The following is a 254,485-nucleotide window of genomic DNA, read 5'->3' on the forward strand; positions in this document are numbered from 1 at the left end:
CATATTCTCAGTCTCTGAAGGCAGTGTTTGTGTCTGGCTTCTGACTTACCTGCAAGATGTAAAAAACTCCTGCATAGTCAGACAACTTGCTTTGGCCCAATTACAAGAAATAGCTTAAAAAGCAAAAATAACATTCCAGTTATTCCACATGTAACTCCTTGTTGTTGATATATCCCTAGAATAAAAATAGCTTTTTGAAAGTAAAGTTCCATTAAAAAGGCAAAGGAAATAGGAATAGGACAATATCTTTCCTGAAACATACAGATTCAAAACTCAGTTCTTAAGGTAGGAACTACATGGTGATATTGCCCTATTCCCAAAGAGCATCTTCAACGTCTAATGGTTTTATTAACTTTATCTCTGAAAACCGTGTTTACTGACCGGCCAACTTTTTCCTGAGTTCTCTAATCCCTCTCCACCACACTCTCCGTGCTCCTGTTCTAGGCTGGACTAATGAATACATTTAAGAGCTCAGAACTTGAGGCAAAGACCTTTTATTTGTGGTTAGACTTACATAGTTCCAAAAAGCAAACGAAATTCACAAAACACCTGAAAGTACCCGAGGAGGTTGTCCGGTATCAGGAGAAGGCACTGACTGTAACAGAGGAAGCGCAACATATGTCTTCATGTACAGGGGCTGGTTCGATGCTATCAAATGCACATGCTGTCTTCTGAGTGTCATGAGTAAAGGCAGGCATAGGAAAACCGAAGGGTGTTCTCCACCAGGCTAGGCAGCCAGGCCCTCGAGGAATATTATAACAAATGACATGAAGGTATGATGATGGCGGCAAGGACAATGCTGAAGTCATTAGCAACAGCTTGACAGAACAGCTTGGGCTGTTCTGTACCTAAATCGGGTGCCTCTACCCAGCAGATCAGCTTTTCCTGGTCCATTCCTTGGACAGAACACAAAATCTACTCAGAAAAAAAGAAATGCAATGCATTCATGTAATTGGACAAAGTCAGTCAGGGCTCCAGGGAGTCTACTCCATTGGCCAAAATGGCACAGGGGGAGGTACTTACACTGAGCACACCAAGAGCTTGAAAGATGAATGGATAGGGCCCCGGCATGCCAAAAAGTTAGAAAGATGAATGGACATGAGCCAAGCATGCCGAAAGCTAGAAAGATAATTGGATAGGAAGAAAAGGCCTGCCCTCCCTACGCCTCTAAGAACTGCGGGCATAAGCAGGGAGGGGGAATGGTCTTTGAGACAGGAGGTCCCCATTCTCCAAAGTCTGGAGACCTGAATGAACCTCCTTCCTTTTGCACCAGCGCCTGTCTCATGAGTTTGGCTTTTGTTGTGGCAGGCAGCCACACCTACGTTTTGGTTACATTCAGACGACACTGAAAACATACCTGTACTGGTATTTGCTGATTGGAAAAATGGTAAATACAGTCACACCATTTTGGAAAGGAGTGAAATCTAAAGTTACAAGAAAAATATAGTTACAAAGCTCACACATGGGTACTTTTGGTGGTATGGCTGTAAAACCTGTGCTTGGCTATAAAGCACTACAAGCAAATTTAATGAATAACAATTTTTAATTAGAAAAAGAAAAGAAAGTATTTTGCTATACCAAAATTAGTTTAACCCATATCAAAATACCTTTAGAAAACTGAATTACATAATTAAAACATTAAATGACAGAGTACTTTTTATAAATAATGAATGTTAAATTACTATACAGTAAAGATATGGTTTGAAAATTAAAGCTGATTCAAAATATTATGTTCAAATTTCATTCTTTAAGAAACCAGGAAAATTGCCAAATCACTGTGCTTTCCTTCCAATAGGCCCTCCTGGAAGGGGTGTCCAACCCACGGCCCACGGGCTTCATGCAGCCCAGGATGGCTATGAATGCGGCCCAACATAAAATCGTAAATTTACTTAAAACCTTCATTTTGCTCATCAGTTTTCATTAGTGTTTGTGTATTTAATGTGTGGCCCAAGACAACTCTTCTTCCAGTGTGGCCCAGAGATACCAAAGGGTTGGACACCCCTGCTGGGGGTTCACAGTACTCTAGTAGGGGGATCTATTCTGAGCCAAGAGAGGGTCATTAAGTAATATTCAAAGAAAAGTAAGAGCAAAACATCAGGTACAAATTAATTTAATGCACTTCCTGAGACTTACATAGAGCTCACTGACTTGAATAAAACATGACAACTTTGTTTTTAAATACTTAGTACACAATTTCCTGGCAGCATCCAGTTCACTTTCCTGTTACGATGAGGTAAAAAAAGAGGGCTTCGGGGGAAACAGAACACAGCAGAACTACTAACGATGTGAAAAGCTCCCGCAGAAGACGACTTCTCCTTTTATGAGCCACAAACAGAAAAAGAGATAAAACATAACAGCCCTCAGTATAGACTACAGGGAATTTCATAGCTAGACTCTTTGGATGTTTTATTAATCATCCCTAGCATGGCATTAATCCTACCAGGGGAACAGAAAATGATTTTCATCATCAACAATACAGTTAAAAAGTTCACACTATTGTAATATTCATGTCAATCAACGTTCCTTGTCTCTCCCTCTCCCTCTGTCCCTCTCTATATAGAATGATAGTCACATCTCTCTGGTCTCATGCCCAACTGAAACCTTCATTTAAATGAAGAGAAGGAACAGGAAGGAGACTTCTGGTGCCATTTATTTTCCCATGACAGGGATAAAGCTGCTGTGTCACAGCTTGAAAAACACACAGCAATCGTTGTGTGGTACAATAATGCAGAATGCAAAAGCAAGTATTTTTCCAAGAAAAAAAAAATGTGTCCCCTATGACTCCCTTTCCTCCCCCCTCAAAAAATGCCATATACAGGATTTCCACCAAAAGTCAGGGAGCTTCCAAAGCCACATTGCTCTTGCAAGTAGCATCACGAAAGCACAAAGGACCAAGGCCGCGGTCTCGCCTTCTGTTTCCTGCCCAGACTGTGCTCCCAGGTCCCCAGGCTTTATAACTCCTCTTTAAAGTCTTTTTGTGTCTCTGGCCAGGATTTGTCTTCCTCACTGGGTGCCAACCACGTGACATAAACCTTCACTGGGTCGATGTTCCAGTGTTTGTGGAAGGATATGGGAACCTGGTGAGAAAGGTAGTCCTCGGGATAATCCACAGGCCGGGCCTGCAAGAAGAAAAGAGAATTATGCTCGCTTGTTCCTTGAGAACAATCTTGCCCCAGAATAGCATGTGAATGTATGGAACAATTGCGTTCCTCCAATATTTGTTATCAGTTACTGGAATCTCAAGCAAGAAGGAAAATCTCTTCTATTAAAACAATATGCTCCCTCTCACTGTAGGCTTTTAGCCTTTGCCCCTCCAATTACTTTAATATCCCAAATGCATCACTTTTTGCTTCTATGTTCCACAGTCACACCTCTGGGAGATTCCTCAACCACAGGTAATAAATATAGAATAGGAGGCTTTCCGAGGTAAGTTATTTCAATTTTTATTATGACTTCTGCAAAAAGGCAAAAAAATTATTTCTATTTCCCAGGTCTGTCTAAAGGAACTCTAGCCACACTGCGCTGAGTTGGGGGGGCAGGGCCTTCTCAGGACCCTGTGCCCCTCTGCCTGAGTCCCTCTGGTGTATCATCAGGAATGAGTGTGTCTTTCAGAGGCACAAATGTGGGGCTCAGTGACTCACTCTCCTCCTACCTGAATATCTCTTCTGGCTCCAGAAGTGTGAATGGACATTTTGTGTAGCCCAGAATGGTTTACAAGAGCCTAAGACGTTATTGCATCATCATTTCAAAATTCTCTAAACTTAAGAAATGAAATTAAGCAGAATCATACACAGCCTAGATTAACAAGACTGAGTAAGCAGCCTACAGGGTTTGGAAGGAAACTGACACCAGATCCTATTTTGTTTGCTCTAAACAAAGCATCCACCTTCTCCCAATGCTCATCTCGCTCATAAATTTATACAGCCTATCTGTGTTATACAGTCACTCACTGGGTTATTGATACTAAGAGTCTTGACTTTAATCAAATTAGAAGTGATACATTTTAAGAACAAGTCTTCTCTAGGCTAGTATTGTATTACATTCTGCTTAAATTTTTTATGAATATTTAAACTCGTGAATGGTTCACAGAATACATTCATCAAAATTTTATTTTATCCAGTCCTTGAGACAACCTTGCAAGGTGATCAGATTATCATGATTCATCCCTAATTAATAGATGAGGAAACCAGAGCTCACAGAAGTTGTGACTTCCCTGGGGTGGCATGACTAGCAAATGTTGGAATGGGGGTGAGGGCTGGTGCCCAGTCCCTAGTCTAGTGTCCTAGCAGGATACCTGAGCTGGTCCTCAGCACACAGCCCTGGCACAACCAGTGTACTCTGGCCCCTGGCCTCCCTAGGAGGTAGTGTGTGGTTCCAACAGTAATGAATGTTCCAACAGTAATACCTGTGAGGAAGACTTCAAAGTAAGGTAGGGGGAGAACCTTCACCCTGGCCATTGTATTGTCCTTTAAAAAGTCTAAGCACTCATGGGGTTGAAAACTTAAAAGGAAATTTAAAGGAAAAGACAATGAGACAGAGAACAAAAACATACTGGAGTAAAGTCTAATTGAGTTGGGGACGTCTTGATTATCAGCTAAGGGAGTTCATATACTATGCGATGTTTATTAGCAATGCCCTCCGAGAGTTTGCTGGTGTGGAGGAAACCTGAGGAGATTATACTCCCAATTCAGTTCGCAGATAAACACACAATGGCCCCAAAGGAAGAAAGAGAAGAGTGGAAACAAATCACTGCTTGTTTTTCACATTTAAAAATGAAAGGTTGGCCCTGACTGGTGTGGCTCAGTTGGTTGCGTGTCATCCCGCAAAACAAAAGGATGCTGGTTCAATCCCTGGTCAGGGCACATGCCTGGCTTGTGGGTTCAGTCTCCAGATGGGTGTGTATGAGAGGCAACTGATTCATGATTCTCTCCCTCTCTTTTCCCCTGTCTCTAAAAATAAAATCTTTTTTAAAAAAATTAAAGGTTGAAGATACAAACATGTCAAACAGGAAGGAAATAACTCCGTTAACATCTTTCCCTTTACTTATTTATTTATTTATTGCAAAATCAGAAGTTTTACAGCTATATTTATTTCTCCAAGTTAATAAAATAATTTTACTGATCCACAAATACCTACAGTCTGAAGCCACCCTACCGTCTTCCCCTCTGTCAATGTAGATTCCAGAAGTGATAACTGCATTTCAGGAGCCATGTATTCAAGGGAAGAGCTGGCCTAGCAAGCTCTCAAAGGTGCTAATTATGCCAATAAATGAGGCCACAGAAAATAATAACACAAAACTAGAAAGTAAAGTGCATCCAAAGAGGCATCTGTAACATTGCAAAGTCTATACAGCCTCTAATAATCACATCTCTGTGCCCCAAATGCCTAAAGGAAATCCCAAACAGATGAGGTCACACATGAGGAAGGCCCTAGGAACAGATGTGCAGGAAAAGAGAGACACAACTCAAACTGCACAAGGACATACAAATTGGGCAAAATTAAAACCTGTGTATCTGCAAAGATTAGAGCATACTGAACAGTACAACAAATGGAGGTTAAAACTGTATTTCCTTAGAATACATACATTTTACAGCTATATGCAGGTATGATTTATATACACACAATTCACACAGTTTGAAAATTTTTGGTAAATATCCAGTTAGGCAACCACAAATCCAGTTTTAGAACACTATAATTCCCTGGTAAGCATTTGCAGTCAATTCCTGCCCCCACTGGCAGACCCAGGAAACCTCTGATTCGCTTTTTCTCTATAGTGTTGCCTTTTCTAAAACTTTCTTACAAGTGAAATCATACAGTATAAATACTTTGTGCCTGGCTTCCTTCGCTTAGCATAGTTGCATATATCAGTGGTTCAATACTCTAACTGCTGAGCAATATTGCACTGTGTGGAAATACCACACAAACACCACACATTTCTGATCACACAGCTTTCATGGGTCAGGAATTGGCACAACTTAGCTGGGAGCTCCACTTCACAGTCTCTCAGAGATGCCAGCTAGGCTCTGGGGTCTCATTTGAGGCTCAACTGAGAAAAAAGCCCCTTCCAGGCTCACTCGGTAGTCATGGTAGTATTCAGTTCCTCTAGGGCTGGTGGACTGGGGAGGGCCTTACCTCTTTGCTGTCAGGGCAGCTTGTTTCACCAAACCTTGCAAGCCAAGAAGGCCATAGGGAGTCTGCTACAAAGACAGAAGTCACAACCCTTTGTAACCTAACTACAGAAGAGATGTCACATCATCTTCATCATACTCTACTGACCGACACTAAAGAGGATTATATAAGGGGATTATACAAGGCTGTGAACGCCAGTAGGAGGGGACCATTGAGAGCCATGTCATAAATTGCTTGCCATATGTATGTTTAACTTTTAAGAAACAGCCAGGATGCTTCCAAAGTGACCATCTTTTATATTCCCACTAGCAATAGATGAGAGATAGTTTTCCACATCCTCGTCAACACTTGGTACGATCTTTCTGCTTAGCCATTCTAGGAGACATATGGTGCTGCCTCATAAAGACTTTTGTCTGCACTTCCCTAAAAACTGATAATATTGAGCATCTTTTCATGTGCTTGTTTGCCATTCATATATCTTCTTTAGTGAACTGTCTATTCAAATCTTTTGCCCATTTTAAAGGGAACAATGTCCCTTGCTCAGCTCTCAGTCAGCTTTCAGGCACTTCCCCCGCTTCCCACAAGCAAATTGGGCCCTTCTTGTGCTGATTCCCAGGTGGGTGGGTTTTTGTACATTCTAGGGCCCCATGGGTCTCTCCAACAAATTCTCCTGTGAGGCTGGGAGTTTCTTCTGCTGCCACAATTCCCACAGATTTTTGCAGCCAGAGGTTTTGAGGCTTTATTTCCCCGGGCTGGAACCCTGGGTTGCGTGTGTCTCACTCCCCAGTTGTTCCTCCCGGTTTATCCACACATGAATGTAAGACTGCCCCATCCTCCAGCCGCCACCTGGCCATGCATCCTCTCCAACCCAGCTGCCCTTCTCTGCCCCTCCTAGCGGTCTGAATGAATGTTTCTTCTTTAACTCCTTGGTTGTCAGACTTCCATACAGTTAAATTTTCTGGTGGTTCTGGTTGTTTTCTTTTTAAATTTGTTGTCATCCTTCTTTTGGTTGTGCAAGGACACAAAGTGTATCTACCTACGCCTCCATCTTGGCTGGAGTCCAGAAGTGTATAGCTTTAGTATTGATATTTTGTACTACGATCGATATTGAGTTCATTTTTTGTGTGTGGTTGTGGTAAGGTTCTATATATGTGGATATATATAATTGTCCAGCACCATTTGTTCCATTCCCCACTGGTTGCTTTGGCATCTTTACCATAAATGGGAGGGTTTATTTCTAGAATATCTGTCCTGTTCCATTGTTTACCTGTATACTAATTTCATATCGTCTTGATTATTGTAATGTTATACTAAGTTTTGAAAACCTGTAAGTATAAGTCCTCCCATTTTGATCTCCTTTCTAAAAATTGCTTTGTACTTCCATATTCACTGTAGAATGCGATTATCAATTTTTATGAAGTCTGCTATAATTTTGATATGAATTGCACTGAATCTTTAGATCAATTGGGGAGTGTGGGAAAAGAAAATTTCCCTGAATTTCTATTTTTGTGAAAAAAAAAAGGCTCAGCCCACTAGAAACATCTCATATGCCATGAGAATAAGATTTGTAGTTATTTGTCTAGTTAATTGCTCTGACCCATAATGACAGTAAACTTGCCTTATCTCTTGGAGAAGGCCAATGGTTACATCCCTGAACTAGTCCCTAGGTGCCAGGAAGACCTAAACACTATTACCCTAGGGATATACTTACATTTCAAGGAAGAATGAGGTCCCTGGACAGATTTTCTTTGCCTACCAAAGGGCTAGAGTAAGGAAAGGAAAGGGACAGCAGCCACCTTCATCTTTATAAGCAGAGAAAATAATTTTCCTTGTCCTTTGCCTATGGGTATCTGGCTACTTGTAAGGGACAATTTACCCGGCTCTCATCATATTGCCCTAGACGAAAAAATCAGGTCAAAAGGACAGTGGGAGAGAAGGGTCAGGGTGTGCTTATTATTTAATGGAGGAATTTAATTTAAAAATCTGTCTCTGATCCAGAACATTTCATGTGGACACTTAGATATAACAAATGAAGTCAATTTTAAATTAATTAATAAAATTAAAATGAATTTAAAGAATCAACAGTGAAAATTTGCACCATAGCAATATTGAGTCTTTCAATCCATAATTGTTTATACACTTTTTCTTCTCTTATTTATACATACAAATGCACACTCTTTTATATTTTCCCTCATATTAACCCTTCCAGTATTCTTCATTCCTTCTGACATATTGAAATTACCATGTGGTGTCCTTTCCTTTCAGCCCAAAGGAAATGTCTATGAGCAAAGGATTCTCTCATCTCCGCTTCCATTTTAGGAGGAAAGTTCTACTGGGTATAGAATCACTGACTGATTACTACTTTTCTATTTTCCTTTAGGCTTTTAAATTATTTCTAATGAAAAATCAGCCAATATTCTTAGCGTTTGTTTCCATTTTCATTAGTTTTTTTTGATGTTTTTACAATTTTCACTTCTACACTGTCTTTCAACAGTTTGACTATTACATGTCCATGTGTGATTCTTTTGTTTATTAAATACTTTTGAATATTATTATTGTTCAAATACAGTTTTCTGCCTTTTCCCCCCACCCCAGCTTTCCCCATTTCCCTTCCCTGCTTTTACCCACCCTTTTTTTGTCAATGTGTCCTTTATAGTTGTTCCTGTAAACTCTTCACCCTTTTCCCCCAACTATCCCCTCTCCTATGCGTTCTCGTTACTGCCAGTTTGTTCTTAATTTCAACGTCTCCGGTTATATTTTGCTTGCTTGTTTGTTTTGTTGATTAGGTTCCAGTTAAAGGTGAGATCATGTGGTATTTGTCTTTTACCACCTAACTTATTTCACTTAGCATAATGCTTTCCAGTTCCAGCCATGCTGTCACAAAGAGTAGGAGCTCCTTCTTTCTTTCTGCTGCATAGAATTCCATTGTGTAAATGTACCATGGTTTTTTGATCCATTCATTTACTGATGGGCACTTAGGTTGCTTCCAGCACTTGACTATTGTACATTGTGCTGCTATGCACATTCGTGAGCATAGATTCTTCTGGATTGGTGTTTCAGGATTCTTAGGATATAATCATAGCAGTGGGACTGCTGGGTCAAAAGGCAGTTCATTTTTAGTTTTTTGAGGAAATTCCATACTGTTTTCCATAGTGGTTACACCAGTCTGTAATCCTACCAACAGTGCACTAGGGTTCCCTTTTCTCCACAACCTTTCCAACACTTCTTTGTTACTTTGTTTATGATGAGCATTCTGACCAGTGTGAGATGGTATCTCATTGTGGTTTTAATTTGCATCTCTCTGATGGCCAGTGATGCAGAACATCTTTTCATATGTCTCCAGACCCTCTGTATGTCCTTCTTGGAGAAGTGTCTGTTCAAGTCTTTTGTCCATTTTTTAATTGGGTTGTTTGTCTTCCTATAGTGCAGTTGTGTGAATTGTATATAAAATTTGGAGATCAAACCCTTATCTGAGGTATCATTGGCAAATATGTTTTCCCACACAATTGGTTCTCTTCTCATTTTAATGCTGTTTTCTTTAGCCATGCAGAAGCTTTTTATTTTGATGAGGTCCCATTTGTTTATTCTTTCCTTTATGTCCCTTGCTCTAGGGGACATATCAGTGAAAATATTGCTGTGTGGAATATCTGAGATTTTCCTGCCTATGTTCTCCTCTAGGACTTTTACGGTGTCATGACTTATATTTAAGTCTTTTATCCACCTTGAATTTATTTTTGTGTATGGTGTAAGTTGGTGATCGATTTTCATTTTTTGCATGTAGCTGTCCAGCTCTCCCAACACCATTTGTTGAAGAGGCTCTTTTTATTCCATTTTATCCTGCCCCTTTTCTCAAAAATTAATTGACTGTAGAGACTTGGGTTTATTTCTGGGCTCTCTATTCTGTTCCATTGGCCTGTCTGTTTTTACAGTACCAGACTGTTTTGATTACAGTGGCCTTGTAATACAGTTTCATATCAGGTATTGTGATCCTTCCTACTTTGTCCTTCTTTCTCAAAATTGCAGCAGGTATTCAGGGTTGTTTATGGTTCCATATAATTCTTTTTTCTTTTTTAAAATCATTTTTTATTACTACTCTATTATGGTTGCCCCAATTTTGCCCCCTTTGCCCTCTTCCACCCATCGCATCCCCTGCTCCCACAGTCAATTTCCATAATATTGTCCATGTCTGTACATCATTCTTATAAGTTCTTTGCTAGTCCCTTCCCCTTCTTTCCACCATTATCTCCCTCTCCCCTCCCCTATGGTCACTGTCAGTCTGTTCCATCTTTCCATGCGTCTGGTTCTATTTTCTTCATTAATTTATTTTGTTCATTAGAGTCCTCTGACAGGTAAGATCATATGGTATTTTTCTTTCACTGATTTTTTTATTTCACTTATCATAATACTCTCCAGATCCATCCATGCTGTCACAAAAGGGAGGAGTTCTTTCTGCTGCATAATATTCCATTGTGTAAATGTACTTAGTTTTTATTTTTTATTTTTTTAAATTTTATAGTTATTCAATTGCAATTGTCTGCATTTCTCCCCATCCCTCCACCCCAACCCATCTGAACCCACCTCCCTACCCCACCTACACCCTCCCCCTTGATTTTCTCCTTCTGTCCTTTATAGTATTTCCTGTAAACCCTCCTCCCCACTCCCCTCTGGCTATTGTTACATTATTCTTAACTTCAATATCTCTGGTTATATTTTGTATGCTTTTTTTTCTTTTTAAAAATTTTTATATGGTTATTCAATTACAGGTGTCTGCATTTTCTCCCAATCGTTCCTCCCCACCGCAGCCGAACCCACCTCCCTCCCCCACCTCCACGCTTCCCCTTGATTTTGTCCATTTGTCCTTTATACTAGTTCCTGTACACCCCTCTCCCCACTGTTGCCTCCCCACTACCTTCTGGCTATTGTTAGATTCTTCTTAACTTCAATGTTTCTGGTTATATTTTGTTTGCTTTTTTCTCTTGTTGATTATGTTCCAGTTAAACGTGAGATCATATGGTATTTGTCCCTCACCGCCTGGCTTATTTCACTTAGCATAATGCTCTCCAATTCCATCCATGATGTTGCAAACGGTATAAGCTCCTTCTTTCTCTCTGCTGCATAGAACTCCATTGTGTAAATGTACCATAGTTTTTTTCATCCACTCATTTGCTGATGGGCACTTAGGTTGGTTCCAGTACTTGGCTATTGTAAATTGGGCTGCTATGAACATTGGGGTGCACAGGTTCTTTTGGAATGGTGTTTAAGGGTTCTCAGGTTATAATCCCAACAGCAGAATTGCTGGGTCAAAGGGAAGTTCCATTTTTAGTTTTCTGAGGAAATTCCATACTGTTTTCCACACTGGCCTCACCAGTCTGCATTCCCACCAACAGTGCACTAGGGTTCCCTTTTCTCCGCATCCTCTCCAACATTTGTTTGCGGATTTGTTTATGTTGGCCACTCTGACTGCTGTGACATGGTACCTCATTGTGGTTTTAATTTGCATCTCTCTGATGGCTAGTGATGCTGAGCATCTTTTCATACGTCTCTGGGCTTTCTGTATGTCTTCCTTGGAGAAGTGTCTGTTCAAGTTCTTTGTCCATTTTTTAATTGGGTTGTTTGTCTTCCTGGAGTGCAGTCATGTGAGTTCTTTATATATTTTAGAGATCAGGCCCTTGTCTGAAGTTATCATTGGCAAATATGTTTTCCCATACTGTTGGTTCTCTTTTTATTTTAATGCTGTTTTCTTTACCATGCAGAAGCATTTTATTTTAATGAGGTCCCATTTGTTTCTTCGTTCTTTTATGTCCCTTGCTTTAGGGGATGTTTCTGTGAGGATGTTGTTCTGTGGAATGTCTGAGATTTTCCTGCCAATGTTTTCCTCTAGGACTGTTATGGTGTTATGACTTATATCTAAGTCTTTTAACCACCTTGAATTTATTTTTGTGTATGGTGTAAGTTGATGATCAAGTTTCATTTTTTTGCACACAGCTATCCAGATCTCCCAACACTATTTGTTGAAGAGGTTGTTTTTGCTCCAATTTATGCTCCTGCCTCCTTTGTCAAATATTAATTGACCGTAAAGACTTGGGTTTATTTCTGGACTCTCTGTTCTGTTCCATTGGTCTATGTGCCTGTTTTTATGCCAGAGCCCAGCTGATTTGATTACAGTGGCCTTCTAATAGAGTTGATATCAGGTATTGTGATCCCCCCTGCTTTGTTTTTCTTTCTCAAACTTGCTGCAGCTATTGAGTGTCATTTATGGTTCCATATAAATTTCTGAAATGTTTGTTCTATATCTGTGAAATATGAAATGGGTACTCTAATAGGGATTGCACTGAATCTATAAATTGCTTTGGGTAGTATGGCCATTTTGATGATGTTAATTCTTCCAATCCATGAGCATGGTACATGCTTCCATTTATTTGTGTCTTCCATAACTTTTTTCTTCAGTGTTGTGTAGTTTTCTGAGTACAGGTCTTTTACCTCCTTGGTTAGGTTTATTCCTAGGCACTTTATTTTTCTTGTGCTCTACCAAGTGGGATTTTTTTTCCTGATTTCTCTTTCTGCTGTTTCATTTTTGGTATACAGGAATACCTTTGACTTCTGAGTATTGACTTTGTGTCCAGCTGTTTTGCCAAATTCATTTCTTAGATCGAGTACTTTTTTTGTGGATTCCATAGGATTTTCCATTTACACTATCATGTCATCTACAAACAGTGACAGTTTCATTTCCTCTTTTCCAATTTGGATACCTTTGTTTCTTCTTCTTGTCTGATTGCTGTGGCCAGGACTTCAAATACTGTGTTGAATAGGAGTGGTGAGAGAGGGCATCCTTGTCTTGTTCCTGATCTTAGTGGGAAAGCTCTAAGTTTTGGTCCATTGAGTATGATGTTGGCTGTAGGTCTCTCATATATGGCCTGTATTATGTTGAGGAATGCTCCCTCTATTCCCACTTCGCTGAGTGTTTTTATCAGAAATGGGTGCTGTATCTTATCAAATGCTTTTTCCGCATCTATTGATATGATCATGTGATTTTTGTCTTTGCTGTTGTTTATGTGGTGTATTATGTTTATTGCCTTGTGAATATTGTACCATCCTTGCATCCCTGGGATGAATCCCACTTGGTCGTGGTGTATGATCTTTTTAATGTATTGCTGGATGCAGTTAGCCAATATTTTCTTGAGGATTTTAGCATATGTGTTCATCAGTGATATTGGCCTGAAGTTTTCTTTCTTTCTTATGTCTTTATCTGGTTTTGGGATTAGGATGATGTTGGCTTCATAAAAAGAGTTTGGGAGTCTTCCATGTTCTTGGATTTTTTGGAATAGTATGTGAAGGATAGGGGTTAGCTGTTCCTTAAATGCTTTGTAGAATTATCCTGTGAAACCATCTGGTCCAGGGCTTTTGTGTGTTGGGAGTTTTTTGATTACTGCTTCAATTTTGTCTGCTCTTATTGGCCTCTTTGGGCTTTCTGCTTCTTCTTCATTGAGTTTTGGAAGGTTATATTTTTCCAGAAATGTGTCCATTTCATCTAGGTTTTCAAATTTCTTGGCATATAGTTCCTCGTAGTGACTTTACAATCCTTTGTATTTCCTTTGTATCAGTTGTAATCTCTCCTCTTTCATTTCTGATTGTGTTTATTTCGGTCCTCTCTCTTTTTTTCTTGATGAGCCTGCTCAAAGACTTGTGATTTTATTTATCTTTTCAAAGAAACAGCTCTTGGATTTATTGATCCTTAGGATGGTGTTTTTAGTCTCTATGTCGTTTAATTCTGCTCTGATCTTGGTTATTTCCTCCCTTCTACTTGCTCTGGGCTGCTTTTTTTGTTGTTCCTCGAGTTCTTGTAGGCATAGGGTTAGGTTGTTTATTTGAAATGTGTCTGTTTATTTTAGGTAGGCCTGTAGCACTATGAACTTCCCTCTCAGGACTGCCTTTGCTCTCTTCCATAGTTTGGGTTGTTGTTAGTTCATTTTCATTTGTTTCCAGAAACTTTTTGATTTCTTCCTTGATCTCTTTCTTGACCCATTCATTGTTTAATAGCGTGCTGTTCAATCTCTATGAGTGAGTGTTTTTGAATTTTTTCCTTTGGTGTTGGTTTGTAGTTTCAGTCCCTTGTGTTCAGAGAAAATGCCTGATATGATTTCAACTTTCTTTAAGTTGTTGAGAATTTTTTTGTGTCCTGTCATGTGATATATCTTTGGAAATGTTTCATGTGCATTTGAAAAGAATGTATATTTTGCTTGTTTGGGATGAAAAGCTCTATACATAAGAGTTAATTCCACTTGATCTAGGACATTGTTCAATGCTGCAATATCTTTGTTGATATTTTGTTTGGAAGATCCTTTGTTGAGTATGGGGTGGTGAAATCCCCTATGATAATTGTGTTGCTGTCAATATCTTTCTTGAATTCTTCCAAGATTTCATCTATGTATTTGGGTGCTCCTATGTTGGGTGCATATATATTTACAACGTTTATGTCTTCTTGATGGATTCTTCCATTGAGTATTATGAACTTACCTTCTGGGTCTCTTTTTATGGCCTTTTTTTTAAAGTTTATTTTGTCTACTATTAGTATTGCTACCCTGGCTTTTTTCTTTTTTCCTGTCCATTTGCTTGGAGTATTTCTTTCCAGCCCTTCACTTTCAGTCTGTGGTGGGTCTCTTGTAGGCAGCGTATGTGGGTCATGATTTCTTTTCTTTTCTTTTTTTTTTTACTTATTTTATTGTTGTTCAATTGCTGTTGTCTGCATTTTCTCCCTACCCCTCTACCCCACCCCAGCCAAACCCTTCTCCTTCCCCTGCTTCCACCCTCCCTCTTAGTTTTGTCCATGTGTCGTTCATAGTAGTTCCTGAAAACCCTTCTCCCCACTGTCCCTTTACCCCTTCCCTCTGGATATTGTTAGATTGTTCTTAACTTCAATGTTTCAGGTTATATTTTGTTTACTTCTTTCCTCTCTTGATTATGTTCCAGATAAAGGTTAGATCATATGGTATTTGTACCTCACCTCCTGGCTTATTTCACTTAGCATAATGCTCTCCAGTTTCATCCATGCTGGGTCATGATTTCTAATCCATTCAGCTATTCTGTCTTTTGACTGAAGCATTGAATCCATTTACACTGAACATTATTATTTATTGATGGGTACTTATTCATTGCCATTTTTTCATATGTGTGTTCCCCTCTCTCTCACTTTTATTTTTTTCTGTTCTTAAAGCAGACCCTTTAGCATGTCTTACAGTGCTAGATTGAAGGAGGTGTATTCTTTTAGATTTCTTTTGTGTGGGAAGCTCTTTACTGGGCCTTCCATCTGGATTGAGAGCATGGCTGGGTAAAGTAGTCTTGGTTGCAGGCCTCTGGTTCACTTTTTTTTTTTTTACATTTAAAAAATATATTTATTGATTATGCTATTACAGTTGTCCCATTCTGCCCCCCCACTCCACTCAATCCTGCCCACTCCCTTCCTCCCACATTCGCCCTCTATAGTTCATGTCCATGGGTCAAAGTTATAAGTTTTTTGGCTTCTACATTTCCTACACTATTCTTACCCTCCCCCTGTCTATTTTCCACCTATCATTTATGCTACTTATTCTCTGTACCTTTCCCCCCTCTCTCCCCCTCCCACTCCTCTGTTGATAACCCTCCATGTGAGCTCCATTTCTGTGGTTCCGTGCCTGTTCTAGTTGTTTGCTTAGTTTGCTTTTGTTTTCGTTTTAGGTGTGGTTGTTAATAATTGTGAGTTTGCTGTCATTTTTACTGTTCATATTTTTTATCTTCTTTTTCTTAGATAAGTCCCTTTAACATTTCATATAAGGGCTTAGTGATGATGAACTCCTTTAACTTGACCTTCTCTGAGAAGCACTTTATCTTCCCTTCCATTCTAAATGATAGCTTTGCTGGATAGAGCAATCTTGGATGTAGGCCCTTGCCTTTCATGACTTGGAATACTTCTTGCCAGTCCCTTCTTGCCTGTAAGGTCTCTTTTGAGAAATCAGCTGACAGTCTTATGGGAACTCCTTTGTAGGTAACTGTGTCCTTTTCTCTTGCTGCTTCTAAGATTCTCTCCTTCTGTTTATTCTTAGGTAATGTAATTATGATGTACCTTGGTGTGTTCCTCCTTGGGTCCAGCTTCTTTGGGACTCTCTGAGCCTCCTGGACTTCCTGGAAGTCTATTTCTTTGACCAGATTAGGGAAGTTCTCCTTCATTATTTGTTCAAATAAGTTTTCAATTTTTTGTTCTTCCTCTTCTCCTTCTGGCACCCCTATAATTCGGATGTTGGAACATTGCAAGATGTCCTGGAGGTTCCTAAGCCTCTCCTCATTTTTCCAACTTCTTGTTTCTTCATTCTTTTCTGGTTGGATGTTTCTTTCTTCCTTCTGGTCCACACCCATTGATTTGAGTCCCAGTTTCCTTCACCTCACTATTGGTTCCCTGTACATTTTCCTTTGTTTCTCTTAGCATAGCCTTCATTTTTTCATCTAGTTTTCAACCAAATTCAACCAATTCTGTGAGGTTCCTGATTACCAGTGTTTTGAACTGTGCATCTGATAGCTTGGCTATCTGTTCGCTCCTTAGTTGAATTATTTCTGGAGCTTTGAAGTGTTCTGTCATTTGGGCCATTTTTTTTTTTGTCTTGGTGCTTCTGGTACTTAAAGGGGCGGAGCTTTAGGTGTTCCTCAGGGCAGGGTAAGGCTGGTCGCTCTGCTGTGACGCTATATGTGGGCGGGGGGCCGAGAGGGAGTAATGGCACCCGCTCCACTCTCTGCGGGATTTCAGTCACTCCCTCTGCTACCCACAATCAAACTGGGCCCCTCTGGTGCTGGCCCCCAAGTGGGTGGGCCCATGCATACTCCAGGCCCCTGTGTGTCTCTCCAACGACCCCTCCCGTGAGGCTGGGAGTCTCTCCTGCTGCTGCGCCAACCCCCAATGGGCATTTTCAATCAGATGTTTGAGGCTTTATTTCCCCACGCTGGAGCCCTGGGTTGCACGGTCTGCTTTGCTCCCCACCGTTTGTCTGGTTTATTTATGCACGAATGTGGGGCTGCGGGGTCTGCTACCCACTGCTCTGCCTGCCCCGTTCTCCGCCACTCTGAGTCTGGCCCTCTCGGTTTATCTGTGTGCGAATGTGGGGCCGCAGGGTCTGCTAGAGGTCGGACTGCCTTCCCCGTTCATCCCACACTCTGCCAGTCTCGGTCCCGCCATGGCAACGCGAGTCCTCTCCGCCCCAGCTGCCCTTCTCCGCCCCTCCTACCGGTTTGGATGAATGTTTATTTTTTATCTCCTTGGTGTCGGACTTCCTTGCCGTTCAATTTTCTGTCAGTTCTGGTTGTGCGAGGAGGCACAGTGTGTCTACCTACGCCGCCATCTTGGTTCTCCCGGTTCTCATTACTTGGAATATTTTTTGTCATTCTCTTCTGGCTTGGAGCATTTCCATTGAGATGTCAGCTGCTAAACTTATTGGGGCTCCCCTGTATGTTACTTCTTGTTTCTCCCTTGCTGCCTTCAAGATCCTCTCTTTGTCTTGGAATTCTGCCATTTTAATTACAATGTGTCTTGCAGTGGGCCTCTTTGCAGTCCTCTTGATTGGGATTCTCTGTGTTTCCTGGATTTGTGTGACTTTTTCTCTCATCAAATTTGGGAAGTTTTCCATCATTACCTTTTCAAACAGGTTTTCTATCCCTTGCTCTTCTCCTTGTCCTTCTGGTGTCCCCATTATATGGATATTAGTATGTTTCCTATTGTCCTGCAGTTCCTTTACCATGTCTTCATACTTTCTGAGTTGCTTTTCATTTTCTTGCTCTTCCTGGGTGTTTTTTCCTACTTTGTCCTCCAGCTCACTGATTCGATCATCTGCTTCATCCAGATCCTCTGCTTCACCTAGCCCTCTTGTAATTCCTTCTAGTGTGTTTTTTATTTCTGAGATTTCATTGTTTATTTCTTACTCTTTTTTGTTTATAGTTTCTATTTCTTTTTTCATACTGTTGTAGTTCTCACTCAGTTCCTTGTAGTTGTCTGTGAGTTCCTTGTCCATCTTTACAACTAGTATTTTGAGTTCTATATCTGATAGTTTGCTTACCTCCATTTTATGTAGCTCTTTTAGTGGGCAGTCTTCCAGTCCTTTGGATTGCATTTTTTTTTCTCCCCATTTTAGTTGACTCTTTTTGTTTGTTTCTGCACTTCCTGATGTTTCACTTTGCTGTCTTTGTAGGGTGAACTTCTATGATAGGAATTCTATGGGGTTCAGTTATAGGGAACCGTTCCACATGTGGGAAATATGGCCCAGTCCACACTCGGAAAAGCCAGTGGGGAGCGAGGTTCGGTGAGCAGGACCCATGCCCACGGATAGGTTCTCTCGTGGGGAATCAGGCCTGCATTATACCTAGACTGTTATGAGGCTTGCTCTTGCTAAAACTCCCTCACCCTGAATTGAAGCAGCAAATGTTTACCAAAGTATCTTTAACTTCCTAAAGTCTGTGCTAAACCTCCCAAGTATGGAATGTAACAAGTTCAACCACTTTCCCCTTTGATCTGTAATATCCTTCTGTTTGAAGTAATTAGCAGCATTCTGTCTTTTGTTGTCTGTAAAAGCTAATCACCTACAGTGAACCTATGCATAATAAATGAGGACCATCCTTGATGTAATGTGCCCAGAAAAGCAATAAAAGCCTGTCCAGGCACGAATCAGCTCTCTCTCTTGGGCTCTCTCTAGCCCTTTCCCCCTCTCTCTGATTTAGAGAGCGGCCGTGCAGTCCCGTTTTCTCCACAAGATTTCTGTAGTCCGTGTGTATTTGTCTACTGCTGCCACAACACAGGATCCTGCTGGGCAGGATCCGCATCATCTGGCTCCCAGGGACAGGGACCCAGGGCTACGAGCCGCAGTTGTGGTCAACACACCAACTTGGTTGGAGTGTGTGCATCAGCCCAGGTAAGGGTAAACAACACCAAGTGCTTTTAGGGAAGGTCATCGGATGTGTTGGATTTCAGAGAAAAGGGGATTTCTTCCTAGGTGGCTCTCTCTTGCAACCGCTTTACATCTGTACCCTCTTTAGTAAGCAGGAGCCTTGCTCCCTCTCCCAAATATCTGCCACAATTTTGCGGGCACAGGTTGAGCAGTTAAAAGCCACAGGGGTGCTCGCCGCTAGAAGACACCCGTGAAAGGATTATCTGGATATGGACTGGGACAGAACACTAGGTTTCTCGCCAGCTGCAAGCAAAAGTCCACATGAGAGAACCTATCCATGGGCATGGGTCCTGCCCGCCGAACCTGGCTCCCCACTGGCTATTCCAAGTGGGGGCTGGGCCACATTTCCCACGCATGGAACAGTTCCCTATATTCAGTGTTGTGGTACCTTTGAACTCCTTGTCTGGATGCTCTTGGTTTGCCCTTTCCTCTGTTTGTGTGGGCTCTCTTGTACTTGGGTTTGTATCTTTTGGTGGTTCCTTTGTTGGTGGTTTCTCACCTCCAGCAGGTATACGGATGTCCATAGCTCCCACCTATTCTTGTATGTGATCACTGGTAGGAGGTAGGCAAAATGGATTAAGACAGTAGGAGAGTATTTTATGGTATTGAAAGTACCAGCAAGTAAAGAAGAGATAGGAGATTCTTTGGATAAGTATAGTGTTAACTGTGGTATTTCATCTAATGAGCCACTTTTTATAAAAGGTGGAAGAGAGATAAGACTCTTGTTAAAGGGGAGGATGATTGTGAGCTGAATCCAGAAAACAGCGCTTGTGCAAGGTTGGATGCTGAGATATAGTGGGAGTAAAGGATAGAATGTAGGCATAGTGTGAGAGAGAACAGAGTTAACCACAACAATAATAATGCTCAGGAATAAAGTGAAGTGGGCTAAGATCATGGAGGGTTGCTGTGCAGTATTTACAATCATATGGAACAACAATTATTTATAATGGTACTGGAACAACAATAATATCAAGATATATATGATCTGGATAACCAGAACAGAAAGTACATGATCAAGAGTAGTGCATTATTGGAACACAAATGAAGTGAAGGAAGGAAAATTAAAATGCAATAAAGACAGAATAAGGAAAACCAGTCAAACAATGCAATTAAACAGAGAAATAAAACGAGTAAAACTAAACATAAGGAAAAGAAATGTAAAAAATACTAATAAAAGTAGTAAAAATAAGGAAAAGATAATAATAATACACATAATAAAATACCAGCTCTATGGGATAGCAAAGGGACATTTGTCTCAGTTTCCCAGTTTGGGGGGTTAGCCTTGTGCTCCCCCTTTGGATCAGTTTCTGGACCTTTCATAACTCCATGTCTTATTGTTTCACTTGGGGGAAGAAGAAAAAGGAAAAAAAGAGAGGGAAGAAAAAAAATAAGCCTCCTGCTGACTTTAAAACTGTTCAGCAAGTTCTGCTGGTCTTCCTGGATGCCACAGGAAGAGGGGGGCTGGGCTTCGCTTTTATCCCTTCCTATGGTTTTGAGAAGATGGGGACCAGGTTTGGGCCACTATATTCACAGATGCCCAGCCTCTGGCCCAGGTCCTCCATGAGTTGCCAGGCTCAAATCAGCCACCCAGTTTCTGGGTGCGCAGTGTGAGTCAAACTCCAGCGCATGGTTCCATTCAGTCACTCAATCTCTGGGCACACAGTGCGAGTCAAGCTCAGGCACTGTTCCAATCAGCCACACAGTCTCTCGGCACTCTGCGTGAGTCAAGCTCTGGCGCACAATTCAAACCAGCCATTCAGTCTCAGGCTCATGGCCCCATTAGCCACTCAGTCTCTGGGTGCTCACAGCTCAAACCACCCTCAGGTGAGCCAGCCGCTGCTCAAGTGTTCCTCACGAAGCAGCTGCCCACTGTTCTTAACAAGTGCACGGCTTTTCACACAGCCCAACTTTCCAACCAGTCTGGAGACTATCCGAGTCAGGGTCTGACACGGCCCAACTCCTCCTTTCTCCAGATGTTGCCTTGCACCCCAATATCTCTGGTGCCAGTGTCCACAGTCCCAGCAGATGTATACTGCCTCTGTGTGTCTCCCACTTCATCTCTATTCCCCCCAGCGACTTCCGGTGTCCAGGACCTTCCTGGTGCCCGCTGCCCTCCCTGCTCTGGTAGGGGAGGGAGCTGGTGATCTAATTCTCCTCCCCATATCCTGCAGCAGGTGCCGGGCTGGGGGACACAGCAACCTATGTCTCCACGCAGATCCCAGGGACCTTACTGTCCCAGCACAATCTCCTTACCATCTGTTTTTCAATGTCCTCTGCAATTGTTTGCCTCCAAACTTCATATAAGCTGGGATTCTGTTGGCTGTTCACTCTGTTCCTGAGAAGATCAGTTAGGTGTTCCAGCTGGGCACAGGGAGAACTGGGCCACACTCCCACCTACCTCGCCATCATCACTCTCCCATGTGTGATTCTTTTTATAATTATCCTACTTGAACTTTGTTGAGCTCCTTGGATCTATATATTAATGTTTTCATTACATTTTGGATGTTTCAATTCTTATTTCTTCAAATGACCTTTTATATTTTGTCCAATTCTCTCTCCCTTCTCTTTTTAGTACTCTCATTAAGTGTATGTTGATACACTTTATGGTTTACCCATGTTCCTGAGGAGGCTCTGTCCATTTGTTTCCAGTCTTTTTTCCTCTCTATTCTTTGGATTGGATAACTCCTATTGGTTTGCCTTCAAATTCAGTTTCTTCTGCCCTCTCAAATCTACTCTTAAATACATCTAGAGAATGTCTCATTTCAGTTATTAGGTGTTATAACTATAGGATTTTCATTTGGTTCATTATCACAGTTTCCATTTTTCTATTCAGATTTGCTGTTTGTTGAGTCATTGCTATCATATTTTCCTTTAATTCTATGAACATTGTTTCCTTTAATTCTGTGCCTTAGTTTTATTAAATCCTTTGAAATCTTTGCCTATCAATTCTAGCATCTGGTCCCATTCAAAGTCAGTTTCTGTTGACTACATTTTACTGAGTATGTCTCTTTGCTTGCCCCATAATAATCTGGAAACTGGTTATTTTATATAATGTATTAGACCTACTCAAAAATCTATTTACTTTTACTACATTTCTTAAAATAACTTGCCTGGACTTACATTGTGGAATCTTCCTTCCTTCAGTGTGTAGCTTCTGGTATATCCATTCAAATTTCGTTTTTACTTTTTCTTTTTAGTGTGACTTGCCAGAATTCATCCCTGTGCTTGAATAGCTTAGTGGTCAACTTATGATATAGACAGAGGTTGTGTTCAAACACCTCAAGCCACTAAGGCTTCTATCAATATGTGGGCTGGAAAGAGCATTCAAAGCTTCAGTGGGCTTACAGATATGTGTCGGTTTTTTACTTTCTGCTGGGCTCATCCATGTTCCTACACGTGTGCACACAGTTTCCGAGCAGGCCAGAGAATTGTGGAGAGCTTTCCTAGTCATACTCTTGCTCTCTTATTTCCAGGGTATTGGCTAATACACCCTTCACTGTATCTGAGATTGCAACTTCAGATCAGTAAAGGTACAGGTTTTTCTTGTTTCCTATCAAATTTGACAACTTTAGTTGACAATTTTAGTTTCATTTCTCACTCTCTAAATGGAGTCCACCCATTCTGATGGTAAAGCTGGTGCTCTCTCCATCTGGGCTCATACTGGCAAAACTGGCGGGACTTCTAGCAAAAATGACTCAGAAGGCCTCAGAGGCTGTTGTATTTACCAAAAACTGTGGTAGTTTTTCAGCAGTAAATGCTTCTCAGTGCTCTTGGTTGATTTCCACAGTCTGGAAGTGGTTATTTGACAATTTTGTGCACAGAGTTCACTGCATTGCATGCTGCCATACCCAAGAGTGGCATATAATTTTGGAAGAACAGAAAAGCACGTGCTCTAGATACTTTGCTTTTAACAAAAGGATATACTAGGATAGATACTCCTTGAAGTGCCCTTCTAGACCTGTAATTTCTCCATAGCCTTCCCTGACTAAAAAGAGAAGGGAAGTGGCCTAGGCTACTCTGCATGTGGGACTGCTTCCAATGTCCACTGTATCGCTAACTCATCAGGAATCCCAGATTTTCTCTCTCTGCCTCATGTCTCTTTCTCAGTATGAACAAGTAGAGTGTTTGGATCAGTGTTCACATCTTACAAATGGAAAGTACCTCATATCCAAATCACAGGGAACTCTCTAAAAGGGGCTAAGGAACAGAAAGGCATCACAATACCTGTTGGGAGGACAGGGTTTAAGTACATTTTATGATTTTGGAAAGGTTTAAAATTTATTATGTAAACTACAAAAATCAAGAGTTTTAAAATGTAGTAAACAACAAATATTTTTAAAATTATCTTCAAAGGACTTTCACTTAAGGATAATTTTCCTTTCTTCCTTATAATTTTATTTATTCATGTATTCTTTCCCTAAGTGAAAAAGACTGTCATAAAAATCTAAGGCATCATATTAACAATGATAAATTATTTCCCTTATACACCAACAGTTTGATCACCCTTCCTTCTCTATGAGAGAAACATGAGACAGAGCAAGAGAGAGAGTGAGAATCTAAGAGATCATAGCACAACCCATAGACTTAAAATGGGTAAGACAGCTCCAGCTTTTAAAAGATGTATAAGTACCTCCTCACTGGTACCAGGAAGGAGGTTTCTCATACACTTCTTATTATTAAAGATTTATTTTTATCCTCCCTTGTAGTCTACAAAAATGCAGAAATGGATTCTGCCTTCTTGATGATGCAAACACCTTTTTGCCTTGTTCACACCATTTTCTACTGTGCTATTTCTGTCATGCTCAATTTTCTATACTGCTATGAAAGCATTTGCTGATGGTTACTAAATAAAGCATAAAGACTAAATTTTCAATATAAGGGAGGGCACTTAAGATATACATGCATTTTTACATTTCAAATTTCAAAAAGCTTTGTATTTCTTGAAGAAGAGTACTAAGTGGGTATAGGCTATACTTATTTTTAGAGCCAGTGCATCTGTTATTATTCTTACAATACCAGAACATCCACCAAACCTGATTCTTAAAAAACGACTAAAAGTAACGCAGAAGGATTCCATTCTACAACCCTAACCTGCAATATAGTGAAGCTATTGTGTTCACCCTGGTAAACATCATGTTGTCTCTTCTTTTCTATGACGCCCTAGAATACATGCTTATTGAGATTTATAAAGTTCAGCTACTCAGTTTAATAGCAACCAAAGGGGGGGGAGACAAATAAAAAAGCAGCCAAAGGACAGTGTGAAAATGGAGGACAGTGTAGAATTACATACAATTTGGTGGCCAACAGGACAATATTAAGTCAGTCCCACATATTTCCAGCATCTAATAATTCTTAAATGCCATCAATTTTTATCTCAAAATAAAAAGGAAATAAAAAACAGTTTTTCCTTGTCCTACAGGCAAGGGTAATGGTCAAACTCCATTTCATTTTCTAGATGTTTCTGTCTTCCATCTTCATGCTGCCCATGGCACAACAGCAACCCTCTGGACACAGTAGTCAGCAAGGATGCTTGTGGAACCTGTCCACATGGTTCTTAACACTGTTTCCAGAGGAATACATGATGGGCAAGAAGGAGAACCCTACTGTGAGAAGAAATCCTCCTTTGTCATTCTGAGGTAGAAATAAAATCCATTCCTCACCTGATGGAAGAGAGGGCTGTGTGTCACAGGGACTCCCAGACCACTGAAGCACATGCCCAGGACCATGTCATCGGGAGCATCATTGCTGTAGCAACGACACTTACTGGTGAGAAGTCTCCTGATGGCTTCTCTGTTGAAGACCATTCTAGTGGGAAGTCACAGCAGATGAAGGGGTTAGAGCCACTTCTTGAAACCATGAATCTGAATAAAGAGATAGCATTCCGAGGCCACATTTTTGATAGAGAGAAAAGATGTTGACATCAGCAATCTTGTATAGTTAATGTAAATTCTGGGGAAAATATTTTCGTGCTTTCTATGAAAGGAAAAGCTTAAGAAATGTTTACCTAACAGGTAGTCTTATTTCTTTATGTATTCCTTGCTAATACTATGCCATGTTCTTTTTTTATAAGCCATTGGAGATTGGAATCATTCCTTAGTTCCAAAAATCACAGTGAGATCAATAACAAAATCCGCCCACACTCCCAGCAGGTAGATGGGCCCCCAAAAACAAGGTATCTCACTCACACAGGTGATGACAGACAATGAGATCAAATCTAACTGAAAAGCCATGCATTGTCTGAGTGACTCCAGTCTACAGAAGCTTTCATATGGTGATTTTGAGAAAGAGAGAAAAGAAAAAGAGAGGGAGGAAGAGAGACTTGTTTGTCTCAAACAGTGCTCTGACAGTGTTTGGCCTAATGTAAAGGGTACTTTCTGGTGGGACTTGCATCTATTCCTGCCTTTCCAAACTCCCTCACCAGCCAGTCCTGGCTCCATTCTTACAAGGGCACAACCCTGGGGCAGACCATCTGCCTCTGGCTCCTGCAGTCTCTGGGCAGAGGCAGGGCATGGAGGCAGCCACAGACTCCGGCAGAACGTTGGTGGCAGCCCACAGCAGTAGCAAGGGGCTAGTCCTGGTTTGATTTCATCCAGCGTCATGACCAACAGCAGCCCACAAACATGGGCTCCAGAAGATGGCACTTGCTTTGCTCCTCCAGCTGTAGGAGCAGTAACAGCTTCCTATGGTTACCAACCTAGAGGCAAGGCCACTGCTCCCTTTTATTCCTCTGGCCCTTTTCCAGAACTTTGTACCAAGTTCCTGAAATAAATTCTCCCCCTTTTAATATACAGATTGATTTCTGGTTTTTATTCTGGTCCTAGGGTGGTAACAGATCATCTCAAATCATGAATAACCCAATAGTGATAGGGCTAAAGATATAAATATGGTTTGCAACTTCATTCCCAATAAACAATGACACTCTTTTTTTTATTTTTATTTTTTTATTGTTGTTCAATTACAGTTGTCTGAATTTTCTCCCCACCCCTCCACCCAACCCCAGTTAAACCCACCTCCCTCCCTCGCCCCCACCCTCCCCCTTCGTTTTGTCTGTGTCCTTTATAGTAGTTCCTGAAAACCCCTCTCCCTGCCCCCAATCCAGAAGAGCAATGACACTCTTGAAGGCAAAATTGTCTAAAATTTCTCCATATATTCCCACAGCCGAATATAGGACCTTGCACACAGTATGCAATAAAAGTTTGATGCACCAAACAAATGAGAATGAAGCTCCCTTTTCAAAGATCCTACTGAGAGAGGAAGAGTTCTCCAGATCAGTCTAGCAGGAAAGAAAACAGAACAAAGAGCTTGCACACAATCACTGATGCAAAAATGTTGATTCCACACCCAGCTGGGCTCAGTTCAGAGGAGTTTAACCCAAGTGAGGCAGCAATGCTGCGACACTCTCCCTGCCCTTGCAAGGATGTCAGAAGACACAATGAAAAATGACCAGACAGGAGAAAAAGAAGCTATATATTTAAGAATATACAAGAAAATGTGACTGTACAAGAAGAGCTATACAAAAAAAAGGAAAACTACAGGTTTAAAACTCACCATAAACTTCCTTTTAGAAAGTCTAGTGTTCACCCGTGACCCTGGGCCTCACACCTGTGTGGCTGCATCAGACTCCACCTCCTCTCACTGACCCTGGGGAATGGGCCTCGGGACGGGACACACATAGACTGTAAACAAACAGTCCCCTTAAATGCCACCTATGTGATGCCATATCGAGGAAAATTTCTTAAGTATACTCGTATTCCAATCAAAGCTGTAATCTTGTTCATTGTCAACCCAATTTAAATAAAAATACTCTCTTTTTTCCTTTTGCTAACATCTAGTAGAACAAGAAAGAAGGAAGAGAAAGGCCTTTTATTTGGGCCCACTCTCTAGAAAATTAACTTTACAGGAAGACAAAATGTAAACATGAAATATTTATCAGTATTTTTATTTGGGCCTATTCACACAGCTAAGCCCTACATTCATTATTCACATAAACTAATATAGAAGGGCCTTTAATAACACCTGTTTATTAGTGTGCTGATGGCTTCTTTTAAAAGAAAGTTGCCACCAAAGTGGAAAACTGTCTGTCATAGCATGCATGGTACATCTGCCAACTTTTAACTATTAAAAAGATGTTGAAAGGCAATAAGACTAATAATGTGATTTCCTTTAATACATAATATACTGATTTTAAAAATGAGAAAAATTGAAATAGGAGGCAGAGACTTGCCTCAGAGTGTACCAGCAAGTCAAGAACACACACAGGAGATAAAGCGCCTCAGAAATGTGATGATGCCTCTCCCCCACGCTGGTCTTCCAGCAGATGAGAGGTCATGGTCACGGCCTCTCAGTAACTCTGCCAGAGAGTCATGACATCCTGATCACAGCTTTCTACCCAAACGCGCGTAAATAGGTATTTTCAAAAAAGAACAATTATTAAACCAACTGTCCCCAAATACCCAAACTTTCAAGGGGTAAGCACAGAGTGAAAAACAGACACCTGAATTCAAACAGTGCCCAGGTCTCGTTTCCGAAGTAATACAGAAAGCCTACATGGAGGTCAATGGCGTCCACCTCCCGACTTGGGTCTGGCTAGTGGGGCTTAGCAGGATGGTTTAAGGCAGTGTTTTCAGAAACTTACTGGACTGTAAACCACAGTGAGAAAACAAACACATTGATATTGAAACACTGTGTGTGTGTAAAAAACGGGAACAAAAATTTCACAAAACAATACTTGCCCTTAACTACATGTAACACACTATAATATTCCTAGTTCATTCTATTCTATTCTACAGTTCATTATTTTAAAGTGAAGATTATGATCCTTGGTTTTACAAGCCATTAACTGGTCCTGACTTGCTGTTTAAACAAACATGTTGGTTCTTCAACTACACCGACAGAAAAGTCTAATACTACAAAAACTATTCAACATCGAGTCTGCCACTTTTATCCAAAGTTGACACAAAACAACCTCACAAAGAATGTTTCTGTATCTTTGTAAAAGTGCTATTAACAACAAAACAGTACACTGGCCAAAATCAGCCAGGTACAGATCAATGCCGAGTGATCTGCGATCTGTTTATTCAGTTTTTCGCTGCACCTTGTAAAAAAGTGAGTCCTATACTAGGAAGTGAAGATGTACTGAGAAACAAGACACAGACACTGCCCTCAAATAATTCATAATTTAGGTGGAAAATGAAAAAGTGAATAGGCAATTAAATGGTAACAGTTGGCATAATATGCCATGAAAGTACATTAGAAAGGCACCGACCCAGATTTGAGAGGCTAGACCAAGCTGAAAGCTTCCAAGAATAAATAAATGACTCTATTGAGTCCAAAAGAATGGAAAGTACTAGCCAGGTGACAGAGGCAGAAAGTTGGGGTGGCAGAGCAATGCTATAGAGACCAGCGGATGCATATCTTGTGGGGAAGGGGAAAGCCAGTGCCTCTGAGGAACTGAGATAAATTCAGCCTGAGTTCTTTAAGCAAGACGGCTCAGATGAATGAGGCATCTTCCGAGACCATGAAAGGCCTGCCAGACCTGACGTGGAAGGGGAGGCAATGGGAGGTTATAAAAGGATGCATAAGACTTTCACTCCCATGGTAATGCAAAGAAAAAAATCACATGAACCTGTGGAATGTTTAAAGAGATGGATGATGTGAAGCCTAGGTGAACTAATTCCTAGAGAGGCATACTTCCAAAGAGGAGAGCAAGCTGCAGCAGCTTTCAGGGCAATGGGCCTGGGGACTGGAAGGTGGAAGAAAAGACCTGCCAAAGCCTCTGGCCCCAAAACAGGGGCCTTAGGAGACCAGGGAGGCTGTGGATTAGACAAACTCAAGGTAAGTAAAATGAGGTCTTATCTTGTTGAAGTCTAAGTGATTATCTCCTAGCCTTAGCAGCCAAAGGCAAAAAAGGGTTCACACTCTTGGGGAAAAAATAAAGCAATAGGAAGCCAGTGAAGGCCTCTGAGCAGGAGAGGGTGAAGATCAGATATGCTCTGAGAAAGCTCTCTCTGACTACAGTGGGACAACAGCATGGAGAAGCAGGGAGACCAGGAGGCTGAGGCAGGAACCTACCATACAGGAGATGATAATGACCTAGAGTACAATTGTGGAGGTGCAGATGGAAAGAAGTATTGACAGAAGAGATATTTAGGAGATAAAATAGACATGACCTAGTGACTGAGCCAATAACAGGGGAGTAGGGAATGAAGAAGAGGAAGGTAGAAGCAGACTCACAGATTTCTGGGGCAGGAACTGGCATATGCTGATGTCTTCCCTGGAAGGGAAGGGAAGGGCCGCTGGAAGAACATGAGAACCAGAGCTCAAGTCAGAAATGAGGTGGTCAGTATGGGAGGTGTTGAGTTTAATGAGCCCTTGAATCATCCCAGTGGAGATGTATTCTGGTAAGTGGACATTCGAATCAGATCAAGAGAGAGTTCCAGGCTGGGGATAGAAACTGGGGTGCACTCGGCATACAGCCATGGGTGTGGGTGAGATCAGTGAGAGAGGGAGAAGAGAGAAGTGAGAAGAAATGATGACTGGAAAACACAGACATTTAGGGATAGATGAAAGGAACTGAGAAGGTATGAGCAGAAAGACAGGAATAAACAATGATAGGAGGGTGTTCCAGACAGTAAGAGAAAACAGTGTTTCAAGGACTATCAGTCAACCTCATCAAAGCTGCTCAGAGGTTAAATAAGAATGGAATGGATCCAACTGACTGGCTACATAGATCACATTGACAAGGTAGAAGGCCATAGATGCTGGCCCCAGGTTCCAGACAGGTCAGATGGCAGCGGGACTGAGGAGGTGGGGTAAGATTAGTGAATTCTTACATTGTTTCCGAGGGGAAAAGGGAGGAGGGGTGGTGGCAGGAAGAAGTTGTAGGATGGAGAACCTGGAGGTATCAGAGAATACAGTAGCAGGTAAGAAGTTCAACGTGTAGGAGGCTGGAGGTGCCACGTAGGTGGTTCAGTAGTGCCGGACACGGGACAATCCAGCAGTAGCTGGCACTGTGCCTCTCATCTGCAGTCCCGGTGCCCACCACACACTGGCTTTTTGACTGAATGGGTGACCAACTGGGGCAGTTGAAGGCACTCCAGGTGGTTAAGGTAAAGCCCAGCTCCAGAAGGCCTCTCATGCCAGTCTAAGAAGTCACAGCCAAATCCAATCAGCAAGGAAGACAACAAAAGAGTCTGTTTGCAGAAAGCACACAAAAAGTCACTTCTAGGTTAAAAGTGTATTAACACTTTTGTACCACAAAATATATAAACCACAGCCCCTTTCAAAAGTGGAAGGTTCTGGCTTAATAGGTACCATGTCTTGATCGTTAAATGGCCCCAATACCTCACCAAGAAAATAAACGCGTTACCATAAGGCTGCAAGGAGCTTTTTTTAAAATGAAGACGTCAGTATTCCTTGGCCTTACCTTTTAGTGTTTTTTTTAAAGGCCTGCATATAGCCCCACCTGCTACTGCTCATGACCTCAGGTAGATGCATGCCACTGCTGAACAAAGATAAGTCCTCCTGCCCAGGCTAGGTTATCACTGTGCTAGGGCCACCCCCACGACCATGCGGCATACACAGCTGAACCAGCTAGACCACGCAAGCACACCTGGACATGATTCCTGACACCCTGCAGTAAGAACTGTTCACATCTTGGGGACTTCAATATAATATCCTAGCCCTTTAGAATTTTATGGTCCAGTGGCTAGAATGTTGCCCGGCACACAATGGTCATTCAACCAACTCCTGTTGGATGAGTTTAAATTACTATAGTTGGTAATTAAGTTATGAGTCTTCTGGGGGGGATAAATGGTAATGGAAAAAATACAATTAAAAAAATAATGTAGAGGCCACACACTCACACCCTCGGCCCCACCCTCATGTGCCCAACACTGCCGTCTGAGCGGCAGCACCCTGCACCCCCCCCACCACCACAGTAGTAGAGGACAGGTGCCCACACCCGCAGCCCCGTGGCACCATGCACTTGCTCTCACCCTGTGGGGTGACTGGCTTGATAAGAGGAAGGAGGAAGCGCCCCTCCCGGCCCACCCCCCCACCCCTGCCACAGAGGAGAGCAGGAGGGCTCAGGGAGTCAGCAGTCCCCAGGAGGACTTAGCTCAGTTGGGGAGCGGAACTACCCTGAAGAGACTTTGAGAGTCCCTAGCACCTAGGACAGCAAAGAGCAAGAAGGTGGTGTGTGAGTTGCCCCTAACTGATGCACCTCAAGGACAGCAGAACTGGTGGATTGAAGGCGCCGGCCTGGTGTAGAAGAGCACTGGGGGCCCAGCAGCGAACGGAGGACCTGGGCTGGAGGCTCGGCAACTGTGAAGAGTGCCGCTCAGACCTGGCCCCATCCTCACAAAACCATAGGAAGGGAGAAAAGCAAAACCCAACCCCCTCACCTGCTATAGCCAGGAAGACCAACAGAACTCACTTGGCTGGTTTAAAGTCAGCAGGAGGCTGACTTTATTTTTTTTTTATTTTTATTTATTTTTTTATTTTTTGTATTTCCCCCCAAGTGAGACAATAAGACCAGGAGCTGTGAAAGGACCAGAGTCAGAACCAAACAGGGTCATCCCAACAACTGAGAAACTGAGAAAAATTTCACTTTGCTATTCCACAGAACTTACAAGTTATTTTTTATTTGTATTATTATTATTTTTCATTACTTTTACTTCTTTTATTTTATTAGCATTTTTTAATTTCTCTTCTTTCTATTTAGTTTTCGTTTTGTTTGTTTAATTGCATTGTTTGACTGGTTCTCCTCATTCTCTCTTTCATGGTGTATTTTTAATTTTCCTTCTTTCACTTCATTTCTGTACTTCCTATTCTTGTTATTCAGATCACACAGATTCTGTCATATGATTGTTGTTCCATTACTCTTGTAAAAACTGTCATTCCATACAATTGCAAATACTACACAGGACGCCTTCCAGATCTTAGCTCACTTCACTGTTTCTGGAACTTTATTACTATTGTGGTTAACTCTATTCTCTCGCACACTACACCCATTTTCTATCCTTTACTCTCACTATTTCTCATAATCTGACCTCCCACAAGTTCACTGTTTCTTGGATCCAACTCACAATCCACCTCCCCCGTGAAACAAGAGTCTTATTTCTTTTTTCCACCCTGTCTAAAAAGTGACTAGTTGGGTGAAATATCACAGTTAACACTATACTTATCCAAAGGATCTCCTATCTCTTCTCTACAGGTTGGTACTTTAAGTCCCATAGAATAACTCCTGGTGTCTTAATACATTTTGATTTCCCTCTCCATAATCACATAAAAGAGCAACTGGGAGCTGTGAATACCAGTATACCTGCTGAAAGACAGAAACCACCAACAAAGGTACCATCAACAGATAATAACAAAAGACGGTAAAGGAGGGAGTGGAAGTCACACTAACCTCCACCCAGGACCAATCTGGAATTACAACTAAAGGGTGGAGAAACTACCCAGAACAAACAACTGAACAAAGTAAGAAAAAAGCCTCAAAACCTTGGACAGACATAAGAACCAGCTTCAACACAACCTGTCCGCACCTGCACAACAGAATACAAGACACAGTGGGCAGAGTGACCCTCAGTTAACCAGCTGGAGGGAGGGACACACGAAAGAAAGACCCAACAACAATCAAAACAAAAAGAAATCCAGAGAGCCAAAATAAATGACAGCCCAAGAGCAACAAATTCAGGAGATCAAGGAGACTGCACTACTGAATCTCACAGGTCTCCTACCATAGAAGTTCATAACATAAACCCAGGGAGTCAGAACAGATCAATTTAAGAATCAGAGGCTAACAAGAGTCGTCTCACAAACAATGGGAAGACAAAGAAACAAACCTGAAGTGAAAGGAAAGGAAGAAGACTCAGAATGAATGCTAAATGAAATAGAGGCAAGTCAACTATCAGATACTGACTTCAAAGCAATGGTTATAAGGAGGCTTAATGAGCTCACAGAAATTACCAAAACCTACAGAGAAAATACAATGAATTCACTGCAAAATATATCAATAAGAAAAAGGAAATAGAAACTATCAACAGGGCCAAGAGGAAATGAAGACCATAATTTTTGAAATGAAGAACACAATAGAAGGAATCAATAGCAGAGTAGATGAAGCAGATGTTTGGATCAGTGAACTGGAGGACAAAGTAGGAACAAACACACAGACTGAGCAAGAAAAGGAAAAGCAACTCAGAAAGAATGAAAAGGTGGTAAGAGAACTGAAGGACAACAGGAAACATAATAATATCCGTATAATAGGGATACTGGTAGAACAAGGAGAAGAGCAAGGGATAGAAAACCTGTTTGAAAATGTAATGATGTAAAACTTCCCTAATTTGATGAGAGAAAAAGTCACACAAATCCAGGAAACACAGAGAATCCCAAACATGAGTAACCCAAAGAGGCCCACTTCAAGACACATCATAATTAAAATGGCAAAATTCCAAGACAAAGAGATCTTAAAAGCAGCAAGGGAGAAACAGGAAGTAACATACAAGGGAGCCCCAATAAGACTAGCAGCTGACTTCTCAGTGGAAATGTTCTAAGCCAGGAGGCAATGGCAAGAAATATTCCAAGTAACAAAAAGCAAAGGCCTATAATTAAGACTATTCTATCCAGTAAGGCTCTCAATTAAAATGGAAGGCCAAATAAACAGTTTCCCAGACAAAAGAGGTCTAAAAGAATACACCTCCTTCAATCCAGCACTGCAAGAGATGCTAAAGGGTCTGCTTTAAGAACAGGGGGGAAAAAAAGAGAGAGAGAGAGGAACATAGGTACGAAAACATGGCAATGAATAAGTACCTATCAATAATAACGTTCAGTGTAAATAGATTAAATGCTCCAATCAAAAGACATTGAATAGCTGAATGCATAAGAAATCATGACCCACACATATGCTGCCTACAAGAGACCCACCACAGAACAAAATACCTACACAGACTGAAAGTGAAGGGCTGTAAACATATTCCAAGCAAATGAACAGGAAAAAAAAAAAAAAAAAACCCAGGGTAGCAATACTCATAGCAGACAAAATATACTTCAAAAAAAGGGCCATAAAAAGAGACTCAGAAGGTCACTTCATAATCCTTGAGGGAAGAATTCATCAAGAAGACATAAACATTGTAAATATATATATGCACCCAATATAGGAGCACCAAATACATAGATAAAATCTTGGAAGACTTCAAGAAAGATATTGACTGCAACACAATTATAGTAGGGGATTTCAACACGCCACAGTCAAAGATGGATAAATCTTCCAAACAAAATATCAACAAAGATATTGCAGCATTGAACAATGTCCTAGATCAAATGGACGTAACTGATATGTATAGAGCCTTTCATCCCAAAGAAGCAAAATATACATTCTTTTCAAATGCACATGGAACATTTTCAAAGATATACCACCTGACAGGACAAGCCTCAACAATTTCAAGAATATTGAAATCATGTCAAGCATTTTCTCTGACCACAAGGGACTGAAACTAGAAAATAACCTCAAGGAAAAAATTCAAAAACACTCAAACTCATGCACATTGAATAGCACGCTATTAAACAATGAATGGGTCAAGAAAGAGATCAAGGAAGAAATCAAAAAGTTTCTGGAAACAAATGAAAATGAACTAACAACAACCCAAAACTATGGAAGAGAGCAAAGGCAGTCCTGAGAGGGAAGTTCATAGTGCTACAGGCCTACCTAAAATAGATAGACACATTTCAAATAAACAACCCAACCCTATGCCTACAAGAACAGAAGGAACAACTAAGACAGCCCAGAACAAGTAGAAGGGAGGAAATTACCAAGATCAGAGCAGAATTAAATGACATAGAGACTAAAAGCACCATCCTAAGAATCAATAAATCCAAGAGCTGTTTCTTTAAAAAGATAACAAAATCCACAAGCCTTTAAGTAGACTCATCAAGAAAAAAAGAGAGAGGACTGAAATTAACACAATCAGAAATGAAAGAGGAGAGATTACAACTGAAACAAAGGAAATACAAGGTATTGTAAAATTACTACGAGGAACTATAGGGCAAGAAATTTGAAAACCTAGATGAAATGGACACATTTCTAGAAAAATACAATATTCCAATATTGAATGAAGAAGAAGCAGAAAGCCTGAAGAGGCCAATAACAGCTGACAAAATTGAAGCAGTAATCAAAAAACTCCCAACACACAAAAGCCCTGGACCAGATGGTTTCACAGGATAATTCTACAAAGCATTTAAGGAACAGCTAACCCCTATCCTTCACAGACCATTCCAAAAAATCCAAGAACATGGAAGACTCCCAAACTCTTTTTATGAAGCCAGCATCATCCTAATCCCAAAACCAGATAAAGACATAAGAAAGAAAGAAAACTTCAGGCCAATATCACTGATGAACACATATGCTAAAATCCTCAAGAAAATATTGGCTAACTGCATCCAGCAATACATTAAAAAGATCATACATCATAATCAAGTGGAATTCATCACAAGGATACAAGGATGGTACAATATTTGCAAATCAATAAACATAATACACACATAAACAAAAGCAAAGACAAAAATCATATAATCATATCAACAGACACGGAAAAAGCATTTGATAAGGGACAGCACCCATTTATGATAAAAACACTCAGCAAAGTGGGAATAGAGGGAAGATTCCTGAATATAATAAAGGCCATATATGAGAGACCTATAGCCAACATCATAATCAATGGGCAAAAACTTAGAGCTTTCCCACTAAGATCAGGAACAAGACAAGGATGCCCTCTCTCACCACTTTTATTCAACATAGTATGGAAGTCCTAGCCAGAGCCATCAGACAAGAAAAGGAAACAAAAGGCAACCAAGTTGGAAAGGAGGAAGCAAAACTGGCATTGTTTGCAGATGACATGAGAGTGTACATAGAAAATCCTATGGACTCCACCAGAAAACTACTGGACCTAATAAATGAATTTGGCAAAACAGCAGGTTACAAAGTCAATATCCAGAAATCAAAGGCATTTTTGTACACCAACAATGAAATATCAGAAACAGAAATCAGTGAAAAAAATCCCATTTGATATAGCTACAAGAAATATAAAGTACCTAGGAATAAACCTAACCAAGGAGGGAAAAGACCTGTACTCAGAAAACTACACAACACTGAAGAAGGAAATTAAGGAAGACACAAACAAATGGAAGTATGTACCATACTCATGGACTGGAAGAATTAACATCATCAAAATGGCCATACTATCCAAAGTGATTTATAGATTCAATGCAATCCCTATTCAAGTACCAATGGCATATTTCACAGATATAGTACAAACATTTCAAATTTTTATATGGAACTATAAATGACCCTGAATGGCTGCAGCAATTTTGAGAAAGAAGAATAAAGTAGAAGGGATCACAATACCTGATGTCAAACTGTATTACAAGGCCACTGTAATCAAAACAGCCTGGTACTGGCATAAGAACAGATACATAGACCCATGGAACAGAACAGAGAGCCCAGAAATAAACCCAAGTCTCTACAGTCAATTAATATTCCACAAATTGGGTAGCAGCACAGAATGGAGTAGGAATAGCCTCTTCAACAAATGGTGTTGGGAGATCTGGACAGTGACATGCAAAAAAATGAAATTCAATTACCAATTTATACCATACACAAAAATAAATTCAAGGTAGATAAAAGACTTAAATATAAGTCATGACACCATAAAAATCCTAGAGGAGAACACAGGCAGGAAAACCTCAGATATTCCACACAGCAATATTTTCACTGATATGTCTCCTAGAGCAAGGGACATAAAGGAAAGAATAAACAAATGGGACCTCATCAAAATAAAAAGCTTCTGCATGGCTAAAGAAAACAGCATTAAAATGAGAAGAGAACCAATTGTGTGGGAAAACATATTTGCCAATGATACCTCAGATAAGGGTTTGATCTCCAAATTTTATATACAATTCACACAACTGCACTATAGGAAGACAAACAACCCAATTAAAAAATGGACAAAAGACTTGAACAGACACTTCTCCAAGAAGGACATACAGAGGGTCTGGAGACATATGAAAAGATGTTCTGCATCACTGGCCATCAGAGATATGCAAATTAAAACCACAATGAGATACCATCTCACACTGGTGAGAATGGCCATCATAAACAAATCAACAAACAACCAGTGTTGGAGAGGATGTGGAGAAAAGGGAACCCTAGTGCACTGGTGGTGGGATTGCAGACTGGTGCAATCACTATGGGAAACAGTATGGAATTTCCTCAGAAAACTGAAAATGAAATGCCTTTTGACCCAGCAATCCCACTGCTATGATTAGACCCTAAAAACACTGAAACACAAACCCCATAGAACCTATGCACCCCAATGTTCATAGCAGCACAATTTACAATAGCCAAGTGCTGGAAGCAACCTAAGTGCCCATCAGTAAATGAATGGATCAAAAACAATGGTACAATTACTCAATGGAATATTACACAGCAGAGAGAAAGAAGGAGCTCCTACCCTTTGCAGGATGGAACTGGAGAGCATTATGGTAAGTGAAATAAGTTAGGTGGTAAAAGACAAATACCACATGATCTCACCTTTAAGTGGAACCTAATAAACAAAACAAATAAGCATGCAAAATATAACCAGAGACATTGAAATCAAGAACAATCTTACAGAAACCACAGAGGAGGTGGGAGGGGATTATGGGAGTAAGGGGGAAGTGTTTTCAGGAATAACTATAAAGGACACATGGATAAAACCAAAGAGGGGTAGAAGCAATGGGGAGGTAGTGATGGCTGGGATGGGAGAGGGAGGTAAATGCAGACAACTGTAATTGAACAACAATAAAATTATTTTAAAATATAATGTAAATTAAAAAAATAAAATAAAATACAAAAAATGTCATCCTAAATACCCAATAGCAAAGACTATAGAAATAACAGAAAACACTAACTGCTTAATTGCTTTACCCACAGAAATCAAATTAAAATCTTTCCCCATAAAATATTTGGCAATGCTTCATTTAAAAACATTTGATTTTAACTATTTGAAACCTGTAATTCTGACACAAATATCACTTAATTGCTTGAGTCTAAACTTCTATACTACTCTTTTCCCAAATGTGATTTGTAAGCACTGGATCATTCAAAAGTCCGACGACATATGTGCTGAAAACAAAATCCATATCCAATTTTTTTTTCATTTAAACAGGTAATCAAAACTAATTGGCTACTCAGAAGCAAGCATTACTATAGGAACATTTCTACCAAGGACCTTGATGTATATTATCTCTTTAAGGGATAAAATATACCCTTTGCAACAGCATGGATGAGCTGGAGAGCATTATGCTAAGTGAAATAAGCCAGGCAGTGACAGACAAATACCATATGATCTCACCTTTAACTGGAATATAATCAACAAGAGAAAAAAGCAAACAAAATATAACCAGAGACATTGAAGTTAAGAACAATCTAACAATAGCCAGAGGGGAGTGGGGAGGCAACAGTGGGGAGAGGGGTGTACAGGACCTACTATAAAGGACAGAAGGAGAAAATCAAGGGGGAGGGTGGAGGTGGGAGAGGGAGGTGGGTTCGGCTGGGGTGGGGTGGAGGGATGGGGAGAAAATGCAGACAACTGTAATTGAATAACAATTAAAAAAAAAAAAAGAAACTGCTAAAACAAAAAAAAAAATTCCTTACTGTGTTTCTTTCCATATGTAACAAATGGAATGTTCACTTCCTTGCTATAGGAACAGCTACCATTTGCAGAGGACTGTCAGTAGAGATCCCATGGCCACAGACTCAACTTTGCATCCAGAAACAGAAGTGCAATATGCAGAGAATGTGCAGAAAGCCATGCTCATATTTACCCTCCTCCGCCAGTGATGTAGCTGTAGCCGCCAGTGCCCAGGCCATAGCCGTAGCGCTCTCCCAGGAATACCGGTTCACTGGACTTGTAGCAGCTCAGCAACTGTTGGAGCCTGGAGATGCTAGGATTCCCAAAGGAACATAAGCAATGACTATTTAATTCAGTAAATATTTGTAGGGTCCTTACATCCCATTGGTGACATTATAGAACACAATACTGAAATCATTCAGAGATGAAATTTCAATGATTTACAGAAGAATGGATTTTTTTAAAGGAAAAAAAAAAGAATTAATGTACACTGTACATTACTGAAAACAGGGGAGAAACTGAGAAACACAGGCCTTCCTCCCAGTTTTATTGAGCCCCTGGCAGCATGTGGCTGCCCAGTTTGGGTGGCAGGTTAATGAAGAAGTTGTTATAACCAGTGTAATATATGACTCGCTTCTACCCATCCTGTAGCCCAGAGAGTGTAAACTAATCGTCACATCTCTTCAAAACAACCACTTGGTGGTTTGTTTATTTGTTTTAATTCTTGATAGCCAAAAGGAACTATTGAGGAACAAATGAGGTCCACTTCAGAGTGGCTCGCAGGTGAGGAAGGGAAGGCTTTCCAGGAAACGCTCCAGTTATGATGCACAGCGATGCTTGGGTTTCCCTGGAGTACTGCGCCCTCAGCTGTGGTCTTTTTACGTCTATTTGTTTATATACCTCTGGCCCTGACACTTCTTTGTCATGTGTGAACAATGATAACTTACACAGGGCAATGAGAAGATCAAGGGCTTGTCAGAAAAATGCCTGCAACTATTGCTGCTGTAAAGATGGAAAAAAGATTTCATAGGAAAATAAAACCTACAAGTTACTTTTTAAAAGCAACACAAAGGTTGATGCTAAGAAAAGCTAGTTGTTCCATGTGGCAGGAACTTACCCCACTCACGAATGCCTCATAAGTCCTTCCACTGTTTCTTCTAAATTGCACCTTTCACACCACTCAACCTTAGGTTCCCTCATGAAGCTAATCATTGTTCCTTGAAAAAAGTTTTTCAATAGTCAGTACCTTAGGACTACATTTTCTTACTTGGCTAAATAAATGTTAAGATTTTTCAAGCCTGTGATTCATCTCCAAGATGTGGATATGATAGCAGACATTTCTCTAAATTGGTCATGATGGATTCTGTTCCCACGGGACAAAATTAACATTTAAAACACTAGAGGTCTAGTGTCTCACTTTTTTCTCTTTTGGTGGTGGGGGGGTGGGGTCATAAGAAAACGAAGTAGAGATGAAGAAGAGGAGGTCATCGTTTCCTTCCACACTCACACTGCTTACAAAAATACCCCAACTCACAGAGCTGAGACTGACAGTAAAGAAAATAAATTAACGTATGAAAAAAATCTCTTATGAATGTGGTGCTAGAAGAGTCTATAAGTCTTCTCATCAAGTTTATACCTGTCTGAAGGTCAAGTCCTCTGATAACGTTGACAGTTTCTGAATGGTCAAAAAATGTTATCTTTGTAAATGATCCTGTTTTTTGCACACAAGTTAAACATTCTAGGCACTAATTTGGAATTAGTCTCGAGGAAGTCATTTAATAAATAGTTCTGCAGGGGAAGCCCAGTAATGTGTGGATACCTGTAAAACACAACTCAGTTATGGAGGATAAACCTTAAAGGTCCCCAAGGCAATCACAGCCTTTGGTTGATAACAAGCCCAGTAAAACTCAAAGCCCTCTGGGGAAAATTTATGTCTTCTTGACTAGAGAAGAAATGAAGGTATCTCTCTTCCTCCTACATATTATAAAATTATCACTTCACATCCTCAACCTTCAATTTGTGAGGTTAAAATAACATATTTAGCATCTCCTCTGGGTTTGTTTTCCTACTAACATCAACCATTTCCATAGCCAAAATATCATTTGAAAGGTGAAGAATCATAAACTGAGTCTGAAAACTATCAAATCCTTCATACTGACTAAACACTGGACATGTGGCAAACGCTGACCAATCTCCAATTCCGTCCAAGTGGGCTGACCCCAAAATCTTGCAATTGTTCAGCTTCATAACTTCAGAAAAGTTAGAATTCATGGTGTTCAAGGATATTAAAGTCTTGAAAGAAAAAGGTGATAAGGTTCAAACTCAAAAAATTTAAGACATCATAGTGCAGTTAGATATTATTGCTGGTAAATACAAAAAAAAAAAGAAAAAGAAAAAAGAAACACTAAGCAAAGATCTACCAAAACTTCCAAGTGGCCTTGCTGCCCTGTAGACGACGCATGAATGCTGCAGTTACAGGCACAGCACATGCTGCTTGAGACGCTGCCGACAAGAACAGTGTGGGGGTGACTGTGCACAGCTGATGCTGACAGCCATGCTTGGGGTTCACTGGGCTTCTTTGATCTGTGGGTTTATTATTTTCATCAAATTTGGAAAATTTTTCTATAAATATTTTTCATGTGCCCCTTCTTTTCAGGGAACTCCAGCTGCATACATTCAAGGTCACCTGGACTTGTCCCATAGCTCAGGGATACTGTGCTTACCTGTTGAAAATTATCTGTTATCTTTGTGTTTCATTTGGATAGCTACTGGTGCTGTGTCCCAAGGTCAGAGACACTTTCCTCTGCAATGTCTAGTTTGCTGTTAATCCCATCCAGTGGGTTTTTCACCTCAGGCAATGTAGTTTTCATCTCCAAAAGTTCAATTTCAGCCTTACGTACACCTTCCATGTCTCTTTTTTAACATAAATGGAGTTCAAATAACTATCTATTAATGACAGCTTAATAACTCACATTGCATCTTTTCTGGGAAAATTTCAATTAACTTAGTTTTCTCTTTGTCATGGGTGAATTTTCCCGCTGCATGGCGTGCCTGGTAACTTTTGATTGCATGACAGGCATCGTAAAACTTTTGGGTGCTGGAAATTTTAGTATTTCTACCCAACCTTATTACTTGGAAACAGTTTGGCCTTTTGGGATCTTGCTTTTAAGGTGTCAGGAAAGTCTGGAGCAGTGCTATTTCTCACTATTAGAGCAAGACCCTCGATGTGCTCTACTCACTACCCTGTGAAGCCAGGGAATTCCAGGCTGGCCGGTGTGAACAGGCACATGTACTCAGCCTGTGCGAGGTCAGGCACCATTCCTTCCAGTCATTTTGCATTTTGCTTGGTTCTTTCCCCAGCCTGTGGTAGTGTCCTCACATGCAGTGTTGGCTGACACTTCAATGGTGCCCCCACGGACCTCCCGTGGGCTCTTTCTGTGTGGCTCTATCCTTTCCAGTGCTCTGTCCTGCAAACTCCAGTGGCCTTGGTCACACAGACTCTTAGCTTCAGTTCTTCAACTCAAGGAGTTGGCCAGGTTCCACCTGGGTTCCCGCCCCGGAGCGGTGACTTGGACATTTTCATAGGGCAGCTAGCTGGGCAGTCATAGGACTCACCTCATTTGCTTCCTGGGTCTCATCTATCATTGTTCTTTGTTGCCCAGTGTCCAGTGTCTCAAAATCCCTCACTTTATATATCTTGTCCCTTCTGGTGGTTTCAGATGTGACAGCAAATTCAGTCCCTGCTTTCGTATCTTGGCCAGACACAGAAGTACCCCTCATAGTTTCTAAATATGAATATATGTAGAATATGAAGCCATCCTGGGATGAGAATGACTCCTCACCTTATTAATGTATCATCATCCACAATGACTAACCACGCTATTTTGTCATGGCTCTGATTCAGAAATCTTTCCAAAATGGCAAATGTCTTTCCACAGTGACCTAGGAAAGGCAAGAGGAAAACTTACAATGTACTATTTTCTTTAAAATATATATAATGCACTTTAAAACATTTTGGTTTTAGTTTTCAGGTTTTAAAAGAAAAAATTTAAATGTTTGCATGTGCCTTAATAATTTGAAATTTAAAAAATCAGCCTTTTCTAATTTTCTCAGACATGGTGAACCAGGAGGAACTTTAGAAATCATGGATTCTAAGCCATTCACTTCACACCTAAGGAAATGAAGTCTGGGGAGGTGAGGGGATTATACAAGGTCACATGGCTAACATGAGGAGGGGATAGGACTTCTCCCCTCACTCAAACCAACATGAAAGTTGTCAACCTCAAAGAAATTACAAAAGCCTGGCATCTGTCCTTAGATGTACTTATCCTAAAGCAACTGTTAGAACTCCAAGTATCACAACCGTAAGGAAACAGTGGTGCAAAAGCGGAATCCCACACCTTCATTCCTTTTGCAAATACTTGCTATTAAGTTTTAACATGCAGGATACTGTGGCAGGTTCTAGGCTATGCACCAAACACACAGTCTGACTAGGACAGTCGCAGGCTTTGGGGCCACCGAATAAATATTAATGCCTTACTGCAAAATGCTAGGGCCACAATAAGAATAAGACGCTTGGGCAGAGAACCCAAGTAGATAAATAGAAAGACACCCTTCATTTTAATAAAGTATTTGGCGGCATGATAGAGAACAAGCTAATATTAGTTAATTAATTAGTTTAATCCACTCACTTTGACCTTTATTTTTGTTACTCTTGATCTTTCTATATTTTTAAGCATTATGGCACGTATGTGTGAAAGCCATCTCAAATTCCTTTTAGAATAAAGTAGAATATACACATGAACAATAATAATGTTGGACTAAAAATAAGAAATTCAATACGGAATGCATGAATAAATAAATTATTTTAAAGCCAACCTAAATAGAAGACTAAAAACCAAGATTAACCTAAAAAGAAAAAAAAGAAAATTAATCTAAAATCATTTTTCGAAACAGATGACAATATACTCAGTAACCCTTTTAACCTTGTCAGAACTGGTAAACTGCAGGAGCAGCGCATCTGATTCCACAACTTACACCAATCAAGGCAATCGAGATAAATGACTCCATAGACCCAGACAATTAACTTACTGCTTTAATTTTTTTTATTCATAAACATGTTTGGGGAATCAGAAAACTAAAGAAAAAATGTGGCAGGAACTCTGGATAAAAATTAAGATGAACAAAGGGCATCTGAAGGTGAGGTAGCCAAATATCTACTTCCAATTTTTTTAAATAAAGCTGTTTTTAATTAGAAAGCCTGCCATCTGAAGAGAAGACCCAGTATACTCCCAACAATTTATAATTAAAATATTAACATACATGGCCACATATATATATATATCTTATGCCACATACAACCAGTGTGGAATGTGGTTAAGTGCTACTCAGGGATACACACGCAACAAGCTCAGACCATAAGCTTCCTGAGGATAGAAACTGTCAGCTTCATTCCTACTTCCCCCAACGTCTAACAGTGGCTGGGATATAGCAGTTGGGTAACACCCTGGCTGGTTAAATTGCTAAAATTAAGTGAGGAAAGGCTTTGGTGGAAAGATGATAAATTCACTTTGAACACCCCATTTGGGCCACAATGAATTCTGAAGGTATAAAAATATATTGTTAAACTTGATCATAATTGCCATGTGTCCAGTCATATCAATTATGGCTTACTAAAAACGTACAACCTGTATTAGTACTTATAACATAGTGCTTAACCTGAAAAAAATCAGCTCATATACATGGGTAAAAATGTTGGGGTGGGAGGAAGAAAAAATTTACATAAGGCAAAAACTATAGCATTTAGAAGATACTTCATTTTATTACTAGTTGAATTTACTATATGTGCAGAATGGACATTCTGAGTAAGAGCAGTGGTAAGAATGAAGGACGCACCTCTGTCTGTATTAGGAATTCCCAGATCCACTGTAGGAATGGAACTTTCTGCATGGTCACTGTAGTATTCAATGAGACTGGCCTGACCTGCCCACGTCTGCTTTACAATGGGGACTGAAAAAATGAGAGAAGCGACAGTCAGTGGCAGTTATATAGAGAAGCCTGGAATCCTGAAGGGGCAGCACAATCTCCTAAAAAGAAAAAGAAGAGTTACTTGTTCTTGTTCAGGGGATCCAAGCCTTGGAGCTCACTTTCTTACCCTGAGAAATGCCAAACGCATACGAATAAAACCTGTTCCTGAGCCATTTTCACTAGACTCCGGGCCCAGGCACCAGAGTCTTTTCATTCCTGGTTATAAATACACTTGCTTCCATATAATGATACATTTTCTGATTATACTGACTGTGTTTAATCGGTATATAATCAACAGTCTGATTATACTGTTCTGTTTAAATTAATTTACACTAATTTTTCTCTTTTCCCAATAAGGTTCATTTAAAATTCACAACTGGATTTTTAAAAAGCTTTTTAGGGAGGTGGGGAATATAATTACTTCCAAGCATTAGAATATTTGATGTGGTTCTGACTGAGATGCAATTTTATCTCTCTTACAATGTGGGGGAGGGTATCTTTTCAAACTATACTGTCCCCACCCAAAGATTCCAATAGGACCACCCAACCCTAAAGGGCATGGCCCTACCATTGGGAACCACTATACTTGAGTATGATGTCTGATATTATTGTTGCACTTAGGAAAAATGTGGGAGAAATAAGATCTTGAGAACCAATGCAGATTTTAAAACTCCATTACTAATGATAAATTGTTTTTCTGTTGTTGCAGAACAACAAAAAACTTTAGGGTAACATGTTAAAAGGCAGCTCTGTATCCACACCTGACAAAGAACTCTGCCTGATCATTATTTGATATTAATTCACTTGACCAACTATCTGAGTAGCTATTTTCTTCTGTGATTTTTTAAAGTCTGTGCATCTCTAAATTTTAAGGAAAAGAAGGGGCTTCCGTTGTAGTTTTAATAGAAAAGGTCACCTTATCTAGATTTTATACCCTGTTAATTTAAGGATCTCAACTCTGATGAACCCAATCTTCAGGCAGTATTTTGAGACATTATGAGATCTTTTCCTTTTTCCCAGACCAAATAAAAACAAATTATATGCAAAAACTGCCAATGCAATGCCAAATTTAAGTGTTTAACTATGTAAGCCAACAAATTCAAAGTCAAACTCAGATAGCCTTTGTATATAAAATGCAAAAGTGCACCATTTTATAGTCCATTATTCACCAGCTTTAAGAAAAAGACCTGTGAATTCTAACTCACTAAATATTATTTTTATACATTAAAACATAGTTTTTCTGCAATCATAAAAAGGCAGACAGACACAAAGATTTCTCTATGGCAAAACAAAGATGCAGTGACTAATGATAAGGTTGCCATGGGGAAAAAATTCCGCACTGTTCTATTTCTAAGTTCTAGCACAATTTTATTTTCACCTTGACATTACACTGGCAGTTTGCTTTGCACATAATGACCCCAGAAGGGGTTTCCTGCAGCTTGCAGGCTCTAAATGTCCCTGCTCTTGGGTGAAATGTCTCCAATGCATAAGGCTGGAAAGGTCAAGAACTTTCCCCAGTCCCCAGCACTGGGTCTTGCAAGCCATGCAGATTCTGCTTCCATTTTTCTTGGCCTTTAGCCATCAGTTCTTGTGGCTCTAACTGCTTCATTAAACAGCACGGGTATTCCTTCTCAATTAGCTAACTTGAAATTAAAATCAAAATCGAGTGCGAGTTAGCTCTTTGCTATACCTAACTACTCGTTTTCAGCTTTCAGTGGAAACAGAAATTTCACTAAAGGTAAGAATTACTGTATGACTGATTTCCCCAACACCTTACACAGTGCCTGGGATGTAGTAGGTGCTCAATAAATAGTTAAGTGAGGATGGAATTGTGCAGGAATCCCAAGACACCTAGGGCCACTTTTGGAACTAGTTTAAAGAAAAGTTTTATTCATAAAGCAACTTCCATTCTTTGGTACAAGACAGTACCACCATTACCAATCATTTAAAAGTAGATAAACCATTTTAATATAATGAGGCATTATGATTCTATAGTACCAAAAGCATTCTACAGTTTGTACCATCTGTCCCTGTTACTCCTGTGGAATTGTCTTATATGGCAGGGGCAAAGAATTTCAAGCTGAGGCTAAGTTTTGTATAATAACAGATTAGGGCTTTATTTTCAACCAAGTTTAATTCTAAATTACTTAACACTTTTAAAATATTGGGCAATTCTGTTAGCACTGTTTGAGTTCTAAACTGAATTCATTCTATTATGTATAAAATATTTTATATGGTATTGAGGCAGTGTTATTAAATGTTGAAAAATATGTCAAAATAGTTAATGATCTAATATCTCATTTCTGATAAAGAGAAGTATACTTCCTACCACATAATAAAACAACAGTGAATGTCTCTTTTAAGAAGGTTTGCTGCAAGATAACTTAAAATTGGAGCGAAGTAAAAAACTGGACTATAATAAAAAGCCTGCTGCGCAGATGGCATAAATCTTCCACGTGTCCAGAAGTCTCGAGGCAGGAGGAGCTCTGTCTCACCATGAGACACTGACCACACATTTTTACCCCAGTGAATTTACCTGTGAGACTCTGATTCCAAATGAAAATGAACTTGACACTCAAACACACTACAAAAGATACCACACAATCAACTGTGAATGACTTGATTTTATGGAATCTGCCATTTTTGACAAACAGACCATTGTCTCAGTTTGCAAGCCAATGACCACAAAATAACACCCTGGGTGTTCATCTCAGGAGAGGGTTACAGACACCTGCCCAGACTGTGCTTTAATTCCTGATGGCAGAGATGGGGTGGACGGAAGACTAAACCGCATCCCTCATGGCTGATCTGAAAGATTTTAGGGCAATCTGGGACATCTTCATCTGTTCCACAGGCAGGGGAGAACTGGGGGAGGCAACCCCAGACTCCTGTCCAGTCTTTACTGATTAATCTAATCACTCCATTTAACACAGCAGGAGCCTTGCCCCTGGCTGCATTTTAATTCAAGTCTCACATTGTAAATAAGCAGATTGCGGGTCAGCACCTCTCAGCCTCTCTAATCAGAGAGCACGGCCACCGCACACTCCTTTCAGTATGTTTGTTCTGCTCTGCCTCTTCTAGACAAGATCACTGCAGTACAGATTCCAAATGGATGTTTTTAATCTAAAAGCAATAAAGTGTTTATTTTTAGGTACTCAGAAAGCTGTGAAAAGCACTAAAGGCTGAGCAAATAACAATGCAACCTCTTTAATTAGAAGGAGATGGCAGGCGAGCATCTCACCACCACCCTCCAATGGGCAGGGCAGCGGCTGCCCGGAGACGCCTGAGACATGCACAAAGGCAGAGGGATGCGAAGGAAATTCTTCACATTATCACCTCACATACTGAAGAACACTAGCCCAGGAGGAAGTGACCAAGCTGATATTAAATTCCAGAAATCTCCTTGCTTAAATATACTCTAAAATGCTACACCCAATTCCTTACTTTATGTAATTCTAATAGTTTCGTAAAACCCTACTGAATACTTGCATCTCAGAGTTTTGCTATTTTGACATAAACTTCTTACTTAAGCCAAAAGACAAAATATGTTTTAGTTGACCGTGTCCTAAGAATTCTTTTTTTATTTAAATCAGAATCCACGGCTTCTAGTCAAGATGGAGGCATAGGAAGATACACTGTGCCTCCTCACACAACCAAAACAAGGAGAACAACAAATTTAGAAACAAACAACTGCCAGAAAATAGACCTGTATAGAAGTCTGACAACCAAGGAGTTAGTGAAGAAACATTTATCCAGATGGGTAGCAGGGGCGGAGATGGACAGCCAGGTGAGAGGACTCGTGGCAAGGCAGTGGCTGGAGGACTGGAATGGGCAAGGGGGTGGCTGGCGGATCAGGTGGTCCCACTTTCACATGTGGAAAAACTGGAAAGAACAACTGGGGAGCAAGACAGACTGAGCAACCCAGAGTTCCAGCCTGGGGAAATAAAGCCTCAAAACCTCTAACTGAAAAAACCTATGAGGATTGTGGTGGCAGGAGAAACTCCCAGACTCACAGGACAGGTCATTGGAGAGACCCATGGGGTCCTGGGATGTATACAAACCCACCCACCCAGGAATCAGCACCAGAAGAGCCCAGTTTGCTTGTGGGTATCAGAGGAAGTGACTGAAAGCCAGTTGAGAGCTCAGCAAGTGGCATTGTTCCCTCTCTGACCCCTCCCCCACTTACAGCGCCACAATGGAGCAACGTGGGTTGCCCCACCCTGGTGAATACCTAAGGCTCCGCCCCTTACTACATAACAGGCATGAGACAAAAAAAAAAAAAAAAAGACCCAAATTAAAGAACAGATCAAAGCTCCAGAAAAAATACAGCTAAGCAATGAAGAGATAGCCAACCTATCAGATGCACAGTTCAAAACACTGGTTATCAGGATGCTCACAGAATTGGTTGAGTATGGTTGCAAAATATAGGAAAAAGTGAAGGCTATGAAAAGTGAAATAAAGGAAAATGTACAGGGAGCCAACAGTAAAGGGAAGGAAACCAGGACTCAAATCAACGGTTTGGAGCAGAAAGAAGAAGTAACCATTCAACCAGAACAGAATGAAGAAACAAGAATTCAAAAAAATGAGGAGAGGCTTAGGAATCTCTGGGACAGCCTTAAACATTACAACATCTAAATCATAAGGGTGCCAGAAGAAAAGGAAGAGCAAGAAATTGAAAACTTATTTGAAAAAAAAATGGAGAACTTTTTCAATCTGGCAAAGGAAATAGACTTCCAGGAAGTCCAGGAAGCTCAGAGAGTCCCAAACAAGTTGGATCCAAGGAAGCACACACCAAGGCACATCAGAATTACATCACTCAAGATTAAAGATAAGGAGAGAATCTTAAAAGCAGCGAGAGAAAAGGAGAGAGTTACCTACAAAGGAGTTCCCATAAGACTACCAGCTGATTTCTCAAAAGAAACCTTGCAGGCAAGAAGGGGCTGGCAAGAAGTATTCAAAGTCATGAAAGGCAGGGGCCTACATCTGAGATGACTCTATCCAGCAAAGCTATCATTTAGAATGGAAGAGCAGATAAAGTGCTTCCCAGATAAGGTCAAGTTAAAGAGTTCATCATCACTAAGCCCTTATTATATGAAATGTTAAAGGGACTTATCTAAGAAAAGGAGATGATCAAAAATATGAACATTAAAATGACAACAAATCACAACTATCAACAACTGAACCTAAAAAAAAAAAAAAAAACCCAAAGAAAACAAACTAAGCAAACAACTAGAACAGGGACAGAATCACAGAAATGGAGATCACAAGGAGGGTTTATCAGTGAGGAAGGAAAGAAGGAGAGGGGAAGAATGGGGGGAAAAGGTACAGGGAATAAGAAGTATAAATGGTAGGTACAAAATAGACAGGGGGAGGTTAAGAATAGTACAGGAAATGGGGAAGCCAAAGAACTTACATGTATGACCCATGGACATGAACTAAGGTGGGGGAATGTAGGTAGGAGGGGATGTGCAGGGGGGAGGGGAATAAAGGGGGGAAATGGGACAACTGTAATAGCATAATCAATAAAATATATTTAAAAAGAAAATAAATCAGAATCCAAACACAAGCAGTTACATAATTGTTAGTTTCACTGTTACCCCCCCTAAAAAAAACCAAAACAAGAGGTAAAATAATTTTGGAACTTGACTTTAATCTCAGTTTTTCCATGAGTATAAAACAATGAGTTCAATGTATATTTGCCCTTGCCTTGACTAGAGCCTAGGACAAAAATGTCCCACCCCTCACCCTCTTCCCGGGGGCTGGCCAACATTGCGAGAAGCCTGGAGTAGGGGCCATCACCAGTGTCCACTTAGGCTCAGTCCTGGGGGGCAGCATACCTACAAGTGACAACTTGCCATCAGAAAACTCACTAACAGTAGAGCCCACTCTCATTTTGTCAGACAAATACAGTCTAAGTTTTATTTTCCTCCATTGTCACTTGGCCTTTGTAACTTCAAGTGTTTCTACCACAGGTATACAGGGAAAGAAAGAGAAAAAAAAGACACCCCCATTCCATGTATTCTGCTTGACTGCAGCAGTAATATGCTTGATGGGGTAGCAGTCTAAATTCCCTACTCGATGTATATTTGAGATCATCTGTGGCTTTCAGTTTCCAGATATCCCCATTGCTACTGAAAATAAAGGCGACTTTCACAATATCTGGCCAGGCCAAAGCTGACCTTGAGCATCAACACAAATATCAAATACTATTATTTATCAAGTGTTAGGTTTGAAATACATCCAAGGAGATCACAGTATAGCTGTGCTGTGGCAGGCAGAAGAGGGAATTTGGAGCCAGAAAACCCAAGCTCCAGCTGCCCTACTCAACAAACCACAGGAACTTGGGCCAGCTGTTCTCGACTATACTCAGCTTTCTCTACAATATTAAGTGAATAACATTAGCTACCACATCGTAAGGAATTGTCAACATGAGATGACAGAATGTATGTGAAAAACACACCAGAAACTGTAAAGAGAGCAGTCAGAAGCAGTTACTGGCACTGTCATTGTAACTAACATGATTACTAACTAGGTAATTCTTTGCACCAACTGGTGGCTAGACTAGACTTCCAGAAGGAAGGCAGAGGCCAGGACCTGTCGGGCTTCATTCCATCCAGCCAAATGGTCATCAAAGTCCCTAAAATCCTGCTGCCTTAGAATATCCCCTCAAACAAACAAGTCCAAGTTTAAAGAAGACGTGCCACAGAACCCACCTGTGAAAGTCCCATAAAAGGTTTTAGGCTTCATTGACCCTCCAGATCCAAATTAATAGCAGGACATCAATGCACCTGGCTTTGGGGTGTTTGGTTTTAATGCTCCTATCAGGCTTTTACGATTCTTTACTTTTTAAAGACTTTGACTCAAAATTAAAATATAAAGCATTTGATGGATATCTTAAAAGATCACTCAACCTTATTCAAATAAGAGAACAATAAACTAAATTATTCGAAATTACTAAATTAAAATTTGCAACCTTTTCATTTCTGTAGAATATTAAAAATTTGACAGGGATAATTCCTAATTTTACTGCCTACTGTCACCTGAAAAATGTATTTCAAAAGAGAAAACACCACCACCACCACCTGCCCCCCTCCATCACCACCACGGCCACCACCATCTCCACCATCACCACCACCACCTTTCACATAATACAGTGAAAGCAATGCTACTCTAAGTGTAACTTCAAGATCCAAGTAAAATAAATTAATTCAAATACTTCTGCTTGCTGTTAAAAAATAAAAAGCAACCTAGTTCATTTCCCTTTATACTTTTTGTGAAAGATATTTAAGAATTGTCCCACAAAGCCCTTCCACATTATGAAAAAAGCAAATGAATATTAAATCTAGGTTAAATTTGTGATAAATGAAAATTTTAAATACTATATTGATTTTTAATAGTATTTTGGGACTCCTTATATAATGAATGCTATATTCATTTAGGCTGATGTAATACGACTTGGAACTTAAGATGACTATTTTAGGCAAATGTAAAAGTTTATAGTTACCATATTTTTAAGATATTGTTGATTATAACCATATTTTAATTGATGTCAATGTCTTAGAACTCTGTAATGACATGGAAAACTTGAATAAAAACATCCATCTGCATGACAGGATCTCCTTAAGGAGGGACCACTGCTGCTGCCTACAAGGCAACTTTTTCTGAAAACACGTATCTTAAAAGTTCCGATGTTTGCGTTTGAAATAATGTAAAAAGAAGGAACAGTCTTCAAAAAAACATTCTTTCTTGGCATTCTTTCACCTTGAAATCCCCTCTCTATTCTCATTTGGTTTGGTGGCTGGACATAATAGAACATTGTTTTGCAAAATGCATTGTTATTCACATACTGTCTCCAAGATTGCAACAGCCGAGCTTGTCCATTTCCAATTTAAAATGCTGCCTTAAACAGTATTTAGAAAGGTTAGGAACATCCAGATTTTAATACAAAAGTGTCCTTTCTAATTGATCTCTGTAATTGAAGTGGTATGATGAGGAATACCAATTAATTAATGCCTTAACTTCAATAATATATGTGTCAATATCCTTTCCTTGAGTTTATAACTGTTTTGTATTTTTTTAAGAAGGAAATTCAGATTCTAAAAGGTCAATAAAAATGAATAACCCAGAACATACTTCTTTCACTGTGAAATTTCTTGCACGTTTTTACTGCAACAAAAATATCCTCCTTCTTCACTGGAGTCCCCTAAAAAAAACAAGGACAAATATATGAGTATATGAGCCCATGTTATCCTAACTTCATACCCACACCAGATCTCATATGCTCCAAAGGTCGAATGCACCAGTCAGTATCAGGCACATAGAACCTGTTTCCAGGATGAAGTTTTAGGGAGGAAAGAGACTATATATAGTTCAAATGACAACAAAGCTTTTCATGTCATCCAGAATGGGACTAGCATCCCAGCTCTGCCACTCACACACTATGTCATCTGGACAAGTCCCCTCAGCTCTCTGAACTTCAGTCTGCCATTTAAAAAGCGGGAAAAATACTCACCAGTAAAGCTGCTTTTATTAAGCACATCATAGGTGCCCAATAAATGTCAGCTACCTTCCCTTTCCTATTTCCAGCTGGTGAAGGTTTTGACAAAAGGTGAGAACTAAGGGGCTGTCTTAGTGTAAAATAAGGGATGACCCCCTCTGATGGGCCTGGCCTTACTTTGACATTTAAAGTACTTTTATGGCCTCTTTATTGTCTACCCAATCTAGGTTACAGTGATATTCTGTCCTCTGCCAAAAGCAGGATTAGTTCCCACACCTGGCAGGGAAGGAGCAGGTGGCAGGAGCCCTGAGCTGGTTCCAAGCAAGCTGATCACTCAGATGAAAGGGGCAGAGAGAGATCTGTGGACAGCTCAGTCCCAAGGCCACGGGCTGCATTGTGGGTGTTCTGACTGCTCCTTCACCGGTCTTAGGCCTTCAGTAAAATGCAGTCAGGCCTCCTACATCACTTGGGCTCACTTATAGTAACATCTAACTACAGCTTTGTCATGTTACTTAAGGCACTAGGGGGTCGCCCTCTCTTCCCAGATTCCCTAGAGCAAGCATTAGAGGACAAGCAAGCATACTATCTACAATTAACCAAATGTTACAGATTCTCCCCATTGTTGCTGTGTATATGTGAATATATATTCACCTCTCAAAAACGCAACACACAGACTTCTGTGTGACTGACTTGAGGAGAGCAGACAACATATGAGGTAGTGAGTAAGCGTTTCCTTATGAGAAAGAACTGGTAGCAAGTTAGTGAGTTTCAGTGGTCTTCAGGCTCGTCCTGGAGATTGGATTGAGGGTCTGCCAAAATGAGAGAGTTCAGGGGTTCTGGACAGTCTCAGGTGAGATTGCTGCGAGGTCACCAGGTAAGAGAATAATGAGACGGGCTTGAGGAGAGGTTTGGGTGTCATGGGAAATGTTTGAAATTTCTTTTCTAGGAAGTGAAATAGGTATTCCAGTAAACACATGCTGGATCATCAACAAAAGAAGTGGCTCCAAAGGCCACAGCAGTCAATGCTGTGTAAATGTAAAGGCTTTAGAGGGAGATGGTGCTGGTCACACCCTCCCTTCCCACCCACTCACTGTGTAACCGTGAGCAAGCAGTCCTCAGTGCCCCTCTCTTCTTTGTAAACTGGGGTGAGGATAGTGTTTACCTTAGAGGGCTGTTATTAACGGAAAAATCTATACGCTTCTCACCTGGCACATAGCAAAGGTTAATTTTTTTCAGTATGTAAGGTATGGCACAACATATGCACAGCGAGTACATTTTCGTCTGATGTACAAGAAGTTTTTCTTCTATTACTTACACAAAGGGGCAGAAAAGAGTGAAATGTGGTAGCACAGTGGACGTCCGCGCTGTCTGTACACAGCTCAGGCACTGGAGTAAGAGGAGGTCCGTCACCTTTGTCCCAGATGTAGAGAGCAATCTGTTCGATGACCGGAAACCAGCTGTGAGTGAGAGAACTCAACCAACCCCACAAGTAATGGAAGCTATGAAACAGCTCAAGGAAGAGCAACCACACCATCTACAGATATTACTAGACCGAAGCATGTCAATCTGTCTTATTCAACAGCTTCTTGACTTACAAAAATAGTAATTCATGTGATTTGATTTATCTTTTATTAAAAAAATTAACTAAGAATCAATATTCTGACTTGCAAAAATTCCAAAGTTGTCCTAAGCAATTGTAGGGAAACTCTTTTGAGGATTCTCAAACATCACATAGAAAGATGCAACAAAATATTATTGTGACTGGTTTCCTGTAGTATGGTGGTAACATATTTGACTTGTGGAAAACATCTAAAAATGCTGACAAAATATCTTTAAAATCACTGCTAATGAATTGCTACATTTGCACAAAAGTGGAGCTTGTGAGGGCAAAATGCAACAGTGAGAACCTGGGAAGAAGGCACCCAGGACAGCCCTCCTCAGCAGGTACCAGCGGAGCCCTGGGGATGCCGAGCTTCTGACTGGACTCATGGGCATACAGCCTATAACCCACCGAGGCGGGGTGTCTAACACAAATCCCACACTGAGCTGGGGCTCTGGAGCTAAATGGAGCGGAAACCATCTCCAAATGCCCTCTGGGTTTTGTAACCAAAAGGTAGGCCTCCCTAATTGTACCACTTACGGTGTCCAAACAACTCCAGAGGAATTTAAAGTGGCCCCACATCGGTACACCCTCTGGCAGCAAAAGCAAGTGCAAGTCCTTACTGAGGACTTCAATGCAGGACTCAGAGAATAGCGGGATAAGGTTCCAAAGGGGCAGGAACACTCTGAGAAAAACCACAGAAGCACAAACAAGTGAGCTGCTGAGCAAGTGCCAGCAGACACAACTTCATCTGGATTCAGGGAACCACATGACCTTGGTAGGAAGATGATGCATGGAGGGTAGAGAGGGTGCACTGTTGGGAAATACAGAACACCTTTTATACCCGAAGACATGAATTCCTGATTACTGAGACTTTTAACCAAACATACCATGACATACCTCATGTTTCAAATCTATTGTAAAGTCGGACCTCAGGGACTCACTCTTTAACCTCTTGGTAAGCCTAGAAAATAGAGACAATTTGAAGGTTTTTCTTAAACCAGAAGAAGCATCAAACAAGAATCAATCATTCTTGAGACTTTCCCATGTTTGAAAACAGGGAAAAGTACAAATGTTAAGACAAAAATAGGATTTTAATTTCCTTGAGGCTAAGGACTGTGAAAACGCAAGGCTGTTGCACATGCAGCTTTCCTTATTCCAGCACCCGGCAAATAACGTAAATTGCATCACAAAACAATGCCATACAATACAATGCATTAAATGTCTTTTTAAAAAAGTCCTGAAGTTTGCTGACTCCTGATAATTCTTACACTAAATAATGACAGAGAAAAAAAGCTTGCTTTCACCCTTCAACTTTTAATAACTCAAGTGAATTGCAATTGGTGGAGATTTTAGTGGAAGAGAGGACATGGTGCCAGGGAAGAATGTCATTTTTTAGCTTAGAAAATCCTCCACGGTTCCTCTCAATGCAGAATCAAGCCCCATGCCCCCAGACTCAGGCACAAGAGCTGCTCCATGCCCCTCGGCCATGTCCAGCCCACAGCACCACCTTCCCCACACAGGGCACGATCCTGCCTTCTCTCCTCTCCTGCACAGTTGCTCCTGCACCCTCACCCACTCTGACTCGGCAAACTTGCTTCAAGACCAAATCAAGTCCACATTCTCTGTGAAACCTTTCCAGACTTACCCAGAAGGATAAATGAAAACTCAGAGGAGGAAGCTCCCAAAGGAGGAAGCACAGTCCCATTAACTTTGTCACATGCATCACAATCTGTTGTGCGCATGTCCTTCTCTGCCTATACCTTCCATGTCCTGCCAGCACTGCCCACCGTGCCTGGCCACAGTGAGCGCTCAGGGAGCAGCCTCAATAGATGAGGGTGGTGTATTCCTTGATTCCAAGCTGAGTGAGGTAGGACTACATAGTTACCAAGACCAACGGAATTCGACATGGTTCTATATTCATTACAGGGCTAGAGATGAGACCATCAGTTCCAATTACAAACCTCCTAACACATATTTTAACTATAAAGAAACAATAGTGATTTTGTAAAAATCGGTTACAAATCGGTTAGCCAAAAAGTTTGTTCAGCTTTTAAGTAAAAATAAAAGACACATTTTTCATTTTCACCAATAACTGCAGTGAACAACATATTCACCGTTTTGTCCCACTACCTTCTGCCATCCTTCAGGCAGCTTCATAATTGCATCTTTCCAAAACTTTTTTATCTTTTTGAGCAAAGAACTGCTCCAAGTGTTTTTTGCAGTCTTCCAGGAAATTGAAATTTTTTCCATTAAAGACCAAAATAAATGGAAATTTGAAGGTGCAGTGTCTGGTGAATACAATGAATGAATCAGAACTTCCCAGCCAAGCTGTAAAAGTTTTTGCCTGGTTGTCAAAGAAGGATGAGGTCTTGCGTTATCCTGATGGAAGACTGTGAGCTTTCTGTTGACTAACTCCAGACGCCTTTCATCGAGTGCTGCTTCCAGCTGGTCTAATTGGGAGCAGTACTTGTTGGAATTAATCATTGGGTTTTCCAGAAGGATCTCATAATAGAGGACTCCCTTCCAATCCCACCGTATATATAACGTCACCATCTCTGGATGAAGACAGACCTTTAGTGTAATTGGTGGTGGTTCATTTCACTTGCCCCACGATCTTTTCCTTTCCACATTGCTGGAAAGTATCCACTTTTTGTCATCCATCACAATATTTTAAAAACAGAACATTTTCATTACGTTTAAGTAGACAATTTCATGTGGAAATACAGTCAAGAAGGGTTTTTTTGCTTATGTGGAACGCAAACATCAAACCGATTAACATAACCAAGCAGGTGCAAATAATTCTCAACACTTGATCTGGCTATTTTGAGTATGTCAGCTATATTGTTCTCAACTAATGTCTCGATTTGATTGTTATCAACTTCAACTGGTCTACCTGACCATGGAGTATTGTCCAGGGAGAAATCTCCAGCACAAAACTTCACAAACCACTTTTGACACATTCAATTAGTCAGTCACAGCACCTTCTCCATAAATTGTAGAAATCTTTCTTTGCATTTCAGTTATGTTTTTACCTTTCTTGAAATAATAAAGCATAATATGCCAAAATGTTGCTTACTTTTTTATCTTCAGTATTAAGATGACTACACAAAAATTCACCAATTTTGATAAGTGTTTTTTAATGCACACTCATATGACAGCTGTCACCATACAATCTAACAAAATATTTTCAAATGAAGTTAAAGACAACTAAGCACTACTAGAGCCATCTTACGGAGAAAACAAATGAACTTTTTGGCCAACCAATAGTAATAAGTTTTTTTTTTTTGTTTTTTTTTTATTGTTATGCAATTACAGTTGTATGCCTTTTCTCCCCATCCCTCTACCTCACCCCAGGTGAACCCACCTCCCTCCCCCCTCTCCACCCTCCCCCTTGGTTTTGTCCATGTGTCCTTTATAGTAGTTCCTGTAATACCCTCTTCCCACTATCCCCGCCCCCACCCCCCACCCACGCCCTGGCTATTGTTAGATTGTTCTTAACTTCAATGTCTCTGGTTATATTTTGTTTGCTTTTTTCTTCTATTGCTTATGTTCCAGTTAAAGGTGAGATCATATGGTACTTGTCCCTCACTTCCTGGCTTATTTCACTTAGCATAATGCTCTCCAGTTTCATCCATGCTGTTGCAAAGGGTATAAGCTCCTTCTTTCTCTCTGCTGCGTAGAATTCCATTGTGTAAATATACCATAGTTTTTGGATCCACTCGTTTGCTGATGGGCACTTCGGTTGCTTCCAGTACTTGGCTATTGTAAATTGTGCTGCTATGAACATTGGGGTGCACAGATTCTTTTGGATTGGTGTTTCAGTGTTCTTAGGGTATAATCCCAGCAGCGGAATTACTGGGTCAAAGGGCAGTTCCATTTTTAGTTTTCTGAGGAAATTCCATATTGTTTTCCACAGTGGCCTCACCAGTCTGCATTCCCACCAACAGTGCACGAGGGTTCCCTTTTCTCCACATCCTCTCCAACATTTGTTTGTGGATTTGTTTATGTTGGCCATTCTGACTGGTGTGAGATGATACCTCATTGTGGTTTTAATTTGCATCTCTCTGATGGCTAGTGATGCTGAGCATCTTTTCATATGTCTCTGGGCCCTCTGTATGTCTTCCTTGCAGAAGTGTCTGTTCAAGTCCTTTGCCCATTTTTTAATTGGGTTGTTTGTCTTCCTGGAGTGGAGTCGAGTGAGTTCTTTATATATTTTGGAGATCAGGCCCTTGTCTGAGGTATCATTGGCAAATATGTTTTCCCATACTGTTGGTACTCTTTGTAATTTGGTGCTGTTTTCTTTAGCCATGCAGAAGCTTTTTATTCTGATGAGGTCCCATTTGTTTATTCTTTCCTTTATGTCCCTTGCTTTAGGGGATGTGTCTGTGAGGATGTTGCTGCGTGGAATGTCTGAGATTTTCTTGCCAATGTTTTCCTCAAGGACTTTTATGGTGTTACGGCTTATATTTAAGTCTTTTATCCATCTTGAGTTTATTTTCGTGTATGGCGTAAGTTGGTGATCGAGTTTCATTTTTTTGCACGTAGCTGTCCAGATCTCCCAACACCATCTGTTGAAGAGGCTGTTTTTGCTCCATTTTATGCTCCTGCCTCCTTTGTCAAATATTAATTGATCGTATAGACTTGAGTTTATTTCTGGGCTCTCTATTCTGTTCCATTGGTCTATGTGCCTGTTTTTATGCCAGTACCAGGCTGTTTTGATTACAGTGGCCTTGTAATACAGTTTGATATCAGGTATTGTGATCCCTCCTGCTTTGTTTTTCTTTCTCAAAATTGCTGCAGCTATTCGAGGTCGTTTATGGTTCCATATGAATTTCTGCAATGTTTGTTCTATATCTGTGAAATATGTCATGGGTACTCTAATAGGGATTGCATTGAATCTATAAATTGCTTTGGGTAGTATGGCCATTTTGATAATGTTGATTCTTCCAATCCATGAACATGGTACATGCTTCCATTTGTTTGTATCTTCCTTAATTTCTTTCTTCAGTGTTGTGTAGTTTTCTGAGTACAGGTCTTTTACCTCCTTGGTTAGGTTTATTCCTAGGTACTTTATTTTTCTTGTTGCTATATCGAATGGGATTTTTTTCCTGATTTCTGTTTCTGCAGTTTCGTTGCTGGTGTACAGGAATGCCTTTGATTTCTGGGTATTGACTCTGTATCCAGCTGTTTTGCCAAATTCATTTATTAGGTCGAGTAGTTTTTGAGTGGAGTCTATAGGGTTTTCCATGTACACTATCATGTCGTCTGCAAACAGTGACAGTTTCATTTCCTCCTTTCCAATTTGGATGCCTTTTATTGCTTTTTCTTGTCTGATTGCTGTGGCTAGGACTTCCAATACTATGTTGAATAGGAGTGGTGAGAGAGGGCATCCTTGTCTAGTTCCTGATCTTAGTGGGAAAGCTCTAAGTTTTTGTCCATTTAGTGTGATGTTGGCTGTAGGTCTCTCATATATGGCCTTAATTATGTTGAGGACTGCTCCCTTTATTCCCACTTTGCTGAGTGTTTTTATCAGAAATGGGTGCTGTATCTTATCAAATGCTTTTTCCGCATCTATTGATATGATCATGTGATTTTTGTCTTTGCTGTTGTTGATGTGATGTATTATGTTTATTGATTTGCGAATATTGTACCATCCTTGCATCCCTGGGATGAATCCCACTTGGTCATGGTGGATGATCTTTTTAATATATTGCTGGATGCGGTTTGCTAATATTTTGTTGAGAATTTTAGCGTCTATGTTCATCAGCGATATTGGCCTGAAGTTTTCTTTCTTCGTTGTGTCTTTATCTGGTTTTGGGATTAGGATGATGTTGGCTTCATAAAAAGAGTTTGGGAGTCTTCCATCAGTTTGGATTTTTTCGAATAGTCTGTGAAGGATAGGGGTTAGTTCTTCCTTAAATGCTTTGTAGAAATCTCCTGTGAAACCATCTGGTCCAGGGCTTTTGTGTGATGGGAGTTTCTTGATGACTTCTTCAATTTCCTTTGCTGATATTGGTCTGTTCAGGTTTTCTGCTTCTTCTTCATTCAGTTTTGGAAGATTATATTTTTCTAGAAATGTGTCCATTTCATCTAGGTTTTCAAATTTCTTAGCATACAGGTCTTCATAGTAATTTATTACGATCCTTTGTATTTCTGTGGTATCAGTTGTAATCTCTCCACTTTCATTTCTAATTCTGTTTATTTGGATCCTCTCTCTTTTTTTCTTGATGAGCCTACTTAAAGGCTTGTCGATTTTGTTTATCTTTTCAAAGAACCAGCTCCTGGATTCATTGATCCTTACAATTGTGCTTTTAGTCTCTATGTCATTTAGTTCTGCTCTGATCTTGGTTATTTCCTTCCTTCTGCTTGCTCTGGGCTGTCTTTGTTGTTGTTCCTCCAGTTCTTGTAGGCGTAGGGTTAGGTTGTTTGTTTGAACTGTTTCTAACTTCTTAAGGTAGGCCTGTATTGCTATGAACTTCCCTCTCAGGACTGCCTTTGCTGTGTCCCATAGGTTTTGGGTTGTTGTGAGTTCGTTTTCATTTGTTTCCAGGAAGTTTTTGATTTCTTCCCTAATCTCATTCTTGACCCATTCATTGTTTAATAGCATGCTATTCAGTCTCCATGCTTTTGAGTGTTTTGGGTTTTTACCCTTGGGGTTGGTTTCTAGTTTCAGACCCTTGTGGTCAGAGAAGATGCTTGATATGATTTCAATTTTCTTGAATTTGTTGAGGCTTGCTTTGTGTCCTATCATGTGGTCTATCTTTGAAAAAGTTCCATGGACACTTGAAAAGAACGTGTATTTTGCTTCTTTGGGATGAAAAGCTCTGTATATATCAGTTAAGTCCATTTCCTCTAAGGTATTGTTAAGTGACACAATATCTTTGTTGATCTTTTGTTTGGAAGACCTGTCCATTTTTGATAGTGGGGTGTTAAAATCCCCTACTATAATTGTGTTGCTGTCAATATCTTTCTTGAAATCCTCCAAGATTTTCTTTATGTATTTGGGTGCTCCTATGTTGGGTGCATATATATTTACAATGTTTATGTCTTCTTGGTGGATTCTTCCTTTGAGTATTATGAAGTGACCTTCTGGGTCTCTCTTTATGGCCCTTCTTTGGAAGTCTATTTTGTCAGATATGAGTATTGCTACCCCTGCTTTTTTTTCCTGTCCGTTTGCTTGGAAGATTTGTTTCCAGCCCTTCACTTTCAGTCTGTGTAAGTCTTTTGTCCTGAGATGGGTTTCTTGTAGGCAGCATATGTGTGGGTCATGTTTTCTTATCCATTCAGCTGTTCTATGTCTTTTGATTGGAGCATTTAATCCATTTACGTTTAAGGTTATTATCGATAGGTAGTTATTCATTGCCATTATTTCCTACCTGTGTTCCTCTGTCTTTCTCTTTTCCTTCCTTTCCTTAAAGCAGTCCCTTTAGCATCTCTTGCAGAGCTGGTTTGGTGGAGCTGTATTCTTTTAGACTTCTTTTGTCTGGGAAACTCTTTATTTGGTCTTCTATCTTGATTGAGAGCCTTGCTGGGTAAAGTAGTCTTGGTTGCAGGCCTCTGGTTCTCATTACTTGGAATATTTTTTGCCATTCTCTTCTGGCTTGGAGCGTTTCCATTGAGAAGTCAGTTGCTAACCTTATTGGGGCTCCCTTGTATGTTACTTCCTTTTTCTCCCTTGCTGCCTTTAAGATCCTCTCTTTGTCTTGGAAATTTGCCATTTTAATTATGATGTGTCTTGCAGTGGGTCTCTTTGGGTTCCTCTTGTTTGGGACTCTCTGTGATTCCTGGATTTGGGTGACTTTTTCTCTCCTCAGATTAGGGAAATTTTCCATCATTACTTTTTCAAACAGGTTTTCTATCCCTTGCTCTTCTTCTTCTCCTTCTGGTATTCCTATTATACGGATATTGTTACGTTTCATGTTGTCCTGCATTTCCCTTATTGCCTCTTCATTCTTTCTGAGCCTCTTTTCCTTTTCTTGCTCCTTCTGGGTGTTTTTTTCTACTTTATCCTCCAGCTCGCTGATCCGATCCTCTGCTTCATCAAGTCTGCTTTTAATTCCTTCTACTGTGTTCTTCAATTCAGAAATTGTATTCTTCATTTCCTCTTGGCTCTTGTTGATATTTTCTATTTCCTTTTTCATGTTGATATAGTTTGCAGTGAGTTCATTGTAGTTTCCTTGTAGTTTCTGGTAGTTCTCTTTGAGTTCAGAGAGCTCAGTGAGCTTCCTGATGACCATTGCTTTGAACTCAGTATCTGATAGTTGACTTGCCTCTTTTTCGGTTAGTATTCTTTCTGAGACTTCCTCCTTTCCTTTCATTTGGGAATTGTTTCTTTGTCTTCCCATTGTTTGTGAGGCTCTTCTTGTTGGCCTCTGCTTCTTAAATTGCTTTGTTCTGAATCCCTGGGTTTATGATATGAACTTCTATGGTAGAATGCCAATGGGATTTGGTGGTGCTGTCTCCTTACTCTCCTGTGCTCACTGGTCTTGAGCTGACGTTAATGTGTTCAACACGGTCTAACTCTAGTCTTTTCAGCACTCCAGGTTTTGTTGTCGCACCTGTGGGAAAAATAGAAAGGGGGGGAGAAAGAAAAGAAAACAAACAAACAAACAAACAAACAAACAAAAACCAAAGATGGGAAGGAGGGAAAAAGGAAATAGGAAAGGAGGAAAGGAAGGAAGGAGGGAAGAAGGATTAAAGAAAGATCGGAGGCAAGATAAGAAGGAATTTTAGCAAAAATTAAAACATAGAAATAGATAAAAGAAGGCAGGAAGAAGACATAAAAATGGTAAAGGATGGGAGGAAGAAGGAATGAAAAAAAAGAAAAAAAGAGAGAGGAAGAAGGAATTCAGGGGGAAAGGAAAAAAAAGAAAAAGGATAAAAAAAAAAAAAATCTTCTGTTGGCTTTAAACCGGTCAGGTTATTTCTGCTGGTGTCCTGTCTGTGCAACGGGAGGGGGTGGTTGGAAGGATTGGTTTCACTTTTCTCTCTTCCTGGGTCACACTCTTCGCTGTTTTGTAGGTGTGGTCCCTGGCAGTCAATCAGTCCGTTGATCAGCCAATCCAGCCGCTTTGGCTTGTGGCGCGTGCGTGCGCAGCAGGGGAATCCAGCCGCTTTGGGTCTGTGACGTTATTTTGTGCCCTGAGCGCGCAGCCGGCGGACCAATCGAGTCGCCAGGGCTTGGAACGCTGGCGCGCAGGTCGCGGATTCAGCCGCCTTGGGGTTAGGACACTCGCCAGCAGCTTTGTATTTGGAAAACAGGCACCCAGCCGGCCCTGTGCTTGGTGAGCGCGCGCAGCCCGCTGAGCCACAGGCTCTGTGCTTGGGAGCCCGATCCAGCCGCCCTGGGCTTGAGTCTCTCGGGCGGGCGGGGCCGCCCTGGGACTGAATCACGCGGCACTCGGTTCCGAGGTTTTGGGCCTGTGGGTGGAGCAGCTAGTCTCTGCTCCAAATTATCTCGGAGGTTTCAGGTGTGGGCGCCCCTCCGGGGTTTCAAGTGTGGGTCCCGTTCGCTAATCTGCTCGCGCGTGCGACCGGACCTCAGGTGAGCGTAGCAGTCCAGGGGTGGAGGGGGAGGGGCGCCAGGGGCCTCGGCTACTACCAAGAGTTCTCTAATTAGCCCCTGAGTGTCTCTATTTTCTTTTTCTTTTTGAGAAATTCCTCCTTTTCAAGCCCCCCTGGTCTAATCAAGCACCTGGCTGCTCACAGCGCAGCCTGGCCCTCTCCCAAGACTCCTGCAGGAGCCCCTGCGCCAGGGCTGGCGCTTCTGCCGCCCTTGTACCGCGCGGTCCTGGGTCCCGTGGACCTTATTGTCCTTGAGCACTCTTCTTACCGTCCGATCTTTCAGTGTCCTCTATCTTTGGTCTCTGATCTTCGTATATGCTGGAATACTGTTGGCTGTTCGCTCTGCTCCTCAGATCAGCTAGGTATTTCCCTGGCGTTGAGGGGAAGTGGACTCCGCTCCCACCTATGTTGCCGCCATCTTGTCAGTCTCCCAATAGTAATAAGTTTAAAAAATCCCTTTACTGACTTTTTAGCCTGGTTGAGCCACAAAGATTTCTTCAAAAAATGTACATTTTTACTCAAGGAAAGATAAAGAAGAGTGACAATTTAGGTTTAGTTATAAAGCATTTGTCTCATGTTGATAAATATGATAGTATGTTGATTAACATAGCCTGGCAGCAGGTAGCTCCAAAGGAAGCCCCATGCAATCTCTGACAGTCCTGCTCAGTATCTGCCCTCAGATTTGTGAGCTGGAGTGGGTGAGGGGAGATGAAGAGATCATGTTCTCAGATACATTCCAATACACATTAAGGGGGAAAAATCTGCCCTGGCATGGAACCTTGTCCAGTTCCAATTCTCATTTGGAGCCCGTTTTTGTAAATAAACCATATCAAGGTAACTTTGGAATTTGGAATCATGTCAAGTGCCTCCAAAGTCTGATCAGACCATATCCAGACTCTAAAGACAGAAAAAAGTCACGCTGGGCCTTAGTGCCACAGGCAAGGGACACACAGCTTTGATCGGAACCCAGTGCACACTGACACCCATTGTGAGAGCGTCACATTTCAGATGCCCCTTCTTGACACTAACCACCTCGAAGTGTTAGTTTATGTGCTGTCAGCAATTTGTCTTTAAGTTTCTTTCTCATTCAACTTGTGAAACTTTCTCTTTGGGGGAACCTCAAAGAAGAAAGTGAGGACCATGGATTGAGCACCTGTAAGATGGACAAATAACATATGCACTGACATTTTTGAGTGGCTGTGTCTAGCAACCTACAGAGTGACGGTTACCTCAACATCACCAACTTCACATGAGGTGACCATGTGACACCCTGAGCCCAAGTCAGTAAGTCACCTTGCAAATGCGTTCAAATCCTAAAAATGCACAGGGTGTCCCCTTAACTTAAAAGGCTAGTCCTAGTGGTGGGAACTAGTTTTCATTTTTCTATACATTAAGCAAGACAGCACAGGGGTTTTTAAATGCTAATTTCAGTAACCAACAATGCCAAAAAACAATTAGGGCCAGAAGTTTCCATTGCTTAGGTTAAATATTTCCCCATTAACTACTCAGTTCCTATCAAAAATGGCTTTTGATATTCAGCTTTCCTATTTTTAGAAGGCATTAAGTCATGCTCCAATAACAGTCCTAATGACACAACCAGCTAGACTGGAAACTACAACAGACATAGAACCTCTTCAACTCCATTCCAAGAAATCTTCCTGTGACACTTTTCTAGTCCTACTTGTGAGCCAGTCATCAGAGTGAGCTGATGAAGGAAATCTAGGTAAGGTTTGCCAGGGGAAAATAACGGAGAAGAGTAACAGTGTTCTGTAATAACACTAACTGAAGCAATCACCTTATTAGAAGTTGATGAGTTTCTCAGAAGAGGTAAGCATGTTCGTACTGATACTGTTGCTGGAAGACTGCATAGATGGACCGTCAGGAAATGTTGAGCAGTGTTAATTCAAATCTCACTCATGTGACTGTGCTCGGACAAATAAGATTTTTGGTGGTAAACAGTCTAAGTGTATCACGAACCCTCTTTTAGTTTTTCTGGTGATTTCAGCAGGAGAAATACTTTCATAACTGTACCTGTAAATTGTTGTCCTGTCTACTGAGTGGGCTAGAAAGTCAAGGAAAGGAGACAGGGAGTCAGCATTCCTATAGAGGGTGCTGTCAATCACCTGCACAATACAGCTTCCCCTTCCTCCCCACCCCCCGCGCCCCGAGAGATTCCGGTTGTGATTAATCCTTGAGCCAAATAAACGGACTCCAGGGTTAGAATTAGTTTGATCCCAAGTGAAGCATTGACATGCCCTGGCAACTGTTACTGGTCCAGGAGTTGGTACATGACTAAAGGCGATCCAACCAACTTCACTTGGACAAGGTCCAACTAAAGACTGAGGACAAGCACTTACCTTCCATGGTTAGAGAGATTCTCTACTCTGGGACATAAGTAAAATACATGTAGCCCTCACTGTCTTGAAACCACAAAGGGAAACCAGATTTAGGGTGAACTGATGCTGTGCACTCAACAGAAGACAGAGAGAGGACCAGGGTCCTCAGTAACACCGCTGACCTCCTGCACTAACCAACCACCAACCCCACTTCCCAAGTACAGTAATAATATGTCCTCCATCCAGCCTGCAAACGGATGTAGCTCCCAGTAACGGGAGGAAATGAAGTCAGCACATTAGCTTCTGAATGGGAGAAACCAACTGGGAAGATCCAGTTTTGTAGTTGATGGAGCTAACTGGTACTTATGCCTCCTTTAGTTCTAAGTGTAATACCAATTACTTGAAAAATAAAATAGCATCTCCTATAAGCTGTATCTTGGCCACAGATAGCTTCTACGCTAGATGGGTTATATTATTTTATCTGTTTGATTAGTGCTTGTATCACGAGCAAAAGGAACAGTGTGTTCAACCTGCGGCCCATGGGTCACATGCAGCTCAGGATGGCTATGAATGCAGCCCAACACAAAATCGTAAATTTACTTAAAATACTATGATATTTTTTTGTGACTACATTTCACAATATATTTAATGTGTGGCCCAAGACAACTCTTCTTCTTCCAGTGTGGCCCAGAGATGCCAACAGGCTGGACACTCCTGGTAAGCAGAATTTTACATTTGGTCCTATGGTAGAGTCTGCCTTTTAATTTTGTTTTACTTTTGCTGGCAGCAGAAAGGAAGGACAGGCAGGGAGAAGACCAGGGATATGAATTAACTATAAACATTTTACGGTTTGTCGTTAATTGTTCAGTGTGGTGAAAGCAGACAACACAGTATGGAAAGTTAACTGGTGCCTCCTTCCTCTAGCGCACTGCAGGTATGGGGCAAGTATTAGAAATTTTCTGAACTTGTGCAGAAGATTTAGTCTTTTGGCCCCAATTCCCTTGGCTGTAGGTCCCTACACATCCTACAGCAGTGAGATGAGGCCCTCAGTTTTCTCCCAAATCTCAGCAGAAAATTTTGTTATGCTTGTCCAGAAGAGAGTGAGCTGGCACTTGTGAACAGAGGTTTTCAATGACTTCATAAACACAAGGAAGAGAAGGAGGTGCCTCTGGGACTATCTCTACAGAATGCCAGGCAGTCCGTAGAACGTGTCCCCTTAACAAGACAAACATCTCAGCCAGTGCACAATCTGCAGCCCCAGTTCACAAAGCCCCAGGCAGCTGGTCACATGGGAACGTGAAGCAGTTAGGAGATGAGCCATGGAACCTGCCAGTGCTTCGTGGCTGCTACACACACGAGCAATGCAATGTGGCAGGAGGGCAGAGTCATAGACCCAGAAGTTCCACAGACCAGGTGATGCCTTGATGCCAGCATGGCGAGCAACAAGACCGGACAAAGCTGTCCTGCATGAGGATAGTGGGAGTCGAAGGCATGCTCAGGACACACCACTACCAGCCACCTGCTTTAAAAAGGAAAGGTAGGTACTTGTTACACTTAACTCAGTAAAAAGTGGATTGCATTCAACATCAAAAAAGGTCTCCCAGAAGGCCCTTGCAAGATGGGGAAACTAGGATGACGAAGAAAGGTGAAACACTTTAGACTAGCAGGGTCTGCATCCAGGATAAGGCACATACAGGATGGAGAAAGGGGTTATGCTGACTTTAGAGAGATGGTGATAACCCCAGCCTTACTGTACAGGGTCTTCCTGGGTCTGCTGGTTTCCTCTTTGGCTCTGGGGGAAGGAGGTGCTGTCTGTTGTCAGTGAATGTCACAGGACAGGTTATAGCTGTACTTGTCCCTCTTTCAAGAGAAAGACAACTCTCTCTTCTCAGTTCTCCTCCACTCTGCCCCAGACCATCTAAAAATAGAGTAGGGAAACTGTGTGGGTCCTCCTAGACATGCCTGGTACAGGCTGGGCGCAGGGTGCCCTTGCTTGGCTATCTCAGAATGGGGCACAAGGGTCAAGGTTTTTCGTTGAAGATAACAGAATGTACTGTGGCCAGTTTAAGCACAAAATGCATTTGTAAAGGCATATAGATCTGGCTCACAGGATCACTGGAAAGTCACGAGACGAGACTCTGGGCTGAGATTGCCAGAACAATCCTCACATTCACACCACAGAAATGGGTGCTCAAGGAATTGTGGCCTCTGCCTCCATCAGGAGACTGCTACATGAGGAAGCCACCATCTCAGCTGCCAGATCCCAAATTACCCCTCCTTTGTCCTGACCTCTCAAGCCAAGTGGACATCCATGCATTGTCTCCTTCCCCATGTAACTCCATTCTCAAAAAGGATTTTCCACGCTACATCTACCTGATGCAACCTGCCTCATGTGGCTGTTCGCTAATAGTAAGGGTGCTGTTGATGTCATTTTTGGATTCTCAACAGAAAATACTGTTAAGCTTGACACTACTTTGTCAAGGAGGGGATCACACTGTAAGGAACTTTCAAGTGTAAGGGAGTTGTCAAGCAGTTTCAGCCAGCCACTCATGACAAGGCATCTTCTACCTGAGCATCTACAATGGGCTAGGAAGCTAGTAACGGCACACTGCATGTAAGAAATTATAGAAACCATTTCACTGTTGAAGGCATGAAGTCCACAATTATTTCATCAACTTTCCATTCCTTAGAAAACAAAAACACATAATAATTAATCTGAAGTATTCAGATTAAAAGAGGGCCTGTCAACTACCACATTTCTCCTGAATTACAACTTAAATATTTTCATTTTCCACATCTAAGAAAGCATTATTGCAATATATACACAAATAGCTAGGTATGAACATCTATACTGCCTCCTGTCCCTCTGCGGGGCCTTGGTTTAAATGTGCGTTCCCATGCACACGACAAGTAATCCACTACCAATCCCAGGTGTGTTACTCATTCATTTTCTTACTGACAATCAAAGTCAGAGCACTGCTAACTAGGTTGATAACAACAGTGATAACACGCCTCAGGGTAGAGTTCTCAGAGCAGGTATGTACCTTCCCTTAGTTTCATGATGTATTTTTGTTTCTTTTAATTTTTATTGAATTTATTGGGGTGACATTGGTTAACAAAATTATATATAGGTTTCAGGTGTGCAATTCTGTAATACATCATCTGTATATTGTAATGTGTGTTCACCATCATGATTTATTACTCACCTTATTTGGCAGGCGAGTAAGAGGAAGCACAGAGAGGCTGAGAGATGAGTCTGAGAGGACCAGTAAGTGATGGGGCAGAAGAAAAGACCCCCACAGGTCCTCCCACTCTGCCACACACTGCCTCTGGTTGAAACCCATTTGAGATACATCATTTATAATACTCAGTGAAATTTTTAAAAAAATTTAGTAGGGGAGTGGGAGGGGGAGAGGGGGGGAAAGGTACAGAGAATAAGTAGCATAGATGATAGGTGGAAAATAGACAGGGGGAGGGTAAAAATAGTGTAGGAAATGTAGAAGCCAAAGAACTTATAAGTATGACCCATGGACATGAACTATAGGGGGGAATGTGGGAGGGAGGGGGTGGGCAGGATGGAGTGGAGTGTGGGGGGGAATGGGACAACTGTAATAGCATAATCAATAAATATATTTAAAAAAAATTAGTAAATTCTTACTTGTTTACAAGTGGAATACTAAGGGCCCAGCCAGCAGCAAAGTCTGGATATTTAAAAACTGTAGGATTTTCAGAAAAGGCATAATGGTGAATTATTGTAGACTCTTCATCATGTAATGCTTTTCCTAAAAACCATTCCTGTGAAATGAAGATATAAAATGTCATTTTAAAAAAAATTTCATGTAATACCAAAAACAAAGTCATATCATTAGTTTTATTTAATTAAATATTCAAGGTGGTAGAAATTAGCACAGATTATAATTTTTAATTTATAATTTAACTTTTGAACAAAAGTATAACTAATACTCATGATAATGAACAGAGCATGATCTTTGTCATGAAGAGAATAATTTAATATCATATCATCAGGATAAACAAAATTTAGTCATTGTACAATAAATATAAAAATGTGGAACTTTATAAAATATTCCATATCAAAATATTATTAAGGCAAGGGAGACAGTTTACTTCATGTCCCACTGAGGTTTGCAAAGAACGTGAACAATCCTTTACAATCAGTGCCTATTTTATTCATTTGTTCCATTAACATTTATTATTAATTGTTATCAATTAGCATTTAATGTTGACTCCACACCAGACAGGAACATAGCTTATACAATACTGGGGAGACAAAAAATAAGCAAGTACTAAATCAAGTGAGTTCAAATAGTGACTGCAATGTGCTGTGATGAAAATATGTAATAGACTGATTGGGGGACTACCCTGGGAAGAGGTGACATTGAACTGAAGAGTATTGTAATATCAAGGAACCAGCTGTGCACAAATCTGGAGAATAACAGTCATGGCAGTCAATACAAAGTGTGGCTAGAATACACCAGGCGGGAGGAAACTAGATATAAGAGAGAGATACAGAAGACAGACAAGAGTGAGTTTGACATGCCAGCGTAATACAACATAGACTTTATTCTAAATGCAATGGAAGACTCCCCTTCTGGCCACAACAGAATAGCCTGGCTCAGACCTACTCCCTCCCTCACTGAGGACAAGTATAAAAGCAGGAGAAGTTACTTAAAGAAAATGTTTGAGGGATCAGAAAACAGCAAAGACAGATAGGACGTGAGAACGAATAATCCAGAGAAAAGGGGCATGCATCCATGGAAACCCCATATTCACCTCCTTTTACCCTCAGGAATTTTCTGGTTCCTAAAGCAGAGAGAAGCATACCACAGAAAGCAGCAGCTGAGGACTCTGCAGCCTCACTGGACTAAGACAGACGCTAGAGCTGAAGACTGCCAAAAAGGTAGAGACTTAAGAGGATCCCAGTGAGGTGAGCCCAAATTTCCACAAGTACTCTTCCTTCAATTCCAAAGGAAAAACCCAGAAGCAAGTGGAAAGCGGCAGTGGAAAAGCTAAAGAGCTGAGCAGTGGTGCAGGGGAGCACCAGGCTGAAGCCTAGGCTCTGACAGGGGAGAAGGGGTCTAGGAGTAAGGACATGACCTGTCCAAACAAGGCCTACATCCCAAAAGAACATTAAATCCTCCTGTAGGAAGGGATATCATCCACAACCTCTTCAGTTTTTCACATAGAGCATCTGACATTACCAGGCATGAGAAGAAACGAGACCACGCTAAAAACTGAGAGAATAATGAAAAATAGAGACACACAGATAAATCATATTTTTTAGTAATCAAAACATATGATTCATAAAAATATGAACAATTTTACCAAAGAACCAGAATATATAAACAAGAGTCAAATGTAAATTCCAAAACTGAATAATTAGGAATTAAAGAGGATATTTGACACAAGAGAAGAGAGGATTAGTGACCTGGAAGGCAAGTCAGTAAAAAATACCCAGATTAATACACAAAAAAGGAAACAAAAGGAGAAAAATACAGAAAAGAGCATAAGAGCAATATAGAACACAGTGAAAAGGTCTAAAATAAATGAAATTGGAAACCCAGAATAGAAGGAGAAAGAATGAAACAGAATCAATTTTCGTAGAAATATAACCTTATAATCTTCTAAAACTGACAAAAGTCATCATGCCATAGATTCAAGAAGCTCTATAAACTCCAATCAAGGTAAACAAAGAAAAATACACACAGGTAATAGGTTGTTTGAAAAACCATACACAGAACATCTTAAGAGTAGTTGTCGGGGGGTGGAATACACACTTATTTCAAAAGAGCAAAAGAAGACACACAGCAGACTTTTCAACAGAAAAAAATAGAATTATGAAATTAGAACATATCAATATGTTTACAGTGATAGAAGACAACTTCAGCCAACTGAAAATGCTCTATCTAGTGAAACTATCGCAGGTGGAATGGGAAACCACTAGAAGTTTTCAAGCAGGTAAATAATTATCGTCTGAATTACAGAAAGGCTAGATTCTTAGGATGGCAAGAGTAAAAACCAGGACATGAGAACTAGGAGGCTCTAATAATGGTCAAGGCAAGACATGATGACAGCCTCAGCCTGACTGGTGGTATTAAACAGGGAGAGCAGATGGATGAGAGGTGTGTTTTGGAGGTAGAGTCACTGGACATGCCAACATGGGGTTGAGAGAAAAAGAGGAATCAGTCACGAGTCCTAGGTTTTTTTATATGAGCAACTGGATAGATGGTGATGCCATGTCTGGGATGGGGAAGACTGAAGATGCAGGGGTTTACAGGGTCATTAAGAATTCAGTTTGAACATGTTGAATTTGAGGTTCCTATTAGATGGATGAGTGGAGGTATTGAGTAGGCAGTTTGATATATGAGTAGGAAGCACATGGCTCAGTCCTGCAATTTCTTCACACTCTGCTCAAATGTGGCCTGATCAGTAAGGTACTCCCTGAACACCCTACATAGAATAGGAAGCCCAGTCCCAGTCTATCCCTATCCCTCTTACTCTGTTTTATTTTCTCCATAGCACTAATGATCATCTGACACATCATTGCATTTTTGTTTATTGCTCATCTCCCCTACAACAAGAATATCCCCTGCTTCTGGGTAAGGCTGTTATCCACTGCTATATCTCAGAACACCTAATATGTACTAGGTGCTCACTAGTTTCTGGTTAAATGAATGGAGCAAGCCCAGGACAGCTTTTAAAGGCACCACCCCCATCAAATAAACCAAACCATATCATTTAAATCAAGTACCCTAAGTTCTAAAAGTTTTATACACATTCTCTCTTTTCCAGCCATCACCACCTCACTCCCTATTCCTTATCAGAAAATAAAAGGAGGGACACAGTACTATTTCTTAAGAGCTGCCTTCTGCTGTGGTTCTGTTCCAGATACCACCCAGAGTCTGAGTTGTGGTCCGTTCAACAACAGGTCACAGAGGAACTGTGTGAAAACCATCAACATAGCCTATTATGTTTAGGGTCACAGTTCCTTCACCTGATGATTTTTCTTCTTAATAGTTTATGAACATATTAAGTCATCACTGGGCAACTGGAATAATTACATGACAAATGGCCTCAGCTTAAGAGAGAAAATTCAACATTTAAAAAAAAATCAATAATATACCACTTTATCAAATGACTAAACAATTATGAATATGAAAATCATCACATTTACCATACCATGTCAGTATAGGTTATTTTTAAAAAATAAACATTTTGGTATATTTTAGCCTCTTCCTCACTAATCTTTCACTGTTATGATCTCCTATTCTGAAGAGAATGTTATGTAGAATATATTTTTATGTTTTAACTCCTAAAGGCAGTCTTCCGCTATTATCTAGTATATAAGATTGTTAGTCAATATTTTTGTTGCAGACTATACTGTAAACTACTTAGAGAGATTAATATAGGATATGTGAAAAGAGGCATTCTCCCAACTTTCTTAATGGTTTTTTTAATGGCTTCCTAATAAAGGCAATTATAATCCAGATAAACTATAAAAAAAATAACTTGGACACTGTTCTATTAGTACCCTAGTACAAGAGGCCTACAGGCAACATCATGCTCAATGGGCAAAAACTAAAAGCTTTCCCACTAAGATCAGGAACAAGACAAGGAAGTCCACTTTCACCACTTCTATTTGACATAGTATTGGAAGCCCTAGCCACAGCAATCAGACAAGAAAAAGCAATAAAAGGCATCCAAATTGGAAAAGAGGAAGCAAAATAAGATAGTGTACATAGAAAATGCTATAGAACCCACCAAAAAACTACTCAACCTAATAAGTAAATTTGGCAAAACAGCTGGATACAAAGTCAATACTCAGAAATCAAAGGCATTCCTGTACACCAACAATGAAATATCAGAAACAGAAATCAGGAAAAAATACCATTTGATATAGCAACAAGAAATATAAAGTACCTAGGAATAAACCTAACCAAGGAGGTAAAAGACCTGTACTCAGAAAACTACACAACACTGAAGAAAGAAATTAAGGAAGACACAAACAAATGGAAGCATGTACCATGCTCATGGATTGGAAGAATTAACATCATCAAAATGGCCATACTACCCAAAGCAATTTATAGATTCAATGCAATCCCTATTAGAGTACCAATGGCATATTTCACAGATATAGAACAAACATTTCAGAAATTTATATGGAACTATAAATGACCCTGAATGTCTGCAGCAATTTTGAGAAAGAAGAACAAAGCAGGAGGGATCACAATACCTGATATCAAACTGTATTACCAGGCCACTGTAATCAAAACAGCCTGGCTCTGGCATAAGAACAGACACATAGACCTATGGAACAGAACAGAGAGCCCAGAAATAGACCCAAGTCTCTACGATCAATTAATTTTTGACAAAGGGGGAAGATGCATAAAATGGAGTAAAAATAGCCTCTTCAACAAATGGTGTTGGGAGATCTGGACAGTTACATGCAAAAAAATGAAACTCGATCACCAACTTACACCATACACAAAAATAAATTCAAGGTAGATAAAAGACTTAAATATAAATTGTAACACCATAAATATCCTAGAGGAAAACATAGGCAGGAAAATCTCAGATATTCCATGCAGCAATATTTTCACTGATATGTCCCCTAGAGCAAGGGACATAAAGGAAAGAATAAACAAATGGGACCTCATCAAAATAAAAAGCTTCTGCATGGCTAAAAAAACAGCATTAAAATGAAAAGAGAACCGACTGTATGGGAAAACATATTTGCCAATCATTCTACCTCAGACAAGGGCCTGATCTCCAAAATATATAAAGAACTCACACAACTCCACTCCAGGAAGACAAACAACCCAATTAAAAAATGGGCAAAGGACTTGAACAGACACTTCTCCAAGGACGACATACAGAGGGCCCAGAGACATATGAAAAGATGCTCAGCATCACTAGCCATCAGAGAGATGCAAATTAAAACCACAATGAGGTACCATCTCACAGCAGTCAGAATGGCCAACATAAACAAATCCACAAACAAATGTTGGAGAGGATGCGAAGAAAAGGGAACCCTAGAGCACTGTAGGTGGGAATGCAGACTGGTGCGGCCACTGTGGAAAACAGTATGGAATTTCCTCAGAAAACTAAAAATGGAACTGCCTGTTGACCCAGCAATTCCACTACTGGGATAATACCCCAATTCAAAAGAACCTGTGCACCCCAATGTTCATAGCAGCACAATTTACAATAGCCAAGAGTTGGAAGCAACCTAAGTGCCCATCAGTAAATGAATGGATCAAAAACAATGGTACATTTACTCAATGGAATACTACGCAGCAGAGAAAGGAGCTCCTACCCTTTGTGACAGCATGGATGGAACTGGAGAGCATTATGCTAAGTGAAATAAGCCAGGTGGTGAAAGACAAATACCATATGATCTCATCTATAAGTGGAACCTAATAAACAAAACAAAAAGCGAGCAAAATACAAGCAGAGACTTTGAAATTAAGAACAAACCGACAGTAATGAAAGGGGAGGAGTGAGGACCTAACGGGGGAAAAGGGGGGAAGGGTTTTTAGGAACACGTATAAAGGACACATGGACTAAACCATAAGTGGGTAGGATCAAGGATGGGAAGTGGCGGTGGCTGCGGTGCGGGGGAGTGCTGGGGAAGACAACTGAAAGTGGAGACAACTGTACTTGAACAACAATAAAAAAATTGCGGGAAAAAAAAGAATTACTCCTTGCCAGCATGCCTGTATCACCTCCATTAAAAATGAAAAAGCAGAACTAAATATATAAATACCAACTTAAACGTTCAATAATAGGAACTGCTTATGGAAATTGTGGCACATTTATAAGATGAAATTATAAACAGCCATTAAAAAGTATGAAAAAAATAAGTCAAACATCAGCAAATGCACACATATTAAAAGCACCCAGTGAGGAAAAAAAAAGGACTTCATCAAGATATGGAAATTTATATAAAATCACCTAAAAAGGCAATTTAACAAAGATTATTTTAATAAAGATTACATTTTTTCCATTTAAGATATTGTATTATAGCATAAATTTGCATTAATAAGAATGACAGGAAGATATTGAAGGAAAAATGTCAGAAGCAAACAAAATAACTGATACTCTAACATATTGCACCATATTATTTTTGTGTAGTTTACTTGTGCCAATATCCAGAATTGCTTTATACTTATTTCCCTAAAATTTCAAGTGGCAGGAAAAAACCCACAGGTTTGAGCTAACCTCAACATTGTGTAATTTTTATTCCAAATGCTAGTTTCAAAAGAAATAAAGCATCCTAGATTCCCCACCCCATGGCAGAGTTCAGAAAAGAGGGGAACCATCTCATTTTGCCTCTGTTCTTGCTTTTCATGAACTTGCTGTGAACTTTTGAATTTATTCCAATTTTCATTAAAAAGCACAGTGAGTCACCATCTTCTGAACAGAATTAGGGCTATGGGTAATAGGAAAATAATCTCCAGGTAAAATGAGCATGAGGAGGAGATTAAAACTCCCACATCCGGGAAAAGATAAGGGCGTTTTTTCCCTAGTGAAAAGGAAACATAAAAGCCTAACACATGTTTTACACAGAGCATGGCAAAAGGTACCTAGGTGCTGGTTAGCATCATCTGAGACATGGTCATAACTCTTTTCTCCTTTGAAGGAATTATTTTTTTAACCTAAAAACCTTCTCATTCAATTACATCTGTATCTTCCCAGAAAGCAAAAGTATGAAGAGAAGTTACAATGGACCCTTCAAGCATTTATAAAACACAGAAAATGGCGATTTCATGACAGTAACAAACATTCCAGTGCTAGAGATATCTGATGTTCACCGTCGCCCAACTTTTGGTGTCTACATCAACAAACCAGACAGACAGTCAGAAGCCACCTTTCCTCCCTGGTGTCCTCATTAAATCCAACCCAGTTTGGAGTGCGTATCAGACCATTGGTGGGGCAGGCGTCTGGTGGTATCAGAAAGGGCCCGTTCTGTTTATTCCAAGTTTACAGAATTCTATAGCGTGATCAGGGTGTACTCTGGGCTTCTCCAAGAGAATGAGCAGCCTGATTTTTTCTCGACATGTCTCTTGAGTCAACCCTCTAAATCTTCAAAGGCACTGAGCAGAGCCCTGCAGGAAAGCTGACATCAGTTGTTTACTCAGTTGTTCGCAAGTGTTTATTGACCACCTACTAAGTGTTCAAAACTCTGCTCACGCTAGGAATTAGAGCACAGGTGGCAAACACAAGGACCGCGGGCCAAATCCGGCCCTCCACCTTGTTTTATCTGGCCCGGCGCCCTGTTTCTACCTGGCAGCAGTGCCGAGCTCGCAACTGCTAAGGGGTAGTTACATTTACACAGTCCTACAATCACATTCGGCCCCTTTGAAGGCAACCGCCAGACTGATGTGGCCCCCCGTGAAAATGAGTTCGACACCCCTGTATTAGAGGTAAGCAAGATCCAATGGCTACACCCTATCTGCACAAAATGAAACCTGAAAACATGAAAGTAACAGTGAACTTCTAATGTGAAGATGCATCCTTTCCCACCTCCAGACCTTCTTAAGTATAACTGCTTAGAACACACTCCCTGCTATTAACTCCTACTCATCCTACACAACTCAGACTAAATGTCACTTCTACTCGTGACCTCCCAGATTAAATCTGATGCCCATCTTTGGGCTTCCAACAGCAGCCCAAGTCTCCCTTTACTAAAAGGGGTCTCACTTTGACCTGTGACTGCTTCTGTAACGGTCCGCTCTTTCCCTGCTGCCCTGCGCCATGTATGCGGTCAGGACCTTGTCTGTCTGCCCTGCTGTCAGAGCGGTACTCGAAAATACTCCTCACCAAAAATAGTATGTGCTCATTGTTCATCAAGAGAAATAACCAATTTAAACATTCCTTAACGCTAGGTTATAGTTTTTAACTTTCTGAAACTGCCAACACATATAATTGGATTTTTCTTTTCTTTTAAAAACAGCTCATTATAAGTTCCACCCATCTGAAGGCTAAAAAACTTAAAGAGAATTATTTAAACTGCTTCCAGATATTCAACTATCATTCCATTCTTTTTCATTTTAAAGTAAGTGTTTTATTAGGTTTAAAAACCTCTTAGTCAAAAATCTCCTTTTAAGCATTTTCCTCAAAAGATAAATACTGGTATTGAAATTGAATTCACCTTTGAGGGGTCATATCTTCTGAGTGTTTCTAAGAGTTCTGGAACTTGTATTCTTGTCTCTTCTTCACAGAAGAAAATCCATGATGAATTTCTGCTAAACGTTACAGAAAAGCTGACAAAAGGAAATAGGCTATAGTAATCACTTATATAAAGGGAGTTTTTAATAAGGTTTAAAACTGAGAGGCAAGAAATGGATGAAGGACATATAAAATAGCAAGAAATATAAATTTTTTCCTTATATTTCTCTTTAATGGAGTTTCAGCTTATAGGAAAGCCAGATACTACTGGTTTATACAACGGCTAGACTTCTTAAAGTTAATTCTCTCCATAACAACACCAGTTTAGAAGACAGATAATTTTCAAATATAAATATCAAATATATAAATACTTTATCTTTTAAGAAAGAAAGATATTTAAAAATAAAAGCCATTCATGGTTAGGAATCAATCATCAAGAAATCTGGTTAATGTAGTAGTCATAAAAAGGGGAGTTCAAATTTATTTCACTTACTGGCTCTGAGAAAAAACACACTCTCTTGATACGAAAACTAGGGAGCTTACGAGTGTCCAGGAAGAAATGTCAGGAATATATACATTTCCAGGGAAACGTACTGAGGTAACAGAGGGAGTATGGTCCATGCACCTTCCTGCTCAGACAGCTCGTGAAGCAGAAGGACTCTGGGAAGTTCCTGAAGAAATACACCAAAGAAGAGAAGTAAGTAAAACTATAATATGATCATTCCAATTATTCTTTTAAAAGACTCAATTTTAAAATGAAGGAATTTTTTGGAGACCTGACATTTTACTCTTTGCAGTATTCTCATTTTTCTTCTCTTCTGCAGCTAACAGAAATAAAGAAGTTGATTTGAATCCAACATATCCTCTCCCCAGACATCAGACACCAAACAGTGCTGAACACCTCCGTGAAGGGTCTTCAGTGACACCCAGGGCTGACCTGACATTTGCATACTTGCAAAGGTGATTAGAAGAGAACAGCCCTGGGGAAGTAGTCAGAGAACACTCAGAAGCATCAAAACAGTTATTATTGTGGCCTGGCTGGTGTGGTTCAGTGGTTTGAGCGTTGTCCCACAAACCAGAGAGTTCCTGGTTTGATGCCAGTTTGAATAGTTCTGGTTTGATTCCTGGTCAGGGCACATGCCTGTATCGCAGGCCAGGTCGCCAGCTGGCAGCGTGCAAGAGGCAACCGATAGATGTTTCTCTACCTTTTTCTCTCCCTCCCTTTCCCTCTCTCTTAAAATGAATAAATACGACCTTTTTAAAAAAATAAAATAAAGGTAACCTAGAGAGATAAATAAGCCCAAAATTCACTTTTTTAAAAATGTAGTTTTTATTGTATACACACCACAGGTAGCATGGGGAAAATAAAACACTTCAGCTAAAAATGAGAATATAATATCCAGTTTACTTCACATGAAAATAACATTTTTTAAAGTTCCTAAAAACGCCAAAACACCATGGTAACAAAGAGTGTGAGATATAAATACTGGAAATATAATCCTTATGTTTTCAAGCAGCAATAGTAATAGCATAATGCTGAGATTTCAAAATTTATAAACATAGGAGGAACTAAAATTCAGAAACGAGACACAACTATGGTTAAATAAACATGCACACATATACACAGAGAAAGATGAACACATTTAAAACTATGAATGTTAGCTTTGAAGTAAAGCACTATTCATTGCATTTCAAACTGTTACAAGCCAAAAGTCAGATATCTAATATGCTTGAACACCTCCCCCAACAAACTTTAGTATATTCTGTGTTTTATCCTATTTCCTGGTAACTGTTACAAACAAAATACATGTGTAAATATTTAAAATATCACTGCTCTAATGTAGTACAGCAATATTCCGTATCAGTCATACCGTTCATAGAAGTTTGCTATTTAAGAAGAGAATGGCTTTAATGTAAATCGCTGAGGTTCAAATATCATATAAGCCTCATTTATTTATGTTATGTAGCATTTATTTTAACTTCCATGTACAAATATGAAATGCAAAACCAGTTATCAGAGGTTAAATCAGACTAACAATATAGCATGTTAGAGAAAAAAACCTAAAGGCTGAACTAACAGTGACCCAAGATAATCCAGGGCTTTCCTACTGTTGAGTCTAAATTATGTAGTAATTTTCACTGCCTTTAAAAATATTGCTGTAAATGTTATATATATTCACGAGGGATTGTTTAAGAACAAATGTTGTGTGAAGAAAACTAATAAAATTAACATTTGCACAAACTTTTCAAATAATTGTGGGAACATGCTGGTATGAACTAGATAGAAAAGAAAGAGCAAATACTAAAAAAAGTTTTATAAGAAAATAAGTAGCAAATAAACCATTATGTAGCAACTGGAATTATAATAATGAAGACTTTATAACAATGGAAGCATCGTTATCATAAGTGGGAAAACACATGATTCCAATAATGTAAAACAAATTCATACATGAAGAGAGACCACAAAAGAACCAGAAAAATGAAAATATTCATGACAAGATGACAAAAGTTATTACATGCATGCTTTAAAAACCCTTTAATGTAGTTAGAATATATCTTAGTTTTAAAATGTCTTGAGGGAAAATGACCTCAAAATTTTCCTCCCAAAAAAGTACTACCCTTCCTAATCATAAGAAGTACAGGGAAGGCAAAGGTGGGTTTACACTTGTGAACCCAGATGCCCAGGGTTTGTTCTTGTGTTATTATTTATCAATTACTGTATTATTTTCCATACGAACAACTGCAAACCTGCTTTGGCCCCCACCCTGCGTGTCAGTGACGTCACCAGGTGCTGCACCTAGACAGGTAACGCCAGAAGAAAGGCTGTCTCTCATTCTCCTGGCGGAGGTGCCGAGTCAGGCTTACGATCAACTTCTGTCACAAGACAAAGGTTTAGTTGGCACAAAGGGGAAATTAAATTCTAGGCTAAAATAAACTCTATGACTAACTGGTGGATTGTTATCAATTCTATCTCCATTACTTCTTTGTGCACTAAATCACATGCCTGGGTGTCATATTTGCTTCAGTTGGTGAACACAAAAATGGCAATCAAGCTTTCTGTACCTCTACACTTCCAGACAGAAACACTTCAAAAACTGGTGCGCTGTGTCGGTGACCGCCTCCACGGGCATGTGACTCCCTTTGTCTCAAAACCATAAAGCCCTCCCTTGGCACTCGGACACCTGGGCTGGATAAATTCTTCATCAAGCCAAGGTCACATTAGGAACAAACGTTTGTCTAATATTCAAACAGCCCCAGGGCTTTTTACTCTTTATATATGTACATGTGTGTACATGTGTGTATGGATGGGTGCACATAATCAGTGTACGAATACAAAAGACCCAAACAGATACATCCTCAGGTGTATTAGCCCCTCTAAGATAAACTAGTTTAAAAGATTACAATAAAATTTTCCATCGAATGGTCTTATCTCAGGTCTTACCTCTTGGAATTGTTATAATTTCTGTTCTTTCGGTCTGCCTGTCTAATGCCACCCTGGGGCTTCCACCTCCTTAAGGTGCCATGTCACCAGCCAAAGGCACTTGAGATGGAAAGCATGTTTTTAAATACATAATTGGATGAATAACTGAGAAAGAGTTTTCAAATGAAAAATCAAGGGGGAAGTAAGAAAATGGTACATCAGTAGAGACATTTGGAATAAAAGCTTAAGTAGGAACATTCATGCTTGCAGCCCTGTCTACCATCCATGTAAACTGTCCCTATTCACCACACCTTGCTATTTCAAGCCTAAAGGCAAGATACAATCCTGTCACTGAGGAAGTGATGCCACAGCAGAGGCAAGCATAAAGGGCTAAAAATACAAATGATAGCCCTGGCCACGTGGCTCAGTTCGTTGGAGCATCATCCTGTGCACTGAAAGGTTGCCAGTTTGACTTTGGCTTGGGCACATGCCTAGGTTATGGGTTTGATCCCCCGCTGGGGTGCATACAGGAGGCTACTGATAGATGTTTTTCTCTCACATCAATGTTTCTCTTTCTCTCTCTCTCTCTCCCCCACGCCTTCCTCTCTCTCTAAAATCAATGGAAACATGTCCTTGGGTGAGGATTAACAAAATCAAGAATTTTAAAATACAAATGATCAGATGTGGGGAAATGACAGGAAAGGTAAACAAAATGAAAAACTTGATCACAATAACTTCAGCTTTTTATGTCACCTCTCTACCTGTCTCGCTGAACCAATGCCAACCTTTATTTCCATCCTCAGCATCTACTGATGCCCTAATAGGCCCCTGAATCTCAGAAAGCCCACTGGACCTGCAGGTAGCACTTCCTTTGAACGTAGTTCCTATCAAGGCACATATATTCACATGTAAAGATGCTAATAATTATTGAAAACAAGCAAGTTCAAAACAACACCCGGACTCATCGCCTGGCTGTTACACATACTCATCGTCTTCGTTAGGGAGCCGGATGACTGCAGAGCCGAGCAGTCTGAAAACGCTCTGGGAATGGAGAGCCCGTTCTTCTGCGCGTGCGGGGAAACTCATGAAAAATTTACAGCTAGAAATATTAATAGGATGAATAAAAAAGCCAACATTTGAACACTGATGAAACAGATTAACATTTAAAACACATGAATTACTTTCATTATTAGGCAAATTTGGTTTTGAACCACTTTAGTTGTCCTGACTCTGTCTGGAAAAGAATTCAGCTCATTGGACCCCATGCTGCTGGCCTTTTCCCATCCACAGACTGCTTCCCAGTATTTGCAGCCTGTCCATCCCTTGATTTAAAATACAAGCTTAGCAGTACACGAGTTTATGGTCCAATTCAGTCTCACTGTTCAGACCAAGCACTGAACTAAAAAGCCAAAGCCTAGACATTTGTTCAGTATCAGGCAAATGTTCTAAAAGGCTGAACCTGTTTAAAGACTGATTCTAGTTCAGCCATATTTCCAAATTCCAACTATTTTATAGTTCTTAGGCATTGAACTGAACCTTGAGACCAACAAATAAATTATGATGAAAATGAACATCTGTTTACTATTATAATTTCTTCTGTAAGACGTAGTAGGTGTATCTTGTGAGGGTAATAACAGGGATGTACAACATGCTGCTTGAACCACGGTATCAGACAGATTTACTAGCTTTTAGAAACCCAATATTATTTATGGATCAGTAGTTGATACACGATACTATAATAATGTATCTTCCAGGAATCTGAGCCTATTTTTTAAAAAAGATTTTTCCAGATACCTGTCTTAATCGTTAACTGTCCCTTCTTAGCAAGAGAAAAATATTACCTCATTATTTATGAAATTTATTTTTATTAACCATTTACTTTGAGATGCATTACTAAGTACATTTTTATAGCTCCTATAAATCTGTTTTAACTAATCATCCATTCACTCATGAGCGGCAGTAAAGCTTAGCACTAACGACCTGATTCGAGCCGAAGTACTGGCACGGGAATCCTTGCACTGCCTGTCTGGGCTGGTAACCTGGAGCAAGTTCCTTGAGCTGTCTGTGCCTCTGTTCTCTTCTGTCTAATATGGGGACAACCGTAGTCCTGGGGATCAAGTGCGGTACTGCATGGCTCCACTTGGCGCATGCTATGCATGAGATAATTATTATTGATTTGACAATATTTGAGTACCTACATGTGCCCAACACAGACCTAGGAACACAGTAAACAGCTGTGAAGACACAGGGCTAAGTCTCAGCCCTCCAGGATCTCACATTCTAATGAAGGACACAGGCAATAAGCACATAAATCTAGAAGACAAAGTCAGGGATAAGGGGTATTAAAAAATAAAGCCAAGCAAAGGGATGGCACAAACAGGACACCATTGACTAACAAGCATGGAATTCTTCACTCACATCAGCTGCACCAATCTGCTAGGTGACTAAGCCCATCTGTGTGTCAGGAGGCAGCAGAGCAGAGAAGCAGCTTTGGAGCCAGTCGGACTGCGATACAGGCCTAGATGTACTACTTGTTGGTGAGATGACCATGGGCAAGTTATTCAACCTCTCCAAGCCTCAGTTTCCTCACTGCAAAATGGGGAAAGTAACTGTAACCGCTTCATGGGCTTAGACGAGCTGACACACGGGAACAGCACAGCACAGTGCATTGGTAAGAGCACCGAAGCAAATGGTAACAGCGATGCATACTCCATAAGAGTCAGCTAGGATGACTACTGTCATTTCAGGTCGGTTTCTACTCCAGGCCCTGGCCCCATCTACTCGATGTCTCACTAGCCCCTCCAATTCTACCTGTCCAAACATGAATTCATCATGTTAGCTCACAGCTGGTCACCTTCCTTTCTTTCACCAATTCACTAACATCTAGTGGGACCCGTAACTGACCACCTCCACCCATGGGGGTCCTCACAGTTGCCCCAGGCAGGAGTTGGAAAGCTCTCACTGTTTCTTCCAGGCTCAGTTCAGATGTCCTAATGAAGCTTTCACTGACACTTGCGGGCAGGGCTGGCCACGTCCTTGCCATGCTCTCCGTTCGCAGTGCGGACACAACTTCACGCAGCAGTGCGCGGCGTGGGCAGGGCTCACCCCATCCACAGTGACCCACTGGGAGCAGGTCGCCCTGAGGGGCACCACCCACCACGGGCACCACTCGCATGGAACACCAGACACTTGACACTGAAGTCATCACTGCAGGAGTGGGTTCTGAAGCAACTGGCTTCTTTGGGTCCCTGGCTCCAGACTCAGAATCCTGCATGGAAACACCCAGGCGGCCACACACAATCACAGGTGCCCTCCCCTGAGCTCAGGGAGACCAGTGCCTGCCTCTGTTTTTGGTGGGCCTTGGCGCAGCTCAATCACACGGCGTAGAGCTCTGCAGTACAGACACGGGTTTCAAGTGCTAGGCAGCCAAAAAAGAGACAAATGTTCGTGACACGGCCTTCCACGTGGTATGAGGGATTAATTATTGCTGAGCAACACCTCCTCCCCCCGCCGGAAGTGGACTTGGTCTCACTGGGACATTTTGCCCAGGCCCTTGCATAAAGTAAATATCGATAAAGATTTATTATATATGGATGAATAAATTGGTTTTTTTATAGGATAGCATTAATCCCAGATTTATTTAGCAGCTCTATAATGGAAAATTACATTTATTTTGACATATTTAAAAGACAGACAATTGTAACTGAATAAAAAATAATAAAATAAAATTTAAAAAAAAGACATTTCTCATCTGTTAAAGTAGAGGAAATTAAACTTACTCCCAAGGTTGTGGTGATTGTGGCAATTTTTATTATTATTGAATTGAAATTAAAATAGGAGTATAGAAAAAATATAAACTATAGTCCCTACATAGTATCCTGATCTGAAATTAAATGGAAACAAATCCTAGGTTTCTTCGAAAATTAAAACCAAAGTAAATAATTTTATCGTATCTACAGGATTTGGCACATTGTTACTAATCAATAAACATGTACTATGTAAGAAAATGCAAAATAAAAGAATTAATTTACTACCTTTTGAAGGAGTCACAAGTGCTTTTTTATTTTTCAGGAGGTGCCATTGCATCTACTGGTTATGCATATTAACTTATCAAGTGAGAAGGTTTAACTGTCAAGTGAAGGGCCAGCTAGAAATAAAGTTATAATATTTCACTCAGAACAGACACCAGGAGACAAAATTACAAGTATTTGACTCCAGTCCTGTCCCCCTCTCCTATAAAAGCTGAGATGCGGAGGAGAAACCATAATGGAATTATAGAAAATGCTACCTACTCTCACGATATTTAACCAGGATTTGATTAAATGTCAAATTAATACCAGCTGGTCTGGACTAGAAGGCGCCATAGTTGAGTCGGGGAATTCACTTTCAAAAGGCAAAACAACATGCCTCTATTTCATGGCATGGTTTACCCTATGATACGCAATGAGGAAACAGGTCATAAGAAAATGACAGAGCAAACTGTTGCTCATTATCTAGAAAACAAGCTCAGATGGGTAAAGTGATTTGCCAAAGGCTACATAGCAAGGAAGCAGTACCAGGTTATGAAATTGGATCTTCAGATTCCAATGCCCATGTGCATGCCACATAAACCGTGTCTCCTCACTTCCAAATAATTCCTCAACTTGCCCATCTCATTCTATTATTCTGCCCACATCCATTTCCACCTACGGCAGTATTTTTCTGTCTTTTTTTTAGAAGAGTAATTTATTCTATTTTTTTTCAATTGTAGTTGACATACATTATTATATCAGTTTCAGGTGTACACCCCAGTGACTATACATTACATACCTTACTGAGTGATCATCTCAATAAAAAGTGCACGCTTCTGACAGCACACTTAGTTAATACAATGTTATTGACTACATTCCCTATCCAGTACTTTGCATTCTCATAACAGTTCTGTAACTACCAGTTTGTACTTCTTAATTCCTTCACCTTTTTCACCCACATTCCCAACCTCCCTCCCATCTGGCAATCGTCAAAATGTTCTCTGTATCTATGAGTCTGTTTCTGTACTGCTTGTTTATTTTGCTTTTTAGAGTCAATTGTTAAATAGATATGTATTTATTGCCATTTTGTTGTTCATATTTTTAATCTTTTTTTTCTTCTTAAAGAAGTCCCTTTAACATTTCATATAATACTGGTTTGGTGGTGATAAACTCCTTTACCATTTTCTTCTTTGGGAAGCTCTTTAACTGTCCTATGATTCTAAATGATAGCTTTCCTGGGTAGAGTAATCTTGGTTGTAGGTCCTTGCTTTTCACCTCTTTGAGTATTCCTTGCCAATCCCTTCTGGCCTGCAAATTTTCTCTTCAGAAATCAGTGACTCCCATGGGAGCTCCCATGTAGGTTAACTGCTTTTCTCTTAGTGTATTAAAGATTCTCTCCTTGTCTTTAACTTTTTGCATTTTAATTATGATGTGCCTGGGTGCTGGCCTCTCTGGGTTCATCTTGTTTGGGACTCGCTGCACTTCCTGGGCTTGTGTGTCCATTTGCTTCACCAAGGTAGGCAAGTCTTCCATCATTATTTTTTCAAATAGGTTTTCAAATTCTTGCTCTCTCTCTTCTCCTTCCAGCACCCCAATGATGTGAATGTTGGTACACTTGAAGTTGTCCCAGTGGCTCCTTACATTATCCTCATTTTTTTTTTGGCAGGGGGGGGGATTCTTTTTTCCTTTTGCTACTCTGATTGGGTGGTTTTTGCTTCCTTATGTTCCAAAACGCTGATTTGATTCTTGGCTTCATCCACTCAACTGTTCATTCTCTGTAAATTATTCTTCATTTCAGTTAGTGTATCCTTCATTTCTGACTCATCCTTTTTTGTGCTGTTGAGATTCTCACTAAGTTCATTGAGCATCCTTATAATCTGTATTTTGAGCTCTGCATCTAGTGGATTGTTTGTCTCTATTTTGTTTAGGTCTTTTTGTAGAGTTTTGTTCAGTTCTTTTTGTGGAGTTTTGTTTTGTCCTTTCATTTGGGACATGTTTCTTTGTCTCCTCATTTTGGTAGCCTCCCTGTGTTCATTTCAATGTATTAGGCAAAACTGCTATATCTCCCTGTCTTGGTAGTGTGGCCTAATGTAGCAGGTATTCTGTAGGGTCCAGTGGCACAGCCTCCCCCATCACCCAACCTGGGCACGCAAGAGCTCCTCCATGCGGGCTGTATATACCCTCCTCTTGTAGTTGAGCCTTGATTGCTGTTGGCACAATAATGGCAGCAATTTACTGCCAGGCCTATCAGCTGCAAGGACTGGCTGCAACCACTAACCACTGACCTGCAACAACTACGGAGGCTCAGTTGTGCAGAGGCCTACCCCACAGAACAGAACTTACTTCAGCGGGGCTCTGGAGCCCACTGATTCTGCCCCTTGAGTGTGTTACTTGTGGAGGTGGTCAGGTGGTGATGCTTTGACATGGTCTGAAGCTGTCCACTGAGACAGCTGGCTCTGGAGCCTCCTAGGAGTTACAGACCAAGGTCAGCCACTGCCTGTGTTCTGCCCAGAGCCACCCAGAATGAGCTACAAAGTTATCTGCAGATGGCTGCTCTTGTGCTGGGCTTGGAGGTGCCTAGGTGAGGCTAAGCTATGAACCAAGGCTGGCCGCCGCTAGTGCCAGGCCTGGGACAACAGGTACAGGGCAGACTGAGGCCAGATGCTGCCTGATTGAGAAATTTTAGAAAAATCTGAAGCATGAGCTGAGGCAGGCCACTCATATGGAAAAGCCAATGGAAACAGCTTGGATTGGCCCAAAGGTTGGGTGGGACTGGGAATCACCACTGCAGGACGAACAACGTGATCCAGGTTAATGGAGTCTCAGAAGTGGCACCCACATGCTGGCTCTGTGGCGGGGTGGGCTGATCAAAGGAACAATGGCCTCTGCTAGCACTTCTATCTGGGAGAAGAGAGAAACTATCCCCACAGCTCTCACCCTGAAGCGAGGCAATTCAGTTCTTCCCTGTATGTTCTTGGCGCCTTTCAAGCTGCTGCCTCAGTGCTACAGCTCTGAGCAAGTGAGTCTAAGACCCTGTGTGGGCCCTTTAAGAGGAACTACCTGGGACTCCAGAAGCCCTCAGTCACACTCAGCTACAGTCCCCACTGGTTTTTAAGCAAGAAGTTAAGGGGACTTCTCTTTCTGGTACTGGAACCCTGGGCTGGGGGGCCTGGTGTGGGGCTGGGACCCCTCACTCTTCATAAGGGACCTCTGCAACCAAGATATCCCTCCCAGTTTTTATCTGCCACACATGAGTGTAGGACCAGCCTGTTCTGTGTCTTCAGTCCTCCTACCAGTCCCAACGTGGCTTCTTTAATTCCCTAATGGAAGGACTCCATTCAGCTAGATTTCAGGCAGGTTTGAATGATGGTTGTTCCATAGTTCATTTGTAATTTTGATGTGGGTGTGAGAGGAGGCAGGTACCATGTTTACCTAGGCTGCCATCTTGACCAGAAGTCTTAGATGAATGAATTCTTATTCAACAGTGATATAATCAAGTCTACAGTTTAATAAATAACTTAATGTGACTACTTATTATATTAACACTATCAGTTACTACAAAAATCCCAAACATTTAATAATTAAGTATCCAACTGCTCTCACCTAAAAAGAAAAGTCAAGTAATATGACACAACTCTCAAAGCTAACCTTTTAATGAAGTACCTCCTGCTGTCTCCTTGCCAATTAAAAAATGTCTAAAAAATAGAAAACACAAGGCCATCTTTCTAAAGCTTCTTCACACTATAACCTATGAAAGGCTTTGTTCTGGCTTTCCCGGCTTATGTTATGGAAATAAGGTCTTTTTAAACTAATCAGCCAAGGCCTGACTAACTCTTGCCACTAAAATGATTTCCAAAACTTTCTGTGAACAAGCAAAAATAATCATTTATTTGTGAGGTTCAGAGTCTGCCAAGTTTTAAATAAAGTTCATACCACAGAAGAAGCAATAAAATGAGAAGTGTCTGTTCCCTTTAAAAGCTATTTTCTTAGGGGTGGTGAGAGTAGGAAGATTTCTAAGCAGCTCAATTGTCTCCATTTGGCCTGAAACAAAAAATGTAATCCAACATCTAACGTTAAATGTAATTTACAGCTACACCAAACCCCCCAAATAAAACCTTATAAGCCTATCCCACTTCTGAATTTGTTTTTCTGTATTTATAGATTTCCTTAAAAATAGAACCATAATTTATCTGTGGTTCTGCTCCTTCTCGGGTCCTTCCTTCATTCCAAAGTCCATCCTAGTGGCTCCTGGCACTCTCTCCTTCAGTGACTTATTTCCCTGTTCATTGTGCAAAGTGTTTCCTAATTTAGCATGACCCTTGCCCTGTGCTAAGGTTAAAGGTCACACATTAGAGTCTTCAAAATGGTGTATGAATCCTTGTTTTATTGGAACCTACACACAATGATGCTTTATCTTTTTTCCTTCACTGTTTCCAACTTCACCATATTTTGAAACTCCTTTGGAGAACATGGTTTCCATAATGTTAGGCAAGTGTTAATGCACTTCTGAAGCTACGGTAGAAATTCTCTCATTTCAGGATCCCCCTGGTTACTGAACCCCAAGATCCAAAGGGAAGAAAAACTCCTCTGACCACCTGTCCATCACAACATCAACACAGGACCCTCCATAGGAGTCGAGCTGCTTGCTCCCATTTCATGTAACAAAAAAAATCGCACAATTTTTCATGCAAACATCTGCTCAAGAAGGAATTTTTTTAAGTTCAAAACACAGAAGTCAAATCATAATCAATACACAGATGCTATGCACATAGTAGGTATCTAAAAGGAAATGCACTCAAGCACCTCGTTAATTCAGAGGTCATGGCTTGAAGACTCCCGTGGGCTTCTGGGAGTCCCCTCCCCTTGGTTTTTTGTTTACGCACCTCTTTAAATAGTCAATCTTTAAAATGTCTGTTATGTAAGTGGAAAAAACTCAGGAAAAAATAGCACTTCTTCAAAATCTGTATCCTTATATCTCCAGATTTGCCTTTAGGAACCACATGCATCCACCACATCCCTCCATCTCACCAACTTTGCTTGCCCTCTGGCCCAATCTAAAGAGATCACCATTCCAGAGCTCACACATGCTCTCCTCACCCCACGCTGTGCCTCCACAAACACCGGTTCCCACCTGGCACCCCAAAAGTAAACTCCAGACAGTTGCTGGCTTCCAGTCCCAATTCCAAGTTCTATAGCAACATCCCATAGCTAACGTCCCGTCTTTCCTACCTGGGTTGACAAAAGACTTCCTTCTTTATCTCCAAGTTTCACATGCACAATGAGCACATTAGTAACTGATGATCCTTACATTTTTTACACTCTACTTCTTAAACAGCTTCCAATGAGCAGCATCTTTCTCTAGGGCCCCATATGCTGTCCAGAGATGTCCTTTCATATTCAAAAGTACCTCCTGTAACTGTGGATACCCAATTCATATCTGTTGAATAAAATGTTTTAATGTACTACTTATTTTGGATTTCTGATTTTTACGTATAGCCATTTCTATTATGGAATAGTTACCATCTACCTCATCAGTAGTTCAAAGAACTACAATAGAGTATCTTTTCTAATTCCTTTCTAATACTTTGCTCCACAGCAATCTAGAACGGTACTTCACACACAAAACAGCACTTGGTGAAGTCTGCTGGCTTCCTGATTAGAAGAAATAAATAATTATAAACATCAAAGTCAATATAAACTTCATCATAAGCTTTATTTTTTCAAGGTTTTATTCATTTATTTTAGACAGAGGGGAAGGGACGGTGAAAGAGAGGGAGAGAAACATCAATGTGTGGTTGCCTCTCGTGCACCCTCTATTGGGGACCTGGCCCACAACCCAGGCATGTGCCCTGACTGGGAATTGAACCAGCAACCCTTTGGTTCGCAGGCCTGCACTCACTCAATCCACCGAGTCACACCATCCAGGGCCATTATAAGCTTTAAAACTAGAAATGGGAATGACCTCTATTATTTCAGAAAACAAAGGAAAGTTACATCACTCCAGTCACAACTCTAAGTGCAGTATTAAATTTCACACTGAAAGTTGTATATTTCGCTCATTATAAGGATGAAAAATGTTTGTGCTTTTAATAAGACCACATTTTAGCACCCTGAGGTAAACAAGCACAGGTAATGAATTGCCAAAGCAAAAGAACAGCTAGGAGCAGATGCATAATAACAGAGATCATTCCATTTCTGTTCCTTAATTGTTCTGGCAGATAGTGTAGAGAAGTACAACCCGACAAAAGTAATGAATAAATAAACAGCAATTCTAGACATCTGGTCCTGTGGGAATAATAAATATTTGGGACTATCATATAAATATTCAAGTGAAAAACTTACTGCGGGTTCCTCCCTCACTGAGCCACTTTTGTAACTGCTCATGGTGGGCTAATCGATGCAGAGACCCAAATTGCCACCTGAAGCCCCATGGTTCAGGTCGCAGGGACAGGTCGGCCCCAGACAGCCTGTTCTGTTAGAGGTCCAGCACACACCTGCCAGCCCATGGGACTGACCCTCCTTGAAGGAGCCAGGACACTCCCCACCACAGTCCTGGGGATACCCTGCCTTTTTCTGCCCCAGACTCTGTTTCTGTGGCTGATGAATGAGCTGTCCAAAAATATGAAAACTGTACGTATTTCAAGAACATGTAAATTCACTTGTTCACTTAAAACAAGTTCCAGTGAAGTTTTAACTGGAGACACAACTGTGTCTCAGAGGGACTTTGCCTCCCCATGTTTGTGCATCTCGGCATTTAGTCCTCTGTAGTTAGGTCATCTGCTCCATTTCCAGGCAGTTCCAGGTCAGGGTATTTCATCATTGTCCCAAGTGTTGTCTGCAGACCCTGCATTAGCCGTCAACAATCTCTCAATCTCTAAAATGTTATTCATGGGATAAGGTCAACTTTTAATCACATATGTAGAATTAAAAAACTCTATAAAGAGAAAAAAGGAACCAGTATCAAGTATATTTGCCCAATCTAAAATCTTTCTGGCCACTTTAACTACCAAAAGGCATGTTAATCCCAACACAGAATTATCTAAGTCATAACAGCATACTGTGAATCTTGTGAGTGAAACAAATCCAAGGATTAAAGTTTTATCATAACTACAGAAGGTTCTCAAATAACATCACTCATTCAATGCTGTTTTGTTGTAACAACGATGAGGAAAAAGACTGATTCCCAGCAGGGCTACTGTCTGTGTGGAGTTGGCATGTTCTCCCCATGTATGCATGGGTTTTCTCCTTGCCCTCTGGTTTCCCGCCACATCCCAAAGATGTGCACATTAGATTAGCTGATGTGTTTGCACTCTCTCCGTCTGACTGAGTGTGGGTGGGTATGCGTGGCCCTGCAATGGAAGGGCATCATGCCAAGGGTGGATCCCTCCGGGTGAGGTAAGCTTCTGGGACAGGCCCCAGCCACCTGTGACCCAAAACTAGAATAAGCAAATTAGAATCACTATCTCACTTGTTTTTATTCATCTTTCTTAAATGGATGAATAGCTCACATTGATTTCAATGTTCAATATTAGAATTGTTTGGGGTCTTTATTTTAAAATTTGAAGATGTTTTTGTGACCAGGAATATGCCACAGGAACATAATGCTTGTTTCTATCAATTAGCCTAGGGTAAAAGTGGTTTCATTATGCATCATTTCTCTTAAAAGTCACAGGTTCCGAGAACCTATCAACAATGTTAAATGAAGACTGACTGTATTTGGGTATTCATGGCTGCCTTCCGTGCCAGGAAAGAATTTCAGAATAAGAAAACTATTCAGACTCAGTAATTGATTGAAGTACAATATTAAGAACTTCAGACTTCCGGCCAAGATGGAGGTGTAGGTAGACACACTGTGCCTCCTCGTACAACAACAAATTTAAAAACAAAAGGACAACAACAAATGTAAAAACAAAAAACAGCCAGAAGTGAGAGAAAACCAAACTGTATGGAAGTTCAGCAACCAAGGAGTTAAAGAAGAAACATTCATCCAGATCAGTAGGGGTGGAGACGGGCAGCTGGGCAGAGAGGACTTACAGCAAGGCTGCAGATTGCAGATGGGGCGGACCCACATTTGCTTACAGATAAACCAGGAGGAACAACTAGGGAGTAAGACAGACCACACAACCTAGGCTTCCAGTGTGGGGAAATAAGCCTCAAACCTCTGATTGAAAACGCCTGTGGGGGTTGAGGAGGCAGTGGGAGAAAGTACCCACCTCACAGAAGAGTTCATTGGAGAGACCCTCAGGGTTCTGGAAAGTACACAAACCCACCCACCTGGGGATCAGCACCAGAAGGGCCCAATTTGATTGTGGATCTCGGGGAAAGTGACTGAAAACTGGCAGAAAGCAGAGCAAGCAGTATTGTTCCTTCTCAGACCCCTCCCCTGCATACAGCGTCAGGACCCGGCTTGACCCACCCTGGTGAACACCTGAGACTCCACCCCTTACTATGTAACAGGCACACTGAGACAAAAAAAAATGGCCCAAATGAAAGAACAGATCAAAGCTCCAGAAAAAATACAGCTAAGCGACAAAAAGATAGCTAACCTATCAGATGCAGAGTTCAAAACGCTGGTAATCAGGATGCCCACAGAATTGGTTGAAAATGGTCGCAAATTAGATGAAAAAATGAAGGCTATGCTGAGTGAAATAAAGGAAAATGTACAGGGAACCAACAGTGATGGGAATAAAACTGGGACTCAAATCAATGGTGTGGGCCAGGAGGAAGAAAGAAACCTTCAACCAGAACAGAATGAAGAAATAAGAATTCAAAAAAATGAGAAGAGGCTTAAGAACCTCCAGGACATCTTTAAACGTTCCAACATCAGAATCATAGAGGTATCAGAAGGAGAAGAGGAAGAGCAAGAAATTGAAAACTTACATGAAAAAACAATGAAGGAAAACTTCCCTAATGTGGCAAAGGAAATACACATGCAAGTCCAGGAAGCCCAGAGAGTCCCAAAGAAGTAGGACCCAAGGAAGCACACACCAAAGCACATCATAATTACATTACCCAAGATTAAAGAGAAGGAGAGAATCTTAAAAGCAGCAAGAGAAAAGGAGACAGTTACATACCAAGGAGTTCCCATAAGACTATCACCTGAATTCTCAAAAGAAACCTTGCAGGCAAGAAGGGGCTGGAAAGAAGTATTCAAAGTCCTGAAAGGCAAGGACCTACATCCAAGATGACTCTATCCAGCAAAGCTATCATTTAGAATGGAAGGGCAAATAAAGTGCTTCCACAATAAGGTCAAGTTAAAGGAGTTCATCATCACTAAGCCCTTATTATATGAAATGTTAAAGGGACTTAGTCTAAGAAAAAGAAGATAAAAAATATGAATAGTAAAATGACAGCAAACTCACAGTTATTAACAAGTGAACCTAAAACAAAAACAAACTAAGCAAACAACTAAACCAGGAACAGAATCACAGAAATGGAGCTCACATGGAGGGTTATCAACAGGGGAGTGGGAGGGGGAGACAGAGGGGAAAGGTACAGAGAATAAGTAGCATAAATGGTAGGTAGAAAATAGACAGTGGGAGGGTAAGAATAGTATAAGAATGGAGAAGTCAAAGAACTTATATGTACGACCCATGGACATGAACTAAAGGGGGGAAATAAGGGTGGCAGGGGGGGGTGTGCAGAGAGGAAGGGAATAAAGGGGGTAAAAGGGGACAACTGTAACAACATAAAATATATTTTAAAAATTTTAATATGAAAAAATTTAAAAGAACTTCATAAAGGTGGACTCAGATGACACGGACACTATGCAGGGTCTGGAGGCTCAGTCTGTGGCATTGCCCTCAAATGCATAGTGTATGAGACGCCTCTGGAAGCAATGGTTGCTAGACTCCGGTTGTAAATTCGTGCCCAGTCGGCTGTTAGGAGTGCTTCTCAGGAGTGCTACCACTTCTCCAAGCCCAGGCTGAACTGCAGATCACCACACAGATGAGGAAAGACTATTGCAGGGTCCCGACACAGACTCAACAACAGGAGAGCAAAGCTGGGAAGCTGAGGGATTGAAAAGCAGAGAATTCCTCCCCATCTTGATTCTGGCCAACAATCCATCCATCATTATTCAAGACCCCGACCAGAATTCTTCTGCTTCTTTCACCATGAAATGAAAAGTGAGGGCTGCTCAAATGTACCTGGATAACAGGCTCATCAGGAGGATAACTTTTATATCAATAAAATGCATCTATTTTCACAAAAAAAGAAAGAAAACTATGCTATCTTATCGTTAAGGGGAGGCTTCCTTACTATGTTAGTCCATATTCCATTTATTATCACAGAAATCAAATGCTGGAGGACGAGGGTTTGTTTAATGAGACTGCTTAATTACATGCCTTTAAATGTAAAATCAGCATTGCCACCTAGTGGTCATCGGAGTCACCTACAAAACAGGTTGTACAAAGTGCTAATCGTAAATGTCAAGGATAATAAAAATTAAGTATATGCACACAAACTAAATAAGCACAGAATAAAGTACAAGAAAAGTTAACTATTTCTGATCAATGGAGCTGCTCTCTACACTTTAGAAGGTGAGAAAATGCATCAATGACAATGCTTTGTGCTTGGCATTACTCTGGGTGTCCTGCGGGATGCAGGGAGGGGCAGAGGGGTTTGGCCTCCCTCTGACTCTGAGGGCAAAACAGATGCCCTAGAGGACCAAGGACAGGCAGGGCACACGTGCAGGCACCAAACAAGCACCGAGGTTACCAGAAAGACATGGAGGAGAGTTCTTCCAAATAACAGCAATACGACGATGCAGCCACAGGCTACAACCTTGAGCATGGATGAACCTGGAAGCCTTTATGCTGAGTGAAAGAAGTCAGTCAACAAAAGACAAATACTGTATGACTCCACTTATCAGAGGTCCCTAGAGAAGTCAGATCCATAGAGACAGAAAGAACAGTAGGGTCTGGGCTAAAGAATGCGGACAGTGTTTCGGTTCATTAGATGAAAAAGCTCTGGAAATGGGTTACATAACATAAAGGTGCTTTACTGCAAAACTACTTAAAAATGACTACAGTGCACCCTGGCTGGTATAGCTCAGTGGACTGAGCACGAGCTGCAAACCAAAGGGTTGCTGGTTTGATTCCCAGTTTAGGGCACATGCCTGGGTTGCAGGCCAGGTGTCCAGTGGGGGACACACGAGAGACAACCACACATTGATATTTCTCTCCCTCCCCTTCCCTTTCCCTCTCTCTAAAAATAAATAAATAAAATCTTTAAAACAAAAATGACTACGATGGCAAATTTTATATTGTATGTTCTTTACCACAGTTAAAAATAACAACAGTGACAGTGGCAGGGGCACAAGCAACAAGGAAACCCTGGGCGGGACGCCTGCCGAGGCGAGTGCACAGGCAGGAGTCCACACAGAGTCCAGGCACGTGGACAGCCTGAGGCCCTCTCAGAGTCCTCTCTGGGGAACAGAACAGTGCTGGTAACTGCGTGCGTGGCTCAGGTTCCCTGATGGCCCATGAGGCATCTTCTCTGTGTCCAGAGAGGGCTGCTCACACTCTGCCCAGACCCAGGATGCCGGTTTCGCCAGGGTCCCACTGCTCCCCTGGAAGCAGCACCTTCCAGTGTTCAGGCACTACCTACGAATGCTGCTAACTCCCAAACCCACCATCTGCTGCTCATACCTTTCTCCTGACCTTCAAATGTGCAGCTCTCAGCCACTGATACCTCCAGCTCAGACTTCACCTACAGAAACCTCAGTCATCTATCCACACCCCACACCTGCAAATTCATCAGCCTCAGATGGCGGCCCCACCCCACCCCACCGCTCGTGGGCCAAGTCTCCCCCAAATCTGGCCCAGTGTCACCCCTGCCACCAGCACCCTGGCCAGCTGCACCTCTTACCTCAGCCCAGTGCTTCTGAAATTGCCTGTAACAAAGTGGGGTCTGCATCCACTTTGGGCAGCATTGCCCTGGACGAGTCCAAGAGCCTTAGAATTAGGCTCCCTGCTCCACCCTTGACTCAATGCTGCCACCAGAGTTGGGGTTTTAAAACGAACATCTGAGCTGGTCAATGCCCTAACCACTCTCCCTAACAGTAATTCTCCACAGGGAACACTGTTAGTACAGGGACTAGGGGTCACTCCTATACCCACTGCCAGGGGGCAGGGATGCTAAGTGTCTTGGACATCAAAGGAATCCCTCTCAGAGTACCAGTAATGCCCCTGAGAATGGTCTGGGTCCTCAACAGGACATACAGCTCCCTTGCGGTCTGGGCCAGCCACCTACACTGCCCGCCTCCCACTCTATACCCACCTCAGGATGGCAGTCCAGCCCACACACAAGGTGCTCCTGCTCCTTACCTGGCTGCCGTTATTTCCCCGGCTGTCCACCCAGAAAGCCCAACCACCACCTCCTCCCAATCTACCTAGTACCTAATTGTTCATTTAATATTTTTTCTTATATTGTGGTAAGAACACTTACCATGAACACTATCCTCTTAACAAAATTTAGGTGTACAACAGAGGATTCTTGGTTGTAAGGACAATTTTGTAATTCATATCTCTGACTGTTGGTAACTCCTCACTGCCCCTACCCCAACTGCCCTGGGTAAAGCGCTAAGTCTTTGGCTCCATGAAGTTGACTGTTTGGGGCACTGCAGACAAGCAGAACCACACAGTGCTTTCTGTGTGTGCACTCCCTCTCTGCTTTCAAAGTGCCCATTTGTGGGCCTGTCTCCTCTCCAAGACTGTGGGTTGTTCCAGGGCAAGTACCATGGCTTGTTGACCTTTGGACACCCAGTATTTTGCCCCCGGGAGCTCTCTCAACACTGAATGAGTGGATGAGACGTGCACAGATATCTTCCATAGACTAGATGAGTCCTGGACATGTAAACAAAATCCTGACTTTAGCTTAGATGTAGCTTTGTCTGAGTCTCCACTCCTACTTTCTTTCTTTTGGTGAGTAGAACCCCTAGGTTTGGCTGGATCCAAGGCCACCCAACAAGACATGACCTTTCCCAGCTGAGGTGTGCCCACATGATTATGTTCTGGACAATCGTATGCCAGGGGAAATGCTAACTCTAACTTTAAGGTCACAGCCTCATCAGGGAGCTGCTTGCCCTCCACACACTGGAATGCAGACACAATAGTGGGGAGCCAGCCCAGCCTGCAGTGAAGTAAGGAGGCGGTGGACCCTGGGGCAGAGCTGCCTGTTGCTGGCTGCTCACCACTGCACTGTTTGGCAGGGAACACAAATCTCCATCTTCCTTATAAGTCATTGTTATGGTGTCTGTGTGAAAGCAGGGGAATGAATTTTCTCATCTTTTCCATATTGTCTCTCAAGAGTCACTTAATCATAAGATCGTATCTTCCGAGCACCAACTCATCTCTGATTGCTCCATTTGCAGTAACTGTCACAGCCCAGTAGGGCTACATTCTTTAAAGTTTGCTGGGATCCAAAGGAGGGATTATCAGGGCTACTGGCTGCCCTCCTCCCCACAGCAGCCTCCTCTGTCCACTCCACTAGAGCCTCCATGGAGCAAGAGGAAGGAGTACAGCCAGTCAAGGGGGTGGCATGTCTGCCTCGCTGATGAAATCTGAACAGGTTTATAGAAGAAAAGCTCCAAAGGTGGGTTCCCAGACAAAGAATTTCAAACTCATCAAGCTGCTCCTAGCTCTAATCAAAAAAAAAAAAAAAAAAAAGCAGGTACTTGTTTCCTCCCCCTTAGAAGGTGCCATGCTCCAAGCAGGGGACCCAAGAACCTGTCCTTTCAAGGACGTGGGAAGGCTGTATAAATTTTATATGTAAATCATTTCAAGATAAAGCACAATAAACCTTAACCTCAGTTCTATCTTAGCCTCCACTATCACTGCGGTGGCTAATTTTCCAACCCTCTGTTTCCCAGCCCCCACCAGGAGAAGGACAGCGACCCATCAAGCACACACATCTCCTGTCAGAGTTCTTGCGGGAACGACCATGGGGTGGCATTTACCTACAGGCAGGCACTGCCGTGGAGGCCACAGCAGTGCGGAGCAGCAGGCTTGGAGGAGCTTGTTCTTGCCTCGCCAAAGAAGAAAGCACCGGTATGGCAGCGTAAGAAGGTTTTGCTGCCCCAAAGCTCCAGCATCAAATTCAGTTCATGCCTATTTTAAACTGTATCAGAGTGTTTCTGCCTGTGTCAATCTTTCTCTCCATGATCCTTCTCAGAAACACATTATAAATTAAATAAAAAGTTCAATCAATAATGTCCAATTAAAATGTAGATTAAGAGACCCTCAGAGGAAATATCACACTGAGTTTAATGAAAATGTTGTTTCAACATGAAAATTGCCTTAGAACTTGTTACCAAAATTTTAAACATTAATTATCTCTGCTATTTTAAGCCCTACTTTTAAAAAGTTATTTCTTCTTTGTATCATACTTTATAACAAAACCACCATAGTCCTACACGATTATATAATTCTCTTAAATTAAAAACTAAATTTGTGTAGTAATTTAGACCATGATGCTTCGAGCATTAGCAGTTAACTAGCACATTTTAAATCATAAATAGTCAACACTAAACAAGCAAAACAAGTCAGAAGAGTTATTCTCATCTAAACAAAATTGATTCTCTACAGACCAAGAGCTTTGGAAAACACACACACATCACTAAACGAACATTTAGCAGACATCCTGAGCCATTTCAACATACCTGCGTAAGATCTGCCGCTTGCTTTAAGATGCTTTTTCTTAACTCTTCTGCTCTCTTTGCATGAAAAGAATTACTTTGACTCTGGATGACAAACACAATTCCTTTTAAATCTAGAACCAGGAAAGAAAAAAGTTTTCAGGTATTTATTTTTTTGACGACCACCGAAATAAACTTGAAAACAAGTTTTAAAAAGAAAACACGTTACAAGATAAGCCTTCAGGAAATAAACTCTTAGGGAAAAAAATCAATGTATATGTAACTCTAGTGATAAAATCCGTCTTTTGAAACTGATCTGCAAAAATTCTTTCCTAGAGACTAGCAAATAAGTAAACTCAATGTACTAGGCCAAGTCTCCAGTAACAAACTATGGATCCTGCCTGTCAAAAAGAATGACTGCAAATACAGTAAAGTATGAAAATGTCTAGAACACTAACCCCTTAGAAGCAGAAAACGTTGTTTGCAAGTAGCCTTTTAACAATTCATACATAATCCTACATTGGGCTGTTACCTGCCATGGGTTGAATTATGTTCCCCAAACCTGGATGAAAGTCCCAACCCCCAGGATCTCAGAATGCGACCTTACTGGGAACTGGGTCTTGTCATCAAGTTAAAGTGAGGTCACTAGAGTGGACCCTGATCCAATATATTTGGTGTTCTTATAGAAGGAGGAGTTGTGGACACAGACACACAGAGGGAAGACGATGTGAAGACACAGTAGGACTGCTGTCTACCAGCCATGGAAAGAGACCTTGGAAGACACCAGCCTTGCCGACTCCTTGATTTTACACTTCCAGGCTCCAGAACAAAGAGACAAAATTCTGCTGTTTGAGCCACACAATTTGTGGCACTTCACTGCTGCAGCTCCTGCAAACTAACATACTACCTCAACACTGTTCTGGAGGCCCTTCAAAGTGACATTCAAAGTGACATCCATATGTCCCGTGAGTTTACAAATAAATAGCTTAGTCATCTGGGCCCTACCTCACAGGCATCCAGCCAGAACTGAGTGTTCTCTCCAGGAAAACAGCCACAATCCCACGGAAGCAGGGGTCAGCAAGAATTGCTACCTGAAAGTTCATCTATGACAACACTGGCCACATGGGCAGAACTTGCTAGCCCCCTCTTAAGACTCACTGCAAGGTGGCTGGCTTTTCTACAATGACCAGCAGGGCAGAACCCCTGCTCCAACACCCCCACCTGAGCCGGAGGACTATCAGAGATGGCCCTGAGCAGAGATGGTTGCCCGGCCCCAGTAACAGAGAACACTGTCTGTGTCAGCACCCTGCCACCAGATGGGGTGTGGCAGAAGGCAGATGTCAAAAACGTGTAGCCTCCAGCAAGGATTACAGCAAATGGGTGTGGGGATGACCCCAACCATGAGACCCTCCTGTGACACCTTGACTCAGGGACACGAATCTCATTTTTATTACATTATATTTTATTGTTCTGATGTCCCATTCTATAATGCCATTCACTTTTTCACTCACTCAACCATTCATACAACAAATAGCTCCACAGTAAGCCATGTAGATCCTGAAAATAATCCCAAATACTCTTTGGTTAAAATGCAATAAAAAAATGTACCATAAAAAGAAATGCTAAACAACCTACTGAATATGACCTCATTGTTTTCCATTAGAGTGTGTTCACACGTGCAGATTCTACATACTTATCTCTGCTTTAACTTGGCGCCGAGGTCTAAATCGGACACCCAGAAGGACTAACATGGTGTCTTCTATTTCAACTAAAGCATAATCTTCCATCTACTACATCTGAAACATTAACAGAAACCAACGTATGAAAAGAGGAGTTATGAGGATTTACTTTCTTGAAGAATGAAGTAAAACTTCGGAGAATAATTTTACAAAGTTTAATGAAGCTGAGGATGCATATTCCCAATGACCCAGAAATTCTACTGCTATTAACCATCATTGAGAGACGCTCCTGTGTGTGGAAGAGGGTCTGTAACAAGTGCGCTCCCAGCAGCGAGTGCAAAAGGAAAACTGGAAGTGACTCAAATGCTCACTAACAAGGTGCACAAATCAAAGTACTACTCAACAACGGAAATTCACTAGTCCTGTATGTATCAACCCCAGTGGGTGCGGGAGAGGAACTGTACAGGTGGAACGCTGAAAAAGTAAGCTGCAAAGGAATAATTATATAAATCAATGGTTTACAAAACCATAAACATATACACATAAAGTGCATATGTGCTATGTATGTATGCAGATACTGTACATATATCTGATGTGAGTGAAGATTATTTGAGAATGATAAACAGCATATCTGGATAAAGGTTCAAAGGCTTCAGCTGTGTAGTAATTTGCAATGAATATGTAGGATATCATTACATTACTCTTTGTGTCTTTTTGTATGTTCAAAATAATTTGGAATGAAATTTTTAAGAGAGCAGATCCATGTGTCAAAATCCTGCTCTCACCACAGTAACCAGATCCCCCCACTTCTGCCAGATCAGCAGAACTCCCACTGTCTGCAGATCATCCAATGCAGGGGAGAGACTTTGGAAGAAGAAAAAAGCAAATGTTTCCCCTTTTCACCTATCTGGGGCATGTGCTGTGAGTTGTATGTATTTCTTCTGCTACTAAGAAATTATGCCCTTCTGTTCTACCTGCTTTGACCATGCGTGCTGTGTGCATCCATTCAGCAAACACTGCTGAGTCTCTACCAAGTGCCAGGATCCGGGACACAAAGGTGACCCAACAGTCCACAGACATCAGCCCCTGAGTCCAAGTGTACTGTCAGTAGGACTGCAAGCTAGTGCAGCCACTACAGAAAACAGTATAAAGTTTCCTTAAAAAAACTAAAACTAGAACTACTATAGACCCAGAAATTCTATTCCTGGGTATTTACCTGAAGAAACCCAAACCCTAATTTGAAGAGACTTATGCACCCCTACTTTCACTGCAGTGTTATCTACAGTAGCCAAGATACGGAAGCAACCTAGGTGTCTGTCAGTAGATGAGTGGATAAAGAAGATGTGTTACACACACACACACACACACACACACACACACACAGAGGAATATTACTTGGCCATAAAAAAGAATGAAATCTTACCATTTGCAACAGCATGGATGGACCAAGAGTGTATTATGCTAAGTGAAATAAGTCAGTCAGAGAAAGACAAATACTATATGCTTTTGCTTTCATGTGGAATCATGCATCCAATTTCCACCACGATCAAGGGTCTCTATGGAATAAAAGAAGACGTCTTCCTTAGTGTTCCTCACATCTTGGGACAGAATGGAATCTCAGATGTTGGGAAGGTCACTCTGACACCTGAGGAAGAGGCCCATTGGAAGGAGAGTGCAGATACACTGGGGGGATCCAGAAAGAGCTGCAGTTGTAAAGTCTTCTAATGTACCACCTCACTGGCTAGGCTACAACAGGATTTAGTTAGAAAATAAAATAAAATAAAGAATAAAAAATATAAAACAAAAACAGACTTGTAGAAACAGAGACCAAAGGGATGGTTGGCAACAGCGGGCAGGGTGAGGGATGGGTAAAAAAGGTGAAGGGAATGCAGTCAAAAGTTTTGTGATAGTTTGCACTGTGACAGGTGATTGCCAGAATTAGTGTGGCGTTCACACTGTAAGGTATATAAATGTTGAATCACTGTATTGTACACCTGAAAGTAATATAACTAATATAATATTGTATGCTATGTATACTTAAATTTAAAAAAATAAAATGTTTTTTTAAAAAGAGGGTAGGCCATCCTACCACAAAGGTGTAAATGCAAAGCCAGAGCTGCATGGGAAACTGGGAGGACAAAAGGAGGGGGAGCCAGTGCAAGGAGAGCTTCTGGGAGGAGCTGTTCCTGAGTTTCCTTTAAGCAGCAGCCATTTCTGCAGGCTCAGACTCAGGGGCTTGCAGAGCAGCAGCAGCAGAGACAAGTGAGATTATCACTGAGCCCACAGCAGCCTTATCTCTGCAGCATCTCTGAGCGGGTGACAAGGGAGTGAGACCAGGATGCAGGGAACAGTCCGTGATAAAGTTGGAGTGGGAGGATGGCTCAGCCAGATCAATCCTGAAGGATTTGGAGGCCTCACTCAGAGGTTGGGACTCCAAATTAATAGCTTTCAAACTAGGGACAAGCTCAGGAGCCACCTGGGACTCCAAACAGTGGGACCCAAACCTTCGCTGCTCCCACTGTCCTCCCCTCTCTTCTCTGGTGTCCTTAGGACACAGTGCCCTCATTTCTTCCTCTGTAAATTTAGGGCCCTGACAGTTAGGTGTGGCTAAGGAATAGGATGCCTACCGGGGAGTTGCAGGGAGTGAGGCAAAAAAGGAAGAGTGCTCCCAGTTCTTAAAACCTGGCAATATGACAGAAAATTGTCTCCATACCATTCCGCCCTAGCCCCTTCTAGAAGAGAACCAGGTTAGTACAGTTTAGTGCCAAAAACAGCTTATGCACTTAAATTCCTGCTGTTCTTTTACATCAGCACCAAGAAATATTTTCTGGCACGTGTTCTAAAGCCTCCCTCACTGAGCCACACCCTGGTGGTGTCTAGATTGCACCGCAGTGTCTTCTCTGCCGACACCTCCGGGCCCTGTGACTCTCAGGCTGCCGCTGACCGGCCCCTGGAGCTGACAAGACAGCTCCACCACTTCCTCTCACTTTGGCTACACATCTCTAAACTCGGTGCAGTTCACTTTCAGCAAACACTGTCACCACTCAAAACAGATTGTCATTGTTTCTCCTCCAGGAATGGGTGACAAATGGGTGGTACACTAAGTGCCTGAAAATAATGATAAGTATGACAGGAAGATAAAGAACTGAAGCCAGTGGAGAGCTGCAGAGAGTACTAAGTACAGGCAACAGAACCAGAGGTGGTTAGAAAGGGTCCCTGCAGGAGAAATAATTCTTCCGTGAAGGTAAAAGAAATCAAGGGTCCTCTATTTCTGCAGGTGCTGAGCACCTGTCATGTGCCAAACACTCTACTAAGCACTGACCCTTGCTCGTCAGGAATTACCTGGACATACAAATTTCACAAGGCTGGTGTTTTTCTGATGAGAAATCAACGTGGCTTCTTCAGATAGAGGCTGAGTAACAAGCAGGCTCAAAAGTGAAGGCTGGGATAAGTACGCACACATGCACTCACACATGAAGAGCCACACGGCACTTAATGTGTCACTTGGTGAGAATAATGTCACTGGCGAATCTATGGATTAGGCGGTAAGCCAGAAGAGAAAAAGAGGCTGCCCGTTTTGGAGGCTGCCACCCAGCCCTGAGTATAGGTTAGACCATGATCTAAGCACCCTGGCTGTGCTGCCTTAGGAGCCCCTGGTCCTGTGGACTCACTAAGAGTGCAGCCAATAAATCCCCAGGGCCCTTTGCAGATGACCAGGTACCAAGTTAAATATCACCACATTGGCCATCCGTATCTGCAAGAATGTAGATTTCCGGTCCAGGTAGCTTCCCCTTGGTCCTTTCAAAGCCACGTTCCCAATGACGGTCATCAGTTTGTTTCATAACCATTTACTAGGAGGAGACCCATCGGCTTCCAGCCAAGCAGTGCGGCTCCTTAAATAATGCTGCTCTCAGAGCTGGCAGACCCCCCACTCATGGCCCTATGTTCCCCTGCGTGCAGGGAATCAGATGCACATACACAGCACAGGCCACCCTCCCCACACCACCCGGCCTGCCGCCCAGGTGCTCTCTCCTGTCCTATCAACTCCTTAGAACCCAGGCCCAGGAAGGAAAGATCTAGAAAGGAAGACACACATTTTCCCTCCTGTCCCAGATACCTTCCAGGTCTCCAAGGCCCACATGTGACAAATTTCATACCTTTTGGGGAAAAACTCACTCCTACACACAGAGGTGTGGCCTTAGCCTCCAGTTAACACCCTGGGGCATGTTTTCCACAGAACACACCAAAAAAATTCTCACTCATGGTCACATCCCTGAAGACACAACATGCTCAGGGAGAAAGAAGCATGTATGTGGGCTGTGACAGAAGTGTGTCATGTTTGCAAAGGAGCAAGCCATCCCTTTCACACCAGGGACCAGGAGGAGTCTGACAGGAGATGTGTCAGTGAGCTGACCTGAAGGGCAAGTTGTGTCCGTGGGTCCACAGTGGGGAACCTGGCTCCAGGAAGAGGAAGACACGAGCAAAGGCCACAGTGTGTCCTTTTCTCCCACTAAGTGTGGGCCCCTAGTCACGGAGATTATGTCCCATTCACTTCTGTCATCACCTGGCAAGGCAATCTGCCCTTATTGAAAACTCAACTATATTTACACCATAAATAAAATCAGAAAGGCAAATGCATTTCACTGAATCATAATTTATAAGAAATATTCTTAAGTTTAAAAAAAAATTACATACCTATGTCATTTTTCCTTGACATACCACTTTTCTCCAAATTCTGTATTTAAAAAAAAAGAGAGCAAAAGATAAATCTCATCACACAACAAAGCTAACAATGACTGAATGAACTCATATGATACACATTAACATTTGGGAGGAAAGGAAATGAAGATGAAACCTTGGAAATGTTTCCTTACAAACACAGACCAATATTAAGAGGGAAAAGCAACAATGATGCCCTTCTGTATCATGGCGGTAGCCTCCCGTGGGGCTGTCCCTTTCACATGTGATTTTTTTCAAACTGATTTTGAGGGAGAGAGGGAAAGACAGAGAGAGAGAAAGAGAGAGAGAGAAGGAGGAATTGATTCAGAAAAACACTGACTTGTCATTCTTCTTATTTATGCATTCATTGGTTGATTCTTGTAAGTACCCTGACTGGGGATCGAACCCACAACCCTGATGTATCAGGACAACACTCTTACCAACTGAGACCCAGCCAGGGTCTTATATGTGATCTTGAGCAATCACTTCGTTGAGCTGAGGCTCTTTCCTCCTGTTTAATATGGAGGTAAAACTTAACTGGTTCAGTGTTCTGGGGGGTTAATTTAAAAACCTTATGATAACTTAAAAATAAAAAGGCTTTCAAAGTGAGAGGCAACATCATTTATTTGAGATCAGTAAGAATAGTTATTCAGGAAGCACTGACAAATTCAGGCAGGAGCCCAAAGAGTGTTCTGATTATAAAATAAAGACAGTGGGTATTTATGAAAAAAGAAAGGGGAACAATTACAACAATAGAAGGAAGGTGTTGCTATTGGTGCAGATAACCTAACGTAGTGATGTTAGTTCTAACCAAGGTTTTGAATTTTCAGTTCAGTAGTCATCATACTGCTTTCTTGTTATCTCTGCAAACAGTTGTTTGGAATCCAATACTGCCTTAGGCCCAGCCCAAAGCCCTGTGTTTCAACATTCCAAGGTTTGAGGCATACTACGTACAAGGCAGTTCCTCTGGGATGGCAGCTCTGACTCCATTTTAAAGTAGCTCCATTTGTTTTGGGATTTTTTTTACACTTGAAAAAACATTCTGAGCATTACAAACATCACAGATAGTATCAGTGCTGGTAATGCATTGCCCATGAAGATGAACCCTATTAATTATTGTATTTATCATCATTTGGCTCGGATGTGCTGTCAAGAATGATTTGATGTTCTCTCCACCAGGGGAACTGCCCTGGGGCCCTGCACGTCGTGGGTCTGCAGCTGGTGAGCACTCGTGGGCACAGAAGGGGCATCTGACAGCAGCAGAGCTCCTGGCAGAGATCTGGATGTGGGCACAGAAACACCTGACCCTGATCCTGGGAAGATCAGGGGAGGAGCTCTGAAAAGTCTCTGACAAAGCGCCAGGTGTCAGCAGCTAAATCTGCCATTTCTATTGTCTTCTCCAGCAGACGAAGGAATTTTCTAATTGTCCTTTTCTGCTTTCAACCACCATGCTACAATTATGACAATTAGACAGTGGCAAATATCATTCCATTTTCTTCACTAACAGCAACAAGAAATTACCTACAGAACTGGGAGCAGCTTAAAAGGTAAGATATACTGAGATGAATCTCTTTGAATGCCAAAGGGGCCATGACAATGGACAGGGAGGAGAGAGCAAAACACAGGGGAATGTCTATCTTTAGTAGTCTTTTCTAAAACTATCTTTATGTCAGAAACAGAAATAATGCTGAGACTAATAGGATAATTCAAGAGTTAAAGATCTTAGCTTTAGTTATAGTTGACAGGCTTACGTGATCAATACAAGTGGAAAGCTGTCATTCCAGGAACTGGAATGCATGACCTATGTGCCCAGGAGGTCCAGGAGCAATTCCACCTTTGTGTCCCAGGGGGTCTGCAAGCCATAGAGATGGTATCTGAGCCATGCTTCCCAGAGAGAGAGCTCCCAGACACAGATAAAGAATTCCTGATCAGCAGATAAAAAAGTGCTATGAAAAACCACTGTGGGGCTGCAACTCTTTTCTGATTGACCTTTTTCCAAACTCCTTACCTACCCATTCCTTCTCCTTATAAACAGGTCAGCTTGAGATGAGATGTTAGGGCAGTTTTTGAGGGTACAGAGCCCACTGACTTCTCAGATCACTAGCACCTGAATAAAATGCCTGTATAGATTTAGTCCTGTCTCTGCTTATTGGTTCTGGTAGTGACAGGCAGCGCACATGCCGACATTTCCAGTTTCAAGATGAGAAGAATCCTACAGTTATATATTTATTTGTTATACCTCCGGATCAAGTGACATTCTACTTAGTCCTGATAAAACAAATACTTTTTCCAAGAGCCAAAAGAGAGAGAGACACACACACTAGAATGCTGAACTCACTTCTGTAAATGTGTGAACCAAAGCCAGGTATCATCATCTGTTAGCATATGTGGACTGGTTGTGTGTTCCCTACTCTAAATGCCAGTTGTGGCCAGGGGAACAGCTCACCCTGGGAGAAGGAGCACTGGCCTTGGAGCCAGAGGGGCCTCTTTGCTTCCAGCATTAACCTGCCACCCCTTCTCCTTGGGAGGCCACAGCTTTGGCTGCCACATAAGGCTCATGGAAAGTTAGAAATTTTAGATCTAAAAACAGCATGGGAATAGATAAAGGAAATGTGGTATATATATATATAAGAGAATACTATTCATACTTAAAAAAACAAAAAGAAATTCTGTCACATGCTGCAATGTGGATGAACCTGGAGGACACTGTGGATGAAGAAGGGGCCACATACTAAAACTGACAAGCCCAGGGGAGGCCTGCAGGGTGGCCTTACAAACTCAGAGACTGAAAGTGACTACATAGGATGGTTTAGACATCAAAATTCCTAACTAAAAGTGGGTCATGACAGGTAGTCACATCCTAGGCCGCTATCTTCCTTGACAAAGGTCAATCTTTACCTTAACTGAGCTTATCTATTGTCTTTTTCCATCTACAGTAACATGCCTTTGGAATGTCAGAGTACTGTCCCTTTTCCAGAGCCCTCAGGGCACAGCCTCCCACCAGCGCACAAGACCAGGGATTCCCTCATTGTTGTTGTGTTAATCGCTGACTCTTCACTATCCTTTTCCCACCAGGTGTAAAAGAAGTATGCATCTATCATTTTACTTTGTATCCAATCCGAGATTTCCCTGCTTTGCTTTCTCCTGCCTCCCCAATGTCTCCCTAATATCACCAATGGACTTAATGTAACTCCCTTGCATCTCGCCCTTTGATTATGATGCATAAAATAAGTGGTGAAACTGCCATTTTCCAGAGAATTTTCTCAGTCCACTGAGATTTTGCTTCCCGGCAATTGTCATCAGTTTGGCTCATAAAAATTCTTACAGGTGTGGACATTCTTAAGTTGACAACATTATTATGTTAAATAATGCAAAAAATAATATAAATGGAGCCACTTTAAACAGAGCCAAAGCTGCCATCCCAGAGGAACTGCCTTGTAGCTCAAACCCTGGAACATGAAAACAGAGCAAAATAACCTTTGCACTAGTCTTAAAGCAACACTATATTCCCCCCAAAAATGTCTGCAGAGATAACAAGAAATCAGATCTTCCGACTACAGCGCTGATGGCTACAGGACTAAAACTTAAAACCAGTGTTTAGAACTAACATCACTGTGGTAGCTTCTCTGCACCAATAGCAATGTCTTCCTTCTATTGATGTAATTGTCCCCCTTTCCTCCTCATAAACACCCTTCGTCTCTGTCTCGTAATCAGAACACTATTTGGGTTTATCCCTAAATCACTGCTTCACCAACAGCTTATTCGTTTGGATTTCAAGCTTGTTACCTCTCACTTTGCCTTTTATTTTTAGGTTAACATATCAAAAAGCCAGTCACAAAGAGACAAACACTAGGATTTCACTTATATGAGATGCCCAAAATAGTCAAATTAGTACAGACTGGAGGCTGGGGGAGAGGAGTGGGGAGTTATTGTTTAATTGGCACAGAGCCCCAGTTCTGCAAGATGAAGAGTTCTGGGGTTTGCTTGCACAACAGCAGATATGTATGTAACAGTACTGAACTATACACTTAAAAATGGTTAAGATGGTAAATTTTATGTCATGTGTATTTTACCACAATTTTTAAAAATCAGCATTAAAGATGACCCAGTCCAACACTCCCCTTTACCAGTGAGATAACACAGGCTCAGAAAAGATAAAGGGTGCGGCCATTGTCCAGCAGTCATTCCAGCCACAGAGCTAGGACCGGAATCCAGGTCTTTTGAATCCTTTCTGATGTTGCTTCCTTATACCTTCCCCACAAACAACACATGGCCAGCCCTCCTCTGGAGGCATTCTTCAGGAAACGTGCGTCTTTAGATGCGGACAGACTTTAAGAGTGAGCTAGAAATAATACCTACAACAACAGTCACCTGCATCAGCAAGTTGAAAGATAAACAATATGCCGAACTCAGTGTTTGCAGACTGACTTACTGCCCTGAACAGGCTGGCACCCCACTGGACCCGCCACCCGAGGTCCTTGGGAAAGCAAAGGAGAGCAACCAGAACTATAGCTCCTCCCCTTTGTCTTCAGGAACCACAGCGCCACGAGCTGACACAATAGCTAGGAAATGATTAGCCGTTGCCAATGGCTCAATTTGTAATCAGTAAAAATAAAATACCCAAGAAACAGTTGGATTAGGTGAACTGAAATGGAACCAAAACACTCTTGAATATGTTCTCCTTTGAGAAATAAAATTAGACTACATAAACAAATTGACAGAACATTTAAAATTCTGTCTCCAGCTTCTTTCGTGGAAAGGTTTAGTTCTTCCCCCCAAAAGACAAAACACATGGTTTGTTTTATTTTCTCTGCTGCTGTATGTTTCTTCCACTATCAATGTCATTCAAAATGCGCTTAGTTTCCTGAGTGAACTGAAGTGCTACACGGGCAGAGCAGAAAGAGGTCTGTCCCTAACACCTCTAACCCACAGACTGCGCCTACCCTCACCAAGAAAAGACTAACCCAAGTCACCCTTGTCCAGCTGGATTTTTTAAAGCACCACAGATTTGAACACTTGCAATCTATCTAGGTGAGGCTCACTTCATATATTGTTCATAACAGGAAAATACCACATAATATGAAATCTTTTAAGAAGGAAGAAGGATGAAAAGTCATCTTCTAGCCATTCACCACCAGCCACCAGCACCCCTGGGATGCTGAGTGAAATTAGGTCAGCAGAATGTGGTCACCAGAGACCCCACTGTAAGGTGGGCCTGTTTGTTTCCTGCCTCCACCACTCACTGGCTCGGGCCTTGGTTTCTCATCTGGACAACAGGAACCATAACGACAAGGCCCACTGCATGGGGTTTAGTCAGATCGTGCCATGCTGAGAACAGTGTCTTCCCAAAGCAAACGCTCAGAAGCTGTTCTGCCACTCTTTCCATCATTATTGCCTCCTTCAGGTAATGTCAACTACCACCGTGAAAGAAATTTAATTGATAAAAGCAGTAAAGTCTATAGTTCTCTTTTTGATTTGTTTAGGCTCCTCTTGAAAGTCTGCATAGGACATGTCTTGCTGTCATATCAGGTAAACATTTAAATAGGCCTGGCACTGTGCTACTTGGTAGACACACACACACACACACACACACAATCTTCACAACGGCTTTCTGAGCTAGTCCCTATTATCACATCTTCTTGAGGATGCTGAGACACACAGAGGTTCGGTAAGTCCCACAGCAGATCAGTGATGGAGAAGGGGTATGACCCGCAGCAGTGTGGCTCCAGTGCCCAGCTCTAACTCCTTGTCATACAGGACATGTCACAAGCCACCACAGGACACAGGGCCAGGCCCAAATGCAGGTTGCCCAGGTACACGGCCATGGCTGAGGAGGGAGCATGGGAGGGTAGGTTCCCTGAAAGTGGAGAGGTCAGAACCTAGGACAGTGCCGGGACAGGGGCCCAGAAGACAAGCCCGGGAGGAGAGGCCAGGCCCCAGGCGGGACCACAGGGCACTGGCAGCACTCAGGATTTTGATGAGAAGCCACCAGCCAGCGAACCTGAACCATGTTTGGAGAAGGACCCTAGCCCTGTGTCAGGCTGGGCTGTGCTCTGGGGCGTGTGCCCAACTGAGCAGTGCGGTGAGGGAGCTCAGGCGCTGCTCTGAGCAGCAGTGACAGGGCAGATGAACTAACGAGAACTCCAGACTAACGAGGTCATTTTTAAGAGCCATAACTCCTGTCTCTGAGCCACCTACAGACTTTAGGAAACCTTGGACAAACTGATTCTTTTCTGTCTCCCAGTCTCAGGTATGGTCTACAGGAGATACTTCACCACTGTCTCTTCTCATGGGATGAATGGCTTTTTGGCTCTGCGGCCTAAGCACAGATGGGATTAATGACATTCGTCAAGGGCTTTAATACCTTTGCATGAAAAATAACACTAAGATGTAGGACTCCCCTTCTCTCTCCGCCCCCCCCATATATATATGTATATATACATATATATATGTGTATATATATATATGTGTGTGTATATATATATATGTATATATATATATATTTTTTTTAAGGCAGAGAGACATATATTTCTTCATTTGAAATGATTAGGTAAAAACCTGTATTTGAAAGTATGTGCTATAATTTCTAAGTTTATTATGTAAAATTTTAGTTCCCTGTTAACAAACCTTGGGTAGCACTTTAAATTTATTATAAATGAGCCTCTTTATTGCCAAACACACACACACATTTTAAAGTGCACATGGCTGTGTAATAGAAAATTACAGTATGGAAAATTCAAAAATCCAGAAAATTTGGATTCTGACTTTACCTTTTAGTAGTCATGCGACCTTGGTTGAGTCACTTAACTTCTCTGAGGGTAAATTTTCCCAGCTTCTTACAAGAATATCTGCTCTGCTGAGCAGTAACAGGATCATTGAGAAGATTAAATTAAATGTCTGAAAATGCTTAATTAACCATAAAGGATCTTAAAACCTTAAGGAATTATTGTTATTATTTCCCCTGTGTAGGAATCCCATAGTATAGTTAGAACAGATGAAAGAAACATTCTATTTAAAAATGCTTTTATACTAATTGTGGGGTAAAAAAATAGTCAACAGAGCCTTAATTACTATGACAAAAACAACTCGTAGTTTAAAATATCGTTTCTCCTTCTCATATGCTAAACTCGTCTTGCACAAAGCCCACAAGGAAAAAATTCTGATGAGGTTCTGGAATGAAGCCAATGATGAAACAATGACAAATCAGCAGCTCAGAGATTTGGGTGAGTGCTGTCCCCTCCCCGTCAGGGCCCCAGGTCCCGGTTTCTGGTTCTGACTGAGTCCGGGTCTCTGGGCCAGTACCCAGGATGCCCTCTCATGGTGCCACCTTCCCGGTGAGGGACACTCAGGCTCTCGTGATCCTGGAAACAGAATCATCTTTTCACAGACTGGGAAAGTTAGACCCAAGGTTAAGATGTGGGACAACTGGAGAAAACTTGCTTGTATGCAAGCAGGGCTTCTAAAACGTCTGCCTCCGCATCAGAACATCTTTTTCCTTAGAATGAAGTTTGAAACCTAGTGGATATGCTTTAACTATATTGAAGGATGTTTGTAAAAGCCAGCCTATCTGTTGGCTGCTGCTAGGGATTCAAAATCTATGTGACCAACATTCATAAATTCATAAAAATAAATAAATTAATGTAATAACCTTTGAAAGAGGAAATCGTGACAGTTCCCATTAAAGAAATCACAAACAAATCTCAGATGAGAAGAACAGATTGGGTCATTAGAATCAGTACCTTAGATGGTGTGACTGCTTTCTTTATATCCTTAGAAGCCAACACGAAAGCTGGAAAAAGGAAACATTTTTGTATTAAAATTAGCAATTAAGATTTACTCTCACATTGAACAGTTTTGCTTAAAATGAGAAAAAAATAATACTTTAACAAGACATATTTTGCTCATTTTAAAAAGCAGCTGCATTGCCACAAACTAAAACCACTGGCCACCTTTTTCTCTGGACCTAAAAGTATTTATCAGTCCAAAGCCAGCATGCTTAGGCTACCAAGCTAAAGGAATACTTCCTCAGAGAACGTAGAGCCCGTGTATACCACTGCGGTGTATAGATATAAACCACAAAACAGATGCCCACAGAATACTGCTTCTTAGAAACCTCAGTTTTGGTACCATACGGTAAACAAAAAAATTTTCAGGGCCAAAAGCTCTTATGAAAAAAAGGTTCTATTGAACCTCATGCTAGCTAGAAAAGGACCTGGATGGAGAAGGCAACATAGCTGCTACCTGGGAGCTGAGGGGGGGTTTTACATGTCATGTTTCAGGGAAGAAAGATCTAAGTTGTTCTGAAAGAATTCATATTGGCTACAGAGAGAGGGTGGTAAAAGGTAAAGGGGGACAGTGCTAGGATTGGTGCACAGCATGGAAGGAAGGAATATTTACTACTCTTGATTGGTGGTGGGCACAGTCCTGAAAGCTCATGTACAAGCAGGATGCAGTGATGTCTGCTGGTCGCTGACAGAGCCAGGAGGTTGAATCAAAGTTCCAAGAGACATTCAGGAAGGGGAGCAGCCTGTTGTTGGGGGCAGCTATTAATTAGTGAAATACTCTCATCGCTTTCTCTCCCTCACTTGCCACTGTCATTAATTTAGGACATCGTAGCCATTTGTTGTTGTTGTCACTTCTTTGGCAAAGGGGAACCTCAGCATCTAAACAGAAGAAATACAAATCCCCATCTGGCAATCACTGCCCGGGCCTGGCAGCAAGAACTAAATCTGGCGCCAGCGTTACGTGTTGGGCTCGTGCATGCGAGAAACTGATAGGGCCTCACTGAAGCCCCGGGACCAGAGAGTAAGAAGGATTAAGATCATTCCCCATTTAGACAATTTCATGTTTTGACTCAGCCCATAAATAAAGATATCCCTAGAGACACATCTAGGCTCTAAATCAAAAAGAAGAAGAAGAAAAATAAGACAGTAACACTTTGAAAATGTAAAGCAACATAATATACCAAACGGTCAGAAAGGTAAACTGGACAAAAAGATAATATTAATTTTACAGCGCATTTCTCAAAAGTATTTCAGTTTGCTTTCTCCAATTAGCATTCCCAGCCAGAACGGGCAATGCCATCCAGCAAGAATGTACTTCAAAGCAAGACAGGCAAGTTCACAGGGCAGTAATTTAGCACAAGGCCTGTGGATGCTGGGCTCCGGGTGACACAGCAGGACAGAACCTTACCCACTTGGGTGCTTCCCAGCCCCATTCCCAGAGAGCCTCCGACTCTCCATTAACATCTGCTCAAGGGAAATCATCTAAAACATAGTCACACTAAGAAGCCAATCACTAAGGTGGTTTAATCGTTCCCATTTCCAGATGACAGTTCAAAAGGCAGAATGAAATTGAAATGTAAGCCAAATGAGCCTCTCTACCTGCGGAATTTAGACAGCAGCAGAGATCACGGGAGGCCTCCTGAGACCGCTGCTTATAAACAGCAAATCCCCACTCCATCCCTCCTCTTCCCACCGCCCGGGTTTTCTACAGAGCACGTACTCCCACTGATACAATATATATTTATTTGTTTATTGCTTATATTATACTTTTGTTCATTGTAAGCTCCATGAAGGCAGAAATACAGTTTTACTTACTGTTTGCCCACGAGCCTAGAATATAGCCATCAGACACACAAGAAGATCAATAAATATTTATTGAGTGATAAATATGAATGAATGAATGAGTGGATGAGTGAATGCAAGCCTGCATGATTGCCCTGGGGTCACATCAATTAAGGACTGTCTATTCCTTACACTAGGCAGCATCAACCCAGGAGAATGACACAGTTTAATGCCCCCACCTTAAGTTATGTTCACTAGGATCTAACCTACTTTCTCACATTTACACAGACACACATACACAAAGCCCAAATCACTCATCAAGTTCTAAGAAGAAAGGAGAGATTTAATACCAAACACCTATAACCATTTAAATTCTGCTTCTAGGTACTTAATTTGGGAGGGGAGGGGTTAATATTGGGTTATTTACCGCCAACCTAGTAAGCTCATTTACAACCGTCAAGCAAATATCAAATACAGAATTATTCATAAACATACAGGGAGGTCACAACATGGTATCCTGGCCAGGCACCACAGAATTTCAGAAAATAGGATAGTCTGACAACCCGCAGGATATAAAAACTGTGGTCAATCTAATGTTGATGCCAAAATACACATCCGCTAACCCCATCAACTCCTGTTGCCAAACATGGGCAGTCAAAGCTCTCTGGGTTAAAGCCTACTTTTCTATTAAGAAAAATAACCTCAGTTGAACATGTTCAGTGACTCAACATCGAATAACCAGCACTTAGTCAAACATCACTGTTCTGCAAGATCAGACGGCTGTGGCAACACAGAGCCCCTGGCCCTTAGAATGTAGACTCTCTCCTGAAGAAAATGTGTCTTTATTTGGTGGTACTAGTTCTGAAAATGACTAAAACATCACCTTTCATAAGTAAACAGCTAGTATTATTTGACGTTACTGTTTGAAGTTGGAATTACATAGAAAGATGTTCCCGACAAATCAAGTGAATTCCACAAATCCTACCTGTCATACTCAAGACCCCATTTTCATGCCTTTGTTCAAACAGGGCTGAGGAGAGGGCAAGCATTTCCGTTCTCTACAAAAACACACAGGCCTGCAAAAATCTTGTCCTTTCTCCCTATAATTCTGCTGTGAAATTAAGCACTCCTTTTCCCCGATAGAAATACATCACATAATATTTATTTTTTATTATATTTTATTGATTATGCTATTACAGTTGTCCTGATTTTTCCCCCTTGGCCCTGCCACCCAGCACCCCCCACTCCTTCAGACAGTCCCTCCACCATTGTCCATGTCCATGGGTCCTGCATATAAGTTCTTCGGTTACATCCCCATGGCTATTCTGCAACTACCTACTAGTACTTGTTAATCCCCTCACCTCTTCACCCATTCCACCACACCCCTCTGTCACCTGACAACCATCAAAACACTCTCAGTATCCATGATTCTGTCTCTGTGCTTCTTATTTGCTTAGTTCGATTTCTAGATTCAATTGTAGACAAATGTATTTTTTGCCTTTTTATGGTTTATAGTTTTTCTAAAATACATTTTATTGATTATGCTATTATAGTTGTCCCATTTTTTTCATCCCTTTATGCCCCCTCCGCCCTATACCCCCCATCCCTCTAGCATCCCCCCTGCTTAGTTCATGTCCATGGATCATCACATACGTTCTCTAGCTTCTCCATTTCCTATATTATTCTTAACCTCCCCCTATTTTCTACCTACTATTTATGCTTCTTATTCCCTGTACCTTTTTCCCCCATTCTCCCCTCTCCCTCCCCCCTGATAACCCTCCACATGATCTTCATTTCTGTGATTCTGTTCCTGTTCTAGCTGATTGCTTAGTTGGTTATTGTTCTTATTTTTTTAAGTTCAGTTGTTGATAGTTGTGAGTTTGTTGTCACTTTACTGTTTGGATTTTTGATCATCTCCTCTTTCTTAGATAAGTCCCTTTAACATTTCATATAATAAGGGTTTGGTGATGATGAACTCCTTTAACTTGACCTTATCAGGGAAGCACTGTACCTGCCCTTCCATTCTAAATGATAGCTTTGCTGAATAGAGTAGTCTTGGATGTAAGTTCTTGCTTTTCATTACTTTGAATACTTCTTTCCAGCCCCTTCTTGCCTGTAAGGTCTCTTTGGAGAAATCAGCTGACAGTCTTATGGGAACTCCTTGGTAGGTAACTGTGTCCTTTTCTCTTGCTGTTTTTAAGATTCTCTCTTTATATCTAATCTTGGGTAATTTAATTATGATGTGTCTTGGTGCGCTCCTCTGTGGGTCCAACTTCTTTGGGACTCTCTGGGCTTCCTGGACTTGCATGTGTATTTCCTTTGCCACATTAGGGAAGTTTTCCTTCATTGTTTTTTCACGTAAGTTTTCAATTTCTTGCTCTTCCTCTTCTCCTTCTGGCACCCCTATGATTTGGATGTTGGAACGTTTAAAGTTGTCCCAGAGTTTCCTCAGCCTCTCTTCATTTTTTTTGTAATTCTTGCTTCTTCATTCTGTTCTGGTTGAATGTTTCTTTCTTTCTTCTCATCCAAATCATTTATTTGAGTCCCAGTTTCCTTCCCTTCACCATTGGTTCCCTGTATATATTTCTTTATTTCACTTTGTATAGCCTCTCTTCTTCCTTTATTTAGCAGCCATACTCAATCATTTCTGTGAGCATCCTGATTACCACTGTTTGAACTCTGTATCTGATAGGTAGGCTATCTCCTTATTGCTTAGTTCTTTTTCTGGAGTTTTGATCTTTTCTTTCATTTGTGCCATATTTCTTTGTTTCTGTGCATGTGTTACATTGTAAGGGGCAGAGCCCTAGGTATTCACCAGGGCAGGACAACCCCCTTCCCTGCGTTGTGGCACTGTATGTGGGGGAGGGGTCAGAGAGGGAACAATGCCACTTGCTGGGCTCTCACCCTGCTTTCAGTCACTTCCCCCACTACTCATAAGCAAATTGTGCCCTTTCAGGTGCTTCCCTGGTGCTGATTCTCAAGTGGATAGGCTTGTACATGTTCTAGGACCCTATGGGCCCCTCCAATGGACTCTCCTGTGAGGCTGGGAGTTTCTCCCACCACTGCAACACCCTACAGGTTTTTACAAACAGAGGTTTTGAGGCTTTATTTTCCCACACTGGAACCCTGGGTTGCATGGTCTGTCTTGCTCCCCAGTTGCTCTTCTATCTGCATGCAAATGTGGGACCACCAGGTCCACCGGCCGCTGCCTTGCCACATGTGCTCTCCACCCCAGCTGCCTATCTCTGCCCCTCCTACCAGTCTGGAATAATGTTTCTTCTTTAACTCCTTGGTTGTCAGACTTCCATACAGTTTGATTTTCTGGCAGTTCTGGTCACTTTTTAAAAATTAGTTGTTATCCTTCCTTTGGTTGTTTGGGGAGGCGAAGTGTATCTACCTACACTGCCATCTTGGCTGGAAGTCCTATTGTTAATAGTTTTGATCTGCTTCTTTTTCTTAAATAAGTCTCTTTAACATTTCACATAGTAATGGTTTGGTGATGATGAACTCCTTTAGTTTTTTTCTTGTCTGTGAAGCTCTTTATCTGCCCTCGATTCTGAAAGATAGCTTTGCTGGGTAGAGCACTCTCAGCTGCAGGTCCCTGCTTTTCATGACTTCGAATATTTCTTGCCAATCTCTTCTAGCCTGCAAAGTTTCTTTTGAGAAGTCAGCTGGTAGTCTTATGGGCACTCCTCTATAGGTAACTAACTTCTTTCTTGTTGCTTTTAAGATTCTCTTTATCTTTAACCTTTGGCATTTTAATTATGTGTCTTGGAGTGGACCTCTTCACATCCATCTTGTTTGGGACTCTCTGTGCTTCCTGGACTTGCATGTCTATTTCCTTCACCATATTAGGAAAGTTTCTTTTATTTTTTCAGATAGATTTCCAATTTCTTGCTCTTTCTCTTCTTCTTCTGGCACACCTGTAATGCAAATGTTGGAACACTTGAAGTTGTCCCAGAGGCTGCTTACACTATCTGCATTTTTTTGGATTCTTTTTTATTCTTGTTCTTCTGATTGGTTTTTTTTTTTTTTTTGCTTCTTTGTGTTCCAAATCATTGATCTGATTCTCGGCTTCATCCACTCTATAGTTGTTTCCCTGTAAATTGTCCTTTATTTCAATTAGTGTATCCTTCATTTCTGACTGGATCTTTTTTATGTTGTTGAGGTCCTCACTAAGTTCCTTGAGCATCCTTATAATCAGTGTTTTGAACTCTGCATCTAATAGATTGCTTATCTCCATTTTCTGTAGCTCTTTTTCTGGAGTTTTGATCTGTTCTTTCATTTAGGCTGTGTTTCTTTGTCTGTTAATTTTGGCAGCCTCCCTGTGTTTGTTTCTGTGTATTAGGTAGAGCTGCTATGACTCCATATCTTGGTAGTGTGTGCTAATGTAGCAGGTGTCCTGTAGGGTCCAGTGACACAGCTTCCCCCATCACCCAAGCTAGGTACTCAAGGAGTGCCCTTTGTGTGGGCTGAGTACACCCTCCTCTTGTAGTTGAGTCTTAACTGCTGTTGGCAGATCAATGGGAAGGATTTACCTAGGCCAGTCAGCTACAAGTATTGGCTGTGACCACTTAGAACCAAGCTCTGCCCTCCATGGAGAATCAGCTGTGCAGGGGCAGTGTGGTGGTGCTCCAATGTAGTCTGTAGTTGTCCATTGGGTGTGCAAGCTCTGGGATTTCCCTGGTGGTGTAGGCCAAGGTCAGCCCCAACCTGTGTTCTGCCTGGGGCCGTTCTGCATGAGCTATAGAGCAGTCTGAGATGTCTGCTATTTATGCTGGACTTGGAGATTCCTGGGAAAAGCCAGGCTGTGGATCTAGGCTGGCTGCTGCTAGTGCTGGGTCTGAGCCTCACTGAGGCCAGCTGTTGCTTGTTTGAGAGGATTTAGGAAGTTGTGAAGCATGAGCCAAGACCAGCCATTCATATGGAAAAGCAGCTTGGGTGGATCTATAAATTGGGTGAGGCAGAGTGTCTGGGGATCTCCAAGGTGAGTCAAATAGTATTAGCCAGGTTGCGGGAGTCTCATACATGGCACCAGCTTGCTGGCTCTGTGCGGGGAGGATTTAGAAAAGGTACAATGGCTTCTGCTCACCTCGATGCCAGACACTTCAGTTTCTCCCAGTATGCCACTGGTGCCTTTCAAGCTGCCACCCCAGTGCTGGAGCTCAGAGGGAGTGAGTCTAACTCCATGTGTGGGTCCTTTAAGAGGAACTGCTTGGGGCTCCAGAATTTTCTTCCACTGAGTCAATCTTCCCTGGTTTTTGCCTCCAGAAGTTGTGGGGACTTATCTTTCTGGCACTGGAACCCTGGGCTGGGGGGGACTGGTGTGGGGCTGGGACTCCTCACTCCCAAGATATCCCTCCCAATTTTTTACTGACTACACATGGGTTAGGGACCAGACCGTTCTGCGTCTGCCCCTCTCCTGCCCAGTCTGGATGATATCATGTAATATTTAAAGCAATATCATAAATAAGACATCAGACTTACTTTTAGGCATAAGAGCAATTAAATGGCAAGATTATCTCCATTAAATGAATGTGAAAAAAATACTAGTTGGTTTTATCTTTGCTTCCATAATTTAAATAAAACAAAGAACTCATCAAGGAACCAAATGCCTTTGGAAAATACAGAATACCCTATACCATTACTACATCTGGTCTTAAGATAACGTATCATTTACAGAATTCCTACCATGAAATCTACCACGGAGGAAAACAAGGAAAAACAGAGGAGGAAAGTGAGAAAAAGTAGCACAGGAGATGAGAAATCATCTGGCACCTCAGAAAACTAACAAGAGCTCAGGGTGGCAGATTACCAGCCTCTGCATGGGGTAGGGGAAGTAGGGGGAAGAAAGTGCCCCCACCTAAGGCAAGGGAGGGGCCCACAGGGCTCCAGGTTTGTGTGTGTGTGTGTGCTGTTTGGCCTCCCACAAATTTCCAGATTCAGTGGGAAAAATATATTCTGGAAAGCTTGGCTGGAAGGCGCAGTACAGCAGGAGGAATACTGCAAGGTAACTCATGATCTTATATGTAAAACTGCTGTTTAAAAGCAATTTTCCCTCTTCTATTTTCAACATGAATTCCTGTGAATTGCTACAGAGAACTATATGTAAAGTGCAAATTAGGGTAGGCAATAAAAATAAGACCCTTTTCATGATAACTTCAAATAATTCAAGCCAACAAATATGTTAGCACATCCATCCTAAGAAATAAATCAACATTTTACAAAGAACCTGGGAAAAAGATTTATAGGCTCCACTAAGCCCTAGAGTACAAGGAAACTGGACAGGAATTAATTGCACTGCATTTAACCAACACTAATCAACTATCTTTTCTTGCTCCCGGGAGGGAGCACAGGACCCCATGCCCATAAAGAAAAGACGAGTGTACCTCTAACTCAGGGGTGTCAAACTCATTTTCACCGGGGGCCACATCAGCCTCAGGTTGCCTTCAAAGGACCAAATGTAATTTCAACTCCTTAACTATTAAGGAGTAGTTACATGTATACAGTCCTAAAATTATTTCGGCCCTTTAAAGGCAACGTCAAAGCTGATGTGGCCCCTGGTGAAAATGAGTTTGACACCCCTGCTCTAACTCCTTGCTCTGTTTTGTTCCTAGCACCCAATCCATCCTCCCCAACTCTCCCAGTAACTTCTATCACAAAACCAAATGAAATACAAAAGCAAACAAACAAACACTAAGACCCTAAATAACCCCACCTCCAGGGGTGCTGCCAGGATCATATGAGTTAAGGCAGGGCTGGGCACAGATGATGAACCCAGTGGGTGGTTATGACCTTGCTGCTGGTGGTGAACATGGTCACATACTGTCTAGGTGCGATTGTGCCATGCACACCAGCCAAGAGCAGGAAGAAAACCACGTGGCCTTGACTGCCATCAGGACCCGCTCACAGCACATGCTGGGAACTGACAGCGAGTGCCCCTGCAGGGCTCAGGGTCACACACTTGACACACTGTGGGAGGAAGCCTACCGGGCTTCACTTTCTTTCCTGTGACCTACTTACAAACCATCCCACCCAGCACAGCTCCACCCCCATAGCTCTGCTCCCTGGAGTTCTCCTGGTGTCATTCCAGGTCCTCCAGAGGGGCGTTCAGCTCTGGTATGCACAGCCTGCAGCCACTTTACCTGGTTCCAATTACCTGCTTGAAGATAATCCATAGCAGCAGAGGGAGCAGAAACAAACTGGCTCAACAACAGGGAGCAGAGCCTGCCCTTCCCACATCCTCAGGCAAATCCACTGTCCCCAAGCTTGTGGACATGGACACACTGAGGGCAGCTCCACCATCCCCTGAGGGGGACTCTGCCCAAGCACAGAATGAGAGCCCTGTCACTCTCCGTGGGCTGGGACAGAACCACTGCAGGCAGTGGCTAGGGATCACATGATTTAGTACAGGGCCTGGCACTTGCTAAGTCCTCTGGGTATTAGCAGCTATGGTCATTATCATTACGAATTTATGTTTTCACCTGTTCAACAGAAAATCAAGAAGTGGCCAGGTGGGCATTCTGAGCCACACATGAGGCTTGCTGTGGGAAAGGGGAGGGACGAGCAGCTCCCCAGGAAGCTTGTGGTTTAGCAGGAGACAAGTCCCTCAGTCAATGCCAAGCACAGACGTGGGGCTCTGACAGCAGTCTTCCTGATGGAAGTCACTAGGAGGAACCTGGGGGTGGGAGGAGGGAACCTCACCCAAGCAGGGCAGCAGAGGGTAAAGAGGCTTCCAGACAGGAAACCGCAGAACTTGAGAAAGTAAATTCCAGGCAGAAGACACCTCAAGGACAAGAACAAGGAGGCCTGGAAATAGACTTCTGCAAACAGAGCACTGTAAACAGTCCCGTGTTTCCAGAGCATGGCCACCTGAGGGGAGGGCATGACTGGGGCAAGATGAGGCTGGAGACAGCAGGGGCCATATCAAAAAAGGGGTTGGTGTTAAGAAGTCTGCTTTTATTCTGAGCACCATGAAATCTTTTCAAGAAGGCAAATGCTGTGTTGAAATGTGTGCCTTAGACTTTCTAGAGGTAGCATGTGGGTGGGCTATGAGGGGGACATAAAAAAAACACAAGTACGCCATCCAGGAAGCTCATGGAACCTGGTGAGGAGAGGCAAGGGGCTGACCTAAGGTGAGTCATGAGCAAGAGCAGTGTTGGGGTTACTAAAGAAGCAGAATGGACAAGCTTGGAGACAGATCCTAGGGGTGGATATGAGCAGGGAAGGAAGAGTCCAGAAGGCTGGTGAGTGAGTGAGAGAGAGAAAGAGAGAGAGAGAGATGCGTGTAGGTGATTCCAGATTTCAGATGGGAGGGACCGGGCTGCCATCACAAGCTGAAGAATAAAGGAAGGTGGGCAGATGTGTGAGAAAACTCAGTTTGATTCCCAATACTCTGAGGTGCCAACATCCAGTAGCAGCCTGGTCTCCAGGTGTGGCGCTCAGCATAGAGATGTGTAAGGAAAGTCACCAACTCAATGTCTCCACAGTATGGTGGAGCTGAAGCCACAAGAGTGCGCGGGAGACAAGAAGAAGGAAATCCCCACATTCCAGGGACAACATTACAAAGACAAAGGGGAACAGCCAGGCAGAGAGAAGAAGCAAGAGAAAAACCCATTGTTTAAGGAGTTTCTAAGATGTTTGATTAAAGAGCTCTCCCTTTAAAGCTCACAGTACACAGGAAGACACCAAGGTATAGGAGACCTGGGCTCCAAGCCTGCTGAACCATGAAGTCACTGTCAGGGACACAGAGTCTAGACTCTCACCACCTGGGATCCAATCCAGGCTCTGCTGCTTAGTAGCTAAGCAATGTAGGGCCAGTGACTTGGCCCCTTGAAGCCTCTGTCTCCCTTCCTGTAAAGGGGGAAATCAAACAAGAATGAAAGAAGTCATTACATGTTCAGGTTCAGGATAGGATCTGGCCTATGAGAAAAGCCAAAGCCTTTTGCTCAGGTGCCAAGAGCAAACTCTTAGGAAAGGGATATGCTGCATTGGGAAGATATCAGTGCAATTCTGCTACCAGGGCAAGAAGAGAGCTAGCTGGTCAACAGTTAGAGTCAGGGACCCCCTTCGCTGAGCCACAGGTTCTACCGCACTACAGTGATGTGGCCTCCCACCCAAGGATGGCAGAGAGGGACATCTCCCGTCTTCCGAGTCCATGACCTACCCCAACTTGAAATACATTTGACACACATTTCCTGTTTTGTCACGGAAGTCAGAGGGAAAACGGAGTTTGGCAAACAGATTTCTCCTCACCTGGCAAAAAATTTTACCGGGACCAGTATAGTCTATGTGCCAGAGGGCGAACATATTTATAGGAAGAACAGGAAATGGGGGAAAAATAAGTAGAAAATAATCATATATTTTAGAAAGAAAAAGGTCATTTGCTTCTTTCAGTCACTTCTCATTTGAACAAATGATATGAGAACACATGTGCCACTCAGCATATGAAAAGAAGAAAATTCCAACTCAAACAGAGTGTCAGGGGAGAAATTCAGAACAGCTCTCTTGTAAACACGCTGCACAGGCCGAGTCACAGGTGAGGGGCAGATGCGTCCCTGGTCACACAGCCTCCTCCAGAACCCATGGAACAAGTCCAAGAGAGCAAACATCAAAACACAAGGACAGCCGCAGTTCGAGTAATTTTTCACGTTGCAAGAGTGTTACTGAACCATTAACTGTCAGGCTAACTTATAAAAACACCATTTATGCTTAACTTTTGGGTACCCTAATTCTGACATACAAAAAGTGGGTTTTAAAAGCTCCCCTGTCGGGACCACCGCCTCCACAGCACCCACAGTCTGTGACATTCCAATGCCTGTAGAACTTACTCATCTGGTGTCCAAAAACCTTTGCTGTAACAACCCTAGTTTTAGAGACTTGTGCCCCACACCCGACAGTCCCTCCAGAAGCATCTGAAGATCTGCCAGACAATGCTGGAACCAAAGAAAGACTTCTTCGTTTGAATTCCAGGGGTTCTGGGTCCTTTGCCCAGCAGACAAAACACCTGACTGCTGAGTATTGGGCCTCAGTCCCCACGTTGTTCTCTCCAAAACAGCCACTAATAACATTTTCAAGACAAAGCCACTAGCAATCATGCAGTCTCTCTACCGAGGCCTGGGGTAGCCCAGTCCCTGCACCTGTCACCAAAGGCAACTCACCTGGGGCCTTGTTAGAAATGCAGATCCACAGGCCTCATCTCTGGTCTTTTGAATCAGAAAAATCTGGAACCCTGTAATCTGCATTTTAACAGGGGACCTTGAAGGGGGCTCTTTAGGACACTGAGGTAATTCTTGTCTGTGCGAAAGATTGACACACTTGGATGAACAGCTGGACAGGCCCTCAAGGGGAATGACCGGGGCTATTTTCACAGCAAGCCCTGGCCATGCCTCTCCCTGCCTTTTCTCCCTTCGTCTCATAAACAAGAAACAAGGCTCCTACATCAACACCCTCAAGGATCTGGAGAAGACAAATGAAGCGTGATGTGTGAAGAGCCTTGAGCTCCTCACGGGGAAGCAACGATGTAAACTGAAACATATCGCCTTTTCGGATCATAAAATATTCTTTCAGGAGCAGAAATAAGTCACAGCCCTGTGGAAAACACGGCGCTGCCACACTTGAGCGCATTCAAATCGTGTTTGATGATATCTTCATGCACTGTTTCCCCTAAACCGGTAGCTTTATATCATACAGATAAAGACTTTCTTCCCTAACCTCTACCAAATCTTTGGTACACATACATTTTGAATAAAGGCTTAAGTAAAATGATTTTGTCAATTGAGGCTTTCTTTAAAAAAAAAAAAGTCTACTCAAATTGCCTCCAAACCTCTCTCCAGACAACCTGTTCTCTGAGCTCCAGACCCACAGATCCAACCACCCACCTGACAGGGTACCTGGAACATCTCACACACCCCACTTAACTCATCCAAGCTCAGCTCATCATCCTCACTGCCCCCTAAATTTTAGAAAAACTAAAGTCTGAGTACTTAATGCCACAGAACTGTACACTTAAAAGTGATGAAAATGATAAAATTTATTTACACGTATAACTATACTAATTTTTTTGTTGTTGTTTAAATCCAGTCTTCCCTTGGTGCCCATACCAGTAAACAGCACCACCATCTGCCCTGGGCTCAGGATAGAAACCCGACTCCTCCCCACCCCCACTCTTTCTGTAGCTGGCTGTCCCTACACCCAGTGAACCTATCAGTCAGTGTCTTAGTGGTTCTTAATCATCTCCCACATAGCTGAGTCTAGCAGCTCCTCACTGGTCCCCGCATCCACATCAGCCCCCTCCTATCCTGTTCTACAGGACAACCAGTGGGACTTCCTACAAGGGAAGTCAAATCACATCACTCTCCCGTGACAGTCCTTCAATAGCTTCCTTCTGCACTACGGACAAAGTCCAAAGTCCTTGCCCAGGCCTGCATAACCAGGCCCTACTGGTCTTCCCAGCCCTGTCTCCAGCCCAGTCCCTTCTCACTCCATCCCTCCAGCACATGCTTTCCCCACTGCCCTGCTGGCTCACTTCCTCCCTCCCTCCACTGACTTCTGCTTCCCCTCAGGTCTGAGCTCTTACATTCCTGCCTCTAGGAAGCCTTTAATGAGCCCCTCCACCAGGGTTTCTCAATGGCACTCCTGACACTTTGGACCTGATCACTGATTCTTTGGGGGAGGGTGTGTCCTGTGCTTGCAGTATGTTGAGCACTGCCTCTGGCTCCACATGCTGGAAGCACTCCCTGCCAACCACAAAGTCTCCAGACAAGGACAAACGTTGGGGGGGTGGGGGAGGCAGCAAGATCGTCCCCTGTTGAGAACTCTGCTCCAGAATCCAGCCTAAAGCCACAGATCTCCCTGAATGAACTCCTGCCACAGCACTGAGCTCAGCTGTGATTAGTTCCCAGTGTACTTAGTATTTAACGTCACCTTCCCTTCAAGACAAGCTCCATGAGGCTGGAGAGGGACTAGATCTGCCTTCTTTCTGCAATATACCCAATCGTTAACACATACTAAATACTCAACCCTTTCTGAATAAATTAAAGAAAATGTGAGTACAGTTTTTCCTACTATTTAATACCATTCTTACATTGTTAACCTTTTCTAGTAGTCCAAATCAGCACCCACACTGAATTGGGTTTCTTTGGGAATGGCTTAATGAACAGAGCTTTGAAATAGGTGCAGGGGTGTCAAACTCGTTTTTACTGGGGGCCACGCAGTTGCCTTCAAAGGGCCGAATGTAATTTTAGGACTGTATAAATGTAACTACTCCTTAACAGTTAAGCAAGAGTTCGGTACTGCCACCGGGTAGAAACAAGGTGCCAGGCCGGATAAAACAAGGTGGAGGGCCGGATTCAGAACACAGGCCTTGTGTTTGCCACCTGTGAAATAGGGTATAAGGGAGCCTCTGGATCAATAATGGGTCTCATAAACCCCTTATTATGACTGTTATCTTTTCCTTTCCATTGGGAGAGATGGCACTGACACTCTTGTATATCGTTCTAAGGAAGAATCTGTACAACACCAAAGATGGATCACACATACTGTATTTTGCCATGTATAATGCACACTTTTTTGCCCAAATTTTTGAGGGAAAAATAAGGATGCTCATTATACATGGATATAATGACTACATACCAGGGGTATAATAATCCCGCATATAATGTGCACAAAACAATGTGGGTGTGCACTATATACAGCAAAATATGGTAATGCTACAAGGAGGTAAAATGGGTAACATTTGCAAATTCCCCCAAGTAATCCTTTTGTGCCAACAAATTATCCTTGCTTTATAATATTTCTAATTAGAAGTATAAACCTGGCCCTTCTTGTTCGGAATGAAGTCAGTTGTTGGAACTTGCTCAAGGAATAGGCCCACATATTTGCCCAAGAGGAAGTTAACAAAAGGGTCCCAACATCTCCTCCTCAACCCACCCCCATTTGAAACAGAGGCTCTTCCCACCTCCCATTCCACTGCGCCCAGGCCCAAAAAGCTTGACTACTGGCTACAAGCAAACTCCCTTGGGTCAAATTCATGACCAAGGGGCCACACTAACTTGGGGGTCCTGAGCTACCCAGATAACAAAGAATCCATCCAGACTGTTAAAATCTGTGCTAGTAAATCTGTGTAGTGCCTAAGAAATAAAAGGAGGGTTTAAAAATAAAAAAAAACACAAAAAACCTGGAGTCAGTTCTGACTCTTGGTGTCTTAACATGGCTCACAGTAGCACAAAGAATCTGAGCAAGACCTGGCTCAGAATGAAAACCATCCCTAATTCTGGCACGTGCTAAGACATACAATCTGACCCATACAGAATACAATCCGGGATAAGAAAGATAAAATTGAATTATCTATTATTTTAAGATTGGTTCAAATAAGCTTCTTTACAGATGTATATCAATTAGGATTAAATTTGGCTGCATTAGTAAAAAATGCAAACAACTGATGCTTAAATAAGACAGAGATCTATTTTTCATCTCAGGCAATACAAGTCTGGTAATAGGTGACAGAGGGCTATCACAGGGCTCCACATCTGTCCAGCACCCAGGCAGCTGCTATCCTTTCTGCTCTACCATAGTTATTACTACTGCCTTCCAACAACGTCACCTCATGGTCACAAGATGGCCACCCTGGCTCCAGCCATCAAATTCACATAATAGGCAATGAGAAGAAGAATGAAACAATGGCTGGGAGAAAAGAAAAGTCTATATCTAGCTGGGTCAGCCATCTTTAATAAGCTTTACCAAGATGCACCCCAAAATCTCTACAGAGAGCTCCCTGTCTACCCCGTTTACAAGGGCCACCGAGAAACGTTTCATCACTGGACACACTGCCACTACCACCACCAGCATTCCTCCACCCTTCCCATCCCCCCCTGTATTATTAGTCTGCTAGGGCTGTCATAACAGAAACCATAGACTGGTTGACTTAAACAACCAGTTTATTTTTCACATTTCTGGATACTGAAAATCCAAGATCAAGGTGTCAGGGGGTTAGTCTCTGCTGAGAGCTTTCTCCCTGGCTAGCAGATGACCATCTCCTAGCTGTGTCCTCACATGGCCTTTTCTCCATTTGCATCCCTGGTGTCTCTTCCTCTTATAAGGACATCAGTCCTACTGATTAGGACCACACCCTACAACCTCATTTAACCTTAAGGCTCTATCACCAAGTACACTCCCATGGGGATTTTGAGGGACTCAATTCAGTCCATAGCATTCCTGATTACCTCAGAGATTTTTCAGTCAGGAAAAGAAGGAACTAAGGGTTATCAGGTAGGCAGATAGCAGCCTCTGCTATAACAGTATGTTAAAACTGAAGAGATGGCAAAATTCCAGTATTTTATTCAGTATTTTAGTCTATGGCTCTCATTTTATAGAAAAACCACAGGAAACCACACAGTGGCTGACCCAAAAGCGTGACTAAATCTCTGATTCTAGAACTGGCACCAGACTTGAGAACTGAAATTGCTGTGAATTTTGTCTATATAATGATAAAAGTTTAAAATAAATACTCTATTGGACTTTTCTCTAATGAATATGCTACAATTTGTGGGGAAAATAAACTATATACAGTTAGGCCAAACTTATAAGGAAATGTTTAAAGTATTTTTAAACTATCAGGAGTGTACAAATGCCTCAGAACTCCCATCATATTCTCTGTTTCAGCTATATTATAAGATTTATCAAGGCCCCCCCACCCAATATCAAAGCAGAGCTCAATCAAATGAATTCAGGATTTATTTCAGACCTCCAAGAATATAGCTTCCTGTCTGTACCAACCTATGAGATATATTCACAAAGGCAGCTCTCAGAGAACTTTGCATACATTCTATGTCTTATTTATTGTGCTTTTCTGACAAGTTCACCATGCTAATAGATCTCTAAAAATGTGTTGACACTTTAGTTCATTCTGTGTGTCCTTTAACATAGTATCAACTTTGGACAGTGCAGATACTCCCCCAAGAGCAATAAAAAATAGGTACACACAGCAATACAAATAGGCCTTTCAGCCCATATGTTGACTATATTATACACAAACCTTATATTCCCAGGACAGCATTATAAAGTGCCAGGCTATAAATAGAATCCCAATTTCAGCTACCACCCACCCACTTTGGTTAGGTGCAAAACGTCCAGGCAGTTGGCCAAGTAATGCAGCTAGCAGTCACCTCTCCACTCCCCTCCAGCCTCGGTTCTCCCAGAGCTGCCCCAGCAATGCATTTCTTCCACTAAAGCAGATCTTCACCAAATGCCGCGGCTCCCCACAGTTCCTAACAGCCTTCTCTGCCCAAGGTGTCCGTGCATTTTTAATTACATCGTTGCTTACTTAATCATGCGTGTAGGCAATTAATTACCAATTAATCCCACTCAATTTTCCCACACTGAACATCTACAAAAATGCCAGGGGTGTGAAAATAAGGTCCTTGGGCAGAGAGCTTAAATCCAAAAACAGGGCAGCAAAGGTTCCGGTGGGCTACCAAACAGTGACGTGTGTGCAAAAAACAACACGACGTCTTTCCTAAATTGCACCATTCTGCCATTTCTAAGAATCTGAAATTACTGCTTAGGCTGGACACACAAAAGTCTGGGTTAGACGACAATAACTCTGAGAACACTGAAAAGAGAATCATTTTCTCCCAACCTTTCAAACTTGCACAAACCTCATCATGAAAGTTAATTACAATGATTTTTTTTAAAGAAAACTTTCATCAACATCATTTTATGATAAAAGGGAGAACTTGGACGAAAAAAAGGAGAGGGCTTCACAGCAGTAGCAGACCCGGAAGGCATGGTATCCAGGAGTGTTCTCTACTTTTCCCCCATAAAGACCCAAGATTTGGGGCGGGGCGGGGTCGCTTCGCAGGGCCTTCCTGGAGCCACAGCCGCCCACGCTGAGGCCGGAGGTACCGGTCCTCCCTTGTCAAGGAATCGGGGGGTGAGAAGGACTGATGCCAAGTTGGTATCGTAACCTCAGGGACCAGGGCATGTCCGTTAGTCTATGCGGGGAGCCCCAGAGGAGTCAGTGGACACATGGGCGCCTTCTTTCAGCCTCGGGCACGGTGCAGGCAGGAAGAGCAGAGAGGTGCACGACGCGCGAGGAGGCGCGAAGTGCGGGGAGATTCCGCGAGAAGCGGAGAGGTGCGGGGCGCGCGGACCGCGGGTGGGGGGGGCGGGCCCCCGTCCCTCCTTCCAAAGTTTCTCGCCGTCACTCCGCTACTCGCGCTTCCTGCGGGAGTGACGCCTCGCGCTTGCAGCTCGGTCGGCGGCCAGCTCCGGGCGGAAGGAGGCGGAAGACGCCCGGCGGACCGGCCGAGGCAGGGGCCGGGCAGCCGACGGGGCCCGGTGCAGATTGTCCGGGGGCCGCGGAGCCAGGTCCACCGGGCGCCGCGCGGGGGCGCTGCTGCAAGGCGCCGGACGGCGGGCTGCGGTTTCCCTGGAGCAGGGCTGACTGCCCCACGCTGCCCGGCGCGCGCGGAAAGCCCGCGCTCCGCCGGGGCGCGCTCGGCCGCCGCTACTTACCCAGCGAGCAGGTGAGAAGTGAAAGCAGCGCCGGGAGCGCGCGGCGGCGGCGGGCGGGCGGCCGCATCCGGGCTGCAAGGCTGCGCTCCCTGCGTGGGCGCGGGGACGACAACGCGCGGGGAGCGGAGCTGCGCCGCCGCCACCGCCCCTGCAGGCCGGCTAACCCTTTTCCGCGGCTCCCTCCTCCCTCTGCCAGCTCCGCCCGCGCCCCCTGGCGGCCGGCAGTGGGAGCTCCCGTGTGCGCTCTCGCCCCGTTTGCCTGGCCCTTGGTGAGCAGAGAGAGGGCCGTTGGGGCGCGCTCTTTCCTGGCGTCTGACCTCGGCTTTCTCCGACACTAGTCTCCACCTCTCCCTTTCCTCCGTCTCTCTTACCAATGCCCATCCTCTGCCTTCATCCCGTCACCTTTCCTCGGTCTCCAGCAATAGGTCAGTAGTACGCTTTCCGACCCCCAAAGTTATGGAAGTGGTTGAGTAAAAAGAAAATCACTTTTCCTCCCTGTCATTGTATCTTCTGCTCATTCAAAGTCAGTAATTCAACTCTTAACACTGTTGGCACCAGTGTTCTACTTTGATGAAGGTGTTTTTAATCAGCTCAACTAATTAATATCCATTTTTAATGGATTTGGCCAACAGCTTAAGCCTGAAATTTGGCTTTTAATAGAAGTTTGTGTAAACGTAATTTCATATGTGTAATTTTAAGCATTCACCATAATGGAAGAAGAAGGGTGTAATTCAACATGTCTGATAAAAATAATTAAATCAGAATACAGAGAAGTGACTGCGGAAACCACGGGACTGTCGAATGCACCCCCCTCCCGCTAGGAAGAGTGGCGGCAGTGGCTGTACCCCTTAGGTCGTGTGGCATGGTGGACTGAAGAGGACAGCAATTACAAAGGAAAGACTGAAAACCCCTCTCATGGATCTGCACCCCTGTGCCTCCCCCAAGCCTTGACTCACTGATGTCTTAGGAAGTAGATGGGACCAAGTGCTCATCCCCCATCTGAGTTTAAACCATGGCCTCCTGAAGGTCCAGTCCATTTTTCCCTTTCTACTGAGCCGTATGGTTTGGATGCCTACTACGTTCCTGGGACCATGCTAAGAGCTCTGTGAACACCAGTGTCTTCCAAGTGGACATGTAACACTCACTCAGTTGCTAAACATCAAAGGAAGACCCTAGAATACACGTGAGATGTGGGGAGCTAGAGGAGAGAAGCTAAATAAACCTTCATTGTCTTTAGCCCTAGAAATGTAAATGCCATCAGGGGACATAACCTCAAATATGTGAGGACAACCTTGTCATTTGTCCCATTCGTCCATGCAATAGCTGCTGCAAGTTTTATAAAAAGAGGAAGTTCTGGAGACAATGGGTTTCCTCGCTCTCTCTGGTTTATATTGACTTCTTAAAACTAGGAGCTAAATATTGTACATGTTACCCATTTTGTGTGACTGCAAATAGTGCCACTTTGTTCCACTCAGCCAGGATTTGTGGCTACACATCAATACCATTTCATTTTTTTATTGCGGCCTTTCAAATTTATGGTTGATCCCATTTGTCCTTCTTCTAAAACTTACCTGCCTGGTTAAGAGGTCTAGAAGGTGTCCAATTTCCAAAGCTCTTCAGCTTTCTTCCAAGAAAATATGCCTCACATATATTAGATATTAAACATTAAAGCAAGATGGGTTTAAATAGACACAGAAGCCTAATAATTAAACAGTTTGCTTGCCAAGTACGTGTTCAAATACCTACTCCACGTTTGGTAACAAGCAACTCTGGGTGCTTAAGCAATGTTTTTATCAAAATTTGTCATGTCTGAGCATTACTGTGTGCTGTGCAGGTAATGGGGCCCTAAACACAATAGAGAGCACAGACTGTTTAAATAATAAACTTGCCCTGGCGTTCTTCCTTTCCACACAGACATAGATAAATGGCACATTACAAAGCTCCATAACTCACATTTTAAAAAGGATTACCTTTCACTTACTCCAGTCCTATGATAAATGGACTTGCTGGGAGTTCTCTCTCCCCATCATAAGTCGAGAATTCCCTGGAATAAAACATGCTTGTGAGGACACAGATGCATGGAATGGCCTGCTCGTTGTCTGAAACACCAATGGTAAGGGGACAACTTTCATTAGGACAAAAAATCTCATAAACTCATATGTGAAATGAAGGAAGAGCAGGTCATAGTCTGTCTTGCTGGGGTTCCCCCACTGCATGCTGGCTCCAGAAAAGATGCCCTTGCCCTGTACTGGGGTGGAGCAAGGAGTCACTTCTTTTTAGGGGGCCCTATTGCAACATGATTAAATCACTGGTCATTTTAAAAAGAATTTTCTAAATACTAAAAGAGAATACAAAGATGTCTGCATAAAGCCATGGATAGCTAAATAATCTAATAAACAAGTTCCAAACAGATGCTTTGTGATCTTATAGAAGCTATACTTTAGGTCCAAAAGTCTGGACTCCTCCATTCACTCATTCAACCCATAGTGAATGCCCTCTGGCTGGCATGCCCGTTGCCAGGCTCTGGGCCAGATACCAAGAAGCATAAAGGTGCAGTCCCATTAAGAAGCCAAGAATGTTCATAAGTAACTTTACTGCTGAGTGACAAATGTTATGCACAGGTAGATGGAAACACTTTGGAACCTACAGAGGGAAAGATGAAATCTGTCAGGGTTGCAGGAACCGGTCAGAAAGGGGGAAGTGACTTGTGCAAGGTCTTAAAGGAAAAATAGGAGGGTTCTGGCTTCTGAAAGGAAGGAAAGGCAGACACACAGCAGTTAGGAAGCAAATCAGCCCCAAGGAGTGGGGGAGGGAAGGAAGTGCGAAGAGGTGGCACTGGTGTGTCACTCAGCCCCTTCCAGCCGGATGTCTCTCCTGGTGACTGAGAAGAGGCCGCCTGGACATCCTATTCCTCCACCAGCATGACCAAGGGACACATTCCAACTCCACTCCCTCAGTGGCCCTCACATGGCTTCAGGGGGCCTTCTGTCCACACACAGGAGTGGCCTTGTGAATTATGAGTGACCTTAGGGATTACCTTCCAAATGTAAAATTAGGCCAATGGACTGACAGGAGACTCGGAAGTGTAACACTGGGGCTCGAGCACATAAGGTCATTTTGGTCATCAGAACCATGATTTAACCAGTTGCTAACCATGTCCCACACCCCCAGAATCAGTGCACAGCTGGTGATAGGAGAGCCATCAGTCACTGTCCCAGATGCTCTGACCTTTAGGGAAACGAGAATCTTTGTCCCCTGTGGAAGAGTGATAGGAAGAAAAGAGACCCAGCAGAAACCTTTATTGGAGTAGATACAGTGGGGCAGGCTCCCCTGCGGCAGGAGGAGCTCAGGAAGAAGGCTCTGATGCGTAAATACAGTGCTCTCTTCAATACCCTAGAGGGGCTGCCAGAGCTGTTCACAAATTATAGCAAAACCCATGTTGTTATGTCAGACTTTCAACCAAGATTTTTCCTGAAGAAGCTTAACCACCGGATTCTTACAGACTCACAGATCCAGGAAATAAATACAACAGAGGCTGCCATCTTGACAGGCCCCCTGGACAAACCCAGAAATGCAAAGCTATTGCCATTCAATTTTCCGTTCTTTGGAAGACACAGAGTTATAAAGGCGTCTGTGCGAAAAAAGAGAGAGAGAGAGAGAGTGCTATCTCCTAGAAACTTCTGATCAGAAATAGAGTATCCCCTTGGCTGTTTAGTTCTCACCTGGTGATGAGAGAACACCCAGTCAGTGTTCTCAGTAAAGAGTCCTGTGGAATCTAACAGGCACACTCACAGGAGCAAGAAGAATGGTCTGCACTGGACTCTTATTAAGAGCAGACAGCATGGCCCTGACTGTTCCGCAGCCCGTACAAAATGTGTGTTGGTGTTTCTGCTCATAAGTAATTGTTCGTTTTACAACAGCTGCTTTCATGTGTAGGAGGATCCTGGTTCCCAGGCTCAGCAAAATGAGTAAACTTTTTCTTTTATCCATCAGCAAATGTGTCCCAGAGTTACTGCAGGAGTGAGGTCCTCATGTGACCTGCTGAGGTCAGGAAGAAAAGTGCTTTTTCCTGGGTTCATCCGAGTCTACTAGACAAAAGCCAGATATACCTAAAGAGCCAATGAGCCCATGTAGAACATAGTAAGTCCCCTAAGAAGCCCCTGAAGGAAGTGAGGCAGAAACTCAACACACCCCTCTTGGGGATGGGGCAAGGCCTCACACACGAGGCAGTTGAAGAGGGGGGAGGTCCAGGGACAGATAGGCAGTCAGCAGGTGAGAAGGGGAGGAGGGCACCCGCAGAGGAAAGAGTGGGCAGTGCGTGTCCTGCAAGTCAGGGCAGCTGTGAGCTTAGAGGCTGATGAGTTCAATTTGGTGTGGTCTGGGCTGCTTCAAGGAGAACCTTGAAAGCCATGCTAAGAAGATTGACCTTCTGAGTGTGGCAGTGGGGGCAGGAGAGAGATGGGAAAGATGTGTCAGCCAGTGATGACAACAGTCTCCACTGTGAGACCAAGTCTGCAGCCCTATCAGAGAACCTCATGCAAATTAATACCCTGTTCATGAGTGCTGGTACTACTTAAATGAATAAGCTAATGCCGTGAATTCAGCGGTAATGTCCTGGATAGTTGGAGAGGGGAAGGAAAAGAAGAAAGACTGTTTTCAAAACAAAACCATGAGAAAAGCAGGAATAAAAGGAAAAGGGCTGACAGTTGGGCATCCCGACAGTTACTTTCAATCACCATATATTATTTTATGTAACCCTCACAAAAAAGAGAGAGAGGCTATTCTTATTCCCACTTCACAGATTAGTGAACTAAGTCTCTGGCAGGTCTGATACCAATAGCCAGAGCTGCCTTTAACAGTAGTATCTCCACAAAGTCACGCTCTCTAACAGTGGTGGGAGTGGCAGGAGTGCAGGGAGGGGCACAGCAGGCTCCAGAGGCCCCCATCCGTGGTGCTGATGAGGGAGCCAGCAGCTAGGCTGCCAGGAAGAGGAGGGCTGCAGAGCCAGATGGAGCAGCTAACTAAATGGAGGTCTGCCAGAGGAAGGAGTTTGTGGAGAAAAATGATAGATTATTATCATTACTACAACTATAAATGATAGCTGTACCCTCACAATATCAGCAGATGAGACACAACAGCTACCATTTAATAAACACTTGTTATGTGCCAGGCACTCTACTACGTGCTGTGCACACATTATCTCTTATTAAATAATACTTTGTTTAATTCTCAGACTGCTTCACTCCTACTTTAGAGAGGTTAAGGAGCATGCCTGAGGACAGCACTTCTCATGGTGGGGTCCACTATCCTTTTAGGGGTCCCCCAGACTTTCAGATGCCCAGGTTCGCAAGGTCAAAACCATTTATGACAATACTGAACCATTATTTGCTTTATTTTGTGGGTGCAAAAGTAGCAGTGGGTAAGAGTGCCTGCTGCCTTAGTTAATCGAGGCAGCGGCAGCAGACTGCACCTGCGGCGGCACAAAAGGCCAGGTCCACTTACGAACATCCTGGATGAAGCATACAAATTACTAATTTACTAAATTATTCCCTTGGGCACACATCTTTTTTAAATTGTGTGTGGCAAACTCAGGTGTAGCATAAAAGTCCTTATGCTGTGTATGAAACATATATCAAGCAAAAGCATAAGTGCTTGAGTTGCAACCTGAAGTAGCTGGGTTGTTTTTTTGTTTTTTTCTCATAGAATACTGTTTTTAGTTGATAGAAACACAGACAAACTATAGTTATTCACCATTAAGAAGTGGGCAAATATTTTCTCAAAAATAAACCAAGTGAGCCTGTCACTTCAAGGCTATTATGTGTTGCTAACAATAAAATTCAAGCTTTTACAAGAAATTTGAATTTTGGAAAAGTTGTATTGGCCACTGTGAGCTCAATGGCTTCCCAATCCTTAAAGACTTTTCAATGCTATCAGTGGTGATGTTTACAAATGTGATTTTTTGATCTTGTATAAGGGAATGAGTCCACATTTGGAAGACCCACATACTTTTTGTGATCTATGTATGATATTACAAAATCATGAATGGGTTAAAAACAAGTTTCATTCAAAGTAAAGGAAAGACCAGTGTAGCATGGTATGAAAGTTCACTGTGTGGTTTCAGATTTTACGTGACAACTAACCCCAAAGAAATTCCCAGATGCAGATCTCTGTGAGACCCTGACTGGCAGGGCCATCCATTATCCTGGAGGTTGAGCTCCGTGACACCATGGAGAATGTGAAGCTAAAATCCAAGACAAGGAGGGCATCCCACCTGACCAGCAGCATCTGATTTCTGTGGGCAAACAGCTGGAGGATGGCTGTACTCTCCCCGAAGACAACATTCAGAAAGAGTCCACCCTGCGCTTGGTGCTTCGTCTGCCATCAAGCCCTCCCTCTCCCAGATCACCCAGAAGTACAACTGCTACAAGGTGATTTGCTGCTAATGTTACACCCACCAGCAACCCTAGCACTGTTGACTGTTGCAAGAAGTGCAGCCACACCAGTAACTAAGAAGAAGGTTAATTAAGGCCCCTCCACCACCAGGCCCACAGGGCATCCTTCTGCCTGAACCCTGTGACCCTGGGGCATCAAGAAAGTTTCCCTTTTGTTGACTGGAGCAGTAAGAAAGAAAGGAAGGAAAGAAGAAGGAAGGGAAGGAGGCAGGGGAAAGGAAGGAAGGCAGGAGGGAAGGAAGGGAGGGAGGAAGGGAAGGAATAAAAGGAACTCCCAATCTTCTCAAATTTTGGTGTGACATCAATGAATGTTCACAATTATATGAAAAGATTACTACAATATCCCTCCACTTTCCAATGGTGTGCCTGTGTGGGGCTAGATTTTCTTCATTTACTTCACCTAAAACAACATAGCCCAACAAATCAGTGAAAAAGCAAGATGGGAGAATCAACCATCTATTAAACCAGGTCAAAATTTACTAACATGTAAAATAAGGATACTCTTCTCACTATTTTTTCTTCTGAAAAATAAAGTTATTTTTCATAAAAATATAGTACAGGGGTGGGCACACGTAGGTTTACAGTTGTTCGTATGGACAGTAATATAATAATTAATAAATAAACTCCTGAAAGAATAAACTGTTTTGTGTACTCATAACTGTAAACCTACCTTTGCCCCACCCTATATATTAACATGTGAAAGTATTGTTATTATTAATTAATTAATGTTTAAATATCTTGGCCTTCTATCTAATACAGCAAATATCCATAGGTATGACCCACATAAACAAAAGTTTTTTGAGGGAAAAGAAAGTTCCCTGGGCCCTGGCCAGGTGGCTAAGTTGGTTGGCTCATCGTCCCATTTCTGGTTTGATCCCCAGTCAGGGCACATGTGGAAGGCAACAGATCAATGTTTCTCTCTCTTTTTCTCTGTCCACCCCACCCACTTCTCTCCTTCTCTCTCTAAAATCAATAAAAACATATCCTCAGGTGAGAATTTAAAAAAATAGTTCTTTGGATCCTCAAAGATTTCAGAACTGCCAGCTGAGGACCTAGAACTTAAGTTCTGGTAGCCAGTAGTCAAGCCCTGGTCAGCCTGACTCCAAAGCCCTTGTTCTTTCCTGGAGTTGCTCCACTTCATCTTAGATTTGTTGTTTTTGAGGTGCTAAATTTCTAAGAACCCATTTAAAATAATAAGTATCGGTGAGATGGGCCAAGTTATGCTATAGTAACAAATAGCCTGAAATTTCAGTGGCTTTATATTACAAAGACTCTCCAGGTCAGGCCACACCTGCTGCCGGCCCAGGCAGAACTCCAGGCCCGCGGTTGTGCATTGTCAATTACCTCCAGGCCCGCTGCCATTCAACCTGAGCTCTGCTCCACAGTTCCTGCTGCAGGGGAGAGGCACACTAAAAAGCCAAGGACCAGCAACAACGACACTCTCACCTCTGCTGGGGTTTCACTGCGAGGTGGGAAAGTTGTAACCCTCCGTAGCCCAGAAGAGAGAGCAAACATCCCCAACCATCCACAGAGTAGGTGTCCAACCCATGGCCCGTGGGCCCCACACGGCCCAGGATGGCTATGAAAGCAGCCCAACACAAAATCACAAATTCACTTAAAACCTTTTTTTGCTCATCAGTTTTTGTTAGTGCTTGTGTACTTAGTGTGTGGCCCAAGACAACTCTTCTTCCAGTGTGTCCCAGAGACGCCAAAAGGTTGGACACCCCCGATAACTCTTTCTCGGTACCGCATCCTGTAACACCCCATCATCTGCTCCGAAAAGATGCTTGATGCCAGGAGGCATGGGCAAGGTTGAGAACTTAGGCTCTGCCTTTCAAGGACTCATAACTACAAGTAATGTCACCTTACTTTCATATGGCTCTAAACTATTTTCCAAGTTACCACATGAATGATTCTAGAACGAGGTAGTTAGAGAAGTCCAGACAATCAAGCAGCTTTGAGTGTTCTTGGGAGAAAGAAAACCCTGCCTTGGATAATCAAGGGTGGTTTCAGGGAGAAGGTGGGATATGAATAGAGCTCATGAAATGAGGGAAAGACCCAAACTGGTAGAAATGGAAAAAAAATAAAGACATAAAGTCAGTGAGGCAGGAGAGATATTTGCAGAAGGTGGATAGACCAATGTGGCTACAGTTAATCATGTCATAAGATATATCCTAGCACACGGAGATGACATTAGGCTGAGAAGACAGGAGAGCTATCTGAAGAGGACAGTAGCCATCCCAAGAGTGGGGCCCTGGCCCTGGCAAGGGCTTGGATCCCTGGGAAGAGAGGGGTGCAATTAACCAGGCCTGGGAAAGGAGGTCACAGGTGCGGAGGACTTCTCATTCATTGGCAAGAGAAATGTTAAGCTTATTTTAATTGAAGAAGCTAGAACCAAATATGACTTATGCCTCTTTTTTCCTAAGCATGTACTTCTTTATATTTCCCTTTCTTCGACAATAATAAAATGGCTGTGGTGTAGTAATATTTTACACCAATGAAAATACAGTTTCCAGAAATAGCATTTTGAGAGCTGGAAACCCAGCAGACGTTGGAGTTATCTTGCTTGTATTCAGTTGTCATGTTCTTTGGCTCGTGAGAGTAGGTAAGTCCTGTTTTGGGGTTTCCCTGCTTTGTAGACTATCACCTACTTTTGGAGGGACATGAGATAAAAGAAACAAAAGAAGCAACCCCAAACGTTGAGAGGTACATTATGCTTGTGGCCAGGGGAGCTGCCACGACCCACGGAAGCACCCAGGGGTTGGCTGAGGATAGGGAGAAATCAATGTGGGCAGTGGTGGTAATGGGAGAGAGGAACAACGCAGGCATAGCATTTAAAGGACCTCTCGGTACTTAGAGTCATACATTCTTTGTGTGATCCCTACAAGGTTATGTCCCTCAGTCTGCTTAAATTTTTGAGGTTAAAATATTGACTAGACTAATAATGCTAGAACAGGGTAAGGAAGGTGAGGCAACATGGCTGGCACACCAAGTCGCACTTCCTTTGAGAGTCAGTGAGGACACACTGTGTGGTCTAGAGGCTGACACTCATCGAAGCAGCCCATGAAGACCCTGGGGACAGAGTCCACAATGCACCAGCCAGCATGGACAGACAGCAGTGAAGCGGCTGAGAGACTGTCACAGCCGTCCAGGCAGAGTCATTACATGATGGCACTAGAACCAGGACTAGAAAAAGAAAGTGAATGCCAGAGTTATCATGAAGGCATGAAGGACAAATCAAACAGATTTAGGGTTAATCAGAAGGAATTAAACATGATGCTGAGGTCTGGAGTCTGAGTGGCTAAGACGCGTGGTTAGAGAAGTGAGGGAAACAGACAAGTTTAAAAGATTTTGGTGTTCTGAATTAGACAAATTACATTTGAGGACAGGGTGAGTCATCTAAATAGAAAAGTTCAGCACAGACAGACATGATGACTGGAACTTAGAGAAGGTTACACGACTGAAAGACAGATTTGAAGGGATCCACGAAAAAATTGGAAAAAGAGCTCATGGGAGTCATGAAGAGTAGAGAGACACCTGGGGTCTGGGGCCCCCTGTGGGGCTATTTGGTTTTTTCCTGCTAATCCCCAATACTTTTCCAACACCACTTCTCCAACTCTCTAACAATTGCATGACTTGGGGACTTACTCTTGGCTTCCTGACATTGAGGCCTGGTTCCCTGCCATTCCCCGTGTCCACTCCCCAGCACCCCCAGATTATTGGGGCTACCCAATACGTTTCTGTTCTTCTCTCCTTACATCAGCCACAGTGATTTCTGTTGCTTGTAACTACCACTGTGATGAATACAAACAGGCTGTCCGTGACGTCGAGTCCTGCAGATCAACTAAGGGGGCATTTGGTTTCATGATTTGGCTATTTGTGATTTTAGGCAGGTAGCTAGTAATGGGGATAAAATGTTGTTAGGAGTGGAAAAGAGAAAATTCAAAGGCAACGCTGCTCTAACCTCCTGCCCGGGACTGCTGTTGTGCTAACCAGCAACATGGACTTGGCTGTAGACTGCCAGGGGACTCATTTCAGTCCGGTTAGTGAAAACCTTAGGCCCTCTCTTTCTCAGGGCTACATTTACACGTGAAGTAGGAGAATCTTTAATTCTCACTTCTTTTTCGTCCAACAGAAGAGGGTTATTCCTCCACTCAGCATCATAACTAGGAAGAGAACCCGATGGATTGACCACAAGTCTGATCGTCCAGAAGACCACTGAGTCTTCTTCCCTCCCCTCCTCTCCTTTATATGGGATAAACCATGTGCTCATGAACTTGGCATCCGTAGTTCCATTGGCTCCCTCCCTTCCCTCATATGTCCCACGTGGATGCAGAATTCTCTCGGGCCACACCCCATTGTGTAAAAGTGTCATGTTCTTTCACACTAGCATGCCTCCCCACCCCCCGGCTTTTCTGTCTGGCACAATCGGGCTTCCTGGACGACTCAGACTGAATATTGCTTCCTTGGGCATGTTGTTCTGAGGCCCCCACAGCTCAGATCCCATGAGTGCTGTGTCTGTCCTCCAGCTGTGCTCTCTAAACGATTGGGTATGCACCACAGCTACCTGTATCTATTTATAAATCATATGTGTGTCACTGTGCCAATTATGTGTGTCTAAAACCACACAGAAATAGAAAAATTTAAAGCATGACATTAAAAATACAAAGACAAGTTCTAATATGTTTTCTTGTCTCTATCCCCACCCCAGCCCAGGGTACACAGCCTTTGTACAGAACTCTGTCGTGTTCATTGCATTACAATCTGTTATAATCCTGTTTCTATACCTACTCTGATTTCTCTTTGTATCCACAAAGTGCTTGACACAACTAGGTCCTTATAAATAAATGTTGAATTAACTTACATAACATTGTAAATCATTTTTTTACAAATAGGTAATTTCAGGTTCCCATAACTTCTTGGTAATGACAGATTGTAGCAATTGGTGGATTGACTGGCTTATCTGAACAAGGCAGTTTACAAGTCAAGTAAATTGTTTTTTCATTTAAGCTGTCTTGACACTTGTCTCAGTTAGGTTTTCTCTGATGTCAGCCCTGGATTTATGCCTTAGGGCACAAATGAATGACAATCCAATTCTAGGTCTGGGGCTGATAAAAATTCCAGCTCTGGGCTGGTTTTTGAAACAAAGTATTTGGACATCACCGTCTCAGCTAGGACTGGGTCATGAATTTGCAAATGGGAAAGTCTCCCCAAAGAAGCCAGAAGCCCAGTTATTTGAGCAAGTCTTGAGTCAGAGATGTAAAAAACCCAATAGGAATGTACTTTAAATAGTCACAATATCTATTTCTGAAATTCTATTCAGTTTGGGCATTCAGGGCTCAGTGCTTTTTCTGATGGGCATTGTCTGACTGTGAAATACTTCTTTAAAAAAATAGAATCTTTAAAAAATACTATGACATTTTGGTCCTCTACACTGTTCACTCTAGTCATTTAAATTATACTGCTGACAGCCCAGCTACGTAAGCAACATGTAGGAATGTGTTACTAATTAAGTGTGGAGGGCTATGAGGGGAGCCCTGGCGACTGCCTGATGGGGCAGCGGCCCGTGAATGCATGTAGGTGCTACGTGAAGCTCTATCACTTCATTCCCAACATCCTTCTAATAAACCCCAAAACATACCCTTGTTTTTAAAAAGTCAATTTGAAACAGATCTCTACTTTTGACTGAGCACTTATTCTTTGTGTTTTTGTGTTTACTTCTCCCTCAAGACATTAAATTTCCACTAAGGGCCATTTGGACACAAAAATATAGGTGAGCTGTTAGAATGCTGCTCTAGTTTGGGAGATTCTACCCATGAGGAAACTGGTGATAGATAGGATGCTGTCAAATGAGTTGTTTAGGGTTTGAGTTGGTGTTTGAAGTAAGAAACCACTCTTTCATCCCTCCCTCTGGGGATTTATTCCTAAATGTCCCACATTCAAGAAATAATAGCCCAAGAACTGCCTAATAATCGCCTCCACGGCTGGGCAAGAGTTACGCTGGGTGCATATGGCTCAGGCCATATTCAGGGTGAATATGACTGAACAAGGATTCTTCTCTTCCAGTGTGGTTGTTACACAACAGGGTTCTGCCTTCTCCCTACAGGGCACAGGGTTGAGTCAGTCAGCAGGTTCTACACCCTGCCTTTTGGACAAGCTGGTACTCCTCTGGATTGCTAGTTCTTGGTGTGCTTTGGACCTTTGTTTCGTCTTTCCTCACCATTCTCTCTCATCGGCACCATCACAAGAACGTCCCAACTGGTGACCCTCTATCTACGTTACTCCCCATGGTGCAGACCTATGCTACACACTGTGGTAACCACAAGCCATGGGAGGCTATTAAGCACTTGAAATGTGACTATTCTGAGTTAAAAGGAGATATAGTAATCAAATATACCCCAGATTTCAAATACTTAATATAAAAATGTGTAATAATTTTATACTGATTATGTGTTGTACTATTATACTTTAGCTATATTAGGTTAAGTTAAACATTAAAATTATTTTCACCTGTTTGTTTTTACTTCATAACGTGGCTACTAGAAAAGTTTTTTAGATTGCATGCATGGCTCACATCTGTGGCTCACGTTGGACAGGGCTGCTGTGGACCCCATGCAGCACCTAGAATGAACCTTTGAAAATCATGAACACCATGTCACTCCTGTACTCAAATCTCCCCAGTGGCTTTACACCCCATGCAGAGGCAAATAAAAGATCTTATTGTGGCCCATGAGGTCGAAGATGATCACAGATGATCCCTACGACCTCTATGACTGCCTCCCTATCACACCTGCCTTTGCCACTCCATTCAGGGCTCCCTGGCCTCCTTGCTGCTTCCTGAATAGGTAACCAAGCTCCTACCCCAGGGCCTTTGCACATGTTTTTCCCTCTGCTGGGAATCTGTTCCCCAGATATTTGTGTCATCTCTCAGTTCCTTCAGGTCTCTGATCATTGTTACCACCCTACTGAAAGTAGGAGTCCGTGCGTGCATGGACACGCGCGTGCACACACACACACAATCCCCTGTGCTACCTGTTCCCTCCTTACTCTGCTTTAGTTGTCTTCATCGTTCTTACCATAAGCCTTTTTTTTTTGGTTATCTCCCTTTATTAAAATGTAAACTCCATGAGGGCAAGGACTTTTGCATGCTGTGTATGGCAAGTTGGGAGACACTCAGGGAATGTTTGTTGAATGAATGAATGCCAGCGTGGCAAATGTGTGTGGATCCAAGAGGAAAAAGCCCAGAGGCCCCTCAGATTGGCCACTAGCCTAAGTAAAAGGATCTCCTCTACCACCAAAGGGCTTCTCCACTGGCGTTTGAAGCAAAGCATCATAGTAATGGGGGTGTCTTACCTGACGTGTTTCTCTATAGATACTCAGGGAGATGACTGTGGCAAGGCAGGACCTAAGGATGTGGGTGCCATCCAGACGTTATCAACCCTAATAGAGCTCACTAATCTCTTTTTCGTGTACCCTTTTTCTTCCTCCCTCCCTCCTCCTCTTCCTTCCTTTCTCTCTAGCATAACTTAAACAGAATACAGTATATTTAAATTCTTAGGTAAAATCAAAAGAAACCTACAACATGCAAATAGCATAAAACCCATCATTGCTGTCATTGAGCTGTGGTCCCACCATGACTAGTCATGTCACAGGTTGATTAAATTTACAAGAGCAAGGCCTGGCTTCCTCCCGCTTCAGCTCCCATCTGTCCGTCATATGTGTTCTGGATGTTACCTCATCCCTCATTACCCAGTGTTAATATTGAACATTCCCTTCAATTTGGGGAGAAACTAGACCGTCCACTTTTGTTACAAACCCTTGCTTTCTGGAGATGCCTAGCTCACAGTTTAGCCACTCTAAATGCAGATGACCCCCAGTTCTTCCAGGCAGCCCATCTTCTCTCTGCCCCATGGGCTTCCAGATTCATTTCCGTGGACTGTTCCCACCCCTGCTGGACTCATGGCAGCCCCTCTCAAAAGACCTAATAGCTTGGGCTCACCCAACTGAGAAATACGGTACCCAAAGGCCGAAGGCCCCCAGACATAGGGGAGCCTCTCTGAACAGCCTCAGACCCTCTGTGTCCCTTCCCTCCAGGAAGGTTAGGACCTGCTGTGTGTGAGGTCAGACAGGACTGCTCCTGCCTACACTCCTGAGGCCTCACTAAGATGCTAACCTGTGTCTCTTAACAGGAACAAAAATCCTGTTCTCTTCTTTGGGATTTCTCTTTAGGGATTTGTGGCTTAGGCTGTGCTTGAGACAGGAAAGGAGCTACTGAAAAGCACTTTATCTGTCTCCTCACATTGCGTGCACCCATACCGACTGGCTCTCTCACTCCCAGCCTGCAGGCCAGTGCCCCATGCCCTTCATGCCCTTCCACAGTCCCTCCCCTTTGATCAAGCGAGGACTTCACTATTTAACGCCTGGCTGACCACTTACCAGTTTCCTTCGGGAAATTACCTAATCTAGCCAAGCCTCACTATTATTTGTAAAATGAGAATGAAATAGAAGGTACCTATCTCAGAGGGACCTTGAGAGGTTTTCTGGAACACGTGTGATGCCCAGTGGCTCTCCTCTTCCCAGTGGTAAATGCTGTATCCACCAGCAGCTGCGGAGCCCAACATCGTCCTACCCTCCACTCCACCACCCCCCATGAGGAAGGCCCACGACAGGAGGAAAGCACACACAGCAGAGCCCAGAGGACGGGTGGACAGACAGCAGGACCTGATGGGCCCACAGAGCCCCTAAATGTGGCTAAGCCTGCACCAGAGACAATCCAAAGCTTCAAGCTCTGCGAATAGATAAATTCCAGATTTTTGTTTTGTTTTATTGTTTGGCTTTTTTTGGTGTTTGTTTTTGTTGTCTGCAAATGCAAAAGCCCCAGCTAAAATATTGCTTTGCTGTAACCTGGCTCTTCACTTTGGCAGCTTTGTATAAGGTTTTCCTGATTCTCTGGCTCCCCTGGGTGGCAAAGAGAATAAATTCAAGTTTCTAGGATTCCTGCTTTCCGTATAAGCATTCTTGTCTACAATTTATTGACACTTCAACAACTCCAGTGTCTGACACACTTGGCTTGATTTACACTTAGCCCACAAGTGCTTGTACATAGATCTCTTTGGGGGTCCACCTGCTCTCCTGGCTGTGGTGGTGCTGTCTGCAGTGAGCCGGCCAAGTCCCCCACTGGCCCTATTTGGGGTGGCCCTTGGCTTTGGGTCAGTGGTACAGCAAGTGGCCCGAGCTTACCCTCCTCTAGAAGCAGTCAGGACATAAAACTCCATCTTAGAATTATTACAGGATTTTGCCAACCAACTGTGTGAACCAGCCCAGAGTCCAGCATGCTTTTAAAAGCCTGGGCGCTGGCCCCATAAGCTGGCCTCATTTGGATTACTCTGAATGAGGCAGGCACAGCATTGAAAAAAATCCAGACCGAGGGGCATTTTAACTGTGACATTGGTAAGGATACCTTTGAAAACACAATATTTGGCCATATTGATTTTTTCATGGTTTCCTGGCAAGCCATTGCTATTGCCAAGTCAAGGAGGTCCCTGAAACCCTACCAACCTTTTAGTTCTCAGGGACAATCTGGAAACACATCCTCAGTAACTGCCGCTTCGTTGTGTTTTCATTTTTACTAACTGTTGCTTATCCCTTTTGTGACCCTTGCTCTTCAGAAACACTAAGCTGCTCGTCCTCACAGGTACAGCCCGTCTCCTCTGGCAGGGAAGTGGCGTCCCCATCCTCCAGCCTCCATACCTCAGCTTAGGAGTCAGCAGCTACCTTGTCCCCCATCCTGCAACCTGGGCCCAGGCTGGGCTATGTTTCTTGTTTCCAGTAATGTTCTATGCACAGCACTGTCTTACAATGATTATGTTGAGATCATTATCTGTTTATGGCTGTTCCCAATTAGATGGAGAACCTTGAGGTGTAGCCTTTATCTCTTTATTTCCTTAAATCAAGTGCTTTCTAGCATAGGGCATGGCCCAAAGTTTATTAAATAAATATATAAATTAGGACAAGAGGAGATAAAATAGCATTTGTTGCCCAGATGCCGTACAGTACTGTGGTGAGGATTTCATAAGGCGTTAATAAACAACTGGGAGATGTACCTAGCACAAAGTGGCCATGTCTGTTGACTGAATGATGGTGGGTCCACATTCTGAAGGTGAAATTGCTGCAGGTCAGAATATAAGCAACTTCCCAGAGTCACACTGTTGCAGTGAGAGCTGAGATGTGAGAACAGCTCTCTGGCCCCTAAGCTCTTGGCTTCATCTGCACCTCCCTGTACACCTGACATCTCCCTGTGGCCCTTCATTTACACCTCTTATATCCCTCACCCCAGCAGGTAGGCAAACATTTTTTGTTAATAATAATCTTTGAATCAACTGTAATACTTTCACAGAATGGCCCTCCATGGGGGAATTCCAGAAATACTTGTTGGATGAATGGATGAATGCCTGGCCTTGGGGAAACTTCCACTGCTGGACAAAGGTGGCTGACAAGGTACTGTATTAGTCCTGTGGAAAATGTACTGATCTCACTATAGTGACCCACTAAGCAGAAACACAATGTTGTAAAATCACGCAGAAGAAGGTAAAGAAAATAAAGTCAGTCTCGAGGACAGTGACAATGAAAATATCTGTGGAATATTTTTAAGTCTCTCAAAACAGAAAGAAGTCATTTTAACCTCCTTACTAAAATTGGATTCTCTGATTTTGGATTATCTGTAAAGATATTAACACATATCAGTCTAATTTTTTGAGACCTGTGAACTGTTATCTGAGCAGGCATGCGCTGTGAGCAGGACACTGAAAGGGGAGGACAAGTGAACATTGCGTCGTCTCACTGGGACAGCACTACAGGGGAGTGAAGGTGACTGGTGGTGCCTTACAAGGCACTAACAACCACAACTGCCCTTTACCACACTCCCTTTCGGTGGCATAAACTTTGCTTATTTAATTCATTGGCCATTTCTACCCACATTCTACCGGTAAGATTTCAGAGAGGTTAGGTCGCGTTGCCCAAGAGATTGCAATGCCAGGAGTTATACTCAGGTCCGTCTCTGGAAGAGTCCACACAAGAGTCCAGCATATTGTCTGTAATTCTCTCTAGCACAGAACCCACAGCCTGCTGGCTGGCCCTGAACCTTTCCAGGTCCATCACCATATCCCCAGGGCAGACTGCTGTTCTCATCCATCATTGGTGAAGGCAGGGCTGTTCTGTGTTGGCAAAGTGCACAATGGACTAGTTAGAAAAATATTTCAAGCTAAAGGCTAATAGGCATTTTCATTATGCAATCTGTAAGGGTGTATTTAAAAGCACAAGGTTTGGCCATATTGGCTCTATTTTGGCACAACTGATGTCCTGGAGACCCACTGTTATTGAAGAAAGTCACCAGGGTCCTTGGAATCCTCCTTGGAAACAGCCTAAGGCTCCTTGATACTGCAGTCCCCTCCCCCATCCCTGCCAAGTTCCCCCACACCCCCTTACTCACAGACACACTTTATTCTGCCCCAAAAAGAACTGTGACTGTTCAAGGACAAAGATGACTCTCAAGGACATGTCAAAAGCCACAGTAGTAAGAATGGGATTTCCTGTACTCTCAAGAAACAAAAAAAGTCTGTTCTTTCTTCATTGCTCCCAAGGGTAGTAAATGTACATTGTATTCCCTCCTCCCTAGGAGGTGTCCTCACCATTTGGAAGAACAGGCCAGGCCAGCACAGGACCAGAAGGAAAACAGTCTGTCGCAGATTGTTCTGGGCAGGACAGGCACCTTTTCACTGCCTTGCAGCTCACTGATGCTGTAAGACAGCTGGGCTGTCACTGGCTGATTAGGCCGCTCAGCCCTGGGAAGGCCAAAGGGAAGTCAGGTAGGGACAGAACACGTATACACTACTTAAGCATCTTGGCACAGGGAGCAATGCATTTGCATTGTGGGACATTTAGGAGACACACTTGATAGTGAATGAGGCTGGAGACAGGCATGGAAAGGCAGGGTCAGGAGCTCAAGACAGACTTTCCTGACTTTTTCTCTTGGGCTGACCCTGTTCTCTCCCTTCAGAGACCAAGGACAAAAATGTATACTACTGCCAAGCAGGAACAAGGGTTGATAAACAGTGACTGCCTCAGATGAGAGCCTTTGCAAGCATAAGATGTAGTGCCATATTTGTGGAATGTACCCTTTTTTAATAAAAGATACCCATTTACTACAAACTTCCTCAGGAGAAACAGACTTGACATTTTACAATATAAAGAGTTGGTTTCAGGGTCGTTAGTCAGCAACAGCAGCTTCCTCACAGACAGTACTTTTCTCTCTGAGGATGGAGGGCAAGGCTTCTCCAATACTAACATACCTTACCCCTAAGCCTTTGGATGCAGAAGGCAGTTGGAAGGCATGAGTAATGATTGTGGAGTGAGTCATCATTCAGAATCAGCAAGAAATACCCTTTTTGCTGTTTCTCCTTTATATTGGAGAATTAAATAAAGCAACTTTAATTTGCATGACTCTTGGTTGTCATGTCTGCTTCTTTTCCACATCACTCTATTTGTCTGCTAATAGACAACTGACCTTTGTGGTTGTACCCATCCTTGCCAAGAGTTGACTTTGGAAGCAGGTAGCCAATTCTCTAAAACATTCAAGGAGGATTTCATCTCACTTGGCACACCAAGGGTGAGATCAGTTTCACTCGCACACACTCCTCCATGGATCATTAACTCATCTGGGTTCCAAGAACTGAATGTGCCATGCAAGGATGGCATCCATAATGATGCTAACATCTCTAGAGTTCAGATACAGCCTGGTTTCAGAATCTATCTGACATAATGAATAAACCAACACTTTGGTGGTTGTTCCCACCACTTTCCCCCCCACTCCCCCATCCCCCTGTAAAATGACAGCACCTCCTTTCAACAGGGCAAATTCAAATACACAGTCTGTACTGAAATGACTCATCTTTATGTCTAAGGGCTTTAATTTATTTTATTATATTTCAGAATAGACAAAGGACACTAACTCTTCTTCCCTGTCCTTTCCCTCACATGTGCTGATGAAACAAAGAAAAGAAGATGAGTGGAATCTATTTCTGGCATATGAATTTTGTTTTCAGTGTGAAAATCAAGATTATTATGTAGGGCAACAATGATCCTGATTATCCAAATATTAAATGTCTTTATTTCTTCTACTATAATAGAATTGTTAAGGCGACCATAAATGTAGGAATTACTTAATAATTTTCAGTAACTGCAAGCATTCTTAGGTCCTAAGTAAGGAAACTAAGGCAAAGAAAAGTGGTTGATTTTTGTCTGAAGGAAATAATTTGTAATCATAAAAACACTTCTCAACCACAGTCAAAATTAACTCCTTGGAATGGGCAGGGCACATCTTCACAACAGCAAACAAGTCCTGTAGCTACATGGGAGATATACCACCCCTCCCCACCGATCAGAGGGAAGACAGGCTGGAGTTTTCTGACTCATTCATAGCTAGATCACCTCTTAGCCTCTGTGGTTCAGAAATGAAAACATTACTCTATTTTATCACAAAAACATGTCCTAAGATCATGCCCTTTTTGGGCCAGTTAAGATTAACTAAAATTTTACAGATAGTATATATAGCAGTGGTTCTCAATCAGAGGACATTTTCTTTTCTGCTACTGGCACCCAGTGGATTCAGGCCTGTGATGATGCCGAACATCCTACAATGTACAGACCAGTGCCCGACAAAAGAATTATCTGCCCTAATATGTCAACAGTGCCAAGGCATACCTGTATTAGAAGAAACCCTGCATTGGAAGAAAGCTGGTAAATATCTCTTTTTTCTAGTAAGTTTATGATAATGCTTTTACCATTCAACCATTCACCAAATATTTATTCAGCATCTATAAGGCACTATGAAGAAAAACAAGGTCACTGTCTTCCTGAGCCGTACAATTCAAAGAGAGGAAATAAGCAAATAAGATAATTGTAGATTGTGGTATATATTGTAAAGGAAATAAACAGGTAACAACAGAGTAGTCAGGAGGTGCATTATATAATATGGGCAAGGAAGACTTAATCTTCCTGAGGAAATGAGGATGCTTTTGACAGCAAATAACAGAGACCCCTAATTGAAGTTGGCTTGAACAGTAAAGAAATTTTTAAGTTCATATAACTTAAGCCTAGAGGTAGGGTTGGTCTCAGGACTGGCTTAAACCCTAGACTCCAACTTCTACCCAACTTCTCTTCAGGTGTCTCATAATGATGGACCCTACACACTCACCTACTCCAAAAAAATAGTTAAGGCGGACTGATTAAATAAAAGGGGCCTACAAAAATGAATAACCCCGACTCCTAACATGCTAGGAATGCCTACTAACATAACTAAATGTTTTATTTATATCTAATCCTTCCAAATTCCCAACAAGATGGATCTCCATTTTATAGATGAGGAAACTGAGGGCCACAGAATTTGAAGATTGCATAGCTATTACCTACTAATGACATGTTTAGTGGTTTACATACATTTTTTTTACATGCACCTTATGAAGTGGAACACAGGAAGACTTAAGAATTTCTCAGGGTCACACAGCTGGCAAGTTAGTTAAGTGTATATAGTCAAGATTCAAGCCATGAAGTCCAACTCCAGGAGGGCCAGTGCTCTTGCAGGCTGCACTATTGAGTACATCACTATTGCCCGAGGATTTAAACCTGATCCAAATCCATCAGGCTCCAACGACCAAGAACAAACAGTTCCTTTCTCTTTTCTGCACAGCTTTCCTCACATAGAACGTGGGACGCACACCTTCCAAAAATCTCAAAGTTCTACTTCTGTTCAAAAATGCTATGAGTCCACGAATTTTAATATAAGGTTTTGATATGCAAAAAAAGTGGTGGTGGGGAGGGGTTTTGTAAGGCATAACCAAAATAATTTCACCTTTAGATAGCTACTATTATTGTCCCCATTTTAAAGGTGAGTTAAGTGCAGCAATTGATTAAGCAGCTGGTTTAAGTGCTAGGCCATCCATTTATATCATAAACCGAGCCTTTTAGTCTCGTTTCTGACTTTATCAAAGATTTGGCATACTTTCCAGGATTTAGGTTTTTGTGACTTTAGGTTACTTCTAACCTAACTAGTTACACGCGTTTGAACTGAGCTTGCAGTTCTATGAGCCTGAAGGAGAGTGAGGCAGAAGATACCAGGCAAACTTAAAGACAAAGAAGGGTATGAAAGACCTGATAACAGCACCGGAGTTCTACCTTTTTTTCTTTTCATAACTTTTGACTGAAAAGTTAACAGGAACATCGCTTTTCAGGACAAACAAATGGGGTTTCCGATCAAACAAATAAATCGTTATCAAACAATCTATGGCTAGGAGCGGCAGGGCAGGGCGGCACAAGGTCTGTGCAAGACGTACCAAAAACAGGCAGCCAAGTGTTACCGCAGACAGACTTCCAAATCGCGCCACATCCAAAAATGTTTTAAAGGAAGGAAAAACAAAACCTGACATTTTATTCCAAATACCTGCCGACTGATGAATACGCGAACATTTAACACAAACCCCGTGCTTATTACTCGCGGTGGAAACGGATATCCCTTCTCCATAATCAACCAATTGTGGGATAATACAGACCACTAGCGACACGAACACAAAACGACCAAACACGCGACTCAACACAGAAAACGCGCAAATGCAATGGAGGAAAGCGGGCTCTCGCGAGAGTTCCTCAAGACAAAGCCGGGTCCCAGCACGAACTGCTGCCAAGACTACAGGTTCCAGCATGCAAGGCACACGCCGACTCCCAGCAGGACTACATTTCCCAACGTGCTGGCCTAATAACTGGCCGGCACTCTCAGCGTTAGGGGGTGTCATGTTAGAGTCTAGGAGTCGGACAGTACTACCCACGAATAAACGACGAAGGTGACGATTTTTCGAATCACTCTTCGTAGCCCGTAAGATTAACAGCAAGTAGCCTAGGGCTGGGCTGGGGGACCGGAGGGCGTGGGCGGGTGGCCTGCTGGGCTGAGCCAATAGCGCGGGAGCGGCCCTCCTGCCGCCATGGCAACGGCGGTCATTTTCCCCCCCACCTCCACAGGGACTAGGGCCCCATTGGGTGGAGTTTTTCGAGAAGGCTCGAGAAGAAGGAAGCGGAAGTGGCACGTGGAGGGGCCGGTGGAGGCGCCGGTGAGTAAATGCCGCAGATTCTGGAAAGTTCTGATCGGTGCGATACATAAGGCTGAGGAGTTGAGCCCTCCCCTTTTGGGTCGGTAGTTGGGCGCCAAGCGTGGAGTCAGCCTTTGCAGGTCCGGGAAGTCACTGAAACGGCCAGCGGCGATTTGGCGCTGCCTGCCTCTGGGTGAGCCTTCTGCGAACCGCCACGGTCCCCGAGAAGCCGGGGCGCCCGATTGACAGAGGACCGGCCGGACCCCGTGAAAGCCGCGCGCAGCGGCCGGAAGACGCGGACGCAGACCAGGGGCGGAGGCGCTCTGCGAGCTAGTCATGTCGGTGGTAGGGCTGGACGTGGGTTCCCAGAGCTGCTATATCGCGGTGGCTCGGGCCGGGGGCATTGAGACCATCGCCAACGAATTCAGCGACCGGTGCACCCCGTAAGTGTAACCTGCAAGGTGCTGGGGGAGGTCCTGGGCGAGGGAAGAAGCCCGGCGCGGGCTGCGGAGAGGGGGACTCCAGGTCGGCAGACTGGCTTCAGAGCTCCGGGCGGATGGAGGGCTGGAGGGCGGCTTGGAGGGGCCACCGCTCCTCAAGGATCCCGGCGGCCAGGCCTGCAGGATGCCTACCCACGAGCTGGTTAGAGGGTGACTCCGGGGGCCACGGGAGGTCTGCGAGTTGAGCTGCCCTGGGTCGTCGTTGGTCGCCGGGCTGCGGCGGAGCGGGAGACTTGGCTCTAGATCCGGGAAAGCTGTAGTCAGCGCCGTCCGGGGCCTCCGGCGTGCCCCACCCGGCTGCTCCGAGCCGCCCCCAGCGCGTCGCCTCCCTCCGAAAGCCCTGCTGCCGAGCTTTTTCTTCCGTGTTGTGGGTCTCGAAATGAACTGGAAGCTTCCAGAGCCTGTCTGCCGCTGTCTGTCCAGCGACCGGTGTGACTGTTGTTAGCGAGTGTAGAGTGGCTAGATGAGTCTGTCTCTTCCTACTGTCTCTCTTGGCGCCTAACGTCGCTGGCTTCAGTGCCTGGGACCTTTGTGGAAGGTGGAAACGTTCTTTTTGCTCATTTTACGAAAGCTATTCAAGAGGAATCCTAATTCTTGTTCTAATTTACTAATTTCGCACAGTTTAAATAAAGATGAGAAAGTAAAAACTGTCTCCTTTTGTGCTAGAGTGCTAGAACTTCTATGATGGATGTTTTTTCTGAATTAAATATTTGACAACAGCGTTGGGTGCGCAAAGGGTGGCATTTTAAGAAGCAACCTTTTCAGCGGGCTTATTTTCTGAAGATAACGTGCAAACAAGCCTGCATGTGCATTAGGGGCATTACTTCCCAGGGAAATTAACCGTAGGTTAACTTATAGGCGTAGAATGAAACATTGAGCTGAAAGATAAAATGGGCTTGTATCACTGAGGGCACACGGACATTTATGAAAGTGACTGGAAGATAAGAGAATAAGCAAACGTTTAGCAATACTAGTAGCACTGGGAAAATTCTTACTCCCTGAGCATACCATGATTCTACAGATTTGCCTGCTTTTTAGCTGTGCAGAAGGGTTCTGTAATTGGAGTCTGGTAAGAAAGAAGCGTCTCTGGCTTCCATGCTTAAGTGCAGTTCACATTTTTGTTTTCTTTGATCCCTATAAAATCAGGAAAAGCTGTTCAACTGAGGGTAGAAAAATTGTGTATGTGGCTGTAGTGACCCCTCTGAACTGTGAAACTAAAGATAACAGGTATGGCTCTCAAGAGTGTAAACTGGGGGCAGTGTGCAAGTTCCCTTTAATGTTTTTGTTAAAATAGAGGTTTGGCTCAATTGCATTAGCTACTATTAATTTCTCTTTAATTTGATTCTCCTTGGAATGAGTAAATACGTTCTACAAGTGTATAGTTATTTGAATTGAGAACGTTTTTGGAAGTTATCTTCAAGGTCCAGCCTTTGTTTGAATGCTTCTGGCTTTTGGGATGCTACTTGGTACCTGCTTGGGAAATTTAGGTCTAGGATGTTTGTATTAGAGCAAGTTTAAACTTGGTTTAGCCTGGTACTTAATGCCCTCAGTGTGTTCTCATTTACCATCACTCCTACCTGTTCTGGAGTCTAAAACCAAATTCACCTACGTCATCCTGACTCTTCCCTGTTTGTCTCTGCCCTGTGCTGCCCAGCATTCCCATTGCCGGAAGGCTGTCTCACAGTCACAAGTCACTTTTCATCTCTTCAAAGCTGACTTAATGTAACTCGTCATTCAGTCTTTTCCTTCAGCGTTTATACTCGATGCTGCTGTAGTGCTTCTCTGCTTCATTACTTGGCTTTCTGAAGTAGTCTTCCCTGTAGGACCCTCTTTCGTGCTTTTAAACCCCAGAAGCATAACTTAGGCCCACTTTGTGTGTTTATAGAAAAACTTTTGATCTTAGATCGATAGTAGTATTAGTACATCAGTAGAAGTAGCAATGATACTTAGATTTGTACAGACTTGGTGGCCGAGAAGTAGAATTACACTGTATGTTAATCATGTATCTAGGGGCAAGTTAAAAATATCATTTCACTATTCCAAACATTTTCAGAGTTAATGAGCACCTCCTAATAACTGGGAACCTGAAGAAATTTGTACTGGTACTTGAGGTATTAGGAAATGTTCCCTGAACCGTGAGCAGACTTTATGGTGATTGGGGTGCGGGGATAGGACTGCTTCCTAGATTGGATTCTCAATAGGAATTAAGTGGACAGACCCTGACTCCCTCTGAGTATTTCACCAAAGTTTAGACTCCCAAAGTTGTGTTACACTTGTGCCCCTCCCTGCCATGGGTAGGAAATTTATATTGGATTTTTCTCTCTTGTCAGTTAAAAATGTCTATATTTATTCTTTCTCACTTTTTTTGAAATGTGCTTTATTTTATAGGTCAGTCATATCATTTGGGTCAAAAAGCAGAACAATTGGAGTTGCAGCCAAAAATCAGGTATGTTCTTTAAGAGAATTCTAGTCAGTTTTTAAGGTGAAGATTTTAAAGGTAAAATCTCAAGGACATGTAAGAGTATGGAATACCTAAGCCTATCATTGAGTTTTAAAAATATAATGAGAGAGTATCTTTATGAACCGTTAGATGGTTTTTTTCCTCCTTCTGTTCCCTTCTTGTTTTATTGAATAAGTTGTTCTTTCCTGTCTAATCTGCCAACCTCAATTTTTAATAACTTTAGTACCTTGTAATTTATGTGAAGTTTCTCTGACACTCATTTAAGAATTAGATTCCTTCTGGAAGTCCTGTGTTTAAAAGTGTTGTCATGTTACTTAATAATTAAGGTAGGACTGGAGAACTTCGTGTCTAGACCTGTGCTCTTCTATGTGGTAGCCGTTAGCTACACGTGGCTGCTGAGCACCTGAAATGTGCCTGGTCTGAATTGAAATGTGAAGTAAAAATACACATGAGATTTTCAATAAAGTATCTCATAAGTATCTTGTACTGAGTACATGTTGAAATAATAGTATTTTAGATACATTAGGCTAAATAAGCTATTGAAGTTAATTTCTTCTGTTACTTTTTAATGTGACCAGAAAATTTACATAGGTCATTCCCACTTAGGGCTCACTTTATAATTCTTGGATTGAGGAGAAAAAAAAATAAAGTAAAAAATATATGAAATTCCTTCTGAGAGGCAGTAAGAAAGAGACTGAAAAAATTCCTTAAAGTACAGAAAATATAGTATTGCTAAAAAGAAATAAAATTCTAAACCCTGGAATATTGTAGCTGGTTGGAAGAGATGAGACACAGGACAAAAGAGGTGGAAAACAAAGGGACAGAAGAGAAATAGGTATGCACACTCAAAGTGACACACTCAAAAGGAAAGACACACTTCTGCGCTTTGTGGTTTTGTGAGGAGAATCAGTTGAGGCTCAGATACAGCATGTAGATGGTAGACATTATTCATCTCAGTTATGGAGTCACAAGGAATTTTAGATTATAAATACGCTTAAATTTCACATTGTATGGAAACAAGTACTGCCAAACTGTATTCTTCCCTTTAAGAAAAGTAGGTAAGAGAAAAAAAGTAATTGAACTGTTTGATATTTTTGAGCTGGTAACTTTAGAAGTTTCATTTTATTTTAATTATTTCTGTATTTTAAATATGGTTCTCTTTGCTGACATCTTTGGATGAAATAATGCTGTAAAGTGGGACTTTTCAATACAAAGCCTAATCAAAAATGTGTACATGCAATTGAAAGCATTAGGTCATTTAGAAAGTTTTGAATTATTCTTGCCTCTTCTGCTTTTTGGTATAATTAGCATTACATGCTATTGGTAGGAAAAGTAGCATTCCATGTATTTTGTGGCCCAAAATGTTTATTCTGGTCACTTAATTTATTAGACTGTAATAATGAATTCTTTCTTTAAAAACTGTAATTTCGACTGTAGTACATCTAGATGTCCTTATTTATTCATTCAGTGTGTATAAAACAAGATTAGTGGGGAAAAGGAATGAAATAAAGGCTTGTACTTCTTGGTAGTTGCTTCAAAGCTTTAGTGATAGTTTCACTCTCCAAAGTTATCTTGCAGATTTTGAAATCTGTTTTAAAGTCTGTAGTGGCAATACTGCCTCTTATTTCTTACTGCCTCCCTATAGGAAAGGGAGAAAGAATAAAGTCCATTCATTGATGGGTTAATTCAGGGCTCTGGGAAAGTTACTTATTTCCCCATGATTTGAGTTCTGCACGTGACTTTTTGTAAAATTGTTCTAAGTACTAATAGGTGTTGTTTTTTGTGCAGCAAATCACTCACGCAAACAATACAGTGTCAAACTTCAAGAGGTTTCATGGTCGAGCATTCAATGACCCCTTCATTCAAAAAGAGAAGGAAAACCTAAGTTATGATTTGGTTCCAATGAAAAATGGTGGAGTTGGAATAAAGGTAATAATATATGAGCAACCTTAGAGTCATAATATGAAGCTAACCTATAGAGAAAGATACTTGATTCTTAATGAAAATTTAACTGTCATCTCTTAATTGGACAGTATGGTATTCCCCCCTTCTTTTTTCCCACCTAGCTTCTTTTAAATTGTAGGCATAGCTTTAAATTGTCCTTGAAAATTATTCAAATATTATATACTGCTATAATTTGATTTGTGTTTCTTGTAACTTCTTGGCAATTGTAAAATTTAGGTTTACTTAGTGGTGTTTAAAAAACCTAAATTGTGTTGTCGTGTCAAACAAAACTGTTTAGGGCAGCCGAGTTGCATTGTTTGGAGAGCTGTCTTGTAATACAACCAGAAATCTTTTTTTAAACTCGCAGAGGCATTCCTGTCTCATGATCCACACAAAAAAATATTTATCCCAATGATTCAGCTCTTCAGAATGGAAATTTACTACCTTCTATAATGTTTTGACTAATACTTAGAGTTGGAAAACACTGCCCTGTTATTTTCTTCTCTTCATCTGTAAGAAAACTGTTTCTTCGCTTCCCTTTCCTTCCTTCCTTTTCCCCTTCTTTCCTAAACAGCTATGACAGTAGGAACTTTCCAGAAGAGAATATATAATAATTGGGAGGAAGTATTAGCAGGTAGCTTTAAGTACCACTGATTAAGACATTTTCTTTCTTCAAATAGGTAATGTACATGGATGAAGAACACCTGTTTAGTGTGGAACAGATAACAGCCATGCTGTTGACTAAGTTAAAGGAAACTGCTGAAAACAATCTCAAGAAACCAGTAACAGATTGTGTTATTTCAGTAAGTAGAATTCAGGGAGGCAATGTGTTTTAATTCATCTGCTTTGCGTTATTCTCAAATATCCAATGTGTGAAAGCTGTTCTGCTAGGGATCAAAACTATATGGGACTGTGTTAACACAGTCAGGAGTATTTCAGAGGAGGTTCAGGTGGTATCGTTAGCCAGAAGTTGGAAAGGTTCTTGAGATGCGAATCAAAATCTGTGGGTCTTTTTGAAAATGCAGACTGGTTAGTCGAATGGGGGATATTCTAACGCTGCCCTGCTGTTAAACAACTTGTGTACGATAGACAGGAGCTTTTCAAGTTGAGAAGCAGTGCGTTAGAAGTTTTAAAATACAACCTATCAGTATTAACAAAACCTAGATTTTCAGCCCTGGCCAGTCAACTAACTTAAATGGACAATTGTTAGGTTATCAAGGAGAATTTGAAATGGACAAAAGCAACCTTTTATTTGGACACCAGAAAAGGTAGTTTTAAATTCTGTTCTCTCAAATGTCTAGGGTAACTTCTTGATCTGCTCTGCCCCAGGACATACCTGCACCATGGTCTTTCATTACAGCATGAGGAGGTGGCCTGCCCAGACTAGTCAGAGTTTATGCCAGTCTGTGCTAGGATATGAAATGACAGAGACAGGGCTAAAATTTCTCCTCTTGCCCTTGTAAGATAGAATGTGACCTCCCAGAGGGATATGTACCTGTTGCTAAGAGTAATTCCTTTACTATGATAAAATTTAAAAATCAAGTTATAAATCAGTTGTCCTTTTTTTTTTTTTTCCTTTAACTTGATGGAAACAGTGTTCTGATTTGAAAGGTGAACCAAAGACTCATGTTGGTTCTTGCCTTTGTCTCTTTCTGAAGCATCTACTATTACTTTCGGGGGAATGTGTAAAGTCCACTATACTGAGTTTTCCCCTAGGTACTTTCTAATTAAATGCTACTGTGAATGTATTGTCAGATGCTTTTCTTGAGGAGCACCCTAGTTAAGATGCAGTCCTAAATGCGATGGAAATATTCTAGTTAGAAGCACCAGTCACTCAGCACTATGAGAAATTCCATTCCCTTGAGCTGTTTCACTCTTATCCCTCTTAGGAAAATCAGGCTTTGCAAAGGAAAAAAAAAAAAGTTCTTGTAATCTTGACATGTCTGCTGAATTAGAAGGTACTGCATCATCTAGTAACGCTTGAGCTCAACAAATGGCAAAACTGAAGGGCAGTGGCATATGCTTGAATTAGCACTGTCATTTAAGTTTTTGTTGTCTTTAATAACTATAATTATATTTAGTGTTAAATGTTGACTTAGCATTATAACTTCCAAATATCAATAGAAATTTAAGACATTTGGAAATGGTATTTTATCCACTTAAATTTAAAGCTTTCTGTTAGATTTGAATACCTCAATATGCCTTATGAAAACTAGGTAATTTTTATTTTGAATTAAAATTCGATTATAATAAAGACTACTTTGTAGATACTGTAAGTTTAGGGCAATCTTTTCAAAAGTAAGTTAACTGTTCTTAATGTTAAGGAACTTGCTAGAAACTAAGCCTGAAGTTTTATTTCTGTTTTATAACTTAGCTAGGAACCTATTTAGCTGTAATGTTAGGAATTTATTACAAGTGGTTATAAGGAATTTGTATGTATTTTGGTTTTTTAGGTACGTTAAAATTCTTTCTGTCCTTCTCTGTAGGTCCCCTCTTTCTTCACAGATGCTGAGAGACGATCTGTATTAGATGCCGCGCAAATTGTTGGCCTAAACTGCTTAAGACTCATGAATGACATGACAGCTGGTGAGCAACAACTCATGTGGTGTGACTGTACTATCAAAACCAGAGCTAAGACACATTAAGAGCAATTACTGACCGCTTTCACGTTGATACAGAAATACTGTCTATTTTAAAACGTGTTAGGTTTGAAATAAAAAATTCCAGCTTTTCAGATGCTTACGTTTAATGAGAAATGGCACTTTGTCAGATTTATGAATGTGTTTTAATTAGAAAATTCTTTTATATATACAGTGTGGGGCAAAAGTAGGTTTATAGTTGTATATGCAAAAAGGTTTATTCTTGTGTTACTGTATTTTTCCTCCAAACAATAGTAAACCTACTTTTACCCCACCCTGTGTGTATTTTAATTTTTTGAATTAGGTGTGTTGGATTTAGGGGGTTTTTTACATTGTTTTTATAGTTAAGTTTTCCCAAAATCTTAAGATTCTGGGTTTCACAACCACCTTGACTACAATTATTGATGTAGTTAAAACAAATGCTCTCCTCCTATAATTCCCAAATATATGTAGTTAGGCATCTGTCCTTCATCTCGGCCAAATACTAAGCTGTATCATTTTCTAGGCATTGGGTTTGAGGTGGATATAATGTTGAGCAAAGCAGTCACTGTTATCTCCTCTTAGAGCTTTTATGAGTTTATTATGATTTCAGATGAACAAAAACTCAGTTACAGTTTAGTGTCAGGCAAAACAAATTAGGCTTTTAACATATTTCTAATGGATTCTAAGTCTTAAAGTTTTCATAAAGCCATGTTCTTGGGTATACATGTTTAGAAATACAGTGGTTTCAACGTTCAGAAAAAGCTAACAGACTCTTTAAGGGAGATCAGTTATTTGTCTTGGATCTAAAAATAATTTGTAGGAACTGCAATTCCTGTAGTTGTATATTAAATTCTTAATTTTTTTGGATGAGCAGTCTCCTGGCAGGTCCTGGGTAAAATGTGAGTATTGCATAGTGAGTCTGACAGCTGTTTGTGATTACATGTCATTGTATGTCTTCTCTGTTGTGTGTGTCCATACATCGGAAAATGATAGAGCACTGTTTTAAAATCAGAAAGGGGGAAAAAGTAATCGATACCAAGAAAACTAGTATGATACGGGCTGTAAAAAGAGTGTGTTCAGCTTTAATTGTTTGGAGTATAGTCAGATTTCTTGCACGTGTAATTATATTGTAACAATGAAATTCCTAAGAAAATGTGACTCAACGAATTGAAAATGACTTGTTTTTTTGTAGTTGCTTTGAATTATGGAATTTATAAGCAGGATCTCCCAAGCCTGGATGAGAAACCGCGAATAGTGGTTTTTGTTGATATGGGACACTCAGCTTTTCAGGTGTCTGCCTGTGCCTTTAACAAGGGGAAATTGAAGGTAAAGTCATATATTGGAATTAAGTGACCAAAATCTATTAAATGTGCTTTATCTGTCATTACTTTAAGCTACTGAGCTTCTTGACTGTGATCTTCTTAGTAATGAAGAGCGTTGGGTCATGGTGTGAACAAGGAATTTTCCCCTAAGATTGATCTTCATAAAGATGATGTCTTGGCATACTCTATATTCTTGCTTAGGCAAGAAAAACTTTCAGATCACCTTTATGTAATCATTAAAAGTGAAAACTATCTTAAGAGATTTAGTATTTCATTTGGATTTTGTATTTACATTTCTCCTGACTTGGATTTCATGTTTAATTTAGGTAGAAGTCTTGAGCTTGTTAGTCTTTAGTTTGAGTAGTAATGTTTAAGATTGTAGTCAAAAATATGATTGAAAATAACCAGATTATTTGTTGTTTTAACTCAATTAGGTACTGGGAACAGCTTTTGATCCTTTCTTAGGAGGAAAAAATTTTGATGAAAAGTTAGTAGACCATTTTTGTGCAGAATTTAAAACTAAGTACAGGTTGGATGCAAAATCCAAAATTCGAGCTCTTCTTCGTCTATATCAAGAGTGTGAGAAGTTGAAAAAGCTAATGAGCTCAAACAGCACAGACCTGCCACTGAGCATCGAGTGCTTCATGAATGACCAGGACGTGTCAGGAAAGATGAACAGGTGCGTCCTGAAGTCTGTCACAGTAAATAGGAAGAGCTTCTGGCTGGGGTGCTGTGCATCTTAGGCCCACATTGGTGTGCGACCTGCTGGGAAGACCGTGAACACCCTTAGAACTAGGGGCTCTTCTGCTAAGAGGACATTTAGAAAGAGGTTTGCTAAGCACCCTCGTGCTGAAGTCTTTTGGATCTTTTTCCCCCTACTTTTTGGTACTTCTGGGTTAGTAATTGATTGGTGCTTTACCAAATACTGTATTTCACAGAAGTATTTTGAAATTAATGGAAATTTTTTAAAAACTAACAAGAATTGGATCACATAAGACATAGGAGTAAAGTGTCAATCTTAATGTAAAAGTGATTCTTGCAGTGATAGCTGATTTTCTCCCCCACCCCCTTCACCTGTTTTGTAAATTTATATTTTAAAAAGTTAAAAATCACAATACAGTTAAACTTGGCCCATGTAGAATCCAAGGTGTCTGATTAAAAAAAATGAAATTCATTGGGTTGATAAGATTTATTGTTTAAAAACAAGATACTTACCTTTAGGTAACTTTCCTAAAGATTTATAAGTGTTCCTCTTACTTACCAAGGGCACAGTTTGAAGAACTCTGTGCTGAACTTCTGCAAAGGATAGAATTTCCTCTTTATTCACTGATGGAACAGACGCAGCTTAAAGTAGAAGATGTGAGTGCTGTTGAGATAGTTGGAGGCGCTACACGAATTCCAGCTGTGAAAGAAAAAATTGTCAGATTCTTTGGAAAAGATGTTAGCACAACGCTCAATGCAGATGAAGCAGTTGCCAGAGGCTGTGCACTGCAGGTATGCTTCCTAAGCCTGCCGCCTCCTGCAGGCATGCCAGAAACCTCTTCCTCCTCGCTACACGGTGCTGGTGCCGGGGGTGAGAAAGCCCTGTGCCTGATTAGATACCACAGGGGAGTTGGTTTTAAGTAAGTCCATAAGGCTGTGGGGAGACGAGGATCTTCAAATCTTGACAATCCAGGAAATTCAAGATTAAAGGAACTATGGAGCTAGTGTTTCTCAAACTGGGAATAAGGAAGTGGCATGATTCTGGAGTGTGATAGAAATCAGCTGTAACACATGAAATAGCTTTTGGGGGTAATAGTTGTTACAGGCACATCGGCCGGACTTGGAATGACAATCTGGTATAATACAGAATTAATGTGGGGGAGAGTTTGCAGGGATAAGGGTATATTCATTAATTGGTTTTAGGAAAGAGTTGCTCCCCCTCCAAATTGATTTTAACCTGTTTATCAAGTAAGAGGGCAGTTCAGAGGCCTGATGTTCCACAAAGCAAAAGCACCAAATCTAGAAGTTAAGGAAAATTAGTTTCAGTTTATATTTAGGACAATGTCAAATAAATTAAGTAGTTTTAACTAAACTTTCAGATTAATATGCTTGAGTTTGATCTGGTTAGCATAGTTTTTTATTACAAAGTAAAACATTCTGTGGACAAAGATATTTAGATGGACAACCCTTTAAAACATAAAAAAGGAAGAATGTATAGATACTTATTACTGATTATCTGTTGTATCATCCTGACCCATCCTGCAGTTTTTGTTTCTTATTTTCTTTGATGATAGAGTATGCCTCCTTATCTCTAATTCCCAGAAACCTGAGAAGTTTTTATAGTTGATGTATACTGTAAGCAATTTTGAATTTGAATTTAAACCTACCCATTCCGTTTGAATTGAGTTTTATGTTCAAAGGTGAGTGGAATTACGTGCTCATAATAATTTTTCCTTTCTATCTTTCTTTTTTGAAGTGTGCAATCCTGTCTCCAGCATTTAAAGTTAGAGAGTTTTCTGTCACAGATGCAGTTCCTTTTCCAATATCTCTTGTGTGGAGCCATGATTCAGAAGACACTGAAGGGTATGTATCAAAGAAGAACTTTCAGATAATGTGTTTTACTATGAAGAAGAAAAAGTCACAGATGACTTTGATGGTAGAATGTCTGATTAATGTAGCTGGGACTTTTTAAAAACCAAACCTATCAAAGTATGTCTCTCATTTTGGTGTTATAAATGGTGAGATAGACTTGATAAAGGTTTTGTGATGTGCCTATTCTGTTTGTGTAGCACACTAGGCTTAAGTACTTGATACACTGACCGCCCTTCCTTCCCTAGTGTTCATGAAGTGTTCAGTCGGAACCACGCTGCTCCCTTCTCCAAAGTTCTCACCTTCTTGAGAAGTGGACCTTTTGAGCTGGAAGCTTTCTATTCTGATCCTCAAGGAGTTCCATATCCAGAAGCAAAAATAGGTAAAACAATTAAGTATATTACTCTTAAAGACTTAGTGTACAAACTTGAAACTTATTTTAGCAATGTCGAGTGGAACATAATTCTGAGTGAAGGCATTTTCAACTTAGGATAATGGTGATGGAGAGATCTTTGTTTATTGATGGCCTACAGTGATGAAATGGAATTGCTAGTTCTGCTGTTAGTTCTGAGGATCTAAATTTAGGAACACTGATGTATTTCCTATTCTGATGTTATCTGTATTTAAGGAATTACCACCTACTTTTAACATAACCATTCCTCTAGATGAAACACTACTTACAGAATGATACTTCCAGCTTAAAATCTGACTTAGAAACCATTGAACTACTTCTCAAATACACCTTTGTATTTTAAAAAACATTACATCAATTTTGGTGCGTTCTTCTTCGAGAGGCTTGACACTGTCCATGTAGTCTGACACACAGTAACTCTAGAAGTCTGTGGTACAGCCTCAGGACCCGCCTCCGCGGCCGTGTGCTTTCCCAGGCGGTGAGTAGAACTTGCCAATACTGCCAGATCTCCTCAGGATCACCCTTGCCTACAGCCTTTCATAACGAAATTCTGGAAGGAGTCTAACCTGGCCCTGGCCAATTGTATGTTTTTCTTACTACTTTAAATTTTTAAAGTTCTGACAGTTTTTTGGGTTTTTTTGTTTTTATAAATCCATTGGGGAGAAATTGTTGAAGATAGATTAAGATTTTGACTAAGATTCTATGTATAACTTCCCATTGTACAGGGGATAAAATCAAGCTTTTTTAGCATGGTTCCAAATTTTTCATATTATCACCCAAGCTGAAAAAGCTTGCACATACTTAAAGAAATTCCTCCCTCCCCCCACCTCCTCTGTCTCTCTCTCTACCACATAGTAGTAAATGCTGTTCTTTAAATGGGTCTTAATGGCAGTTACTTCCCAAACTAGTGAAATGACTGTTACTGAAGGTATATTTCAACATCTCTCACTGTCCTGGGAATTACACCCTGGAATAACTACTCTTGGTGGAGATGGTCACTGACACTTAGTGTCTGGTTCCATAGTTCTTCATGCTCACTGTAAACACCAGCTCAATCCGCAGAAGCGTGGAAAGGTCAAGTAACTTGCAGCTGGTCACAGACTGGGTCAGAGTCAGCATCCAACTCCTCCTTAGTCCTGCTCTGGGACTGCTCTGTCATGCATGGTAATTTCTGGCTTTCATGAAGGTTTTACCTCATCTCACCTATTTAAAATCTAGGAAACTATTTTGATTATTCAGTTAGAAAAAATCATATTACCTGAAAAACAATGTAGGATTAAAATGCAGCCACAGCCTGATAACCATCAGCCTTTCACTTGCTAGTGGTTTTTCACCCTAGTCTAGTTTGTGCTCACCCACCTGGAGAAGTGGGGTGAGAGGAGGCAGTGATTACCGGTCATCAGTGTCTTACACATAGTGGTGGTGTTGTGTTAAATAAAAGCAGTCACTAATGTGCCCTTGGCCTTTGGACACTTCATGGCATATTAAGGTTAATATCAAATATTACAATTATAGTAGAGGCTTGCCTATGTTGAGAGATTATGCTTATAATATACATTAAAAGAGTTATATTTTGCTTTGTATATAATGCGGACTATTTTGCCCAGATTTCTGAGGGAAAACGAGGATGTGCGTTATACATGGGTACTACTAATTTGTATCTATATAAATGTTTTTAGTTCTTTTATTTATGCCTATGCATTAAAAGTGTAACTCTAGAAAGTAATAATGATACCCGTATGCAAAATACCCTGGAATACAACAATTGGTTTTCTTTCTAAGTATAAACAAATAAATTGAACTAAAAATTTAGAAGATTTTTTTCCTGAAAGTTTGGGCCGAAAACGTGGGTGCCTATTATACATGGCACAGTATGGTAAGTCTAATTAAGTTGGTAGAGAAAATGAGGAGATTTAGGAATAACAGTACTTTCAAGCTTAGTTCTTAACCTTTGTCATCTTTACAGAGATGTAGATTCAGTTCTAAAATTGTCGATTTATTTTTGTTCAGGCCGCTTCATAGTTCAGAATGTTTCTGCGCAGAAAGATGGAGAAAAATCGAGAGTGAAAGTGAAAGTGCGAGTCAACACCCATGGCATTTTCACCATCTCCACAGCGTCTATGGTGGAGAAAGTGCCTGCTGAGGACAGAGAGCTGCCTTCTCTCGAGGCAGACATGGAGTGTCAGAGCCAGAGGCCACCAGAAAACCCAGACACTGAGGTAGGTCTGAGGATGAGCCTTTAAGTTTGAATACATAGTTGACTTAATCCTAAGCTGTAAGAGAAGGGTAGGGAAGAGTTAAAATATGTTCTGCTTAATTTTTATTAGAATTTTAGATGATGATGATAATTAGCAGTTGCTCTATAATGTTAATATACAGCCTAGAGTGTGGTGAACTGTGATTAATCTGTGTAGCTTAATTTGAACTGGCATATGACAATTTAATTGGAATAGGTAAAGTTTCTTTGAATTATTTTTCTTAAAGACAGACCACATATTGAGAAGTAAAATGTTGACTGATGGTTAAGAAAAAGACTATTATAAAAACTATTTGGTGGAATATATAACAGATATTAAAGTTGATTCTATTTTTTTGAATGTCAAAACTGGCTTTGGTGCTTGATTTTATTTTTATGGTTTGCTGTATTGTAGGGGAAAGGAAGAGAAGTGGCTTTCTAGAGCAGAGAAAGTTGTTACTGCTCGTGTTCTTAATTTAGACCTCCTTTAACATGAGTGCTAGAATTACATGGCCAACAGAGAACTTCTAAGAAACTTTGCTTCTGGGTAACAAGGAATAGCTTAAATGAAGAGGCAGTCAGTATAGCGTTTTAGTTAAGATGTGAGAATAGTAATCAGAGACGTCTGTTTCTAGAACTGTAAGGAACATTAATGTTGTCTGAGCCTTAGTGTTCTCATCTAGGCAAACTTCAGTATAATGAGCAAAATGACCAGGGCCGTGTGCTTTCGCATTTGGCTGCAGACACCATTGTTCTAATGCCTGTTGTGTCAGTCTGTTAGGACCTGCTGAATATATCAGGAGTGCCTGGCTTCTGAACACTTCAGTGTCTACCTTGGAATCTCGAAGCTCTGACAGAAAACCATGAGAGGCTTCAGGATGGGGAGGAAGGATCGAGGTCACTAGTCTTTGCTGAGGTCTTTGGGTGTAACTAGTTAACCACAAGCAGTGGAGAGAGAGGGTCTGTGTGTCTATGAGCTGTCATGATGGGCCCCTGAATAACTGATGGTTGGCTCTTTCATGGAACTGTTCAGTTCACTGAAGTGGAGATACATCCACATGCATGGTGACTCTTGGTGAAATTAGGTTTCAGAAGCTTGTTTCTGGGAGAGGCCTAGAGTAAACCTGTTTCCTTTGCTTGCGAGAGTCAGTATCTATATAAGGCGAGGTGGGAGTTCTTTTAAGGAAAGTTATTGTCATTCACATCAGTCAGAACGCCTACTGTTTGTATTGTTTAACTACACTAACTGCTGTCATCCAAATAATTTTTTATAGATTTAGATTTCTAACAGGTTTTTAGGTACTTTGTGTTCATTTTGCTACTACCTAGTGTTTTACCCCCACCTGTTACGATTTCAGTAATTAAGCGTACTGTCTCTGGTGCCCTGTAACCTTTACATTGATCCAAGTACACCTGCTTTCTACGTCCTTTGTGCCTGGGCTTTCATTTCAGAAAAATGTCCAGCAAGACAGCAGTGAAGCTGGAACACAGCCCCAGGTACAAACTGATGGTCAACAGACCTCACAGTCTGCCCCTTCACCTGAACTTACCTCAGAAGAGAACAAAACCCCAGATGCTGACAAAGTGAGTGATGCTTCTGGTTCATTCCATGGACAATGTTGCAACATGTGGTCATTAATGATATCATTAAATCTGCAGTTTCAAGAACAAGCACCAAGTTGTCTTACTTAGTTTATGTAGGGTTTTTTATTTTCCTGTTGATTTTCTATGTGTTTTTCAACTAATACCAGTCAAAGGTACTCAAGCCCAACTAAGGGAATTGAATATCCTGCTTTAGACCTGAAGGCTTCTCCTGGTTAACTGCCGCCGCAAGCAACAGGACACACATAGCGGTGGTTGCCTTCTCGTGCCAGAGGTGCCTGCTGACATGAGGAGCAGAGATAGATACAACCCAGGGCAGTGTGATTAGTTGCCACTGAATGAGTCTAATGGTAAATACATGGGCTACAGGAGTCTTATAAATTTTCTTCTCCTCTCACATCACCTGTCAAATTTGAATAAATTAATTAGGATGATCTGGAAATAACCAGATGGCATTTCAAAGTAATTGTTTTTTTTTGCCCTGCTTCCACACTATATGTTGGAAGCTAAATTAAATAGTTGTGTTGTGTCCCTTTAAGAATGTTGGTTTCTAATTAAACCTTTAAAATTTATAGTTGGATGGATGTTGGGAAGTTTCTCTTGTCTTTCCAGATCGTCATTCTGTGCTTTGCAGAAGTTCATTCCTTTGGCAAGTTGCATGTAAATGATTAACCTTCCGTTACTGGTTTGGTTTTCTCATTGTGAAGGTAGAATTCTTTACCCGAGACATTTTACAATTGTGGTAGTTTCCAGTTTTTAATGTCACTGTGTCCTGGTTCCTTCTGTGGGGGTCCTGGTGTGAGCTGTAGGTCCTGGTTCTGGTCTCTGAAAGCCTTCCTGCTAGAGTTAACGGTGCCAGTGGGGCAGCACTGCTTCCTTCATTGTAACAGCTCCTTGATTTCAGCATCACTCCCCTCACTCCCTGACACTTGCTGGGCATTAACTGACGGTGCCTATGATGTCAGTACCTGTCTCGATGCTGTTGGTAGCACCTCATGCTCTTACCTGTAGGGGAAGCATCAGCATCAGGCCTTCTGGAACATTCTCACACACCCATTCTCACACACCCCTACGGGGAGGGCTCCTTCTCCATACTGCATCAAATGCCTTGTGGTAACACGTTGGTTTTGTAAGTAGTTGGTGTAATGTTGTACAGATAGTTTTATCCCAACTTAACTGCCAGGCACAGACTGTCATCCATTTGTTTCCCGAATACTGTTGCGCTCCAGTGTTTCGCTAGGTGTAGATGTGATCTGATCCATTTGTCTTTCTTGTGGTTCATGCCTCTGGAACACGCACGATGTATTGGAGTGTTCTCCTGTGCACTAGAGGGAGGAAGGCAGTGCAGGCAGATGGACCGGGTCATTGCTAGTGACACAGCTTACAGCAGTTGAGAGATGTGGGATTTCTGAGGAGCACTGAACTAGAACTCTGGGAAACGAGTTCTCTTCCCATCTCTGTCTTTGTAATTTTAGGCAAACCACTGAACCTTTTTAAGTCCCAGGTTTTTTTCTCTGAAGTGCTTATATTTTAACATCCTTTATAGCTCCCCTAAAATTAATCATTGGCAGTGCTTGCTGTGACCCGTGGGCTGATCTCTTCCTACTTTACCAAACCAGCTAGCCAGGGTACATATGATATACCTCCTGGTTATCTTCTGCTCTGTTTCCTACATTGTGTTCATCACATGTGTGAGTGGGAACCTGCAGAAACGGAAATAAACAGAAAAGGCTTGGAAAATTAAAGGCCGTGGGAGATGCTTACTTCTTTACTGCTTTCTTCTGTCCTATATTTACATATTTTGAAAAACCCACTATAAATTGTCAGCATTCACTGCATCATTCTATTTGCTATTTTAAGACTGTTATGAGAAGTGATATGACTTCAGGGGTAGATAGTAGAAATAAGGACATACATAGACACACACAAATGTGTGTGTGTAACCTCCAAAGTCAGTAGGATATTTTGAAAGGCACTTGTCAATACAGTGCTAATTGTAATTAAGGCAAGTCTAATGCTGGTACAGAAGGGCTTAGGCATATATTACAGAGATAGGCCAACCCTGACATTTCTAGTGTTGGTCAGTCTGTCTGCAGCTATTGGCTCAATTTCTAGACTATACTATAAAGATGCAGCAATTTAATATTTTTGACTCTTCAGAGTCACAGTCATCGTTCATAGGGATGAGAACGTAAAGACCAATGGAGAAAAGCTTTAGCAGGACAGATTGAGTTCATTGTGAAAATAGAGAAATGTCCTGGTGAATTCTCAAATGAGAGAGTGGCATGCTTATATGTCATCACCACCCTGATTTAAAATGGGTGGGTGAGAATCAGATGACCTTATACGCTCTTCCACCTTCATAGTTATGGGGATTTTATAGTTGCCTATGTCATTGGCAAGTATGATAAAAGAGTTTTGTTTTTCAAGGATTATTTAAGAATTTTTATTTTATTTATTCGGTTTTACTGTCTTCCTAAGGCAAATGAAAAGAAAGTTGACCAGCCTCCAGAAGCTAAAAAGCCCAAAATCAAGGTGGTGAATGTGGAGCTGCCTGTTGAGGCTAACTTGGTGTGGCAGCTGGGGAGAGACCTGCTTAACATGTACATTGAAACAGAGGTAGGTACTTCCAATACATATTTTGGAATATGTTTAGTTGCTTGACCCTGTTACCCATAGTTCTAATAGATAAATAGCTGTAATCCTTTTCAATATCCCAAGTTTTATACAGTTTTACAGATAGGATGAAGCCAAAATCAGTGGCTTTTCAGTTTAGTTTTTTAACAAGTCTTATTTATGTTTTTGTATCCTTATGAAAAAAAAGATTGATACTGCTCTGATTGGTATAAAAGTGATTGCCCAAGACCTTGTGAGGAAATTGGATGTCCCTGTTTTCTAGCACAGAGCACGGCACAATCGGTATTTCAGGCTACCCTGAATATTTCTGTTAAAACGTTGTGCTTTTCCGTAGCCTAGAATATGTGAAATGACTAAGATTCAGTTTTTCTGTACTCAGATGGGAACACTGTTTATAAATTTAATAATAAATATATAATTAAGTGGACATAGTAATTTATCCTTGATTTCCAGATTTGGTAGAGTGATCGATCATTGGCCAATATCAAATCTCAATATGAGACAACCATATCACTACATGAGAAAACAATATAAAAGACATGGATTTTTTTCCTTAGTATTCTCAAAGTTACATAATTTTTTATATAATGTTAGAAAACGAAGAAGTTTATAGGGTTTGTTGTAAGAGTTGTATGAGTATAAATCAGTGCTGTTAACACTAATACTAATTTTTTGGTACAATTCATTGACAGAAAACAAAAGTTTGGAATTAATCTTTTCTGTTCCCTCACAGGGTAAGATGATAATGCAGGATAAATTGGAGAAGGAAAGAAACGATGCTAAAAATGCAGTGGAGGAATATGTGTATGAGTTCCGGGACAAGCTATGTGGACCATATGAAAAATTCATCTGTGAGCAGGTGTGTTTAGAGCCTGGTTTTTACTCAGATAGAAAGTGTTTAATACCAAACTCCTAGATTATGGAATGAGCTTTTCGGAAACAAAACAACTTGAAATAGAAATTGTATAAACAAAGTCCTAGAGAGAGGCCCACAGTGATGTGCAGTTTTGTTCTGGTCTAGTTTATACTGGTGACTCACCAGGTTTTACCATCCAGAGGAAAGAAATTCCAAGTCTATGACAGTCACAGTTTATGGGGACTAGAAAGATAGATAAAAGAAAATCCTTGCTTTCAAAGACCTGAAAAACTTTTTTTTATGACTTGGTTGCTCTTATTATTTATTCCCCAAAACTAGTTCATCTCGTCATTCTAAAATTTATCAGCCCCTGTTCCCCTTAGCCCTTGTCTAAATTCCCAAAGTCAGTAGAATTCTGAGTGAATCCCAGAAGCACAGTTGTGAAAGATAGGACTTAGGACAAAATTTGCTAGATGGAGATCTAGGATAGTTGAAGAATTAATTTTGAAGTTGAAAGAACTTAAACTTGATCTGTTTTAGTCCTGAGATCCTTGTGATACATTTCAGTTCTTGGCTCCGCCTTAACATTTCTTAGATTGGTTATTGCGATTCTTGAAGTAGAGATAACCCAAACTAGGCGAGACCTCCTAAGGCTAGAGTAGCAGTACATAGTTTGTGTGAATTGGATAGGAATGAGTTTTTCATGTGTTCAGTGCTCGAATGTCAGCTTTCTCATTTCCCCTTGAGTACTCACTAGTCGTGGAAGTGAATAGAACCTAACTGTTTTGAAGAGTAGAAAGGTAATTCCTCTTCCATACCCACATTTCAATGTGGAAATTATCCATAATTGGACTTAAAGATACATTAATTGTAAGTAAGAACGATCTACCAAAAATTCCCTAATGTCCCGGTATGAAGGATAGAGAAGCCAAAGAATAGCTGTCCATCCCTATGTGAAATACTGGAGGGGGCTGATCGTAGACTGCATTCATTGCTCCTTGATGCCTTCTAGTGAAGACAGTCCAGTTGATCTGAGTGCTTTCCTAGAAATAAGAGCAAATAACTTGGTATTTAACATTTTTTTAATTTTTTTTTTAATTTTATAAGATTCTAGAGAGAGAGGAAAGGTGTGAGGGTGGGGCAAGAGAGGAAGAGAAAGAAATGCCAATTTGTTTAACTTATTTATGTATTCATATTGGTTGCTGCTTATACGTGCCTTGACCAGGTCCTATAGCCTTGGCATATCCAGATGGTGCTCTAACCAACTGACCCGGGCAGTGTTTAACATTTCTGACTCACTTTCCGTCATGTTGGTTCTCATGTTTCGTATATAGGACCATCAAAATTTTTTGAGACTGCTCACAGAGACTGAGGACTGGCTGTATGAGGAAGGAGAGGACCAAGCAAAACAAGCTTATGTGGACAAATTGGAAGAATTAATGGTAGGCCCTTCTTTCACCTTTGAAAGCAGTACTTGTGTTTTAGACTACAGACTTTTAAAAATATGATTATGACAAATACTTATTTGTTTTAGAAAATTGGCACTCCAATTAAAGTTCGATTTCAAGAAGCTGAGGAACGGCCAAAAATGTTTGAAGAACTAGGACAGAGGCTGCAGCACTACGCCAAGATAGCAGCTGACTTCAGAAATAACGTAAGTCTTCGTACACTCGGAAGAGGTTACAGGAGGTTTTAATCAGCAAATATTTAAGCTGGGGAACCTTTGTTGGGAACAAATGTTCTTAAACAAGAAATTTGTTTTTGGTATTTGGGGCCAGAGGTAGATTTTGAACTTCATAGAAAATTTTGTCTAGTTAGTTGTCACTGTTAAATACCTAATTTCTACAGAATGACAACGCTTTTTCCATTCAGGATGAGAAATACAACCATATTGATGAGTCTGAAATGAAAAAGGTCGAGAAGTCTGTGAATGAAGTGATGGAGTGGATGAATAACGTCATGAATGCCCAGGCTGCAAAGAGTCTTGATCAGGATCCAGTTGTACGTTCTCAGGAAATTAAAGCAAAAATAAAGGTGAGTGTTGTCTGTTCATTGTTGTGTTTTCTTAGGGACTCAAGTTACAATCGCTTCAACCTGAACATGGCCATTTTTCCTATAAATCTTTTACCTCATCCTGACTCCAACTAGATTTCTTGGTTTATTATTGACAACAGAAAAATTAGAAGACTGTGTGAGTTTCTGTTAAATTTCCATTTTATTTATTCATTCAGCTCAGCAAATGTATTTGTTGAGCCCCTACCGTGTGCCATTGTACCAGGTGCTAAACTTCAATGTACAGAGAAAGTCCCTGCCCTGTGGAAGTCACCTGCTGGACTGAGGAAGGCTTGACAATAAACACATGTAGCAGTAAATCTGATAGTTTGTAAAGTGCTGATGATACAAATAGAGCCAGAAGGGTTTAGGAGAAAAGACCTTGCCCAGTGTCTGAGGCTTGAAAGAAGTTGGGGGAAAACCCGAGGAACTGCTTTCTGTCTGGAAGAATATTCAGACACATTGAAAGTTAAGGAAACGTGAGCCATTGAAATCAGTGGGCTGCAATGAATTCCAGCTCTTTGGTTTTTCTTATCTTCAGGCTAGACATCATAGGCAAATACTCACTTCTCCATCAGGCTTCAGAGAATAGTATTGAGCAAGTGTAATGAATAAATGGGATTCTTTGAGACGTGTGTAATTGATCTTGCAGAAAAGTACTGGGGTTCAAGTATGTAGGAAAGTAATGGAAAGTGACGTGGGTGGATCTGAGTCAGTCTGATTACTGAGTTTGTTTTCCTTTCCAGGAGTTGAATAATACCTGTGAACCTGTCGTAACACAACCCAAACCAAAAATTGAATCACCGAAACTGGAAAGAACTCCAAATGGCCCAAATACTGATAAAAAAGAAGACGATTTAGATCAAGGCAAAAATAATTTCGGTGCTGAACCTTCACACCAGAATGGTGAATGTTACCCCAATGAGAAGAGTTCCATTAATATGGACTTGGATTAGATAACGTTAAATTGGCTTTGTCCTTCAATTAATAAAATTTTTGCCATAGTAAGTGACTCTATGTAACATACTGAGACTATTTATATTTTCTTTTTTAAGGATGTTTAGAATTTTTGTGTAGTATATGGAAGAAGAAAAAGCTTAAGTCTGTAGTCTTTATGATCCTAAAAGGGAAAATTGCCTTGGTAACTTTCAGATTCCTGTGGAATTGTGAATTCATACTAAGCTCTGTGCAGTATTACCATTCGCATCAGTGAAGATGAAATTGACTTGTCTTTTGAAGAAGCTAAAACAAACTGTACTGCTTGTTCAAGAGGGCTGTGGGTAAAATTTGTTCCTGCCAAGGTAGTTTTCTTGCAACTTGCTCTCCATTTCAGCATGTGTGTGGATGTTTATAAACAAGACAGTCGGATTTCACAAGGGCTTTCTAAAATTCTGTCCAATAGGAGAAGATTTTTTGCTTTGATATTAAAATTTATTGAGTAATGCAAATGCTAGTGAAATGTGTTAGCAGCATGCAGAACAAATCTTCAGATATCTCTCATTACACAGTGCACTGTCGTGAAGATGTCAAGCAGAAGAGATGTGGGTTCTTTGTGTTACTGGTGTTGTGAAGCCTTTTATGAGCTTTAAAATAAAGTTCATCTTACGGTGTCATTTCTAAATGGTTTTGTCACTGACTTAAAAATGGGGTGCGGTGGAGTGCCCTAAACTTACTGAAAAAATGAAGTCACTGTGAAAACAAGTATTTTCTGCTCCTTTATATGAGGGGGGGTGCCCCCCAAAATGGAATCTATAAAAAATTGTGTATTATTATCCTGTTCAAACTTCAGTCACCTTCAAAGTACTCTCTATTTGATGCAGTACACCTTTTAAAACATTTTTTTCCACTGCTCAAAACAGTTTTTGATCTCAATTTTGATGCCCTTTAGTGCTTCTGCCATTTTTCATTTCAACTCTTCCACATCACATGTTTCCCTTTGAGGACATTATTCATCCAGGAAAACAAAAGAAAGTCGCTTGGGGGGGCGGGTATCAGGTGACTAAGGAGGGTAGAATGTGGGGTCCTGCTGCTTTGGTCCGAAACTGCTGAATGTTCAGTGGGGTAGGTGCAGTAATGAATCACCCATCACAAAATGGGCAAATGTGTTGAGTCTTCAAAAAAAATTCACCAAAGCCAAACAGCCTTTCATAACATTGCCAGCTGGCACCCTGAGACAGATGGGTTTGTAGAGCATTTCACCTAGCAGGGGATTCCTGTACTACAAGGGGCCTGCCCTGCCAGAGATAATTACGTTTTTGAGGCGTGCCCCTCTTTTGTGTTATTTTCTAAACAAATGACTCTCCTGATAGAAATCATATATGGGTTACATTTAAAATTTTAAGAATACAAATGAATACAATTTATAATCCATCCCCTAGAAAAAAGTACTGACTCCTGTTGCATAGTCCTTCAAGCCTTCTAACGGGGTGTGTGTCAGTGCACGCAGAACATTGCAGTGTTGTGTAGACTGCTTTTTAACTGTTCCAGGCAAGGACGTGAAGGAATACAGGGATGGGCAAAGTGGCTTTACAGTTTGCATGGAAAAAGGCAGATTATGGTTATTACAGTAGCTTTATTGACTACCTGGCTTTGCCCACCGTGAATAATCAGGTATTAAAACTTCACAGCTGTGCTGTTCCATCAACTTGACTGTTTTTAACCAATGCCAATGTTTTAGGTGTTTAGGGATTTAGGTGTTCACCGGGTTTTTGCTATTCTAAGTAATGCTGCAATAAACCTTACCTGGTGGTTTTCTAAGGAGGAAATTGAAGTAGCGTTGGGGCTCATTTGAGGAAAAGACAATAGGGGGGATAGCAAGTATTCACACTGCCCACTAAGATGCAATAGTTCCTGCTCAAGTGGAGGCCAACTTTCCCTCACCAAGGGGCGACTAATGTTTTTAACTGTTGCCAGCCTGTATTACTGTCTACCATTTAGCTACTGTGTACCAGGTATTTCACGTGATTAGTCATGGGAAGCATCAGAGTTGGGAACAAATGGAGATCACATGGGGGGTATCAGTGGGGAGGGGGAGGGAGGGAATGGGGGAAAGGTACAGGAAATAAGCATAAATGGTAAGTACAAAATAGGGGAAGGTTAAGAGTAGTATGGGAAATGGAGAAGCCAAAGAACTTAGATGTATGACCCATGGACATGAACTAAGGGGGAGGGATACCGTTGGGAGGATAAAGGGGAGAAAAAGTGGGACAACTGTAATAGCAAACGAGCATTTAAATGTTAACGCCCGCACTCCAAGCAGCCCTTCTGCACTCAGTGACGTCTTCATTCATGTGTCTGCTGTTTTAAATTTGATCACATCTTTGTATTTCATGAACTGAATATTTTACTCATTCTCATTTGTTGATTTTTATATAAAATGTTAAGGATCTTAACCATTTGTCAATACTCAAAACATTTGTCCCACTTTGTAATTTAACTGTTTTACCATTTAGAAGCCTTGAATTATGTAATTTGTCTCTCAGTTTTTCTTAGCCTCTCTAATGCACGCTAGTACATACTCAGTGGATGTTCTGTACCTGTGAGAGGTAAGGATAGGTTAGGCTTCTGTGTACAGTTGGGAGGCTCACAAAAAAAAAGATTTTTTAAAAGTATCCATGAGAAACCAATTTTTTCTACCCCAAAATAGTACCTGATAATAGTGGGGGTAATACCAATCTGGCCTAAACCAGTTTATTTTTATTAAAGGTTAGAAATTTTTGATAGCCTTATTTTTCTGTAAAGATAAAACTATTTCAAAAAGTGGCTCAACTGACTATAGTTTACAGACCTCAGAATTGCATTTTTGGATGTAGGACTAAAAACATTGACTATTTTATAATATTAATATTGGTTTACACAATTGTAATATATATAGACCAATTTGGATAAATGCTCTGACAAAGCATTGAATTTTATATTAACTTTCACATAAATTGTCACTTTATGGCCCTGGCTGGTGTGGCCCAGTGGGTTGAGTGCCAGCCTGTGAACCAAACGGTTGCCAGTTTCAGGGCACATGCCTGGGTTGTGGGCCAGGTCCCCAGTTAGAGGCATGTGAAAGGCAACCAATCAATGTATCTCTCATACATTGATGTTTCTCTCCCTCTATCCCTCCCTTCCCCTCTCTCTAAAAGTAAATAAAATCTATTAAAAAATTGTCACTTCATGACAATACCTCTAAATGTCTAGCCATTTTAGTTAACAATGAACAGAATCAAACCTTGAATCTAGTTCATGACCACTAATTATATCGAGCAATGACTTTCTTGGGTTAAAATCCCTAATGCTTCCTTGATTTTTTTTTTTTTTTTGTCCTTGATGCTATTGAACATTACTTTCTGAAAGGTCAAAGAATAAGCTTCAACTGCTGTTGTCAGTGACCCATTTTTATCAGCAGCCTCAAGATGATTTTCCAACATTACTACTTGTCAGTGTATATCCAGGCTTCTCTCTGCTTGTGATACTTGTGGATGAATATGTCATGATATAATCAGCACAAAACAATACTATGCTTTTGTGGGGAGATTGAATCTTAGTATTTAGAGAGCACTTTCATTTCTCAGTGTTCAGTTTGGTGGGTTAAGCTCTCCTAGTGGGCAGGGACATAAGCTGTGCTGCTGCTGTGGCAAAGGTGTCACAGTTCTCTCTTGGAGACATAGCTTTGCTGGCCTTGGATGCTTCCTAAAATATAGCCAGTTAAAATTAGCTAGAGGCTGTGTTTGCATGTGGTTGGTGAATATAAGCATGTGTGACATGATTTGAAAGCTCTAGTCCAGGGTAATTAGCTTTTCCAGCCACTGATGGTTTTACTTTCTCAGAAGTGCTGTAGTATAGTGTGGTCCCCTTACTCTTACTCTACCTCAGGACAGGTGGCAGATTTGAGGGGAGAAGAAGATTGGTTTCACATCTTAGGGTCCAGAATGTGCTGCCCCCACCCCCACCCCAAGCACTATGGTTTTTAGGCAGGTCAACGTGTCTGAACCTCCATCTCATCCAAGTGTAGATAACATGACCTTGGCTGACCGCTGTGGATTCCACTGGGACAAGGTTTCTCAACCTCAGCACTATTGACATTTTGGGTGCAGGTGTGGGTGGGGGCACTGCCTCTGCCTGTTTGGCCTCTACTTTCTAGGTGCCCTTATTGTGACCACCAAAAATGATCCCTGCACCTTGAAAAACCCTGCTCTAGGGAAAGTGATTTTGAACCTCAAAAGTATACAGGAAGAAAGAGAAGTAAATGCCTTAATGCCTTTCAGTGACCCTGCGCGTGCTCAGGGCTCTCACTCAGGTTTCAGAGTAATCCTTAAGATATTACTCCCTGTTCTACAAGTGGAAAAATGGGACAGAAATCTGACCAAGTTCAAAGGTCAAATCAGAACATGAATCTGACAGACTCCAAAGCCTCTCCTCTCTTAGCAGAGTGGCAAAAGTTAGCATGCACTGACCAAGGTGTAAAAAAACCTGTTGTCATTGAGAATTCTGTAAGAGGACTCAAAATCTGTTCTCTGAAATTATTCATAAAACTCAGCCCTCAGGTGATGAGTGTGGACAAGTAAGTCACGCACAGAGCCCCACGGAGGACTGGTTGCCCTCATGACCCCCCAAGGCACCCTGAATTACACGCACCCTCTTCTTAGTTTCAGCCTCACCTGCTCACGTGGGAGGACAGAGGCTCAGTTGTGTTGTTGTGTTTATAGCCCAAGTGCCTGCTGTTTCCTACTTGCGACCCTCCTGAAGATCTCAGCTGCCACTGAGAACTGACCATATGCCAGCCAGAATCTGTTAGCCCACAGTGAATTTCAAATCCCATTCTTCACACAAACTAAAGTTACATGACACAAAGACCTCTGGAAGAGCAGAGTTGGAGACAGATGTCCACAGGCAGCCATTCAGGTTTCGGTTTGCTTCACGGTGGCTGGGGGCCTTCACAGGCCAGTGGGACCAGCTCTGGACTGGGGTGCGCACAGATCACATCCCTGATCAGTGCATCGGTTCCTACACAGGCTAATAATGATGCTTTGTTTCAAAAGGAGAGGTAGGGGTGGCACAGCATTTTTGTCAAACAAGCACAGCTGTCACTCAGACTAAGGCTGTTCTGCTGTTGGCTTGGGGAGCTCTGGGCTTCTTGAAGAGGGAAAGAGGGTCCCTGCTGATAGTGATGAGCCCCTTCTCAGAAGCACAGAGGTGGTGGAGCAGGGCTGTGACTGCCGGTGGGGAAGGAGTGACTGCCAGGGGGTCACTGGGCACCCCATAATCTGTTTCCCTACCATAGCAGCACCCCCCAACATTCTACCCTCAAATGTACAAATGTGTGCACCAACACACAGCTCATCTCATGCCACGCGTACGACATGTACACACATGCACACTTCCCCACACATACCACCCAGTCCCACCTCCCACCCCCTCACCTGTCACCTCCTCCTGCCCAGGCCTCCCTCTCCCCAGGAATCCCAGCCAAACCTCCTGAAAGCTTCCTGTTAGCTTCCAGGGGAACTCCCTGTATGTCTCTCTTGTAGTAAAGCATAACTTTCTCATGACCTGTTGGTAGTTTGCTCTCCCACTAGACCAGGGGTGTCAAACTCATTTTCACTGGGGGCCACATCAGCCTCAAGGTTGCCTTCAAAGGGCCGAATGTAGAGTTCCTTGCCCCTAGTTAAGGAGTAGTTCCATTTATACAGTCCTAAAATTACATTTGGCCCTTTGAAGGCAACTGCAAGGCTGATGTGGCCCCGGTGAAAGTGAGTTTGACCCCCTGCCCTAGACTGTGTGCTACTTGAGGACAGGAATGGTTTCTTAATCCTATTTGTTTCCAGGGCTTTGCATAGAGCCTGACACATAAACGAAATGTTAACTAAATGAACAGACAAAGTAATTAATAGGTAGGCACTGACCAGATCCCACATTCTTGAGAGGAAAACCTTAGTGTCTATTTGTCTGCTGTGGCTTCTGTAAGAATAACAACATACTGGGTGGCTTAAAACAGAAATTTATTGTCACAGACCTGGAGGCCACAAGCCTGAAATCAAGGTGTTGGCAGGGTCACTCTGTCTCTGTGGGCTCCAGGGGAGGGTCCTTCCTGCCTCATCCTAGTTTCCAGTGGCTCCAGGTATCCCGTGGCTTGTGGCCACATCTTGTCTGTTCTTCATACCCCTTTACCCCTATGTGCCCTGACACCTCCTTTTGTCTCTCTCTCACTAGGACACTGGATAGCATTTAGGGCCCTCCTGAAACTCCGGGTGATCTCACCTCACGGTCCTGAACTCAGCACACCTGCACTTCCCACCCAGCTCACACTCACAGCTTCCAGGGATCTTTTGGGGCATGCCCAGCCCACTATCAGGCTCTGTCAGGGGCAAGAAAAAAAATGCTGCCTACATCTTCCTTGCAATGTTGCTTTGCTGTTGTTTAGGAAAACTAAACCAGTAATTTAAAATGCATAAGCCTTTTCTCTGATGATAGTAAAGATGCACACAAATGACATCTTTCTTTAGGAGAGTCTCCATGACAACAGGGAGAAGTAAGAGGGGAGCCACATTTCAGGATGGGTTATAAGGGAAGATGCCCTAAGTCAAACCAGCCTAATTATTTCAGACGAGATCTAAACCACAAAATGTCCTAGTTGGGGTCTGGAGACTGAGAAGAGGGGAGGGCAGGCCCAGATTTAACCTGAGCTCAGAAAGGGCAGGGGTGGTATGAGGGATAGCCGGTAGATGACCTTAGGGAGGTGCCCTGGTGTAGTCTAGCCTACTACTAGCCTTCCAATATGACAGACTCGTCTCCAGGGTTTAGAAGAATGTTCTTGCCTCATCCTGAATCTCAGAGGGACCTGGCCAACCTTCCAGAAGTTGTGGCCAGTCTCCCCTGAGCACCTGGAATGGAGAAAAGACCCCAGTCCCTCCTTAATGGATCCCTACCTTTTACCAAAGCATCTCAAAGAGGCAAACAAATCATGCTGTGAGGGGTAGCCCAGCAGTACTACTCTGATCACCCTACACAGGAAGAGAGGAGACAGTCTTGTTCCTCTAGCACCACTGATTAGAGACCAGGGTCTTGACTAGACTTCCTTACTCAAGTCAGGGTCACTCACTCCAGGCTTGGCAGCCTCCCGGTGGTAAGAATTGGGTAGGCAGGGGGAAGGCTCTGCTCACTCTCAAAACCTGTAGTAACCCAGCTCAGCTCACTGGAACTTTTGGAGGGACTACCTGGCACCTCAGCTAACAATAAAATGGCTCCATTTTATTTGCTGGCTCCATTTGCCGTTGTTCCTTGTTACTTGTCTCCCTCTGAGATCTCACCCAGGAGAAGGGGTTACTGGCAAGACAAATTCAGACTCTCCTGGGGCCCCTGCTCCAAATCTCATCCAGTCTCACCCTTCTTGCTACCTTCCCACCCACATTCTCCTCATGGATAGCCAGCGAAGTCTCATGCTGTCCTTTAGGTATGAAGAGAAAGAGGGCAGATACAGGACCCCAGAGACATCAATCCCAGACTTAGCTCTGCCACCCTCTTGCTAATAAATCTGAACTAGTTACCTCTTTGTTATGGACTGAATGTTGGCACCCCCACCTGAAGTTATGTGTTGGAGCCCTAATTCCAATATGATGGTATTTGGAGGTGGGGTCTTTGGGGGTGATTAAGTTCAGATGGGGTCATGAGAGTGAAGTCCCCCTGATAGAATTAGCCGCCCTCTCTGCCATGTGAGGACATAGCAAGAAGGCTGCCATCTGCCAGCCAAATTGACAGCACCTTGATCTCAGAACTGTGAGAAAAAAACGTGTTTTGCTTAAGATACCCAGTCTGTGGTATTTTGTTTCAGCAGCTAAGCTGACAAACACAATCCCTGTGCTTCAGTTTCCTTTTATGTTCATCAGATGGAGCCAGCCAACTCCTAGGCTTCCCAGAGGCAAGATCTGGGACCAGGAGAGCTCCTGGGTGCCAGTTTCCTCATCTGCAAATTGAGAGGATTAGTGTCTGTCTCATGGGAACTTTGGGAGGGGGAACTGAAAGCAGAGATGTGGTTGCTCTTTAAAAACTTTAAAAGCGGAAGAAGTTCACTGTTAAATAAAAGACTTCTATAGAATGAATTTGATACCTTAATCAAATTCATTGTAGGTGAAAGAGCATTCCCCACAGTAGGTTCTTTAGAACACTCATCCTACCAGTTGCATCTTGAGAAAGGGGTTCTCTGGTCAAGCAAGCTTGGGAAACTGATCTTTTCCTGGGGTTTTACCAGGAACTTGGGAAGAGTGAGGGCTCAGAGAAATACTGGGGTAAATAGGCCCATCTAACTGTCTTGTATCCAGCATTTTCCAGACTTATTTCTTCAGAGAACTGAGGGTAATGTTGGAATCAAACTGGGCCTATCCTGATGGACAGAAGAGCAGGCGAGAAAAGCAGGATTCTGGATTTGGAAGTGGGAAGGATTGGGGAGGGGCAGAAAGAAAGGCTGGGTCAAAAAGAAGTCAGGCGTTTCCCTGCTTCCCTCATTTTCTTTCAACAAGGCTGGACCAATTGGATGTGGCACCTAGAGGTACTTGAAAGTCTGTTTGTCATGATTTATGAGATGGGTTTTGTTTTGAATGCCACTGACTTCAGATAATGGCATTAGTTCCTCAAGGGATTATTTCATGGAGGAAACATTGTCCTCAGCAAAGCGGCACGAATGCAGAGTTTTCAGTTTAAAATAGCGCCAAGTGGGCAGGCTGGACCCCAAGGATTCAACTCTAAATGTTATGGTTCAAAAATCAAGGATTAAAAATGAATACTTCATTAAAATAGAGATAAATCCACTGTGGAACAGTTTATAAAAAGCAAGGTGGATGAGTTAGGCTGATTGCTTAAGAGGCTCAGAGATTCAAAGACAGAGGGGCTCACTCAGTCTTTTGGGGGAACAAACTGCCCCCCGCCCCACGGTTGAGGAAACTAAGGCTCAGAATATAAAGACGGGCTCTGGGTCATCAGCCAGTTAGTGGCAGAGCTGGGACTGTTTTTTTTCTGTGCCTCTGGTGCCTGGGTTCAGTGGGAAGGAGAAAACTCAGAATTCAAACCCTGGTGAAGAAGGAAGGAAAGGAGGGAGGGAGGGAGACTCAGTCTGATAGTCTAGGACCACGGGAATCAGTCGTCTGACCTTAGGAGATGTACAGAGGTTTGTCTGCGTACCCTGCACCCTTCACGTCTCTTGGTGACTCTTGAGGACAGCAGGGCCCAGGCACACCCATGGATCCAGAACAGCAGCCGTTTTTAAAGGAACCAGGCCCCCGCCCTCCACTGGTTGGGCTGAGATAAGTACTGACCCAGGATACAGCAGCAAGCCCCCTTGCTAGTGAGAGAACTAAAAGTCAGTCTCTTTGTAGAGCGCAATACAAATTAAACCTGGAAATGGTTGTGGCCACATTTCCTGCCATGTGGACAGAACTGATCTGCAGAGAGGGAACAGACAGCCCATGGGCCACAGATGGAAGGACAGTCTGGATAATGTTAAGTTCCTGGTCAGTTTTTCCCTCAGTTCCACAAGCCGGTACTTTTCTCATTTTACCTAATCCTGTTAACTTGGGTTTCCTCACTGGTGTGGGGCTTTTCCAACAGCACCAGCTAGAGGTGCCGAGGTCTGGACTCATGGCTGAGTGGGTCAGAAAAATCTCAGGGGACAATCAGGCAACTTAACCAGAAAGCAGAACAACTTCTCCCTTCAGAGCTGTTGGAGATATTGCTGTGTGGAATGTCAGTCATGGGGGGGCAGAGGGCAGGGGGATTAGGCTCCTGAAAAGTGTCCGGTGAGGATCCACCGTTCTTGGCACGGGGTGGTCAGTCAAGAGGACTGAGGCCGCAGGGGCCTTGAGTGTGACATTAAAGGACTCTGAAACGTGAAAGGGGCAGCATCTCCCTTAATATTTGGGAGGTCCTGGGCAGGAGAACAAATGAAAACCCAGTCTTTAAAAGTGAGCTATCAAGTTAACAAAGTGTTAAATACAGCAGTCAACAGATGGTGAGTGTTCCACCCTCCTACCCTGGTCACTCCATAGGGCCTTGGAAGGCCAGTTTGGGTGTAGAATTTGGGGGGTCCTCATAGTTCCAAAGTAAATAGGATTCCTACATCCAGCCGCCCCCTCCCTTCCCCACCCCTGGTTTCTTCTTGCACCACGGGGACCTTCCTGTCCATGTGCGCACCCCACCAGCATGTCCAATATCTGCCCAGCAAGCCCCTGCCCCTAGCCACCTCGCTGGGGTGGGACTGTGTGGTCCCTCCCTGGATGGAGGGATCAGGAGAATGCTGCATAGGCTCTGGGCACAAACTCTGCATGTCCTACAGTGTTGTCTACAAGGGGGTGGACACTGCTCCCTGATCCTGCAGACCCTTTGCCCTGTGGGGTGGGTCATGGCCAAGACAGTGCTCCCCGGCCCAGGACTAAGAAGGTACTACTGGTCATGGCCTGACAAAAGGGTGGGTGAGCAGACCCAGGAATGTGCTGGATTCAAGGGTCAGGAGACTGCCCAGCTGTGCAGTTGTGGGCTCTGTACTTCAAAATCTTTATTGGCAAAATGATGGCTTTGGATGAGAAGTAGAGAGTTACAGCCCAGGGATTGGGGCCAAAACAAGGTATGAATTTTGAATTCTCTGGCTATGTGATTTGGGGCAGAGTACTTAATCTGTCTGAGGATGTTCTCACCTGTGAACCAGGGGTGTACTCTCCCTGGGTTGCTTCAAGGGTCAAGTGATGCCCTTGAAGGTTAGCATAGTCAGTACTCTGTGCCCGGCAGCTGTGACACAAGGCTTTACTTTGGAATGTTGGGATCTGATAGCTTTAAATGGCTCTGGGTTTTCTTGTGTCATTGACTTAACTGTTACCATCAGCAAGTCACTTAACTGCCCAAGGTTCGGTTTGCTTGTTGGTGAAATGGGGTAACAAAGACATCTCTACATAGGGGTCTTATTAGGGATAAATGAGCTAAGCTCATAAGCAAGGTTTGCCTGGCACAAAGTAAACTTACAAAACTCAGTGATTTTTTTTTTTTTTTACACCAAGAGCCCTTTTTCTCACTGATGTCCTCAGCTCACCTGTGGTCGGGGCTGTGGTTGATACTCTGGGTGGTAGAGCTACTCCTGGGCTGTGCCTGTAGCCCATAGGCTTTCTGCTCTCTTCACCCAAACAAGTATTGGGTTCTGAGGAAGAAAATCCTCGACTACAATTTGTTTGCTTAAATTAAAGCTCTAATTGATTTGGGAAGAGGCCTGTGTCAGTTGAAATCCTTCTGTGCTCCATTGTTCTCTGGCCCATCAGGCAAAGCCACACCCCAGTCAGAGCCCTTGATGGTCAGGGAAGAAGGAACTGCAGCCTGGGGGCTTCAGAACTCAGACAAGGAAGCTGTTGTAGGATCCCTATATCTTCCTGCAGCTTCTCTTCACTCTGTTCCTTGTGTGAGGAAATTTAAATTGACCAAATCTGAGCCAATAATAGACAAATCCGGCTTCTCCCTCAGAGCTGACAGGCAGGCCACCTCATGGTGCTGGAGGGTCTGTTGCACACTGAGCCACCCCAGCCTGGGTGTTGTTCAGGGGGCAGGGGCTGTTCCCGTGGTGGCCTCGGAAAGAACCAGAGAAGGAGTAAGCCACACTTGGTGGCTCCATCCTGCTTCCTGTTTAGATGTAAGCCCCCAAAGAGAACATGGTCCTCCCCGCCCCACCATTGCAGGATGGTTTCCATGGCAAAAGCATACACACTGATCCCTTCCACTTGATGCTCTGTCTCCAACTCTTTCCTCCTTCCTGTTCATTTCTTTTTTAATTAAGATTTTATTTAATGACTTTCTAGACAGAAGGGAAGGGATGGAGAGAGAGAGGGAGAGAAACATCAATGTGTGGTTGCCTCTTGCGTGTCCCATACTGGGGACCTGATCTGCAACCCAGGCATGTGCCCTGACTGGGAATTGAACCAGCAACCCTTTGCTTCAGAGGCCAGCGCTCAATCCACTGAGCCACACCATCCAGGGCCCCTTCCTGTTCATTTCTAAACACCTTGGAAAGCCATCTACTCCCACCCTTCAAACCCCTCCCTTTCACAGTCCAGTCCTTGTCACTGTCACCCCTCCCCCACCCTCCAACTCTGTGCCAGCCACCATAACCAGTCACAGTTCCCAGAACCTCTCCTGTATCTTCAGCTTAGGAGCTATGCCTCATGCTCTGCTTTCTTTCTCTTTAATTTTTAATTGTGGTAAGATGCACGTAACATAAATGTACCAACTTAACTACTTTCAAGTGTCAGTTCTGTGACATTAAGTACATTCACATTGCTGTAAAACCATCACCACCATCCATGTCCTGAACTTGTTGATTGGACCCAAGAAGGCCAGTGTGGGGCCTAGGGAAACAACCCCCACAAAATGGAGAGGCATTTCTTCTTCACCCATTTCTCTGCAGAACCAGTATGGCCAGTGAAGGGAGACCAGGTCACATAGGGCCTTCCTGGTCCCAGTCCTACCCAGCTCTGCGACCCTAGGGCCTGACTCCACCCATGCTCTCAGCAGGTCACAGAGCTTGCACAGAGCTCCTGCAGGGGGGCAATCCTGACTGTGTCGACCTTGAGGACAGCAACATCAGCCACAGAGCTCAAAGCAAAGAACCTGAGAGGATGGCCCTTGACTGCATGGGATGACCAGATAAAACTGGGTCTCCCTGGAGTGTCCTGAGTCATACAGACAGCAGATTAACTGGTGAGATGTGAATTGTGACCTCAGTATACTCACAGGCTTGGGGGCTTAGGGACAAGTGACTCATGAAGATGACGCAGTGGCCTAGGACACCTCAGCCAGGAAAAACTGTCTTGTGTCAGGAGGACCCTTGCCTTGATTGGACTTTTTTTTTAGGTTAACCTGCCAGTGCCAAATGCATATGAACAATTTACATCTTCTTCCACCTCAGCTTCAAGGATGCTGTCTTCTGGAGGGTGAGGGGTAGAGGCCTTTTCAGTCTGGAAGAAGAAGAAGCAGATATGGGAATGAGAACTCATGGTCACACAGATGACAGGGAACAAGAATAACTCGTCAGTTACATGAATTTTCCATGTTAGAACAAGGCCCAGGGAGGCTGAATCTATGGATACAAGAGCTTTTCCTCCTTGAATTTCCAACTACCTACTCACTGGGCTGTTTTCCAGGTGGATGGTTTTCTACATCCAGTCAGCTTATTTTGTTGGGGTTGTTCCTGATGCTGCCATCCTGGCAGAATTGCTACTGACACCAGAATCCAATCGATGTGTTCTGTTTCCCAAACAGATATTCAGAGAAACAACATTTTTCCAGCTGGACCAAAACTTTAAGATCACACCCCTCATTTTATAGATTGAACAGAAATGATTGCAGGAGGTCACACGACTGACTAAGGAGAACTTGAGAGGAAAACTCAGGTGACCCTGACTCACAACCAGCCCTGCAAACACCTTATTCTGTAACTTCCCAGTTTGGATTCCCACTAGGTGGCCTAGGGACACTATGCAGGGGCTAATTTCTTTCTTTTTTTTTGCATATTTTTCTTGGAAGGAACTTATAGATTATTTCCTGGGGTACTTGTAGTCAAATTGGACAGAAAAATAAACATAGAAACCCCTAACGGTTTCCTTACCAGGGGTGTCAAACTCATTTTCACCAGGGGCCACATCAGCCTTGCAGTTGCCTTCGAAGGGCCGAAATAATTTTAGGACTCTATACATGTAACTACTCCTTAACTGTTAAGGAGTTGAAATTATATTCAGCCTTTTGAAGGCAATCGCAAGGCTGATGTGGCCCCCAGTGAAAATGAATTTGACACCCCTGCCTTACACACCATCAAGCTCACTCATGAAATCTAATGTCTCACCCTCATTCACCCTTGAAGAGCGGACATTACACAAGTTATGTTTTGATTTTGTTGAACTGGGCATTCTCCCTCCCCCTTACCGTCCCCTTCCCCTCCTTGCTCCTTTCTCTCTTCCCCACCACCTGGCCCTCCCTCACTCCCTGCTCCTACACCTGCACTGGCAGTCTGCTGCTCTCTCAGACCAGTCCTTGTGGGGCAGCTTCCAGCCCAGGCTTTCATGCAGGTCAGCACATTCCCTGCTCTGCCCTCATCTCTTTCCGCCCCTGTCCCCAGTGTTTTTGTTTTCCAAATTGTGGGCCTATCAAAATTAATGAACTCATTTACTTTCTCTACATCAAATGCACACAGAAATTATTACATTTCTAAATGGGCCAACAGTGCTGTGTGGTGCTGTGACCACATGTGAGTCTCCTGAGAGCTGCTGGAGCCCCTCTTTATAACCTCGGGAATGCTTTTGAGAGCTTGACCGTGGAAATGTGAGAGGCCTCCTGACAAAACAGAGGTGTCCTTGATCTGTACTTGTCTGGTCCCTTTATTTTCTACTTGGAGCATGTCTGGGGCTGTACGCAGAAGCCAGTGGCAAGGTTCTGCCATGTGATCAGTATTCTAGGAGTCTGCCAAGGAAAAACCTCAGAGACATTATTTTGCTGGCAGAGCAGGTGTCCTGCTATGAGTTGTAACATAACCAGTGAGCAATAGCTCATGAAATGACCTTCTTTTCCATTTATTAAAGTGCAAGCATTTCTTGGAAATCCATATATTTCACTGAACTCTAAATCAAGACTCCATCTACCAGGGCCCCCTCAAAGCCTCTTATTCCAATTTTGACTTTCATTGATTTCGGCACTAAACCCATCATTTCTTCCTTTAGCTCATTAGGAAGCCCAGCTTTTAAATGTACTTCTGGGGCAGGCAATTAGACAGACATGAGCAGAGGAAAGATGATGGGCCAGGTACAGAAGGTCACCAGGGCGGAAAGCCCCAGGTACCTAGCATCGAGCAAAACTAGGAAAGAAAAGGCCCTCCCCCCCAGACTAACCTTTCCTCTCCTAGCATATCGCTTGTCCTGTGGATTAGATCCCCTGACCTTTCATATCACTGGTCATGGGGTTCGGACCCTCCCCTGACCTTTTCTCCCCTGGCATAGTGCTAGTCATGAGGTAGACCCCCTTAGAGGATAAACAAGGGTCATGAGAATAGCCAATAAGCATTAAGCCCCCAGGACAATGAGGTTCTGACTCACTTCACAGACATTTAGGCCTCAGTCATGTTTCATCTCCAGGCCCCGGAAAGCAGCAAAACCAGACTAGCAATCTTAACTGATTTGCGCATCAGCAGCACTGACTAGTGACTGCCTGCCCTGACACCTGCCAGTCAGTGGAGATCAGGACCCTGAATGGACATACCTGGAAAGTTGATAAATATTCTATTAAGACCCTCCCTTAGCACCTCCCCTAAAATCCCTGCTCTTAAAAGCCTGTAGGACAGAGGACCCAGAGCTCTCTCCCTCCAGAGAGCAGGCTATAGCCTTCCCCACCCACACACTTCTTCCCCCTCCAGGCACATTACTTTTACCTTCCTCTCTCCTAAGCTCCAAGGGCCCTTCTTTTGCCTCTGTAACTTATTTACTAAACCCATTTCTTCTACAGCTCACTTCTACCTCTGTGACTTTCTAAATAAATTTTCTCTTATAGTTTGAGTCTTGGCTCTGAATTGTTTCCTAGCCAGAACTCAGGTACCGAGGTTGCTGAACCAGGTCTAACACCTGGTGCCATTCTCACCTCCACCAACAGTTCTTGATGGTGTTTGTGCTGGAAGTTGAAATTTCAGTGGCTGTGTCTTTTGGATGTGGCAGTTGGGTTGAGCATGGGACTGAGCCTCCTGGTATCCCAAGGTGATGGACAAAAAACAACCTTTTTGTTGGCCAAAAGGAGGACAAAGTTAAGTGACGCTGGGAGATAAGCCCCCACAGCCCACAGCAAGCCCTCCTGTCCCTGGTCAGTGGTGTGATTGTGGGACACACTGTTATTCTGGGCCATGCCTTGACACTTCAGGCTGTGGGCCTTTATTCCATGCTGACCTTCCTGCAAGCGACAAAGTCAACACAGGTGCCTTGGATGTGCCTGAAGCAACCTTGGCAGTGGTCTTTTCCTTCCCCGCATTGTTGTGCTCCTCCTCACCTGTGTGCATAGCAGGAACACCTCTGTCCAGCACTAGATGAGCAGGCAGGCTCCGGGGATATGTCAGAATGTCCTAGGGCACTCTAGGGTGGCTCCAGGAGGCAGGAGTGAAAATATCCCAGAGGCTTACTCTGGGATAAGGTCCATGGAAAAAGAGAGATAAATTAATAAATAGTAAGCATAGGATGGAAGGTAACCTGTCTTCTAATCAAAGCAGAGCTTTGCTAGGTCTTAATCCTACCTAGGTCAAGGATTCTATAGATCTTTGAGAAACAATTCCAGCACAACTCGTCCTGGAGAAGCAAGCCTGGAATGCCTCCTACAAAATGCATCACTTGCTGAATAAGCTACTCAATAGCTACTCAGAATACACAGTAGAGATTTAAAACAGTTCTAGCAACTGCTTCAAGGAACATGAGCTAGGAAGACCAGATACCCTGCTGAAACAGGTACAGAGTCTCTCTGAGCATTAAGCCAGGCAGCCCACTCAGGCTAGACCTTTCCCACCATACAGCAGCCCCAGTCTTGAATTGTTCTCATCAAGATAGGACTTTGGGGTAACACATTTCCTTACCAAACTCATTGCCTTCAATCTAGCTGAGTTCTCTAAGTTTAAATACCTTTGATTTTGCTAATGTTTGTGAAAGTAAGATGACTTTATCATATGGACTGAATTATCTCTCCTCTACCCCTCCCCCACAAATTCATATGTTGAATCCTTAACCTCCAATGTGACTATATTTGGAGATGGGGCCTTTAAGGAGATAATTAAGGTTGAAGGGTAGAGCCTGATCTGATAGAACTGGGGTCCTGATAAGAAGAGACACCAGAGAGCCCTCTTCAGTCATGGGAGGACACCGCAGGAAAGCTGCAGTCTGCAGTCCAGGAAAGGCCCTGGCCAGAACCTGACCATGCTGGTGTCCTGATCTCAGAATTCCCGTCGCCAGAACTACTCACATGTGACAAATAAAGTCCTGTTGTTTAAGCTGCTGAGTCTATGGTATTTTGTTATGGCAGCCGGCACAGACTAACACACTTGACCTCAGAAAGTTCACAGTTCACTGGATGCTCCATCTGAGGCCCTGTCCTGAGGCTGAGATGCTGGCCAGATGGGTGTTCCATACCCATGTACTCCCTGTTTGTGCTTCGAGGCGCACATTGTGGTCAAGGGGGCACGGCAGCACAACCTTGGCTTCTTCTGTGAGCTCCAAACTCATGAGACGAAAGGGAGGAGAGAGGCTCTGAGGCTACTCCAGCATGAAAAGTTCATTGGATCTACGTCTTACTACTCCATTAATTGAAATTAATCTTCTGAATTATTCTTGGTACCGTTCTCTACCTCCCTCCTACCACACCGCACACCTTCCACAACCCAGCGTACAGCCCCTGAAAGTCAAACAAGACGTACTGGAAACTGTCTGGTGGACAGTAGGTCTGGGGGAAAGACCAAGAGATTGAAAAGAAACTTTCGGCCACCGCTCACATCCTGGCCTTAGCACTGCCTCCTTTCAACTCTAGTGAAATTATCTTAAACTTACTCAGCTTCCAAACTTACACTGAAGTACCTGATCCATTCAAGGACAATAATCATGTCTTTACAAGAAAAATGAAGACTTCCCATCTTTCCCTTTGCCCTGTGCAGGCTACATGCATGTCTCGTTTAAGCCCCAGCAGAATAACACTGTTTTCTTCTTCTGGCTAAGTCAGAGGGCCTCAGAGAGGATCCATTTGACCAAAGCTGTGGAAAGTATTTTAATTCTAAAATGGACTTTAACTCACCATGTCACTCTGCTGATGTGGGCTCACCAGCATGTCACATCAAAATCAAAGGAAAGAATACACCTGAGCATGAGGGAGACTAACCCCGTGATACTGGAGGCCGTGTCACAGTCCCTGCAGGATGGGGTCAGGTCTGATGAGTGTCCAGCAAGGAGAGAGGTACTGGGGTGGCAAATCATCAGCCTTGAGACATTAATTTGGTGAATGAGCATCAAGCACCTACTATGTGCAGGAGTCCATGCCAGGTCCAAAGACATGTAAAAGGGCACCTGTGCAAGGTGTGTTCACCATGGTTTCCTTCAACGCTTAGGGTTTGGCAATCATGGAGGAGTGTGCAAGTATCAAAATGATTTAAAATAGCCTGGTAAAAGCTACACTCCCAGTACTTGACCTAAAGACCAATGCAAGGCAGCTCATTCTTATTTTTAAATTATAATTTCTCTCACTTCAGCATTTACACTTCCATTGTGGTGGAGCAGGAAATGGTGACTGAAGGCAAGTACGTGAATATTTACCTCTAAATTGGCTTTATAGAAATGTATTTAATGGAATGTTATCTAGGCATTTAAGTATGCTAAATATTAAATATGCTAAATAGACCTAAATACACTTATTTGGAAAGTTATCTAGGAGATACAAAGAAAAATGCAAGTCCTTAAAATTATATACTGTGTGTGTGTATGAGTCCCTATCTATACATATATATACATACATGTGCATGGAAACTTTCTGTGTAGAAATTGAAATTCATGAACATTGTTACTAGGAGGCAGAAGTGGCAAATTAGGCTGTAGAGTGGGATCACAGAAACAACTACTATTTTTTATTTTCTATTCTTATATGCTGTTTGATTTTTTTCCCTAAAAATGAGCACTTTCACAATGGATTAAAAGGGTTTTAAAGTTATTAATGTATTTTTGTTATTACCAAAGAATTATATATCCAGAAAAGCTAATGAACAATTTCAAAAAATGAATAAAACATAATGTTATCTACAGAGAGGTTTGTTAAAACCTTAGTGAATATCTTTCTAGATTTTCAGCCGTCCACATACTTCTTTGTTTTAACAAAGATATACTCATACTGTAATTCTGTTTTGTGATCTGATTTTTTTCACTTAACAACTTTTTCATGAAAAGTTTTCTTATGAAATAATTTTCATATACAGCATCATTGTTTAATGACTCAGTGATATTCCAATATAGTACCATCATATATTTAATCAACTCCTTTTATGTTGGACATCTAGGTTGTCTCTAGCCATCTACTATCTCTCTTATAAACAATGTGTCATTTCACAACCTTATAACTACATATTTGTATAGTTTTTATTATTTCTTTCAGCCAAATCCTTAGAAGTAGACTTGCTGGTTTGAAGCTCTAAATACATACTGTCAGCTTGCCCTTCATGTAGTATGCACCAATTAACTTGCTATTCAAGAGTGTGTGCCTGTTCATTCTCCTGTGTCCTTGCCAACACTGAATACTTTCATGAAAATATTTGTCTCTAAATCCATTCTTAAAACATTTAAGAGACCCCCTTCTCACTGGCACAATTATTTTTTACCAATCAGAATATTAAACTAAAACTGAGGCTATGCCCAGCCAGGTATTTAACATGATGAAGAACTATTGCCTACTCTTGGGAGCCTGTAGCTCTGGTCCCCACAGGCTGTAGTCCTTGGTGTCATAGATACACACAAAACCTTCCTAGTGAGCCACGTAGGCTAGGGCATCTCCTGCTGTCACTACTATGCCGCTGACTTGGGCTTTGTTCCTAGACTAAAAGACATGCCCATCTGACACACACACATACATACACACACATGGCCCATCTGTGTTTCTCTTTCTCTCTCTTCTCTCTCTTTCTCTCTCTCACCCACACACAGCCCATCTCACACACACATACACAAGACCCATCTCTCTCACACACACATGGCCTATCTCACACACACACACACAAGGCCCATCTCATACACACACACAAGGCCCATCTCATACACACACACAAGACCCATCTCACACACACACATGGCCTATCTCACACACACACACACAAGGCCCATCTCATACACACACACAAGACCCATCTCACACACACACATGGCCTATCTCACACACACACACAAGGCCCATCTCATACACACACACAAGACCCATCTCACACACACACATGGCCTATCTCACACACACACACAAGGCCCATCTCACATACACACACAAGACCCATCTCACACACACACACACACAGGGCCCATCTCACACACATACACAAGGCCTATCTCACATACACACACACAGGGCCCATTCACAGATGAAGCTCACCTGTCAGACAATGGCAAGTGAAACACTGTAACTTATCTATGGTAAGAACCAGACTCTGTATGTATTAATCTCCAGTAAATAGAAATGCTGTGCAGATAAATAAAGATAAGAACTTGGAGACTGGCAGAATCTCCAGGTCACACAGCCAGGTTGGTATCAAAGAAAATCAAAAGAACCTTAAGTATGAAAGTTATTTCCATCAACTGCCCAACTTACAGGAGTGAAGTTTGCAACAAGACTGGTCCCACCGATAGCCTCCAGAAGGTGATAGAGCCTGGGGTGGCAGCAGAGGAGGGCCCTGGGATGTTGGCACTTGGAGGCGGTGGCTGAGCTCCTGGGGCTGAGTGAGCCAGGGCTCAGAGTAGAGAGAATGAACAGCCAGAGGGAAATGGCAGAGTGAGCGGAAGGAAGCTATAAATGCTGAGGGACCCTCCTCCCAAAACAGAGCCTAGAATGGCCTATCTGAGAAGGAGCAGCACAATGCGTGGGCCCATTGTCACCTTAGGGTCCACTGGCCACCAGGGAAGCAGCAGCTGACTCCAACTTGGCCACCCAAGTCTTCAGAAAGGTAAGACAGATAACACTTAGATCTGGGCCTGGTGACAGAAGAGAGATTTTGTTGTACTCCCCATGGAACTCACAGCTTTCTCTGGCTTCTGGTGCAGCTGCCCATGTGTCACAGCACCGCCCTAAGGCTGGACATGCTGTACACTTCAGGGCATGTGGCCTCTGGTTAAGAACCAGCCCAGCCTGGCTGGGATCACAAAGTCAGATGTGAAGGCTACTAGCCTCAGCATTGCTTCAGCACCCCAGGACTTTTGGAGAAAGACAGGGATTGGGAAGTTGGTGTGGACTTGAGGGAGGGGCTGAGAGACCTGGGAAAACCAAGCAGGAAGGACGTGGGCTTAGCTTGGGACCCTCTGGGTCCTTCTCAAGATGTCCCACTCTCTAGGAATTTCTGGATTGAAATGAAGATAGTTAACCTTTAGGTCACTTTTAACATTTTTTAAGATGTAAAGTCATGTGACATCACAAGGTATTAGATTATTAGTCCCACATCAGATGAGGAAATGGAGACTTAGAAAATGGTTCAAGGCCATAAAGATGCTCATCCTTTCATTCCCTTGTTTTTTATTGGCATTGGTCAAATCTCTAGTAGGATCTAGGCATCAGGCTGAGTGCTGTGGAAAGAAGGGGAAACAGAGAGCCAAACCAAACCAAAAAGAACTACCCCGAAAGAATGGGAAAGGTGCTGCTGGTACATAGAGGAGGGGCTTTATTGTGTGTGGAGAAGGCAAGGGTGAAAGAGGTCTTTCCAAGGGGAAGGACCAGCAATGGATATAGAATCTCAAAAGGTGGGTTGGGCACTGGGCAGTGAAGGCCATGCTAGGAAGCATTGATGTTAAACCTTGATCTTCATAACAGAGTTAAGTGTTGAAAGAACTTCTGAAACCATATCCCTATCTCCCCAGTCTCTACTCTTCCTGCCCAGACCATCAGCACCATCCACACAGGGGCCACATGTGTCCTTTTTAGCATTTACCTCTAATCCTATCACAGTGCTTACTTGGTATGCAGAGTCCCAATATTTGTTGTTGAATAAAAATCCTAAAAACCTACCTAGATGCAAACCTCCAAAAGCCAAGGGAATGTTGCTACTTGGATATTGGAAGTCTCTCCTTATTATACCCTTCTTGTTTCTGCAGGCTCTGGGGGTACATGCCCAACTGGAGGTGAAGCCAATGGCCCCATGTCAATAAGGAGTGATATAAATAATGGGGTTGGTGCTGGAATAGACACAAGAGGTACACTCTCAGATCTTACCACCATGGGGACATTCATGAGTCAGGCTATTAACCATTTAACAATATTTATTTTGGCTTGACTCTGTGCCTGGCATAGTGTTGTGCACTGAGGAAGCCACAGTGGGCATGGCTGGCTAAGGCCCTGCCCTCAAGTGGACGATGATCACGGCCAGGATGATTTGCTAAAGGACACTTTCTGTGCTAAGCACTTGCTCAATATTCCCATATTTAATCATCACAACAACCCCAGGTAGACATTTTGCTCCTGATTTTATAGAGACTGTAACCCTGAGACTGTGGTTTAGAAATAAATGTATTGCAAAGTCCCACAGCTAATAGATGGAGGAGCTGAGATTCAAATCTAGATGTGTTTGCATCCAAAGCCCTCTTGATATTGGGCTCTGTTGTTGTCTTTGGGGGACTGAGGATTCTCAGAGGCAGGTGAGAGGGCCACTCACATGGCAATGTGGCTCCTGCCTTGGTTCTCAGACCCAGTGTCCTCCCTGATGCCTGGGATGCACCACTAGTTATCTGGGCCGTTTTCTTACTTCTGGGTTATTAAGCTCTGGGGTCACTGACGTATGGAACAGAGTGAGGGGGAGTAAATGAGGGGTAGGCACACAGAGCAAAGATAAATTCCCTTCACTAAGAATAAAATACCATGAAGATGTAGGTGTAGGTAGATATGCTTTGCTTCCTCACACAACCAAAGGAAAGATAACAACCAATTTAAAAACAAAAAACAACCAGAACTGCCAAGAAATTGAACTGTATGGAAGTCCAACAACCAAGGAGATAAAGAAGAAACATTCATCCAGCCAGGTAGGAGGGGTGGAGACGGAGAACTTGGGCAGAGAGGACACACAGCAAGGCAGCGAGTGGCAGACTAGGAGGTCCCATATTTGTATGTGGATAAACCGGGTGGGACAACTGGGGAGTGAGACAGACTGCACAACACAGGGTTCCAGCGTGGGGAAATAAAGCCTCAAAACCTCTGACTGAGGAAATCTGTGGGGGCTGTGGCGGTGGGAGAAACTCCCAGCCTTATAGGAGAGTTTGCTGAATAGACACTCAGGGTCCTAGAATGTACACAAACCCACCCTCCTGGGAATCAGCACCAGAAAGGCCCAATTTGCTTGTGGGTAGCAGGGAAAGTGACTTGAAAGCCAGCTGAGAACCAAGCACATTGCAATGTTCTCTCCCTGACCCCGCCCCCACATACAGTGCCACAAAACAGCAACAGTGGGGTGCCCTGCCCTGGAGAATACCTAAGGCTCTACCCCTTACAACGTAATAGGTGCACTGAGAAAAAGAAATATGGCCCAAATGAAAGAAAAGGTCAAAACTCCAAAAAAATAACTAAGTGATGAGGAGATAGCCAACCTATCAGACGCAGATTTCAAAACAATGATAATCAGGATGCTCAGAAAAGGTTGAGTACAGCTGAAAAATAAAGAAATGAAGGCTATAAAAAGTGAAATAAAGAAAAATACACAAGGAACCAACAGTGAAAAGAAGGAAACCAGGACTCAAATCAATGATTTGGAAAAAAAGAAATAAATAAAGATTCAACCAGAATAAAATGAAGAAACGAGAATTCAAAAAAAAAAAAATGAGGCGAGGCTTAGGAACCTCTGGGACAACTTTAAATGTTCCAACATCAGAATCATAGGAGTGCCAGAAGAAGAATAGGAAGAACAAAAAATTGAAAACTTATTTGAAAAAATAATGGAGAACTTCCCCAGTCTGGTGAAGAAACTAGACATGCCAGTCCAGGAAGCTCAGAGAGTCCCAAAGAAGTTGGATCCAAGGAAGCACATACCAAGGCACATCAGAATTACATCACTCAAGACTAAAGATAAGGAAAGAATCTTAAAAGCAGCAATAGAAAAGGAGAGAGTTACCTACACAAGAGATCCCATAACATTGTCAGCTGATTTCTCAAAAGAAATCTTAGAGGCAAGAAGGGGCTGGAAAGAAGTATTCCAAGTCATGAAAGGCAAGGGCCTACATCCAAGATTGCTCTATCCAGCAAAGCTATCGTTTAGAATAGAAGGGCAGATAAAGTGCTTCCCAGATAAGGTCAAGTTAAAGGACTTCATCATCACCAAGCTTTTATTATGTGAAATATTAAAGGGACTTATCTAAGAAAAAGAAGAAGATCAAAACTATGAAGAGTAAAATGATAGTAAACTCACAACTATCAACACATGAACCTAAAACAAAAACAAACTAAGTAAACAACCAGAACGGGAACAGAATCACAGAAATGGAGATCACATGGAGGGTCATCAGTGGGAAGGAGGAGAGGGCAGAATGGGGTAAAAAGGTACAGGGAATAAGAAGCGTAATTTGTAGGCATAAAATAGACAGGGGGAGGTTAAGAATAGTATAGGAAATGGAGGAGCCAAAGAACTTACATGTATGACCCATGGACATGAACTAAGGGGGGAATACTGATGGGAGGGGGTACAGGGTGAAGGGGAATAAAAGGGGAAAAATGGGACAACTGTAATAGCATAATCAATCAAATGTACTTAAAAAAAATAAAATACCTTAACCAAAGAGGTGAAAGACTTATAAAATGAAAACTACAAAGCACTCCTGAAAGAAAGATAAAAATAAATGGAAACACATCTCATGTACACAGATTGGAACACTTAATATTTTTTAAATGTTAATACTACCCTAAGTGAGCTACAGATTCAGTGCAATCTGTCTAAATTTAATAACATTTTTTGCAGAAATAAAAAAAATCCATCCTAAAATTCATATGGAATCTCAGGAGTCCCTGGATAGACAAAACAATTTGAAAATGAAGAACAACACTAGAGGACTCACACTTCCTGGTTTCAAAACTTGCTACAATGATACAGTAATCAAAACAGTGTGGTGTTGGCATAAAGACAGACATGCAAACCAATGGAATAGAATAGAGTGCCCCAAAATAAACCCTCACATACATGGTCAAGTGGTTTTTGACAAAGGCGCCAAGACCATTCAATAAGGAAAGGACCATCTCTTCAATGAATAGTGCTGGGGAAACTGAACATTCACATGGAAAAGAATGACGTTTGACCCTTAACTGGCACTGTATACAAAAATTAACTCAAAGCAGATCAAGGACCTAAATATAAGACCTAAAACAAACTATTCTTAGAAGAAAACATAGAAGAAAACTTCACAACATTGGATTTGGCAATGATTTCTTGTCTATGACACAGGCAACAAAAAAAAAAAAAGCAAATTGGACTTTATTAAAATTTTTTAAATTTGTGTATCAATAGACACTCTCCACAGAGTAAAAAGATGACCCACAGAATAAGAGCAAATATTTACAAATAATATATCTGATAAGGGATCAATATCCAAAATATATAGAAAACTTGTAAAACTCAACACAAAGAACAAACAGCCCTATTCAGAAATGGGCAAAAAACTTGAATATGTCCTGGCTGGTGTGGCTTAGTTAGTTGGAGCATCATCCTATACACCAAAAGGTTGGGGGTTTGATTTCTGGTCAGGGCACATACCTAGGTTGCAGATTTGACCCCCAGTTGGGGCGCAAATGGGAGGCAACCAATCAAAGTTTCTCTCTTACATCAACATTTCTCTCTCTCTCTCTCTCCCTCCCTCCCTCATCAATAAACTTAAAAAAAATTTTTTTAAAGGACTTGAATAAGCATTTCTCCAAGAAGATATACAAATGGCCATTAAGTACAAGAAAAGATGTTCAACATCACTAATCATTAAGAAAATGCAAATCAGGAGAACCAAGATGGTGGCGTAGGTAGACACACTGCGCCTCCTCGCACAACCAGAACTGACAGAAAATCGAACAGCAAGGAAGTCCGACACCAAGTAGATAAAAAAGAAACATACATCCAGACTGGTAGGAGGGGCAGAGACTGGCACGCGGTCGGAGAGGACTCGGGTTGCCGTGGCAGGACCTAGACTGGCGGAGTGTGGGACCAACAGGGCAGACAGTCTGACCACTAGCAGACCCTGCGGCCCACATTCACGCAGATAAACCTAGAGGGCCAGACTCAGAGTGGCGGAGAACGGGGCAGGCAGAGTGGCGGGTAGCACCCCACGGCCCCACATTCGTGCACAGATAAACCAGGACGAACGGCAGGGAGTGAAGCAGACTGCGTAACCCAGGGCTCCAGCGCGGGGGGAAATAAAGCCTCAAACCTCTGATTGAGAATGCCTGTGGAGGTTGGGGCAACAGCAGGAGAGACTACCAGCCACACAGGAGAGGTCGTTGGAAAGACCCACAGGGGCCTAGAGTGTGCACAGGCCCACCCACTCGGGAACCAGCACCAGAGGGGCCCAGTTTGATTGTGAGTAGCAGAGCGAAAGATTGAAATCCGGTGGAGTGGACACCATTGCTCCCTCTCCGCCCCTCCCCCACGTACAGCATCACAGTGCAGCCACCAGCGTTACCCCGCCCCGGGAACACCTAAGGCTCCACCTCTTAAAGTAACAGATGCACCAAGACAAAAAAAAAAAAAAAATGGCCCAAATGACAGAACACTTCAAAGCTCCAGAAAAAATACAACTAAGCGAGGAAGAGATAGCCAACCTATCGGATGCACAGTTCAAAACACTGGTTATTAAGACGCTCACAGAATTGGTTGAATTTGTTCGAAAACCAGATGAAAAAATGAAGCCTATGCTAAGAGAAACAAGGGAAAATGTACAGGGAACCAATAGTGATGCGAAGGAAACTGGGACTCAAATCAATGGTGTGGACCAGAAGGAAGAAAGAACCATCCAACCAGAAAAGAATGAAGAAACAAGAATTCAGATAAATGAGGAGAGGCTTAGGAACCTCCAGGACATCTTGAAACGTTCCAACATCTGAATTATAGGGGTGCCAGAAGGAGAAGAGGACGAACAAACAATTGAAAACTTCTTTGAACAAATAATGAAGGAGAACTTCCCTAATCTGGCAAAGGAAATGGACTTCCAGGAAGTCCAGGAAGTTCAGAGAGTCCCAAAAAAGCTGGACCCAAGGAGGAACATACCAAGGCACATCATAATTACATTCCCCAAGATTAAACAGAAGGAGAGAATCTTAGAAGCAGCAAGAGAAAAGGACACAGTTACCTACAAAGGGGTTCCCATAAGACTGTCAGCTGATTTCTCCAAAGAGACCTTACAGGCAAGAAGGGACTGGCAAGAAGTATTCCAAGTCATGAAAGGCAAGAACCTACATCCAAGATTACTGTATCCAGCAAAGGTATCATTTAGAATGAAAGGGCAGATAAAGCGCTTCTCAGATAAGGTCAAGTTAAAGGAGTTCATCATCACCAAGCCATTATTATATGAAATGTTAAAGGGAGTTACCTAAGAAAAAGAAGATAAAAAATATGAACAGTAAAGATGACAGCAAACTCACAGTTATGAACAACCACACCTAAAACAAAAACAAAAGAAAACTAAGCAAACAACTAGAACAGAAACAGAACCACAGAAATGGAGATCACATGGAGGGTTATCAATAGGGGAGTGGGAGGGGGAGAGAGGGGGGAAAGGTACAGAGAATAAATAGCATAAATGATAGGTGGAAAATAGACAGGGGGAGGCTAAGAATAGTGTAGGAAATGTAGAAGCCAAAGAACTTATAAATATGACCCATGGACATGAACTATAGGAGGGGAATGTGGGAGGGAGGGGGTGGGCAGGATGGAGTTGAGTGAAGGGGCAGAAATGGGACAACTGTAATAGCATAATCAATAGATATATCAAAAAAAAGAAAAAAAATAGAAAATGCAAATCAAACCACAATGAGATACCACTTCAGACCATTAGAAAGGTAATTATAAAACAAACTAAGAAAGAGAACATAACAAGTATTGGTACAGATATACGGAAATCAGAACCCTGTTCACTACCGGGGGGAATGTAAAATGATTCAGCCACTGTGGAAAACAGCATGGAAGTTCCTTGAAAAGTTAAAAATAGAATTAACATATGATTCAGCAATTTCACTTCTGAATGTATACCCAAACAAAGAATTAAAGCAGGGTATCAAAAAGATGTTTGTACACCCATGTCATAGCAGCATTACTCACAATAGCTAAAATTTGGAAGTAACCCAGTGTCCACCAATTGATGAATGGATAGCCAAATGGTGATTTATACATACAATGGAATATTATTCAGCCTTAAATGGAAGGAAATTCTGATATATGTTACAACATGGATGAAAGTTGAGGATGCCATGCAAAGTGAAATAAAACAATCACAAAAAGACAAATACTGTGTGATTCTACTTATGTGAAGTACTTAGAGTCAAACTCACAGAGACAGAAAGAAAATGTAATAGTGGTTGCCAGGAGCTGAGGAAAAGGGAAAACGGGGAGTTATAGTTTAGTAGGTATCAGCTTCTGTTGTACAAGATGAAAAGAGTTATGGGCATAGATGGTGAAGGCTGCACAACAATGTGAGTGCACTTAATACCATTGACTTGTGCACTTAAAAATAATTAGGATAATCTTTATGTTATGTGTATTTTATTTACCACATTAAAAAAAGAAGAAAAAGGCTTAGTTTCTCAGGTAGCTCACTGATTTCCTGGATTTTAGCCTGGTTGAAATCTCTTGGTCTCTCTCACTCTTGAATTCCTCCTCCTTAATGTGGGGGAAGAAGTTAACAATCCCCAATGTAATGAACAGTGAAGCTAAAATGCTGAAAAGTTGGCAAGAAGAACCTGTTTCTAGCTCATCTGGCTTTGCTTGCACAATTGCCTTTCTCAGTTCCCCTCTCTATGGAGAATGACTTCAGAATTGTCCAGATGGTTTTGCAAGTACAAAGGTGACTTCTTCACCAGCCCCATGGAAAGACCACTGTGTCCTGATCTGACCTTCAAGAAGAGCCTGTACTGTTGTTCCTGGAAGAATGAGGAACTTTCACAAATTTCCATCCCATTTTTGCAATTTTTGCAATGCAGACATGAATTCTTGGTAGCTATGGCTGGCTGAGCATTTTTGGAGCAGAAAAGCAGTTTCTCAAAACCAGCCATCACATAAGTTTAAGTAGAAAATGCTGCTGCAAATACGGTTTTAAGTGAGAGCTGCTGGCTTAAAGGTCGACGTTGCATTCTTGGCTGGTGATTTTATTGTTATTTTAATGGCAATGAAAATAAACCTTTCGGTTGGGCCCTCCCTAGCTGCAGAGATGGCAGCTATAGCGATGGAGGCTGTGGCCTCAGGCTCTAGAGAACGCTGGGAAGAGGCTGAAGCCCCCACCTGGCATGGAATGAGTGCCAACTGTGCAGTTATAGCTTTCCCACCCCACCTGGCCTGAGTCTGAGTCTGAGTGACCCTGGGCCGAGGAGCTTATGAAGAATGAGAAGCCTGTGGTGCTGACCTACACAAATCCTGTATATCCTGCCTTGAAATGGGACCTTGAATACCTGCAAGAAAATATTAACAATGGAGACTTCTGTGTGTGCAGTGCCAGTACCCACAAGTTCTTGTACTATGATGAGAAAGAAGATGGCTAATATCCAGAATTTTCAGCCAAGGTCTAACAGGCAGGAAATGAAATTCCATGACTTTGTTGAGAAACTGCAGGATATACAGCAGCAAGGAAGGGATGAGAGCTTGTATGTGCAGCAAATGCTCAGTGACACTGTGGGCAGGAAGATTGTCATGGACTTCCTGGGTTTTAACAGGAACTGGATTAATATGCAACAAGGAAAGTGTGGCTGGGGGCAGCCGACCTCCTATCTGCTGCTCATCGGTGTGGAAGAAAACGTAACATCTGTCACTGTGATGAGTAACAGAACTCCTTTGCTCAGATAAAGGGCTACAAGCAATGCATTTTATTCCCTTCAGATCAGTTTGAGTGCCTCTAAGCATACCCTGTTCATCATCCATGTGACAGACAGAGCTAGGTGGACTTTGACAATCCTGACTATGAGAGGTTCCCTGATTTCCAGTGCATGGTTGGTTACAAAACAATGGTCGGTCCTGGTGATGTTCTTTACATCCCAATGCACTAGTGGCATCATATAGTCATTACTAAGAGGGCAGATTACCATCACTGTGAACTTCTGATAAAGGGGCCCCCACCTCTAAGAGAACTGAATATCCTCTCGAAGCCCATCCGAAAGTGGCCATAATGAGAAACATGGAGAAGATGCTTGGAGAGGCCTTGGGGAACCCACAAGAGGTGGAGTCCTTGTTGAACACACTGAGCAAGGGCCAATACGCCTAGCCTGACAGGAGCTGAGGCCTCCTGCCAGGTGACTACTAGTCCATCCATACTGCTTCGTTGATAAGGACAGCAGACTCAAAGCACTAGTATTGCACACAGCACTTAATGGACTGGACTCTTGCCACGGTCCTGGAGGCAAGTGTTTGGAGCGAGGCAGGGTGGTTGGCACTCCATTCCCATTTGGAGGAGCTTCGTACCCTTGCCTCTGTGCCCAGCACCTTCCTTTTCTACCCGTCTAAAGTCCTGCATTCAATGTGTGGAGTTCCAGCTTCTGGTTATCATTATGGCTGTGTGTGTCAGTTGGTCAGCCTCAGGATGTTTGTGTACATGTGGCTTTCAGCCTTATCTCCTACAACCTCTGTGCCTCAGCCTGAGAGAGAGGAGATGCTCTTGGATGCCCACTACATCAGGGCTGCAGGGCCAGAGCTATCCTGACCTCTAGGTCAGTCAGCTTCCTTCAGGTTTCACAAAGTTAGGCTCTAGGCTGGGTAGGAATGGCTGCTGGGACACTAATGAGGAAAGTGAGAAGGCTTGCTTTGAAAGTGTACAGAGCTTCCTGAGAGAAAAGTAGACAGGTTCCAACTTGGACATTCATGCTCAAGTCATACATAGAACAGAGCTTTGAGACACAAGAGCCAAGGATTGTGCATAAGTTTCAAATTGCAGACACATACAGCTTTGCTCTTTTAGCACCAGCTCTTGTTCCCTGTGCTGGGTACCCAAGTCCTAGCAGTGTCATCTCTCAGTTCTAGGGTGCACACCTCTGTGTGGACTTTTGTGTATGTGTGCATGCTTGCACAGATGAATTTTCATACTGGCCTGCCTCTCTTCTTACCAAGTTTCTCTGCTGCCTAACCCTGTCCAGTGGGACATACAGTGAAAACCCCAGAGCAGTACTGCTTGACCTAACCTAAAGATTTTCAACTCAGTTTTAACCATTGAATGTTGGCCAAGTCTCACTGCAACCTGCCTAAGGCTGACTGGCTAGCCTCTTCTGTCCAGGCTACATCCTTGAGGAGCTTCCTTGCTGAGCAGAAAAAAATGGGGTCCAGCTTAGGCAGCTAACTCACCACCTGTCATCCACCTTATGGCAACGATAAAAATGTTGCCTTGTCTCTTCAAGTCAGTACCTTTGCCAGACCCCACTGTAATGTTCCACAACACCCTCAGAAGTCAGGGCAAGTGGTGGATCACAGAAGCATATTTTCCTTTTCTGTTCATAGCTACTCATGGGAACCCCTCTCAGGGCTGCAGCCTAACAACTGGGCAGCTGTGCACTGCACAATTTGAAGAGCCATCACTCACATCCATTCAGTAGATGTGGGGCATGTGGAATTGGGCAGTATGGTGATCCTGTCTTGTCACCTCCACTTCCACCTTCATGCCCCTTCTCTTCAGAAGGAAAGAGGATTTGGAGTCTCTAGGTTTATACTTTTCTTCTTTCTTTTGCCTTTTTTCTTTTTCTGACAAAAGTTTACTTCTAGTGTCTGATCTATGGCTCTTACCCCCAAAGCTGTTTATAGTTATAGTGCACTGGTGGACAGAGAGGGTGTGTGTGTGTGTGTACCTGTGTGAATTTTGGGAAGGGGTGTTTATTTTTAGTACTCCATTCTGGGGTTCTCTGGTGCAGTGTGTGTGCACAAACATGGTACCTTCTCAAGAGTAGTTCTTTCAAATATAGTCATTGCTGGGAAAAAAAGAAAATAAAAGAAACTTTAGAAGGAAATGCCACCCTTTTCCCCCAAAGATCTCAGAAAGAGCTTTAAAGCAAAATCTTTTTTTTATATAGTGAAGGAGAATAGGAATAGACAAGATAATAAGTCTCCAGGTAAAAATTTCTTTTTAAACCTGTGTGTCCACTGGTTTCAAGTTCTAACCAGTGTCTCTTAAGCACAGCAAGGCTAATTGCATGGCTGTATCATTATCCTACCTGTGTTGGGCATGTACATCTCATCTCAACCTAGACTGTGAGCCTCCTGAGGGCACCACCAGACTTCACATTTCTCTAGTCTCCTCTACCCATCTCCCATAGGGATGAACCCACAGGAGAGGCTTGAAGATAGTTTCTGGTGGAATGAGCCACTAGAGCTTTTCCTTGGGTGGTAAATTATCACATGCCTAAAGCAGGAGACGGTAACCTGGGGCACATGGCTCCCTAAGGGTTTGGGCTTCAGGAGATGTAAGGATTCTCCAATTTTATGCAAAAATTCCCAAGGCCTTGTGTTTCCCTGTCAGGTTCTATGGGGGTGAGGCAGTGGGTCCCTGGCTGATGGCAGGGACCCTGAGTGTTGGCAGACTGCCACTTGGGAAGAATGAATGGCCTTGGAGTTTGGAGACAGGGAGAGAAGTGGTAGGAAGCCTGTTGGGCTGCTGCAGTTGTAGCTGGTTTTCCAATCCAGCACAGCCAGCAATGAGACTGATAGATAGATGATCCTCCATATGACTTCTATGTGTATTTTTCAGAAGGTTCAAGTCTTGGAGAAAGGTGTGATTACCAACCAGCACCTAGCACTGGGCCTAGACAATAGCAGGGGCTCATCACTACTTTTGGAATGAATAGTGAATGAATGGATCCATGATCACATTAGCAGAGAGAAAGGACCTTGAAGAAATGGGACCAGGACAGAATACTTGGGAAGGTTGGAGTGGGAGGGCGGGGAAATTTTTGCAATGCATATACAAATATTGAAGAGTAAGACAGACCCAGGTCAGGGGTATAGGGGATTTGAGCAATGTGAGGACCCTAGAAGCTGGGAGCCACCAAAAGGGGTTGATGATGAAGTGGCATAAAGATTTGTGAGTCACACAGATGAATGACATATCAGGATATGATGTCTGATCTGGGTTTGTGGGGAGGTTTGCTAGCTGGTGGGAAGGAGCACTTGGGTGGTGGTATTGAAAACAAAGGAGGAAAATCAGTGCTGTGAGAGCTGTGTACTGACAAAGCCCAAGAGACTCAGCAGGGGAGAGAGATTTTCAGGTGGGCAGTAGGTGAGAATAGGGCTCCTAGAGGTGGCAAGCTGACCCATGAGATGGGCTTTGATGAACAGGTGCCCACAGATGTGGATGAGCAAGTGAAACTCTTAAACTCCCTCCCAGCTTTGGGAATCTTCATCCTTCAAGTTAAACCTGAATCCAACCATTTCAGAACTGAGGATCCTTTAGACAACTGGCCAGGAGTCCACACTTGCTGGGGCCTGTGCAGAGTGGCCACAGAGCCTGCCCCTTACCTACCTTCGCTATCTTCTGCTCCATCAAGGGGTCTCAATGTATTCAGCTTGCAGTACATGCGGCCTGAGATGACATTCCAAATGATAATCTCCCCACTGTGGCTAGAGGCTGCAAGAAGAAAAGGTGGTCATTGAGCCCCATAGAGGATGTCCTCATTCTGCCCATGGTTCTGAGAAAGAAGAGACAGTGAGGAACAGCATAAGAAATCGAATCCCCAAACATTCACAGCAAACTTCCTTTCATGTCACCTCTATGACAGAAGAGGCAGAGGGGTTCCCCCTTCTGTGATTGCTCACACCAAGGATTCACCTGGAACCGGTGGCCCAGAGGACCAGGAGCATTTCTCCATGTAGGAGTCCATGTGCAGATCACCCAGAGAGGTGCTGCATCTCCTTGGGTCAGTTTCATCACCCTCCCCAGGGGAGTGCTACTCCTAGCAGCTTCTTTATCTCCCATACTGCAGGCAAACAAATTATTTACAAGGAGCCCTCTTTGGGGATGAAATGCCAATGTAAATTGGACAATGGAACCGAAGCTCTGGTGCATTGGCTTGGTTTCCCAGCAGCCCGGAGCTAAACTCTAGGAGTGGTATCCCCTGACTCTCTTCCTAGGCTACCCATCTGCCCCACTGTGGCTTACATGTGGCATTAGGAACCGAAACACCTATGCTCCTGCAAAGATTTTCAGATAAGGATCTTTAAGAAAGATAAGAAACCAAAATGATTTTTTTTTGACAGGTGCTGTAGAGTTTGAATTGTCCCTGGGTATTGTCCTTTCAACTTTCTCACTGGATATAGTTTCTATGTGAAGTGAATTGGCTTCTCTTGCACTGGAAATGTGCCCTTTCTCCCTTGCCCTCATATACTCCCCAAGGAGCACATTTGAAGACCTAACATGTTCTTCTGCTTGAAAGCAGCTGTGAAGGTGGCATTGGACGATTGTTGGAAAAGGGAAGGTCAGTGGCTCTCTCCTTCCCACAATCTCTGCCACCAACCCTGCCTCCTTCACAGTCTGTGAGCACTGATGTCTGCATTCCTCCTCCTGTGCCTCCCACTGCCTACACGGTGAGGTGGACATGCCTTAGCATGACTCTGGAGCTCTAACTGAACTTTCTGTCCTAATTTCCTCTTGTAGCTGGTGCTCTAGCTCCTCAAACTTACGTAGACCCTCCAACCAACTTGCTTCTCCTGCTTCCAGATGTGGCTTATGCCCTTCTCCTCATCTAGATGCCTGTCCCTACCTTGGCCTACTGAAAAATCCTAATCATATTAATATCCTTTAACATGTTACAGCAATGTTAGTAGTTCCAACCCTTGTGCTTCTCCGCAATTTATATGTTATTATGTCATCTCTCATGTTGTGTGGTTATTATTTTCTTAGTTTATATTCTTGCAGTCTGTCAGAATCTAGGCCAGAAACCACATTTTATTTCTGTTTGTATCCTGTGTATCCATCCACTAAGCATGGCACTGTGAAAGTGTTTGAGAAATATGTGTTGAACAATTTGATAACTGAATGAATAAATATTTGGATGAACTAACACTTCACTGATTCTTGCATGACTTTCGTCCTTGTGATGGCCATGCTTCCCTGAGGTATTTTCTGCATTTCATTCAACATTCACTAATCTGCAAGTGCCATGAAGGCACAGACCGTTTTGCTCATCACTGCATCTTCAGAGAAGAACATATCCTTGACCCACAATAGGCATTGGACAAATGCTTGTTGAATGAACATATATTTATTGAGCTTGAATATATATCTATAACCCAGGCACTGGGTTGGGTCCTGGGAATACCATAGAGTTTGTGTTCTAGTGACTTGTGTTTTTGGAATATTTATGGGTAGCATTAGATAGGGTGGTACAGAGGTAGATGGCACAGTCACCTTTTTTTAAACACTTATCTCATTGTCTTGGTAGCCAGACAGTTTTGAGGGAGGTCATTCCGTCTTGGGAAGCTGTAGGAAGTTGGGGCCATTTTAAGTGCTGATGAGAATCACAAGAAGTCCCCTGATTGTGAGGCCGCAGAATATCTTTTCCTAGGCTCCCTGGCCACCCAAAGATGGCACAGCGAACAAGCACAATGTTGCATGACAGGCAGAAACAGGAAGTGGATTTCTCTTTGAGGAAAGTCACACCCACAACATCCTGGGTTGCCCTGCCTATGGTACGGGACTTCTGGCAGGATTCATGGACAGCTGCATGGATTTGCTTCTGTGATCTCACACCCCAACCCAAACCCGGGTCCATCCTTCTCCTTGGAGCGAAAGTGGCTGCCTATATGTCAGTGCACCTGGCTCTACCTGGACTCCAGGTGTGAATCTGCCACAGCAGAGGCTTTTGAGATGCTTGTGGCCACTCAAGGCAGGACTAGGAGAGTCAGGGTATGCCTCTGAGTGAAGGAGACCCTTGTCATATGCCACTGTTTGGGTTGAGAGCCAGATCATGGACCAAGGCTCACCAGGTCATCCTGCCAGTGTGGCCACGACTTTCAGCAGTGATGAAAGTCACATGGTGCATCCTGTTCCAAAGCCAAACAACAGACATACAAGCAGCGAAATGAACTGCCAGTATGCTTGAAACTTCAGAGAGAAGGCATTGGCATGTTGTAGGACTTGCCCCTCACCCCACCAGTGATGCAGATTTTCAAAATGTCAAAGCAAATTTCCCTAGTGCCGGTGGGAATAAAAAGCAATCCATTCCTGACACCTGGGTGATTGCATTGCAGCAAATTATATGTCAACTGACAAGCTCCCCGTGGATGCGTGAATGGTCCAACACCTTTGCGTTCATAATAAGACTCATAACTGTTGCATGTGCAAAACAAAAGCCATCACTTTCAGAACCTGTGATACCAAAGGACAAATTCAAAGCCACAACTTCTCAGGTAGTCATCTCTAATCATCTAGGATGCAAAGCTCAGACTGTGCATTAAATAAAGAATTTTTGATGCTTAAAGACTTTCAGAAATTCATGACAATTCTGCATAGAAGGCAAGGGACATAGAATGCCACCAGTAGATTTAAACGTGGCTGCAGTCAGCATTTTTGTTTCCCTGTCTCTTTATCTCCTGCTCCAACTCTAAGCCACTAATAAAAAGGAGTTTCTTTCCATAGAGATGCTGATGGATGTCATTTTATCTTCTCTTTCCATTTCAAGAGGGAATAGGGCATAAAGACAAGGCAAGGAGAAGAAGGAAGAAACTCAGGGGCTGAACAATGACAGAATGAGTGCCCTTCAGTAGAGGAGGGTATATGAGATAGGCCAGGAACCCCTGCAGTCCAGTAGGAGGGAAAATGGTCAGCCAGTGCAAAGGGGAAGAAAACCAGGCAAGGTCTGGAGAGCTACAGAAGTCAAGCACAGTCTGCTTTGGATTCCTAGGGATCGACTTTTCTGCCCTCATAGCTTTTTTAGCTAGTACTTTGTTATATTGTGAGTTTATAATAAGAAATATATATTTGGTCTTCATCCCCATTTCTGGCTCAGAGCTCCTAAAAACCTTGGAATTTCCTATGTGATAAGAGCATGGAAGCTCCACATCCCTTCCCACATAGCTCACCCTATGCATCCTTTCCATCTGCTGTTCCTGAATTATATCCTTTTAATTAAACTGGTGATCTAGGAGATAAAATGTTTCTCTGAGTTCTGTGAGCTGCTCCAGCAAATTCATCAAACCCAAGGAGGGATCATGGGAACCTCCTATCTCTATATAGTCAGTTGCTGAGGAGCACAGGTGACAACCTGAGCTTTTGACTGGCATATGAAGTGGGGAAGGGGCAGTTTTGTGAGCCTGAACCCTTAAACTGTGGGATCTGATGTTATCTCCAGGTAGATAGTGTCGGAGTTGAGTTGACTGTAGGGCAACCAGCTGGTATTTGAGAACTGCTTGCTGGTGTGGGGATCCCTCATCCCAGAGTTGGGTGCAGAGTCATTAGACTTCTTCCCATAGAAGAGAAATAGAAGGAAGAAACTGAAACAAAGAAGGTAAAAAGGTGTTTTAAAGGAAAGAAGGAAGAAAAGACGGTATGAAAAAATGTAGGGAGGGAGGACACTCCTTTGTTTATATCATAGCTTGACTTATACCAGATAGCAGAGGCATAAAGAATTTCTCCAAAACAGGTTTCTTAAAGGGAAAAGAATGATGTGTATGGGGAGGAGGGGGGAGGGAGAAGAGGAGGAGGAGGGGAACAATATAAATCTGAAGCAGGATTTTGAAATATCATAATTTTGTATATTTCACTTACAACATGTTTGTTCTTCTGTCCCATCCAACAGTGATGACATATCTAGAATAATACCAATGGTTACATTTCCATACTTGGGCTTACCATCTGTTTAACTTCTGCATGGAGTCAGTACTTTGGCCCAACATTGCCATGTCCAGGTGATCAAAAAAGAGAGCAAGAAAACACTTCTGTTTGTGAAGAACAAGATAAAATATGATTTGATAAATTAGGGTTAGTGTTTTAACTGGTGCTTAAAGGATCAGGAAACAGACACAAGACACCTTGGGATCCCCAAGGTCCTCAGGTGCTACCTCATGAGCAGCTGACTTCCTTGGGGTCACTTCTAGGGGCATTCTTGAACCATGGAGGCAAGGACAAACAAACAAACTGATCAAAAATTGTTTTTACCCTTTTAGTGCTCGGGAGGGAACTTGCTGGATTTTTATTCTTTGACTTATGGTTGCTGTATTTAATTAGTCTAGACTGTGATTTATACCTTCCTAAAGCATTTGGGGGAGAGACACAGTGCTCCCTATTTCTAAACAGTCATCAAAATATGCAGAGGATGGCTTCCAATATTCAGGAAGAGGCTTGCTGCCTAAATCACCATCTGGGGGCAACCTGGGTCCTCAGGAGTTCCTCGACATATTTCCTTTTGGGCAATGCCCTTCACTGTCTTGGTGTCCTTCTTCAGGACAAACTTTGTATCAAAAAATGTGCCCCACTAAACACCACTCTTATATTTAAGCTGAATATAACTCACTTATTTTGGTTCACCTCCAAGTAGGTATAATCTCAGACTACACTTGGCTTTTTGTCTAGAAAGACAACATTATCAACATTATTTTAAATGTTTCTCAGTTGGTCTTGAGTCAGTTTAGGCATATTGACTTAATCCAACTGATGATTAGAAAAAACTTAGGACTTTCTTCCTAGTTTTCAGACCACAGGCAGGTGATTTTGAAGCCTTCAAAGACCTGCTGATTTTCTTCCACCCTTGTTGCCCAAAAGGGCTGGAGCTGCCCTTGCCGAGCTGCAGGAAGGGGCTCCCCATCTCCTGATGGGTCCCTACAAAGAGCTCAGCACTCACTGAGCGAGTGAATGAACACATGAATGCAAGCAGGTGGAAGGCAGGTCTGAGAACTACACACGCATTCCTTTGAGTAAAGTTTGTCTTTTTTACTTGCACTTTGTTTATATTCTGACAGTGGAAGAATGTTTGCCTCTTACCTTCCTCATAGACAGAACTGTGCACATTTCGTCAAGAACAGACATAGCAAGTGAACAAAAGAAGTAGGTAGAATAAGTAGCCTTGAAAAAAATTACAATATCACACATAAGAGACTAGCTTTTAGTTTGTTCACCTACATTTTAATTTATATGATGTTTAAAATGTTTAGAAAAGTGAAGCTCTTTTGACAAATCAGGTAGAAACCAGGCAGTGAAGAAACAAATGCTAGAGGCATAGCCAGGAGCACATTCCTTTATGCCAAATACATTCCTCCCACGTAGAAGTTCATTGTCATTGGTAATGAAATGCCAGAGAAAAAGCATTGTTTACGTGCATCCTATATTCTACATCCTTTGATTTTTTTATATGTGACAACAAATGCTTAATTGTGCATCACTACTTTGTGGGGACCCTTTGTAGGAAGTGACTTGTCAGGTCTCAGGGTGTATAGACAAGGCTTGCTGTTGTAGTGCCATATTTTCAGACAGCCATCTCTGCCTCTGGTCCCCAAAATAGGAAACAGGGTCTCCTGTTAGATGGCAGGTAAGGGATCACCTGCCCAATGGTCGAAGATGCTGTGAAGGCATTTACCTTCTCCTACTGGAATCAAAGGTCAGGTAAGTGATTCCAGTATTGCCATGAAACCCAGTAAATCCAGACAGTGGTCTTCCTGTTTCAAAGTCCCACATTTTCACCACCTGTATCAGGAAGTTGAAAAAAAATGTGACTTGGAGATATTGGCTCTCAAATTAAAGAGAACTTGGCATTTAGAGGTCTAGTGTCATAGATATGAAAGCTAAAAGTTTATTCCAAAAGTATTTGTACTGTCAATGCAAGTTGGCTTACCTGAGTGGATTAGTCTGTTAGGGACACCATAACAAAATACCATAAACTGAACGTGGGGAGTGGAGCTTCAATTAATTTTCTCACATTTCTGGAGGGTGGTAATGGTCGAGTTTGGTTTCTTCTGAGGCATCTCTCCTGATTGTGTTCTCACTGAGTTTTCTCTGTTTTTCCTCTGTGCATGTGCACCCCTTGTATCTGTTTATGTGATCAAATTTCCTTTTCTCATAAGGCCACCAATCATATGAGATCATGGGCCCCACTCTAATAGTCTCATTTTAACTCAGTCACCTCTTTAAAGGCCCTACCTCCCCACACAGTCACTTTCTGAGGTACTGGGGTTAGGACTTCAATATATAAATTTTGGGTGAACACAATTCAGCCCATTTAACCCTCAAAAGATTTATAAATCGTTGGATAAAAATATGCTGGCTGTCTAGGCTAAGATAAAATAGGTGTGGATTGAATTTTGAGCAGCAAAATTTATTTACCATCATGCAAAGCTGATGGAGAAATATGACCTATTTTATTGGAGGATATATCATCTAAACCGTCAACCTTAAGATTTTCCTTAGTTCAAGTAGTTACTTTCTTTTAGCCTGGTCCCTTGCACCACCCTTAAGTGAAAATCATCTTTAAAGGGTAATGGGTTCAGCTACCCCAGGAAGGACTTCCTTTGGGAGTAGCCTGTGCCTCAAAGGCAGTGACAATGGAGAAGGAGTAACACCTGAGAACAGCAGCCTTTCTTAGGCTACCTGATGTTCCCTCTGACCTGCCACTTTGTCAAAGAGGCTGCTCCCGTGACACTGGTGAAACTTCTGGGTCTCCAAACCATAAAGCAGAAGGCATTCTCTCACTGCTTCAATTTCAGATGGCTGGGCTTAGATTTTCAGCATGCACGCTTTGCTTCCCTTCCTCTGTCCTCCTACGATGCCAGGGTCCTAGGGGTGTCTGCAGCTCAGGTGCCTCCACCCTGCTCTCTTTAGTATTGCAATAGACACTTTATATTACTTGGTTTTACTTTAGTGGCCTCAATTATTCACAAATAGCCCAGTTGCACACCTTGCAGTGATTTGTGATACAGTTGAGGTCCAGCATTGAATCCAGTACTTGTTGGCATGAAAGAATGAAAAGAGAGCCCAGGATCCACTCAAGGGAGGCCTCCTCCCCCTGGACCTGCATTCCTGTTCTGTGATTAAACAGGCCTTCCCTTCGTTTCTTTAAAGAAAAATATCCCTTCAAGAATGCTCTCTACTATTCCTAGTAATGAAAGTGAAAAGACCGAAGTAAGCAATGAAAATATTGTTTTTAATGATGGCAGGGTTCTATTTATAGAATCAAGAAAAGTCTGAAGGTGTTATTTACACTTGTCAAGTACACGTCACTTGCACTCTGCAGAGGAAGCTTCCTACCATCACAGGGCTCCTTTAAGAACCTTGCTGCCACAGTGTCCAGATGGTGAGTTGTGGAATTGTGCACCTGAAACCTGTACAATTTCCTTAACCAGTGTCACCCCAATAGATTCAATTAAAAAAAAAGAACCTCACTGCCCTAAGTTGTTCATCCTTTAAAGATCCCATCCAATTAAACATATTAAAATGCAACCATGTCCCAAATTAAATATAATTTTGCTAGTAAATTTTTAATAATTAAAAGAATACTATAGTTATAAGCTTTATTGACAAAAATTGTTATTCTTATAAACTTTTATAATATAAAAGTATATGTATGTGTGACAGTTGATATGTAATGGTCTGAACATTTACTCGAGCATTTGTTAATTCTCACTGTGCCGTGTTCAAACCCTTTCGGAGGCATTGGAAGTTGGTGGTTCCTAGCCTTTGCTTATACAACCCAACAGATAACATGTGGGATAAGGTCTTCATGAATTCAGGCTTCCTGAAGAGCTTGGGCCACATTTTTCTCCTCTACAAGTGTTAAGAATGCCATGTGGTTTAGATGCTATGGATTGTGACAGTGGGCATAATACTACCAGGATTTCACACAGCAACAGATCTGCAAGCTGAGCAAATGCTCAAATCGATAATTTCATTCAGTAAGTATCAGAAGACATGCATATCAAAAGCACTGTTCTTGAGAGAAGGGACTGTGTTACCACAGAGGTAGAAGTGCAAGTACTAAGGGAACCGTTCATTCTGCCTGGAGGTGGGAGGGGAGTTAGAAACTGTTCTCAGACTAGCTGATTTCTGGTTGAGCCTCGAAGAGTAAGAAGGGTTTTGACAGATCAGGAAGGAAAGAAGGAAGAAACAGGTGCTCTGATCCTTGCTCTCAAGTGCCTGCTAGATTGTGCACATGAAACAGAACGGGGCCCTGAGCACACAGCCCAGCCCCACATGCCAGGCACTGACCGTGGTGGTCAGAGAGAGACAGATGCTGGTGCGAGTCAGGATGGGAAGACATTTCTTGGCAGAGGTGGAACTCGAGTTGGACCTGGGAGGATTGCTAAAGTGAGTGTAGGAAAAGAGGAAAGAGCAGGCTTTTCTAGGGTGGGGATGGTGAAAGGTTGGATAGAGCCCAAGCGCATGAATACGCAAGAGGCTGAGAAGGTGGGAAGGCTGGCTTGCTTGGAGTTGGGGTGATTCTGGTAATCTGAAAGGCAAATACTTCTTTACAAGGATGAACCCAAACTATGCAGAAATCTACCTTCTTTGATATGAACTGAGACTGAGTTACCAGAAAAAATATTTGACCCATATAACGCGTCATCTATTTCTTTCAGTACTTAATAACACCCTAGTTTTCGCTAATCTCTGGAGTGGCAACTAGGGAAGAACATACATGAGGAGCACCGAGTGGCACTGGGAGCAAATCTGAGTGTGAACGTGAGGGGAGATGACAGGCTGTGATGCTCCCAGGGCTGTAAATCATGAAGGCAGTTCACCAGGTTCTGAAAGGAAGACAGAAATATGGCCCAGACATTCTCTTGGATGCCAGAGACTAGGCCAGTGATTCAGAGAGTGAATGAACTAATATTAAGAGATTTCAGAACATTTAAATGTTATGAGCACAATTGGGGGATGCTCCCCATCGCTGCCCCATTTGCTCAGGACAGGGGAACATGAATCACAGGATGTACATGTTTCTCTGCTCTCATTGCTGTTCGGTGAGCATCAATCATGTCCCCTCCTGTGGACCAGACACTGTGCCACTCATACAGAATGGAGCCAGTGCAGTCCTCGTGAGCCCCTATGGAGGGGAAGCAGATGTGGAATGCTCTGTGTCCCGAACTCGGATCAGAGTTACAGTAGGTTAGGGTTGTATTAATCGTCTACACCACATAAAGGAATCACAGTGAGACACCATTTGATAGTACTAGACAGGCCTTCCAAATGGTCACACTATAAGCCACAGAACAAACTACAAGCTCTTACTTTCACCTTCACAGAAGCATGTCCCAACAACACCTGGTGATTTGTAGAGTAAAACTGAACTTTCATTCCATACTTGCAGAGATAGAATGTCCGCAGAACAGTCTGCTCAGCAGCAAGGAGAGGACAGTGGGGCCAAGCCACACTCACAAATACATCACTGCTAAAGAGAACAATTTTGTACTCACAGATGCCTCAAAGCAGCTGACCACATGCCTGGAGGCTGGGTTGCAGACGCTGCACACCATGAGCTCTGTGTGGGACACCTCCAGGCTAGGCTCAGGTGAAAACTTACTCATGAAAAACAGACAGAGAGGATGAAAACCTGAACTGAGTGTGTGACATGGACACTCAGAGGGGCATCTATTGCTTTATTACAGAATGGTTAAGAGGATAGGCTTGAGTTCAAATGATGGGAAAATGATATCTACCTCAAAGGGTTGTTTTGAGGGTTAGATGAGAAACATGTATAATGTCTTTGGCACAGAACCTCACAAGCAAGGAGCAGCAGCCAATAGCCATGAAAACGGATGCCACACGTCTCTTTAGGACAAGAGGAGGGTGATTTCCTGACACTACAAGAGTGGACAGCTTTCCAAATTAATTCACATCTTCCCTAAACAAACACAAATGGATTATCTCATTCTGGACCCTCAAGCCTGAAAAATTGTGCTTCTTAATCACAGCTAGGACAAGACAAGGCCAGGCCAGATCCTGGGGAAGGGGCAGGCTGCAGCATGCCCCCACATAGCACCCAGGTGTGAATAACTCCCCTTGCACACAGGCCCTGCCCTGAGCCACCCCTGAGAGACCTGCTCACAGAATAACAGCCTTTGATGTTAAGTGCCCCAGCTCCTTTGCACTGATTTCCTCATCTGATTTCTATCCATAATAGAAATGTTGTGAGTAAATGAGAAAAAGGATGTAAAATATCTGGAGGAGCCTGGCTTCAGTGGACACTTAAGAAACAAGTGTAGGCTCTTAGGTGCTCTGCCTTCTCTCTCTTTCTACTGTTCCTTCAACACTGGGCCCCAGGACTTGTGACTAACAGAGATTCAGGGGATGCGAAGCCTCAGACTTAATGCCCAGTCAATTCTTGGTGTGGGTGGGATCCTGGTGTAGCCACTCAGGAAAACAGCATGCAAGATCCTCAGAAAATTAAGAATAGAGCTATCATATGACCCAGTAATTCCACTTCTAAGTGTCTATCCAAAAAATTTGAAAACACTCATTTGTAAAGATATATTGCAGCATTATTCACAATAGCCAAGATATGGGTGCAACCTAAGTGTCTTGGATGGATGATTGCATAAAGAAGATGTGGTACACATATACAATAAAATATTACTCAGCTGTAAAAATATATCGCCATTTGCAACAACATGGATGGATCTTGAGAGGATTATTAAGGGAAGTAAGTCCGACAGAAAAGGAAAAAAATTGTATGATTTCACTCATGTGGGGTATAAAACAGAAAGCAACAAATAAACAAACAAAACACAGACAAACAAACTCATAAATACAGACAACAGAATCATGGTTACCAGAGGGTAGAGGGGCTCAAATCCACGGTAACAAAAGTAGGCTAGACTTTGTGGGCTGAATGCACAATACAGTATAGGATTGGGCAAAAGTAGTTTTATACTTGTTAGGCAAAACAGTTTGTTCTTGTATTATTATTGGTTTTTTTTTAATTTTATCTTTCAATTACAGCTGACATAAGACATTATTTAGTTTCCCTAACTAATAAGATATTAACCTTAGTGATTAGACATTATATAACTTGCTAAGTGATCATCCTGATAAATTTCATACCCATGTACATCCCATAATTATTCTGTAACTACCATTTTGTCCTTTTTAATCCCTTCATCTTTTTCACCCAAAACTCCAAACCCCCTTTCATCTAGCAACCATCAAAATGTTCTCGTATCTCTGAGTCTGTTTCTGTTCTACTTGTTTGTCTATTTTGTTTTTTAGATTCAATTGTTGATAGATATGTATTTATTGACATCTTATTTTTCATATTTTTTAGTCTTTTTTTTCTTAAAGAAGACCATTGAACATTTCATGTAATACTGATTTAGTTACTTTTTTTTTTCTTTGTCTGGGAAGCTCTTTATAGGTCTTTAGATTCTAAATGATAGTTTTGCTGGGTAGAATAATCTTGGCTGTAGGTCCTTTTTTTTCATCACTTTGAATATTTCTTGCCAGTCCTGTCTGGCCTGCAAAGTTTATGTTGAGAAATCAGCTGTCAGTCTTACAGGAGCTCCCTTGTAGCTAACTAATTGCTTTTCTCTTGCTGCTTTTAAGATTCTCTCTTTCTCTCTAAACTTCTGCATTTTAATTATAATGTGTCTTGGTGTGGGCCTCTTTCGGTTCATCTTGTTTGGGATTCCCTGCACTTCCTGGACTTACATGCTTATTTCCTTCACCAGGTTGGGAAAGTTTTCTGTCATTATTTTTTCAAACAGGTTTTCAGTTTCTTGTTCTCTCTCTTCTCCCTTCTGACACCCCTATAATACAAATGTTGGCACACTTGAAGTTGTCCCAGGGGCTCCTTACACTATCCTCATTTTTTAAAATTCTGTTTTCTTTTTGCTGTTCTGATTTGTTGCTTTTTGCTTCCTTATATTCCAAATTACTGTTTTGATTCTTGGTTTCATCTACTCTACTGTTGCTTCCCTATAAATTATCCATTTCAATTAATGTATCCTTCATTTCTCACTGGGTTTTTTTTAAAATGGTTTCCAAGTCCTTTTTTATGCTGTTGAAGTTCTCTCTAAGCTCATCTACTCTTCCCCTAAATCACTGAGCATCCTTATAAAGAGTGTTTTGAACTCTGCATCCAGGAGATTGCTTGTCTCTATTTTGTTTAGTTCTTTTTCTGGAGTTTTGTTTGGTTCTTTCACTTGGGACACATTTCTTTGTCTCCTCATTTTGGCAGCCTCTCTGTGTTTGTTTCTATGTATTAGGTAGAGCTGCTACATCTCCCAGGCTTGGTAGAGTGGGCTAATATGGTAGTTGTCCTGTAGGGCCCTGTGGCAGAGTCTCCCTGATCACCAGAGCTGGGCATTCCAGGTTGTGCCCCACCACCCACCTCGTGTAGGGTGTGTACATCCTCCTATTGTAGTTTAGTCTTGATTGATGTTGGCATATCAGTGGGAGGGATTTACCCCCAGGCTGATTGTCTTCAGGGACTGGCTTCAACCACAGTGGAGTGTCAGCTGTGCAGAGACCCACCCCACAGAGCATAACTTACTTCATCAGGGCTCTGGTACCCACTGAATCTATCCCTTGAGCATGTATCACTTGTGGATGTGATCAGGTGGTGCTTTGATGCGATCTGAAGTTGTCCACCAGGTGTGCTGGCTCTGGGGCTTCCCCAGAAGAGCAGGCCAAAGTCAACCATGCCTGGGTTCTGCCTGATGCCACTTGGCATAGGCTACAAAGTGATCTGCAAATGTCTGCTACTTGTGCTAGGCTTGGAGGTGCCCAGGAGAGGCCATACTGTGAACCACAGCTAGCTGCCACTAGTGCCAGGTCTGGGGCCACTTAGCAAAAGATATGGGACATGCAGAGGCCAGATGCTGCTTGTTTGAGAGATTTTAGGAAAATCTGAAGCACAAGCCAAGACAGACCATTTGCATGGAAAAGCCACTGAAAGCATGTTAGGTAGGCCTGTAAGTTGGTGGAGTGGGGTCTCAGGGAATCACCAGGGTTGGGTGAACAGTGTGAACCAGATTGATGGTGACTTAGATATGACGCCTGCTTGCCAGGTCTTTTGGGGAGGGCTCAGAAAAAGAACAATAGCCTCTGCCAACACTTCTGTCTGGGAGAAAGCTGCCCCTCCAGCTCACACCCTGGTGCCAGATACTTTCATTTATTAATTATTATATTATTTTCCATATGAACAACTGTAAACCTACTTTTTGCCCCACCCTCTATACCTATGTAATATTATAAAGTTGTACACTTGAAATTCATACCATGTTATGAACCAGTACTACACCAATACATTTAATTTTTAAAAAATGAACAGGATTTGGCATAAGAATGATTAGAATTTTCCCATGGTGGTCCCTGGCTTCAGGATGTGGAGCCTGGAAGCATCTAAAGAGAAAGTTCCTAAAGAGAAAGTTCCAGGCCTTGCATCCAGACCCTACATACTTTCCCTAGTCTCTCTTCCCAATGCTGGGAAGGAGGAGTTGAGTTTCCCCACTTCACAGGTGAAGAAACCACCCAAAGGCAGAGAAGGGTTGAGAACTTGAACAAGAGAGGCTGAGCAGTGACAAACAGCCATCATCTGGCACCTAAGTATTGATGCTAGAGACAGAGGCTGTTTGTGCCACAATATGGAATTTCAGCCACATTGCTCCAAACAAAAACCAACTAAACAGGCAGCTCTGCATAGTGACATCATGTAAAACAGTCGGAGTGACTGAAGTCCCATTTCATTCAGCTGGTGGCTTTCCCATCTGAGAGCTTCCAGGCCTGGATGCAACAGTAACTTAGAGGTTGTTCTGCCTTGGTCTTCTGAGACACAAGTCTTTCCCATGGCCTGAGGGGACAAGTGAGAAAGGGACACACAGTAGCCGTGCATCTGAAGGTCTCAGTACAGTTCCCATACTGTGAAATCTGATCACTTTTTCAAAAAGTTAATTCTTGACATGTGATTCAATCACTGAATACAGTAAATGTATTGAGGATTCTTTCTGTGCATATGTTCACAAATTTAAAAAAAAAACAGTTTTCAAGAAAGTATGCCATATTTTTGGCTCAGGAAATCCAGTCACCATTATTATGTAGATACGATTTGAAACCTGCAAACTGCAATATGCAGTCAGAAAGCTTTCCTGCTGGTCACTGAGGCAGGCTGCAGATGGGGCTTGAGGACTGTGTCAGTGTGGCAGGGGTCTTGATGGGGAGATGGTAGTGGGCCTTGTGTGAACGATGAGTGGGCTATCATCATGTTTCTACTTTCAAAATCAGAAGGCCTGTCAGTTCTCAAAGCGAAGGTGGTCACTCTGCCAGGATTGCAAGGTGGGCACACCCAGAGGAGGGGTGTAACTTCCTCCAAGGCTACTGGGCCCAAGGAAGAAAAGCCAGTTCAATTCACCACCTGTAGTTGCCTCAGGACCATGTGAGAGATGCCCTCTATGAAGGCCTTGGAGAAAGTGGGCTAGCTAAGGTGACTCCTAATGTCTGATTTTTTTTTTTAAGCATCGAGCTCCCCCCGCCCCTTTGAAGTTTTGGACAGTTTTGTAGCAGCATGGTGGAGGGCAAAGGCAGGGGACCAGGTACACCAAGGCAGGAGAACTGTTTCCAGCTCTGCTCCTAACTGCTTGTGGGACCTTGGGCAATGATCTTCTGCTCTAAGCTCGTTTGCTCCTCTGCAAAACTTCTGGGTTGGACTAGATGACTTCTGGTACCTGGAAGGTTCAGTAAGACCAGACGGTCTCAGCCAGGCAGGAAAGACAGGCACCTGGAGTGGATGTAAAATGCATGGAGGGAGTGACCTCTCTGAGTGGGAAACGCTAAGGCAGATAATCACCTTTCTTCCTTGCAGAGGCCACAACAGCAATATGGCAAAGGTGTGCCAAGGAACTTGAGGTGGGAAACTTGGGTCTTGAAGGCATTCCAGCACCCTGGCGCTAAGGCCCTAGACAGGAGAAGCCCATGAGGGGACCCTCCATAAGGACACATCTCATCGTCTTGGGTGCATTCTGTCTCTGAAAGCCTGACATGCTTTGGGGACAGGTTTTCAGATGTTGCACATTGCTGCACCTACGGAACTGCAAATTCCACGTGGAATCTGAATCAGCAGCCCCGGACTTCTCAGATGGCTCACTCTAGGGGTGGAATAAGGCTCAAGGGGCAGATGCCAGAGTTTGGGACAATATAGGGAGGTGGTACTGGAATACTTCAGGGGACATGTTAAAAGGGCTCACCAAATACATACTGCAAGCTAGGGACATGGCATTGATCTCAGAGCTTGCACAGAGACCTGTGGCACACCAGATAGAAAGCAGGAGGCTGCCAATATGGGACTCAGCAGTGCTTCTATAGAGTTGACTGTGTAGGGCCAATAGGAGACCTTGTACCTCAGTCTCAGGTGCAGGAGTGCAAGAGTGCAAGAGTGCCTGAGGCCAAACACAGGGCTCTGGGACAAGGTAGATAGAGGCAGGCCACCAGCTCACCTCGAATGCTGCTGGCTTTGGAGGAAGTGGAGAACAAGCAGCTGTCCGTCTCCAGATCCCACATCTGAAGAGGAAACAAGGAAGAGTAATTGGAGGTCTTGAGCAGCCTGCTTTGCTGTTTTTCTGAAGTTGTCACCTGCTCTGGGGGGCTGGTTTGGCTTGATGAAAGTCCAGGGGGCACCAAGGAGCAGAGACAGAGGGGGAGGCAGAGAGTGTGGGAACAGTGGTGCCTTTGCTGAAACCCATTAAATTCACAGCATATCACAACTGAAATGGAAATGTGTCCATAGCTTTCCTCTCCTTCAGAGAATGCCAGACACCAGCAGACTCCTGAAATACTTGGTGTGTCCCTATGGTTTGTATAAGTATTTGGGAAATATTTGGGCTGAAAAATCAATTCAAAGAATGGAGGCGATGTTATCAAGCATGCTAGAAATTTAGCTTTTTGGTTCCCAGTTGCTTTATTTTATTTGATAGGAATAAGATATTCTAAAATAAATTACATGCCATATTTCCAAGACAGGATTTCAATATATTTTAAACACAATTTGGGAAGTGATTCAATATGCCCAAATCATCATAGGCAAGATGTTAATCTTATAATCATGAGTTTAGTTTGGAAAAAATGGAGAGGCACTATGAAGAGAAAATAGATGATGTTCTCTTACAGAATTATGATTTGATGGCAGCAAGTTTTGAAAAAAATGCTCATTAAAATTATCACCTCTCCAACCTTGTGGTTTTGGAGGAAGTCTTTGAATTTCAAAGTAACAAACTATAAAGCCCCTTTTCATCTTGCTGATGTTTTCTTTAGCTGTGAAGAAGCTTTATATTTTCCAAACATATGGGAAAATATATTTGCAGATGATACCTTGGACAAGGGTTTGATCTCCAAAATATATAAAGAACTCATAAAACTCCACTCCAGGAAGACAAACAACCCAATTAAAAAATGGGCAAAGGACCTGAACAGACACTTCTCCAAGGAGGACATACAGAAGGCCCAGAGATATATGAAAGAATGCTCAGCATCACTAGCCATCAGAGATGCAAATTAAAACCACAATGAGATACCACTTCACACCGGTCAGAATGGCCATCATAAACAAATCAACAAACAAGTGTTGGAGATGATATGGAGAAAAGGGAACCCTAGTACACTGTTGGTGGGAATGCAGACTGGTGCAGCCACTGTGGAAAACAGTAGGGAATTTCCTCAGAAAACTAAAAAATGGAACTGCCTTTTGACCCAGCAATTCCACTGCTGAGATTATTCCCTAAGAATCCTGAAAAACCAATTCAAAAGAACCTATGCACCCCAATGTTCATAGCAGCACAATTTACAATAGCCAAGTGCTGGAAGCAACCTAAGTGCCCATAAGTAAATGAATGGATTAAAAAACTATGGCACATTTACATAGTGGAATACTACACAGCAGAAAGAAAGAAGGTGCTCCTACCCTTTTCAATAGCATGAATGGATCTGGGCACCATTATGTTAAGTGAAATAAGCCAGGTGTTGAAAGACAAATACCATATGATCTCACCTATAAGTGGAACCTAATCAACAAAACAAACAAGCAAGCAAAATAAAACCAGAGACCTTGAAATTAAGAACAAACTGACAGTAAGCAGAGAGGAGGTGGGAGGGAATAATGGGGGGAAAAAAGAGAAGGGTTCTCAAGGAACATGTATAAAGGACCCATGGACAAAGCCAAAGCGGGGTAGGATCGATGGTGGAAGGTGGGGATGGCTAGAGTAGGGGGAAGTTGTGAGGGGAAAATACAGACAACTGTACTTGAACAACAATTAGAAAAACATTAAAAAAAAGAAAACTATAAAGTCCACACATATTACCATTTTAATAAATTTGCTCAGAGGGCTGAATTGAGTTGGGTCCTGGTTGTATCACTGATTGACCTCAACATCCACTTTTTTTAAAACATATTTTATTGATTATGCTATTACAGTTGTCCCATTTTGTCCCCTTTATTCCCCTCTTCCCTGTACCACCCCTCCTACCCACCTTCCTTCCCCTTAGTTCTTGTCCATGGGTCATACTTACAAATTCTTTGGCTTCTCCATTTGCCATACTATTCTTAACCTCCCTCTATTTTGTACCTACCTTTTATGTTACTTATTCCCTGTACATTTTACCCCCGTTCTCCCCCCTCCCCCTCCCCGCTGATAACTCTCCATGTGATTGATCTCCATTTCTCTAGAACAGGTTTTGTTCCTGTTTTAGTTGTTTGTTTAGTTAGGTTTGGTTTTTTAGGTTTGGTTGTTGGTAGTTGTGAGTTTGTTCATAGTCTTGATTTCCTTCTTTTTCTTAGATAAGTCCCTTTAACATTTCATATAATAAGGGCTTGGTGATGTTGAACTCCTTCAACTTGACCTTATCTGTGAAGCACTTTATCTGCCCTTCCATTCTAAATGATAGCTTTGCTGGATACAGTAATCTTGGATGTAGATCCTTGCCTTGCATCACTTGGAATACTTCTTTCCAGCCCCTTCTTGCCTGTAAGGTTTCTTTTGAGAAATCAGCTGATAGTCTTACGGGCACTCCTTCGTAGTTAACTGTCTCCTTTTCTCTTGCTGCTTTTAATATTCTCTCCTTATCTTTAATCTTGGGTAATGTAATTATGATGTGCCTTGGTGTGTTCCTCCTTGGGTCCTACTTGTTTGGGACTCTCTGAGCTTCCTGGACTTCCTGAAAGTCTATTTCCTTTGTCAGATTGGGGAAGTTCTCCTTCATTATTTGTTCAACTAAGTTTTCAATTGCTTGCTGTTGTTCTCCTTCTGGCACCCCTATGATTCAGATGTTGGAATGTTTAAAGATGTCCTGGAGGTTCCTAAGATTCTCCTCATTTTTTTGAATTCTTCTTTCTGGCCAAAATGGAGGCCTAGGTAGATGCACTGTGCTTCCCTGCACAACCAAAAGAAGCCTAACAGGGTGCAGCCAGGGGGACCCCAAATAGGGATTTGTAATGGGGTCCACAACTCAGGGTGTCCAAGAAATATTAAAAATATGGGATGTCCTCATATCCCATATTTTTAATATGTCCTCACGCCCCACAAGTCTGAACTGGGGGATGGGACACATGGAGCAGGGCCATTGAGAGCTGTTTTGCATAGCAATAGTTTTGCAAATAACCTCAAACATGGTCATTTAACATATCTATAACCTTTAACTGGTTTCATAGATATGTTAAATTGTTGTGGCCATGCTTTGAGCCAGGGGATGGGAGTGACTTTCACCCAGGATGTAACTGGAAGGCAACTCCCCCTGGTTACAGCACCTGTGTGAGAGCTTGGAGATGATTGGCTCCACGCTATGGGGCCATGCCTGCCTGGACTTCCTATGGCAGCCAAGAAAGGCTGGAAAAATATGGGAATGCTGGCAGGTGTAACTGATTGTGGGAGGAGTCGGAGATGGGGCTTTAGAGGAAGATTGGCTCTGGGATTTAACCCCAGGTGCAGCAGCCATGCTGAATGGTGGGGACCCCCGGCTTTGGGCTGCTCCCTTTTTCCACGTGGCTTAGGAAGCAGAAGAGACCTTGCTGGGAAGAAAAGGGGAGAAAGGACTCTTGCTGGTGAGCCATGAGGAGTGCCACATGGTTTTGGATTAATTGGAGATCGCATTGGCGATACAGCTGATGGTGTCGGGAACCAATGGGCTATCTGAGCCACAGACAGATAGCCTGAGATATGGTATTCCAGATTGGGCAGAGGGAGAAGGAAGGACTGTGCATTTGTGGGTGTTCTAAAGGACTTCAGTGTTTCAATGAAGACATTAAGTCATTACTCTAAGTCTGTATAACTTTTTGAATAAATAATTCCTTTCCTTTTCACCAATCTCTGGCATTGAGAGACGTCTTTCCTTGGTGGCAGACAAGGCAAACATAGTATTGGGGGGAGACTCCCAGAGCACAAGGGGGGTCCATTCGGTCATAGTATATCATTCACCACACACCCCTGGGTCTGTTCTGTAACAGAAGGACAACAACAAATTTAAAAACAAAAACTAGAACTACCAGAAAATCAAACCATATGGAACTCCATCAAGGAGTTAAAAAAAACATTCATCCAGACCAGATGGGTAGAGATGGGCAGCTGGGGTGGAGAGGACTTTTGCCAAGGCAGCAACTGGAGGATCTGGGTGGGCCAGGTGACAGCTGGCAGACCGGGTGAGGCAGTGGCAGGCAGACCAGGAGGTCCCACATTGTTGTGCGGATAAACTGGGAGGAAAAGCTGGGGAGCAAGATAGACCGAGCAACCCAGGGTGCTAGCATGGAGAAATAAAGCCTCAAAACCTCTGACTGAAAAAACCTGGGGGGGTTATGGTGGCAGGAGAAACTCCGAGCTTCACAGGAGAGTTCATTGGAGAGATCCATAGGGTCCTAGAATGTACACAAACCCACCCACCCAGGAATCAACACCAGAAGGGTCCAATTTGCTTGTGGGTAGTGGGGGAAGTGACTGAAAGCCAGCTGAGAGTTGAGCAAGCTGCACTCTTCCCTTTCTGACCCCTCCCCCAAATACATGCCACTACATAATGAAGTGAGTCGTCCTGCCCTGGCAAATACCTAAGGCTCCTTCCCTTACTACATAACAGGCATGTGGAGACCAAAAAAAAAAAAAAAAAAAAAAAAAAGGCCCAAATGAAAGAACAGATCAAAGCTTCAGAAAAAAATACAACTAAGTGATGAAGGGATAGCCAGCTTATCAGATGCACAGTTCAAAACACTAGTAATAAGGATGCTCATAGAAATGGTTGTGTATGGTTGCAAAATAGAGGAAAAAGTAAAGGCTATGAAAAGTGAATGAAGGAAAATGTACAGGGAACCAACAGTGCAGGGAAGGAAACCAGTACTCAAATCAATGGTTTGGACCAGAAAGAAGAAATAAACATTCAACCAGAACAGAAAGAAGAAAGAAGAATTCAACATCCACTTTTATGTAAAATATCCTCATCACTGCTGTGGGATGAACAGCCAAGCTCACCACAGAGGGCTGGCTCCCACACAGAAAAATGCCAGCACATTGCAGCCCCCGTGCTCAATCTCTGGGCTTTTCTCTGCTTTACCCACTCCCACTGCTTTAGAGATCTCATCCATTCTAGGGCTTATAATCCCGTTTAAATGCTAATGACCGTCAGATTCTGGTGTCTCCCCGACTCAGGACAACTCCATCCAGCACATCCACACTGAGCTCCACTCACCCACTCCCTTTCTTGTCTGTTTTTGGCTCAGGTGTAAAACCTTGGTGTCATTCTTGACTCCTCTCTCCCTCCCACACCTTTAAAAAAATAACAGCTTTATTGAGATGTAATCAACATGCCACAAAATTTGCATTTTTAAAGTAAACAATTCAGTGGTTTTTAGTATATCCACAGTGTTGTGTAGCTATCATCACTCATTTCAACACATTTTTATTACTCCAAAAAGAAACCCATGAGTAGCCACTACCTAGTCCCACCTCACACCACCCCCCTAACCCCCAGCAACTATTAAACAACTTTCTATCTCTGTGAATTTGCCAATTCTAGACATTACATACCAGTGCAATCATATTCTACATGGTTTTTGTGACTGGCTTTCACTTACCATAAGGCTTTCAAAGTTCATCCATGTTGTAACATATATGAACACCTCAGTTCTTTTCTATTGCTGAGTAATATTTCATTGATTGGATATACCACATTTTGTTTATCCATTTATCAATTCATAGATATTTGGATTCTTCCAATTTTTGGTTATTATGAATAATGCTGTCATGAATATTCATACGGAAGTGTTTATGTGAACATGGTTCTGTTTTTTGGAGGAATATCCTAGAAGTGGAATTTCTGGGTCATATGGTAACTCTATGATGAACTGCTAAGAGGTTTTCCAAAGTGGCTGCATCATTTTACATTCCTACCAGAAATGTCTTAGGGTTCCAACTTTTCCACATCCTTGCCAGTGCTTATCATCTATCTTTTGATTTTAGCCATCCTAATGGATATGAAGTGGTATCTCATTGCAGTTTTGGTTTGCATTTCCCAAATGACTAATGATGTTGAGTATCTTTTCCTGTGTTTATTGACCACTTAAATATTCTCTTTGAAGAAATGCATATTCAAGTCCTTTGCCTATTTTAAAAATTGGGCTATTTGTGCTTTTATTGCTCAGCATTAAGAATTCTTTATATTCTAGATGCAAGTCCCTTTATAGACAAACAATTTGCAAATACAGGGTATGGCAAAAGTAGGTTTACAGTTGTTCATGCGGAAAATAACACAATAATTAATAAATAGTAATACAAGAGTAAACTGCATTTTGTGTACTAACAAATGTAAACCTACTTTTGCCGACCCTGTGTTTTCTCCCATTCTACAAATTGTCAAGTTCACTTTTTTTATGGTGTTCTTTACTAGTTTTTACTATTGATGGTGTCTAACTTAATTTTTTTTTCCTTTTTTCTCTTGTGCTTTTGATGTCATACCCAAGAACACATTGCCCAAGGTCATGAAGATTTTCTCCTATGTTTTCTCCTAAGTGTTTTATAGTTGTAGCTCTTCTAACATTTAGTTCTATGATCCATTCTGAGTTAACTTTTGTATACCTATGGCATGAGGTAGAGGATTGACATCCAAGATCAAGGTGTAGAAAGGTTTGTTTTTTCTGGAGGCCTGTCTCCTTGGAGTGCAGATGACTGACTTCTTGCTGTGTCCTCACATGGTCATGCCTTGGTCAATGTGTCCCAATCTCCTTCTTTTATAAGGACACCAATCATACTGGATGGGGGCTCATGAATATGACCTCATTTAACCTTAATTAATTCTGTAAAGGCCCTGTCTCCAATACAGTTACATTCTAAGGTACTGGGGTTATAATTTTAATACATGAATCTCCAAGGTATATAATTTAGTCCATCACATCTATCAATCATTTATTACGTAAGTGATCAGTGAGCTGATACAAAGATGTGATACTTACCTCCCTCTGAGGTCCTAGCATGTCTTTGATTCAAAATGCTTTGAACTCCCACCCTCTGGCCCCAAGACAGTCCAGAAAAGAAGGTGGATGAATCATGAAAACTTGTCATATTTGTTGGAAAAACTATGAGATGATGAATGAAACAAATCAGTGAGGTATCTCCTTTTGTCTACAAAAATAGTGCATTATGATCACAGACCAACCCAATTTAAAAGCGGACAGGACCTTAGTTACAAAAAGAGGCATAAGGCAAAAATGAAGATGATATTCCTACTCCACCAGGGCCAGAGATGTTTATATCCTAAGCCTTGCTGACAACATTTCAGAAAGGGCGCTTTTACCCTTCGTGGATTGCAAAATGAGATGATAGCTGCTAGTTGCAAGGGGCTGCTGCTTCCCTTATGTCACCAGTCCGTGCCCTGCTTCCCTTCTCTATCTTCCAACACACATTCTCACAGGGAACCTCTGGACAGTATGCAAGCAGTGGGCTAAATCCTATAAGGTTTACTCACCCCAACCCAGAACCCCAGGTCCTCTAGGAGGGACCCTTCAATTGCCCACACATCCTCCCTTTTCAAAGCAAACTCGCAGATGTTAGCACCATTTCAGCATCTTCTGAACAGAGGCCTGGGAAGCTGCAGAGAGGGCAAAGAAACACCTCTGTCTGAAAAACCAGATGAGGTGAAGCATGAAAATGTAAAAGGGCAAACACCTCCACGATGTTGTCAGTGGATATGGAGTGCATTTTGTTATCCTCAGCAGACACCTGGATGTAGATCACTGGAGTCGTGCAGCTTTTCAGCAGCTTGTTGGTTTTCTAGAAAAGAAAAAGAACAGATGAACACTGAGCAGTTCTATCTGCTATTTCTAAATAAAAATCAGGACTAAACTTAGTCAGGTCTGGCAGCTCTACCCAGCCTAGAGGGGGACTGTGTCTCTCTCTGCAATGAGACAAGTAAGTACCCTGTGTGAGGAAAGGGACTGAAGGAAACGACACCCAGTTACAGCACTCAACTGGGCATGAGACAAAGCCTGACCTTGCTTCCGCAATGCAGGCAATGTCACTGTAAAAGGAATAAGTGAGGGTTACCTCACTGTGGGGCTGGAGGGGATCCCATGCAAGTAATCAGTTTATGTAGCATTCAGGTGTTGCAGGGGAGGTGTCTTTTTACTATAAGTTTATTTTAAGGGGCTCTCAGGGATCACAGTTCACCCAGGGGCTCAGGCTGAGTGTGTAGTATGGTCTGGGGCCAGGAGTAAGGGAAGGGAGGCAGGGCTGAGGGTGAGCACAGTGTCTTTTTATAACCAAGTCACTGAAAAAAGTAAATCATTCACAATCACCAAATGGGAGCCTAAGGTAATAGAAATGAGTAGAAAATTATTTTCTTTCTTCCTTGTTAGGTACCTGCCATTGTACATAGTGATTTCATTTATAACCTTGACTACTATTCTAGGAGTGGGTACTTTGCTCATCACCATTTGCATGAGAAAACGGAGGCTGTTGCTCTCGTTCAGTATCACCCCGCTAGCAAGTGACTAGGGCGGGAGCAGGTCCCACATCCTTCCCTGTAGGCAGCACAGCTTCCACAGAGAGGGGCCTAGGTTACCTAAGGGTCCTCCATGGATGGCTGCTGCAGATTTCCCACAAAGAAAGTTGGCACACTCTGCGTGGCTTGTTCTTACCCCAAAATCCTCACCAGCAATGTGTAAGAAGGCAACTTCCCATCTTCCACACTCTTCTGTCTTCAATTCTTATCAATGAAAGTGACATTGGTTTTTAGAAGAAGCCAGACCTCCATTTGAACCCTGATTCTGCCTTACTTTCAAAAGTGATTTAACTCGGTGAAGCTCCAGCTTCTTCATTTGTAAATGGGGTTGATATGAGGGTTAGAGATAATGTATGTATTGTGCAGTGCCCGGTACAAAGTATGTGCTAAATAAAGTGATAGTTATTGTTATTATCAAGAAAATGTTCCTGAGCTCTTGCTCTGGAGAGGCTCCCAAAGTGTGGTTGGGCTTGACTCTAAGGGATACAATGATGACACGGAGGGTGTGATGGGATCAGCTTGCCACCCTGATTGGACAGTTTGCTCCTCTGCGACCTCACTTCTGGGCTTTTCAGAACAATTTCTATATCAGCTCTGCTATGCCTTCTGGGTGGTAGAGTCATTCATTCAGATGGGGTTAACTATCTGAATTAGTGCATAGTGAGTGTTAACCTGGGGCTGGCCGAGCCAGGTACACAGGAAGTGCACTGATGACATATCAAAATCCCTGATGGCTCTGTGCCATTGGTCACGGTTCATTGTTGGGAAGGCAGTAATCTGATTAAAGAAAATGTGAGTGAATGGTGACTCCACACAATCTCTTTGACCTTGTCAGGCATTTATCTTTTAAATGAGTTGCATATTAATCCCAAAGAATAAACCTTTAATGGCCATAAACAGAAGTTTTCCAAGGCTGTGTGGCTGGGACATCAGCTTTGGGCAAGGGTTCTTAAATTATTCCGAAAGGGAGTTAGTGACCCTCAGTGCTGCCCTGTGTACCTCGCCAAATCAGTGGCCCTGTTGGTTAGACAAAGAAAGACACTTAACCAGGCAGGTAAGGATTCCAGACATGGATGATGCAATCCACTCCACCTGTCAGAAACCAGTTCTTTCTCTTGCAGAATGAAAACTTCTTTGACTCCTTTGTATATGTGAAAACCCATTTGATCCTATTTTGCTTGCCTTTGGGCCCAAACAGGGAACCCTTGGCCTGTTCTTGCCTTGGCATCTTTTCTCACATCCTTTATCTCTTTGATCTTTTGCTCGACATTTGTTGTTCCCACAGTGCACCCTAAAATATTTACAGAAAAACAAAACACAGTTTCTTCATATGATCAGTCAATTTCTGACAAGTGACTGATTTTTAAAGGTCCAGGGTTCACTTTGAGCAATGACTAGTGTTTCCTTCTTGTTTCACCCCCAGCTCTTCAACCATAGATGGTCTGGAGTGAAAACAATGTGTGTAAGGAAGGCAAGACATTGTCCTCTCCTTCTTCTGAAAGAGCTTAGAAAGGTCACACTTGGGGAGGTGGGGAAGAGAAACCATAAAGAAGCCATCTCATTCTCAGGAAATGAACTTATTAAATCTCTATCAAGTGCCAGGCATTGTGTGCCAGGGCCCTTCCATACAGGATCTGCTTTGATTCCCTACAGAAACTCAGTGAGGAAAGCACATTGACCTCCATACTACAGGGAAGGAAAATTATACCTGGAGAGGTTAAGCAAATTATCATCAAGAAAATGGTGGGGCCAAGCCTCAAACCCAGGGCCGTCCTACTCCTAAATCAGGCTCACTGACTTAACCAATCAGTTTCATCCATCAAATAGCCAATTTTGTCCTACAATAATTTGTACAGATATTTTTAGTCAAGTGACATTTTGGCTTTTGAATCTACTGAACACTAGAACTAAAATAGGAGCATCTAGCAGGAACAATCAAGGGCCGTCCTGTAGTTTCAGACATTAGTCTCACTAGAAGATCATGAGGGAAATCCCCACCCTACTCACCAGTGCATGTCCCTCCCACCCGGTCCAGCTCACCCTGACCTCTGACCTCAGCCTTGTCCAAGGTGGCTGACCTTGGAGGAAGAAGGTGGAAGAATATTTAATCTTTAGCCTCCCCTCTCCTGCCCCCCCCATAAGAATTCTCTTTCATCCTTTGTGACTTCAGCAACTAGTTGAAGGATAATTGGTTTTGTCTGAGTGTTGTATCTGCCATCACAAGTTACAAGTTCAATGGTTTTCTGGGAATCAGGGAGAAGAATTTGCTATTCAGAAAAGTTCAATTAAAGCGAGGGCACACTTCACCTCCCGGAGAGAGGGTGGTGCTGCTGCCATCCCGCCAGCCCTGGTGCAGCAGGACTGACGCAGACCTGCTGATTTTTCAAGAGAACTGGGACATCTCTATTTTCATAGGAAACTTCTAGAATTTTAAATGCTGGTATTCAGTTTTAAAACATGTTTTAAGCCCTGGCTGGTGTGGCTCAGTGGATAGTACGCTGGCCTGCAAACCAAAGGGTCACCAGTTCGGTTCCCAGTCAGGGCACATGCCTAAGTTGCCGGCCAGGTCCCCAGTAGGGGGCATGGAAGAGGCAACTACACATTGATGTTTCTTTCCCTCTTAAAAAAACAAAACAAAACAAAACAAAAAAACATGTTTTAAGTCTTTCTGTGGCTGCTTGGTCCACTGCTGCCTCATGGGAGCTCTGCTTTAGGCGTATGTCACAGTGCTAGAGGACAGGGAAGTCTTCAGGAAGAGAGGAGGGACCACATCTCCCCACTTCTCCTAAGCTCTTTTTGGAGTCTCTAGGCCATGAATTGCAGTAGAGAAGCAGAGTCATTTCTAAACACCTAGGGCATGTGATTTCCACATTATTTGGGATTGTAGTCTGAGTCCTGGGCCATTCCTGGCCAGTATACTGACAGTGAATGGAGGTGACAACTCTGCTCCATGGCTTCCCCCCACAGTGGTGAAGGGCTGGGTTGGGTAGGGTGGCCTGCTAGTCATTGTGACCCTGTCCTTCCCTCCCTCCTTTCCTGGGTAGCAGGCAGGTAAACAGCCTTGAACTTGCAGCTCTTCCATCTGCCAGGCCTGGGGGTGGGAGGGTAAGCACTGACTGTAGATAATTAAGACAGCAGAGCCAGCCTATGAATCTGGGTGAGCACTTGAAGTGTCAAAGCAATGCAGCAAACTCTCAGACCCTTCTCATTTCCAGCAGAGAGCCGAGAGTTCTAACCAGGTGTGCCACTTTATTTTTATTTTTTAAGTAAAGGGAGAGCAGCCAGTTCATTTGCATGATCTCTAGCAGTGCTTTTCCAACAGAGTCAGATAGAAATCCATGTTTAAATGGTTGTCATGGAAACCAGCCAGCATTGCTCTCCTCCAAGGTCTGAAGGAGAGATGATCAAAAGTTTAAGCAATCACCATGGAAACCTAGAGCAGATTCAACATGGGTTCAGATGCTCTGCTACTAACTAGCAAATAAGTCTTTAGGGGCTGGGTGCTAGTGGCAGGTGAATTCTGACTGTCCACTATGGCTTCTAGGATCAGGGCTGACTCAGAGGCCACAACCATAGTCATGGGCTTGGAGCATCCATGGGGTCAGCAACTCAGTGGGTGTGTTCCCTCAAAGCTTAGACTTTTACTCTCCCTGTTCAGAGGTGGATCTTGGGGTCTCTCCTGACAATCCTTCCTTATAGCTTATTCCTCTTTCCCACTGATTTCCAGAGGATGGAGGGAGCTCCCAGATCTGCTGTCACAAAACAGAACCCTGCTCAGGTTTGCAGGAAGGGAGACATTCAAGGCCCAGCCTTAGTGTCTCTATGACTTTGGTCAAGATAAATCCCCATTTCATGTTCTTTAACAACCAAGACAAAGTCCAAGAGTCCAGCCTTCCATTGCCTGGAGTTACAAATGTACTTGAAAGGTCTCCCTGCACTTCAGAGCCCTCTTTGCAGTTGTTAGTTTTTTTTCTGTGATGGTTTTCCCTCTGGCCCACAGGGAGCTTATTTAGGAATATGTGGCTGACCTTAAGCTAAGTTTTGAAATCCAGGAGGATCCCCTAAGGGCTGTGGAAGGGATCTTACCAGAAATGGAAACCAGAACTAATTCGAAGGGAGTTGTTGAATGGGCAGGACCATCTCCCTTGTTTTCTGACAGGGTTATAACTTTCTAGCGATCATTTAGGGGTGTGGGTACTCGTGCTACAGTGTACGGTGGAGAAGTGTGTGTGCATGTGTGTGGACATGTGTGTGGACACAAACATATGTACTTGACTTAAGTGGTAATGTGAGCATAGGACACTGGGGACACATTGGGGAGTGGATGGGAGATGGTCACAAGAGAAGACCCCTGAAGAGCTTGTCACTACAGAACTCCAGTTTTACAGGTGTGTAATGTTTCAGAACGCTGCTTTGGAAGAGAGATGGATTTTTTATGAATTCTGACTTCACAGATAAATTCTTTCACTAAGTATTTATTGAGTACCTATTATGTGTCATGTGCTACTCTAAGCACTCAGGACATAACAGTGAACTAAACAGAAAAAAGTCTCTACCTTGGTGGGGCTTGCCTTCCAATGGGGGAAGATAGGCCATCATAAACAATATAAGTCAATAAATTTTAAAGCACAATTAGATCTATGGATTTAAATGAGATAGAAAGAATTGAGAATGCCAGGAGCAGGGCCTGGGCTGTCTCAATATGTGATAAAGTGGGCAAGAAGGGCCTCACAGAGAAGTGATGTTTGAGCCAAGACTTCAAGGAGGTAAAAAAAGTGAGCAATATAGACATGCACAGGGAGAACGTTCCAGGCAGAGGGAAGAAACAGTGAAAAGGTTCTAACTGTTTTTAAGGAGATTAGTGAGGCTGGAACAGCATGAGCCAGGGAGAGCAGTAGGAGATCAGTCCAGAGACATAGGGCTGGGTTGACATGCAGGCCCTGGAGGACTTTGGCTTTTACTCTGAGTGAGAGGGGGACCCGGTGGCAGACCTGGACAGATCTGGCTTCTAGTTTTTACAGGCTGTCTATGGCTGCTATCAGGTCATGATGGAGGTAGGGAGAACAGTTGGGTTCTTGCTGTAAACCTGGGAAAAGAGGACAGTGATAGTCACTTGCTGGTAGCAGTGAGGTTGGGAGAAGCAGCCAGATGTATTATGAAGGCAGGGCCAACAGGTTGCATGTGCACTATGAGAGGCAGGAGTCAAGGGTGACTACAAGATTTTGGCCTAAGCAGCTGCATGATGGACATAGGACCAACTGAGATGAGAAGACGGTATGAAGGAAAAGAACTAGATTCAGGCTTGGATTTAATTTTGATGTTCATGAGATAGACCAGTGGACACGTCTTTTAGAGGTCCAAGGCAGTTGAAAATATAGACAAGTTCAGGTAGAAGTTCGGGCTGGAGATGTAAACTTAGGAACTGACAGCAATGTTCCTGGGGCAAAGGTGGTGGCAGTGATCATCAAGGGCATGGTGCAACTCTCTCCAGGACTTTTGCTCCATAGGGTCTCTGAGTCTCAACATTGTCAACTTATCACATCTGACATGTCATAAATACCCCACACAGGCAGACCACAGTGATGCTGATGGGTGTGTGTGGGGGCAGGTGTTTCTTTCTATGCAAGAGTTGCTTTGACCTCCAGAAACACTTAACAGTGGTTTCAGGTGTAAGCAATTCTAGTGGCCCTGGTTTCTTTGAGAAAAGAAGAGGGATGGACAGGAGACTTACAGCAGAATGAGGGGTCTGTGAATTTGGGCTGGATGGACCATTAGAGCTCCTAACCAATTCTCTTTTGGAGCTGAGAGGAAATGGGGGCCTGAGATCACAGCTCCATTAGTGGAAGAGCCCAGGCTAGAGTGGAGACATCCTTGCTCTGGGTTCATTGCTTTTGTTTTGCCTCAGAAGACACTGAATTTTGAACTGCTTCAGTTTCTGAAGGCTGAGTTTCAATTTCTTAGGATTCATATCCATTATTGTTTAGAAAGCCATAGTTTCCTAGTTTCAAGAAAGTCTAATGAAAATTTCCAAGAAACTTCTCAGCCATGCACATCGCACATCTTTTTCTAACACTCTGGTGATTTAAATGTCAGCAAATCTGAAATGTATAAAGGAAGCTCTGCTTGAAGGGTAATTGGGGCTGGAAGGCTATGAATCAGAGGGGTAGGGCCTTAGGAAGACTCCTGTCAACAAAGAAGTCAGGTGGCCTCTCCCAGGAGGCACAGCTCCTCACTGATTTTCCTTGATGTTCTGTGGCAATGGGAACAAGATGCTAAAGGAAAAGAGCACAAAAACTAGGATTTCAGCCTTTCTCAAAGCTCACACATATTCAGGAAGGGGTAGGCAGAAAGGGATCATAAATGAAATAAATGGCTATCATCATTATGTGGGTGGCTGAGTCACGTAAAATGGTATTAAATATTTTACTCATTACAAATGTACTACTTGCTGAGCTAAAACCAGGCTCTTAAAATTCAGGGGTGGGGCCAGGGTTGGAGCTGGAGGGAGCAGGGAGAGAAGGTGAGGCATTTAGGAAAGCTAAGAGCGAATGAACACCTGGAGAAGCTCTCATGTAGGAAGACACTCAGGTCACGGATATCCTCTCCTCTCAGTGATAAAACACACCACTCCTGCCTTCCCAGCTTCCCTGTCTCCCTGCCCAGGGGCCAGGTGGGGCTGTGGACAAGAATATCTGTCTGGGCTCTGCATTGACTCCTTTCTCAGCTCAGATAGGTGGGGAGCCCATCTGAAGATCACAAGGACGATGGAATGCAGATTGTACTGGCTACAGCTTTCTCACTACCCTACGGTGAATGACAGCATTTCTTTTTACCATGATCAGAGACTCATTCTGCTCCAGAGTACGCATCTTTCTTTGATGGAGGCTGTCCCAGAACAAGCCACAGGGCCTGAAGGTTAGGGATTTACTGACCCAGGCCCAGCGGGTGGCAGGTGGAAACTAGCAGTAGGGTCAGGGAAATTGGAATTGAGTCCCAATTCTACCTTGTCCAGCTAGGTGACCTGATGGGCAACTCCTCTGGTCTTATGCACCCTCACCTGTCAAATGGGAGTGCGTATGATTCATCCCTCACCTGGCTACCAAATAAATATAACACATGTCTGTGGTTCTGACCTTGCCTGCAAATTAGTCACCGTTAATTATTTAAAACATACAGATGACTGGGCCACATACCTTTGAATGGTGGCTTTTCATCTTGGCCACATATTAGAATTACTGGGGTATTTTAAAAGTGCCCATGTTCAGGCTTTACCTCACACCAGTTAAGTCAGGATCCTGAAGGAAAGATCTAGGGAAAGAGATTTTTTTATCCTCACCTGAAGACATTTTTTCATAGCTTTTTTGAGAGAGGGAAAGGAGAGAGTAAAACAGAGAGAGAGAGACGTCGCCTTGTTGTCTCCTGCATGCACCTGGACCTGGGAGTGAAACTGCAACCTAGGTATGTGCCCTGATCGGGAATTGAACCTGCAACCCTTCATTTATAGGACAACGCTCCAACCAACTGAGCCACTCTGGCCAGGAGCCTAGGTAACTAGATTTTCTAAAGTCCCCAGATGACTCTATGGCAGCCAACACCAAGAACTACTGATAAATGCAAAAGTTCTTTATAAAATAGTGAGTGCCAAACACATATAAGATACCATCTTCAGTAACAACTTGAAAATTAAATATGAGATAGGAGTTCCGGCCAAGATGGAGGCATAGGTAGAAACCCTTCACTTCATTGCATAACTAAAAGGAGGATGACAACCAATCTAAAATCTATAAACAACCAGAAGTGCCAGAAGATCAAACTGCATGGAACTCCAACAACCAAGGAATTAAAAGAAGCAGTCAACCAGACCAACCAGACCAGTAAGACAGTAGATGGAGAGAATCCCTGGCAAGGTGGTGGACTGTGCGGACAGGGCTGACTGAACAGGAAACTGAAACTCAGACCTGACCCTGGGCTCTGGCAGTTGCCATGGTGGAAGAAACTCCTAGTCTCACCCAAGAGTTCGTTGGAAAGTGGCCTAGAGCCAAGCAGGCGAGCTGCATTGTTCCCTCTCTGGTCCCTCCCCCACAGGCAGCACCATAGCACAACAAGGAGGGTTGCCCTGCCCTGGTGAATACCTAAGGCCCCTCCCCCTTACAACTTAACAGGTGCCACAGACAGAGAAATAGGGCCCAAATGAAAGAACAGAGGAAAATGTTAGAAAGAGAGCTAAGTGATGAGGAGATAGCCAACCTATCTAATGGAGAATTTAAAGCCCTGGTAGTCAAAATGCTCACAGAACTGATTGAGCTTGTCTGAAAAATGAAAGAACAAATGAAAGATACCCAAAATGAAATAAAGCAAAATATTCAAGAAACCAATAGTCACAGGAAGGAAACCAGGACTCAAAGCAACGATTTGGAACAAAAGGAAAAAATAAACATTGAACCAGAACAGAATGAAGAAACAAGAATTTTAAAAAATGAAGAAAGACTTAGGAACCTCTGGGACAACTTGAAGTGTTCCAATATCTGAATTATAGGTGTGCCAGAAGGAGAATAACAACAGCAAGAAATTTAAAACTTAGTTGAACAAATAATGAAGGAAAACTTCCCCACTCTGGTGAAGGAAATAGATTTCTAAGAAGTCCAGGAAGCCCAGAGAGTCCCAAAGAAGTTAGACCCAAAGAGGAACATACCAAGGCACATAATCACTAAATTACCAAAGATTAAAGATAAGGAGAGAATCTTAAGAGTAGCAAGAGAAAAGGAGACACTTACCTACCAAGGAGTTCCCATAATGCTATCAGCTGCTTTCTCAAAAGAAACCTTGCTGTAAAGAAGTATTTGAAGTCATGAAAGGCAAGGACCTACACCCAAGATTACTCTATCCAGCAAAGCTTTCAATCAGAATGGAAGGGAAAATAAAGTGCTTCCCAGCTAAGGTCAAGTTAAAGGAGTTCATCATCACCAAGCCCTTATTATATGAAATGTTAAACGGACTTATCTAAAAAAAAGGAGGAGGTCAAAACTATGAACAGTAAAATGACAACAAACTGACAACTGTCAACAAATGAACCTAAAAAAAGAAAAGACAAACAACGAAAACAAAAACTAAGCAATCAACTAGAACAGGAACAGAATCACAGAAATGGACATCACATGGAGGGATGTCAGTGGGGAGGGGAGAGGGATGGATAGGGGAAAAAGGTACAGGGAAGAAGAAGCATAATTGGTAGACATAAAATAGACGGGGGGAGGCCAAAATGGTATAGGAAACAAAGGACTCAAAGAACTTATATGTACAACCCATGGACATGAACTAAGGAGGGGGGAATGCTGGAGGGTGGGGTGGTGGTGCAGGGCAGAGAGGGGATAAAGGGGAGAAAAAATTGGGACAACTGTAATAGCACAATCAATAGAATATACAATAAAAGAAGAAAATTAAATATGAGGACAGTGATGTTGAGTAATTGGATGGAGCTTTTCAACATATTAATAGTGAAGAATAGTGAAAAGATCTTCAAGGGGCAAATTATTAGAAAAAATTTATAAAACATGAGAATAATGTAGAAAATGTAGGAAAATTATATTCTCGTGATTAGATGACATCTCTCGGACTTGACATATACACAAGACACCAGCAGCTCTTCTTTAAATGCATACTATGTTTCATCAGTTTTGAGGGCAGCCTGAGACTCCACATTTCTAACACTCCCAGGTAATGCCATTGGTGTGGGTCCAAGGGTTGAAACCTCAGGCTTTGGAAACAGACAGACCTGGGTTCAAGTCCTCGGCCTACCATCTCTGAGTTGCTTGACTCAGTGCAGTAGTCCTTCTTCTCTGTTTTGTAAGTAATACACCTCCTATCCTTGCCCCCACCTCTGGAAAGCACACCTTCCCAAACCCCAATCACATGGTTCAAATAGGCACTGCCAGGTTCTTATTGTCGCTGCCCTCCCTGCATCAGTTGGATCATGATTGTCCCAAGTATGGGCCAAACTGATCCAATGAGGAGGACCATTCTGGGTGGTTGTACTGGGGACCAAGAGCATCGGTCAGTCTCTGTGGGTGGCAAAGCCCTGGGAGGTGGGGGTGCACTGCCATGTGAGGGAACTGACACATGGAGGGAATCAGAGGGGAGAGAGAAACAGAGTTGGAGCATCTGAGTCCCTACTCCCAGGAGTTCCCAGCACTGAGTGGCTTTCCTGCTCTTCTCATGTTAAATGAGCTGTCCAAAAATTCTCCTTTTTGCTTAAGTCAGTTTGAGTTGGGTTTCTTTCATTACAGAAAAAAGAAAAAAGCTCTGAACAATATCCAAGGAGAAATTAATTACTCTGCTTTAGTTTAGTTTATTCATCCGTAAGATACAGCTAATAATGGGACCCAGTCATGAGGTGTTTTGGAGATTAAGTAAAATACTACATGATAGCAGCTTAGCACAGTGTATGTAATGTTCTAGTGAGAATGCGCCAGGGCCAGGCAGAGGCTGCATCCAGGGAGTGGCCCATTGTAAAGGGATTGGATTCCTGGTTCAAATCTTGACCAAGCCAACCTCTTGAAATTCAGCCAGTGCCAGGATGTTTATTATCCTCAGTCTGGTCCACACAAAATGACTCCCATGTGACTAGCACAGACTTGTCCTGCCACATTCCTTGAAATGAAGACCCAAGACCAGCTCATCAAGTCCAAGACCAGACTGGCTGTGCATTTGAAGCTATGTGATGAGGGATGGATTGTGATTTGGATTCTCCCTTGGCCTCTCTCGAATTCAGTTGATCAAAGTTCAGCTTCCAGAAACTCTAAATGTCTTCTGGTTTTGGGTCTTCATGCTGCCACCACAGAAAGCTGTCACTAAATCCAGAATAGTTTTTGAATTCTTAAAGATTCCTAAATCCCACTTCACACAAAGGCCCCTAGGACCACTGTCCTAGGTTGATGTTACTCTCTATTTAATATCATGTAGCATATTAGCGGTACTCAAACGATGTCACCTGAGATTTCTTTAAGTGGATTTTGCTCTTATTTTCCAACTCAACAAATATTAATAGAGCTCCTGCTATGTGCAAAGCGTTCCCTGTGATGGGAATGTCGTCTCTCATTCTGCCTCCCCAGCAGCTGAGTGTGAGGCTTATAAAACCAGCAGCAAATGGCACGGTAGAGGGTGTTACATGTGGAGCTGCAGCAGGAGTTCTCAGCAGAGTGTGGGATGCCTGTTGCAATGCAAAAATTATAAAGGTGGGAGACATCCGAGAATCTGACACACAAAGAGAACATGGCAAACCTGAGAGGAGTGAGAGCAGTACCTATTCCTAGAGCTGTGGGTGCATGGTTGGAGCTTGAAATGACGGCTTTGATGGAATCATAGTAGTTCAGCTAGAAATAAAAAGAGGGAGAAAGTGCTAATTAATATTAAGATCAGACACTAGGTTAAGTAAGACACTCTAACAATATATAAAGCATTCTTTGATACACATTTCAAAGACAGAAAGAAACCACTTGCTCAGGGCATAGACGTGTTTAAGAAAACACATTTGCATATGGCCAGATGTATGTGGGTAGCCTGGTGGGGTGTGGAGTGTGGGGGGTGTGGGGGTCGGGGAGTCTCTTCCTTTTATGCTTGATCAAGGCTAACACCAACACTCTCAATTCCTGAGTATCCTGTTTGAGACCATGCTGAAGTTTCTACTACCTATTTTAGTTATCTCTGAGAAAACAGGACTGCTGCCTGCATAGCCACTGGGGGTTCATAGAGAAAACTGGCAAATTCCAATTTGGTTTTACTTAAACATTTTTGGTTGTTGTTATCTGAATAACCCTGTCTCCATGCACTTTCCAGCAGATATAGTTTACATTCGGAGAGGTCACTGTGTGATTAAAGCTAACGTTTGGCATCTTCTCACCTTTGGGCAGCTTCTTCCAAGTTCTAAGGAGAAAAACACAAAAATCTCAAAAGGCTCAGAATAAGTGGCCTTCCCGCATCCTGCTCCTGGCAACCAGGAGCCTTTTCTCAGATTATCCTCAGGTCAGGGATTCCCTCCCTCCTCTCCTTTGCTCATATAAATGCTTCTCATTCTCCAAGGCCTCTCCAATCCTCCAGAGCAGCCTGTCTGTTTGGACCAGACCATTTGATTGCCCCCTCTTTGGACTCCAGGCAAGTCCAGCATGATTGATACCCTTGGTATGTGTGTCCTTGTTTCTTTATCACTGAGAAGCGTACAGCCCAAAGGCAAGGGTGCTTTCCCCAGGGCCCCACAAGGCCACTCTACAGAGTTAAAAAAAAATTTTGTCACTATTTTAATTTCTGAGAACTCTTTACCCTCTGTAATGGCATCTTCTTGTTTAATGGATTATATCTTTTCTATCCAAAGATAATAATGGCATTTTATTGATATTTCCTGCCAGAAGGGGAAAGTAGGCTGCCCTCAGTCTGGGAGATTGTGCTGCCAATTCCTGGACCTGAGGAGGGGGCTCTCAGCTTTACCCACCTGACTTAAGGATTTTCTTTTTTTTTGAGTTTCCTACATTACCATATGTTTATCTTCTTTCCAATGTCTAAATTACTACCCCTCTTTCCTCTCATTTGCCCCATCTTGTGGGGTTGCGTCTTCCCAGAAAAATTCATTTCCTGTTGTTTAGACGCATTTGGTTTAAGAGGTAGTAAAAGTAGATGCATGTTTTCTGGAAGGGTGGGAAGCCTATTTGAAGGCATGTGAGGGGGTGCTGTCTCATGTTTGGAGATAATCTGCACTTTTAGAGGCTGCCTGGTGAGACAGGGACTTCCTTTACCTGGAGAGGTTGAGCCCATCTGGAGTAGCTATGTCTCAAGATGTGGTGGAGAGGCCTTGGACTGGGTTGGGAAAACATTAGATAAGATGTAATGCAATCACTCAAATCCCTGATTATGTTACACCGATTTCAGGGTTTGAGTATGTTCAAGTCCAAAGTGCTTTTGTTTTTGTCTCATTTTTCATACAGCCTATTACGTACTTTTGTTGGAGGAGTGGCTTTGGTGAAGAAGTGACACTTTGGGGGAGAGTTTGCTTCTTCTGGTTCTGTCACTAAAAGGTCACAGGTAGTGAAAGGTCAGTGTCTAGTGCTTGTCAGGGATTTGCCTTCTATGCCTCCTTGAAACAACAGGAGGTAGGGAAGAAAAGTACTTCCAGTCTAATATGCACAGTCAACAGTGTTCCAGCATTCCTTAAGATAAGAAAAGAAGATCCTAAAACCCAAACAGGATGATGACAACACCAGAAAAACAACTGTACTAGGAGATGCCTAGGAATTACTCAGAATCCTCATGTCCTGAAAGGGTTCTTCTCAGCATTTTGTCAAACAGAAATCAATCATTTTTTTTGCTGAATGATGTATGTGACAGATGACTATTAAAGAACTTAAAGTTATACTTTGAGCTGTTGCTAATTGAATAGCATGTCAAGAAAATACAGCATGTGTGAAATAATATTTGGTCAGTGGGAAAATAAGGTGCCACTTATTAAAATTCTTCTTATATACAACCTTCCAACAACACAGCCACTACGTGCAGTTGACATGTACTTGTGCTCACAAGTAGTCATCTGAGCACATTCCTTCAGCCATCTCCCCAACAACAGAGAAGTTAATGCCTTATAGTTATTTCTGAGCATTTTATAATGCTTAACTGATATTAAAAGGTAAAATCCCTTAACTTCATGATCTGATGAAAGAGCCAGTACCCATTCATCCATTCAACATCCATCCATCCATCCATCCATCCATCCATCCATCCAATACCTACTAAGGATTCAGAGATAAAAGCTCTATTGTATCCCCCAAGAGTTCCTGGGCTAGTGACAGAGACAGATTATAGATAAAGCATTCTGTCTTAGGTCCATAATCCTAATCATTGAAGTCTGCATGGACTTTCTTTCAAAGGGGAAAGAAAGACTTTCCTAAGAAGATGCCTAGTGAAGGCCCAGAAGGTGCTGTGTTAGGCAGGGGAAGCCACCCAAACAGACCATGAGGCCCTTAACAAGCAAAGAGGATGCTTGTTAGAAGCCCACCTGCTTCAGAACATGGGGGCCAGATTCATCTCTTCCTAGCGTGTGAAAACACTAGGAAGAGATGAATCTGGAAAAAGAAGCAGGGCCCCATCACAGAAGTGACCCACAAAAGCTGAGGGAATCACTGAAGGGTTTTTAGCAAGACAGAGGCATCACCACTTCTGGTCAGAGTCACTGTCACCACCAGAGCACCCATTCAATGTGGAAATCAGAGTATGTCACTCAGACCTTAGAACCCTGCAATGGCCCCACCCGCTGCAAGGCCCCATGACCTGGCCTTCTATAGCTCTCTGACCTCATGCTTTCCACTGTCACCCTGCACCTCTTCTGCTATGGCCACATCATCTTGCTCGCTATTCCAGGAATATACCAGGTACATCCACCCTGGGGCACTTCTGTCTGCAAGGTGTGTTCTTACCCCTTTGAGGCTCACTCCCTCACATCCTTTGAGCAAATGCCAACTTCTCTATGAGCCATTTCATGGCCTCCCTATTTATTTATTTTATTTTTTATCTTGATATCCAATCTTTTTTCCACTTTATTCTTTACTTTTATTTTAAATTACAGTCGACATACATTATTATATTATTTTCAGGTGTACAGCATAGGGATTAGGAAAATCACACACACATACACATACAAACACACACTTGGTGCTCTTAATTCTCCTTTCCCTGCTGCTTTTCCCCCCTTTTCCACAGCATTTACCGCCTTCCAAGGTATTATATACTTTGCTAAGTTTTTTCTTTCTCCTTCCATTACTCTAACTTTATAAGGGTATATGCCTTTGTTTTGCTCACTGATGTAATCCACGCATGCAGGACAGAGAACAGCACATAGTAGATGCTCAATAAATGTTGGACAAGTAGGCGGGAAATTAGATTTGCTTTTTAACAAAAAACACCCAATGAAAATTTGGAGATTGAGGTGCAGAGAGCTGGTGTTGGGTGGAAGGACAGTTAGGAGTCTGCATCATGACGATGGTGACATGTTGACTCCAGGGAGTGGCCGTGTAGAGAGTACGGGGGCACCTGTTAGAGTTATTAAGGAGACAGAATGGTCAGAACTTGGTGACCAACTATTTGGATGTGGGAGTTATGTGGCTGGGACAACTGACCTGGTCTGGGCAACTAGGGGATAGTGATGTCCCTCACAGAGCCAGGAGGGAGAGAAAAGATGCGTAGGCTTTTGATGGGTGGCAAAGACAATCTGGGATGTGTGAGTGGATGCATACTTTATGTATTATGGAGAACTTACTGATTTTACAATTTCTTGCTCTCCCCTCTGTATACAGCCCCCATGCAAACACATAAAATGTATCTCACATTTTACCGAAATCAAAATAACTGGTTACAATAATTTATTGCTTATCCTGTAGTCATTGGCCTTCCTTACAGTTTTATTTGAGGCTTTAGGAAAACCTTTGTATAAGGTACAACCAATTATCTTCCTCAAATGCCTCCTAACTTTCCCCAAGTGATAATGTCTGTACCTAGTTTTACCTCAGAAGAGGAGCATGCTCACTTTCTTTTCAATGCCTGGCAAGGCCCTGGCTTTTCTCCTGTTCCTCCCAGCAGTCACCTCCTCTCATGATGAACTGTACCCACTACTACAAATTCGACAGCCTTCTTCTTCCCTTGTTCAGAGCTCCCAGATGGCCACCAGCTGGTCTGGGCTATTCTTGCATTTTCATCCCTTTATCCATCTTCTTGGTTTTCTTTTTGATCTCCTTGTCTCTCCCCCCACTACCCTTCTAACAGCCACCATACTATATCCCTCTATGGAACATTTATTTTTTCTAAGAGAATGTGAGGATTTTTGGATCGTTACCTCTCTATATGTATTTACATATTGCAAGAGAAAGCAGCAGTGGGGATTGTGAGAGGAAAAGCTCTCTGAAAGGATGACCCCTCTTGTGTGAAAGGGGTAAGGACAGAGTGAGTTCCCTGACAAGGCCACTGGGGGACAGTGAGCCCAGCATGTCCAGAGCCACGTCTGCCTTTGAGCTGCACCCATACTCTCCGAGGGCAGGTGAGGAGATGTTACCCCCTTCCTGGCTTCCTGATGAGCCAGCCAGGGGGATGGAAAAATCACCATTGATCTTTTTTTGTCCCATCCCCCCATGACCAGAGAGTGTTGCACCATTGTTCCAGTTACTTTTAAACAATGAAAAAAGGACTGATTGATTTTCAAGATTGCAGCAAGAATATTGCCTGAAATGACAAATAGAAGCTAAGGTGGCTGTGTGTGCCTCCACCTGCATCTGAAGAACCATGAGTGTCTACTGTGCTCACTTGTGTTTGGAGACCTTGGACAGTGACCAGTTTCTGTGTGAGAGTATCTGTGTGAATGGTATAGGGCATATGCAGGGATAGGGGTGGACATACTTGTCTGAGTAGTGACCATCTCCATGTGTGTCTGACTGTGTGTGCACAGTGACACGTGTGTGCCCGACTCTGTGTGTGCACGGGGAAACCTCTGTGTGTCTGTGTGTGCACAGGGCATGTGTGTGTGCCCACGTGTGTGCCTGACTGTGAGTATCAGAGAGTCTGTAGAGTGTTTTGGATGGAATTGTGAGTGTCTGCATTGGAGGTTCTGGCAGGAGTTAGGGGATGCATTTGGGTGAATGTTGCCAGGAAACCTGTGGAAGATGGTGGAGGGGTGTCTGCAGGGATTTAGTGGTATATTTTGAGGTGTTTGTGGAGGATGTTCAGGGGTATCTGTAAAGTTTGTGGGTGTCAGTGGGGTGTGTGTGTGTGTTAAGTATAACTAGGGTATCTACAAGGTGAAGGAAAGGGTGTCTCTGGAGGATATAAGGGTCGCCATGAGGCATTTGTGGAGTGTTTGTGCATTGGCTTTGGAAATTTTGGGGGTGTCTGTGTGGTGTTTGTGGTTGCCTCTGTGGGCAAGTGTATGTGTGCTTCCCTCTGTGGCTGTATGTGTCTGTGCCCTGACAGTGTAGGGTAGCAACACAACCTTGGATAATCCATGAGGAACTCACCTGGCCTTGGCACTTCTTGTCCCCAGAGTGTGACTGACAGGCATGGGGCCCTGGCCATGGAAGCTCTCTCCTCAGGCTCCCAGTCACCAACAATGATGTGCTGACTGGCTTGACATGGGAGTTACCACCCTCCTGAAAGGAGGCACCTGCTGACTCCTATGAGTGTGGACATGGGTCGTGCGGTTCTCATCCCCATTCCCAGGGCACCTACCAACATACTTAGGGGTGTCTCAGCTGACAAAAACCCAAACTTGTCATCACCAGGACTAACTGGGGAGAGAAGAGGGAGCATTCTAGCTCCTTCCTTTAGACCAGCTTCCAAAAATGATATAAAAAATCAAGAGACACTTGTGTGTCAATCCACTTTGTTCCAAAGGGAATTAATTACTCCTTTGGCTTAAGCAGAAATGAATTGTTCTACAGAGATGGTGCTTCTCACTTTCTCCAGCTTAAAACCCACTGATTATATGTCCATTCAGAGGAGCCCCCGGTCCCCATCAAGAGGCTGTCGTGGGCAAGGCAGGTTTTACACTTAATGGGTAGTGCTGGTGTTCAGCACCTGCAGGGTGCAGCTGGCATCTGTACTCAAGTCACACATCTGCCTGAGATGACCAATGGGCATAAGGATTCAGCAGGCCCTTCTGTGGTCACTCCCCAGTAGATTGAGTGACATCCCAGGCACAAACCCCGAGGTCCTGGGCAAAACCAAAACTCGCCATGAGGTAGGTGAATGGGGTTATTCATATACAGGCCCCTGGGCTTATCTTTAGGGGCGTAAACACTATTCTGAGTTGACCTCTGAGCTGCAGCCAGCCACTGGATGGTTTTAGCCAGCTATTTATTTTGCCTGAAAAAAATTCTTTCACTAACATCCAAGCCAGTGCCAGAGATGTTCATTCCTGACTTACCCCTTCCTGTTTTTTTATCCTCACCTGAGGATACGTTTATTGATTTTAGAGGGAGAGGAAAAGGAGTGAAGGAGAGAGAGAGAGATCATCAATGTGAGAGAAAAACATCCATCAGTTGCCTCCAGTATGTGCCCCGACCAGGTATCAAACTTGCAACCTTTTGGTTATGGAATCATGTTCCAACCAACAGAGCTACCCAGCCAGGGCTTACCTTTTCCTATTTATTTTAGAGAAAACATCTCTAGTTTCCAAGAAGCACCACAGGTGACCACTCCTTCACCTCTTTGTCTCGGATACAAAGGAGGGTTTCGTCTAGTCCCCTGGAAGGTGTTGGGACACCACCTGAGCCCATCCCAGGATGCCCTCTTGTGTTGCCTCTCAGTCAGATGAGGCTGGTGACTAATCTTCC

General features: G+C 42.5%; 2 protein-coding genes and 2 pseudogenes across 6 annotated transcripts; 2 read left to right on the top strand and 2 right to left on the bottom strand.

Annotated features, from left to right (window-relative positions):
• Nucleotides 1–478: 478 nt before the first annotated feature.
• B3GLCT (beta 3-glucosyltransferase) lies at nucleotides 479–133,704 on the bottom strand. Of its 3 annotated transcripts, none has more exons than XM_071220985.1 (15): nucleotides 133,517–133,704; nucleotides 115,175–115,224; nucleotides 107,412–107,451; nucleotides 101,062–101,171; nucleotides 79,563–79,639; nucleotides 78,952–79,042; nucleotides 70,438–70,574; nucleotides 55,777–55,840; nucleotides 54,592–54,711; nucleotides 52,913–52,982; nucleotides 44,648–44,761; nucleotides 42,595–42,694; nucleotides 38,946–39,065; nucleotides 24,746–24,890; nucleotides 479–3,119 (listed from the first exon to the last, which is right to left on the bottom strand). In XM_071220985.1, exons 1-15 carry the CDS (start codon nucleotides 133,581–133,583, stop codon nucleotides 2,952–2,954), a joined length of 1,473 nt encoding a protein of 490 aa, XP_071077086.1. In that variant the 5' UTR covers nucleotides 133,584–133,704; the 3' UTR covers nucleotides 479–2,951. The 3 variants fall into 3 exon arrangements, with proteins under 3 accessions (XP_071077086.1, XP_053776686.1, XP_053776687.1); XM_053920711.1 differs by having other exon boundaries at nucleotides 78,952–79,063; XM_053920712.1 differs by lacking the exons at nucleotides 107,412–107,451; nucleotides 115,175–115,224 and having other exon boundaries at nucleotides 78,952–79,063.
• A 22,087-nt stretch (nucleotides 133,705–155,791) lies between these two features.
• On the top strand, nucleotides 155,792–178,936 carry HSPH1 (heat shock protein family H (Hsp110) member 1). Of its 3 annotated transcripts, none has more exons than XM_045188109.3 (19): nucleotides 155,792–155,858; nucleotides 156,034–156,544; nucleotides 158,990–159,047; nucleotides 160,851–160,991; nucleotides 161,687–161,809; nucleotides 163,493–163,592; nucleotides 164,820–164,953; nucleotides 165,384–165,628; nucleotides 166,215–166,443; nucleotides 167,408–167,514; nucleotides 167,769–167,902; nucleotides 169,943–170,151; nucleotides 171,621–171,752; nucleotides 174,252–174,389; nucleotides 175,141–175,266; nucleotides 176,598–176,705; nucleotides 176,798–176,917; nucleotides 177,136–177,297; nucleotides 178,062–178,936. In XM_045188109.3, exons 2-19 carry the CDS (start codon nucleotides 156,438–156,440, stop codon nucleotides 178,269–178,271), a joined length of 2,583 nt encoding a protein of 860 aa, XP_045044044.2. In that variant the 5' UTR covers nucleotides 155,792–155,858; nucleotides 156,034–156,437; the 3' UTR covers nucleotides 178,272–178,936. The 3 variants fall into 3 exon arrangements, with proteins under 3 accessions (XP_045044044.2, XP_045044045.2, XP_024436611.2); XM_024580843.3 differs by having other exon boundaries at nucleotides 155,794–155,890; XM_045188110.3 differs by lacking the exon at nucleotides 171,621–171,752 and having other exon boundaries at nucleotides 155,792–155,890.
• Nucleotides 178,937–197,754: 18,818 nt separating this feature from the next.
• Nucleotides 197,755–250,546, bottom strand: LOC128780381 (uncharacterized; annotated as a pseudogene).
• On the top strand, nucleotides 207,441–208,484 carry LOC139440816 (hypoxia-inducible factor 1-alpha inhibitor pseudogene; annotated as a pseudogene).
• Nucleotides 250,547–254,485: the final 3,939 nt, after the last annotated feature.

Source organism: Desmodus rotundus, chromosome 3 (assembly GCF_022682495.2).
Source record: "Desmodus rotundus isolate HL8 chromosome 3, HLdesRot8A.1, whole genome shotgun sequence".
NCBI classification, from domain to species: Eukaryota; Metazoa; Chordata; class Mammalia; order Chiroptera; family Phyllostomidae; genus Desmodus; species Desmodus rotundus.

Bases quoted from the DNA above. Each gene is read 5' to 3' on its own strand.
- B3GLCT (XM_053920711.1), bottom strand. From the start codon at position 133,583: ATGCGGCCGCCCGCCCGCCGCCGCCGCGCGCTCCCGGCGCTGCTTTCA. The intron at 115,225-133,516 runs GTAAGTAGCGGC...TCCTTTTTCCAG, and splicing joins ACTTCTCACCTGCTCGCTGG to CTTTCGTGTTGGCTTCTAAG. The intron at 55,841-70,437 runs GTAAGAATTTAC...TCTATTTTCTAG, and splicing joins AGTATTCCACTTGTAAACAA to GCTTACCAAGAGGTTAAAGA.
- HSPH1 (XM_045188109.3), top strand. From the start codon at position 156,438: ATGTCGGTGGTAGGGCTGGACGTGGGTTCCCAGAGCTGCTATATCGCG. The intron at 156,545-158,989 runs GTAAGTGTAACC...TTTATTTTATAG, and splicing joins TTCAGCGACCGGTGCACCCC to GTCAGTCATATCATTTGGGT. The intron at 159,048-160,850 runs GTATGTTCTTTA...TTTTTTGTGCAG, and splicing joins GAGTTGCAGCCAAAAATCAG to CAAATCACTCACGCAAACAA.